At 41.1% G+C, this 287,050-nt stretch overlaps 22 protein-coding genes and 2 long non-coding RNA genes across 48 annotated transcripts; 12 read left to right on the forward strand and 12 right to left on the reverse strand.

Annotated features, from left to right (window-relative positions):
* Positions 1 to 8,263: 8,263 nt before the first annotated feature.
* Positions 8,264 to 106,432, reverse strand: LOC117154698 (uncharacterized). The gene is made up of 6 exons (XR_013059495.1): positions 106,238 to 106,432; positions 105,930 to 106,039; positions 61,435 to 62,874; positions 57,873 to 60,034; positions 47,677 to 47,798; positions 8,264 to 23,986 (listed from the first exon to the last, which is right to left on the reverse strand). It is a non-coding gene; the product is annotated as an uncharacterized LOC117154698 (long non-coding RNA).
* A 62-nt stretch (positions 106,433 to 106,494) lies between these two features.
* LOC117154697 (U11/U12 small nuclear ribonucleoprotein 48 kDa protein) lies at positions 106,495 to 108,994 on the forward strand. Its single transcript, XM_033329911.2, has 6 exons — positions 106,495 to 106,704; positions 107,225 to 107,487; positions 107,559 to 107,727; positions 107,805 to 107,867; positions 108,101 to 108,245; positions 108,324 to 108,994. The coding sequence occupies exons 2-6, from the start codon at positions 107,356 to 107,358 to the stop codon at positions 108,928 to 108,930; spliced, it is 1,116 nt and encodes a 371-aa protein (XP_033185802.1). The 5' UTR covers positions 106,495 to 106,704; positions 107,225 to 107,355; the 3' UTR covers positions 108,931 to 108,994.
* Positions 108,995 to 109,219: 225 nt separating this feature from the next.
* Positions 109,220 to 112,945, forward strand: fu (STKc_STK36 domain-containing protein fused). Its single transcript, XM_033329910.2, has 10 exons — positions 109,220 to 109,318; positions 109,446 to 109,589; positions 109,689 to 109,802; positions 109,875 to 110,020; positions 110,079 to 110,258; positions 110,342 to 110,486; positions 110,559 to 110,755; positions 111,058 to 112,283; positions 112,487 to 112,671; positions 112,770 to 112,945. The coding sequence occupies exons 1-10, from the start codon at positions 109,229 to 109,231 to the stop codon at positions 112,836 to 112,838; spliced, it is 2,496 nt and encodes an 831-aa protein (XP_033185801.1). The 5' UTR covers positions 109,220 to 109,228; the 3' UTR covers positions 112,839 to 112,945.
* Positions 112,946 to 112,977: 32 nt separating this feature from the next.
* LOC117154847 (seminal metalloprotease 1) lies at positions 112,978 to 114,708 on the reverse strand. The gene is made up of 5 exons (XM_033330192.2): positions 114,543 to 114,708; positions 114,088 to 114,267; positions 113,582 to 113,884; positions 113,356 to 113,489; positions 112,978 to 113,180 (listed from the first exon to the last, which is right to left on the reverse strand). Exons 1-5 carry the CDS (start codon positions 114,706 to 114,708, stop codon positions 113,013 to 113,015), a joined length of 951 nt encoding a protein of 316 aa, XP_033186083.1. The 3' UTR covers positions 112,978 to 113,012.
* An 8,806-nt stretch (positions 114,709 to 123,514) lies between these two features.
* On the forward strand, positions 123,515 to 125,224 carry phtm (cytochrome P450 enzyme phantom). The gene is made up of 5 exons (XM_033329980.2): positions 123,515 to 123,635; positions 123,763 to 123,911; positions 124,233 to 124,435; positions 124,515 to 124,827; positions 125,051 to 125,224. Exons 1-5 carry the CDS (start codon positions 123,515 to 123,517, stop codon positions 125,222 to 125,224), a joined length of 960 nt encoding a protein of 319 aa, XP_033185871.2.
* A 1,356-nt stretch (positions 125,225 to 126,580) lies between these two features.
* Positions 126,581 to 133,411, reverse strand: Cyp18a1 (Cytochrome P450 18a1). Its single transcript, XM_033329978.2, has 5 exons — positions 131,134 to 133,411; positions 130,525 to 130,646; positions 129,691 to 130,120; positions 129,067 to 129,331; positions 126,581 to 128,658 (listed from the first exon to the last, which is right to left on the reverse strand). The coding sequence occupies exons 1-5, from the start codon at positions 131,504 to 131,506 to the stop codon at positions 128,229 to 128,231; spliced, it is 1,620 nt and encodes a 539-aa protein (XP_033185869.2). The 5' UTR covers positions 131,507 to 133,411; the 3' UTR covers positions 126,581 to 128,228.
* A 19,562-nt stretch (positions 133,412 to 152,973) lies between these two features.
* LOC117154872 (uncharacterized) lies at positions 152,974 to 156,058 on the forward strand. Its single transcript, XM_033330252.2, has 3 exons — positions 152,974 to 153,101; positions 154,140 to 155,668; positions 155,845 to 156,058. The coding sequence occupies exons 1-3, from the start codon at positions 153,099 to 153,101 to the stop codon at positions 156,056 to 156,058; spliced, it is 1,746 nt and encodes a 581-aa protein (XP_033186143.2). The 5' UTR covers positions 152,974 to 153,098.
* On the forward strand, positions 155,932 to 158,924 carry LOC117154876 (glycolipid transfer protein A). Of its 5 annotated transcripts, XM_033330256.2 has the most exons (6): positions 157,096 to 157,205; positions 157,461 to 157,606; positions 157,685 to 157,740; positions 157,809 to 157,930; positions 158,073 to 158,223; positions 158,498 to 158,924. In XM_033330256.2, exons 1-6 carry the CDS (start codon positions 157,096 to 157,098, stop codon positions 158,660 to 158,662), a joined length of 750 nt encoding a protein of 249 aa, XP_033186147.2. In that variant the 3' UTR covers positions 158,663 to 158,924. The 5 variants fall into 5 exon arrangements, with proteins under 5 accessions (XP_076479078.1, XP_076479077.1, XP_033186147.2 ...); XM_076622963.1 differs by lacking the exon at positions 157,096 to 157,205 and adding an exon at positions 155,932 to 156,068 and having other exon boundaries at positions 157,461 to 157,740; XM_076622962.1 differs by lacking the exon at positions 157,096 to 157,205 and adding an exon at positions 156,724 to 156,829 and having other exon boundaries at positions 157,461 to 157,740.
* On the reverse strand, positions 156,566 to 160,112 carry LOC117154877 (transmembrane protein 17B). Of its 2 annotated transcripts, none has more exons than XM_076622964.1 (4): positions 159,579 to 160,112; positions 159,396 to 159,499; positions 159,186 to 159,299; positions 156,566 to 157,640 (listed from the first exon to the last, which is right to left on the reverse strand). In XM_076622964.1, the coding sequence occupies exons 1-4, from the start codon at positions 159,640 to 159,642 to the stop codon at positions 157,632 to 157,634; spliced, it is 291 nt and encodes a 96-aa protein (XP_076479079.1). In that variant the 5' UTR covers positions 159,643 to 160,112; the 3' UTR covers positions 156,566 to 157,631. The 2 variants fall into 2 exon arrangements, with proteins under 2 accessions (XP_076479079.1, XP_033186149.2); XM_033330258.2 differs by lacking the exon at positions 156,566 to 157,640 and adding an exon at positions 158,429 to 159,109 and having other exon boundaries at positions 159,579 to 160,079.
* Positions 160,113 to 160,168: 56 nt separating this feature from the next.
* Positions 160,169 to 162,052, forward strand: Rpn6 (regulatory particle non-ATPase 6). Its single transcript, XM_076622959.1, has 4 exons — positions 160,169 to 160,722; positions 160,791 to 161,185; positions 161,278 to 161,602; positions 161,680 to 162,052. Exons 1-4 carry the CDS (start codon positions 160,402 to 160,404, stop codon positions 161,908 to 161,910), a joined length of 1,272 nt encoding a protein of 423 aa, XP_076479074.1. The 5' UTR covers positions 160,169 to 160,401; the 3' UTR covers positions 161,911 to 162,052.
* Positions 161,792 to 163,130, reverse strand: LOC117154878 (uncharacterized). The gene is made up of 3 exons (XR_004463840.2): positions 162,903 to 163,130; positions 162,670 to 162,806; positions 161,792 to 162,574 (listed from the first exon to the last, which is right to left on the reverse strand). It is a non-coding gene; the product is annotated as an uncharacterized LOC117154878 (long non-coding RNA).
* On the forward strand, positions 162,659 to 164,993 carry REG (proteasome regulator gamma). The gene is made up of 5 exons (XM_033330255.2): positions 162,659 to 162,779; positions 163,385 to 163,417; positions 163,507 to 163,827; positions 163,917 to 164,053; positions 164,134 to 164,993. The coding sequence occupies exons 1-5, from the start codon at positions 162,744 to 162,746 to the stop codon at positions 164,354 to 164,356; spliced, it is 750 nt and encodes a 249-aa protein (XP_033186146.1). The 5' UTR covers positions 162,659 to 162,743; the 3' UTR covers positions 164,357 to 164,993.
* On the reverse strand, positions 164,489 to 167,650 carry Dronc (Death regulator Nedd2-like caspase). The gene is made up of 6 exons (XM_033330253.2): positions 167,282 to 167,650; positions 166,955 to 167,196; positions 166,576 to 166,858; positions 166,244 to 166,503; positions 165,898 to 166,165; positions 164,489 to 165,827 (listed from the first exon to the last, which is right to left on the reverse strand). The coding sequence occupies exons 1-6, from the start codon at positions 167,417 to 167,419 to the stop codon at positions 165,708 to 165,710; spliced, it is 1,311 nt and encodes a 436-aa protein (XP_033186144.1). The 5' UTR covers positions 167,420 to 167,650; the 3' UTR covers positions 164,489 to 165,707.
* A 100-nt stretch (positions 167,651 to 167,750) lies between these two features.
* On the forward strand, positions 167,751 to 177,878 carry LOC117154871 (serine proteinase stubble). Of its 4 annotated transcripts, none has more exons than XM_033330249.2 (11): positions 167,751 to 167,905; positions 168,068 to 170,629; positions 170,834 to 170,914; positions 173,856 to 174,041; positions 174,409 to 174,747; positions 175,594 to 175,670; positions 175,740 to 175,840; positions 175,931 to 176,030; positions 176,121 to 176,333; positions 176,544 to 176,657; positions 176,789 to 177,878. In XM_033330249.2, exons 2-11 carry the CDS (start codon positions 170,533 to 170,535, stop codon positions 176,942 to 176,944), a joined length of 1,464 nt encoding a protein of 487 aa, XP_033186140.2. In that variant the 5' UTR covers positions 167,751 to 167,905; positions 168,068 to 170,532; the 3' UTR covers positions 176,945 to 177,878. The 4 variants fall into 4 exon arrangements, with proteins under 4 accessions (XP_033186140.2, XP_033186141.2, XP_033186138.1 ...); XM_033330247.2 differs by lacking the exon at positions 167,751 to 167,905 and adding an exon at positions 171,327 to 173,013 and having other exon boundaries at positions 170,610 to 170,629; XM_033330250.2 differs by lacking the exon at positions 174,409 to 174,747 and having other exon boundaries at positions 167,761 to 167,905.
* A 6,492-nt stretch (positions 177,879 to 184,370) lies between these two features.
* Positions 184,371 to 198,502, forward strand: exex (motor neuron and pancreas homeobox extra-extra). The gene is made up of 3 exons (XM_033330045.2): positions 184,371 to 186,187; positions 195,540 to 195,703; positions 198,108 to 198,502. Exons 1-3 carry the CDS (start codon positions 184,642 to 184,644, stop codon positions 198,348 to 198,350), a joined length of 1,953 nt encoding a protein of 650 aa, XP_033185936.2. The 5' UTR covers positions 184,371 to 184,641; the 3' UTR covers positions 198,351 to 198,502.
* Positions 198,503 to 204,167: 5,665 nt separating this feature from the next.
* Positions 204,168 to 205,894, forward strand: LOC117154776 (RAS oncogene family member RabX1). Of its 2 annotated transcripts, none has more exons than XM_033330041.2 (4): positions 204,168 to 204,307; positions 204,397 to 204,579; positions 204,786 to 204,913; positions 205,120 to 205,894. In XM_033330041.2, exons 2-4 carry the CDS (start codon positions 204,540 to 204,542, stop codon positions 205,612 to 205,614), a joined length of 663 nt encoding a protein of 220 aa, XP_033185932.1. In that variant the 5' UTR covers positions 204,168 to 204,307; positions 204,397 to 204,539; the 3' UTR covers positions 205,615 to 205,894. The 2 variants fall into 2 exon arrangements, with proteins under 2 accessions (XP_033185932.1, XP_033185933.1); XM_033330042.2 differs by having other exon boundaries at positions 204,176 to 204,307; positions 204,484 to 204,579.
* Positions 205,895 to 206,910: 1,016 nt separating this feature from the next.
* Positions 206,911 to 221,581, forward strand: row (relative of woc). Its single transcript, XM_076622899.1, has 24 exons — positions 206,911 to 207,254; positions 207,339 to 207,474; positions 207,598 to 207,888; positions 208,050 to 208,201; positions 209,642 to 209,786; positions 210,031 to 210,386; positions 210,538 to 211,000; positions 211,328 to 212,026; positions 212,361 to 212,764; positions 213,050 to 213,239; positions 213,417 to 213,617; positions 214,156 to 214,175; positions 214,434 to 214,715; positions 214,805 to 214,882; positions 215,802 to 215,983; positions 216,081 to 216,169; positions 216,257 to 216,314; positions 216,398 to 216,524; positions 216,595 to 216,701; positions 216,789 to 216,857; positions 216,945 to 217,005; positions 217,129 to 217,344; positions 217,508 to 217,678; positions 217,751 to 221,581. The coding sequence occupies exons 1-24, from the start codon at positions 207,137 to 207,139 to the stop codon at positions 220,240 to 220,242; spliced, it is 7,107 nt and encodes a 2,368-aa protein (XP_076479014.1). The 5' UTR covers positions 206,911 to 207,136; the 3' UTR covers positions 220,243 to 221,581.
* Positions 221,173 to 223,667, reverse strand: Oda (Ornithine decarboxylase antizyme). Its single transcript, XM_033330043.2, is given in 5 exon segments — positions 221,173 to 222,674; positions 222,828 to 222,984; positions 223,075 to 223,324; positions 223,465 to 223,566; positions 223,568 to 223,667. Coding segments are annotated over 4 exon segments (564 nt in total). The 5' UTR covers positions 223,664 to 223,667; the 3' UTR covers positions 221,173 to 222,674; positions 222,828 to 222,868.
* Positions 223,668 to 226,460: 2,793 nt separating this feature from the next.
* Mlc-c (Myosin light chain cytoplasmic) lies at positions 226,461 to 228,179 on the reverse strand. 2 transcript variants are annotated; one of them, XM_033330039.2, is made up of 5 exons: positions 227,933 to 228,179; positions 227,782 to 227,809; positions 227,182 to 227,222; positions 226,746 to 227,051; positions 226,461 to 226,640 (listed from the first exon to the last, which is right to left on the reverse strand). In XM_033330039.2, the coding sequence occupies exons 1-5, from the start codon at positions 228,162 to 228,164 to the stop codon at positions 226,534 to 226,536; spliced, it is 714 nt and encodes a 237-aa protein (XP_033185930.1). In that variant the 5' UTR covers positions 228,165 to 228,179; the 3' UTR covers positions 226,461 to 226,533. The 2 variants fall into 2 exon arrangements, with proteins under 2 accessions (XP_033185930.1, XP_033185931.1); XM_033330040.2 differs by lacking the exon at positions 227,182 to 227,222 and having other exon boundaries at positions 227,933 to 228,072.
* Positions 228,180 to 228,700: 521 nt separating this feature from the next.
* LOC117154773 (WD repeat, SAM and U-box domain-containing protein 1) lies at positions 228,701 to 235,671 on the reverse strand. Of its 6 annotated transcripts, none has more exons than XM_033330032.2 (18): positions 235,377 to 235,671; positions 234,917 to 234,950; positions 234,639 to 234,799; positions 234,074 to 234,245; positions 233,714 to 233,859; positions 233,402 to 233,628; positions 233,037 to 233,269; positions 232,423 to 232,623; positions 231,995 to 232,137; positions 231,511 to 231,706; positions 231,209 to 231,354; positions 230,579 to 230,787; positions 230,196 to 230,467; positions 229,930 to 230,020; positions 229,745 to 229,839; positions 229,504 to 229,665; positions 229,235 to 229,382; positions 228,701 to 229,168 (listed from the first exon to the last, which is right to left on the reverse strand). In XM_033330032.2, exons 3-18 carry the CDS (start codon positions 234,752 to 234,754, stop codon positions 228,999 to 229,001), a joined length of 2,727 nt encoding a protein of 908 aa, XP_033185923.2. In that variant the 5' UTR covers positions 234,755 to 234,799; positions 234,917 to 234,950; positions 235,377 to 235,671; the 3' UTR covers positions 228,701 to 228,998. The 6 variants fall into 6 exon arrangements, with proteins under 6 accessions (XP_033185923.2, XP_033185924.2, XP_076478849.1 ...); XM_033330033.2 differs by lacking the exon at positions 235,377 to 235,671 and having other exon boundaries at positions 228,701 to 228,868; positions 228,984 to 229,168; positions 234,917 to 235,129; XM_076622734.1 differs by lacking the exon at positions 235,377 to 235,671 and having other exon boundaries at positions 234,917 to 235,129.
* A 569-nt stretch (positions 235,672 to 236,240) lies between these two features.
* LOC117154774 (protein regulator of cytokinesis 1-like) lies at positions 236,241 to 238,405 on the reverse strand. Of its 2 annotated transcripts, XM_076622740.1 has the most exons (2): positions 238,268 to 238,373; positions 236,241 to 238,200 (listed from the first exon to the last, which is right to left on the reverse strand). In XM_076622740.1, the coding sequence occupies exon 2, from the start codon at positions 238,151 to 238,153 to the stop codon at positions 236,441 to 236,443; it is 1,713 nt and encodes a 570-aa protein (XP_076478855.1). In that variant the 5' UTR covers positions 238,154 to 238,200; positions 238,268 to 238,373; the 3' UTR covers positions 236,241 to 236,440. The 2 variants fall into 2 exon arrangements, with proteins under 2 accessions (XP_076478855.1, XP_033185929.1); XM_033330038.2 differs by having other exon boundaries at positions 236,241 to 238,405.
* A 246-nt stretch (positions 238,406 to 238,651) lies between these two features.
* On the reverse strand, positions 238,652 to 239,260 carry LOC143303352 (uncharacterized). The gene is made up of 2 exons (XM_076622742.1): positions 239,136 to 239,260; positions 238,652 to 238,977 (listed from the first exon to the last, which is right to left on the reverse strand). Exons 1-2 carry the CDS (start codon positions 239,242 to 239,244, stop codon positions 238,727 to 238,729), a joined length of 360 nt encoding a protein of 119 aa, XP_076478857.1. The 5' UTR covers positions 239,245 to 239,260; the 3' UTR covers positions 238,652 to 238,726.
* Positions 239,261 to 242,580: 3,320 nt separating this feature from the next.
* On the forward strand, positions 242,581 to 263,159 carry LOC117154692 (sphingomyelin phosphodiesterase). Of its 9 annotated transcripts, none has more exons than XR_004463819.2 (12): positions 242,581 to 242,948; positions 253,651 to 253,755; positions 254,444 to 254,649; positions 255,722 to 256,018; positions 256,365 to 256,757; positions 257,031 to 257,203; positions 257,403 to 257,765; positions 258,107 to 258,299; positions 258,368 to 258,552; positions 258,680 to 258,865; positions 260,795 to 260,952; positions 261,823 to 263,159. XR_004463819.2 is itself a non-coding variant. In XM_076622737.1 (11 exons), exons 1-11 carry the CDS (start codon positions 253,512 to 253,514, stop codon positions 261,890 to 261,892), a joined length of 2,175 nt encoding a protein of 724 aa, XP_076478852.1. In that variant the 5' UTR covers positions 253,341 to 253,511; the 3' UTR covers positions 261,893 to 263,159. The 9 variants fall into 9 exon arrangements, 3 of the variants coding, with proteins under 3 accessions (XP_076478852.1, XP_076478854.1, XP_076478853.1); XR_004463820.2 differs by having other exon boundaries at positions 242,581 to 242,721; XR_004463818.2 differs by lacking the exon at positions 242,581 to 242,948 and adding an exon at positions 253,340 to 253,515.
* Positions 263,144 to 283,056, reverse strand: LOC117154694 (homeobox protein unc-42). Its single transcript, XM_033329906.2, has 6 exons — positions 282,571 to 283,056; positions 278,414 to 278,541; positions 277,392 to 277,499; positions 267,868 to 268,050; positions 266,672 to 266,771; positions 263,144 to 265,463 (listed from the first exon to the last, which is right to left on the reverse strand). Exons 1-6 carry the CDS (start codon positions 282,788 to 282,790, stop codon positions 265,357 to 265,359), a joined length of 846 nt encoding a protein of 281 aa, XP_033185797.1. The 5' UTR covers positions 282,791 to 283,056; the 3' UTR covers positions 263,144 to 265,356.
* Between the last annotated feature and the right edge of the window lie 3,994 nt (positions 283,057 to 287,050).

The following is a 287,050-nucleotide window of genomic DNA, read 5'->3' on the forward strand; positions in this document are numbered from 1 at the left end:
CTCTTCTGCCTTGCTTGGCGTTTCTCCACGAATTTTCTCCTTGTTTTCGTAAACGTCGACGAAACGATGAAAAAAGGAGAAAGAAGAAAGGGGGCGTTTGAAGGGATCGCGCGATCGGTAGGACGCGGCGCGGAAGGGTGGTGGCCGTCCGGTTAGAAGACGATGCACGGGAGAACCGGTGGTCTGGGGTTCGGCGACGGTGCGGTCGGTACGCTCGATGCGCTCGGTGGATGTCCCTGTCGCATAAATCACTGCCGGTATCTTCTGGCACGGCGGCTCGCTCATCACGGCAGAGTTCTTGTCGCGCCTTAATAACGGCCGCTCGTCTCACCCGCGCCGCCGCTTCGTGCCCCTCGAAGCCCACTCCAACCTCGTATCGTAGCTCTCGTCCTTCTCTGGAGCCCGAGCTCGGTCTGGCCCGGACGTTCTCCGCGCCGTACACACTGCCGCGGCTCCGTACCTCGCTACAAATCCTGATTATATTCTGCCACTGACGTTATACCGCGCGAGGGGACGATGCCACGTTCGAGTCTGGTTTTTGTATTTCTCCGTGCTGGTTCTTCCTTCTCCGTCTCGAGCCGACGCCTCGCGCGTCTCACGCCCTATGCTCTTCCGCGTACCAACCTAACGTCCCTGCGCTCCAAACACGCCGGCCATGCTTTCTCCGCCGTTCCGTGTCCACCTTTCCACCGTGTTCCATCTTTCCCTCTCTCCGCCCACGCTGCTTCTCTTCTTTGCCACCGCGTTCCGTTCCCTGCCACAGTCAGCAGCATCGCCGAGGATGCGAGCTACCCCCGCAAAAGCGGACGAGCATCCTGCACTCGTCTTTACCCGGCCAACTGACAGGCTGGTTCGCGTAAATCAATTTTCAATTACGGCACAGCCAGGCGAGCAAGACGGCGTAACGGACCGTCGATGTAAGGCGGAGCGGCGCGACGCGGAACACCAGCCATCGCCACGTGGTCGATCGCTCGATCGGACGATTCGTTTCTACCGACCGGCTCCGCCACACCTCGGCTACGACCGAGAATCGAAAAGCGATGCTCGTAACGAACGAATCGAGGCCGATCTCTTCGATTTGCTTCGACCGGCAACGAGCAAGACGCCGATCGCCGGAACACAGATATCGAGACGAGTACGAAACTGGAAAGACGGACCACGTCGGCGTGCGGAAGAACGGTTAGACACGACGAAGGAAAGAGACGAAAGGGGAAAGAACAGCGACGCGGACCGGTGGATACGTAGGTATTATTATACTTCGCTACAGTCATATTTATAAATCAGCGATATAGCAGGACGAACAGAGACGCGGAGGGATGGAATTTATAGCTTCGTTCTCTTTCCTCTGCTGCCAGTTCCTGCCACCCCTCTCCACTGGCAAGCGTCCCCCTCGTCTTCTTCACCCTCCGACACCGCTCATTCTACGAGCCACCCCTTCCGATATCCTCGCGCTCTCGCTCTTCGCTGTATCTCACACTCGCCGTCTTTCTCTCACCCGCTCCATCGTTCCCCTTTCCAACTGATTCTCGCTCGCGCGCTTCGTCCGTCTCTCTTGCTAGATTCGTAGTCTCTCTGGACGGAGAGTGCGCGGGCATACAAACTGCCAAGGCTGTACGTATGAGCTTAGGTCGACATTTTCCCTCCTCTCTTTGGCAATAAATCTGCGAGTCTTTTGAGCCGACGGCACGGTTTGGGGAAGAGGCGCGGGGCTAGGGTTTCGGAGCACGGCTCGCCGTTCCTAGGGTACCAGAGGTCGCCTTCTCTTTCTCCGTCTTTCTCCCTTTTCGACCTCTCGCCGGCTCGTCCTCTCCCGCCCCCCCCCCCTCCCTTCCCCCTGCCTGTTGGTCTCCCTCTCTCGCGTCACGGGAATGTATATAATTAGCAGCATTGTGCTTCCTCGGACAGATTTACGGGTCGTATCGCTACCGCGGCTGCATGCATAAGCGCGTTAAATAAGTATTTATCCGCCCCGTGGGGGATGCGATGCCGAGGCACCCGCCTGATGGATTTGCCGCTCGAACGACCGAAACTACGTTAAACGGCTGCCCACCAACCAACACTCCCCCTCGTTCTCCTTCCGTGTCGTCGATGGAGCGAAGATAACCGCCGCTTCCACCACGCACCGACGACCAACCTTCCGACCAGTTCATCGTTGAAATCTGCGATCGTTCGATTTCTATCGACTTGGCCTGCGGTTACGGCGAATACGTGTTCCATAGAATATGCCGGAACAGGTGGATGCCGTGTAGTAACCCGAGCGAATAACAACCCCGTTACAAAATTGATTGCAAAAAGAACTCCATACGGATTGTCTTTCGCAAGCGTTGCGACACCTGATTACGTACGAGACGCGATAATTGTTACGGCGTATGTGTAGCAGGAAGGAAAGGATCACTCAGTCGACGTTGTATATCCGCGCGTACTGGGCTAATAGACGTAAAAAGTAAAAATTTGCAACACCTAGGGATACGTAGCTACCCCTGGTCGTCTAATGGCAACCACAAATCCATTTTACGACGCAAGTTGGAAGATAGAAGCGACTTACTTATCGACAGACCTACGTATTTACATACGACGAGCTACTCTGCAGCGTTTGATCGTCATACGGGTTTTGCCCAGTCTTGGATCTCGCGGGAATTTCTATCGAGAGAACGTGACCGCGCAACAACGCTCCTTCCGGCCGTGACGCTGGATCCTCCAGCCTGATCCCATAATTTTGGCGGTAAAGTTGGATAGTCGTCGGAACGCGTCGTGAAGCGAGAGGCGCGACGATAACGAACGAAGCGTAGGAGCGAGAAAGAGAAAGAGATTCGGGTCGAAGGAAGAGAATATCGTAGAGTAGATTCATCGTTGGATAACGACGACTATCGAGGTAAGCACCGCTCGCCTCTATCCGCCGCGCCGTTTTAGCCAGAGATTTCGAGTTCCATAGGTTTGTCTCATTTCCGGGATCCAATCTCTCGGCTCGAAGCCGGCTGCCAGACTGCGGGTTCGCCACTCGCTTAAAATCGCCACACGTCCCACTGGTTTTCAACGAAATTTTCCACCAGAGGAAAGGTTCGTTCCGTTTCGTTAGCGGTCTTCGCGATGTTACCGTTTATTTCGTCGTCTTAAACCTTTGTAGCGCACTCTTATTGCTTTGCGCGAATGGTAACGCGCTCCACGTGTTACTTTTCCACACACGTGGCTCGATTCCGTCATTCCAGAGCTAGAAACACGTCTGCTGACATTTTGATCCTTTAAGCGCCGGGTTACATTTTCATAAATCTTCCCCGAGGCTATGACGATAATTCCCTTTAACGGGAACGAAAAGAGTACATGGAATGCTTAACGCGAATCTCGTCGTATTTATCAATATATCTGAAGTCGTGTCGTTGTTTGGGCAATTTCTGACGCGTTCCGCGAACGTTAAGATTATTATATTAGTTCGCGATAGAGTTTATAATTCGATGGAAAATTAATTTCTGCGCTCGATACGTGTAATAATATACGGCAAACTTAGTTGAAAAGATCGAATTATTCGTGTATCTTGTCTACCAAGCTCGTATCCCATTCCCGTGACGAGTTTCGATAATTCGATCAGAGGCGCGAAAGATGAAGCGGATTCATAAAAGCGTTGCGGAAGAGGGAGACTCGAGTCGAGTCGAGTCGAGTCGATTCAAATGGAGCGGAGCTCGGTTAAAAGCCACGCTAGAACTTTGTCCATTTCCATTCCAGTCCAGAGTATTCTAACCAACCGTCTTATCTCGACCAACACGACGAAATTTTGCGAGCGACTCCGTAGAATGGCACCGCGTCGAAGGATAAGCGCGCGCACGCATGCACCAGAGAAATCACGAATCTCAAAAAGATATAGGAAAAGATATTTAAAGATTTCGTTCTATCACTTTTCGAGTAAAATGATACCGCGCAAGTTGTTGCGAAACAACGACCGAATGTATTAAATTGATTTAAAGGAAATGAAAACGATACGAAGAAGGAAATGATGGAACTTTAAATTTCTTCGGTTTCGCAATAGCAAATGAAACGTTTTAACGGAGAAGGACGAGCTGCTAGTTGGAAAACGGTGGAAAGTGGGAAAACGTAGCGAGATTATCCGCAATTTTTTGAAAGTTCGTCACGATACGCAAATGTCAGCGAGCGACCGAGCGACCAAGCGGATTCAATGGACCGGCGTGGTCAGCCCCGTTAAAATCGATGAATTACGAGACAACGCATTAGTGCAGTCCGCACGATACTAATCAGCGAAATTTCCGTGCGATAAATAAACGAATGAAAGCGCGTAACCAGATACGCGCGGTAATGTCGATGCGATGGAAACGGTGCCCCTCGTAAATCGACAGATTTTTCGGTAAAAAGGGAAAAACAAATAAATGAACAAAGAACGAAAATCAAAACCTCGAATGCATCGGCAACGATTGCACTGGGAAATGTATACGAGGCCGCGGCTTATTGGTGGTTTCGAGGTGAATTTGCTCGTAAATATGTATTCGTAATATTGATTCGACATAGACGCATAAAGATAGACTAAACGGGATTTAAGCGCGGAATTGTAATTTGTGTATATATTATGTTTGCGCGTCGATCGCGGCCGGAATATCGTCCGGCAGAATCATTTTTTAAATCTCACGGTCGTGTATAGGTTTCCGCTGATGTTGTACGCGATCGGTTGCCGTTTTCAGCCCGCGGAGACCCCGGTGCACCGGTAGCGATCGCGCGATACAACGCGCTCCTTCAAAATTCTTCGATTAATTAATTGGATTGCCTGGAAACTCGTCTATTAGAATACGTTTTACGAATTTCAATTGGAACGTTCGTCAAGGTGGATTAATGTGCACATTGCGTCGAGGTAAGATAGGATTTTATTCTGATCAACCGAGCATCAACATCTCCAAATTCTGCCTCGAACTTCGTAGAAAAGAGACGACGCACTTGTCGTATGTCACGAGACACCTTTCAGATGTCTTTGATGCAATAACAAAGTAACGAGAACGTATTTTATATAACGGCAAGAAAATACAAACGGAAACGCCACGAAGAAGATAAATTCCGGGAATAAAAAAAAAAAACAAGCTACGATAATTATTCAACATCAACATCAACAGGATATCAACGTCGAACGATCTTCCTTCTTCCCTTTTTACGAGTAGAATTTATATCCTCGTAAAAGACCGTGACCATAGTGCTGTCAATGTAAATACACGATCAGAGGAGATTCGAGGATGGAGGAGAGAACTTTAAAAAATGGAAAAGATGAGGAATACGCGATTCGAGGGGACGACGGGTGGATGGTGACCCGCGAAGCGTGCCGGATTTTCGCGGGGTGTTTCAAGATGACGGAACGTATTCGAGCTTGCATTGTTACGCGATGGTGTCTCTGTCAGATTCTCGCGCTGTTCTTCCCGCGGCGATAGCTAGGCAGATACCTCGAATATCGCATAATACTTTTGTATAGGCTGGCTAGGGTAACGCGGCCATAACAGGCCGATGGAAACGAGCCGAGCGGAGATAATAGCAAAGAGATAAGAGCGCCGGGGCTCGTTACATTCGGCGTGCCAGCTATGCGACCTCATTGCCATTCTCTCTGGTGTGCTGTGGCGCGCGTTTCGATCCGTTTCTTCCTGTGACCGTCTTCGAAAACGTCGAAACATCGCCGGTGATGTTTGGTTTCAGACGAGCAGGAATTCGTAGGTATTGTCACGCTTACAGGAATATTTGTTTGTTACTATTATTATTATTATTACTATTGTTATTACTACTACTGTTAATTATTATAAACGGGGAAAAGCTTGCATCGGTGTAGAAAGATGAGAATCTGAAAATGATCAGTTGAAACAGATATATTACGCACAAAGCTTACACGTAACGTATAACGTTACAGAAATTTACACAGACTGAAACGATAATTTCTCAAGACTAGAAATACGTAAGTAACATACTACAGATGAAGCGAACAGCATCAAGCTGAACTAAACCGATAGTGTAGATTATTAAAAAATAGACGATAAGTGAGATGTAAGTTCAGGTGGTTGAAGGGTAGGAAACTTAAACTTGAAACTAGAGCGAACTTAAAATTGTGTCCTAATTATGGCAAGTTTTCGGGATTGGCTCGTGTCTTTTATGAGAAACGAAGCGTAAAAATTTATGCTGGATTTTTTCCATTGAGTATTGTATTACTTTGACGATAAGGATTGCAAATGGAATCCAATACAACACGACAGTCGACGAACACGGCTGTTCTCCTCGCTGTTTCTTCTTCGAGCTTCTATCTCTTCGGATATTTCTTCTTTTTAGAATAAATTGTGCGCAAAAAGAGCAGAATACGTTAAATGGTAGTGGAACTATACAGAGTACTAAATTATTTAGAAACTATCTATATATCAGCAGGGACAAGGATTACTTTTATTGGGAGCTCCTTTATTTGGTCAGAGTACGGCCGTTTCTACTACCACTCGACCATCAACGACTTTACGCGTTATCACGTTTATATGCGCAAGCAGTAACCGTGACTCGATGACTTTCGTGGAGAAAGATTTATAATAGGTACGAACGCCGAGACAAGACGAGACGAGACAAGATGAGACGAGACGAGATGGGATCGGACGAGGTCGGAAGATTGTCAAAGAAAGGACAAAAAGAGAAAGAGAAAAGAAAAGGAGTGATTGGAAGGAAGCAGTAGAAATAAAAGAAAACGGATACTCCTTTCGAATAGTCGGTCGAGGCTGGAGCGTTGCCGCCGCGACAAACGGATCGATCGTCGAGAATGATCGTTGAGAATGATCGTGCACGGACCATCTCCAATGTCCTCGATGACAATGAGCCGTTCTACGGTCACGATCGACTCTTTCGTCTCTTCTGTCCGGGTTCGCCAGTTTGGCATTGTTGTAAATTATTTTCAAGCCCGCGACGCGAGACGAAGAACGGGAGGGAAAACAGGGGGTGGGAAAGAGGACGAAGCGAAAGAGAAAGAAACGGTGTGAGCGCGAGAAAACCGGATAAAGAGACACGGTTGATCCGCGGTAACAAGATCAATCGCGCATACGTCGCGGATGGATTCGATAAAAGAGGGAAAATATTAACGACGTGCGCGCGCTCGTAACGGTACGGTGTGCGATGGAAAAGTTGGAAAAACTCGTCCGCGCGGACAACGCGCAGGATTATCGGACCTTCTGTCGTGAGATCGGACCGAGTGAGGGATTGCTTCGACAGAGCGATTACGGTGGTCGACGCGTTTCAATGGAAAAAAAGAGGGGAAAGAAAGAAAAAAAAATCAGCGATACCAAACAACGGGGTCGAGTCAACGTAGAGAGAGGGATCCGGTGGGGTCGCGTTTTTCCGGGGTGAACTAATAGACTCCCGCTCGCTCGTTCGCTCGCTCAACTCGGCGTACACCCCCCCTGCCCCCTCTCACCCTCCTTTCTAGTTCCTCTTTCGCCCTCCTTCTCCACCCCTTCCTCTCGCTTTCTCGCTCCCTCACCCTATTTCTCTCACGGGTTCCCTCGCTCGCTCGTGCGCTCAAATAAAAGTTTCCCGTGACCCACCGCCACGACACCTGTTGAACCACTGGCCAGAGCCGGCTCGTCGTCCGAAAATAAAAAAGACAAAAAAATTGGCAATTAGCGTATGAAGCCTGTCCATCAAGGTCAACTGGAAAAGATTTACGACGAGAGAGCGGCTGAAAGAAAGAGAGAGAAAGAGAGAGCGGGAGAGGGAGAGAGAGAGAGAGAGAGAGAAGAGGAGAGGAAAAGCAAGGGTGCGAAAGGTAGGAAAAATCACGATCGGTGTTTCTTTTATACCGTGCGCGTCCATCGATATCGCGATCTGGTCTCGTTACCGCGAATACTCTCTGCTCTTTGCCGCTTCGACACCGATCGATCTGGAAAACGCTGGAAGACCTCGGCACACGAGAATCAACGGGTGTGGCCGTTGGAACTTTTCGTAGAGACACGAGGGTTTTCGTTCGTACGTTCGGGTGCACACTGGCGAGATAGAATTCGTCGAATCCGCGCTCTCGACCCTCGGCGGCGATTCGCCAAGAACAGTGGTCCAAATGGAAATTTACGAGCTGAATACCGGGATAAATCGTGCCCCGTATCGAGCAGCTTTTAGGGCAATAGGTCGTTGCGTTCCCGCAACCCGAAACCGTCGATGACCGGTCTCGTGTTTTGCGAGCGGACGCTATACGAGTTTTTCTTCGTGATAGTTGAAGATTCGAGAAACGAGAAAACGAGAAAACGAAGAAACGGTTGGTCCGTGTTGCGAGTTTCCATCGAGTTTATCGAGCAAGGGAATCGGTGAAACTCGCGTCTCTCCCATCCCCCTGTTCCCGGTGTAGTTCGTAAGCGACTCGAGTCGTCGGAGGATCGAAGGCGAGTCACGGGGTTGGCGAGGGTGGTATGTTTATTGCTGGAAGCTATCTCTCCGAGCAAGGGTGGTTGCCGCGTCACACAGGACCATTTTCATAATTCGGCCGTTCGTATTCTCCGCAACCGTGCGGCCCGAATCGAACAACAGCTCGCCGCGAAGGCCGCGAGCTCGCTCTCTGGCTCTGCCTTCTCTCTTCGCCCGTTTCCCCTTCGCTGCTGATCCCAGTCTCTCCCCGGCCATTTGCTTTCTTTCGCTCGCGGCCCCTCCCCTCTTCGTCTGCCCCTTTTTCTTTCTGCTTCGTTCGTTTTCTTCGCGTCTCCCTTCGCGTTCTGCCTCGCGTTCGATCCCGATGCGACGTCGCAACACCTACGTACCGTACGCTCTCTCGTCTATCCCTCGCCTCGTTTTTCCACGACCGCCTCCTCCTTCCTTCGTGCCGCTTTCACGCACCTCCCCGTCCTCAGTTCGGCTCGGTGTCTCGGACGTCCCAGTCCCTCTGTCGTTTTTGCTCGCGAGCGCGCGCCACCGATCCAGACAGAGACAAAAGCAGGGGCAGCGAACGAGGCAAGAATGGGAAAGAGCGAGATAGAGACAAAAGGAGAGGAGCCGAGACCAGTATGGCGTCAGTGTCTCCGTTGATCTATTGCTCCCAGCACGGCGGATCGATGCGAGCCAATCAACCGACGCCGCCGGTTCTCCGTGTCTTTTCCGATGACCAACCGAGCCGATCTTTCTCTCGCCGGACTCAGCAGGTTCCTCGTCGAGTTCTTTACGCCCGGGGCGGCGCATCTTGCCTCCTCGATCCATAGATAGCCATAGGGCCCTTAACCGTTCTGCCGTGCTCAATGGTGTTTTAGTCGGTCACCGTTTCAAGTCCTTTAACGTATCGCTTCACGCTTTAGATTCGGTGCAGATGAACGACGCGCTATTATTACCGTTTCACGACCCACGCCTTTTCTCCCCTTCGTCGTCTCTGATATCGGAGCGCTAGAAGCAGGGTAGAGCGCGTCGCGTCGTACGTCGTAAGAAAACGTCATGCCGCCGAATCGTACGACGATGCTGAAAAATCGCAACGTCATCGCGTCGCGCCGTTGTTCGTCCGCACGCAGCTCTTACATCGAATTTAAGGGGCATCGACGGGAAATACGAAGCAACCCGTGTCTCGAGCGATTCGTAAGCCGGAATTCGCGTGGAAACGAAGGAAGGATATGGAGGAACCGCGGGGGACGGTAGCCGTGGAGACCGCGGAGAAAGATCCCGGCGCTATATTAACCCTAATGGCTCGCAAGAACATAAAGCACATCCCGCGCGCTATACTAACTCGTTATTATTACCGCATAAATAACGCGATAATCCCGTCGCGGCGACGAAAGTACAAGGATTCGTGAGAAGTGGCCGCGGCGCAGCTTTCTGGCTTCCAGCGACACGCTCGCCCCCAGTACGCGTCAGAATTCGTCGTGGAAACGGTTCGTCGATAGCGGGCGAATTCGTGACAAGGTTGCAGAGTGCAACACTGGATACGTTTTAAAGCCACGCGACGTTTTTCCGACATTACCCGGGAGGGACGAAGATGGTCCCCTCCGTGACGTGTTTTCGCGCTCGGGGCAGGGGTGTAAAACAGGGTTTGTACCGGTACGAAGGTAAAGCAGTGGCCAACGGTAAGAACAAAGAGAGGAAACGTAGAACGGAGAAAGAGAGAGATATTCTACATCGAGGGATCCAGCAGGGCTTGCCTGGAGGCTCCAACTCGGTTGCTGGCAGGGCGCGCGTCAATAAGCGTCCATCAGCCGTAATGGCAGCGAGCGCCACCTCGGATGCATTTAGATGGCTGTTTAGCCCCGGTTGTCTCGATGTGGCCTGAAATTCTCTTCTCCGCAACCTCCTTCTTACCGTTACCCGAGACTCGAGCGTTTCTCAGTTCCGCGGAAGCCAACACCATCACCGCCCTCAACCCCCTATCTTGCTCTCCCCAACTTTCGTAGTTGCACCAAACGAGGCTACTCGCCCACCTTGGTAATTAGACGAGCCGGTTCGTTTTGCACAGTCTTTTAATTAATTTGTATACGATCTTCGTTGCGTATTCCTCTCTATCCACTTTCCTCCATCCCGTTCTACCTCTGTCCACTGGAATTCTCACCGAACATATCTCTTTCCGAGATAGTCGCCTTCCATCTGTCGGCCGATGATTCTCCGTAAATTCTCTCCACGTAAACGAACGATTTGCCTTTGGATACGTCGTTGAGACGTATACGCAACGCTATCGAGGATGGAGCATACGTAGCGTTGCAATAGCTCGTTCTTAGATGCGTGACAATTCCGCAGCTACGTGTGAATGCACAACAGCGTGACAAAGTATCTGCAAGGATCGATTTCTCACTTTCCGCAGTTGGAGTTTTGAAAGCGACGCGTAAAACAGTTTTAACCGATATTTGGATAAGCACGCACAAACGTATCTAATAGCTTCCGAACGACGAGCTCTTGGACAAAACTCGCTCGTGCATTAAGCGTCGCCCGCTCGCTCACAGGGCGCCGAAATTCGAGCGTGTTTCCGCCGATCGAAGCGCGACAGACGCCATACCTTTTTTCACCCCGTCATATATCGCGTATATTCGATAATTCGAACGGATGTTTTTCCCGTTTGTGCGTCAACGTATGTATATCATCGCGGCCGATGGTAATCTGGACGCGTGGCGATCTGCACGACTGTTTGTTGGTGGCTGCGGGAGTTTCGCGGCGCGGAGGGGCGACGGGGGTCGCGACGTCGGGACGATCGAAACGGTCGTAAAGTAGAGGTCGCGTATCGTCGAAAAAGCTTCTCGAAAAACGAGAATTCGGTCGGTTCTCGGTGTACGTTCGGTCGCGATATATGCAAAAAAGCTCGGGCAAAGGGTGGGAGGATCGCCGCAGAGTTCGGGCTCGAGCCCGAGCTCGAGGATTAAGGACATTATTAACGGGCGTACCAGGGACCGACATACTTACGTCCGGCCGGAATGCCCCGCGATAAATACACCGGTGGCTACGAAACTGGACGAGAACGAAGAGGAAAGGGGAGCTGGCGTTTAAATAAAATCAGCATTTTATGTTACAAGGGCCGCTCTTGGATAGCGGCCGACCAGACCGTGGTACAACGCCGCTACGAACCGCAACGAGGATCGACCGATAGACCGATCGACCGATCGACCGATCGACCGACTCCTCTTCGATCGCATAGGCGTAGAAGCGTCTCAAGTGTCCATACCACGAAATCTTATTTCATATACGGAATAAAATACTAAAGCGTGAGAGATTGTCCATTCGCAATCAAAGTAATCGTTGCATATTTATTTTTTTTTTCAAATTTTTGACGAAGATTTTGTTTGGATTAATTTAATTTTGAGCTTTTTTACTGTACTGACATATAGTAGAGTAGCTGTCAAAAGCACGGGTCAAATTAGGTTGTGAACGATACTTGCGAACAGGTAAGTGTTTTTCTTAATAGCGTTATACGATTTTTCAGAAATTGCGGTGAAAATTTCATTACCGTTTGCGCGAAGACGACTAAGAATTGAGAGAGAGGATCGTTTCACCATTTTCTCCCTCCTGCCTTGTGTTCCTTCACAGCGACTATACTTCAGTCATCTGGCAACCCCAGTACGACCAGACAAAGAAACCAGCCAGAGTGGATCCAGCACTTTTTTCTAAGGTTCCCTGCTTATAAATCCGGCTGTCCGATGTATGTTCGTGACCACGACTACACTCCTATCGCGGCAAAATATTATCCACTTGCTACCAGGCGATTGGCTGACGAGGCTATTTTTCTACTTAAAATCTTAAATGGATTTGTCGACTGTCCACAGCTTCTTAACGTTATCAACTTCCATACAGCATCCTATTTCTCTAGGTCTTCTTATACCACTCTCTGTCCTTCTCCTGCACATTTGGCCACACAAATATTACAGCCCGTATACGCGAGTTAGGCCACACTTTATGCAATAGTATTAACTTTCTCCCCACCTTAACGAGAGAGAAAGAGAGAAACAAGAGATCTCAGGAAGAAGGTCTACGTAGTCTTAGGTAACTCGAGCGACGTGCGCTACGATAGTTTCAAGTTCAGCCTATTTGTACACGCGTTTCCCCTAGCATCTCACCCCGACACTTGTTTTTTTTTGCTCCCATCGTATATCATATTCTTGTAAAAAAGAAAAAAAAAAATGGATCTTTACCCGTACGAACGAATAAATGAAATGAAATCAAATTAAAATAAATTTTCCTCGAATCGACGAATACGACCAAACGTTGCACGTGGCGTTTTTCAACAGATTGTCAAAAAAGGCAGAATAAACTTTCATCGGTCCAGCGTGAAACGTATCGTCAACGGCAGAGGGTGCTCATACCAGTGGATATTCCGCTGCCTGTTCGTTGCCGAGGAGTTTGCTGTGTACAGCTTCGAGTAAATGTGACTCGTAATGTATGCCGTTGACGCGATGCCTCCCACCTCCTCCTTCTCATCCTCTATGCTCGACATTCGACGTTCGACGCCCTCCACGATACTAAACGAGCCGATGGGCCGCGATATCCCGCCGCCATCGCATCGGCGTGTCATCGAGACAGATTTACCTGTGCGTCACGATCGGATCGGACCGGATCGAAGCGTAGCAAGTGCAGCGAACACGATCGAATTCGTGCGGTTGTCGCAGGAACGCGATCGAGCCGCGAATTTGCGATTCCCGACGATTCGCCGCGTTCGCGAATCGATATGAAACGCCGGTTTCCCGGTCGCTGTTCCGCCAGGAATCGGCTGAATTTCAACCATCTTCGACCCATCCGCTACCAACAGTTCTCCACGCGACGCAAAGTATTCGTATTCGTAGGTGGAATTCACGTAATTGAACGTAGTGTTTCACGAAAATACTTTGATATAAAATTTTCAAACGTAATGAACTTGTACGAGATAATGGGAACACCTTTGTATGTATCACGTGCATATTACACATACATACATACATACATACACCGCTTTCCATGGGTATCCGGACACTTACGTAGTTGCGGATATCTCACGAATATCCCGCTTCAGTTTCGTTTATGGATTTGCGTATTGTCCTGTTTACTAATATTTCGTTAACACGTAATACAAAGATAGGCAAACCAGAACGTACGTGTAGAGGTGAAATGAAGACGATATCAAGACGATAAGCAAAACGTTTCAGATGATTTTACCGCCTGTTTGTCTTTTTCTACGGCGCAATTTATTTAATACGTTCGTTTCTTGTAGAATCTGGTGTGGTCTAGAGCTTCGAGCGGATATCAAGCACTGAAGATTGACAAACATGAAAGCAGGCTTGGCCATAACTTAATAACAATAATAACTCGATCGGTATGAACAGTATCTTAATATTTGTCCAATTTCATTCGTTAATAGATATTACTTATATCGTCCAAGAGCAACGTTAAAATTGTAGAGCGACATATTAAGCTCGTGAAAGAAGCTAAATTCGCAAGATGTTTATGCGAAATCCGCGAATGCGTCGGTGTGCGAATACATACACACGGGGGTGTATATACATATATGACGTATAAGAGGTGTTTGCATTATTTCGTCCAAGCCCAGTATGTGTAGTGTTTGGATATTTCATTAAGACTGTAATGAGACACGAGCCAATCTGAAAATGTATATAGAAGTATCACGAGATATCCGTTTCAAGCATATTCTTCGCAGAGACCATGCAATTTCCCGCGGCTCGTGTTGTACAAGTTTCACGAGAGGGATATAATGACAATTGTTATAAATAATATTTGTCCTTGTTGTTGACAGGTCAGGGGGTAGATGTTTTATCGTTCGACAAATAGGTCGATAGGTTTCGAGAAAGAATTTCGATCTTCAAGATCGGTCACGTTCTTTACGACCATCTTAAACAATCATGGACAAAAGTTGACGATCTATCGAACGAAACAGAAGCTTTATCGACGTAGTAGCGTTTAAAATCTCCAAGATTTCGAGATCAATGGTCCATTGATATTTAAAAAGAAGAAACTGAAAACGAAAGGAAAGCTGAAAGCGTCTAGATAACGCGAAAAATGAACGTCGCGAGCTAATACTACCTCGCACTTAGCTCCTACGCGTATTTTTACATTTCTTTCAAACCTTATCCATACAATCGCTGCTGTAGCGTTACATTACGCTGCTAATGAAATCGCGAAAAGTTCCTCCCTGTAACGCATATAATATATTCGTAAAAGGTTTCTAACAGCGTTCGAATGCTCTGGTGAGCCAGCGTATGCAACGGTATGGAAGGAATCGGCCCTTCTATTTCTCGAAGGCGATTTCAAGGTACGACAAAGGTGGACGGAACGTTTACCGTGCGGGCGCTGGAACGAGAAAGGGGATTCGTTTCGAGCGAAAGCGACGCGACAGCAGCCCAGTTCCTCCTTCTTCTCCCCGTCTTTTCGCCTCTCTGTTCAGCCGTTTCTGCTTTCGCCGGTAAAATTTTCATCCTCCAACCTCCCGATATCGGTACTTGAAATATACAGGCGTGCGCGTAGTAGACCACGCCATAGCAACGAAATATTAGACAAGAGGTCCGCACGGCTGGGAAGGTATTGGATGGGCAGTACCGGGCTGGATACAACAAAGTTGTGGCTGCACCGATGATTTAGTCCCGGCCTTAATGGAGCTATAAATACTAGCTTTTCGATAGCGGAGGATGAGGATGCCATGGTTCGTCGTGTACGATGCTCGCCAGGATCGTGGCTCCGGATTTCGCGTCCGGCCAAGCTCCCTCTTCGTAGACCACTGCTCGTCTCCCCGGAAATCGCTCGAACGCTTCGACGGCCTATCTGTAGATCGCAATCTGCCCCCGCTAAGACGATCATCGTAATTCCGTACATTCACGCCTGTTCCAACGTCCATCGAGTTCGGTAGACAAATTTCTTAGCCGAAAACGTTGATTTTTCGCCGAGAAGGAAGAGAGATAGATAGATAGATAGAGAGATAGGGAGATAGAGAGAAAGAGAGAGAGAGAGAGAGAGAGAGAGAGAGAGAGGCTAAAGGCGAGACGAGAACGAACGGTCTCTCCGGCTCTTCTATCGGGCTCTATTTAAACGTGCGTCAGCTCCGTGAATTATAGGACGGGCCACATGATTTGCGACGGACTCGCTGCGCCATTAATTACCGCGCAGCATCTTTCCTCGCCTGTAGTCTTCCGTGGTGCGAAGCGATGCGATTCGTACGTCCGACGCGCAACTCGCGTCTTCGATCTTTCGCTGGCGTAAAACTTAGACTTGACTGGCTGATCCGAACTTCAGGCAACTCGTACTTACAACGTTGGCTGACGCGTGCGACTTTGTTCCATCGTGACGAGATAGGACTACGGGCGACGAAGCGCGTTATATCACGAGTTACGAGAGCGTTCTAAAGTACGGTGAAATACTTCGTGTATCTAGGTTGGCGGGCTTTCGCGAGAACATTTCGCTTCTATTCGTCAAAAGCGAAGAAATTTCATCGACGGTAATTTCCTCCGGTCTTGATCGTCGACAATGCGCGCGTATTACTATACTCGTGCAAGTTATTTTATCGGTTCTCATATCGATATCCCCCCGCGATGACTCGTGTAACTCTACCGTAGGTTTGGTCTCGTGACTTTCTCGATTTTGGTATTGTTCCTTGCCACACCATTCGATATCGTATTAAGGACCAATGGTCTCGTAATGAACAACAAGTTTAACCGTTTTATGCAAAGTAGGAGATTAAATTTTGAGATATTGAAGCTTAAGTGACTCGTACTTTAACGTAGTGGATTTTTCGCCAAAAAACGCATCCGCTATAAACGCAAGCTAATAGGTCGCTGGTAAAACAGATTCGCGTAAATTGCGATGCTGCCGGTGGCGTCGAATTCGATAAGAGGCCGTGTTCGAGCGCGGCGTACGATGAACCGCGAGGAGACACGGGACGTCCTTGATCGCGAGCTAAAGATCGCGAGGACACTTCATATTTTAAAGTCGAGGGATGTTTGTGCGCAGTTTAGATACGAGATTCGCCCATCGCGAGCAGATAACCCGCGTCCGCCTCGGATATATCTCGACAAAGTTAGACGCTACTTTGGTATCGGTCTTTATTGCTACCGGCGTCCTCGAAAACCTGTTTAGTCTTTCTGGCCGACGACTGGCGCGTAAACTATTTTGCAACACGATGGGAAAAAACTAGTCGGCGTTTGCTTTCGCGACAAACGCGCAACTCTTTTTATTCTTTTCGTTCGCGACTTTTTGCAAAAGCGCGTCTCCGAGCAATCGACGACGCGGCGAACGTCCAAACCCCGCGACCTCGGTCCACGCTACTTAACCAACAGCTCGCGCTAAACGTAAAACGCGAGTCGGTCTCGTGGGTGGACGTACGACCGAGGAATGCGTCCCAAGCACGAATCGTGCGCCGCGGTTCGCGTCCCACGAATTACACATCCATCTTGTTCACTCCGCAATTACGTCCGCTTGCCATTATATACAGTGGCGCACAAAGGTACTTAAACATTTAATTAAAATTTGTCCGAATACGAGAACGACAGCTGACACAGCCATTGTAATAAGAAGGAACGTAAAGTTGCGTTATTTAAATTGTAAATCGCGAGAGAAATGATTTCATATCGAAAAAAAAGTAAAAGTTCCTTCCTACGAATATTATGTCGCTACGAATTTCTTTCCAAAAGCCATTTGATTTTACCGATTTCGAGCTAATGTTTGTCGGTTTACCAACCAGTTGCTAGAAATTGGTGCTGTCTCTCTATTGCGGCAACTCTTCGTCGAGATACACGTTCGCCGTAACTATAGCCTCGACGGAGACTCGGCTACGAGTTCGTTCGTTCTTATTTAGGAAACGCGGACAGACGAGTCTGTACTGTTCCAAAATCATAGACTCGTCCCAGCATCGCGTCGAACGAGGTGAAAGGAGTAAGAGAAAGAAGGAAACGCGAACAAGCGATCAAGCACGTTTTGTTTCCCAACGACGTATGGGAGAAGGAGCATGTTCGTCGGTACTTGGACGACCTCGATCAACGATCAATCGTGAAACAGCCGCGATTATTTCACGTCAGTTTAATTAGCACGCGGCGCCGGTACGCCCGATAAAACTCAACGGAGTGAAGCAGCTAGCCTGCTATCTCACGGGAATCTGATTTATGGCAAGTGACCATCGCGCGCACACTATTCCAACGCTTAGTATACGTAGCTGCGTACGTAGCTATACGCGCGACCATAGATCGCGTACGAGCGTATTCGCAGACTCGCGTAGACGCGTAGATTCCCGAACGGTAGTCCATAGTCGCGGGCACGGGGAACAGAGTCCACAGGGTGCCGTAAGTGTAACACACGGGAGCTAGATTTCCTGCACACCGCTCCGCTCGTTTACCGGGATATGCAGAGCGGTCAGACACAGGGATAGGCGATCGAACGCGATGCACGAGACGTGAAAATTCCAACTAAAGAGAAATCTTTGTCTCGGGGGACGCTGGTCGAGGACGTCTAAGGTTCGCAGTCTTTCAGACCAGCAAATGTTGCGAAATTTGGAAGAAATTTCATCCAAACTTCATCCAACTTTCCTTATGAAACGCGATTTTTAGAAGTTACAAGTAATTGCGTTAGATCGGGGTATATACGATCTTTATTTTGCGTAATCGTTACGAGCGATTGAAATTTTTCATTTCGTTACAATTTTTACGTGGTTTGTTATATGAATTCTAAATTATCTTCTTTTTATCTTATATCGATATCAAATTTGTTCTTGATCTTCCGATAATGCAAGTTTTACATGTCGACTAAGAGCAATTCGTATTATACGTTGTTATTAGTTCGTTTCGTTCTTGGGCTGCTTAACGACGACGAATTACGATATACTTAAACTCCCAGCTCGAAAGTTATATCTTGCGAAGAAATCTAAATCCATCTGGATAAAGAATCGTATCGTTGATCAGACAACGAGGTAAATCAGCCAACACGCTACTTCGATATTCCGTTGCTTCGAATCGTTGGAGGTACCCGAGTCTGTCGTTTCTCCGTAAAAATTCGTTTGAATTTCGTTTTTCATAGCTCTCGACCGGTCACCTTGACACCGTCCGCGCCATCTGTTGGCTCGAGAAGCAACTATAAGAGTCCTTCGCAATCGTTCGAGAGTGGAAATGGCATTCGCCGCTGGCGCGCGGTATACGATTTTCACGAGCGAGAGAATGCAGCCTGGCGACGAAGGGATCTCGATTAGAATCTCGATCATCGTTACAGCTTTCGTTCCACCGTCTGCAACGAAAAATAACGCGATTCCGAATCTTATCCGAAGATCTTTCTGGACGCTTTTGGACGCTCGATGCCACGTTAGTGGCGCGTATTACTTTCGTACGGGACGCATTCGCGTCGACAAAGTTCTATTACCACGCGCGCATCGTTCCACAGACTTCGCGCGAAATAAGGTCCTCCGATCACCACCCACTTGTTGCCCGTACATTTTTCTTTTGCATTTATAGCGGCCCATCCTCGAGATCCAAAAAGCTCGTTCGGATTACTCGAGTAACGCCAAGTCAAGCGACTGGAATTGACGAAAACCGAGACCACCGGTACCGTTGTGAATCCGTCATTTACTTCGCTCGAAATACGCTTCTCGGTCTCCACACTTTCTTCTTGTTAGATCGAGTTTAAGGCGGATGCGCGTTTCGACGAACTGCCGATTGAATCATCCGGGGACCAAAATGCGTACGCTCGTAAGAATTCGAATCGAGTTGGTCGGAATGATACTTGGCGAGAACAAGCATCCACGGTAACCATAGCCTTGCCGGACGTTTAAATTCAAGCAACTTGATCGATCCGATAGAGGCTAGGGCCGACTAACGTTGAAATTTTCGAATGCTCGCGTCGGCATGGAACGAGAAATCTTACGTGGCTATCAACGCACACGGGTTCACCATCTGTGCCTTTCTCGCTGACTGAGACGTCAACCTCCCACCCTTCGAGATCTGGTCGCGTAACCTCTCTACCTACCATAGCCGTCTTACCGACGACGTTGAAAGAAAGAGAAGAAGAAGAAGAAGAAGAAGAAGAAGAAGAAGAAGAAGAAGAAAGGCGATTTGTTGGGAAGGACCGCGGCCCACATCGAGCGAATCGCGTCGTTCTCTACGATCAACGCCACGGTGCCGTCGAACGTACGAATCGCGAGACCACCCGACACGATCGAGGGCCTTGTATATTCGGGGCGAGCGAGAGGAAGCCACGTCGACGACGGAGAATAGAACAAAGACAAAGCGAATCGGAGGAAATGGAAAAGGAGGAGGGAAGAGAAGGCGCGAGAGGAAGAAACTTGGGTCGAACCGCGATCGCGCCAACACCGGTGAATCGCGGATATAATAAAGATGGCGATATAGGAGTCATAATGTAGTGGTATACTTAAGATGCACCGATGCACCAACGAACATTCCGATGGCCCCGCGAGATGGGAGAGCGGAAAGGCCGAGAGTGAGAAACGACGAAGGGAGAAAAAGAAAGATGGGACAAGGGGGGAGGAGGAGAGGAGAGGAGAGACAGGTAAGAAGCGAAAAGGACGGTGGAGAGATGGAAAGGCATCGTCGTCCTCGTCAGCCTCTCGCTCACGCTCGAGGCTCCGAGACAAGCTCTTACTAATGGAGGAAATAAATTTCGGATTAAATCGTAGCCCGGCTACTTTATAAGGCTGCTTGCTCTTGGCCGATGGCGAGTCGAGGTGCGTGTGTGACGCCATGGACCCCTCCTGACATCCATGGATGGTCCACCATGCCCGTCGAACGACCACCCGCCCCTTCTCTATCTCCTTCCGCTCCTTCTGCTTCTGCTCCCGTCCAGAACCTTTCCTTCCTACCTTTCTTCCTTCCTTCCTTCCTTCCTTCCTTCCTTCCTTCCTTCCTTTCTTGCTTCCTCTCTTACTTCGCGTTCTTCTGCTTCTCGACATCCTAGTGGACTATATAGCGCGACTATGTACGTACACAGCTATGACTAACGTATTTAACGAATCCAACGTATCCGATCGTACGTACGAGACGCGAATCGTCGTTGAGATGGCGATTACGTGTTTCCCGCGGAATACGGTATCGGCCAGCTGGACAAAGAAACCGCGAAGAAGTCGAACGAGACAGGGGCAACGGTGGGTGGTGGCGGAGGAGGCAATCGGAGAAAACGACGGTGCCGATGGACAGACTGTTACATAGACGGTTCGGGGAGGGGGTGGAGTGGAGCGGGTAGTGGGGCAGGATGGCAGGGGGCAGGAGGGACCACGCTGCGCTGTCCTCCATAAATCTATCAGTCGCGGTTGTATAAATACGACTCAATGAGGCGGCCGTGAATCACCCTGACGTGCTTCATAAGTCCCGGGAGTTTATTAAACCGGCGGGCATTTCTCATGTCGGGGGATAAGATCAATACGGCCGCGCGCGGCCACGGTTGCCCCTAACCTCCGTCTCCTATCCACCTCCTCCTTCCACTTCTCGTGCCCTCGTCCACCATACCACCCCATCCCATGTCTGCCGCCCCCTCGGACACTCTGGCCTTTCGCCGACCACGATGCCTCGCACGACGCGTTGCTCGTCCACCTTCTCCAACAGTCCGAATAATCGCGCGAAACAGGGGACGCGATTCCATTTGACTCGGACGAACCGCCACCGCCTAGTATCGTCTCCTCGTGTCGATCCTCTTCGAACGACAGGAGATTCGAATCTGATTCGCTTTCACGGCTCCTTCCGAACTGCTTCGGACCGTGTCGCGTGTGTACGCGCGACGATCGTGCTACGATAAAAGGTAGACGCGTGAGCGCGTCGCAAACTCGATTACCGCTCGATCCTGGAAAAGATCAACGCGCGACGGCCTTGCGTCGTCCGTAGACGGACACTTCAGGACGCGCTGGCGCGTTCCACGAGAAGCGTCGGTATGGTGGCTGAGTTCGAAAAGAGGATGAGGAGTAGATGGAGGTTGAATGTTTCTTCTAGGAGCCCGCCGCGCGATTTATGGAGCGAAGTGACGGGAGGTGTTTATTGTGCAGCATCTGTTACGTTACTCTGGCTCTGCAGTCTCCCTCCATCCACCCTCCTTTACCCTCTACCCCACTTGCTCTAGCTCCTTCTCTTTCCCTCTCCCCTCTGCCTCTCGGACCTTCTCTTTCGCGTGTGTTCTCGTTTCATCTTTCCACGAATCTCTTCGCCCTCTCTTTTCCCCTGCCACTCGTTCGTTCCACGAGCTCGCAGGTTTGCGCCAGCCCGCCATCATACATACAACAGACGCCCTCGATTTATAGTTTTGAATTAGATGGAAGTAAAGGAAAGGTCGCTGGTTGCTGTAGCGTAAATTTCAGACCCTTGAAATATCTCGTTTCCTCTCTCTCTCTCTCTCTCTCTCTTTCTCTCTCACCCTCCCTGTCCGTCTCCCTATCCTTTGCTTTTTCGCGTTAATTTATCGCTCTCGAACCGGGAACGAGAGAGAGAGAGAGAGAGAGAGAGAGAGAATAGATCGAACGCGCGCGAAAAATGGATAATGGAGGGTAACGGAGAGTCGCGGCGACGATTCTGGAGACGTAACCGGGCGAAATCGAAAGGACAAGGACATACATCGGGGGATGAAGGGCGATGGAAAGGGGACAGGCAAGGCCCTGCCACGGAGAGAGACACGTCACTCACTCGCTTCGTGTCACTTACACAAACAGACGTACATCACGGGCAAACCGGCAGGCGGGCAGGCGGGCAAGCAAGCAAGCAAGCAAGCAAGCAAGCAAGCAGCCAGGCAACCAGGCAGGCATGCAGCTAGCTACGTGTTCCCTTTTATGTTCCCACACACGCGCTCGCATAAACCTGTCAGTCTCGTGTCACGTGCAGCGCAGTCATTCACTGTCGCCGGCAGCGTACCGGCACTCACGACACAGTCCTGTTGCCGGTGACTGAGAGAAACCCCTTGCCGTGCTCAGGACGTACGAATAAGAGCGTGGAAAAGACGGACGAACGCGTTTAGCCGATGGCTAAAGTTTCGGACGACGTGGCCGAGAATAGAACGCCAGGAGACGCAGAGACGCGGTCGCGGTCGTCGAAACCGACGATTCGTCTCCATTGCTTCGCGTTCGCGAAGAAAAGAGTTTCCCGTGGTGGGCGAGATCGTCGGGCCGGAAGGGCGGAACAAGTGGGGAGACTGATAATTTCGCCACGCGAGTCGGATCGTGGATTATACGTATATCAAGCACGTCCGCGGACGAGAAGAGCAGAGCCCCGGAGGTTTTACGAGATATGAAAATGAGGACGGCCGTAATAAAAGTGATGTAGGGGGCTCCTCAGAGTCGTTCCTGAAGGCGCCACGAGTCACTCGTCAGGTTTATGCGGAGACGTCCATCATCCCCTTGACGTGCTTCATTGCCTCCTGGGCAAACTCCGCCGTTCCGGTTCTACGGTTTACCGCATTCGTCACTCCCTTCTTCTTCTTCTTCTTCTTCTTCTTCGTCTTCTTCTACTTCTTCTCCTCTTCGCCTCTTTCGTTCTCTTCTTCTTTTTCCAACCACCCTTCCCTCCGTCACCCTTCTCCTCTTCGACCGCTTTTGCCCCTTGCGGCTCGTACGTATCTCGCGAGAAGAACGCGCGTCCCTCCTTCCGCCGCCAACGTCTCCTGGCGGCGACCCTACTTCCGCGCTCCTTTCCAATTTCTCTTCGCGCACCATTCTCCGAGCTATATAGATTCGACTGTAAGAGACGGTCAACGTCGCGCCCTCGAAAGTTCGCCGATGTCGTCCACCACCCTCGTCCTAGCCCGATGGAGAATCCCTCGTGATCTACGATCCGATTTCGATTCGATATATCGTTCGGTCTTATCTGGAGCCGGAACCTTCTTTACGCTCCAGCCTCGGCCACTCTTCGAGTCGCGAGATATCTCACTTTTTTTCTCTCGTGTCCCACCCTCCTCCCATCCCTCGTCTTCCTCTTCCTGGCGACCCAATCTCCAGACCAAAAATTAATCGTCGCGAGTGTACGCTGCGCCAGAGCCGCTAGCGCGTACCGATCGCGATAAGAAGCTGGGAACGCGTCACTTCCGGCACTGCGGAGGTTCCTGGATACTTTTTTCCAGTTTTTCCCCGAGTTGCTGTTCACGCGCGTCTCACCCTTCTCTCGTCAACCCTCTGTTGCTCACGGAACGCGCGCGTACCGGCGACTCTTCGACTTCTCCGCCCCGCAGAACAGGGGAAAGTGAAATATCCCCGTGTAAGACACGATCCTCTTTGTAAACTGGTTGGAGGGCCGCCGGAACGCGTCCAAGCGAGAAAGGAATAACAAATGCGCGAGGGCCGAACGAAGAAAGATGCTGGAGGAAGAGCAGCGTGCGGAGGGCCGAGAGGCAACCGAGAGGCAACCGAGAGGAGAACTGTGAACCGAGAAGGGTGAAGGGAGAAGGGATCGTGGGCGCAGATAAATCGGCTTTGCCGCCGTAAGAGGCAGCTCGCGTGAACGTGTCTCCATTAAGGCAGCCAGAACTCTCGCTGACGTAGACGAGAGGCCGCTCTTGCGGTCTTCCTCCTCTGTCTTTATTCCCTTTCTTTCTTCTTTCTTATTTGCCGTTCTCCGCGCGCCGTCTTCCCCATTCTCCTGCTCCTCCGACTACTAACGACATCCAGCTCCTAAAACAAAAGAATGAACAGGTCAGGGGTGACAAGTTGGAAACTTCCCTCCCTAGGAAATCGCGGGAAACGTTGCGACCAAACGAAAGTAAAATCTTCGATTATTATCTATCACGGTTTATCGTACCAGATGCCGAACGACATATTTTCGGCGGTACGAAATTTTTCCGCTTACGCCAAAGTACCTACTACCATGACGATATCGACGAAATTCAACGTACTTGAAATTAATCGATTAGTATGCCAACGTCATAATGTAATACAATCGTGCGTACACACCTTTCGTAGGAACTGTATATTCTTTAAAGTTCATTCGTGGATTCCACGTTCCATTACCAAACTTGTTACTCGAATGAACGAAACTTTATTAAGACTGACAACGTAATTCTAACTTGTAATCTTTTTATAGCGAGTTACTGTCTTTTTTTGTTTTTGTTAGAAATTACTGCAAATAACAGGCTAGAATAGTTACTTTTCTTCCCTCTTTGTTCATCTTCGACATACTGAAATTTATTAGCGAATTTTTAACTATCGTGGCCATTCGAGAAGCTGAGCTACGAAATTTCGACTCTGACCTACCGTGCACCGGCGGGATCGATGTATCCGATCTGCAAACCAACACTGACCCACCCTTCGTCGTGGAACGTGGCGGTACATACGAGCCACGAGTCTCGCGCGGTTTCTTTCGTTCGTGCGAACGATCGTTCGCATTTTACGTGTGTGAAACGAGAGAAGAGCCGTCGTGGAAAAAGCAATCTTGCCGAATTGGCGAACAACGGTATCGCCGCGAAAGCCGACTCGATTCCTTCTCGCTCGTATCTTTCCTGTTACCGTTCGAGTGCGACGAGGAGAGCCACGCGAATGAAGGGGATGAAGAGGAAGAAAGCGAAACTCGCATTTGTAAATACGGCACGTTCTGCTTTTAAACCTATCTGCATGACACGCAGGCAGGCCTGCACTTTCGAGTTACGATCTCCCGCGCACGGAGTTTCGATAAATGCTAAACGCGAACACGTGAGCTTGCTCGTCGAGGCACACTTTATTGCCGAGCGTCGAGAGTCGAGTGTCGAGCAGCGAACGAAGCAGCTCCCCCTTGCAAACAACCAACACTACCGCACCTTCGTCATCACCGGCGGCTACACGTGCGCGCACTACCTTATAAACCCGGTGTTCGTATACGTGTCGACGATGCAACCGCAACCGTATTCTCCGCGTCGTACCACGCGACAACCAACGAGCCACCTAGAGCAACGAGAATTTTTCGTTTTGGCCGATACACCTGCCTCGGTCGCGCACCCTTAATCGCCCTCCGATTCACGAGGTGAATTCCACCTTATCATTTCCCTAACATCTACTTTTCATCCTTTCGAGTCGAAATGAAAGGAGTAAACAAGAAGAAGAAACGACAGCTCGTGTAAAAAGCAAAGAGAAAACGTGCAGAGACACGTAACCGTAAAAGACGAGTCTTGCTCGTCCGTTCGATCTACTCCTATGGCGAACCGATCACGACGTTCCAGCGAATCCACGACCGTTTCTTTATCGGATAGCAGTAAAATCGTATTCCAAACCGAGCGTAAAGCCGGTGGACATCGTCGACTGGAGGAACACGAAAGAAGAGAGCGTGGATGCGAATGCGAATGCGAATACGAATACGAATACGAATACGAATGCAAACTGAGGGCGGCAGGGATGATCGGAGGTCGTGTGCGTGTGTGTACGTGCACGTACGTACGTGGTAAAGGGAGTAGTGTCGGGCACAAGGATAGGAAGAAGAAGGTAGGAGGGCGAGATATAGGAATGCCGGAGAAAGGTGGGAAAAGTGGTGCAAGAGTGGCGCGAGAGCCGAAAGGGTGAAAGGGTGCAGGACAGTTGTTCGGTTTGCAAGACACGTCGCAGGGTTGACCCAGCCTCTTCTCGATCCCCCACTGGTCAGCTTTCTCGTCGTGTATCCGGCTCTTTCTCCCCGTGTGCTCTGTTGCGGCGACCCCTCAGGGCTGCCCGTTACTTTAGCATCAACAACAATCTCCACCGGCGAGCGCCGTTATTCCGTTAGTGTCTTAGTGGCAACGGAACCGCCGGCACCAACACAACGATAAACGGGGATGCCGATGGTGTGTCGGTTTCGAGCGGATATTCCGCTTCTCCGTCTTGCCGTCTCTCTTCTTCGGTGCTGTGGCGTTCGCCTCGCGTTTCTACGCCTCTTGCTCGCTCTCGTTTCCACACCGAGCTCGCTCGCTCGCTCGCTCGTTCGCTCGGAATACTGTTTCGCGCGCGAGCGCACTCGTCTCCTTTCCACTGAAGTTCCCTCCTGCTCGCGACCATGGTCCACTCTCCGGCCAGTAATTAAACAGCCACGCGGCAGGCAAATTGAATCAGTCGAAGAGACAAGGGAGCGTCGACGCAGAGGTGACGGCCAACCAGCCGCAACTATGGTGTCTATAGTGAAGGGGCTATCGTGGCGCGTTCGCGTACCTCCGAACCTAAAGCAGTCGAACGAGGAGGGAAATGCAGGGATCGCGGAAGGAGGGCTGTGAACTCGCCCTCGTACCGGCCATCTGGACGTTTACAAGCCCGAACTAGCCACCCACCCGCCACCACCCGACCAAGGGAGTTCGAACCGTAGTCCACCGCCCATCGCATCCTGCCATCGTCTTTCTGCTTGCCTTGCCTCGCCTCGCCTCGCCTCGCCTCGCCTCGCCTCGCCACACACTTTGCCTCGCCTGACAACCTTGCATTAACTCCCCGTCCCCTTTAAGTGCCAAGTTTACCCCAAGATTGCATAATGCTTCGCCCGCTCGACTGCGTATGGACGAGTATGCCGCGTTACACTTACTATCCCTTGTCCTTCTTCCCTTCTTTCTCTATCTCTTCTCCTCCTTCCTTCTGTCTCTCGTACAACGCCCACACCCTACGCGTTTACAGCCTTTCGGTTCTCGTCGAGCTTTCTGGTTCTGCCACACGAACGAACCTTCGATTTCTTCTATACGAACATACAAGTACACGCGAGAGTTCGTATCGCACCTTCTCTTCTGCGACGTCCAACGAGAAAAAAGAGAAGAGGCTGAAACGTAGCTGGTTAGTCTTGCTGAAAGACTTAGAAGCGGTTGGCTATTCTTTCGAGTTCATCGAAGGTACCCTTCGTTACGGGCTCGGCGGTCTAATGAAAATATAACGGTTTCTATGCCGCGCGGGCGGAGTTTGTCTGGTAGACTTCTGGCGCATCAACCTGACACATAAACTCTTATTATGCTATACGTTAGCAGCCGGGGGCGCTAATGGAGCCACAAGTCAGCCAGGTATCGTGGCGAGCACCTTACCGTTGCACCCGTCTACTTATTTTATATTTAAGCGTCGTAAAGAAGGAACTACTTACAAGACGAAAGGGATATTTAATAATTGATATCGTCCGCTCGTGCGGCAAATGATGACGCGTAAACGTTTGACGAGCATGCGATTCGACGCAGCTCCAGCGAAACAACGAGCGAGGTAAAAAAATTCGGCCAATCGGCAGACACGAAGAGCGCGAACGCGAAGCCGTTGAACGAAACCGGCACCGGAACAGCAAGCGCAAACGCGAAGTCGGCCGACTGGACGGAGAAGCGGCGCGCAGAAATATCGCGTCGCGTTACGGAAGAATACATCGGAGATTAGCGCGCGGCGCGACTATCGTCGAGCACCGCACGGAATCGATAATCGCGAGCGAAAACGTATCCATAAATTCCGCGACGCGGCCCGTGTACGCCTGTATGAAAATTACAAAGCTATTAATTACGACCGCGATAAATTAAGCAGCCGTGGGGCCATTATAGAGCGCGAGCCCCGGTGAATTGTTGGTAAACTTGGTCCAAGTACGCAACATGGGCGTTGGTGGTACTCTCGGCCCAACGCGGCTCACCAGGCATATAATAATGGTTGGTTAGAATGCTAATATATGTCCGGACGGGGGTGGCACCGGGGGACCTTGCATCATCGGAGGACCCAACTGGGCACTCGCCCGTTCCTGGCCGGACACCGTATAATCTACACCCCGAGACGTTATTACTCCCCGAGACACTAAAATCCCTCCGATGGTAACACCGTCCCGCCAACCGATATACCGCCATCGTTGCTACTACCGTCACTGCATCGGCTTCAGCCTTTCCACCACCATCCACGATCTTTCCGCTCTTCTTCGCGTCCAGATCCTCCGATCGTGCCACTGCTCATCGATTTCTGAAAGGATAATTTTGTCCAAAGATCAAAGAGATTCCTCTTTCTTACAGCACGAATACCATATAAGGGTAGCAAGGTATGGCGGAGTTTAGAAAATCCAAGTTCTCCGGGTTTTCAGTTTTAACGAATAGGTTTTTATGATAACCTTTTTCTCGGTTAGGTATATATAAAGAGCAAATTGCTTTAGCAAAATTTCTCCCCTCGCCAACTGCGCCTTTATCACCTTCGAAGGGTGGCAATTACGCAAATCCTTCGAGGGTCTGTCCGCGGTAACTTCAATTCGCATAATCGTTATCGATCTTTGGTTTTGTATTCCTACGGTACATAACCGTACCGTCATACGGTTTATTCTTACTAACGGACTTTAAACACGAGAAGTACTTTCGCGAGCCAGTGTATTTCAAGACTATCGAAATGGACGAAGTATCAGGTTGTCCTAAAAGCGTCTTTTTTCTACGAACGTGTCTTTTACAACAAAGCATCTTTATACAAGCACGAAATCTAGTCTGTCGTGGTCTTTATCTTGATAGAACGAGATCGATCGTGCGTAATTCAATAAAATGATATAAAACAAAAGACGTTGCGCGTCTATGATTTCCTTGTGAAACGAAAGAATCTTTTGGAACGATCTAATATATATGCAATTCCATACAATTAAAATTAAATCTTGGCGACGCGAAACAACGCAACCGTAGCGAGATTTTTCTCTTTGTGTTACACGGGGAGCGCGGCCGGTGATGACGGAGCTGGGAAAACGCAAGACGGACGCTCTCAAGTGACAGAAACGTTGGACGTTGCCGGGGAGGTTAGCTGGGAGGGTAGCCCGAAGGGGTTAGGTTGCCTCGGCTCGAAGGAACCAGGCAACGAGCAAGAAGGTTTCCTCGCTGTCCCGTCCACGCGGTCGAGGTCGATTCCACGCGGTGGGACGAGTCGAGTGGGACGAGGTAAGACGATGTTTGCGGCGGAGTCGGTGGTCGAAAACACCGGCACAATGCTCGCGCTGCCGGGGGTCACGTCAGCCGGAGAATACCGGTCGGCAGTTAGCTTTGTACCGTGCTATGTTCTAAGGAGGACTCGCAAACAACCGCGCCGTCTCGTCGACGTTTCGGCCGCGTATCTAACCGGGATGTCCAACCCTCCGGACCATACGCTAAACGTTAAACGTTTGCACGGCGAATCCGCGAATCGCGAGGCCAGCACGTGTACCGTGACTAACCCGAGCTTCTTCCGAAAATCAACCGAATTTTCGCCGTCTCTGGGTAAACGCGGAGACGTTAATCCGAAATACGTGTTGCGTGCGTAGTCGAGACGACGGTACCAGGCATACCGGTTTTACACGGTGGACGACAGAACGCATAATACAACGGACGTACATAAATCCACGTGCCAGTCAACAATGTGCATAAATACTGGCCCCTTGTAACGCGGCCCGAGCGACAAACGTAGGTAGGAGAAGGCAGAAGAGTAAAGTAAGCGACTCGGAGGGTGCCGCGAAACCGACGATTCGACCGAGGGCTGCTTTCGAGGGAGGAAGTGCTTTGAGTCGCGGTAAGACATCTCTCAGGAATTCCGAGTATCGCGGAACGCCGTTTCGAGTACCTTGTCCGAGAGCGAAACGTCGATTTTCCAATAATTTTTGGAAAAATATGACGAGTACGTTTGAACGGCTTTGGTAAATTACGTTCGTTAATCCGTACGATATTTGCTTCATTTTGCTCGATGAATCGTAGGCAGACGGGAAATAAAGCCTCTTATCCCTAAAACAGGCTCACAGTTGAAAACGTCTTACAACTTCAAAGTTAATCATATTTGGACGCACGTTTATTAAGATATTTTTGTCTGTTTTGACGAACGCTACGTGCTGGCGAAGTTTCGCAGAAACTTTCCCGAACATCCTGTAAATAGAAGGGGGAAGGAGATATAGAGGCGAAAGAGGGGAAGAAACAACGAAAGGGTTAAAAACGAAAGGACGCTCCGAAACGAGACAAGGAGGCAGAAGAAGAGGGGTACAGCGTAAGCGGCCGAGTGCGTGAGACACACGAGCGAAAGGAAAAAGGAAGAGGAGGAAAAAGGGGGAAGGGAAACGGATTCGAGTGAGCTTGTCGTACTCTCGGGAGGCATGGTTACGTTCGTAAATACATATATACGTTTCAATCTCCGGCGTAATCCCGTACGGACGACGGTATTAGGAAAGTTTTTCCTGCCAGTACATCACGGAGCTTGCTTAGCTGGCTTACTCGCGCTCGCTCCGTCTTACCCCTTCTGCGTCGATTCTTTTATTTCTTTTGACCCATACACACACACAAACATACACACGCGTGCGCACACAGCGGACACACAGTTACGCAACGCACGCGACCCATTTCGCTGCAAGTACGAGCGGACGTACAGCGTATACGCTGGAATCTAAGACGAACCTATCGCGATCGTTGACTAAAAATCAGAAGAAACGAGCACGGCCGCTACGTAACTCCGTTTACCGGGTCCGAATCTGTTTCCGGAGTCGGCTAACGCTATCTTCCTTACCGAAGCCAGGAGCTAAAGGACACTAGGGACCGGAACACTGGTTTCGCAATCTTATCTGACCAGTACGGTTTTCCCGTTCCCTGCCGCGTACCATCTACACCAGATACCAACCGCTATACTTTCCTCTCTCCCCATCTATCCGCTCTCCTTCTCGCGACTTTTCATCCTCTGCTTCTCCGACCCTCGCTGTTGCTCTCGAGGATTAGTTGGCGATCTCGGTTTCACGTTCGATTCGTTTCGTCGCGACACCGATCGACCGAGCTTCGAACCAGACGAAAGTTTTCCCTTTCTTAAGACCAACTCTTCGGGAACGCTGTCCTTGTAAATATGGCGCCCAATGACCAAGGATATCGACTAATATTCCAAGAGACGTAGGATCGCCACTCGTCCCACAGGTGAATCCATTTTGTTTCTATATCTTAGTACGTTCCTGTGCGTCCAAGATCCTGTTTTTTTTTTTTTGTTTAACTCTTCTTCTTCTTCTTCTTGTTCGTCTTCAGCTCTTTATAACCATTTTGTCTACCTGTTCGACGTTCTCGTTCGACCCTCGATCTATCTCTCGGGTTAGCCTCTACCACCGAGAACTACGACGTCGACGACGACGAGTGTACAATATTTATATTATCCCAACAGGACACTCCCGGGTAACACGGACATGATTGCAATCCTGTTCATATATCTTTGGCTATACGACCGTACACGAGTCTACGCTACGCTAGGGACGTATCAAAACCGGCGGCCACCTTGCACCGAGAACAGGGACGACACGGTCATAATATTTTCAGATAAACCTACGATTTCTCTCCTGCCCTCCTCTGCCCGATTTCTCCTCCGTATCCGCTTTGCCTTTGATAAGCGCACCAAGCTGTGTTCGCGTCTCGCCTCTCTCTCTCTCTCTCCCTCTCTCTCTCTGTCTCTCTTTCTTCCAAGTTTCATAACTGCAGAGAATTTCTTCGAATTAGTAGAAAAGTAATACAGCGACTCGTGAAAATATCTAAAGCAATTACTATTTACGAATATATCGTCTGTATTACTTGAGACATTTTGAAATTTTATTAGTACTGTTCACTGAGATACAACTATCGTAATTATATTTCTATAATTTCAGAAAAATGTGAAATGCACATAGGCCTCTTGTGCGCTACGAGTGGAAGAAATATCTTTCCTCCGTATATGAAATAAGTAAGAACAATTAAGACGAACCTGACCGGCGATCGTTCGGCGTTAGAACGTTTAGACATGCTTGGCTCTTCGTCGAATAGAATACGAATCGACGAAAGTACGAAGTGGTTCGAATCTCCAAGGTAAAGGGGTAACGACAACAAGGATTACCTTTGCCCGAGCCGAAGAGAATTCGCGGGGAAAAGGAGAGCGGTTGGGTTGAGGGTGGTAAATGAGGCGGAGCCAATCGTTTCATTGCATCAATAGTCGTAGCGAAGTTATACCAACTTTCTTGATAAATCCCGCTTACTTTGCGCCATAACATAACTTTACAGAATCGGAACCACGGCCATGGAAGAATTGCGATTCGTAACTTTGGATGAGGTCCCCCGCTACGAATGCTTCTTCCTCTTTCCTTCTTCCTCTTTAACCGTATTATCCCCTCGCCCGCGTAGTATCCGCGAGTCCCGTCGCGTTCCGTCGCGTCGCCTGGCCTCGTGTCGCCCCGATATACGAATTTTCCTACGAGCATCGTTTCCGCCGGATTTCGAGGGAAAGTCTGTCGGTGGGGAAAGAGGGGATCCTCGCTGTCGGTTACGATCGTCTTAACTCCGGCGTCGGACGTCCTTTGCGGTCTCTGCTCGTCGGTGGTGCGGGCTCGTAATCCGCGGACCAAACCTCTGGGACGTTGTAAACTGCGACAGAGAGAAAGTGGGAAAGAGAAAGAGGGATTCGAAGCGGATATCTAGAGCGGAACGCGTCGATACCGCGATGACGATGAAATTTCCCTTGACGTGAGCTAGAATAGTAGAGGCAGGGGGGTAGGAGAAAAAGGAAGGACTGATTGGGACCGGTCCTTCTTAACGAACGAGTCGGAAAGCTTCGTCGAACATGTCGGAAGCATCGATCGTTTGCGGAGTACCGTCCCTCGCCGGAATTCCAGCCGCTCGCTTCAGAATTTCCATTCCGACGCACGACGTTCGCCACCGCGAAGAGGGCTTTCGGCAAATTGGCATTCTTCTTTCGGAACGGAACGACGGTGAATGCGAGAGCGGGACTGGTTTGACATTCGCCGGGCTTCTTTGAACGAGAGATCCTGGACATCGCTTCCGAGTGAAGTGATCTCCGGCTGCCACCGACACAGTTCCCTCCACCCTGCCTCGTTACCTTCAGCCTTGCATCCCCCTTCATCCGCGCCTCCGTACCATCGCCACGGCCACGCCACCACCAACGTCATCCCCTTTCTTTCTCTCTTCCCTGTTGCCCGTTACCCCGTTGCCCGTTGCCCGTTGCACGTTGCCCGTTTCTCCGCTCTCATCCTCCCACCTTTCGACGCCGCCCTCCGCCACTTACCGCGCCTTTCCGTGACCGGCTACGACCTTCCCTCGGCCGTGTCTCGCTCCTGCTCGTTTACACGGCCTCTCTTCTATCGCCGTTCACGATGGCATTGTGCGCGACTAATTAGTCGAAGCGCGAGATCGTGGAGCGAACGGCTTTAATTAACATTCCTGGCTCGCCCACCATCGCCGCCTTCTCGGAAGGGCGAATTGAAGGCTGTAAATGTCGAGAGAATCGTCCGAACGGTACCGATAGTCCTGCGTATTCATTCACAATCGTCCCCAAATTGGACTTTTCTTTCCCGGTTTAGCGCTTTTCCAACTTTCACGTCCATCGTTATTTTCGACTTTGCTCTCGACGATCCCTCGATCCACGAAACGAGGACGACGTCCGCTACGATGACACGCGTCATTTCGTATCGCGCGCTGCTCCTTTCTATAGCCGCGAACGTTAACTCGCCAACGATGGATCGCATCCAGCGCAGAAGGTTAATTTTCCACGAATAATTGGTATCCGATCGATCGATTTGCCAGGGTACCCTGCATCCTTCCGGCAAGGTGGTGAAACGCCGTCTAAGTCATCTCATTCGTCTTCGGTGAGATAGTCGAGAGAGGAGATCATCGATTTCGACGCTGGGGCTAAGGAAAATTAAATGACGCAGACCCCCGTTGAAGGAGAGTTATTTGTCACGGCCGTTGATGTAACCCTCTTCGTCTCATTCGCTTCTATCGCTTCGCCTCCACTGTTTGCAAACACCATCGTCTTCCCTATTCCTTCTGCCCTCTCCTCCTCCTCCTCCTCCTCCCTGTCTCTCTCTCTCTTTCTCTCGTTACCCTTTTCGTCGGCGCCAGCGGTTTCGTTGCTTAACCTAACCGTACCGCTATTTGTAACGCGCCCATTAGGCGGATGATTCCATCTCACGTTCGTGGATTTCTTCCGACGCGTCCGTGCGTTTCTTCTTTCGGAGAAAGATGGTGAAAAATCTGGAAGCGGAGAAGTAGTCGGGACACAATTCAAATTTAAACGTGTACCTTAGCCCCTGCTGGAATTTTCTGCTTCCTAACCTCGTTCCAGTTTGAACCGAGGAGGGGACTTTCGATCTTTAAAAATATCATCGTCGAAAATTTTTGCGTTTCGACTCTCGCTTCCTCGGTGGTCCTGTGCATAGCCGCGACTATAATTACGATTCCGTACTTCGTAGATCGAACGTAGTCACGTTTGAAAACAGGAGGAAAATTGCCGACGTTCTTTTCTTGTTTAAGGTTTTACGTAATTTCGTTGATTGCTCTCGGCTTGTCCAACTTGTAAATTTTAACGCGCGTCTCGCTGCCTTTGCGTAATGCCATTGTTTTCCGGGTTAATTTCCTTGCGACCGATATCAGAAACAGCGACCCGATATTACCAGGCTATGTACACATGCTAACGCATTATCTGATCGAGTTCAACTCTCTTCTGTATCCTTTCACGACTTTAAACGCTCGGTCTTCGCGATATACGTATATCGTCTAATTATTTATAACGCAACGTATTTGTTTCACATCTGTGTTTAGCGACGTACTCCCATTTTGCTCCGTTTCGTTCGTCGCTTAATCTTCGTGGCTCTGTAACCCCTATATGTACTTTTCCCTGTTCGATTATAAGGCTAGTGCTCGTCAATAAATAATAATAATAATATTTAATAATAATAAGAATATTACACCAACGATATTCTACAAGTAGCGGATACTACAGAAACTTTGGTACGATGAAAAGCACGATTCGATTAAAAATAATTGATAGAAGGCTAAAATTCATCACGAAATTAAAGAGATTTCAAGATTTTGACCGTATTTCCTTTAGTTGCGACCGTGAAGTCGCGTTTCTTTCAAGTTTCATACAATTTCTCGGTTTCCTATCTGCTCTCGATTCCTCTGTCCCTTTCATCTTGCTCGATGGCGAAAGGGTAGCGACTCGAATTCCTGACGCGCGAGAGAAAGTAAGAGCACGGGGTGAAGACGAAACGGGGTGAGTCGGGTTTCCCGTCCCAGCCCTCCTCCCCCGCGCGATAACTTTTTCCTTCTCCGCTTGTACCGTGCTCGAATTTATGCCGGACGGAGAATTAATGCGTGACAGATTTGTAGTTATTACGAGGAGGAGGCGGAGGTCGGATGGAAAGAGTAGGAAGACGAGTGGCCGGGACTCCTCACTCACAGCCCCAGGGAATGAAAAGGCGAAAGAGAGAACACGCTGGACGGACGGACGGAAGGGCGGCACGAAACGAAGAAAGAGGAAAAAGGAGCGCGGCCGTTCGCAGAAGAGGACGGCAAACGATCGCGAAGAAAGAGCAAGAGGTGGAAGAGAATGAGACGACGCGATAGCACGAAGGCACGAAGGCACGAAGGTTTCACAGGGCATCGGAGGCATAACCGGGCAAGGCAGTCGGGCATTCAGGCAGCGACGGCAGCGGAAGTGAGCCCATTACTTATTATAACTGCCTGGCGAGCGAGCGAGCGCCTGTCAAGCATCCATCATCGCGACGAATGGCCTCGCTGCCAATAACATCCGCCGTCATCGCCAACTTTTCGCGGTCTTCCTCGCTAGCTTGCTTGCCTGCCTGCCTGCCTGCCTGCCTGCCTGCCTGTCTGCTTGCTTACTTGCTCGCTCGCTTATCCCCTCTTCGTCCGTATAGCTGCACATACGTTCGATCACTCGTGACTAACTCGACAGTCTTGACTTTGGTTGTTGCCATTTTTGCCTTTCTCCTCTTGAACGCAAGGAGACCGGACGGTGATCTACGATCGACGAACGACGAAACAAACGAAAATCAGAAGCAAAGGAAACGCGAATGAACGAGAATGCAGGCAGCTACGCTTTTCTATATTTTCTTAAGAAAGACAGTTTTCTTCGTTTCGGTCGTCCGATCGAATCACAAGGGGACGAAGGGAAGATGAACGAACGCGCGGAAAAGTTCGTTATTTCCACGTTGGTCGGTTTATACGGAAATATCAGAGATTTGGCATGGTACATCCGACGGCTGTAGTGCATATTCAACTGCAGCCCGTTTCGCCGGGCATATGGCACGTCGTATCTCAACGTAGTCAGCCGGACAGTCCGAGTGACTCATGGCGGATTACCGTGATTGCTTGTTTATGGTCATTAACATCCTCGTGGTCCCATAACTACCGCATGGCGTCCCGTTCCATCAACGAGCGTCACCGTAGGTGTTGTACGCGTCGCGCGCGTTCTACGCGCCCGTGTGCGTGCATGCGCATATCTCTATCGAGTGGTACGTTCGAATAAGTCGCGGGCTTCTTTCGCGACTCCTCTTTTCCCCATATTATCACATTGGTTTACCAGCGTGTTGTCCCTCGTTTTTCGAAAAAAGATGCAGTCACGCGTGTACGTATATACGTCGAAACTGATATTGGATTTTTTCAACTGCGTACAGAACGAGAACGTTCAGTCGATGAGCGGGCGCGCAGAGATGGCCGGAAAACGTATATAAAATCGCGTTCGAGCAATTAGAGTATCGAACAGTAGGATCGCGTGTGATTCGCGCTTGACTGTTTAGCGGTGCTGATTGATGGGAACGGCTCCTCCTAGAGCAACTGCTACCCACCGACGGCAATTATACCTGCTACACGTATTGTATCGTTCCCGACACATAGATCGCCGAGCTCGTTCGGATCGGCTCGGCTCGGTGGCCAGCAACGTTAATACGATTCCGGGATGCGTAACTCGCGTCACCCCGCAACGTCGGTATCGGCATCGACACTAGCATCGGCATCGACACTGCTACCGACACCGATACCAACACCAACACCAACACCAACACCAATCTACATCGACATCGCATCGACATCGACATCGACATAGACATAGACATAGACATAGCATAGACATAGACATAGACATAAACATAGACATAGACATAGACGTAGACATAGACGTCGGCATCGACCATCGATATCGTCAACCAACGTCCGTTGCAACACCACCGCCGCCACCGCCGCCGACGCCACTGCCACCCCTTGATTGCCTCATTGGATCGCATTATGTCGGCACCATTATCATAATTCAGGGATTTTTCACAGCCGTCCCACAGAGCGCACGAGCTTTGGCTCGAGGCCCGGTCACCCGCCGAGGGGGACATACGCCGATCGATGCCCGTCGAGTCGCAAGCTACCTCTGCCTTCCAACTTCCGTTTCACTCAGTTTCTTCGAGACCCTTCGATCGATGCGTCACACCGATAACAGCTTCGCAGCCTTCTCCTTTCGTCAATGGTCTTTCACCTGTCTTTTACGCTACGCACTGTACAACGAGGCTTACCTCCAGACGAGGTCTCACGCGAGATTCCGTATCGCGATACCATATCGCAATCGGCAACTTTCACGCAGTGCAATGTGAGTTATCACGGCTATTTCATCGATAGGTCGACTCAAGCTCGTAATTCCTGTACACGCGTGTTAATTGTACGAACAAATTGCAATGAATTCACAAGGAAAATGAACACCTCTGCATGGACACCTACATTTCTGGCAATCGGTCGATCTTTCAACCGTTTTCTTCCTTCGTACGATACTCGCTTCACTTCTATCGCTACAGTGAACAATCGTCGAAACGATATTTCGTCGCTTCAAAGCCGCTGATCGCGACTAGGTGACACGATACCTAATTCAGCCAGCGCCAGAGACTTTATCTAGAGAGACGCCTCGAGGCAACTTTCATCGCGCAGGGACTAATTTTCGTTATACTAGAAATAATTAGACGCCGTAGGTCAGAAGTAAAGCCTGATAACGCCACAATTCGGATTTCCTCGAGTAGTGCCTCCTTGCGGAGGACAAGAAGAGGAGGGACAAAGGAGGAGCGTCAGGACCGTTTATCGTCGCGTTGCGGACCGCGAACCTTCGACCTCGATGCTCTGCAATGTCAGCTGGAGTTGGATTCATGTGCATGCGTGTCTCGCAGACGTTCGTGGACGAGGGGTAACGCGGTATAATATGATAATAACGCCCACCGCGCAGGTAGATACGTATAATTGTCGAGCATAACTCAGGGCAGAGCGCCCTGGACGTCCGTGATGTACGCCTCGGTAAAGCGATTGCGATACTACGGCGTAGCAGATTCTGTCGGTCAACCTGTATCTCGGGTTACGTCTTGAGCAGTAGTCGTCCGTCGATGTAAAAATGAGTAGGCGACTATGTACTAAACCCAAACCGAAACCTATCGTACCAGATTACAAGCAGAGCCGTTGATATTCGAACGATGCGTGAAACGCCTCATAAGAATCTGTATGCGAAGATGTTCGAAAAATTCGTAGCATTTTTACGATGAATTTCTGTCAAATAAGAGAATGTTCGAACAGATGTAACGCTCTTAGTTGGATGCTAAAGAAAATTATGAGATACGTCCAAAATTAATAAATTCGTTCCTTTTCTCGGGCAGATAATGTCTCGTACGTCCAAGAAATCTTCGATCGTATGTGAAATGTTCGCTCCTATCAGTCTCATTGGATTGTACGATGTCGAGGCGCGAATGAGCCGAAAAATTCTGTATTTGTATGCTTTGTTATATTTGTCCGAGGTTCGTGAGAACACGCGTGTACCGCGACCACGGTGTAAGAGTTTGAAGTCTGGAAGCACGTATTTTCGTAAATAATCAGCGGTTGAAAGAAGAAAAATCGGTGACGACAAAGGAACAAGAGACAGGGTGAGGAAGCGGGCGAGCCAACGGCAACGCGCACAGTCACCAGTACGCAACGTGGCGCGCCAAGTGCGAGTATTAGAGCGATTGACTGCCGGACGTAACCCGTACGTGCCGGCCGGTAACACGTGTAACATACTGCCGCCATGTATCTCTCCCACTTTCTCCCTCTAGTCTCCCTTCTCTCCGTTTATACCACGTTTATGCGCGTGGAATCGAAAACAATAGCAATTGCGACGCGTCGACACGACGCGATACGTTCGATCGACTTTTTTCGGCTCCGTTGCTATCGAGCTTCTCGACGAAAAAATAAAAGAGTTTCGAAGCGAAAGGAGTCGCGCGCTCGACGATTTCCGTCACGGAAAGGGAAATTATACAACGAGGAATGAATCGTTCGACGATTAAAACGCGAGTCGCGATAAAGGGCGATAGGGGTTGGTGGAATGTACGCCGGTAGGTCGGTGGGTACGTAGGTGGTTTATAGCGATGCGACAAAAATGTAAATGCGATATCGTCCAAGGAGTCCACGGTATAAATCTCGCGTTAATGCGTGGAACGAGCGACACGCCGTTGGCTACGGGAACGAGTCGGAGAAGAAAGATTGGTAGGGAAAAGCGAGAACGGTATACAGAAGAAAAGAGAGACTTCGTCGTGGCGTTCATTAGGGATCCCTCCGACTCCCTTCGGTCCGCCACCCCCGTCTGCCGAATCGGAGCAAAGTACAGAGCGCTGAGAGATCTGGAAGAAGAGTTAGAGCGGTAGAGACAGAAAAGGCAAGAAAGAGCGAACGGGGGGTGTAAAGAGGGGAGGGTGGGTATGTAAGAGAAAGAGAGAGAAAGAGAGAGAGAGAGCCAAAGAGAGAAAAGGAGAGAGGAGAGTAGGAGCGAGGTGGAAGGGTGAGGGCGCTGCGATAGATCACACGGACGGCAGCGCTCCTTCGAAAAACATCCATAAAACGCAGTAGGGCGGACTCAGCGACAATAAACTCTACATATAAATCTTGTCCTGTGACGCTGTGATACGCTGATGGCGAGCACGATAATCTCCGAGAATGCGGGCTCCTCCTCTCCTCCCTCGACGCCGACTCTTCTTGTCGTTCTCTTTCTTCTTCTTCCTCGCGTGCTCATTTCACCGGACTTTTACTCTCTTCCTTTCTCCTAATCTCTGTCTCTGTCTCGCCATCTCTCTCCCCTGTGCACCCCTCCGCCGTTTTCTTCGTCAACGTCGAGGGCGACATTTAAATCCTTTCGTCTCGACCCATTTCGCCTCGGTTTCTTCGGTTACTTCGCCTTACAGTGTCGTACAGCTTCCTTATAGTTCTACTCGATCGCGATATTGTCCTCGCGATCTTCCTCGCGATTGTCCCCGCGATCTTCCTCGATTCGAGTACGCGCAACGTACACGACGCGTGCGGAACCGCCGCGTCGAGCTTCGAGAAGAGAAGGAGGACGAACCACGTAAGGAACGCGAAGAGACAACGACGAAGCAGGCGACCGACGATTAATCTCGCTTCGCCACGCAGAGTCGAAATCGAAGAGCCGTTTACGGCGAAGAATCGTTGCTCCGTTAGCCGGCCGATGTAGCTCGGAATTAAAGTCTCAGTGCCGGTAGCAGCCCCTCGGTTTGTCCCTGGCCTCCTTCACCCTCGGCCGTTCTTCCACGGCATCCCTCCGCTTCTTCGCCGTGTCTCGGCGTATCTTCGACCGTAATTCACCTCCCTGCGCTTGCTTGCCGCTCCCTAAATGCTTCTAACTCCTATTCCTTTGCCGGAATCGAACAATGGCGCGTGAAATTTCAACTTTGAGCCTTCTCTTCCCATCCACCTTTCAGTTTCCTTCCATCTTCCACTCCAGCGTCCTTCTTTCGTTCTCGCTCACGCTCCCCTCCTATCTCTCGTCCTTTTTCTATCTGCCTCTTTCTTCTGCTTCTCCTCGTCCCTATTTTCCCCCTTCCATCGCTTCGTTTCCCTCCTGTGTTTCTTTCTTCCGCAACTGCCTCGTTCCTCCTCCCATCGCGAGATCTCTCGCTCGCGTAATTTAATTATTCGCTCGAAAGCCAAACTTGCCGAATCTTGGCCGACTACCGTCCGTTTGGCCGCCTCGGTCGCATCCGGTGTTAACTTACAGGCGCGATCCTTCCAGCTCATTTTCAACCTACTCTCGGATCAAAGTCCGATTCGGCGCGCGAACGAACCGAGGAAGAACGAGAAAGAAGATACACCGTGAAGCAAGTTCGAATCTTCTTCTAGCGTGGCACGTAAATCTTCGATGGTGCTTAATCGCAAGAAGCGAGGATTGCTCCGACAAGCCGCCGGACAGATAAACGCGAGCTAGACGTCGACGTTCTCTTTTCTCGCGACGCATCGTTGCGCTCGCCACCTCTGCTCGCTTCCTTCCCCGCTGCTCTTTCCGCGACAGCTTCTTCACGCGCGTTTTTTACCCGAGGGAACACGATTCGGCTGATTTACGGCGGAGAGTAATTAACGGGCGTCCGGTGGCGCGCATGCAACGGAAAAAGATCGATGCCACGGCCGTGAACGAAGATTCCGGTGAAGGCTCTGTCGACGTTAGCTTCGATCGCGTCGATCGTTCGTGTCTCTTCTATGACGAACGGAAGGCCGAAACGAGCGGAACGAGGTACGCCGATAATCAACGTAGCCCGTCTAGGCGTCGCCGCGGTTAAGGCAAGATGGATTTGTCACGCATCGCTGTCGTTTAGCCGATAAAGTGACGGCAGTCAGCCGGTGGCACGAGGTGCTAACTAGACAGAGCGGCACTCAATTACTACCGTCAGACCTCGTGTAGTTTAACTCATCTACTCCATTCCGACGAGTCCTCCTCTCCACCTGCCTTCCCTTTGGCTAAACACTTTACGAGCAGCTTGCCTACGCGTCGCGCGCGATCATCGTCGTCCTTGCAACGTCTCTTATCGAAAATGGCAGCGCGTTAACGGAGTGTACCGTACTGCGCGCGTACCAACGATACCAATACGAGCTCGCCCCGTTCATCGTACACCGCATCCTCGCGTTCTCGGCAACACGCGATCCCTCTCTATCCTCGTCTGCCGCCACTTTCCATCGAAACGCCAACCCCGCGATAATCCTCTCTCTTTCTCTCTTTCTCTCTCTCTCTCTCTCTCTCTCTCTCCCGTTTTCCATCGTTAACGCGAATACCACCGTTTTCGTTATCTTTCCGGCCAATTACCAATCGGTCGACCCCTCTATCAAATTTCTTTTCACACCTCATCCTCTGTTTCCGTTCTTCCTCGTTTTTTTTCCTCGCGTTGCTCTTCTATCCACCACGCTTCCGTACGTTTATCGCGAAATCGACGTCCAAGGGGTTCCTGTCTCTTTCGTCATCTACCCTCGTGGTACATCAACTTGCATGGGCTACGTTCACGGGGTGTTTCAGAAATACGTAGGTGGCAAACTTTACTGGCGCGTTCCACTCTCCTTTAAGGATTAGTTCTTCGTTCCAAAAGGAAACTGAATAATTTTACCAGCGTAGGTGGTAGGTTACCCTCAAATCAAAAATATTACACGCATACATTATGGATAATCGTTCGCTTTGCTCAAATATCGCAGAAGATGCGTTGTAAGGATGAGTAGCAGGCTAGACAAAAGTCAAAACTGCCGAGACGAGAGAGAAAAAGATCAAATTTTGTTAAACCAGATTGATAAAGTTTACGATCCGACGTTTCAAACGAGATAATAATTGTTAAACGTCTTGACAATTTCCCAATGATTTCTCAGAATTGCTTAATAAGTTTCCGAAGCTGTTTCATACTTGCGAACGTATTTCTCAGACACCCCGTACTTTGCCAATTTTTTACCCGTTGTCTACGATGAATGGCACAGCATAGATCCGCCTGTTACTGCACGTGTTATGGCAGGATGCGAAACAAATTTATCGAGAGTGCGATATGACCGATACGCAACCGGTTCCAAGATTTCTCCGAGGAATTCGCGGATACGTCGATACTCCTGCATCCTCGAAGGATACTCGCGATTCCAGTCGTTCATCGCGAGATCATGCAAGGAAAATTGGATGTGAAAATTTCGACGAGACCGATATCAGTCTCGTTTCCACTCTCGAAAAGTTTCAACCATACATAGCAAGATTCTGCTGGAACGTCCCTTCTCCGATCGTCTCCGGCACTCTAGGTTTCTCGTTCGAGATGTACTTCTTCGGGATCAACGGCAAAACGTATCGCTATTTACGTTAGATTTCTCGTAGCAGCCGGCAATTACCAGCAGCCGTGCTTTCGGCCCCGACAACGCGTACGTTGCCGGTTCCCTGCAGACAACGAAACAATCGATAAACAACACGTGTAGATAACAATCGTGGGATGGAAACCCTCTATTTTCCAGAATGGTCGTTGTAATTGCCGTACGTGTTTCGAGGAGCTTCTCCTTGTTCGTACCTTCTATCGCGAAATCGTGTCGCGTGCGCGCGTATACCTGCGTGTTTTCTCATGCAACGAAATCTTCCGCGTTATTCCAGTACGATTGGAATTAGCGTTTCAGAATTTTCGAACGCGTGGTTGCAGAATGGCCGAAGCGGAACGCGTTCACTGCTTGTCGCGAGCCACTAGTTTTGTCACGTGGCTTCCGATGATTTCTGCACATGATTTCTGCACCCTATCGCACGAGCGAGGCCCACGTAAAGATCTCATAGCAAGGTAATCCCTGTCCCGTGGCCTCCGATTTTTCCCTCGCTTTATCCCCTTCTGAGGATGTGCGTGATTTTAGACATTTCCTTTTTTAACAATCCGAAGGATTCCACCTCAATTTCTCCGACTATTTTAAAAATGTCAGTTAATATCAGTCGATTACCTTCTGATAAAAGTACAAAAATCAACGACTTTAATTTTACTGGTCGAGAACTTGAACACGTTGCTCGAAGAAAATCACGTGGCATCCGTGGCAGAGGTGAGCGTACAGATGGACCAAAGGGGTAGCTGAGGAACGATCGAAGGCAAGTAGACAGATAGGTAGTCGCAGGTAGTCGTAGGCAGTCAGCCGGACTGAGATCGCATGCAAATACAAGGGAAACCTCGAAACTTAGCGCCAGCTAATTACAATCTTGACTTCACCCTTGAGCTTCATAACGGCTAACGGCTCCGCCATGCTTGCCTTACCAACTTTTTGGCTTATTGTCCTTACGTACTGGCCACGGGGGATATCCGACTCGCGTCTAACCTATCTTGCCAACCCTGTGTTACCGCCGATCCCCTACCTAACGCTGCTGACTTTTGCCTCAAAGGTAAGTACTTTCAAACTCGTATACAGTTTGCAACTCGTGCATCGCGAAACGCGTGCTTGCTTTTTAATGCTATCTATACGATCGCGAAAGACAAGACGTGACGCAGCACATCGCCTGCTATGCAGAGTCGCAAGATAATAGGGTTCTCGCTTAATCTGTTAACCGAGAAGGATGCGTAAACTTGTCACTCGGATTCCCAATCTCCAAGATATGGTAATTTCATTATTTAAGTCTCTGAGAAGCTAATACGATCAATTCTCGTGATGCCTTTACGTTCAAAACTCTATTGACCGCTGTTGCCTGTTTAAAATTGTTTAAAACGTATCTGAGACTAGCAGCCCGCTGAATTTCAATTTCAATATTTCTAAATAATAATTTCAGTAATCTCGAAACTTCTAATTATACTAAACAATAAAGTCAAAAATGTTGCGGATAAATCAACCTCAATTAGATTGCCAATCCTTGAAAAGGTAAGTATGTACGAAAGTAGGATTATTTGTAACGCAGAAATATAGGAAATCTCTAGATAAAGAAATTATTATCCGAATAAAGAGTTAATTCGTCTTGACAGATTCACGGGCCACGCTTTGACTTTCACGATATATCGGTGTATTTCAACGTTAATCAATCGTTTCGTTGCGGGTTTTGCAAGCAAACCCCGTTTGTTCGTTCTTCTTAGGTATCTTTCGCTTCGGACTTCGGACGTTCCGCAGATTCGCTATAAGAGAGAAGTTTTCATAGGAGCGCTTGCGCGACTTCGAGTTGCTTCTGTCCAAGGGAAGACGAGACAGCAAGCTGACGGGACAGCCGGTCCACTTAAAATCGATACCAGGCTGCAGCCGTCTCCGTCGCGTGCAATTCCCATGCAAATGAATTGCACCGACACCGACGTTACGTGAACCTTGGCTGGGATTGATTTTTCCAAAGTTTCCAACCGTTCCACGACCGACCTCCGCCATCGATAAAGATGCCCGTTGATTTCAACCCAGCGGATTTCCGTCCTAAATTACCTACTTTTCGTGTTGCGACTCGACCTCGCGTCGTGCTCTCGCCTTCCTACGGAAAACGTCTTAAAACTAAATTTCGTAAGTTGTCCGACTATCATTTACGACGTATGATTACGATACATTCAAGTTCGAAAAAGTATCGGTTAATCGCAACATTTAAAGTAGGATACGTAGTTGCCTCGGTAGGTCTTTGTCAAAATTTTCAGCAAGAAACGCAAGCAGCCATCCGACGAAATGAAATAAAATTGAATAAAAAGAAGGGCACCGGTGAGATTTCCATACAAGCAGATAGATATAACGAAATAAAAAGTAGAAAGAACGAGTACAAGGAACAAGCGCGAGAAGACGAGAGGGAAAGGGATAGCTGGTCGTCGTTGCTATTCCGAGTGATGATTACACGCGCAACCACGGTTGTGCTAATTATCCGGACCATGATGGATCATTTCCGTACGGAAGGCATGCGCCCAAACAATACTTAGTTATTTCCATTAAGGTACTAGTGCAGAGATCGTAACACCGAGGTGCTACAATAATTAATCACTCGCGCGTCTGTGGACAAGGTTCGTTTAAGACGAGACGAGCGTTTTCAGATTGGGAGACCAACATCGACGCTTGCCATATAATCGTCCAATCTTTGACTCGTAATTGTATTCGCCTAGCCCTTACCGTTTTCGATGTCGTCGTATGGTTAAAAGACGACGAAGAAAAATCGCGCGGTAAGAAAAGACAAAAGTACGAGGGCAAGTATGAGATTTTCTCAGCCATAGAGCAACAAAACACGACTGCGGCAAATGTATTACCCGAACGGTCCGACTGGAGTTCGGTTGTACGCTAATGAAACGTAGCAGAAATATCTCGGTCGTTTAATTAGAAGCAATAAACGGGAGAAGTTCAATTGTCTGGTGTATTCGTAGGGCAAGGCTCCGTACAGAGCCGAACCGTATCGCCCATCTAGCGAACATCGCGGCAGCTTCTTCCCTATCCAACTCCGGGTAACCTCCAAGGTATCTTGTGCCGCCTTTCCTAAGATCCCTCTTCCCCCTCTGGTTTCCCCTGTACTCGTTCTAAACCACCTACCACCGCCACCACCCTCGGCTTCTATCTCTTTAGCTTCGTTCTAGCGGTGCACACGGCCTGGCTTTAGACGGTCCACGCGCGAACCTTCTCTTGTATAATTCCAACAGGATACTTCCAATATTTAATGCTCTGCTCCTCTTCGAACGGATACTACAGAGCACCCAGACACGACAAACGGTATAGAACGTGTCTACGTGTCGGCGACGCGCGATAAGTACGTGCTACCGCGATTAAGATTTCACGAGAACCAACCGAGATCCTGGAAAGTGTCGTTCATTCGATATGCACAAACAGCCGTGTGACGGGACTTGGTTACACTCTCCGCTCGAAAGGAAGTTTGTCGTCTCGTCGCGTATTAGGAGGCTACCGCAAACCATCGTGTATCCGACTGCTCGACCTTAAAGCATTGTACTCGTTACTCTTACAATTTACACCTTTACCGTACGTGAGTTTTATTGTTATAGTACGTGGCATTAACCCTCGCCGAGAACGACGAACACTGCGTCACTTCTGACTCGTGCAGATACTTTGCGTTTTTTAAGTTACGTTCTATCAAACTGTGTGCATTTATTTCTCAGGTTAATTCAGTCGTAAAACCCTCGCACTTGGCTCGTTTAAGTCGAAACACGTGATATCCAAACGATAAGTGTAAAAGATGTTCCAAAGAAGATTCGCGTTAAAAATTTCACTGTACTCAACATACGCGTAAAAAGGAGAATCTAATCGATGGACTACAGCGCTCCGTTCAGTGGCATCGTATTATTTCAAACTGACGTGTTCCGATTAAAATTCTGGACGAAAAGTCGCCTGTAGTCGCTTGAGCATCGACGTAAACTTTCCGCATACCTACGAGGAAGAAAAAGTAAGTACAAAGACTCGGGAGCTAGTGAATGCGAAGTGACGCTGCAGAGTAATTCTACTCTTCTCAGAGAAGACGAGAGAGAGAGAGAGAGAGAGGGAGAATACATGATAAGATGGACGAAGGGAGCAGATACAGGGGGAGGGACAGGTGCAGAGAATGTAAGTGTATATGTGCGTGTATGTACGGGTACACGGTGTCTTGCACGAACTAGAGAAGCAGAGAGAGAGCTAGAGAAGTGCCCTAGATCACCGGACGTCTAGCAGCGGAGCTGTGAGTGCAGATAAGGACCGCCACGGCGACGGCCAAGATGGACGGCCGACCGGTCTCAGCACTAGCCGGGCTTTCTACTCGGCTACCACGTCGCTACCGAGCGAGGATCTCCTCTGCCTGCTGTCCCCTTACCCCCAGAAGCTTCCTGGGGATCCTTATTTATACGCCGTCGGCCCAGACTAACGCCCATTGTCCCATTTCACCCCCGGGGTAATCTGCCGGACGCAAATCTAAGGCCCTGATCCTGCGGGCTACCGCGAAAATCTATGACGCCTTTAATTTACACGCACCTCGACCTGCTACACCCCACCGACATCGTCGTCGTCGTCGTCGTCGTCGCTGTCGTCTTCCTCGTCGTCGTCGCCACCGTTGTTACCAAACCCGCACCGTCGGCCAAACTCACCATCTAGACCTGCAACAGTAAAAAGTCAGAATTATATTTGGCTATGGTTACTGGTACGGAGTTTGGTAGAATTAGGACACGCGTTAGGACTTCCTCGAGTACGATACAAGTAAGTTAACGGTACTTCATGCTTTGCGAAGAAGGGTTACTGTGAATCTGCTTTTCTTTTACTGAACGATAGGTTTCTCGTACTCGTGTGCTTTAAATTGTCTTTAAGGAGAAAATATTGTAATGTTAGAGACACTGATAAAAGAGCAATTTTTGAAGACATAGGAAACAGTGTTCGGCATTTTAATTCCCAATGAACGAGAAACGCCAGTACATTGAGAAGGTTCTTAGTAGCCGAAAATTGATACTTATCTTCGCAATTAAATATTATTTGTCAATCTACAAGTTTCGATATTATTTCCAATGAAAAATTCATTTTCGAATTTCTTTCTTTTAGCGAAGATTTGAAGAAAGCATAATTAATTTTATCAGCAATCGGACTCCTAGATTGAATGTTTGCCTCATTGCACAGCCATAACGTTAACGTCATTGCATCGGTATCCTTTCTCTTCCCATACCACATATCTCTCCTTTATTTCGTTCTTCTTATTTAAAGAAAATCGTCATTTGTACGATTAAGAGACAAGTTGGATAAGAAGGATCGCGTAGCACTAATTCCCGATGCGCCCGTACGTCTGCAAGGGGAATGGAACTCGCGTGGCTTTCACGAAATCGAAGGTAGAGCGGAGGCGATGGGTGTGGGCCAAATATTAACGTCGTGCGCGATAATTGCGAAGTAGATTGTAGGAAGGGCGGATTTCGCAGCGCGATCGGACAAACCCAGGGTCCTCGTGCCCGATAACATCTCGTCCTCTCCATAAATATGTCGCAGCGAGCTTAACCCCCTCGCCTATCTGCCGGTTACGAAGTAGGGGAAGCATTAACGTCAAACCGAGACGGGAATTATGGCTCCCCCGTCAGTTCTCAATGAATCGAACGTTTTCGGTAGGAAATCCAGCTTGGAAACGAACTTTGCTCGCTCGTGCGAGCAACAAAACGTCCGATCGTCGATATTGTCCTTTGCTCTTCGATATTTTTAATCCTCGCGCGACTCGTATCGGGTTCGTTCGGGCCTAGTCGCGTACCGATTACTTCAGCCGTGAACATTCGTTCGAAATCAAACGTCTTGTCTTCTTCGAAATATCAAATTTCTGACTCGACTCTACGTAAGGAACGAAATTTCGCTAAGAGTTCGCTTGAATCTAAGATCCATCTTACACGGGCGGGGAGGGGGGGGGAGAAAGAGTAAAACCATCCACTTTTCAAGGATTAACGTTCTTCTGGAATTTAGAGAGTAAAGTAGACATAGCCGAACGGCGACTTGTACGTGAAAGTGACGTGAAACTCGACGCGACGCAAGCGTCGAAGCTATAGTGGAAGAAACGAAGTCGATAGAGAGGATTTAAGTATTCGTCGCGAACACGAGCACCCTGTCCTATTGTCTTCTCGTAGATGATACAAATAACGCAATCAGTATGCAGAAACTTCATGCATATTTCAGAGGGGGCCGCAAGGGTGGCCGGTGCTAAGAAGGGTTTATGACGGGGGTTGATCCGAGGATCCCCGTCAAACCGCACCGGTCTCAATATCTAGTTAAGCGGCCGGGGAACGACGAACGGCCAGGGGAGACGCGCGTACCTCTTAACTCCTGCAAACTCATTACAATAAATCAAGCTTTGTTCTTCGAGCGAGCAATGTTTGGTTAAATTCCGCGCTCGCTCGCGCCATCCTTCCCTCTCCGATTTCCACTTAAGCGCAGCCAGGTCACTGATTTTACGCATTCTCCGAGTATCCACAGCTCCTATTCGTCGATATAGTACAAAGCTGAAAATAAGATCAGCGGGACAGAGACAGGTAAGATACAGAGACAGGTAGAATATACCGCTCATTCTACCGACCAGGCGACAAGTAGCATGTGTGACCGTATGTGCTAACGTTAATATATCGTAGAAGGCGGTCAAAAATGCGGAAACGCTTTGAGTTTCGTCTTACGTTACGACACAGGATTTCCACTGCAAGAGGACTAGACGAAGAGTGTAGATGACATCTCGATATACATCGATCTTTCTTCATCTTGACCCTGTCTAGATCGGTGACGTTGTTCGCGTCTCTGTTTCTAATTCTCGTAACAGCCAATGATACGTTGCACGCGAGATTAAGATGAATCTAATGTATCGCGATCAATCGGTCCCGTAGACCTTTCGTCTGTCGTTCCAACTCTGCAGAGTGCAGAAGTGGCGGGGTAATCCGCGCGTGCAAAGAACACGACCGTGGCTCGAAGACGGGAAATCCGTAACTCGAATTTGTAGCTACGGATACAGAGGGATATCAAGCAGCTGGTGCATTCTGCGGGACTCCACGTGGTATAGGCGTCGACGTTGACTAATGACGGCGTAACGGCTAGATAGAAGGGAAGAGGAGAAAGACAGAGAGACAGACAGGGGGTGGCGTGGGGTGCATACTACGGATGTGGGGGTGAGAGGAGGAAGAGAGAAAGAGAACAACGACGTTAGGGGTGGCTGTGACCATGGCGGGAGGGAACAGAGGAGCGAAGGGGTCAGAGGGAATAACAGGGGGAGGGGAATGCAGGAGGGCCAGACAGCGCGCCCTGGAACAGAAAATTCACCCAAGTTCACGCGACCTGTTGCACCCCCTAGCTCACCGTTTAACCTATAACCTGCCCGCCAAACATGGGTTTAACCTCGCCTTATCGCGTTATCGAACTGCTTGGACCGCCTTTGCCACCTTCGCCGCCTCAGCCTCGTCCAAAGGTTCCCCCCTCGTCCTTTGCATTTTTCGTCACGTTGCGTTCTTACCATATCTCCAAGCAAACACACTCTGAACATCTTCCTGCAAATCCCACGTATCAGTTAGCGGCTATCTCCACCCGTTAGTTGCCTACGAATGGCAAACTGCGTGAAAAATGGAAAGAGGAAAAATGGGAGAACAAAAAATTGGAAAACATGGAAAGTTCGAAAAGTGGTGGGAAGGCCGAACGCGATGTTACCTAGCTAGAAGGTTGGACGTGTAGCCAATCTAGACGTTAATTAGCCTAGCGTCGCGTCCCCGAAATTCCGACCGCTCGTTATTCGTTGGTTCGAATCGATTCGCACGCTGACGAGCAACGAGTACATCGAACGGAGAGCAAATTAAATTTGGTTGCCGCGTCAACGCGATTACCAAACGTTCTGGCAAAAATATCAATCGCACGTGCAGGTATAATACCGGTTAACGAGTGTGCCTTTTAATTAATCGATGTTCTACCGTTATCCGGAAGCGCTTGATTTTTCACAAGTTGACTTGTGGAGGGGTTGTGTACACGAGCACGAGTGTTATGAAGATCCTATATACACATATATCCGTTGATTCCATAGATACTTTCAGTCTAGTAAAATTCGCATATTGTTCGTACAAATCTATCAAAACGTCAGCATGGAATATTAGCGCATCTTTGGGATCTCAACGCACGAAAGCTCAATCTCTTTGATCAATCGTTCCCCCCTTACTATTTTCCCCGTTTCTAGTTATCTGACTATATAGTGGAACGCTGGATTACGCGGCCGTAGTAAAGCATCAATCCGTAACGACGGATCTAAGAACATTGGCCACGCCTTCTACGTGCTCTTCCTTATTGGCCATTCTTCCTGACGCGACGACAGTTCCAAATTTCGTCTACCAATTAGCGCGACGCTGTTTTCCAACCAGCAAAACCGGCCTTAAGCAATCTTCGCGTTCCTGCGAATTTATCCGTGAAAATATCCCTCGATGCGCGATCGATGTACGGGACACGTCCGAGATGGAATGTTTAGAGACAGGGAGAAGGCGAAATCCCGTGGCCACCGCGATCTACGGTATCGTCGTCGAACCGACATGGTCGTGGAATAACGGAAGAACCACAGGCGAAACCTTTTAAAAGCAACTCGGCGTACTCACGTGAGTTGATGAATATTCATGCAGCTATATAATAACATTTTTGAGCCACTGTTTAGCTAATCCTCCGGACTCATTTATCGTCGGCGGCAAGGACAGCAATAATTCTTGAAAACGTTCCAACGGCGTTACTATTATTATCATGCGAATAAATACCCCGGGATTAAGCAAGACGGGGCAAGGCGAGGTGTACTCGCGAACGGTGCATTTTACGGAAACAAACGCACTGGCTGTCGACCTTCCGCGATTTTTCCTTTCTAACTACCGATTGTAACGACGGGCCACGCAGCGCCTCTTTCGATTTAACTTAAGGTCGATTTATATTATATGGCAGGCACCGTCGTGTAACAGCAACGTCATGTACCGGTCAGTGGTGAATAGAGTGGACGGTCTCATTTAAAGCGCATGTTTCAATGTTGTGTATATATACAGGGTGTAGCAGAACACGTATGACCCACTTCGGCAGCTGATTGTACACCTAAAAACAGTGAAAAAGGTTCGTATAAACGTATGTTCTATCTATCATCGTTTATGAGATACGACGAATTGTCTTCTACCTAAGTGTTTTATATATTCCATATACATATACCGTGAAACACAAAGTACGATTAAAAAATGAAAGAGAAACGTGACAAATCAATATCGAGATCGAGCCTTGTATTTATACACATCGTTAGTCTTAAGTATAACGATACTTTCCACGATATTTAATGCAAATTGATCGCTTTCATTTCCTAGTTATTCCTAGCTATGAGTCCGTCGTTTCATTTGCCTCTCAACGTAAAATCCCGAACGAAGTAACATTCGTAGAGTTTTCCAATAAATGTGACGAGTAGGCGATCTAATACTTACAGCTGACAGTGTATTTACGCGCGTTTACGGCGCGAAAAGTTTGATGAGACGCGATAGACCAGCAAGCCGTTTCACTATTACCGATTCGGAAAGCAATTACATTTAATCCGTTCACGGTGAATTTGCGTTTGGACTTTGAAGTCGCGCAGGCGATACGTTATTATCACGTCACCTGATGATCCACCTACATCGTCCGATATGACGCGAAGCCATCTATAATTGAATAAGCAAATCATAATCGCACATACCACGCGTGACATTTATTATTCAGCCAACGTTCGTTAATCGTCGCTAAAATAATAAAATATGGCGATTGTAATTCCAATATTTGATAAAAATGAGCTTTCGTCTGGATACAAACGTTGCGTCTAATTAAAAGTAGTGTACACATACGTCTAGACGATCAGGTCTGATGCTTATAGAAAATTCCACTTTTGCGTGCTTCTCTGTTCGTGTCCAAGTAAATTCTCGCCGCTTCTTGGCAGCCGATCTTCCCTTCTTTTTTTTTTTTTTGTACTCTTTCTATGCGGCAGCATCGCAAACCTTCGAGTTAATCCACATTCAGGCTTCGTTAATGGAGGAGATGCATCGGAAAGTCGGTGGTGAACTCACGCTCCGTTTCCATCTTCCTGAACGACTCTTTCCCTCGTTCGCTTCTTGGCCCGCGTACCAAGCAGCAAACCTACATAGGTATATACACTACGAAACAAAGGGCACGTCTCTTCGTTTAATGTTACCGCAGTCGAGTCTCGGAGAGATTATAATAATCTCGGTTTACGTAGCGTCTCTCAAGCCGGTTAATTTGAGGAGGAAACTTGCGCCGACCGTAGGATTCGTGAATCCCGTGGCTCCCGTTCCATCGTGATCTCTTCTAGCCTACCAAATACCCGATCTCTGTCTAAATTCTCGGGCTATACTTCCGCAAGACACCTGATCGAGATGAAATTTCGTGCGTTTCGCGGACAGAGATAGTTGATCTGAACAACGAAACGTCAGCTTTCGCGATTGATACGTACGGACGACATCGGTTCTTACATATAAATCGTCGCGTTTAAAGTTAACGAAAATATGTTCTCAATTGTTTCGATTTTTGCACTTTCGCGATATCTATCGGACGACGTATATGTTCCTCGCGGTACAATCGTGATTTTGATAGTGCGTTAAGCTTTAGTTAGTACGAAGTTTCTGTTCACTTCTTCAGGATAGACGAGAAACTCATTTGCGTATGACGATATATCTCTTGCTACTACGTGCTATCTGTTACGTGTCAAAGGATTTATCTCGCGAAATAAATAAATATATAAACGAATAAATAAATGATCAGAACCAAATTTCGTTTGATTTCGATCATTGGAAGCACTGACTTGCCGAATCGAGACACGGTGGATCGGCAAATACCTGCAAAAGCTTCGGTTAGAAGGTTAGAAGGGCATCTTTCGGTCCATTGGCCAGACAGCATGATGTAGACTCGTTTCGTGTGCTCGGCACATGTCCCGACGGAGAAGAACACATCGCCGTTCCACGGGAACGTTCGTTTCACCGGATGACAGACGATGATTTGTGGTCGGTCTCGGCCGCGAGCGGTTTCCCGATTTTTATGTAAGGAGGCCGTGTTCCGCACGGTGCCCGGAGGATTCCATACTCTCGGACGATCGTAAATTACAGCGAAACGTTGCGAGGTCCTGCTCGTTCGATTCACCCGCGCTCCTTCCAGTCGTTTAGCTGTCGTTTTCGTCGCTTTCTTCGGTTCCTTCCACTTCTTTCGTTTCTCTGATTTCTTCGATTCTTTTGGTTTCTTGTACGGTCGCGGGGTAAAAGGTCGCTCGATGACGATACAGTTCGATTGTGTGGCAAGGAACGAGTTATTCAGGATGATAAGGTAGGGTCCGCTCTATTTATCATGTTACATACAGTAGCCTGGTGGCAACTGTGTAAACTTACGCTTAATATGGTTCTAATAAGCTGACAGGATAAACAGAAGCGGCCATCAATTTCAGTATATCATCTACGTTCGTGAGTATCAGGACATTTATAAAAAAACAAGATGGTACAAAAAAGATCATTAAGGACTTTTTAAAAATTGTGGGATTATTATCTCGTTTGCAAACTCGAGATTACGTATCTCTTTCGTTGTGGATACATACTGCAACTTATCGCGAATCTCGAGAGATTCATCATGACGATTTTCATGGAAAACACCAAGTACATATAGTGAAATATTATTTTCAAAATAGCCGGTATAATATTTCCTCGCTGACCCAAATAGCCCGTACTATACTTTATGAGAAAGTATCTACAGGAGTTCGTAGCTAAGATTTCCAAGTGATTACACGAACCTTGTCAGAGTCTAACGCGGGTTAATTTTCGAACAAGAACGAAAAAAGCTTAGGAGGGGGAAATTTCGGCGTCTCCTACGTGTTTTAGGCGCGCTGCTCCGAGAACGACGACGGTTCCTAGCCGAGAAGCTCGATACGTCGCGCAACACGTTGCAGCCGTCTCAGCTACGCGACGGAAAGTTCGAGTTGAGTTTAAGCTGCCGCCGTCGCGGGACGACGCAGCCAAGAACGGAGCGAGTCACGCGACCAAGTGATATGTGTCAGGTCCACAATACTCGAGCGCGACTTTGCTAAGTAAATGTTATTTCCGCCGGTGCATAATTGTGACTAGGTCGAGAAACGAGAAACGAGAAATGTCGTGACGTAAACGTTCAAAACGGTTAAAGGGAGGCCCAGGTGGCAAGCAAAAGCACTCTTTGCTGGTTACGCGAATCCTCGATCTTTCGTTACGTTGACATGCAATCATTTTCTTTTCTGTTGCCCTGGTTTCCTTGCTTTGGGCCAAAATCTAAATACACGCGAAATTCGCTACAACTATACACGCGAGATCATAAAATAATCTACGTGTACACCTCCGTTGATAAATATTAGGACACGTACTAGTTCCACGCGAAACATGATAATTAATTTCAATCATTAACACGTTCGAGATCGATGACATAGCATGCGTGTTATGCAGTATCTCACCGCAATGACCGACGACAGCACCATCGTGTATGTCATCGGTATTTTCAGTCAATTCTCAGATAACGATCAGAAAAGTCGAGAGTATTAATTATTTTTGCAGTGGCTGTAAAGATAATCCAGGTTTATGTCTTGTTTCAGGAATTATCATAAGGATAATTTATTTACATTACTTGAAACAATTTTTGCATTTAACTATATACATAAATATATCTTCATATTTCATTTATATAACCTTCTCATTCTTGAAATAAATATTATTACCTTTTACGTGTTTATCTTTCCTGAAATTTTAACTAAAACGCTATTTTATTCGGATGACATACATGGTATGTCACTTGGTCATCCGACATCAAAATTATTACAAATGTCCGATGACATACCGCGTATGTCATCGCGTATTTTTAAATAAAATTTTTCTGAAACGTGCTTTTTTTTATTCCTGCACTGATTACTTTCACGTATTTTTCATTGCAAATGCAAAAAAGTTTCCTATCGTTCAGAGGAGATTCGTTCCAAATGTCATCGGTCTCGAACGTGTTAAGGAAACGATCAATCAGAATCAGAATGTCACGCGTATTGCGCGATTCAATGCGCACAGTAAAGATTTGCTAAAACTATTCGTAAGAGTTACATCCATACAGTAAATTACAACAATTGTCAATACAAACGATATAAACGTCAAAATTTCGAACAAAATACCTTTCAAACAGAGATCGAACGTCCGTTCGATGCAACGCGACATCGCTCTAGTCTCGTTTCGACGCGTTTAGCGTATACAAGCATTAATTGCTTTTCATTTGTCTAGCTAATTTCAAGGCTCGAGGTTAGGGGTGGAGACGGGGCTGGAGGAAAAGGGGTGGGAGTAGCGGTGGAAGGATCGGAAACGGAAAGGAAGCGCCGGTCTGTTTAGAGCGACGCAGCGTAGTAGGTAATCATCCGTAGATGAAAGAGCTGTCGGAGTCCGTCGAGGCGAACGAAAGGGAGCAAAGAAGAGAACGGCACGAAACAGAGCCACTACTCTCTGCTTTGGTTCGTAGCATGTTCTTCCCCGGCAGCGTGCCTCCGCTCTGCTAGCATCCATTCTCGTTTTACCCTCGAACGGAGGGCCCCGCGGGCTGTCGTTCCCCCTCGTTCCCAGCCCGTACACCCCCTCGCCACCTTCTTACCGTCCCTTTCAATTAACCGATCAATCGGGCTACGTTAACGTTTCCTTCGACATCAAACACGCGTTGTTCGCGATAATTAATCGTCAAACTTGGTAACAGGGCATACGCCGTTAGTTATTGGCAGTCTAATCGAATTTTTTCCCCGCAGAGGAATCGGTCATCGAGAGAGAGGGAAGCAAGCGAACCGCTCCGACACAAGGAAACAGCCATTTTTTGTCGCCTCGTAACATCAAAGAGAAAACCGAGCGCGCGACCATTTATATATCGAGTCGTAACCGATTTTCGAATACCGCGTTTCGATATATCCGGCCGTCTATTAATAAGAGGGCCGCCATCACGAAATAAAGAGATGAGCGAACTATCGGAGTAACGTGCCTTCCGGCTGAGATAACGTAATCGCGTTCGCCGACAACGATATGATTCAGTTTCTGTCCGCTTTATCCACTCCTGTCATTGACTCGTTATTTTCATCGTTGCTTCGAATTGATACCATCGATTGAGTGTCGTCGGCGAGGAACGATCGAGGCTATCTAGTCGAAAGGGAAGGGATATACCGGAAGAAACCGATGTTGCGAGGTCGGTAAAACTGGTCAGCGATTAGACGAAAACGTTAAATAGGATCGTTAACTTGTGACGAACAAGTTTATGAAAATAAGATTTCCTTTCTCAGACGTTGAATACTAAATACGTACCTGGATAACGCGCAATTGACAACTCGATAAAAAGTGGAGGCTCGATCGTGCAAACGTTAGTCGTTTTCTTCAAGTAAATATAGATACTTCTTGCGACGTTTATAAATATTTGTACGATACCCTGAAATTAGGAGTAGAAGAATCGCGCTGTGCGTACATCGTTGGATGAAGATGAAAGAAGATAGCGCGTTACGAACGTGTTTAGACGCGGTGGTTGGCAGTAGTCGTGTGGCACTCTAATTATTCAACGATGTACGGCTTACTAGAGGTCCGTGCACAAGGTACCTGCTAATAATGACCGTCCGGCTTGCGGTTAACGTACCTGCAGTTCCGTACTCGAGGGGTTCGTGTAATCTCTCTGTGAAAGCTCACCCTTCTCTCTGCCGGCCAAGTCGAGGGTGACAGTGCTCCTAACGCGTTGTACGCCGTACCTCGTGCTTGCTAACGCTTCAGCTTCTGCCGCTTCTGCTTTTGCTTCTGCCTCCACTCTTGCTGCTTTGCTTCCGGTGCCTGGAAACGTCGACTTCAAACGGAATCATCAAAGGTTCATCGGCTAAGAGTAATATAATTCCTTCGTTACCGTGTATCTGATCTATACAACACGCTATCTCGGTAGATCGCCTACTGTTTGCTTTCGAACAGCTCGTTAGACCGTATCGCAGCTCCAACTGGAGTTCGTGAAACTGAAAGATACGACAACCGTAAAAACGACCTGTCCTTTTCTACGAAAGCGTGACATCGTGGTTGTTTTTTTCTTAATCAGCTTATTTTAACTACGTTTTAGTCACGATGCGTGTTCCTGGTCAAAGTACGCTGCACAGCTAGGAAGAATTCCCATGAGACGACACAACGACGAAGGGAATGCTCCTCTCGTTTATTACTGTCGCGCGGTACTATTAGGTTGTACGAAAATTAAGAAGAATTTAACTAAAATCAGGCTTTTTGATGTCTATAACTTCACCGGTCTTCTCTTAAACATCTTTTCGTCCTTTTCGGCAACAAATTATTTGAAATAGCTTTTACAGAGTACGCTGGAACATCGATTATCCGAATTCTGTTATTCGAATTCTCTATCATTCAAACATTGTGTCATCCCAACGTTCCATTATGCGAACACGTTTCGCGTATAAAATGTTCAATCTTCCACGAGAATTTTTGTTAACGATCAACGACGCTACTAGCGAAAAGGTGATACGACAACTTCACGAGCAATTAAATTTAACGCATTGCTGTTACATGGTGACATATGCTTGGTTGGGCGTTAAATGTGTGACACGGAAAAGAGCATGAAGTAAACCAGTGAATTACATCGATGAAACCATACGGGAAAAAGTGGACGATAATATTACGACAGATGTAGAAGAAACTCTTCCTGCACTGATTCAATACCGGGATTCGATGGTTGTGATAGCGCTGCGACGCGATAGAATGGTTTCAATGTGACGGATTTACTCGATTGACCATGACACTAAGAGCATTTGAGGCGTTAGAAGTAAAGTTAAGACGGGAGGAGGCACAAAATGAATGTAACTTTGCCGAATTGAATCCGCTAAACAAGATTTCTGATTTACCAGCTAAAAGGTCTTGAGATCCATAAATCTTCGATCGAATCGTATCTGCTTACGTTATTTGTATCGCTATTACGAATAGTTACGTTCTTTTTTGAAATAAATACACGAAGATAAACATCGGAAAAGTAACTGTTCTATCATCCGAAAATCCCCTCATCTGGACGCTCTTGTCTCTCGACTGGATCGGATAACTGAGATTCTACTGTATTTAATTTTTTGTTTACGTCTTTGTCTCGGCCAGTAACGTTTCCAAAAGAGAAGACTGACGCATACGTTCAAACGCGGTGGCCGAGAGAAGACGATGGAGAAACAACTGATATCGAGTTCATCCTCTCCCCCTGTACCAAGAAGGAAACTTTCTCCTTTTCCTTCATTTTGTTTCTCTTCGACGAGGTCCACGCGCTGCGATCTGCCGTGTCCGCAACTTGTTCGAACATTCGTGGTTCCAGATGGCAGCAGTAGCTGCGGAACGTCGAGAAGATACGGTGTTGATCCGGTCCCCTTTTCTTCTCGCTCCTTCCTCGATGTCTTGCTCCTCGCGTCTCGATCTGTTACGCTTCGTCATGTCAGCAGTGTCCTAGTCCATTAACGGGAAACGTGTAACATTTAAAAATTGATAAATTGATAAATTCGCGGGATCGTCGGGACGAATGACGAATGCGCGATGCGTAAGCCATACGCGCTTGTCCATCGGTGAAAAATGCCGCGTAATAACGAAACGAATGATCGTGTTTGAATAGAGTACCGGACGGTCGGAATTGCGATGAAAGGATCGCGTCAACCGTAGCCTTTCGTTTTTGCACGGTCGTACGTTATTTTAATGTTTTAATATCGTGTCGGCGCGGCCATTCGCGCAACGTGGTGTCTGGATCGTTCTCGATGCACTTCCCTCGTGTATTTTCCTTCGTCGATCACCCTTTACCCGTATCTTCCTTTCGGACAATCCCTCGCAAACTTTCGAATCTGCAAAATTAACCGATTAAGCAATAATCGAAAAGAGAAAAGAAAAGGAAGAATAACTATTAAATACACCAAATTGATGGAATTTTCAGAAAGCTTTTCGTCTCTTTGCATTTTTATCTTCGACGTTTAAGGTATGCCGAGCACGAATGGGATAAATTTTCAGAATGGCCTAACAGCTAAATAATGTTCACAGTAGCAAAGGTTTGGAATTGGATTGGGTAAAGTCGAGACACTCGAGTAGCAAGTATTTCGTACAACGATTTGATCGAGCAATTTTTATCTTTACGATTTCTATCTGTGGCATGCTGGACTCGAAACATACGAAATGAAAGAGTTTTCCTTTTTTCTCTTACAGGCCGCGAGCCTGCGAACGAATACGGGAGGAGACTGGACGGCTTGCACTACCGATATCCACTCGCATCGATAGCTATATCGACAGCTATAGAACAGGCGCGCAATGGGAAAGGAAAAGTACACGAGTCGTCGAATTGTATTCTCGCGGCTCCTGGTTCGCGGACGATTTAACATGGGGCCGATAACGACCGGGATAAATCAGCGCCCGTCCGAACGAGGCGCGGTCCGAAATCAATAATAATGGGCAGGAGCCATTAGTAAAATTAATAAATTATGCCTCACATTATGTGCGCATTGTGAGTCGCGCGCGCTAGCACGTCGGGGTAATACGTCGTAAATCATATTAGTGAATAATCCGCATCACCATAACCAGCCGCGCGAGCAACGAGTACGTTTCGCGCAAAGGCAAAAGTCGCGTCGATCCCCTTTCGCTTGTTTGCCAACTCGTATTCCGCTTTGTTCCATGATTTGTCGATCTTTCTCGATTTCTAGCCGGTTCCCGTATCGGCCACGTCGGATACAGCTAGGGCTGTGCTAACGACAGATACCAATAACAATAATGCAAAGCAATAATCGACGAAGATATTCGACAAAAATAGAATCGAACGATCGATCGTTGTATCAGAAGGATACGAGGAGTTTGACGAACAAAGGCGATCGTTAAATTCGATCGCAAGCGCTAAAACCGCATCTTCCATCGTTTGAATGGTCGTGATCGTCGAAACGATAGTCGCATTTACGAATCAGGATAGTCGTAAGGCCAGACGGTCAGATGTTGAGGGGATCGGTCGGTCGGTCGGTCAATCGATCGGTTGGTCGGTCTACGTTAGATATCTATCGACGAACGCATAGCTTCCTATTAGCGAAGCATTTCCTACGAACGAGATTCTAGCTTGGTTCGCTTCTGCTCCCCGCTTCGTCCTTCTCACCACCACGTTTGTGTCTCTTCACCGTTCCGCGCTGCACCGTGCCGCGCCACGCCGCGCTACACCGCGCTACGCCGCACCCGTGGGCGATATCGTATAAATGTGTCGTTAATTACTTACCCCGCGGCCGCGACACCACCCTTCTCTTCCACTGGTATTTCTCCTCCCTCTAACCGTCTCCGCCAACCTCCACTACGTCCGCTACCACCGCCTCCTCCACCGTCACCCTTCTGTTCCATAGACCCGTCACCTCTACCGACCTGCCTTCCGAGTGTACCACGCTATCCTCCTCTTCCTCCCAAAGCCCCCCGCGCTTGCCTCTTTCTCTTTTCCCACCTTCGATTTGCCCCTCTTACTTTCTCGCTTTGTTCCCTACTGCCACTACCATCGCTGCCACCTCCTCCTTCTCCTTCTCTTCTGTCCCTTTCACCAACCAGTTCTCTCTTTCTCCACCGATTTGACCGTTCCTATCTTCTTTCCGCTATCGGGCTGTTTCTCTGCTCTCTCCGCAGAGCCTCATCCTCGCCCTCGTTCTCGTTCTCGTTCTCGTCCTCGTCCTTGCCCTCATCCTCCGCCACGTTATGGCACCGCGTGTTAAGGAAACTAATGTTTATTTGAAAAACTAATTGAACGGGACTCTCGCGTCTACAGCCGGCAATTAAACGAGATTACTGCAGTAGCGCTCGAGCCCCCGTGGGGATTAGATAGCACAGTAAGATATGGAACGCGTAATGTTTAACTACGGCTGCCGGCAGCCCTCTGAAGCGCCGCCAATAATTAATTGTTAGCTCGATACTGCTACCACCGCGAAAACCAGCCGATATCAAAAAACCGGAATACTGCTGCTGCCGTCGCCGCCGCCGCCGCCGCCGCCGCCGCCGCCGCCGCCGCCGCCGCGGATCGTTTCACCCTTCCTCTCGTCTCCTTTCTCCTTCTCCCATTGCCACCCATCTCGGCCGTTTCTCTCTCATTCTTCTATTTTCTTCCCCTATCCGTTCGCTTCACTTTTCCTCGCCCTGATCCTCTCGTCGTTAGCAAGCTTCGTTTCTTCATCGGTTTACTTTGATCACGATTCGTGTAATCTCCCGAGATGAAACTCTATGCGCCGCGCGGCGAGGTCCGCTCGTTTCGCCATTTCAAAAGTTCCGTATACGCACAGAGGCGGTCAAGCGAGACAAGAACAACGCGGTACGTTTCGTCGAACTCGTTAACGCTGTTTTCATACGTGTTCCTTCTCGAATTGAATTTACGCTTCGTCCAAAGAATTGCAAAGACGAGAAATCGTTTCCTCGTTTTTGTTGCTTCGTATTACCTTTCTTATCATCTCTACGCATAGGCGAGTACGCGTTGCGTCGAGTAATTACGGCACTCGATAGCCTCCAAGCCTAGATTCCCTATTTGTCAAGCCTTTACCGCAACAAAGCGAAACGAACCAGCCTTTGGAGGATCCGCCGTCAGCTTTTCGGTTCGCAATACGTTGCATACGGGCGACACACGCTCGTCGATAGTCGGCAATCAGCTACTATTCCAAAAGTCGAAGCGAACCACCAAATCGGGGATCTGCATAGTCGGAGAAAAATATTGTTAGTAAATTGCGGATGTTTATGCGTTTCTATGAAATTTATATACGTAACAATGTAAATATGTAAATATATAGAAAATAACAAAAGTAAAGTAGTCGCGACAGTCGCGTCTCATTACAATGCTAATTAAATGTCAAAATGTCGAAAAACATTGTAAATTAGTCGATGTGTTTGTCGTATACATATATGTCCTTGCGTTTTATGTAAACATTCTGCGTTCACATTAATGTACAATAATGGTACTTAACTCTGTTTATCATCGTCAGTATTAATAAAGATTATAAGATAAAGATTATAAGAAAGATATAATAAAATGAAGGTTAGACATTTTTATGGCAATGGTAGGTGTTCAAGTACTTTTGTGAAACGTCATACACGTTAACTCCTGTCTTTGTATGACATTTTGCGACATCGAACGCACCGGAAATATTCTCTCTCCGAAAGAAAGCGGAACGCTAACCTAACCCATTGTAGACCGTCCTCTGTCGATACTAGCTCGGGGATTAATGCAACGTAGTAACGCGATAGTGTCCGCTCACCGAGCCGCAACCACCGCTCGCAGCATTCGGTCCGCCACCTTGACTATCGCAGTCGACCCCATCAGCCCTTTTCTGACCAACGAAACACCGATCCTGGCAAGTTTCTAACTTATAATTATCATCTCTGGCTATACGCTCGAGCTCGTCTATGACAACGTCCGATGCTGTGGCAACACGATCCGCTCCGTATTACAATTCCCTTACTATCGTTGCAACGCAAAAAGGATATCATCGTCGACATCGACGCGCCTAATATCATACACGCGCTCATACACGTACACTGCCATTCGTAAGTATTGGGACACCTGCCGCTCTCATACGAAACGTGACAATTAATTCGAAATGCTATCTGATTAACGGTAAATAAACGATCAAGATTCTGTATTTATGCAAAGCGAAAGATTGCTAAAATTACTTGAAAGAATTACAGTAAGATAGTAAATTAGAATAATTATGCATTGACCTCGACAATTTTCTAACTTGAATCCCGAAAAGCTCGAATTAGACAGAAGATCGTTGCGATCGTAAAGGGGTTCTTCTATTCTATTCTCCCTGCGCGCAGTGATAACTGTACGATATTTTATCGACGTTTCCTACCGTGCTCGGCAGTCTTTTGAACGTCGCGGCCTATGAACAACTCGCATGTTCGCTACTATGATGCGGATCAACGCAATTGCTCGCATATTATAATTTATAACTGTGCCTCTGTGCAAGGACTATTTGGATGTGAACAATCGGCACGCCGACAATACGAGACCTTAAATCATAATTTGGTTAATGTGGAATGTAATGTCGATGTTGGCGGAAGCGTCTCTACATCCCGATAGGTTGGGGCAGACAATGCGCTGGCGAGAACGAGAGGACAGGCTCGCTCGTTCGTTCGTTTGTTCGTTCGTTGCACGATAGTTGGCCGACGCCTGGTCGGTCGGCTAGCTGGCACGTTCGCGCGCGACCACGTGCGCGCTTCTGTACTCTATGCGAGGGATTATAAATCGCTGACCAATGAGTGCATTCCATTTGTTATCACGATCGTTGGTACGCCAGTTAGACGCTGTTCGTTGCTTTATGCTTGAAATATCGCGCTGCGTTGACGACGTTAACCTCGTCTTTTGTCGATCGACGAGAACCGAGTCAAACGAAACTATTACGCCTCGGAACGACCGCTGCGGTCTCCCGGTAGTTCTCGTTGATGTTGGATACGCTTGAATCCAGTGGTGTACCGGTTATCCTACAGTGGCGAACGTCCGTTTGTAATAAAACACCTTATCGCGTTTCAAAGATAAAGTTCAAATATATATTCTTGGATTGTAGTTAGATCAATTTCGATTATTGAAAATACAAGCAGGAACGAAAAGCCTGGTTAAAAAATAAGAGATTCGCAAGTAAAGAAATTATTATATCCAAGTAAGCGAGGATCCAATTAACGAATTGATTGGCCAACCGTGGTTAGCAGACTAAAATAGATCTATTCATTTGCGATTCATTCGTCTTTATTAACATTTAATTTCATGATTATAGACATTTATATTTAATTTTTGACTCGGTAAAAGAGAACAGATTAGAAGAAACACGCGATGATGGATGATGGAGCGCGTTAAGTGATATAAGTACGTATATGGTCAGACGCAAGAGATACGTGTCCGGACGAAGTAATAGCTGCGGAGTAGATTCGTGTTATTTTTGTCAGACATAATGGACACGTACTGCTCGATTCGCACAATATATCCGCCATCATTTAAAAGAACATTTAACCCGACTGTCTCTTGGTTCGCGAAACGATAACGACGGAATGTTATCAATTACCAAGTCCTGATATCACTACTTACCATAGGTGCAGTAAGTGCTAGTCCCGATAGTCAATCGTTTACACGTTGGACATCCACGAGCGTAACGTTTAACCCTAGTGACCGAGCCAGTTACAGTTTCTATATTTCTTCCAATAATATTTTTATTTCCTAGTGAAAATACTACGACACCGCTCTTGATTTCCATTCTTTGGACATTTTCGCATCAAACTTCACAGAAAAATCTCCACATTTTGCTTACCGTGCGAGGGTTAACCTATCCCTTCCGCTCTGCCTCTCTCTTCCTTTGTACATTTCTGAATACGAAACGAAGAAGAAATTAGAACGTAGAAAAACTGAGTAGACCGTGGCAAGAGAGGGAGATGTGGCAAAAGCGAACAGAAAAGGGAGAGTGAATCAGAGGGTGATGGTTAGAAGAGGGGTATGGTGTGGGGCAGAGACGGCTGGTGGGGGAGGGGAATAGAAACAGGCAGCCGGTCGTTAGATGGGTAGCGCGAAAGGTGGTCGGTGGAAAAGGAGGTGGAGGAGGAGGTAGCGGAGGAGGAGGTGGAGAAGAGGAGGTGTTGGTGGAGGAGGAAGGGCGGCGGTAGAAGGGTAGCCATAAAAGTTTATGCTCTCCATATGTTGTAATATAGTCGGTAGCAAGCGGCAGGGTGCGGGGGGATCGGTAAAATATGCGGGCAATAAGTATGGATTGTTATTAACACGGGGCGCGCGGTGTCCGCCGCGTTTCTGAATCCATTACCTCCGCATGGCGGCTGAAATACCGGCCGATATATCCGACCTGGTGTGTACATCGCCGCACCAATGGCGAGGGAAAGAGTAGAGGCAGGAGCGCTAGATAGCGAATGCGAGAATGAGAATGAGAATGGGAGAGGGAAAGAGAGGAGAGGATTCGGAGAGCGTATGAATGGATTAGCAGGTACGGCAGGCGCGGTGCGGCTAAAATTACGATCGGATTTCACGTGCCGTACACCCAGACCAGACGTATACGTATGTACGTTCAAGCCTGCGTTTACACCGTACAAGCGTATTCACTTTCCGACACGGAGAAAACCCAGTCGTCCCGCTTTCCTTCGCGAGCTTCCCCTGTCCCGAGCCTACCGTTTAACGGCATCGCGAAATCATACGAATGATCGTTGTCCTAAGGAGATTCGACTTATTTTTCGGAAGTCAACATCTTTTCACCGTCGACTAGTTAAACCTGGCTGGTCAAGAACAGGATAATCTGCTGTTACGGTACGAAGATCGGCGAATTCGCTCACGTCTCTCACTTTTATTAAGAAGATGAAAGACATCAAAAGCGAACCTCGTTTCTTTTTCTTTCTTCTATTAACGCAGTTTTAACCTTCATGAATTGTAATAAGAGTCGCGATAGCCCGAGCCGCGAGTCAGCTATACAGAGCTTTCTTTCCGCATTTACACCTCTTCATTCTTATTTTCACTGGGCGTACACCTTCTTGCATCGACTCTTAAACTTGGCCGATTAAGAACACGGTAATCCCCTGTTCACGATCGTGACTCACACCTTTCCAGACTCTTAAAATGGAAAGACAAATAATCGTGGTAGAACGAGCACGGCAGACGACTGATGGGTCTGGCATGGCTCTAACTAGACGCAATCAAGCGAGGAGCCGGAGTTTGTGGCTGGTTACGAGAAAGAGAGAGAGAGAGAGAGAGGAATGAAGACTAACAGCGTGTCGCTCGGAGGCTAACCAGAAGTAATGCTACCTTGGATCAATCTCCCCCATCCAGAATCCAAAGCCGCGACTGAAGACGAGGTCGAGACCGAAATTCGCCGGACCGACATCGACATCGACGCCAATCCTTGACAACGCAGCATCGCTCATTTTCTTCCCGCAACTTCTTACCTCGTCGACTATTTCGCCCCTGCCGCATTTTTTACCTTTCGCTTCGTTTTCATTATCGAAACGATCCAAGTTAAGCGGATCAATATCGTATATCAACTGTCTATGCGAAGATGACTGGGCAAAGAAAGTTGCTCCGATTTGTTACTTGTTACTATTTCTTACTGAACGTGACGAAGCAGAAAATGAAAAAAATAGTTGGTACTTGAAAGGAAAGATTCGACAGGGGCTAGCCAGGTATTCGTAGGTAGTCGACGTGTACGATACGTTGGAGGCAAAGCATCGTTTGGAGGAAAGTGGTGCAAAGGTGGGCGAGAATCGCGCGCGACGCAACCGAATCGCTGCGGTATTTATCGCTATCCGAAATACATTCATTTTCATTTCGAACATTACGTGCGAGTAGCGTAGAAGGGTGAGGAGGCGAGGATGGCGATCGAAGGGGAACGAAAAGTGGTAGGGGAGTATGGTACCACGAGAGGGGGGGAGAAGCGAAGGGAAGCATCAGCAGCACCGCCAGCAGCCAGGGTATTACCAAGAGCCAATGATATAGTGACTATTACCGTCACTACATACTCGTGCGCGGAGTGATGGCGGGTGACTGCGTGCTTCGATAGCGCTAAGCCTCGGGGCAGTAAAATACATTGGTCCGGTAGCTGTGATCCGGCCGTATCAATGCTGCTCGCCCGTTATGCACGCGAACCACCACCCTCGCTGCCTTCCACGCGAGGCCACTGCACTTATGGCAGCGTGCACAAACTATCCACCGTCCCATCGCGGTTCATCGCGGCTCATCGCGGTCTATCTTGACCCATCGTGGCCCATCGCAGAAATATTCCATCTATATACCGACACTTCGATTATGACCATTCGTCGTCGTTCATTGTTGTTCGCCATAGTTCACCGTACTGCTCTACTTCGTCCAAATATCTTATTCGTCTCCTTTCAAGATAGAGTTGACTACCCTCAACCGGCCTTTACGCCACTGAACAATCTGCGGTCTTGTTGAATGACAGCAGTGCATTCATATACCAAGGTGTAATTGACAGTTTTTGTTATTCAGACGTAATAGATTTCCTGTTAAAGATATTAGCGCAACCTGATAAACCTTACTATATATACGCTACAAACTACGATTTGCATTTCGACTTAAGAACGTCGAATGATTTTTCGTATTTGCTCCGGTAGTCTGTACTGGCTGAAATAACTGCACAGTTTCATCATAGACGGGATGTAGATCCAAATACGGTAAATTCAAAGAGGTATATCTCACGGATTCAGCTAAACGTGTAATTAGCTTTAGACGACTGAGAGCTTCTCGTTTACAAAGGCTATCAATTGTCTTTTGTAACTGGCTTCTAATAACAAATATGTGCACATGTGGCAGAAATCCGGAAGCCAATTTTCAGCAACTCTCGTTGGTCACTCGTACGGCCGCTACAAACGTTTGATTTTGGCAGTGATTATTGTCGAAGTATGGTCTGAAAGGTTCGGACCATGAGTCGGTTGCCTTTCCGTTAAGGTGGCAACCGGTTGCCGTGTACGAAACTTGGGTAATTTCCGGATAAGCGAGCCGCCTCTTGGGAATGTCATGGTGGGAAGAAGGGCGTCTTTCACGCCCGCGGACTTGATAACTCGTTAAATATGCATATTCCAAGAAGAGGGCCAGATCTGGCTAGCTAAACCGGGGGAGAACCACGAGAAGGGGATTTTCATCGGACAGTCTTCCTCAATTATCTCACGGTTGACGATCTAATCGCGCATACCGCACCATCGTGGCTAAAACGAAAGCTTTGGAAAACCTTTGAAACATCTACCTTTGGCTTAATACCATCGCCTTAATGCTCCTCCGCCTCGTGTTTCATCCATTTTCCAGTTTTCCCTTTCCACTTCCCGCTTCCCATTCTTTCTTTTTCACGAGACCGAGAAACGCGACGAACGTTAGATACGCGACTTAGAATTCCTAATTAATTTCCCTGATACGTTCTACCTGATATCTTTCGTCGATATTCTTAAACGAGACCACATCCGTGTTAGACAGCGAATTCGCTACCGGCGTTCTTCGAATAATCTTCGAATTCGCGAGACGCATCGATCGCCATTATTCGAGGAGGCCCGTCGCTTTTGGATGCAATTCCGGCTGGAATCCTGCACGATTCTGCTCATTGTTTCCGGCTAACGATGTCGAAGGGAACCGCCGGTTATCGTCGAATGTTCCACGTTAGCAAACTATTCGTTAGAGTCCGCACGTGGTGAAGCCGATTCGTTCGTCATCGAACGCCGACTCGGGACGATTTTCTTCGTTCGCCCACTTCCTCCCGCTTTCAGAAACCTTCGCGTCGTTCTTTCAAACTAAAGTATTCCACTTCTTACAGAAGATAACGAGCATCGAAAAGAAAGATCCGAGCCTGCTTGAAATTTTCATCGCGCGCAATTGTCGTGCGTGATCGTCAGGCATGATAAAGAGTGGCGATCCACGCGTAATCCCCATGGATCCGTTATTCGCTGGCAATAAACAGTTTTCCGTTAATAGGACCGAGGTGGACCGAGTAGACCGAGTGGACCGAGTGAACCGGGTGAACCGGGTGGACAGGGTAGATTGGGTGGACTGGGTGGTGAAACGGGTGGTGGATCGTACGGTGGAACGGGTGGCGAGTGCTGCGAGACTCGTACATTCGTAGAACCGCCGGTAAAATAGTAACAGCAGATGGTACAACAGGGAGGAGGTGAGCCGAAGCGAGGGTGGCATGCATAGAGGAGAAACAACGAGAGAAGGGAGGAAGCTGGAAGGGTTGCTGGTTGGCTACAGCTTCGCTACGAAGGCGAAGCAAGTTGTATCTCACAGATCTGTCGCGTGATTAAGCTTATTAAACGCTTAACTCATCTTACTCTGCTCCTTCTCTTCCGTTTCACTCTTCCACCCAACATGCTCTCTTTCTCTCTCTCTCTCTCTCTCTCTCTCTCTCTTTCCCCCTCGCCGTAGACCGTCTTTCTCGCGATTCACAGCTTTTCCCCTCTGCGCGAAATAGATATACGTAGGTGTGCGTTAATGTGACCAAACTGCAGATACGAATGGTTTCTATACGCGCGTCTCTTCTATCGTTGCTCCTCTTGTCACACGTGCGGCTGTGTTTCGTTCCATTCTTCGTTCGTTCAACGTTCTATCTCAGTTTACTTTTGCTCGTGCAGCTTCAACACCATGATTCCACCCATTATCGTTCTTCTACCAATGTTTCTTCAAGCGTGTGTATGTTTCGAGCAGCTATTATACGGAAATACGTAGATCAGAATGGAGGAATCGAAGAAACCGTAGGATTGCAAGACGACGATCGAGGAATGAATCGATTTGTTCTGGACCGACAAACGACAAACGACAAACGACGAACGACGAATGATAAACGACAAACGACAAACGACGAACGACGAAACAGTGATGGCTCGCGAACGAATCGCAGCGCGCCCGATTGTCTCACCGCGGTAACGGTGACTACAGATTAAACTGTGGATTTTGCGAACCGCAATGCTTGTTGCGAAATTAATCCACGCAGTTCGTTATTACGACAGTTACATCGGTGGTACGTGTAATCTGACCGTGCTTTTGTTGCTGAGCACATCGAAACCACCGAACAATTCTTCTTTGTTAATGGCGTCTGTTTACGATATAAAACTGTTTGTCCGCGATAATGGCCGTCGCAATGCGCACCAATAATTATTTCGAATTACGAAATCGCGAAATGGGCTTTTACACGGAGTTACGAACTGCAATCATTCTCGCGCGTATAAACGTCGATCGAACCGCATTGCGATTGTTTCGAGAGAGAGCGAATGCGATTCGTCGCGCGCTAACCACCGTCGAAAAAACAAAATCATCCTGCCGATTTATGCACGTCCGATTCTTTCAAACCTTTCCTCTATCACGCGATCATCACGTCCAACTATACTTTCGATATATGCATACATTTGCGTCGTGCAAATCTTCCATCTACCATCCTGACCACGACGCCTAACGAATTTCGAAAGTCTTTGTTAATACATTCTCGTAATCGCCTTACGACAAAGAATCTCCTTATCGTTCGTGTAACTTAACCTCGATTCGACCTGCGCAAACTTTGATTCTTACCGAGTAATATGAAAATTTTCCGCGGTATACAGCCACCGATTAGTCGTGCCGCTACTCGATAAAATAATTTATCGAATATATTTCAATTTCACGCGTATTATGCCGCCCCGAAAGAGTAATTCAATGGAAAATATAAATATTCATTTGCGGGGATTTAAAGCGAACGGATGTTCTCTCTCGCACACTTACCCATACTTCTCTTATTCACTCACTTCCATCGAATCCATCCCCCTCCTTTTCTGCCCCTCCCCCTCCCTTCTACCTCGCATTCACCCCGCCTACTCAACGAACCGATGATTTATACCGGCAAAATAATAATTTAATTTCACCGCAGTTGGGCACGATACAAAATTGCACGACAAAAATAATAAATAAATTTTGTGCCGACCGGTCATGTCGATTTCAGTTCGCTACGTTGGCCACCCCCTTATCCACCCTACCCCTGCACACAACGGTAGCGGAATATTTTTATACGTGCTTCCTTTTTACTGGCATAAACGCTCACGTGTTACAACAATGATACGCCAATTCTCCAGCCTTGTACCGATTACATAGATACGCGAATACACGAATACGCGAGTCGCAGAGATATATCGCGAATATCTCCCCGATTTTCGCCCTTGCGCAACCATCGAAACACTGCCGCTTTAGCGTCCATAACACGGGACCATATCTTTGTCCCCTATAGTTCGAAAATCCTACTTGCCATTCCGAGATCGAAGAAAACTCAAATTTCGTCGTTTTCCTCGCGACATCTTTGTCTTTCTTCGTTCAATTAGGAATATTATTTAATCGTCGCCTCGACCGATGCGATGTAACTTTGTGTTGAAGGTAAAAAGACACCTGGCATCTTCGAATATCTCAACGTATCTTGAAAGATGAAGAAACGCTACATAGGAAATGTTTACTAAGGCAAACCTGAACGCTTAGCTTCTCTCTCTCTCTCTCTGGACAGGTGGTTTCTGAGAATTTAAATGAGCGGACGAGAATGAACGATCGTGAATAAGACAGCAATGGCCAGCGCAATTAACGAGGACATTAGAATTCCGAGAAATCGGAGCAACAAAATATGCGTAACAACGCGCAACACGTCGTAGCGGATATTGCGAGCGACGGTAGCCCAAATTCCAGTCGGACGTATTTCCTCGAGAGGAACGATTTCAAACCGTTGAAACTCGGAGAATGGTAAAATAGTTCTTCTCCTGTTTTTTCGCTTTTGATCTTGGTACCATTATTCCGCGCTAACTTTCAGAGCATCGTTGGTATCCCTGGGCCGTCTTCTCGGTAGAAACTGTCGTCCCAAACCCAAAGCCATGGTGTATCCGAGACACTTGACGCCATTAGCGGCTCCAAACTGTTCCACGGGCAGTTAAAGTGATTTGCGACTATCCGTAGCCAGAAACCACCTCTCTTTTCGCTTTATCAGCTTACCAAGCCTTCGCTCCTCGTCCCCCTTCTAGCTCGCTGCCCTTTCTCTTTTTCAAGAGACAAAACCGCTTTCTCCCCGTACTTACTTCCCTCTTCTGCGTCTCAGATTATAGAAAGCATCGGCTCGAATTGGTTTCGTTCGCGCCGCCTTCGATCGGCCATCTTCCGAAGGTCGAACGTAACGCCAGCAACGAAAACACAAACAAGAGGAAACGAAGACGACGCACCGCGTAGAAAAAGGTCAACTCGAGTTCGAACATCCGCGTATGAGCCACCGATTCTCGTATACAGGATAGAGCTATCCTGCGTTTTATCTTGCGTTTTATCCCGCGTTTTACCGTGCTCGTACAACCTTCTGTTTTCGTATTCGTTGAAAACCATAATGTTCCTACCACTGATATTTCAGCTAAATAACTACGTGTGACAGCCGTGGTTAAGCGCCGAAATGAACGGGTGCTATTAACGATTAAAAACAAAAAGGGAGCAGCGACAGGACGAAAGGGAAAAAAGAGAAACAAGCGAGCGGTAGAAAAAGGCGAAATATGAGAGCAGTTAATAACACTTTGCGGGAAATAATACTGCGAGAAAGGCCGCTTACCGTGACAAATAACGACTCTCTCGTTCTTTCCCCTCCTAGTCCTTGTTCTCCTCTCTTCGATGTCTCTACCTATCTCTTTCTCTCTATTCACAGTCTACTTCGAAGCGTTTACAATGTCCCGTGCCACGCTTCTACGAGACTCGAGTCAGTCTCTGGTCTCTTCTTCGCAACCTGTCCATCGATTCCAAGAGGCAAGACGAGTAAGACGAGGTAAGACGAGGTAAGACGAGTAGTTAGACGCAGGGACGTTTCACCTTCGCGCGTTTCTAGCCAACCCGAGATCTCTGACACGCTCAATTTCCATCGATCCTCACTTGGAACGTTTCTTCCGGCCGTTCTCTCGCGCTTCCACGCGTCCGAGCTCATTAGATCGACCGGTAGCGTCGACGCGATAACAACGTCAGCCTGCATTCAGCGCGCCACGGACGTCACCGTCGTCGCTTGAAACATTCACAGTTGACAGATGTCACGCGCTGACCCGCGTCACACCTGTCACCTGTCAACCACCGATCCGGACGAATTACGCGATACAACGAGCACGTGTTACGTCTCGAATAATGCGCGGAAAATTTCAGTGAACCATCATTATATCGGCTGGATACGTGGAAGCCGCGAGTATCGTTGACAGAAAAATGATAGACAAGTTGCGGAGACGGTACTCGATAGCGTCCAGGTCGGACTCGTTAAGGGCAACCGTGATCGTTCGCACGCGAAATGTCGAGCTATTTGCGAAGCTAACAGCTACGATCCAGATCGATAACGCGCTATCATGATCGTGAAACCACTTCTAACGTGGGCGCTGTTAATTGCACGCGGAGATGCGCTAGTACGCGATTTAGCTTATTTGTAGCAACAACATAGTGTTGGTAAAATATTAGGGTATGATAAAATATAGCGTATTGAATATGCATGTAAATCTTTCGTAAGATAAATATATATTGCAGCGTAAGATACCGTGGCTAAAATTCATTGAGATCACTGGCTAAATTATTAATCGTTAGTTATTGTTGCTATCTATTGCTATCTGTTTCGTTGTATTTTCACTTCAATTTTTAGATACTCTTCTTTCCTTGTCTTTTTTGCCAGCGTGAATACAGCGTGTTCGTTCGCTAATCTATAATATATTATAGGCAAGAAAAAGATAAATTATTTTTCAATACAGCTTGAAACGTGCCATACTTCGCTCCTTATCGTGTTAACCAGAAAATATAAGGATTGAAAAGTTCTGGGTGGCTTTCCATTAACGATAAAACTATCGTCGGTATCCATCGTCGGTATACCGCGATACACAGCCCGAATTTGCAAGAAGACATGGTTGATTCGCGCTGGAAACGACGAACGAATAAACACGCGATCCGCACGCTTTCATCGCTCAAACGGTTCCTTTCGGTTATTATCCGATTAAAATAGTTCGTTTAAATATAACGCGGTACACACACAGAGCAGAAGGGGTGCGAAGCTCGAAGAGAAGGTAAGCCTAGCGCTAAGCGAGGCTCTCGATCGTGCCGCTTGGACAAAAGGGACAAGGTGATGCTGTTTCGCTAGTGGAAAAATATTTCTCACGGTGTTTGCGAGCACGCCCACTTCGGACTTCCTCTATTCTTCCCCTTTCTTCGTTTTGCCCTCTTCAACCGGCCTTTTCTCCAGTGCTCGCGCTTTTCCCGACTTTATTTCACCAGCGAAAAATTATCGTCGTATTCGTCGTACGCTCTGCTCCCGAGATTGTGCTCGTGTGCGTACGTACGTGTGCAAACGACGCAAGAACAATGGCACTGAATTGGCGTCTAACCGGTGAGCAATAGGTCCATCCCTTTCGTCCGAATAAAGGCGCTCCCGTTAATTAATGGAGCCTATAAATCAGCACTCGGAATAATACCCAAGGAGACAACAGGAATAGTTTATAAAGCGGCTGGGGAGTGCCGATGCCTTTGCCTTTGCCTGTGCGGACGTCTCAACGATCTTGACTTTTAACGGTGCAACGCGCTGAATCTTTCAGCTACTCTCACCGTGTGTCGTAAAGACAAACGCGACTGTGTTCGCGTAACACGTCAAAACGCACTTGTACCGGTCGTTCATCCATGAATGATGGAGAAAGAAAGAACATTCCTGAGTAACGCTTTGCTAAGATCTTACATTTCGACGATACGTTGACCGATATGACAATTTCGTTCTTCGACTAATTCGAATCATTTACGAAGTTAAGAGTCCGAGGTCGAATCGCCCATTCAAACGCTTCAGTAGTCGACAATAACTATGCTATTAGAAACGCGTTGAATCACGCTTGCCAATTTTTCGTGGAGGATAAATTTTACTGACGATAAAAATAATAAAAATTTTGTGTAATAGCAACTCGATGACCAAGAACTGTAGCAACAAACGCGATTAGACACCTGTTCTATGTTCGGTCGCTTCACGTATCCAACACGTTCGCCCGTCACGGAGCGATTACCCCCCTGGAAAGGAATATAGCATAGGAAAGAAACGAGGTTGCTCGTTTTTCCATTCGTTTTCTCTTCTAATTCGTTCCCTCGGGCAAGCTTCGGGAGGACGACGTCGCGGTACGCGAATTTATCTTAAACGTAAAACGAACCAAACACGCTCGCTTGATATACGGTCGCGTAATGTCTATATTTTTATTATTTACGGGCTGCGAGATAAGTGAACAGACCTCCCTCTTTTACCGCTTCCCTCACCCCGTCCGTGCGCGCTTCTGCTTCCCTGACGATTCGAAGCAGCCCGAGCTCTCTGTATGGAGTACCGTGATAGAGTCTATGCCGCAAGAAACGCGGACATTCGTTCCACGAGCACGACGTACAATGCTAACTTCTCAGCTTGAAACCACCCTTTCTCTTTCCGCTCTCTTCTACCCGACCCACCACCCACCCCCGATGTATCACGACCTCTCCGTTCCCATTCTCGACGCCCTTCCCCCATTCTCCTACCCTCTGCGTACCTTTTCCGTACTGTCTCCGTTACCAACACCGCCGGCTGCCATTGTATCGAGAAATATCACGCGCCTATAAATCATCCCGAACACCGCATATTATACCAGCGAACTATTCGCGAAAGGTAGGGGTGGTGACCTGTGCACGGTTCTGGGATACTGGCTACCAGTGGCGAGTGGCCGACTACCCTGTGCCGAGCGGCGAGGGGTGTCTGGTGTCCGGTATCGGGTGTCGGCTGTCGGCCGATGGCTAGTGGCTAGTAGAATGGTTGCGCGGTTCGATCGAAACTGACGCGACATCGATTATTTTATTTCTCTTCGCAAAGCCGCCGTCATCGGCCGAATCGTTGATTCGCCGAATCGTCCAATGGACGTCCATCGCTGTTTGGTTATTTTAAACATCGTGCTCCGACGGGTTCGCTGTCAGCGAAAAATCGACGACGCTTAACTTTCCGGCTGGCGATGAGGGCGATCGACTGTTGACCGACTTGAACGCGTGGTTCAAAATTCTTCCTCGTCGTACGTCAAATTAAGGCGAACGTCTCAAGGACGTGGAAGATGTTTTCGTTGTTCGAAAATAAACGAAGGATAAACGAGAGAGGAAACGAGGATCGAAAGATACGAATTGATTCGAAGAAAAAAATGTTGGTATACAATTGGGGGAAAAGTTTCGTTGGGAGCGATAACGAGGCTAGGAAAATACAAAAGTGGGACATAACGGTTTGGCGGCAGCCGTAACACGTTCGCGGTTGGTAGCAATAGTGGCGGTGGCGTACGCTTTGGAAAAAGGGAACAGCGATGGCACGAGAGAAAGAGAGTAAAAGGATAGAAGGGGAGAGTGGAGGAGAGGGTAAGGGGAAGCACGAGCAACGAGCAGCGGACAACGGGCAATGAGCAGCGGGCAGTGGGCGCAGTGGGCAGTGGGCAGTGGACAGAGCGGGCCGCGGGCACCGGGCAGCTGGCAGGAGGCAGGGAAGAGGAGGTGGTGACGGTAGCGACGGCAGTAGCGGTAGAGGTAGCGGTAGAGGTAGCGGTAGAGGTAGCGGTGGCGGTATGAAACAGCGGTGGTGGTAGCGGCGGCGGCAGCGGCGGCGGCGGCGGCGGCGGCGGCGGCGGTGGTGGTAGAGACGGAGGATGAGGAAGCGGCGAAAGAGCGGGGGAAGAGGTAAACGGCTGTCGACCCATCGCTCATACCACGTTTCTCGTACACACGCTGATCTAGTTGTATTTATGCCAGCAGTGAATCACGTCGAAGGTTTGATTTGTCGATGGCTTTTATGGACGGGAATTAACGCGTGCAGCGCTTCGCATTTTGTTACGGCAAATGCCGTTCCCTCCATCCCCATTCCCACCCTCCATCCCACCAGCCGCCCGTTTATACCCTTCTCTTTTGGTTGGTTCAACATTTCCAAATAACCGGTACTCGTTCGATGATTTGTACTTCCACTTTACCAATTTTTTAATGCGAAAACAACAGTCGCCCGTCATCCCCGTCCTCCACCGATTCGACTCTAAATATGATAAAAGGTCGTGCCGTGGCATCCGCCTAAAACGAATACTTCGACACGATCGAACGGAGATCGATAAAAATTACACGCATCTTGTCGTCTCTCGTGCGAATACCTTCTTCCTTCGATTACACCCTTCCCTCCGTGTCCCCCCCCCCCTTACGTCTTTTTCACCCTTACGTTTTCGCCGTTACTTTCCGCTTCCCGCCGCCCATTAAATCAGCACGCGGTTCGTTCGCGCTTTTAACGACGCGTTCTTTTAAACGCGTTTTAATTCCCTCCGCCTGAAGAAAGCGTTACTCTGACACGCGCGATTTAAGTCGTTAATCGCCCCGCGTTGATAATTCAAGCAAGCGGGTTAAGGAAGGTACACGCGCGCGCTAGCATCATCGACAACGTGAACCGTAATTGTATGGGAAAGATGGCACTTTGCTCGGCATTTTGTCGCCTTGGACCCCTAATGGCCGGTGGTTGATAACAAGGTTTACAGACTAGACAGCGCTGCCCACTGAGAGACGTTGACAGCGGCTTTCAACCTTCCCGCGGCTCGAGCTGCCTCGATCCGATCCGTGGTCAGTTCAAATGCGTTACGAGTTACTCTTGACTTTTCCCAGCGCGTATCATACGTGTTCCGGTTACCCGTCTGGTACACGGTTCGCATACGTTCCTTTTGCTTCTGGCGAGAGGAGGCAAAGTATAACTTGCGCGTTATACCACCGCTGACCGAATAGACACGGTCGTGCACGCGCGAGCAAACTTGCATGGTATAGAGCACGTGCGCGCTGCACCCCGTGCACCGTAAGCGCGGTCAGGCGCGTTACGCGACGCAAGAAGAAGGCTTTTCTGCTAATCCTCGGTGCGGCACTAAACGAGCTGGTGGATTTGTTGGAAAGAGCTTATACTTACTGAGACAGAGAGAATGCCCCTCCGCTAGAACAGAAACAGGAAATAGAAGGTAGGGAAAAGGTGCAGCAACGTGGCTTCTGCTCGTGAAACTACAAAGCTCCTATCCACACGCGGGCTAACAACAATGGGATGATCCGGCCGGATTACGCGATCCGACACGAAGAAGAGGCCGACTGCTTCGTTTTGTTACCGACATTCAAGCGAGACTATGCTTGCGATACACTTTAACGATTCTACCATTTTCACCAGACATTCCGATGCTCGTTTCTTTTTTCGCCAATCACGCATTCATTTTTCGCATCTTGATTATACTCGAGAGACAAAGATTCTTTGTCTCTGTGTATCATGTATATTCTTTCCTTTTTTTTCTTTTTTTTAAAGAATTACAATAGCGATGGCTTTCGCGTTCGCAGTCTTGGACCATATGTGAACGTGTCACGTCTGAGAATTTTTCTCAGGGAACGAGAAAAAACGTTTGCGAGTGAAATACCAATCCTTGACACGGATATATAGTAGATATTATCCTGCTTCTGATCAATTGTTATTAATTCTTGTTTTCAAGAATTGATGGAGTCGGCGATGAACGCCAAATCGAGCAAAAATCCGAACGTTGAAACGAATAATATAGTACACACAAACCTCGAGTACTTAATGGCACGTTCTTCCTACGGAAATCACGCGGTATATACGTTGAGCGATTTAGTGATCGACGATATGCTAGCAATAGGTACAGGATAGGGTAGGTAAGCAGTCAACCAACCAGTCAGCCAACCAGCCAGCCAGGTAGGTAGGTAGATGCACGGACGAAGAAGAAGATAGGTAACAAGCGCGCGTGAGAAACATGGAGGGAGGAGAGAGAGAGAGAGAGAGAGAGTGGAAGAGGAAGAGAGAGGCTCGGGTGGTGACGTTGACTAATGATGGTGGTGAGAGAACACACTCTACTCTAACCCGACCTGTTGCACCCCCAATAAACCCCGTCAAACGACGCACCGCTAAATAGAATCGCACCGTGTCTCTCGATCTTACAGACTGCTTCATGCCACCAACTGGAAACACGATTTCTCATTACGATTAAATTATCCCATAACGCCGATACTTTAACCCGTAGAATCAACAACTGAAATCTAACGTGTCCGCGTTAGAAATATGTTTCCTTCTCTTCTCCTATCGTCTAACGCATTTTTTATTATCTATCGAGATCTTGACGAAACTTATTCGAAAGTTATGAGCAAGAAAGAATACTCTAGAAGCCTGTGAAGGTTATTTGAGGGAATTCGCTGTCGATAAAGACGAGAGATTTTTCGAGGAAAAAGCTCATAAAGTTATAGACGACAAAAAGATCTAATTCCAAATATAAACGTTTTTCGACCAAAGTATCCGAATATTCATGATTATCGATAAGATAAGTAAAAACCGAATACGCGATACGATCGCACAATTACAAGATTATACGAAAAATTGTGCAAAGACGTCGATCACAGGCTGAACGGTGTCCGAAACGAATAGAACAGATCGAGATTATGCCACTGGCATAAGAGTGGCAATGGCAGCGACGGTAACGTTGTTGATCGAAACGTCGTTGAAGACGATATTGGAAAGTCGCATCCGATGAAAGACCGAATCGACGATCTTCCGTTCTCGCAAGACTGGCCTGACCGCGCCACGTCGAGCACTCTTCAACGCGGATTCAATCCCGGTGAGCCACGAAATAATCATCTCCCGGCGATTCATCCCTTCGCCAGCAGAAGCCTCTTATTGCTGGAATCGTCCGCAGTCTGGTCAGGAATAAACGTCTGTCGTTCTCCCTTTCTTGGTTTTCCCTCGTGCCAATATCTTCTGACCTCCATGCTCTTTCTTCCTATCGCTTCTCACATCCGCCATCGTTTAAACAATACCGGTATTCTTATTAACAATTACTCGGATATTATGCGTTCATTGAGCATTACGACCTAACAGGATACTTGACAGATACACATGCTATTCAAAGCATCTTGGTAGAATTAATGCCAATGCGTCTATTAGAGACATTCTAATACGTTCACACCACAACTGTACGCTTCTCGTTTCGAATATACCGACGACATCACCAGATTGTCATAATTTGCAAACCAATTCGCTGGCAGCGTAAACTTCTTTGGCGACTTTACGTCTTCTTTCGAGCTAAACGTACAGAAAGTTCTCCGAAGCGGAATAGATACTCAGACAATTATTACATCAGCATCAATTTTGTACTTTGCGACATTTCCCTCGTGCATAAAAGAGGGATGAACTCGTCTATAATCGAACAAATAAAATAAGTATGAATTTTTTGATATTTTTTAAAATCGAAAAAGTAAGGTTAGATGGAAAGAAAGAATGCAGCGTGGTACGGGAGGGAGGGAATGCAAGTTAAATTCAGCAGGTCTGGCTATAGACCAGGCCAGGACTCTGGCCAGGGTCAGATCAGCATATTCGCTTGGTCAATGATACGATACGCGTAGCCTACACGGGACGCATTTTGAATTACCCGATTGCTCTTGCTACTTCTCGCTATTTACCGTACAACAGGTAAATATACTTTGCTCGCCACGCACTCTTACACGCCTTCGTTGCTTTATAGCCGTATTGTTCTGAAAATCAAGAAATATGTCACCGACAGCGAGGGTAAAATGCTCGGGAACCAAGCGTCGTCGTAGCAGTGTCACGGCCAGGAAAACGTTACTCTCCTCGCTCTTTTCGTCTCTCCTCCCTCGTTTCTCAAGCCTAGTTGCACCGTCTTTCGTCTACTCCCGATTCTCCCTCTCTCTCTGTTTTCTTCCCATGTCACTCGTTCCTTTTGTATTTTCGTATGCTCCACCTCACACAACCCACCCCTTGAATCCTTTTAGATACATTTTGAATTGGCGCAACGAACTGACTCCAGGTTAACGGTCGAACAATGAATTATCCCGTCGACTTGTCCTCCAGGCACGTTATCCTCCAACGGAGATTCCCTTTTTATCACGGCCAAGAATAAAAATGTTTCGACAGCATGATTCAAGTGCAACGAGTTTAACATGTTGACTAACCCGACACGAGTTAACCGGTACTCGATAAATCATCTCCAAAAATGAAAAAGAATAAAAATATTTAAACCATTTTGCTTTATATCTTTTGTGTACCATTTTTTGCTTGTCCAAGATTTAATGATTTGCTGGTTTTGACGCTTACGGATTTTGCTCTTTCGCGAAGAAGATTTGGCAATTACAGTTAGCATATTGCTTTTCATTATGTTGCGAGAAGACTCGCACAAGGTGTCTATATCTATGGTCTTCATTTTGAAAAACAATTCCTCCTCTACCGATCGACGCGCGACTTTGAATTTTTGATCGGAGAAGGTAGCCAGTCCGTGTTGAAAGGAGCCGAGAATCGAAAGTTGATTTCACAGATGCCGGCACGATCTTTGTTGAACATCCAAACCATCGGACGTTCAACTTATTGGTAATCCGTGCAAGGGGGCACACATTCGATTTTATTTCACGGTTTCCTTTATGCGAGAGACGTAGAATTTCTATTAGCTTTGTACCCCGGTTAGATTGAATAGCCGCAGGCTGCCAGGGCATACGTTCATGACTGTTTCATTTACAAATGTATTTCCCTCTCAGACGGAACTTTCAATTTAGTCGGATGCTTCCTACGATTGCATGAAGCGCGTAGCCGAGGCTGTTCCATATACACGATACGCCTGCTTAGAACTTTCCTTTCGGGAAACAAATCGAAACGACGGACGAGCTGTTTTTTACGCTCGACCCTGCAAGATCGCCGTTTGGATCCCCGCCGAACAAATGCCGTATCATTTCCCAGTGTTTTCTGAGTACCCGATAAGAGGAACAGTGAAATTTATCAAAACAAAACGTAGATTCGTAGTAAATTATCAAGCAGTGCGACTAAATTACGATGAACGACATAAAACAAATCTGACAAACGTCTATCAAATTATCAGAGAAGAAGAAACGTCAAGATTACGCTCCTCTGCGGAACTCAGCGTTACCCAACTTTTTCCGTGTCGAGTAACCTGTTTTATAACAGGCAAACAAATTGAAATTCAAAAAAACTCGAATATTTTTTAGTAAGGTAGCAGAGAACACGTTAGAGATTGGTAAGCCAAAGTATAATTCTAATTAAACTAGCGTTGGAGATCATCGATTAAAAACAACCGCTTCAGCATTTTTAAAAAAAGTCCCTTCAATGGAAATGCACGATGTTCGAGTGGAGACGAAAGACGAAATAAGCGAAGCCAACGACGTTCGATAGTTCGTACGTTATCGTGGCGAAAAGCAACGTTAATCGGATATCGGCAGATAACGTTGCGTCGCTGGAAAAGGCTATCGCCTTTCCTTCTCTCGTCCTCCTCTGTCGCAGTCGCACACCGTCGTGGCACACTCGCACAGAAGCACCTACTGTATCTCCCGCTCGTATTCCCCGTGTCACCCCTTGTTCGGCGTGTGTAAACGTAGAAACGCACACAGAGATTGGCCAGCGTGCGTAAACACACGTACACATGTACGCGTATCAAGTCAATAATTAACACCAGTTACAACTTGTGGGAATAGTAACGGCGTTTATGCTCCCGGGGACGTCGTATTTCAGGAAAATGTGCTCGTACCGTCGCGCCGCGCTGGTCTGTAGGAGTACCGCGCGAGGATTTGTCGTCGGCGGGAAGCGAGTTCGAAGCGTCGGAGGTCGAGCGAGAGCAAGATGCGAGATGGGAGAGATGCGAGATGCGAGATGCGCGAGACGAGGCGAAGGGAGGCGAAGGTGAAGAGCAGAACGCGATAGAGGAGAAGGGTTTGGAAACACAGGGGATGTTACGGGTGGTGGAAGGTTGCGCGAAACGCTTCTGCCACCGTTAACTCGGTGGTAGCAGATGAACAGATACGGGTTATGGGAGGTAGAAATATAGATTTAGGCTAGAGGCGACCACCAACTCCCTTCTCGTACGTCCTCTCGGCTACACGAGAAAGCTAATACAGATTGCCAGCCACTGAATGAAGCAACCCAACCAGCTCGGTCTTTACGTGTACGTGTACGTGTACGAGCGCGTGCTTACGTTCGCGATAGAGAGAGGATCCGCGGTTTCATCCGCCTAAGTCCTTGGGTTTACAGCGATTATGGATTCGCGTGCGATCTTACACCGACACTGTCGGCATCGTTCGTACCATCGTACGAGGGGCAGGCTAGCTAGCTGCTCGTTCCTACGTTTGGCTTGAGTTTCGGGTTTGCCGCCGTCGTTTCCAACCTAGAGAAGCCAAAACGGCAAAGCACGCGGGGCAGAGGAAGGTGGTAAGGCGGGTGCTAGAGCTGATTTACTACCGGCTTATGGGGTGTGAGACAACGCCACGACGTTAGATCGTCTATGAACGAGTTAATGGAGCGAGTAGGTTGCGCCACGCCAAAGACCAAAGACCAACTATTCTAACGAACGACCTTCTTTTTTTTCCCTTTCTTCTCTTCTTTCTTGTTTGTCCGCGGTTTGTCCTTCCTTTCGGCATAGCTTTTTTCTTCCGTATTTCACGAATTTCGAAGATAAGATTCGTCAGAAAGATCCGTTGCATCTTCTCGTCTCGGTAGGAGAAGAGGACGAAGCGATCGAAGGTAAATCAGAGTCATGCTCGTTAGTAGAAGGAAGATATAGGGGATAGTTAAAATAAATCTTAGAAGCGAGTAATTATACGTGTATTAGCTAGTTTCCCCGTTGCGGGAGTGATGGACGACGCAGCGGCAGATGTACTAAAACGGCTCTTCATTCCTCGATTTCCTTTATTGCTACTCGACGGACACGTTGCGAGCAGCGTCTGCTGTTTCCACGTCCACTCGTTGTTCTCGCGTGAATGTCGCTCGTATTCACATTTTCCCGAAGAAAACGAGTCGATCTTTCGATTCTGCAAGTTGCGTATCAACGAAATTCCACGTAATCGTCAACTCGACCGCATCGACGTTTACCAAAAATCGATTAACTCGTATCGATCGAGATACACTTTCGATTCAAAGTTATCGATTATATCTTCCACCAAAACCAGTTCGACGGATTATGTTCGTCGCTGGCTTTATGAGCTCGTCGACAATTACTAGTGTTTTGCCCCGGAGTCCAATTAGTTGCTGATCAAAGTAACATTTATCCACAGCTCTTTACTTCCGTTCTCATTAAGCTCATCAGTGCATCGGATAGGCACGTGTTCATGGCGCGATATTAATTTACCTTTGAAAGCAATCGAACAGTCGCGATTCACAAATTCGAACGCGAACTCGCCAAAATTTCCAATAAAATAACCAACTTTAGCCACCCCCTACAGTTGCTGTCGCTGCCGCTGCCTCTGCCGGCAGTACCATTCTCCTACCCCTCTATTTCTACCCACCAACCTACTCCCTGTACGCACATACGCGCCACGGTATCGTTCTCTTTCTCTCTTCCACTTCTGCCGCTCGCCGTCCTTCTCTTTCTTTCTTTCTTTCCCTCCCTTTCGTCGTTTCCCTTCGTCCCTGTTGCTCTCTCCGAGTATCGGTGCGGAGACAAGCCACCGCGTCCGCTCGCATCATCCTATACGCTCCTCTGTAGCAGGAATCGGTGAACTCATTATTACGATAAACTCGTATACATATTTATCGCGATGCATTATTACTCTTTCGCCGATGGTCCAGCGTGGTCATCGATTGTGAATTTCATTTTGCGACTTAATGTACCGAATAGTAATGCCGCGTCGAGGTACTTTTCATTAACGCGCGCACTGTTTACGGCATTAAGCCCAATTAAAAGCGTACCGGATACAAACGTTAAAGCCAAACCGTTATCTCGTTGCGCCTACTACGAGAGCATTTCTAGCGTGGAAAACGACGCGTGCCAAACGATCGCCTCGCCGTAAGCCGTATCTAAAGTTAAGGAGAAACGCCGGCGGACCGTGTTCGTTAAAAGAGAGAACCCATCGTCTTCCACCGTTCGTTTCTCCTTTTCTGCGAATCTGTCGCGCGAAATAATGGTCTAGCTTCGGTTTCATTTGGTTAGCGCCAGCTGTACCGGCCGTGTTCCAGCTAATATCGATAAATTCACAGGTGTGCTGCACAAGTGCGCGTCTACAGCGTACAATGCGCATCAATTCCGAAGAGCTTAACGCACGAACGAAAACATACGCGACACGCTCCGCGATTTCCGAAAAATGTCTATCTGGAAATTTCCTTCGCGGCGTACGTTTCGCCAAATTCCTGATCCCGCGCCGCAACCTAACAATGGGATAAACAACGGATACACGCCAGAAGATGCCACCGGTCACCGTATTACCGGAAGACGCACGTATCGTTTATAGCGTTTAGGTGGACGGTTGCTTCGATCTGGCGACGCGCACGCAACGCGAGCCGGCGTTCGAGGAACACGTGCGTGGAACGACCGCGCGTAGAACAAGCGGCTCGCGAACAACCGCTAAGCGCTAATGTTGGCCGGACAAACGGCCGCCACGATGCGGAGGGTTTAGAAACCGTCGGTTAGATAGGGTGAACGAATAGCGGAGTGGCGAGCAGGCGAACAGACGAGGAGTCGCAAGGACGGACAGAAAGAGAGACGAGTTTGAAAGGAGAGAGAATAGGGAACACCGCGGGGAAATAGAGAACGAGAGACCCGTTGTCGGGTGGGAAGGGAAGGGATAGAGAGAACGAAGCTCAGGAGTGAGGGGGGACGTTATTGTTATCTTAGATTTATAGTCATAACGGATGGTACTACCTCGCTAGCCAGCAACCCCGAGCGGTCTTATAATCACCCTCCACCTCTACTTCCATCTCCTCCTGCCCCTGTTCCTCGTCCGCTTTCTCCATCCTCTGCACCCTCGACTATCCACCAGACCGCCCCCCTCCCTCCCCCGCTGCTCCTTCCCGAGAGTCGAGCTTGCCCTCGCGTAGCTCCACCAGCCGCAGTTTAAGTGATTTGCGACGCGGTAGAGCCGCCATGCAGATCCTTTTGCCTGTAGCTGCCCTCTCGCACCCCGCCATCGCCTAAACCACCACCACCACTGCCACTAACACCACCACCACCACCGCCGTCAGCTTCGCCTACTCTACACCGATGCCGCGGGCAAAACGAGCGACGCCCGCGAGGGATTAAGTCACCGGCTCTGAGAGAGAGCCAAGAAGAGAGAGAGAGAGAGAGAGAGAGAGAAAGAGAGAGTGAGTGAGAGAGAGGAGGGCGCGAAATCGAGTCGTAGGCTGAATTTGAGAACGAGAGAAAATATGGGAAGAGGTAACAGGCAAGAAAACCCGTACAGACAAGACGATGAAATCGTTCTTCGTCAAACAGTCGCAGTCGTCGTACGAATCTCGTCTGGCGCACGCTCTTTCCTCTCGGTAACGGGATAGAACGAATAAAAGCTGGAAAAGTGCAGTATCCAGCCGGAGAACATTGAAACGGGAAGGATAAGAAAGGTAAGGAAAAAAGAACCGTGGCGGCGGAGGGAGGAGAAACGGAAAACGGAAGAAAGTCGATGGAAGCTGTGAAAATCCAGAACGAACTGTTGTGACGAGCACGTAGGTTCGCGGATGGAACCAATCGAGAAAGCTACGAGTCAGCGAATTCAACCGTACCGGTGCTTGTTACCCTCACTCTTACGACGACTCGCTTCGTGACAGTTCCGATCAAGAGCCGAGCAGAACTCACCTGCTCCAGAATCTTGTAATCGTTTTCACCGCCTTGCCGTCTCTTTCAAAACTTTGACAAATATCGTTCACGCGACGAGGCACTAATCGTCAAACGTTTCTCGTACAATTTTTAATCGGTCTCGGTGAAGCAACGATAATTCGCGAAAACCGACCAAGTCCTATCACATTCGGAAACAAACTGTTCCTATCACAAAGCGACTATTACAAGGAATTCGTAGAGAGGGTATTTTTTGTTTCGCGGAGTTAGTTCATCCCTAAGAGAGAAGTAAGAAAGTAACCATGAAAGTGCATGCTATATAGACGTGGCGTGGGCGACAACGACAACGACAACGACAACGAAGACGACGACGAAGACGACGGAAAGCGCGCTCGCGCGCACGCGTAAAGAAAATAACGTGGGTCTGGGATCGCTTGGACCGAGACGCGGCGACCCGGTTAGGACGATAAGGGATCCCGTAGAGCTTGATGGAATTCCATAGATCCACGTCGGCGTCGAGACAGAGTCGGCTAAGCAGCCATTTAAATGCAACCGATGTGTCTCGGGGAGCTATTACATCTGATGGACGGTTATTGACGCGCACTGGCTTATACCGAGCAGCACCAGCAGCACCGGCAGCGCCGGCAGCCACCCCCACAGTCCCACAACCCTGCAACCCCACACCCTCGTACCTTCATGCCATGCTCCCAACCCACCTCGACCGCTGTCTCCCTACACTCGACTCAACCACCGCACCATTCCTACGTAAACTCTCTACTACACATCGATTCGTTAGCTTTGTGTCGGTTCGTCTCTGTGTAACTGCGCCTGTATATCGTTTCTGTAGCCGTTTAGCGTCTGTATTTATTCGTGCACGTACGAACACGAACGCGATCGTGACAAAACCAAGGAAAGCACATGGCGAAAAGCTAAGGGAAAAGGTCTGCGTTACGGCGAGAAAGAAACAGTAATACAAACGGTAGTGGAGAGTGAACGAGAGAGGCAGCATCCCACGAGAACTGAATTCAGCTCAATACGCGCTTTTAGTACGCGCCCGATGGGAGATGAGACGCGATCAAAGCGAACGCGATCAAAGTGGACGTACGGTGAACCACTTCGACGGAATAGCCAATCGTTTCCTAAATTAACGGAGTGCACGATACTCGGAAGAAGCTTTGGAAAGCACAACGAAATGAAAAAGTAGTGGCGCAATGGTGACGTTATGCTCGTTCGCATTCGTTACTCGTCAATGTTGTAAACTCGAATAGACCGCCTAACTGCGGAAGAACCGGTACGCTCGTCTTACGTACGACCGTGTTTACCACGGCTTTTCGAATTTATGTCTCGTTACGGGACGTCATTTCCAGCAGAAACTATAAAATAAATTCGAGCAGAAGATCTCCGCAGATTGCCGTTCGTGCGTCCACGGACTTCGCCCTGAGAGGAATCCCTCGTAACTTCGGCCGGCGTAGTCGAAATACGCCCGGAAAAGGAGAGAGAATTTCTTTCAATTTGGATAATCGCCGCCCGTAGCACGTTCGCGCACTCTACGAAAACGATGTTTCGTCCATGCATCGAAATGCGAAAGCACCGTGGCACGATAATTTGCAAACTTAAGTCGATGAATCGACGTGATACGAGATGTAAGTCGAACGTCTGTTCTTTGCAATTTCCTAATTTTTCGCCATGGTAAGAGAATTTGTCAGTCGTAGAATCTACACGCCCGCGGCAATTTTGTCACACGGTGAATATTTTCTTAAAAATAAACTGACACGTATCGATGTCGATAATCGAGGATGTAGACTGTTCTTTCGCTTTCGTGGGGAAAAAAGACAAATACGAAAAAGGGTTCATTTTTATTATAACCCCTTGCATCGCATCGAGCGTTGTCCTTCGATATTCTTAGAATTCTGCAAATTCTAGAATTCAAATCAATTGGATCGAGGGATTAAAAACAGACGTAAATGATACTGCCTTGAGTTGAACGATTTCGCGTTTTAAAACTCCTTCGAACGGAGGAAATTGACGAACATCGGGGTGGTGAAAGAGTACACAAGCTAGCAACGAAGGAAGAACGAGCAGTAAGAAACCGGTGGCGTAGGAAATCGCGATATTATCGTCGCAGAAATATTACTCAGAAAATTGCCAGCGTGACTCCGAGCAGCCTCGTTAATTACCGTGAATTACCCATAATTATAAGGAGCGTAAAAGTTTTTACTATCGTCGTGGGACGAGCCGGGCTCGGAACTATGATGCAAAGCCTCGATGGGCCCACCTTGTCTGTAAATCCACCAAGATGTAACTTACAGTTTCGTAATTTAAGGTTTCTCCGCGGAAACCGTGGCTTCTATCTTACCCATCGATTCGTCGCCTCGCGCCTCATTGTCGTTCTCGTCAATCTCAAATTTCCAAGCTCGAATTGAAATTAAAATTTGAGTCTTCCGCCTTTTGATCCTTTCGAGTCGCGCGGTAAATTTTTCCACTAGTTTTATTTTATCCTACAGCCAATTAAAAATGACTGTTTCGATGCTATACCACGGAACCGATTGATAACGCGATAAATCGAAAGATTACTCGTCATGTTCTTTTCTTGTAATTTACGATATATTCGTAAGAATCTTCTGCGTGTGTTCAAATGCTTTGCACGAGTCACTGTGCATACGTATTCTCTGTTCGTTACATTATAACTCGTTCTGGTGCATATTCGAGTATTTTTTTTAATCGTTATCGATGCTTTCTTTTTTATATATAACGCGTAACGAAACAATCGCTACACAGCGAATCGATCAAACAAACGATTCCCGTGTGATCGATTCTTTTCGGAAAAGAGGAATTGAAAACGCGTTAAAGTTTGCTTGCCAGTCTTATCGCAAACGAATCTACTACGCGGAAACAATTTGTCCGCGATAGAAATTCAAACGATTCGTATTTAAGGTCGATACGTCCGAATCTTGTGTCACACCGTTACAATGAACCTGAACATCCATCAGTCAATGTGAATGCACTCGTTCGTTCTTGATAAACGGACGTCCACACTTTATGGGCCACCTGTTGCACCTACGCGCGACTCCTCGTCGAACTTTTAGTCTTTGCATTCGAATCCGCAAGAAAACATCGTCGTTGAGATCGTTTTCGAACGTGGTGCTGATGTTTCGTTCGAAAACACGTCGATCGGTGTGAACAGTGATTTTCAACAGTGATAGGAAACAAACTGTTTCCGTGAAATCCCTTTATTCTCCTCTATCTTTCTTCTTTTTTTTTCTTTTTTTTTTATAGCAATCCCGGGGAGAGTGGAACTCCGATAGAACCGGACGTAGAGAGAAACGTCATTCTTTCGAATAAAAAAATTTGTTCGTAGTATCGTTGACGAAAGAAACGCGAAGTTACGCGATGGTTAGGAAGTTATATTTAATATACAACGACGATTAAAGTATCGCTTTAAAGCGTCGCAGAGGACTATATTTTGTTACTTTCTTTGCTGTCTTTGCCTTTTTTCTTCATCCGGTTTAAAATATCCAGTCGCTATTAACGTAACAGACTGTATAATACATCTTTATTTCGAAGGTAAAAGATACGAGCGACTTCAAATTTTTTAACATCTCTCGGAAAATGAAAAAAGAAACAGATGCCAGATACAGCATTTTAACTGGGTCGTCTTTCGAGCAGAAATTTCTGCAATCGTGGAGTTAAAATCTCATGGAAACAAATTTATTTCAGGTAGGTTAGTTTTTAGGCGTTGAGCGCGTAAATACGACGCCAACGATATGAAAAAAAATCAAGAAACGTACGCACTCGCGTTCTCTCTCTCTCTCTCTCTCTCTTCCTCGTTCCCGCTCTCTCCTCTCCTTCATCCCTTTCTCAATCAACGAGAGCAATGCTGTCACAAACATAGAACAACCACTATCACCGGTAGATGGAAGCGCGATTTTAACATGGCTCGTGCATTTCCCTAATGATTTACAAGCATTATTGGGTATTAATTTCAATCTACACTCACAGGGGATAGAAGGCCGTGTGACGTGACTCGATGTGGATATATCAAAAGGTTGGGAGGGAGGAAGTTGGGTAACAGCGCAACCGTTAGAGACAGAGAAAGTGCAAAACGAGGAGAATTCAAGGTATACGAGAGAAAGAGAATATAGAGCGGTAAAGAGAAAATATATGTGTACGCGTGTGAATAAGATAAAGATAGACGGATAGTCGGATAAATAGAGATAAGGGGTGGGGAGGGGGTGGATTGCACGTGTATAGGGGGACAGCTCGACGCCACACGTCGCGGGCTACAAATCAACCGTTCCGAACAAATTATGAATGATATATTCGTTGTGCCCGCTTGATATATGCGTATCTCCCGTCGGTACCGCCTGACTGCAGTCGTGGTAACGTTTTGAAAATTCGTCCGTACTTTCTCGACAAACATTCGCTTTTACGCGTATATAATAAAAAATTACGCGCCTGCTCAAGTCGATTTACCTGTGATTTCTAATTCCTTCTAGTTCGATAAAATACGTTTAAGAGAGATTCGAAGCTGTTACGATCTCAACTGGTTAGCTGTCTTTGACGAGCATACTCGTCACGAAGAAACAGCGATATATCGCGTTATGACGAGCCTCGACAGTAATAAAATAAAAAAAAAAAAGAATAAAACGGTCATTTAGTTACGACTTAATTCTATATTATTAATAGCCACACATACTCTGCGTTCGACGAGTATACTCGCCGTCATCGTTTACTTTTTGCGACATATTTTAGGTACACACTTGTCCAAGCTTTCAAAGAGGTCGCAACAGCTAACTGCTTGATCGAGACAAATGGCGAGCAATACGAACGAAGATAAAAAAAACGTTGGGTAAAGCAAACGATCTCATTGCAGCAATTAGTATTTTGAGAACGCGATGGGAGAAAAATTGGCCGATGTGAAGCAAGATTCGAAAAGTATGAGGTATGAGAATCGTCGAATTTATATCGACGAATACATTTTGTATTACGTACTGAGATTTGTGAAAAATGGTTACAAGAATCTAAACGGTCTTACGTGCGCGTAAAAGTATTATATATATGTATGTATGTGTATATATATATATTACCGTGCATTGCTACATTTTTGAAGCATAACAAAACCGACAAAGTTGAAACGTTTTAAACACCGTCGACGTATACTATGCCGAATTTGTACCTAACCCGCGCGCAATAACTTGCCGCTATAAAAGCTATCGACAAATCAAATTTTGACATGATTCACTGTCCAGCATAAATTCCAGGATTCAGGCAAGAGAGGCGACGGTGACACGGACATGTGTTTCATTCTCTCGTTCTCTCATTCTCTCGTTTCCTCGTTTTCTCGCCAATACAAAGTTGCTAGCTGTCTCTCTTTTTCTTTATCGCGCACGTGACACGACTATTTATCGTTTTATACACCCGACTAGCAAACTTCGCTATCGTTGCACGCGACTCGTTCACAACCATTTTCGTTTGTCAATCTTTCACTGTTTTACTTTTCCCCTCGCGCTCTAATTTAGACAAAGTATATTTTCCCCGTGAACGAAGGAAACGGCAGATGAGAAAGAGCGAGACACGATAAACGGAGAAAAAGCCGTGTACAAGAGAAAGCGAAAAATAAAGAGAAAAAGAAATACAATCGGATATTGTCGGGCGAAAGAAAGCTTCTTAACGTACAACGGACGTGTATATATCTTTTACCTCCGTTTCTTCTACGTTGCATACCCGCGGCAAAATCTGCAATTCGAGGTACGGAAGAAAAGAGTAGAAATCTAACGCTCTTCTTCGGTTCGTTCGATAGAACTGCACAAAGGATCGTCGCGTCTTTGACGCGTTTTCTTTCTTTTTCGTTAAGATTAATCAGCGAAAGAAGGCAGCTATAGCGTCTGCACGACGACAGAAAGCCAAAAGAATTTAGACGAATGGATATAGAATTATAGCAAGACGGGACGAACAAACGAAACGGAAGGAAACAGCCAGCGGAGATTTAAATAGCGATTGCCTTGTCGGGCATCGACTCTCAGATATATAAGAAGGCGAAGGATTGTTAACAGAAGGTATAAGGTCGTAATGGTTCTTGCTGTTACTACCCCCCGTTACGCCTACAGGGACAAGACGAAAGAAAGAACGAAGAAGAAGAAATGAGAAAGAATAAGGGAATAAGAGCAAGGTAAGAGAGAAAAAAAGAAGCGAGAGATTCGCCGGGCGTGGAACATTCCGATTATCACAGGAACCTCGTAGGATTCGCTATACCACGGGCACGGACAGATAAGAACCGGTGGAGGTTTGTCACGTACCGCTTTGAGTACGATGCTTGCGATCCTTCTCGTTTCCACGTTGCTGTAACATTCCGTTGCTTCCATACGCCTTACCCTGGCGCCGTTCGTTCTCCCCCTCCCTCTTCCGCTTTCCTTCTCTTTACACGATACAACGCGAAAAATAGCGAACCACGGGCATTATGCAAATTCCGTTTAACGTCAGATCGGCCTGCAACGATAGTTCACAAGTTTCTCCCAAACGCCCGTTACGAACAGAAAAAAGAACTAACGGGTTCAAGCCGTTAAAGCAGTTTCGAGCTACTTGCATCCAAGTCGCGCTTGATTCCAGCAAACTTGATCAATCCGAGCGCGGCTTAAGAAACCGAAGAAAAATGTGAACGATACGCGTATAACTCGATGTTGCTACAGAAATCTGGCGCGGCACACATTCTACGGTTTGTTAGCCGGATCACGAGTTTACGTAGAACCGTGGAAAAGTGGGTTAAAAAGCAACGGAAACGCGCAGTTCGCGCGTCGGGTATCGTAACTCAGTTTCGTTAACTCGGAACATGGTGGGAGGGGCGAGGAAGCGCGCTAGGGTTATGGTATTCGAGATAGCGAAGCGAAGCGTGGGTGGAACGGGGAAAGCAATCAGAACTTGGGCCATTGCTGGATATTACGGAGACGTGAGAGATGTCTCCTCAATCATATTAATTGCCGAGATAACCGGTGCTTCGATGGCGCCCACCACCGGTGCTCTTGGTCCACCTTACCAACCACCGCGACCGAATTTTCTGCTATTCGATTCCCTGTGTCCTGGACCCGGTCCTTCTTCGCTTCGATCGTCAAATTTCTTCGATCGACAAACGCGCCAATATAATCCTGATAGATAATCACGACAGTCTCGTTACAGCGTTAATGAAATATCAATATGTCTCGTGTTATATACGGCAGCGGACAAACGTTTAACACGACTACCTTAGATACCAAACTTACGACTTTGATACTAAATAACCAACAGTTCGAAATTCTCCTCATAATTACATGTACACTCGCGCTCTATCTACGAACGTCCACGAGACTTTTAAAATATCGACCATTATTCTTGAGAGGATAGCTATGAAACGATCCGATGCTGCGGACGTTGGTTTAAAACGAACGTTCAAACAACAGTGGAATCGATTGAACGATAATGAGACTATTTAACGAAACGTATTAAATTTAGATAGAAAAATTGTTACTTCGCAAAAAGAAAAAGATATTTGCCGAAATGTAGTAAATATTGTTGCAAGGTCTGAGACAGCTTGTAAACAACCATAGCAGCTATGAACTACCGGACTAATAGCTACCGGAATGCAAACATTTTGCAAACACTACTGATATTTAAAATGCAATCCGCGCTACGAATGATCCGAACATTTGCGTAAGAAGCGTTCAGGGACGCCTTCGTGATTTTGACCTGACAAGTGACGCGTGTCTCGTAACAAGCCAATACTCGGTCGTAAAAGTCGACACTTGGAAATTGCTTTCGCTGACGTACACAAACACTGGACGGTACAAGATTTCGTTGCGAGCGGTGTTGCCGGATGAATTGAAATTTAATGCCTTGTAATAGGATGGAAAAGTTATCATCGTCTTAAGCTTTTGTCCACTAACGTTTATAGTATACAGACTGTAGCGGAATATGTGGCATCCACAATAAAAAAGCAATCTGTAGACAATAAATACGTCCATATAAACATATGGTTTACGTTTTCGTTTATGAGACACAACCAATTTCATAAATGCAATGTATTAAAATACGAAGATTCAAGATGAAAGGAGCTTGTCAGTGAATGGCGGAAACGCGAGAAACCATGCACAGTGTAACCGAATCCACGACAAGACGTCTACAATGCAAGATTCCTGCCAATGCAAGGCGATCGCTTTGAGTATCTTCCGTAAACGTAATTAGATAACACAAAGTCGATTCGTAGACGAATTACAGATAGAACATATGTTTATACGAACATATGTCTCATTGTTCTCATTGAAATGGATCGCACATATCTTTTGACACGCTGCACTGTATATTATACTGCATACAAAGGATATAACATGTATATTCGTAAAAAGTTGCCACAAGTGTTTGGATATTATCGTGAGCCGCTGTAGTTAGATCGCTGCACAGTTTCATGCGGATTTCTTCTAGTTTAGTCTTCTAGTAGTCGACTAAAGGAGGATTCTGGCTTTCCATAAGAATCGTTCGTCGCGCGAAAAGAATCCCTGACGTATGCAACAGGTATTGCACTCTTCCATTCTGAAAGCGATAACAACTGCTGAATCTTCAGGCCGCGTCCCTGAGTGCCATCGTCGAGAAAGATTCGCGATTTTACCGGCTATCGTTATATAGTTCTGTATCGTTGCCACCTTTTAAATTACTGGTTCGACGCTAGCTGCAAACAAGATCAGATCTTTGTCGCTTTATATTTGCTGACTACGGAAGGAGAGAAGAAAACAACCAAGACGTGCTCTCGAAGCTCGTTCTGTATCCACCAACTACGCAGATCTGCACGAATCTCTCGCGACGTTACTTTTGACCCTCGTTCAATGGGGGCCGGGTCATTGCTGTCACGAGCGTTTTATACAGAATGAGGTATCTGCTATCATCATCTTGATTCTATTGAAAGATTTCGAAGGAGAGACATTTTGATGTCGTTGGTCCCTTTCCATAGAAGTAGAAGAAAAATTGGAGACGCTAGAGCATTCTTTGTTCTCCTCGAAGAGACCAAACGTGAACGACTGATCCAACATTCGCCATTCGAAGGTCAAGCTTTTTAATTTCTCCTTCTTCGTCGATTCGTTCGTCTTCCGAACAGAATGTACGACTACCACCCGCTGTCGTTAAAACTACACACATTGTAGGTAGCTGCATGTTCACCGTAGACCGCGTACGTGGGTCTTATCCACCGTGTACGGAACTGTTGGTACGATAGTTGCTGGCTAGGCAACGAGTCAGCGTATATAAAATAAACGGACCAACTCTTCTTGGCTTGAACAAGTTTGCTATTCGGAAGCCTGATTCAGCCGGACGCGACGAATATTCTCGTGTCCTTGAATATCCACTTCATTTTCTTAGCTTTTCGATCCAGCATTCTGGACGTCGACGATTACTATTTGTTGACGTGACGCGGAGACTGCACAGACAGTTCCTTGTCGTCGGATTAGGACCGCGTGGAAAATTTCCACGTGTCTGACTGCATTACAAGTCGTAAACGCACAAACGCGATTTCTTTGCAAGGTGTCAAGTTGGAAGCGAAAGGAGAGCCGCCGGTGGTAATGTTAAAAACACTCGCGTTTCATTAGGTCGATCGGCGATGGATAATCGGTGACGATCAAGTTTCACGGTGGTGATTGGGTTGGCATACTCCGATGCCAAATGCAGCTGCATATGCATGACGCAATCTCGACTATCCACACTCGCAAGCCAATGCGCGATAGAGAATCGCGAGAAGAGGACATCCCTACAGGGGTTAACAGCGTCGAACGAGGAAAGTAATGGGGTGAGAAGAACGGAAGAGAGAGAGAGAGAGAGAGAACGAGAGCGTGTGTGCGTGAATGCGCGGAGGAGCGAAGGAAGGCGAAAGAGAAAGCGACAAAGGGGTGCGAGAGGAAAGCAAACAACGTGAACGGCGCGAATAGCGTAAACGGGCCGCAGCATCGAACGCAGCGAGCAAAAGCAAGAGCAAGAGCAGGCGCAAAATCAAGAGCAACGACAGCAAAGGCAAACGAAGCGAGGGAGTGGAGGTTCGATTCCCACCGCGGTGTGTCATTACTCGTCATTATCCACCTATCGAATCGCTCAGCAGTAACTATCTGACCGTTACTGTTACACAGCGTGCAGCGACCCAGCTCCCATGCCACGGGCCCGGCTTACTAGCAATCGAAACGTCTCTCTGGTCTAGTCGTATCGTACGATCGAGAATAATCGCGGGAATTTATCGTCGACCAACTATAGCGCGCACCGAAGAAACGATAATTCGACGTTTCGAACGATACAACGATCCGACTGTTTTCGCGATCCTTTGACTGAAATCCTCGACCGAGAATATCCTAGTCGAGGGAAACGAGGGATAGACGTTTAGTAAACGGTAATAGAAGTTTTCTTAGGAATCGAGGAAAATTCGGAATTCGTTCACGAACGAGGTTCGCATGGTTGAAGAGCAGTTGAACGTAAGATCGAGCAAAGCGACTAAACCGTAGAGGTTTCCGGCCGGTGGTGCACACCCGGATGTTATTGGCAGGAGAGTGGAGCCATTAGTCGCGATGATGGATGCCTGACAGCAACTCCTACCTCGGTCAGCCTCCTACCCCGCCGACGGCAGTTATAGTAAGTAATGGGTTTGCTCTCTACCCTGAGAAAGCCTTCGCGCGCCACCATTCTGCGCCAATCTCTTCTCCGTTGCTCTGCGTCCCTCTCCATTGCCGCGTCTGTGCGTGTCCCGCAATAACAACAAATCTTGCCTATATTAATTTCCTGACAGACATTACTCTTTCCCCCTTGGCTCGCGGGGCAAAACCTTGCGAAAAGTTTCTCGATGAGAACCGTTCTGCGACCATTGCTAGAATAACAAACTACCGGGGCTGATCCAAGTCGAACCGTATCTTTCTAAGTATATATACATTTTCATCCTGTCTTTTCAAAAATCTATAGTCCGTGTTACGCGGTGTTCGTACAACGTCTGCCTCGAGTAAGCAAGTAAGTAAGCAATCGTACTCGTCGCTTTTGTTTCGGGCGAAACGCTACAAGTACGATCGCCGCATATATAGGCCATGCTGTAACTGGACGTATCCTAACCGATCGCCTAGGGCACCGGGGAAAGGGGAAACGCGCACGCGACCTTCCATTCTCTGGCTCGTTGCTGCTACCAACTAGTACGTACGCACGAGTCGCGAAACGCCTCTCATCTCCCTTTCCTTCCAAAGTACTTTGCACTTTGTCCCTCTTCGCGCCAATCAGTCCATCCACCCTCTCTTGCTTAACCGTACGCACGCACGCACGCACGCACAAACCACGCGCGCTCTCCTCGTTATCTCTCTTCTATGCGCGCTCTTCCACGCTCCGACCTCTACCTGTTCCCAGATTCCCAACCTCATTCCCATTCTCGACCACGTCCCGATCTCCATCCCTGTTCCCCTTTCCGTGCCCCCGATCCCTCCGCCCTTCCCCATTCGCAACCCCACCTCCCTTAAATCATTGATTGTTGCATTATCTGTTATTGGCAATGCAATTAACCCCTTACGGTAAAACAACGCTAACCCCCCCCCCATTTTCCTCGTCCCTTCCCCGTCCACCATTCTCTCTCTCGCCATCACTTGGTCTCTTTCTCTCTACGTTTGCCAACATCCCTCCTCATCTACCTCCGCCTCTCTCTTGTCCCCCGCACTGTCCAGTTTCGCCTCGTACAACCACTGCAACTGCAACTACGAATGCGATCGTGATTGTAACCACGATTGGTTTCACTGCACATACAACGGATACTCCTTTGCTCTGATGCCCGTGTGCAGAAGTTAGTTCAAACGTAATCCTTTTTAGTTTAGTAGATCTTGCGTGAATCTTGAACGAACGAGAGGAAATAAATTGCCAGCTTGTCGATATTATATTACGAGCACTACACCGACGGTCGTTATATTTCTTGGAAAAGTCGAGCAAATCTTACTTGGATTAGTATTTCACGGTAGAAGACTGGCGGTGGCGGCAGTTGCAAAAAAGTATCGCGAATACAAAAGCGATAGCGAGCAATTTGAAATTTAATACGCTTGCACCTGGTTAATTGGTATGTAAATGCTACCGGTAAATAAAATGGGCCGTGCAAATACTTTTCGCGTGTGAAGGTCTCGCTGTACGAGAACCATAGCGATGTACGTCGGTTCGTAGTTATTTTTCGTAGTAGAGCGGCGTGCTGCGTTCGGTATCGTAAAAGCATCGTTACATCTTCCGAGTCACGAAAATGTATCGCGGCATAGCATGAACTGGTGGCTCAATTACGAAACTAAAGGGGTGATACTCTTAAGAGTGGAGATATAATACGTGACTAAACGCAACGTGGAAAAATCCGAAGAATTCTTGAAATCTGGTGTACGACGAAAAGGTGTAAAGCAGCGGAATTAGAATGGAATGGAAATCGTAAAGATCGACCGTTTCGATTGGCACAACGCGTTCACCAATCCTCCCTTCTCCTGTCTCTGTCGCAGCAACGCGTTTCCGCCCTTTACCTTCGAGTTATAATTGCGAAATTTCACGCGTGCTGTACCAGTAACCACCTCGTTTCCCATTTCCCTACGCCACGCATATTCTATCTCATGTGTTACATCGCGTTCACGATCAGGTGCAATTACGAGCAAGTTAATAATCGTTGCAATTAACGTGGTCGCATTGCAGGAATACACCCGGTATACCGTAATCCATCGAAATCGATCGAAAAGTTTGCAGCTTCCATTCGACTCGACGCGATGCGACACGATGCGACGCGCTGTTCGATCTTCGCAAAGCGCTACACTCTCTGCGAACGGAGCTTCGGGGAACGATCGCGGTCAGAACGTAGAACGTAAGGGAAACCTGTGCAAAACCGTATTTAGCAGGATAAAATCGTGGATCGTGCTTATCTCCGCAGCTAATACGTAAAACTTCCGCTTCCATTTGGTGGTTCATTTCGTCGTATCGATCGACGAAGTTCGATAAATATAAATAAAAAGGGAAATTAATTTCGTTGCACCGAATATACGATCTAACGCTTCAAGCAAGACTTTTGCAAGTTTTCGTATATTTCCCGATCATTGTTCGATATTCACGCGACTCGACGTGGCTTCGCTGACTGTAAATGCCTGGAGAAATTATTTAGAAAACCATCGGACGTTATCTTTCGCTGCGTGGTTCCAAGTAATTGATACAGTCTGATTTCTTCTTGATAACAACGCGTATACCACCGAGGCGGTGTTCCGCTTTGAAAATAGACGCGAGAAAGACGAGAGAAGCTTGTTGGGAGAATTAGCGGCGTAGGGAGAAAGGCAAAGGATCCGCGAACAACCGGCTTAAGCCGCGTTGAATCATAACAAGGACTTATACCGAAAGCCTGCGACCAAAAGCCAGGGAGTTTTCTCCGTCTCTTCTTCGTCAACTCGTCCTCCTTGCCATTTTCTACGCGTCTCACCGTCCGTCTCTGTTCGCGCTCCTTGCTTTTCCATTTTATGCCGATGCTAAAGCAACCCTCGAGCCACGTCCGACTACCTCGGGCATTTGAGAATCGTGCTGGATCGTTTCGGACGGTCCCGGATCGTTCTACGGCGTCTCCTTCGTTAACTTTTTACCTTTTAGCCTTTTCCCTTCGCTCCCTGCCGGCCACTCGACGAAAACATTCTCTCGTGCCAACGCGAATTTCTTCTCTTCGCCGTTGAACAATTTTTCGCGAATTAGTCGGAAGCAGATGGAAATTAAGGTTCACGCGGATAAGCAAAATTTGTCAGCTGTCCGTAAAACGTAGACACAAGTTGAAAGCTTCGTTACTGGAAAATCGTGGATATACCTCGATGTAAGAATATGGAAATAAGATATACGTTGGATATATCGTTAGAAGAAATATAGAAAGTGGGTAACCAGGTAGCCGGTTGTCCACCTTAAGGTCGAAAGAGGAACAACAAGACGAGGAAGAAAGACAGGAGCAACAAAGATATCTACGATCGAAATTGGATACAATTGGCCGAGTATACGTTAGGATATATATTCGATGCAAGTATCGGGGCATACCGCCGTATCGGCGAACCTCTACGTTCGTTTTAATGCGCGCCTAGATAATTGGCTGGAAGCTGTTAGCTAGTTCCATTAGGAAACATCTTATTGGCCTTAAGGCGCTTATTACTACTCTTAATTGCGCGAACGCGCGCTTTTACTCTTATTAACTGTCGTCGACGACTATACCCTAATAGGATGGCGTTATTACCCGGATAATGCGTTTTCACGCACGTCTTTTTCATAGTTTCTTATCTTCTTGCCGGGGCATTTCGCTTCGGCTGGAAAAGGAAACGTGGAGAAAGGTGGAAGGATAAAAAGATGGGCGAGTTGGCGAAAAAACTAAGGTAACACACTGTCGTTACACTACGCGAAACATGCAACGACTAAAAGAAAAAGAGTCAGGACGAATCGACTAGAACGGACGTAGGAAAGATCCAGACTGGTTTCAGCTTCGACGTGCATTGTATGTACCGAGGGGTATCCATTAGGGACAGAAGTATTCGCGCGCGAGATATATCGACGTCGCCCTGGAGGATTTATCGTGACAGCGGCGCTTGAAGGGATTGTAAATCCCCGTTTGAGGATCGCTGATACCAAGTTTTATGTGGGACATTAGTTGGGTGGGGCGTGGTTGAATGGTGCGGAGTCGAGAATAGCGCTGGAAAGACGAGAGGAGACACAAGGAGAAAGAATAGGAGAGAAAGAAACAGAGACGAAGAGGGGTGGTGGGAACGCAGGCAAGTAAGAAACGCCGCGAGTAAGTGTGTGCGAGGAGGAAAGAGAAAGAGAAAGAGAAGGAGAAAGAGAAAGAGAAAGAGAAAGGGGGAACTGCTTGGGCGCAATAAATTAGCCCGAAATGAAAGACAAATCGCCTCGGAGCTGTCCGCCCGTTCGCCCAACGTGATAGAAGTGCGCGGACCTAGCTGATGCCGACTGCTACTGCCTCCTCTTTTCCACCTTCCATCTTTCTACCACCCCCTTCTCTGTACTTCTTTCCTTCCTCGCCACCCCTTTTACCATCTCTGTCTCTCTCGCTCTCGCCATCTTCTTTCTCCTCTTTGCCTCGGTATTCTCGGTAGACCAATCCTCAGGGTGACTGAGAAAGAGACTGAGAATGTCGGTTCTTCCGACTTTTTCTCTAGTTCGTTCGGTTTCGCGTGTCACCGACCACCTTGACGGACGGCTGTCGATACGCAAGGGACCACCGCTATCCTTCTCACCCATCCACCTACTAACTTTGTCCACACGTCCTCAGAATTTTCCCCCTCCTCGCCTAACGTTCCACGATAGACGCTCGTCTCTGACCGATCCGATTACCTTCGATCGGTCTAAATCACGACGGAACTTAATAACCGGCGTGTCGAGCGTTACAATTGACGAAGCTACGATTCCTACGAAAATTACGAAAATTCACGGGATACTACGCGATTCCTGTAATTTTAGTTCGCCGAATGCTTCGAATTTCATTTCGCACCGCACATACTTTTCGTTCGTTTATGGTTTATCGAGTCGCGTGTTATACCGATCCATGTGAAACACGACAGACACGTCACAGATACGAATTTTCGACGTAAACGAGATACTGTAATTTTCCAAAAAGCTCTCCCTCCCCTTTTGTTACATCGGGCAAGGGTTGTCCAGAAAATAATTCATAGAGCAATCGCGGCAACAGCAGCAACACCGGCACCAGTACCACCAGCAACGCTAGCAGGACGAGCACACTGTTGCCGAGTGTCTGCGGCGAAATGAACGTTTTAATTCCCCTCCATAAAAGCCAACGACAAATCAAACGACTTTGACATGATTAACTGGCGGGCATAAATATCGGTATCAATGCACGTGCACGTGCAATGACGCGTCGCGCCATGCCCCTCTTTCTTCCTCTTTTACCCACTATCTACCTATCCATCTATTCATCCATCTTTTCATCTATTCATTCGTCTGTTTGCGCACCCATTTATTTATTTGTTAAACTATTTATTTATACAGCTATCTAATAAGCTTGTTATAATATATCATCTTTCGCCATTACCTTTTCACCGATTTCCTTACGATACGTAAATAAGTAACGGTAGTACGTATTTTCTAAAACACGTATCATCTTAAATTCGATCTTCTTGTTTATTCCTATCTAATTATTTACAAATTTCCATTTTCTTTAAGTACCGATCCAACGATCGATCGATCGATCCATTTTAAAACACCGAATAACCGATAAAGAACCGATAAACTTTTTATTTCGATCCGTGAATCATACAGTTCGCCCGTGTTTACCCGCGATCAGAATTTCTTTCAAAAATTTCTGCCTAACGAAACGCTTCGTCCGTATAAAATACGAATATCGTCCGAAACAACTGCCGCTATACTTCCTTTGCGAATCTCATACAGCCAAATGTGCATCTCATGTATATTACAACGAACCAAACTTCTTAGTAATCAAGGCACAAATACATTTTCTGTACGTGAATATTTCATAAAAAGAAGTCGTCTAAAAGTGACGATAGCGAAGAATAGAAGCTAGAGTTTTATATCGCGATAGCTCACATTACAGATCCGATTAATATTCACTACTTTGCTCCAGAGATATCAGCGTGCATCGTAAATGCCTTCCAATTCGATTGTCCCTTCGCAAACATCGCGTAAAGGTGGAGAATTTCAGGAATCCTTGGAAAGTTGAAAAACTTCCCGCTTGGTATATGTAAGAAACTGGGTTACGGCAACAGGTGGGTACTAAAGTAAATATACGCACATTACGTCTACTCCTTAGGACCGGGAAAGGATCATTACGTATTTGAATTTTCCTACGATTAACTGTCACGTTCTCGTAGCTTTCGCCGTTGCATGCATCGCTCACGCTTAAACCATCAAACGGATACAATTTTCGCCCGGTCTATACGTTACGAATTCGATGCATTCGGATCTCCGAAAAGATTCACATACATCACGCGTCGATGCGTGACTCGTACTTTTTCAACACGAAAACGAGTCGAGAACCAATCGTATCGACAACTTTCGGGACAATCTACGTTTAAAAAATCTTCGGGTAAATTGTGATCGCGTATGATATGAACGCGTCGAATGATGTAGTTTTCATATTTATCGAAAATTCGTGGATGTATAAATTTAGTCGAAAAAATAAATCTTTAGAATTACGTTTTAAAACGATGTCGTTAACAAACCACTAGGGAGCATGTACAAGTTCGAAGGTAAACAACAAGACGTCTCCGCACCTGCGTACGCCATTAAACTGTACCATTAACTATTAACGTAGACATTTATCGCGCGTAATATATTCGACGAATTGTAGTAGCTCAGAAATGATTCCATCTTCCTTCTTTCTTACTCATTTCCGACCGTATTTTTTAAATATATCCGTACAATTCCTTTTCTATGAGTCTAACTTGAAGTAACAGATAAGTGACTCGTTAAAGTTATATTTAAAAATCTATCGAAATATAGGTATAACTATTTCTATATAACAAATGGAAATTGTGTTACGACATGGATAATTATAGTGTATGTGATTTCAATTATTGAACCAGATGCTGATCAGGTAGAACAAAATTATAAAATATCTAATGTCAATAAGGGACAATTCCATAGTCGATAATGTGCTCTACGGCTCTCGTTGTTACCGACTCTTAGTATATCGACTTCGTTTTAAAATCGCCGATGAATTAGTTTACCCAACGCGACCATTTGAAATTTTATCTATTATTGGCAACAAATATTATCATAGACAAAAACTTACTGTTATTTCCTATGTTACCAACATAAAATGACAATAACACAGGTGAACACATCAAATACTGACCTTACCGATAGTATTGCGCGCAATCAGAAAAATTAAATAACGCATTGAAGAGAAGACTTTGTTAGAAGATAACGAAAAGTAATGAAGTAAAAAAAAGAGGAAACATATCCTTTTTCATATTTTTCTTCTCTTTACTATCAAGTGCTTATTTATGAAAATATTGCTTTTTCAAGATTACAAACTAATTATTATTCATTTACCACAGAGATAAGATGTCATGTCGTATAATATAAATAGAATATGTAGTTTATATGTAGTGACATACACGATACACGATAAAGCGAACAATGTATACTGATAATAAAAGGCAAAAAGGGAAATCCTAAGTCATTGACTATTGTAAACAAATCTCAACATTTCTAAAAGAAATGTTTAATGGCTTCATAAAGTTATTATTGCTAGTAGAGTCAGAATTTCCTGGGTAAAAAAAAATAATAAACGTAGAAATATATAGATAAATAACTACATAGAAAATAAAGCATAAATATACAAAGTATAAAACATAAAAGTAAAGGTAAAAGTAAATTCTAACTCGGTGTAGGGGTGTAGTATGCAATAATCGTGTACGATTTTTTTTTTCTTCGGCCGGAATAAAAATTGGTTCGTTCTATCCGCGTACAACGCGGACATATGAATGATTCGTAAATATTGTCTGCCTAACTGAATATACGCCATTTATTTTGTGCTAATAAAACATGGCGCGTTTTTCTTGTCCGTTAAACATAACTGCGCAGTACGACAAAAACGCGATGCGCAGAACGTGTTCAAACCTGTCTATGATAGCTATCCTTCTCGAATATAACAAAAACTACTAAAACTACTCAAAAATTAAAGAAAATCAAACTTACCAAATCTGCATGAAAAGTTTTCGGATTCATCGTCGAACATCGCAGTGTTCTTTTGTATTTCGTGATATCCCTCTAATGCTTCAAAGTTTCCCTCGCAATGAAGCAATGATCTGCACAAAAAAAGATCAAAGCATTAAAATAAATGTATACAAAGAATAGATTATTTGATAATGAAACAATTATCGATTAAATTGCGTCTCGAAAAATCATTACACGATTTACCGGTAAATAGAGTAACCAAAAAGACAATAAAAAAAAAGAAGATAATCAAATAATAGATTATAACGTAATATTGAATAGAAACGTACATTAATTAAACGAAGTTACCAGTAGCGCGGTTTCAAGCAGTAAATGAATGATTATGAAAACACTACGCAGCGGAGAAATTGACACCTGTCGCGGAATAACACAGATACACATTTAATCACTCTGATTTTCGACAATAAACTGACACTTGCGCCGTAACTTGCGCAGCGAATTTCAAATGGTGGGGAGAGCGTGTCGTACCGTGCGTGTCGTACTATAGAGGTCACTAAATGCGGAGAATTGGAATCATTGAGTTGTCGAATTTCGTGGCGGTAGCGTGTAATACATTGTGAAAGTGATGTATTGTAACCTATCAGTGACGTTTTTTCAATGACATTGCCTTTGCATTAATCTTACTACCGTTTATATTGTATTATTAACATTATATAGTTGATACATACGTATTTATTTACGTATTTAATATACGTATTTATTTAACAATTCATAAACATTAAAATAACGAAATTAAGTACGTATGTAGTTCTCTGAAATATTTTTTGTTAATATTTCTTCAATCGTCCATTTCACTGTTAACATTACCGGTAGCTTGTGTTGTAGTTTCCGTAATAGAATTTAAGCTTGATTATTGTTTCATTTTAATATATTTAATTTTATTTTATACATTTTTTATTACTTTCAATTTTCGTTTTTGCACATTATTGGTTGATTGCAAAGATGGCATACGAGTAGTAAGAGTTATGTGTAAATAAGAAGTGTTTAATAAATGATTTTTTCATAGTTACTGGCTTTACAACTTTCGACGATTGAATTGAACATATTTCTTATGTTGGTCGCAGCAAATTACAATAAGAAACACTTTAATTTTTTGAAAATCGATATTTCAGATAATTCCTACACTCACTGCTCTAAATCGTAGATAGCATAATCTCGTGATACAAAATCCTATAAGATGCCATATCTATTCCATACTTCGTCTATAATGATTTATCTTATATATTGTTCGTCATCTAATTTTATGATTCTTACAGGTGTCTCTATAATTGTATTCGCAAGGACAAGTTTTCCCAAACTAAAATATAACCTCACGTTTGAATAAAACATTGGAAAACCATTAAATATTGTTTCCGCTGTACAAGGCTATTTCTAACAATAAATAAAAATGCTAAATTCTTCTATGAATGGCCATGAAAGTCAATACCAAAGTTTGGACGACTTCACTAAGAAAATACACCAAGAAATTGTTGAAACTATCTCTACTTTGAATTGGACCATAGAAAGTATAGGAACCGACGTAAGTATATTAGAGATAATATCTCATCAACAACTAAACGAACAAAACTACTTTCTTATGTATTCTTTTAGAATGATAATATGCTGGTTTGTCCGTACGATTCATCTCATCAAGTTAGTAAGAAGATGTTATATCAACACCTGGAATGCTGTCAGTTGAAACACGAAGGTTACAATGAATTTGATACTCTACTGCCTGAATCATGTTTACCATTAAACTCATATTCCTCGATAAAATTAGGTATGTATTAAGCTTCATTAAAAATTCAATTTCAATTTTGATAATGGGATTTATGGTAAACCTTGATTTAATTGTAGATTCACAAATGCAAAACAGCATTTTACAAAAAGCAAAGGAGAAAGATTCAACTTCGAAAATTGGTTAGTATAATGCACATAAAATTTCAATGTTGAAATTTCTACAAGTTTTAAATCAGTCCATTTTTTGCAGCAAGTTATGAATGTTCTACTTGGCACAAGCTCTATATATCCTTTTTCATGTTCTTTGCCATATATTTAAATAATATTAAATATCTACCTCATATTTCCTTATTTAATTTATTTTTTAAGTATGTAGTTTTTTTCAAAACATGAATTCTTAACACTGATAATAGGTTTGGGTGAGCGATTAATTCCAAGAACGTCCAATAGAATCTTCACAGATTTTACTTGTGATGAAAGAAAAATTTTGTATGATTATGTTATATCAAATACAGTGAAGCCTGACATTGGACATGATATTACAGATATTCAGAAATTGTAAGTTTATACAAACAAAGTTTACTTTTTAGGCCTTACATATGCAATATTTTGTAATATCCTTTAACATTGTTTCAGGAAAAGCCAAGATAAAGAAGATAAGAAATTATCCTTTTTGGAGTTGCTTATACAAGAACGTAATTTAAAAAGACGACGGGCTAAGCACAGAGGTGTGCATACAAATAAGAAGTCTCACATAGAAGTTCTCAGGGAAGTTATACAACAGCAAATGGAGTTATATATAGATTATATAACAGAAGCACGTGCAACTAATCACAATACGAATACTACTACTGAAATTCAAAGTTCCAGTAATAGTCTTAGCGATACGATTAATGAATTTCCATTGAAATGCAACGATGTCTTCATAGAAAATACGCAGAATCATCGCGGACATTCCAGTTCTCAATATAATAAGAAATATGAGTACTTTGAGAAACCATATACTACTTGTGCAAAAGATTCAAAACAAAGAGAAAGTTCACGAATTACAACTGAATCAAGGAAAGTGCAAAAGCTTCATAAACATAAGAGATCTCGTTCGAGGGAACATGATCATGATAGAAAAAGCAAACGTGGTTCTACACGAACACATCATAAGAAATCTCATCAGAGTGACAGGTCACTTGATAGCGACAGCTCTAAACGAAGTAACGATCGCCGGGAAAAATATTATAACTGTTAAATTTGTATTGTTATTGATATTAAAGAATTTTCTGTATAAATAATAACACAAACTCTAACTCTAAGGGTTGCATCTATTCCTTTTCCATGAAATTAGAAATATATATATATATAGTAAAAACTATCGTTTTAATTATTACTTCATTAACAAAAGATTATTAATCTGTTAACCTAACCAGTTATTATTTAGTGACAGAATGCTTTTTAACACTAATAAATTGCTTTATTTATGCTTAGAAAATGTTTGAATTTTCAAACGTTGGTTATGTTCATCTATGGTGTATTTTGTTCCATAGTATATGACGTGTAATATATTATGTGTTACACTTGACTGTAGGTATAGATATAGTTCATTACACGTTGCCAAACGAGTGCCTTGTTATATCCAAGTACGTATAATAGGTATCATATTATGTTCTATACTTCTTATTTATAAAGCTATTAATCTGTCTTTTCGTATTTATATTATTCATGTTTCGCATATACATACATATAATTATATATATATACATATAGACGCGCACGCTCGCACGTGTATCCAATAAGATTATGGAAAAATATGAAGTTTTAAAACAAGTGGGCGAGGGATCTTTTGGACAAGTATACAAAGCAAAGAAACGATCTGACGGTGAAATCGTAGCTTTCAAAGTAATCCGGAAGGTAAAGCGATAAATATTCGACCAAGTTTATGGTGATGGTTACCTGCTTGGATTCATAATTTTATATATATTTCTGTTTCGTACAAATAAAATTATATAGCGTGGTAGATCATTCAAAGAACTAAAGAGTTTGCGTCAAGAATGTGAAATTCAACGTCATCTTCATCATCCAAATATAATACAAATGCTTGATTCATTTGAAACAGAAAATGAGGTATTGATATAATTTTTGAGAAGAATTTGCAATTATGCATTTCCTGTAGAATACAGCTAATCTTTTCTTTAGATAGTAGTTGTGACTGAGTATGCAGACAAGGAATTGTATGAAATATTAGGTAAAGCAGGTCGTTTGTCGGAACAAAGGGCACAAGTAATAGCTTGTGATCTTGTGTCTGCACTCTACTACTTGCATTCCAACAGAGTATTACACAGGTTCGATATTTTACCTGTTAAAATGTTTTCTGATAATAATAAGTTGTTTCTGCTCTAGGGATCTTAAACCACAAAATGTACTTCTTGAAAGCAATGGAGTTGCAAAGTTATGTGATTTTGGATTTGCTCGCAGTATGAGTACAGGGACGCATGTATTAACTTCTATAAAGGGAACGCCACTGTATATGGCTCCAGAACTTATAGAAGAACGCCCTTATGACCATAATGCAGACTTGTGGTGTGTTAATTTTATAGACAACTAGATGTGAGAATGTTTAGCAAAGCACACTATATATAATACGCATAGCACTTTGTTTCCAGGTCCTTGGGTTGTATTGTGTATGAACTAGTTGTAGGGTCTCCACCTTTTCAAACAACTTCTATTCTACATTTAGTCAGATTGATAAGATTTGAAGCGATAAAGTGGCCTGATTATATTTCTCAAAATTGCAAACAATTTTTACAGGTTGTAGCATATTGATAAGCTTTAGAAGGTTTTTACTTTTTCCTTGTCCATCAATGATAATTTTATTAGTAGGGTTTGCTACAAAAGGATCCTTCGCAAAGGTTAACTTGGCCAGCTCTTTTAGATCATCCTTTTGTCAAAAATAGAATAGTAATAGTAGGTGAAATTGGGCCTACACCATTCACTACACCTTTATCCGCAAGTCAGGCTAGAGAGAAACAGATGCAACTACAGAACTTGGCAGTACAACCTACCAATCATCAATCAAAGTATATATGTATACATATACGTTACAGTCTAAATCTAAATCTACTTAAATCTAACTTTCATCAAAACTGAGTCTTCTCAGTGAATATTGGACTAACAAATCTTCTTTGTAAATACTGGTTTTAATTAGTTAATTCGAGAATTAATTGTATTCCGTTAATTAGAACTAGTTGTAATTTCTAGAATTAGCTAGTTAATACTGTCATTGAGACAAGAAACCTTTGATAAAACTTAGTTTTGATTGATGAAATCGAGCAGAGACAGATCTTTAAGTAAATAAGAATTTTATATGAATATAATGCAGATTTTTGGAGAAAGCTATTAAAAAGTTACAAGAGCATGAAAGAACAATCGAAGAACGTCGCCAGAAAACATTTACATCAAATCCGCGTTATCCGATACCACACGGATATTGTCAACATGAAATGAACCAATGTTATACTTTACGACATAGCGAACCAAGCGGAACGGATTCTAGCACTAGTGTCGATGTATTATTAGGAAATCTTAGTTTAAGGGCATCGTTGAAAAGCGACTTACTCTCAGCGGATCATGCATTGTGTCGAAGTGATTGTCCAAACACTACGAATTCAACGAATAAACAAACTGTTTTAACGTTTGATCAGATGTCAAACGTTAAATTACCGGTTCGTTTAAGTGAACGAAACTCGAAACAACATTCGGAAGAAGAAAAATCGGAAAAGAACATTGAACTAAAAAATACCGGTGGTAATAAATTGAATCAGCAGCAGATCGCTCCTCGAGAAGTGGAAACGATTCAATCAGAAAGAGACCATGAAAACGACGAATATGCATGTGATCAACAGCTACGTTGCCGAAGATACGATTCAGTTAATGCTGGACTATCATGTAACAACAGAATACCTGACTGGAATCCGAAGGCTGTCGATAGGCCGATCGAAAACGAAGAATGGATAGCGTTTTTACAACGATCCATGGAGGAAATTATGGAGGGCGAAGTAGGATCGTTGCTTCAACAAAACTGCGTGTCGGTATTTGTATCGCCATTAAGGAATCCAGCAGCCAGTTGTCGCGTTGTCGAATACGTTGCTTGTCTTTTGTCTTTACCATTCGTCGTATCGGTAACGAAAGATTCTCTCGAGAAGATCACGCAAGTATACTTGGATGTTAGAGTCGTGCCGAATCTCGTTTACTCTCTGAAACTTTTAATGTCCGAACGTTCCGAGTTCGAACTGGACAAAAAGTCTGAACCGACAAATGCAAACACCAGATCAGCATCTACGCTATCCGCGGACGAGTTACAAACTCTAGAATACATGATGCTTGTTCTTTGCAGATTAGTTTACAATCGACAACAATTTCTCACTCAATTCTGTGACGCCGTTTACATCGTAAACGGAGTAACGTTGTTACAACAATTGTTGAGTTTGGAAAAAAGAAAAGCACGTGTGGTCGTAGACCTCGTTGCGATTTTAAGCAACATATTACGTTCTCAACCAGAAAATGCTCATCTTGTGGAAAAAGTTGTATTGCATTCGCATTTATCGGGTAAGTTTGTCGACTCGAAATTCTCATGTTTTTATCTTTAATCGGCGGAAGACTTTGATTTAGTTTTCCTCCCCTTTTAATTATTTCACTTTTTTTTATTTCTTTTATATCGTTTTTTATTTTTTCGCCATTTCTCTTTTATCGTTTGTAAGTCGATTGTCGTTTCGTCATAATATCAACGAAATATTTTTTTCGTTAAAAAGGAAATTCCATAGAGCAGCTCGGTAAGCTGCTCACGCATCGACAAACGATACTCCGAATGAGAACATGTCAGCTGATTAGACTCTTAGCCAGATTTTCTTGTAGAGCTTTGCAACAAATCTGGTGTAAGTCTTTGAAGAATCTAGTAGAAAGTTTAATCCTTGACAACGATCAGTGTGTGAGGCTTGTAAGTAATAAAATTACAATTCAAATGAAACAAATAAGAACTCGGGTCGTCGTCGTCTAAAATATAGGCTCGAGAGTACATACGAAATATACTTTCAGGCCGCCGAAGACGCAATCAAGGAATTAAAGGAATTGATGTACTACAATCAACAAAATCCTGTTACTTGATGCATTTCCTTCTTTGAATATTTTAACATTTATTTTTTTTTTGTACTTTACAGCAACAAATTTGCATATTATCTTTTTCTATCAAATTAAACACGATTCCAACGTTATTATTCATTTTATTATTCAACACAGCGTCAAACTAAATGCTACTATAGCAATTTATTAGCTTTGATATTACGATCTAGTGAGTAGCCACTCGATAGATATATCATCCGATGAATCATCGCTATCCGTGGTTTCATTCATTTGTCGTTTGTTACATTCCTCTTTGTACATTTCTAGTAACTTCAGTGTATCCTTTCCGCTGAGTCCTTTTCGTTGACCAAGTTCTGTTTCCTCCTTCTGCGGAATACAAACGTTGAGCAAAAAGGAAGAATTTCAAATTTTTCCTAAATTTCGCTATCAACTCTCGGGGCAACGTAATAATAATAATAATCTTTTGCAGTTATGAATATGGAACCTATATCTCCGTATTGCTGCAAACTTTTCAATTCGCGAAATTGCGCCGATTACTTACTTTCGGTGTAATGGTCGGTTCACCATTTCTTGAAAACGCGTGAGAACTATAATGCATTACACTCGTATAATCGTAACCAATCCCATAATCTGTGACAGTGCCATTGTCGTATTTATTAAAGTTATGCTCCTTGCCTGTATAAATCGTAATAACGCGAATAAATTTTGTTTGTCCAAACGGGAATTTCGATTCGATCCGCCAATCATCGAAGTAATCGACGCGTTACCTGGTTTTATATTTTCCCAATTTATCGTCACCCACTCGTCACGATCCGCGGCACTCTGTTGATGGTAAAAGCCTAATGCGTGCATCAACTCGTGCACGACCACACCATGCTGCACGCATCCCGGATTCTGCAAATTCACTACTTGTCCGCGATCGTGCCTACCAACCAAGGACCAACATCCCGACATTTTGCCCTTTATAGTGATATAGTCGGTATCTGCCTTTTTATAAGGACGAAAACGTATGCAGGTGTTCTTATGGTATTCCTCTATAGCACCTTCGATTACCTCGATATCTTCTTCATCTATAAAAGTACACGTAAATGCGATGGCATCATTTATCTCAGCTTTGTTATCGGTATTATCTACTTAACGGGGTACAACGTCTTGACAATTTAAAGAATCGAATCTTCTCTTCTAATTTTCTTAAAATTTGACTTCAAATCTCAAAGGCTTCTAATTTTTTTCAAATTTCAAGCTAGCATACTCCCTTAATAAAATGATTTACCGAAATCCTCTTCCTTTATGTAATAGGGTACAACTCCGCCTGGCCAACGAAACGCGTTGTTCACCAGACCATTTTTCCCCCCATCTTCCTCCGAATTAAGCATTATATCTCCTTCGTACAAACCGCTTAATTCCCAAACGTTCTGTTTGTCCTCTTTCGTCCATGATTTTATGCGATCAGCTGTCAGCAGTGAGTAGAAACAAATAACGAATCGTGATTCAATTAGAATGAATTTTCCTACTTCTGCCAATCAATTGGACAGCTTTCTGAGAGAAGGTTCATAAGAGAAAATAGCGCATTGAGTAAATTGCCTCGAATTTTTCGTTTAAATCTTCATTACGTTTGAATGTATAGTTACAACGGCGCTTAAAGTGCCGGCTACTTTCGACCAATGGTGTTTACCACAGACCTTATAGATCCTTTTTTCAAAAAGCTTCTCAATTACGATCATATACCGATGGTTTGATGCTCGTGTCTTTCGTTGAACGTTCCTTCAAATTTCGGCGTTGGTGGAACGATCTTTCGCTTTGAACCGTAATCAGTAGCTTTTGAATCGACACCAATTGCCACCGTTACGAGGAATAATATAATTGCTATTTCACTATTTTTGAACCGAAGCATCCTTAAGCGATAAGTACTATGCTCGATCGTTATTTTTCCGTCGCTGCGATCCAACAAAATATCAACTAGAATACATATCGTACGGTACAACCGTACTTTTATACGCGAACAGGGACATACGTACTTAAATAAATAGACACGTATGCTGCCCACCCTTCGTGTCTTCCATTATCAAACGTTACTTGGTAAAACTTGCTCGTAACCGATATGCACCGTCATTTCCGTTGATTAACCCATTAAGGGCCAACATTGCGTTGACCCAACGCTTCATCCGCAACTTTCTTTTTTCTAGTTTATATTACTGGTAGCGATGAAAATTCATGTCAAAGTGAAATATGTTTGCGGTCTATTCAAAATAGCGCTTGCCATTTTCTTCGAAAATAATATATCAATGCATATTCATGATAGACGATATCGAGATCGCAAGGAGAATACCAATTTGTTTTCTTATCTCGTTACTTATACATGCAATTAAAAATTATCTCTATAACCATTTGAAGAGCATACGGGAAAACATGGTATCATATACATATGTAGGTCAAAATGATTCGGTAGTTAGTCGTGTAATTCGGTATATGGACATGTCATCTCGGAATCATTTCGGGCCTTTCTCCCCTGCTCTCGTGCTCTCTTGGTGTATTCTTGTCAGCTTTCGATCTCTGCCTCGATCGCCATAGCTACTATAATCATCGTTATATTCGAAGATAAAAATCAAAAGAATTTCATATTGCTCTGCACGTTCTATCAACCACGGAAGACTTTCGAACAAAGACATCGGCCATCAGAGAGCACGATATTCGGATTTCTAGTTGAAAAACTATTTTCATATTTAATTGCCTCGCAACAGTTCTCGATCGCGTTCGAATAGCGGAAAGTGCGTGGAGAGAACGACAATGTCTCGTGTCGCGTGTCGAAGACAATCACTGGTAAACTTGTAATCACGCTTGAAAATCTTTTCAAAGAGCGATCGAAGCAAGGTCAATGACCAGCCTGTTCCAGATTCGAGTAGGAGCTCCACATAGCCTAAATTCTAACCGGATTTCTTGGAACCGCAAGCAAGCAGAATGGTTCTTTCGCGTCTGTTACGATCGGTACACCTTTTTCAAGTAGATACGATGGCTAACTATCGAGTTGCCCGAACATTCGCATTCGTTTCTTTCTCTATTTCTCTTTCGTTTACTTCCAACCATTTCCCCGTTTCTGTCCTCGCCTAAAATCGTGATTACTTTTGTTTGCATGTCAAACGCATTGCAAATAATCTTGCGATTCTCTGTGCAACGTGCTATAACTTGAAACGAATCTGAAAATGTATACAGAAACTACAATGTATTTATTGTAAACATTATCATATGTTTATGGAACATATCCATATTTATAGCGATAATGACTCACGTTAATTTTCCATATTTTGGGATATGAAATCTTTAAAAAAATTACATATGCTTCTGAAAACTAGAGAATATTCGTTTCACTGTATTGAAAAACAATCAATTTGCTAACGGTATAAACAAATATGTCCAATAAAAATATATCTCGCACATATAAAATATTAGTTGTGAATATAATAAATACGTTTATGATAAAACGTGAACAGAATTAGTTTAAATACGTAATGTTGAAAAAAATACGAACAAACATCGAGCGTGTTGCAAAAGGATCGTATCTTTCTCGCGTGTATCCTCGAGAGGTTCTTCGTGAACCACTGACCCACTGGGGCCGACTGGGGACCCACGGAGAAATATCGGCGGGAACGTCTCGCCGCGTCGGGAACGTATTTCGGTAGTGCGTACACTGACCAAAAAACCATACTCTTTCATGGTTCACTGACCTCGTCCAGCCTCTTCGCACTCTATCTTCTTATTTTTCTTTTTGTCTTTGCCTCGCTACTCGTTACCCATCTACAGTGGCTGCCGAAAGTATTTGGACACTTCTAGAAACCTTTTCCGAATATATCATGTGTGTTATAGGAATTTTGAAATTTTATTAAATTTTTAAAATTTACGATCATACTGGTAAAATTTCGAACAAAATTGAAAATATACGTACGAGCACGTGGACACTGGGTCGTTATCCAGCGGACCACGCGACATTCTCCGCTTTCCGAATCATTCATTCCTATCTCTAATACGTTTCCTCTTTATTCACCCTGCTTTTTTCACACCATGACTTTAATTTACATACGGTATCGATACGTTTAACGATAATTGGAAATTAAGTACTGCGCAGACTATAACGTCTTTGCGATAACCGAAGATGCGACTAAAAGATTCTCTGAAAAAAGGCGACATTTTATACGTACCATTCTATTATTAGATAGCTGCAAAAATTAGACAGTTTTGTCATTCCTCTTATTTGTTTGTCACGTTTCTTTGTGTCCCTCCCTCCCTCCCTCCCTTCTTTTTCCTCCCTCTTTCTTTCCCGCTCTCGATCTCTTTCTCGTCGCCCCTCTATCCCTTCCATTCCTCTTATTCTATCCCCCTTCTCTTTCCCCAACGATACTCGTTCAGGTAACAAGTATTTCCGAGCTCTCGACTCGGTCATACACCTGTGAGAGTGAAAGTGTCCTCCATCCCCACTAAGAAGCTGTGTACCGTACAGCCACGCTGACGAACAACCAGCCCCGACGCTAGAAGAGACAGCAGAAACGACGTCGCTACCGCTATTATCGTCGTCATCGCCTATTGCTACCGCTATCGTCATCGTTCTCAACAAAAGAATATTTTTATCGTGAGAAAACCATCATCTTCGACTTCATTCACTTATTTTTATTGCTGGGTTTAACTCATCGTCGCCTGGATTCATTTCGATTCGTTTTCGTTCTTCAAAATTTCGTACCGATGAAACATATTGTCAAATGTATGCAACACGTTGATTCGAACGATCGTTGAAGAAAAAGTTGAGTGGCGTGGTAATGTCGATTTTCCTACGTCTTCGCTTTCTTCGTGAGTGTAATTGCGCTTCTTTTTGCAGATCGCATATTGCACATCGCAAAGAATTTTAATTCTTTGCTAAAAAATAACGTCGAGCGTTAAGCACACGTTGGTACCTGCAACACGAAAGAGTAATCGATTCCTTTCCGCCCTTACTTTTCTCCAAATCGAGCATTTCCATCGTGAAAGTATCAAGGAGAAATAATTAAAGAAAAGAAGGAACGCTACTTCAGGTAGCGAGTGTGCGTAAAGAAACTGGAGGGTTTAAAGGGAATTAAAGAGAAAGTAAGACGGTAAAGGCAGCAAGTATGCGCTGCCTGTTAGAAATACTCGTATAGCGTGTAAAACCATGATGGGTTTAAAAGACATTAAAATGCTTTCATCGATGTATTACCTTGTCGTATCCGATGTATATTACCTTCCGAGGAGAAATTTCGAAAGGTGCGTTCCATAATTTTTTTTACCGTACTTCTCTACTGGCAATCAGTCGCCAGTCGAAATAATACAGTGTTACAGGGTATAGACGCACGGTAGTTTGCGATCGAACTGACGTAGGTAATAAACCCAGAAACGCCTGTCGGGGCCAATACACCCACCTTCTTTTATGGGGCAACGAACTCTGTATATACTCTCTGTATCGTACTGTATCACGAATCATGGTGTCACTCACAACCTATCCTTTATTCGCATACATTAAGTCTGGAGAACCACCACCGATCCATTGATGAATCGTTCGTAATTCAAATCAGGAAGCTCGTTCTCCGATTTCGTTCAATTTGTTCCAACAGGTTGTTTAATCGAATTATTTCCTATTACATATGGATAGAATATTCCGCAATTATCTGTCGACACTAGTCGATCGTCGATATATTACAAAGATCAGATTAAGAGGACTAATCTTGCAAAGTGATAGAAATACTACCGATGTTAATACGATGATATTTATATAGTAAATGTATGTAATAGCGTATACGGGGAATACTAAAATATATTACTGCTATGTTTTTTAATAGATTAAGGTTATATCCCGGTGGTTTCATCAGAAAGCAGTAAATGTCGATTCTAATTATTAATTCATCGTTAGTTTGTACTCTAATAAAATTCATATACCGTTACCGTAAATCAATTAAACTGTCCCGATACTTATGGCCGACAGTGTATGCGACTTTAGGTTCGTTCCATTATCGTAACCGTCAAATTCGTTGAACTTTCTGAAATGCTTCGATATGGTTTTACGTAATAGGGCGAGCAACGAACTGTTTCTTAATTATCTCCTTTCGCCAAAAATATTTCGTTTGGTTCGTCGGCCCGTCCTGCATCAGATACAGGACGATAAAATGGCATGCTTGCGAAGTACGAAAGTCGTGAAAATAGCGTATTAACAAAATTAGCATAAAAGGAGAAAGTCGCGGTCGTTGGCCGCACGACCACGTTTGGTTCGACTGTCGAATCTGCGAATTCTCGTGTGAACGGGTCTCGCAACAGAAAGATCGAGATATGGCGACAACGTGCGACCGATCGGACATTCAAAAAGAAACTGTACTCACACACACAGTCTGAGGAAAAAGGAGGCAGACAACGGGTACGGGACAAGCATCAACTGGGAATAAATCGAATATTAATTTTTTTATCTGAACAAAAATGATTCGTCCCCGAGTTTGTCTTTTTCCAGAATAACGAAAGAACAGTCTGGCATCTTTAATTCCTGTTCAATACGTTACACACATACTATACAATTGCTGTAAGTCTAACTGTAGTTATATTCTAGAAAAATGAAATCGTGTTTGACATTATTTTTGTAGAACCTTTTAATTTCTATCCGACGATAAATCAAGACGTAGATCATTTTCTAGCCTCTAGACTCTAAGAAGAGCCTCCACAAATTTGGCAAGGATCATTTCCGTTATGAAGACTTTTTCAATTCCTTTTGTCTTTCGCGTCGCTCGAATCAGCCACCCTATACGACTTCCTTCGAGACCAATGTGTTAGCGATAATAGTTTCGTTATATTCCCGATTTGCACGGGTACGCATTAATAGTCATCGAACCATTAAATGCGAAGGATTTTAAAGAGCATGTAAAACTTACTAGTCAGTCATCGTTTACCTGGTAGTTGATAAATAATTAAAATTGAAAGGCAGGAGCTGTTGGCTGATCTTGACATATCGCATTACGATGCGACTCGCATACGGGTGAATAAACTTGAGAAATTTATCGAGGAGAAACGATGATCTCTCGCGAGCAAAGAAAAGGACCCTAACCTTGATAACTGGATCCAGCCAATGACCCCAGTCGATCGTTGCCCCGGTTCTACCTGCTTACCACAAGAATTAGAGGAAAGAGGTAGATAGACTGGTACCTATGTGCCAATCCTGCATCTTGTTCCACCATTAACCCTCCTTTAAATATGGTCACCTCCTACTATAATATTCGTTTTAACAATGGTGACTCTACGTTCACCGAATAGCACAAATAAAGATGAAAAATAAGAATACAAGAAAGTAAAAAAATATGAAAAAGAGAAAAAGAGAGAAGGTAAAAAGGAAGAATAGAATTTCAGGTCCACGAATTATCGAGTAGTACGATAGGTCGAACGAAAAAGTGCAGGAACAAATAGAGTATATGAATGCAGGGAAAGGTGAATCGTGGAGGACAGGAAGGATCACGAAGAAAAGCTACGTGGTTCGTCCATGAGGATTGCGATCAGCATAAAGTTCGTTATACCCTTCGAAGAGAGTTGACAAAAAGTCTGCGGTCATCAACCAGCCTTGGAGAAAAATCATTTTATCGAGTTCGGAGTAGTTGTCCTTAGGTTAAATGAAAAATAATAAAATTACATTAAAAGGTTGAGCAGTTTATCACCGGCGCGAATTCAATTCGAATAGTTCACCTCGCATGAAGGAGCGAATATGTTGAACTTTTGGAAGAAAGAGGAATGTACAGAACAGAATAGGTACAATTGAGAAAGATGTAAGAGTTTCGGTCAGTAAAGAGGTAGCTTCAATATTTAAATCGTACTTATTGAAATAGGAAAGAAGATATAAATTTCTTACGAAGACTACACGGGGAGAATATAAGCCTTGTTTTGTTGATTTTTATGTCACTTTATGATTGAAAAAACGATTATTGCCAAACATTCACTTAATAAAACCTAACATATCTACTCTTATTAGCTGTTAATACCTCGCTTCGATACGAAACTGCTAGCGATAAAAGATTGAATCTCTCTAAAGTTATCCGCAAATAAAAGTTCAATGGGGTGAAATCGAAGGTGATATTGAAAGTCAAAGTATTATTCTCATTGTATTTTGTATTTTTAATATAACTTTTTAATGAAACTTTGATTGACCAATGTTTACGTAACATTTTGTGCCTGATTCTACCCATAGAATATACCGACAAAGTATAACTGCTAAACCCTGGGACATTCTGGATATCGTAACATATTACATCTCAGGAACTTCAATAGTTTCAATTAACTTATTGTGTTTGATCAAGATCTTATTGCCAAGGATAGTAGTAAGAACCCTTTTCACTCCACTCCACCTTTCCCTTTACTTTTCCTTCTACTTTTCAAACCAACCCTTCGCCTTCGCCTTCGCCTTCGCCTTCGCCTTCGCCTTCGCCTTCGCCTTCGCCTTCGCCTTCGCCTTCGCCTTCGCCTTCGCCTTCGCCTTCGCCTTCGCCTTCGCCTTCGCCTTCGCCTTCGCCTTCGCCTTCGCCTTCGCCTTCGCCTTCGCCTTCGCCTTCGCCTTCGCCTTCGCCTTCGCCTTCGCCTTCGCCTTCGCCTTCGCCTTCGCCTTCGCCTTCGCCTTCGCCTTCGCCTTCGCCTTCGCCTTCGCCTTCGCCTTCGCCTTCGCCTTCGCCTTCGCCTTCGCCTTCGCCTTCGCCTTCGCCTTCGCCTTCGCCTTCGCCTTCGCCTTCGCCTTCGCCTTCGCCTTCGCCTTCGCCTTCGCCTTCGCCTTCGCCTTCGCCTTCGCCTTCGCCTTCGCCTTCGCCTTCGCCTTCGCCTTCGCCTTCGCCTTCGCCTTCGCCTTCGCCTTCGCCTTCGCCTTCGCCTTCGCCTTCGCCTTCGCCTTCGCCTTCGCCTTCGCCTTCGCCTTCGCGTCCCTTTGAAATTTTCCAGTGGCGGAGGAAGATGTAGTTAAAATATTTACTTGCGGTTCACGACTCCAAAAAAGAAGTAGTTGAGTAGATTCGCGTTAGATCGCTAAAATATATTGTGCTTATACAATTTCTGCTGACCATAGAGAAAGAGAAGAAGCAAGCTTAGCGTTCGTCTAAACGATGGTGTCACTGCAGTGACGGCATTTGCAAACACAAATAGTTCCAGATATAGTGTTTAACTCTGCGTAATCATGTAAATTGTAAGTAGCATAGATACGGAAGTAAATTTGAGTAGTCTCATATATAGAGTAAATCTCATATATTTATACATTAGGTTAGAATTGTGGAAGACTGACTGATTAACTTCTAGGTAACATTAGGTAGAATACAGTGCGTATACGTATGCATATCTTACAATGTTATCCTGTAAGTGACATTAGTGATAGTTGCAAGTCTGATTAAGCCTAGGACCTCGAGATAGACGTCTCTTCCTAACCTTTCAAAGACCTTCTAAATCTCTTCAAAAAGAAAAAAAAAGCCAAAAAACGGGGTACCAACGGTCAAGTTCCACAAAACAAATCAGGTAAGAAGCAGATGGTCGAAACCAAAAATCGTTTTTCCTTGTCCTAGATGGGTCAGATAAGCGAAACTTGTGAAATAGTATCTTTTTTACTTGCTATTTTTGTCTCAGGATCCTAAGGTCCTAGGGTTTAGATTAGAGCAGCGATAGTCTAACACAATAACGGTTGAAAAGTTCTTGGAATTACCAAAGATAATCTAAGAGCGAAAAGAAATTGGAAATTTACCCACGTCCACGAAATATCACAAATGGACTGACAAACGAGATAGCAAGAAACGACGAAAGGGAGGTATTAGCGTCAGTAGTTTGTGGCAGTAATACTTTTGATAGCCTCAGAGTGCAACATGGTTCTTTGTAACTGTTCTAATCGTAGCATTTTACATCCAAATAACAAATAATGTGTCATTAAGGATACAATATATAAATAATTATAAGTGCAACGTTAGAGTGAACATAATATATATAATATATATAACCTTCGCATAAAATACAAAATTCTAAAGCGATTCATATTAAACCAGAATAAGTAGATCGTTCTGACCGTCTCGATCGTGTAGCCATATCTCAATTGTAAAACGGTTGATCGACTATTTGAAAGTCAAAAATTTAAATTGTTTCTATTCTTACTTGTGTCCGACTTACCGGACTACTCAAGATTGCCAGTCAATCGTTTACGTCGTAACTGGGTAGTTCCATAGTTTAATATCCGCTAAAATAGCTTTCATACGCATGTTCTTGCTCAACTTCAATTACGTCTTAGTTCGGTGTTATCGTCAATAAATATTTGCTACGTTTTTACGTTAATAATTACGTGAGTATTTGGATACTTGTCAATTATTGCAAACATACAGGATGTCTCTACAATTACGATACGACCGAGCAAGAAGTAATTTATTTGTTCTTTGTTACAGGTAACGCAGCAAACATCGTTACAGAAGATTCAATCGAATCGCTCGATGCTTCGTCGCTGCTTCACGAACTGATTCACGATGAACTTCATTTACGCGATATTCGTTTTATTCGTTTCCGTTCTTGTATACGTCTTCTATATAAATCGAAAGGTACGTCGTCTACCACCTGGTCCTTGGCAACTTCCGATCGTCGGCTATCTTCCATGGATCGATGCAGAAAAACCACACGAAACTCTGACGAATTTAGCCAGAGTTTATGGTCCTATATGTGGACTCCGCATGGGTTCCGTTTATACTGTTTTATTGTCGGATCCTCAATTAATAAAGCAGACCTTCTCGAAAGATATGTCCACCGGTAGAGCACCTTTGTACCTTACACACGGGATTATGAAGGGATATGGTAAGATTATCTGACAAAATCATGTGTATCACTCGGGAACTATACTCGTTAATTCTATAAATCGAAAAATAGGAAAAAGTAACGATATTATAAATACTATTTCGTAATTTCGAATGACTTTGTACAGGTTTAGTTTGCGCGGAGGGAGAACGGTGGAAGGATCAGAGAAAATTCGTTAGCAATTGCTTACGAAACTTTGGAATGATAAAGCACGAAGGACCAAAGCGCGAGAAAATGGAGAAACGAATATCCGATGCAGCAAATGAATGTGCAACGGTATGTCGTGTTATTAGTCACCGCTTCGTTGCTTCTTTCGATAACTAGTTGTAATACATATACACTAACCCTGATAGTAGAATTTCCGACTAAACACAACAGTACTACGACAACTTAAAATAGTAAAATATTTGCTTGGTGAAAAAGTAAATACCAAAAAGATCAGTTCCAAATGGATTACACGTTGAGAACAAAAATATTTGGCTTTCTGATATCTAATCCTGTTAATAGCATGAATTGAATTGAATACGTCGACGCAATATATCAATCGATGATACATCAATCACTTTTTATACAATTTTCTTCGTCTGCGTATGATAGGCACTGAAAAATCGCGGGGCAAATGGACCGATCGATCCATTAAATACGCTTCATCATTGTATGGGTAATCTTGTTAATAGCATCGTATTTGGAAAAACCTATAAGGAGGAAGACGAAGTTTGGAAATGGCTAAGACATTTGCAAGAAGAAGGAGTGAAAGAAATTGGTGTCGCTGGACCGCTCAACTTTTTACCTTTTCTCAGGTACATCCAAGTGTCAAATTTTAAACGACATTATTAAAATAAAAGAATGACAAATTTATGCGTAAAAATTGCTCTTCAGATTCTTACCACGATACGGCCGAACGATACAATCGATCGTCGATGGAAAGGAGAAAACGCATAAAGTATATCGGGAAATACTCGAAGAACACCGTGCACAGATCGCGCAAGCATCAGAAAATACGGATAGAGTCGAGAGCTTTCTGGCAGCATTCGACGAACAAATGAGGAAAGAAAACGGTACAAAATCCGAGTTTTTCACAGAACCCCAACTGTACCATTTATTAGCAGATCTTTTTGGTGCTGGAACTGATACTACTTTGACCACCTTTCGTTGGTTTCTCTTGTTCATGGCTGCCCATCCTACGGAGCAGGTATGTTGCACTCTCCTACAGCTCCTCCTACGGTATGTGAGATTTTCTATAGGGAGATCGTAGGATAAAGCGTTAAGTAGAATCGCCGATTGGTAAGCTCGTAGCAAAAACGACCTTTGTCCATATTTGTCTTTCCTCGGAAAAGCAAACTATTTATCCCATGACACATTCACACAAAGGCAGTTGGATCGTTTATCACTTCTATTTACTATATTATTCATAGGAAAAGGTACAATCGGAGATGGATCTATGTTTGAAGGAAGGGGAGCAGCCGACTCTAGACGATAGAATCGCTATGCCTCGTCTCGAGGCTGCTATAGCCGAAGTGCAGAGGATAAGGACTGTTACACCACTCGGTATTCCTCATGGAACATCAGAGGTACCGTACCGTCCATAAATCAAATCTCTCTTTCCAATTCCTCTATGGGAAATTTCGCCTGTTTAGGATATGCGGATAGGTGATTACGATGTACCACGCGGTACCATGATCGTGCCGATGCAGTGGGCTATTCACACCGATCCTGCTTACTGGCAAGATCCTCTCGAATTTCGACCCGACAGATTCCTATCCGATGATGGAAGTTTCTTCAAACCGGAATCGTTTCTCCCATTTCAAAGTGGTAATTATCTTCGACTTTTCTCCCGCTCCTTCTCTTCTCTCTCGTTCACCTTCTCTTCGTGATATTATAGATATGTACTTTCTGCTTCATCGTATTTATTCGAATAACAAATACCTGCCAGACGCGTTTCTTTCTTTTCTCCCCCTTTTATTTCATTCTATTCTCTTTTAATTTTCTTTTGTTTGATTTCATTTTGTTCAAAGGAAAACGCATTTGCGTGGGAGAGGAACTCGCTAGGATGATACTATTTTTGTTCGCCGGGAGGATACTGCGCGCATTCGTTATATCCGTACCACCGGACGAGATCGTCGATCTCGAAGGCGATTGTGGCATTACGTTAGTTCCGAAACCACATCGCTTGATGTTCGTTCCACGACATCATTAATTAACGATTATAATCAATAAAAGATGTAGATCTAATAGAACGGCTATTGTAATCTGATCGATCATCGTTACAAGTTACAACTATCACAAGCGTGTTTTACGAAAATATATACTTTTCATAATTAACCTGGTCGAACGATCGATCGTTTAGAAAGTTTTCGTCCAGCGGATAAACGAACGACTCTTTCGTTTCTCCTTTTCTCAATCACGCCCCCCCGTTCCCCTCTTCCCCCCTTTGTTGCTGTTCGCTCCTTTTTTGTATCTGTCTTTTTTCTTAAATACCTGTTCTTTCGTCTTGGTCGAGCTATATCGCCTGTCATCCCGAAAGTTCAGCTTCCGCCCACATTCCCGTCCCTCCATCTCTGGCTCTCTTAATCTTTTCGTCAACAGGTATATTCGCGAATTCGGAAAACACAAAATCGATTCCCCGTAACACACAAAAGGTATCCCCTTCATCCTCTTCGTAATTACAGTCTTTTTCTACTTTTTTTCCTTTTTCTTCCTCTCTTTCTAGCGAAACGGTGTTTCAAGCGTAATACAAACCGAGAGAAATATGAAATAAATACGAAATAAATTGTGGGGAAGGAAAAGCAAAAAAGAGAAAGGATCATCGACTACTGGATCGAAATAAAACGGGGAATGTAATTTTCAGCTCACAAAAAGTCACGAACATAATCGTGACGGTCGTTTCGTTCGTGAACACGACTCGTCGAGCAACAACGTACGCACGATACGATACGAGGCAATGATTGATTTTCATGAAATACAAAATATCGATTTATTTCGTGCGAAGAGGAGACACACGTATTATCAATTATAATTACAAGCTTGGTCATATGGACATTAACATTGTTTAATGATCGTTACAAAAAAGAAAAATAGATAATAACATTAAGTAACACAGATTCGCGGTCGGCGGGTGAACACAATGCGGTGCTCCGCAATTCGAGCATGCAGCATATAAATTTCTTACTGGTGAATACAAACGAAGCATCGACGCGGTGATATGTACGTGGCGTTAAAGCTCACCGCGGCAAAGGGAAAACGTAAGAGGAACGATGAAGAGGAAGAAAGATGACGGAATATAAAGAAACCAGGGGGAATCCGCGTCGATGGTTCGTCGGCTTTCGCCGGACACGCAACAAAATATATCTTTGGAAATGATTTTACGATCGCGTTATCACAGGAATCTCGAGGGTCCCATGTCCTAAATTCGAAATTCACAGCCTTAATCTTTGCCCGCACCCAACGGATCGAGTTCGATGTTGGTCTTGAATTCTGAAACGCTACGTAACTACACTGTGTGTGGTGTCGCAAGAATCTCGTTCTAACTTTCACGAAAATCACTGTTCTAGGTCAACAGCCGCGTCCATCCGACGCGCAGCCCTACGATCTAATCCATTCGAATTTAGTCGCGTCGAAACTTTCGAACGATAAGGGAAAGAGAACTCGTTAGTCGAAGACGATCTCGCGCTCTCGTTCACCGCCTATTATCAAGATAATACCTAGATATGTACATAATACAGTAACTTACGAATATCTGTGCGCACACTCACAGCGTACTTCGTTACACGGTCTTTTGTTTTTTCTTTTTCCTTTTTTTTTCTTTTTTTTTTTATTAACCCGAAATTCTTAATCTAGCATTTACCACTATCGCTATCATCGATATTGTCGTTATCAATTATTATTTTACCAATACTACCGCCTGTACTATCGTTGCCGTTACTACTTTTGTCTATTTCTATTACTACCGCTACCACTACCACTACTTATTTCTAATACCATTACTAATAATTGATTCCTCTTATTATCATTACTATCTAAAAGTCTTTTGTCTCTTTTTACGTCCGAGACTGCGCCAACACAACGATCTCTAGAACGTGACGGATCATCGTTGACGGAATTGTTATCGAAATCGTTTTTGTATATATTGTGTGCAACGAATTTGAACATGTACACGCAAACTTCTCATATCATTCAACCGTATACACACGTTCTATACCGACATACATTTATCAAATAACGCTAATGACTAAATGCGAATAAATAAAGAGCGAAATGTTACCCTAAATATGTATAAATGTTGGCTAGTACACGCAAGGAAATTAAATAATAGAAATCGAGAGTGAAACGACATTTATGCGATAGGTAGATGGAGAGAAGAATAAAAGGAGGGATAATGGAACGCGTTCGAACGAACCTTTCGACGATGATGTGAAATCTTGTAGGGCTGATTAAGGATGGACGAATGTACGATGGATCGGATTGAATCGTATTAGATCGAATTGGATCAGGTTGGATCGTGTCGGGCCAAGTCGGTCCAGGTCGGATCGGTCTCGTTAGGAACGATTACCGTGCTCCGTTGATCGTTATGGAGCGTTCGAAAAAGCAGGAAACTCAGTGACTGCCGATATTACGCAGAATAGCGCCGGAGGGGATCACATCGTTGCTCGTATCTTCGATGAGATCCAAATTTCTTGGTACCAAACAAACGTCAAAGGGGTCAGGCGTGACGGTGACACCGGCGTTGCCGCGCAAACTCGGCAAGGACGAGCCCTGCGGCGATCGCAACTCGAACGTGTGCATCAACGAACTAAAGAACAAGAATAACTCCATGCGTGCCAACACATCGCCCAGGCACATACGTCTGCCGACACCGAAAGGCATAAAGTATTCCGGTTTCTGGACTTTACCTTCGGCCGAGAGAAACCGACTCGGTCGAAACTCCTCGGGCTCCTCCCAAAGTTCTGGATCCATATGCACGGCATGCAGCAACGGTACCACTTGGGATCCAGCTGGTATCGTGTAACCGTGCAACGTCACATCTCTGAAACATTTTTACACCTTTCAATCTTAACTATCTCACACGTTCCATCGAGATCGTGATTCATCCATTCATTCATCGCGGCGCCCCAATACTACGAAAATTGTATATCTATATCGGCGTCTCGTCTTTGTCCTTTTCTCTTTTGCTCGTCCACTCACCGCTTTACAAGATAGCAACGTTTTTCGAAAGCAAATAACCTAATTAGCGACTGGTTCGATTTTACTTTCGCTTTTATCGCGGTATATCGATAGATATTAACCCAATTGAAGAAACCCAATTATAGTAATGAGACGAAAGAGAGAATGATCCCGCTCGATGTAATTCGGTTAAGAAACAAGGTTGGAAATTCGACCGACGAATTCTCGTAAGTATCGTGTCAACAGTGGGATCTGTAGACGATATAATTACCTCGTGGTTGCGTGTGTGGTTCCCAAAGGGACTATACTCGACCGCCTAAGAACCTCGAGTATCGTCGCTTCGGTTACCGGAAGAAAAGGTAGATCCTCCAAAGCAGGCATCCTCGATTTTCCTACCACTTGGTCCAATTCTTCCTGTACGGCAGTCGCCGCATCCGGATGATGTAGCATCAAGATTATTGCCCATTCGAGCGTGGTCTTCACCGTTTCCATGCCAGCAGAGAACAGATCACCGAGAATTTGTTGCATCTGGCGATCTATGAATAGTACGAAAAGAAGAAAGAAATGAGTGGTGTAAAACGAAAGGCGATTCTTACGAGCGAACTGCGAATGTTTATGGAGTTCTCAGTTAAATTTCGTACGAAACCAAAATTCATCGACATCGTTCGTTTAAACCGAGGCGACAAATTCGACGTACGTCGCTTCCTATCTTATATTAATCAAAGATAAACGAAAACAGCGCGCAAAATGATACGAAATATTTCAAGTACGGCGCTCGTTACCACATTTAATAAACAAATTTCCATTTCTTTATCCATGAAAATACGAATGAAAATAGAAAATTTCATAAATATTCGCTGTCTGTGTACGAGATATATCATCGGCGCACTCTCACCATGATTTTTCCCTTGAAAGAGCGTAGTCGCGCGACCTTCTCCCTTCGCTTTCTCGATCTCGAGCAGATAAGCGTCGACAAGGTCTCGTAAAGTGCTTTCGTCGAACGTTGCTCGATGCTGGTCGACCGCCTCTTGAAAGAAATCGGCCATTTCCGCGCGATTTTCCGCAATCTTGTTGCGAACTTTTTGAAGGCAAGGCAAGTAACGCATCACAGGAATAAAGTTGACAGCGGCCATACTGCCGAACAGCTTGAAACCTTCCTCGATCAAGTCCATGAATCTTTTGAACCTTTTGTCGCCATGTTGGAAACGCACTCCCATTATAATGGAACATATAACGTTGCTGATCGACATTCCAAGGGAAGCTGAAACGTCTGTCGGTGTTCCTCGTTTCGTCACCAATCCACGAAGGAACGTCTTAACCTCGCGCTAAAACCAATTAGAAATTATTCGTCTCTTTTTCATCTACTTGATATCAAGTGCAACGAAGCAAGTATTATGCGAATAGACAGTGAAACCTTGATTATTCGAATACAATCGGGAAGCACGCTGCTCGGATAATCGAATATATTGGTTTTTTCACGAGAACGTCGTTTATTTCGAGCTATGTTTAAATATTAATATTAGTCAGAAATAGAGATTTGCGAGCAAAGATGTACTATCAGTTTCAGTTGCTATTTATATTTCTTAATGTTTCTTACATGAGGGACTATTCTTAAACTTCTCACTAGTCGATCGTTTGGTTAATTTTACTCAGATTCTACTGTAGTACGCGGAAGAAAGAAAAACTATAGAAAAAGGAAAGACGAAATTTTGTAAAATGCAGCGCTCACCATGATTCTCAATTCCATAATTTTCTTCCCACCGCCCATATAGGTCATGCCGAAGCCTCTGAGCTTATCGTGAAGAAATTTTCTTTGGTCTTTCCACATAGCACCTTCGGTGTTGATAATACCTACGAGAGAAAAACTCTTGAGCTTCAAAAGTCAAGGGAACCGACCAGTTCGTAGAACGAAACCGCTTCGAACGAAAAACAGGAGATTCAACGTGTTTTAATTCGTACGCAGCGTAACAATATAATAAATTATCTGTAAACCATACAAGCTTTCCTGCCGGTGATCACGGAATCGAAAGAATCGGTGACGCGAAAAAATAATCTACGAGCAAGACGAACGAAATATTTCGAATAACGAAAAAAAAAAGAGGTAGAAGTCAATTGGCTAAAAGTGGAAAACAGGAAAAAAGAAAGAAAGATTCGGCGATAAAATCGGACGCACGCATGCAGCGGCGAGATGGTTGATAAAAATGTGAAAAGGGAAAGAAGGAAAGAGATAAGAATCTGACGGGAAAGCGCAGAGTGAAAAATATGCGAGAACACGAAATCGAGATAGAGTTAGTTATCGGGAAACGAGCATGACAGGCGTCACGTGTTATACACTTACCATATCCACCGAGGATGTTGATGAACTCGGTATGCGGTCTGCCAGTAAACTCTTCCCGACGAAACGTGTCGCGAATCGTACGATGATCGCTAATAACAACCACCAGTTGCGTTCCTAGTCGAGCACTGAACATTGGACCATACTTCTTTGCGAGTTCTCCGTACCGGAGGTGAACGTCGCCTTTCAAGAATGGCAAATAACCAAACACGGGTACACCCCAAGGCCCTGGAGGCAGAGAGCGCACATACCTAAGCCATTGCATGCACCTTACTACCAATAATACACCTAAGAACACGAGAAACGTGTAAAGGACCTCGATTCTCGTGCCACCCATTGCTTGCCAAGCCCATTGTGTCGCGTGTTCCACTAACATCGCGCTATATTCAATTATGCTTTTATAATAATACGTTTTGCGTTCGTTTCTGCAAATATTTCGGGAACGAAGTTTCCCTTCGTTTTTTCCAATTCGAAATAGGGAGCTTCTTTCTCTCAAACCCTTAATCCCGATACACTTTTACTCGTTTCTTCCTTCCTCTCCGTATATTTTCTCTTCTTATCGTTCTAATTTTCCCTCGGCTTCGTAAATTGAATTTCTACCCTTCCCTCATTTACTTTCTCTTTTCGTTATCACCTCGACCTTTTCGGCGTCTAATATTATACACAACCTTCGCTGTTACTTCCTATTCTTTCTCTTTCTGCTTCTTTTTCTTTTCTTCCCTCTCTCCTTTCTCCGCGTAGCACCTTCTTCTGTCGCCTCTTTCTTCCTTTCAACCCTGTCTCCGCTTTTCTCGTCTCCTTTCGCTTTCTACGACCCTTTCTTCCTTTCCTTCCCTCTTTCTCGCTTTCTTTCTGTCAGAACTTCTTCGATCCCTTCTCGTCACGACACGTTCGCACGTCCCGACGAAAAACCACCGGTCAACCTTCCCTCTGGCTGGTTTCGTATCGGCACGAACACAATTTTCCTACTCGAAACGATGCTTCCGAAATTCGCGGCTTTAAGTATCAAATCTGACTAGGCTGGTGGGGCATAATCTGGAGGGGAATATAGGGGAATAGGAGAGGAGAGGGGGAAGGAGAGTGCGCGCGCGCACGCTTCTGTGTAATGCGTATGCGTTTATGCGTGTGCGCGTGCGCACGTGTACGAGAGAGGATAATTGGAGCGATTTATCAAAAAAAAAAAAAAAAAAAAAAAAAAAAAGAAGCAAAACAAAAACGATGGAAGAAAAATCGTCGATACCGATTTAGTAACGATTACGCAACGATCGAGAAGGCTCGCCGAAAAATCAGATAAAGTGAAATATCGCGAGACGCGGTGTCCGCTGCAACGGATAGAGAAAGAAACCGCGAATCGTATCAACTAGCAGAGACAATGAGTAGGAAAAACGTGCACGCACAGGTGATAAACGCGCTCGCTTGTTCTTACGCACTAGGGGAAGAAACGTGGTGGGAGAGTCAATGGAAGTATGGGAGAAACGAGTGACAGACAGACAGACAGAGAGAGAGAGAGAGAGAGAGAGTGTGAGAGAGAGCGAGTAAGAGAGCGAGAGGAGGAGCTGGGCAATTATTTAATGGAATAGTGGAAGATAAAAGAAGAAAAACGCATCGGAGTGGAATAAGAGTGAAGAAAGAAAAGAGTAAAGGAAATAAGAGTGAGAAAAGAAAAAGAATAAAGGGAAAGAAAAAAAAAGTCGGTCACAGCCGCAGCCGAATTCACCGGCGCTCGCTACTTCGTGAATCGTGCGAGCCACGGGAAGATTGAGTGTACACTAACATACACCTTCTTGTCCTTGCCCGCTTATATAGTGACTCATCGAGTACCGGCCCCCCAGCGGCTTTAAATGGCCCCCCGGATGCCTCCCAATTGCCCCCGGCAGTCCCTGAATATGGTGGGGCAACGGTACAAAGAGGAGCAGAGACGGACGTAAAGGAGCGGAAGGAGTCAGGTAAGACGGTGGTCCGTTGAACGAGTTACGGTGACACGAAACTCGGTGGGGGTACGACACGAGCTTTGCCTTCAGGGTAGTGGACCAACTTCCGTCGAGGGTGCAAGGGCGGACTCCTTGTACCACAGTCTCGTTGGTCGAAGACCACGAGGTCTCTTCTACCGCCACCATAGAGTGGGGGCATTCGGGCCCCCTGCAGGGATTCGAAACCGTCAACCTATGGTGGGGATCGCTATCACCAAACCCAACGGTGCCTCTCCGTTTTACACGCAAAGGATCCGCTTCGGGTCAGCTATTCTTTCGATCTTTGCTTTGTCGTCCCTTCTCCTCCTCCTCCTCCTCCTCCTCCTCCTCCTCCTCCTCCTCCTCCTCCTTTTCCTTCTCCTCCTCTTCTTTTTCCTCCTTCTCTTTCTCCTCCTCCTTCTCTCCTTCTTCGACATGCGTTTTACACATACAATGGAAAAGGGATAAACAAGAGAAAATTAGAACAGTGTCGCATAATAGATACGCGAACAAGGCGAAATACGCTTTGCGCTCTAACGCGCGAAGACGTCTCCTTCTCTCTCGATTTTCCTATTTTTTTGTTGAAAGTCTAGTTTATTCGATCGTAAATCGAATCGTAACCGATTCCACCGAGCCGCGAATTATTTCTCCGTTCAAAGGATAGAGCGCATTTTTCCTTTTCAGCAGATACAAGGTCGTAATCGCGAACATGAAAGCACGTTACGAGAAACGAGCGTGAAACAAGCGATAAGACGAACGATCGTTTAAGCAGCAAGATTGTTTCTTCAGCGTTTAAACGAATCTCATTTTTCACACAGCTACGTATACTGACACAGACCTGGCCACCGCTGAACAGTCTCGCGGTTCTTCGGCGGTTGGGTCATTGACCCAGTTCGTATTCTTTCTCGATAGCCATGTCCGGTTTTCACCAGGGACGATACCAGAAATATCCCTTTTGCCATCGAACACATACGAGTTCTCTGTAGTAATGTTCGTTCGAAACCGGGAAGAACGCACGCTCGTTTTACTGCAACATGAACAACACGTACTCCACCAAGTGTTGTCACTCTACGTCTCGGCTTCACGTTTGCTCGATTCGACCGAAAATAATCGATTTATCGCTGTTAATCGTAAAGTTCAAGGCCTCGATTTCATTGCAAACAGCAACGATAACTTATTTTCCCATACTTTTGCCTTTCTTCGCAACAAGATGTAACTTGACGTAACATCCTCGATGTAAAAACGATAACGGGAGAAACGTAAGAAAAAATGGATCAAATCGTCTTGGCTCGTCGAATCGATCTTTGTCACTTATCTATTATCTACGCTATGTGTGTCACGAGTTACAGCTTTGATCGTTTCGATACCACCCTGTGATATTTTCATTGTTCGAATTTCGTCTTCTTTACGGCAACATCTTCTCTACGATAGTAATGCATGCGCAATATAGTAACACGATTAGCAACAGGTTTCACGACTTTTCTTCGCTTTCTGCCAAGTATGTCCAAGAAGAAGCATAAATCGTGTAAATTGGTTGCGAAAACCGATGCGATGTCACTCGACGATCCGATTACGAGTGCGCTCGTTCGTTTCACTCTGTAAAATTCGAATCATCGAAACGAGATGATAAACGTTGTTCGAGTATAATTAGCGTAGGATTTTCTTTGGAACAATTTCGAATGGAAGGGAATAAGAACGGAGATAAAAAGAGGCGAGTATGAATTTCGATTGATAACAATTAGCAGGAGAAGACACGCGCGATGCGACAACAGCGATAGAAGCAGAGGAGTTCAATTATTATCGGACGCGTACATCGAACCCCCATCGCGAGACGAAAGGAAAATGATTCACCGATTAATACAGCAGGCCAATAACAGATACCGATTCGCCGAAACCAAAAAGAGTTACGATCGACTTAGCCGGAATATTGATACGTCCAAGTGCTACGCGTGTCTCGAGATAAATATTCGACCTTCAGAAGCTTTAAACATGCATCGTATGTTTGTATGACTATTCGTTTCTTCCTGCACGTACATCTATACGATAATTTTACGTATCTCTTGGAAAGTCGTCTTTCTCGTTTTTTCTGCTTGTCCAAGATCCGTCAAGACGAACCTATCGACGACGTAAGACGTATCGTTTCGTAACTTTGTTCCGATGTTTAGTCGCGTGATTCTCTCGATCGAACGATCTCGCCGACGTACGACAAATTTGACTTTGGCTCTTTGAGACAATAACACAGAGTTTACATTTGGAGAGGTGGGAAGAAACGATACGACTCGGTTTTCTCTCGGTATCGGTAGAAAACGGAAGAACATGGTCGTATAAAGGAAAAGAGAGGAAGAAGATGATGTGCCGCTATATCGTACTGATAGTTTGACCGAGTTATAGTTTAACCAGAGTATAATCTCATCTCACACGTCATCTCCCACCGTTATCAGCTACCGATGCTTCGTCAGTTCTGGTTCAACTTTCTTGTCCCCTTTCTCTTATCGATTGCTCCTCGCTCGATAAACATCGTAATTCCTAATTCGACGTATCCGATCTCGTCACACTGTAGCACCTAGCTATCGGTGAATTAAACTGTAGACTTTTCGATAGGAGAAGGAGACAGGTGAAAAGGGGAGAACTAGTACGCTACCATATACCGAAGTCCTCGTACTACTATATGTATAACTGTTACGGATCGTGAGCATGCGTGCACGTAAACGTGATCGATTCTTCGAATGTGTGCATACGCGAGAAACAACTTGCTCGCGTAATCAAGTTTGCGATTTCTGATTGTTTACATGCGAGGGCATTGCCCGGATGCCGTTTACCTTACGTACATTCCAGGTGTTACCACTCCCTCCTTCGTCACCTCGCGATTCCAACCTCCTACCGCCTTCCAAGGAACCTACAACGCGTACACGAACCGCACACGATCCATTCGCACTCACGCAGTCGTTCCCGCTTGCAGGTACTAGCGATCGAGCCGATACTCGACTAGGAGATGCATGAATATTCTGAGAAAAATTCGAATTATAACAGCGGAACGAGCCCACCGTCGGTCGAGTAGAACAGCCATTTCGCACGCTGACCCATCTAATCCCCGCTACCACTTTTCTTCGACTATCGCGTGCGTTTCGACGTTCCAATTCGATTCCTCTTTCGTCGTGTCCACGATTTCTCCTCGCCTTCTGTTCAAACAGAACGAAACCGAGCTGCTCATTACCGACCAGAGAAATTGCAACGGTAGATATCACGCGAGAGATAACTCTTTCGAAGATAAGAGAAAACTTTCGGGATTCGACGAAATTCACGAGTTGTTAACTCGTAACTGACCGAAGATTAACCATGTAGAAATTAATGAGAGCGATTAACGTTACGAATAAGCGTGTGGATACACTTAAGCGATAGGCGAGAACAGATAATACGAGTTACGAACATTCCATTTTCTACGCAACGATTAACCGATCGAGTCGATTATTTTTGCCAAAGTTTCGCGTGAAAATAAATTTTATCGCTCGTCGATTTGCGGACAAGAGCGGAGAAATGCAACGTTGTATAGATGTACGAATATAACGCATGTATAAATACAGATACAGAATGAAAAGGGAGAACGAGACGGGAAACGGGTCGTGTCAGGTAATTTTTAGCGATACCTACGCCCGCACAATCCACCTTCGAACGGGTTTCCTTTCTAACGGCTAATAACGGGCCCCGGACTCCGGTTGGGTACGAGAACGCGGTTTTTGACCGTCCGTTATTCCTTCTTCGAACCGTCTCCCGAATCTTCTGTGGAAGCCCCCCGTGGGACCTTCGGTCGATCCGTTAGAAACCATAGTGGAGTCTCGCCACGCGGCCGTATTTTAATTCTTGGCGGTCGAATGTCACTGCTACGGCTGCTTCCTCGCCCCCTTTTCGACTCTTCCACCGACCCCTCCAATTCCTTTACGTCCACATATTGTCGACGAACATCGTCGTGTAACCCTGTTTACGCTTTTACCCTTTTAATCGTTTACTTTAATCTGGTCGATTTTCTCAGTCGAATAAATTTCATGGCAATCTCGTAAACACCGTTTTCTTTTGACACGGCAACAACCATTTACCCTAGGAAACTTTCTATTTTTTTAATCGGTCGGATACAGATTCGATCGTCACTGCGCACAGCTCGTGTCTTGACTAATTGCGATTCGCAAAAAAGGACGTCGTACATATTGCGAGCACGTGTAATATACGTGCGAGTACGTAACACTCGGGATAATGCCGGGTGAAGGACCGAACCGTGCATCGGATGGATGAACTGGTTGTCCGGTTGGTCGTGTGCTCGGTTGCTCGATTGCTCGATTGCTCGCTTGCTCGCTTGCTCGCCCGTTACCATCACTGACCACTGCCAATGGGTCGATAACCTGAGACCTCTTTCGCAGCCGAAATTTTCGAAGCTCGTTCTAGCATGTCGAATCGAACACGAAACACGGAACACGAGACGTGGAACACAGAATATGGAACATGGAACACGCAGACCACGTAACAACATCTTTTCCTCCTTGCCTTTCGTCTTCTCTGTCACCTTCCAGCTGCGGGGCTGCGGCAGTTCACCGCGTGCCCAATTTACAGCCGAATTGGCGCGCATTCCGTATCAACCTCGATTCCTTTCCGTCTTTCTTTTCCGTTCTTTTCTTTCCTTCCTTTTTAGAGTGAAACGTCGCGCCGAAAGAAACGCCGACGATAACATTCGAAGACACGATCGCTCGAGTGGCATCGTCGCCGCGCTAATTCTCTTTTCTTTTTTCATCGGTCTGCATACACCGAACGATTCTACTTTCCAACGTAATAGATCCCCTTGCGTTACGTAAGAAGCGCGAAACCGGTGGATATGTGGCTCGCACAAACGATGTCGTAGCACGATGGCTATACTCGGTCACGAAAACGACAGGGAACGAGCGCCGCGAAGTTATGCGGATCTTCCTTTGATCGCTGACTGTGTACGGATTTCTCGGTTCGCATTTGCCCGCATTACACGCATTCCTTCGCACATCGTCGTTTCAACGCCCTCCACCGATGCCCGCCACCGAATGGGCCAATGTAATTGCAAAATCCCGATCGTCGAAACCTTGTTGCAAAATTTGTCAAAATATTCCCTGCCGTGAATTTCGTAACGCGGCCAAGAAACTGGGTAACGAAATCGAATCGTCTCTTCTTTCCACATGCTTTTTGTCCTCGACTCGAGATTCGAGAGTTTCGAACGCCGGCTATCGCGGATTTAAGAGCCTCCTGTCCTTCTATGTCTACGATTAAAATGATAGCACAACGACGAAACCGTACGAGGCGAATGACGCTAACACCTTCGAGTTGGAGCTCGAAGGAGAACCTCGAGGTGAACGACCGCGGTAAAGTGGCATAAGTGCCGTACACAAACCATGTTCCAACTTATACCGATCCGTTTGGTCCTTCCTTCTCGAGTCACTCCAACTTTATAATCATCGTCTGGTCGACAATTTTACGTCCCATGGTAGCAGGATGGCGACGACGAACAATGAATATCGTCAAACAACAGCGAAGAATACTCGACGTATTCTATGATACCGCGTTAACCTATATTTAGGACAACTGCATCATATTCCAACGAAGCTGTTTTCTACGTCCACATTCTCATAGTCGACATAGTCGACATTCTAAGAGCGATCTTAGATTTTTTGACTCTGTTACCAGAATGTGTATACGGTTTTGCAAACGGAATTGCCAGATCGTCTAGCTTTGTCCTCTGGCTCCATCGACGATTGCGGGCAATCTGCTCTCACCGTGAAAATAACAAATTTTTCGTACACTTCTTTGTGTAATATTGTACCGAGATTCGTTGATACTAGGAAATAAACGGAAAACGTAATAAACACTACAAACTTGCTAAAAAATTGCGGGGTTGAAAAAACACGAACGAAAAGAAGATTTGGGTCAAAGATTATCCTGCCACCATCGAAGTAAACAATCAACGAAAATCATAGTTTCGTTAAACGATCGAATCGCGCTTATTTTTCTACCTGTCAGGTTTTTTCTTTGCTTTGACAATTTTGTCGGTCATCGTCGCGTGACAAAACGGAAAGGATAAAAAAGAAAATGTAAGGTAAACGAGATAAACAAGAGGACAAGCAAAGAAAAAGGAAATAGTTTTGTTGGTATCTTGTACAAGTACACAGCAATTAAATCGACAAGCGGTCAATGCTCGACTGACCTCAACAACAGTAAAAGTGACAAACGGCTCGACTTCTCGTCCAAGTCGGCCGCGGAACTTGATTTCTCGATTCTTGCCCCACAGCCTATCAAAATGATCTACTCCAAGCTCAATTAGCCTTCGAACGATCTGCATATTTCTTAATTCGATATTCATTTTTCCCTTTATTAAGTAAAGGGAATTCATTCAGCTATTTCGGTCGCTTCCTTCTCTCAACTCTGACCAAAATCCCGTAGATTCAGGAAACGGTGCTCGAAGTCGGTGTACGAAACTGTGAAAAGTCTTAGCTCGTTGTACACACGCTCGATACACAGCAAGACTACGAAGAATTGTAAATGTGATCGCAGGCTGATTGGTAGGGATTGGCGCGAAACGAGATCGAAATATCAACGCATGCCTCTTAAGGGGCCTCTACACGTTGAAACATGTTGCGATGCATGCATCGACACCTAGGTTGCATGATACATGTTACAATGTATGTACATCTGTATCGGCGAATCGCTATCAAAATCAACTTGTATCGATCCGGTAATAAGGATACCGAACATAAATCTCGTAGGAAATCAATTTCCTTTCGAAACGAAATCTCTTGACAGGGTTCCTAATTTATTTCCAGCGAAGCCATACGCAAATATTTTCCATAATCACGGTGTACGTTCGTTCTTAGTTCTTTTAATAACGCGAAATTAGAAAAACCGTTCCTCTCGATTAGCCGTGTTTTCGCTCGTTTCTTTGCTATTCTTTGATCTTTCGTTCTATATAATCAACATACCTCCTATTAATGATAATAATACCGGAGTTGGAAGATCAGACATTTTGACAACATCGTTATCACACCATAAACCGAGTAGAATCGGCAATGTGCAGTTAAACTGAAACCGATGCAAATTTCATGGAACCTAAGTGTCGATACATGCGTCGCAACATGTTTCAACGTGTAGAGCGGGCTTTAAACAGGAAACCTCTGGTTGGTATCTCTCGAGGAAACGTTCGTGTTCTCCGAGTCAGGGGCGTATCACGCGTCGGTATTACAAAAAGATCATTTTTCCAATGATTAGAGTGGTCGTTAAAGCGAATTCCGATTTATCCGCGTGTACATCGCAGCGAAAGACGACGAAAGACGAATCCTCTATTCACGCACGTACGAACGATCGTACTTTCTATCGTACTTACCAACGACTCTCTAATTACGCGATGAATCTATACACAATGAGTATTTACAATGAACTTGCAATTACGATTACCGGCTATGATGTATGATTTTTTTCTTTCTTTCTTTTTTCCTTTCTTTTTTTTCACAGGACATAGACACGACCGCGCACGTATACGTACATAATCCTTTCATCCTAAATACGGTAGTACATGCTATAGTTAATCGATGTCGAAGTTCTATCGATCCGTTCCTGTGACCAGTCGTTTACTACGATCAATCGGTATGCGACGTGCTGCACACTCGCTCTTACCTTTCGGATCGCATGATCCAAACCTTCGAAAGGACGTTGACCGGTGTTGTACCAAGAGTGTAGCAAGTGTATCAAATGCTTATGCAGCTGGGCATAAGAGTATGTCGCGTGCATCGTGTGTACACCAGCGAGCCGAGTTACGACTCGCAGGGGGAAAGAAACTCTCTAACAAAAGAGAAAGAGACAAAGAGAGAGAAAGTAGAGTTTCCTCTTGTACATATTTGCAACGGGCACGCGTATATCTTTTTATAGGTTGTGACAAAGACCGAAACGAAATAGGGAATAGAAAAGTGCAAGCGAACCGAAATCCGAAACAGATAGGAAACGAAGAAATATGGTGTCTGTCTGCGCTGTCCAACACCCGCACCAAAAGACGCAATCGATGCGTCGTCGCCGTCTCACTGCGCTCCTCGTCAGCTAAATACGAGAGTCCCGGTCATGTCGTTTAGTTAGATCCTTAAACGCTTCGAATTAGCAAGCTGAAAACCAACGCTGCGTGGGTATCCTGCGTGTCTTGCGTAAAAGAACGTTTTTTTCGACCGGTAACCGGTAAAGGCGAAATAAATTCGTTAGGAAATTTGCCGTACCTGCGAAATTCTGTACGAATGATTTATTGAGTATTGTTAATCGAAGAGGTATCGTGAGATTACAAAATCGGCCATTTACTTTTCAAAAAGTTAAAAAAACGATTTAAGGCTGATAGGGAGAGATGGATAAAGGGATGGAAACTTTGTTCAAGATCGTACCGTCCGTATGAAAAATTGTTTCTTCCCTTATGATATATTTAGAAAAAAGTACGTATCTACTATTCTTAGCTGTCCTGCGAACGTTCGAAGTTTCATCTAAATCGAAGTCGAATCGTTCGCGATCTTCTCTTGTTAGTTCCATTAAAAAATCGAGAAATATCAAAAACACTGCGTGATCCTGATTCCATGGCAAAGGACTGTATGTACATATGTGCGTGATACACGTTTAACTATCCAATCGACTAGAGATCGAACTTTGTGTTTTCCTTTCTTTCTGAAAATCTCGAAAGATTTGACATTCCTTTAGAGCAAGACGATCGCCCGATTAATCGGAATCGAATTCCTTGCGAGAGAAATACCACGTCTGACGACCCTGGGCGGCCAATCGTAATTACGTCATCGTAGCGACAGATATAGAATCACTGTCACTTTCAGTAAATACATATAAACGCAGGTCATAGTCCCTCATCATTTCTTTCTCACGTTTCTCTGTATGCTCCCCTACCCTTAATTTTTCTCCTTCCTCCCCTACCCTGTTCCTTCCTCGCACGAACTACTCGATATCTTCCCCAATTTTTCCTTTATCTTGCGATAATACAACTTTCTTGGCATTCTTAGAAATTTATCTTCTCACATCGTCACGAGCAAATATTTCATTTAAATATACATAACAGTTTGAGAAGATTGTGGATTCTAAAAGTAAACTCCTCTCGCTGTTACGGGGTTGTGTAGAAAGCTGTAGAAAATATCCAATTTGCTCCGAGTCATCATCAGAGCCCTTCAAATAAGATAAAAGTAGAAATGTTTTTCCAAGCGAAAAGACGAAAGGTAAAATGTCAAATTTACGTAACGCGTTATACAGGGTGTATGTCGTGTCGATCTTCTTGCAATTTTTCCATCGCGTTAATGGACAGGAGACCATTGTGCTTATGGCCAATCGCTCCAGTTCCTCGCGTCTTCTTCCCATCGTCTCGACTTCGATAAAATCCGCATGAATGCCAAGCATTGATAAATTCGAAACAAATCGTTGCACGAAGTTGAAAAAAAATTTCCTCGTGTAAACTTCACATGAGTAGCGCAGTTGATTTACCTGTTGCGTCGTGGTTTACGCGCTCCTTTGCCATTCCTACCATTCGCATTCCGTGTCGCGTGGAAAGGAAGAGAACTCTCGAGGGATCGTTTCAAGGGTTTACCAAGTACAGTGTCAAATAAAAATATTCGATTAAAAAGAAGGGGACCGCTATAATCGTATGTATCTGGGTATTTGGGTAGTCTCCGTTTGGTAACCTTGGTTATAACCTCGTTTCGAGAGTATGGCATACGGTGTCGACCGTTGAACCACGAACCACGAATCACGAATAGCATTCGCTCGAAGTTCGGGGTTCGATGTTCCAGCTTGTTCTATCGTCTCCTTTGATCGTCGTCCACGATCGAAAACTCGCCAATCTTGCGCCTGTACTTTCCTGATCGTTGCTTCTGCGACGATTAACGGATTGGAACTTACGCGTACACAATCTTATTCGTACTTTCGAAATCCATTGCTTCGCTCTTACGTAATATTCCTTCGATCTAATGTCGATTCAATCTCTCTTTCGTTAAAAAGGTAAAAGTACCTTAACGAAATACGAAGAAGCGCGAAGCTTGGAATTTTAATGCACACGTGTCGATGGGACTTCTGAAAGTACTTTTTACAGCTGATGTTTCGTTAAGCAATCGAAAAGAGAGAAATAAAGTAGAAAAGCGAGAAACATGTGAAGATGAAAGAAAATTGACGTGTACACATTAAAATAGAAAGAGCCGAACGATTCCGCGGTAGAAATTATACAGTTTGATTAAATCATGCCTTAAGTGCGTTCGTAAAATAGAAACATTCGCGGTTTCGATTTTTTAGTGATAATTTATCAGGCTATTATTACCATTTACGAGTATATTACGGCTACACCATTTGACAGACATGCTCGTTTAATCGTCGGCTAACCTCGTTATAATTATCGTTCATCTCGATGTAAAGGTAGTGTGTCATAAAACTCTAGCAAGGCGACAGTTAATTTACCGTTTCATTAACAGTGTGTTTTCTAGTTGACATGAAACGCGTGAACGGGCACCGTTAGATACACCGTAACTAGCTCGCTATTCGATGGTCTTTCATTAACGATCGAAAAGGCTAATGTCGAATCAGTGCAAACCAAGTGGCTGCTGCGCCGGGTGCGACATCGAACAATCTGCTTGTCCACCGAGATCTCCACGACAGATTATTCTGGCGCCTCCTATTCCTCGACGAACCCAATGGAAACCTTGTTGCATACGTAAATATCATTATCCCTGTCCAGCTCACGCAAGACCTTATCGACTTATACGTTTCACCGATTTCGACTTGCTGTCCCAACATTAAACCAAACGTCATCACGTGGACCCCCAGATGATTAAAATCTGTTCAACCTACGAATACTCGTGCGCTATCATTTCTAAGTTTCCAGAGATTTTGGTTGACGTATGACGACCGTATGCGAATTTCACAAAAATGTACAAATTAATGGCGAATTGGTAATTAGAAGCAGCGCTTATTACCTTTACATTTTCTATCTGTAACACGAACGCAGGCTGATGCGCACAAAACTTGGACTCGTGCTAAATGAAAGAAAAGAAAAAAGTAGAGGAAGGAAAGAAAAACAAGGAGCATTTTAGTGCGTAAACCGTAACACTATCTTTGCATAAATGGCAAGACAAGCTGCGAACGTTATCTTGAAAATCACATAAAAAGCTCAAGTTTAGTCGACATACGAAACGTCCTTTCCTCTTTCGTGGCAAACTGATAGACGCAAAAGTATGCGACGCTACGCAGTCAGACGCACCGACCGATAAAATAACAAGTTTGTTACGCGTTTGCGTTTATTCGCCGCGATATCAAATCGGTAGCATATCCGTTAACCCTTAAAAGTTGCCATCAAAAGAAATCACGTTTATATTATTATGGATAAAATCTCACGGTACTTTTTTCGATTTCTTTTTATCTCAATGCGATTAAATAGTTCATACTGTTACGCGGTATTAAATTAAAGATAGAAAAACCATCTTTTACGATGCTTATGCAAATAACATCGCAGTGGTGTTATCGCGGGACAATGATACTAAAACAAAATTCGCACGAGGCAAAATTTCCCTTACGAGTTGAGCGAGTGAAATGCAATTTGTCAAAATTTAACAAAACGAGCCATATTTATTCCTTAACGTGGATTTTCATTCGCCGACATATTTTCCTATGACTAACCGATTAATCGATGGAAGAACAGCTCTTCTTTACGCGACACCACATTCTGATCGTTTCGAAACGAACCTGTCCATCTATTCGAGGCAGATTTCCGAGAAGGATAGATAGTGCCTGATGGACAATGGGAGAAGAAAGGCAAGACGTTACTCTCGACGATCAACCTCGACAAACCACTTTCCCTTTCCCCGACCGTATTTTCGAATCGTTGCTTACTATATAAGTACGGAAGCTTCCACAGTAGTAATTTATCATCTTTTCCATTTCGCAGTGTGAGACAACAAACAATGGAAGTAATTCGGCAAGAAAGTAGGTGCAGGTAGACCGAGCATGTGCAGAGACGATTGCAGCTGTCAGATCGGCATTGATTCATCGATTCGTTTAACTCGCTAACGCCGTGCTCTGTCGCCTACATTTTTCATCTACAGTGGCTTATGAAAGTGTTTGAACGATTATAGAAACTTCTTCTGAATATAGTATACATATTATACAAAAGATTTTATACGAGAATGCACTATACATAATTTACTATTTCAATTTCACCGTATTTATTAACATCCGCAGTCATTTTATCAGTTTAGAAGATTCTTTCTAAAGTTTAACTTGCAGTTCAAATATTAAGGGATCCAGAGATAAAGAGTCAAATAACGAAATCGTTCTACAAATATTTGACAATTACAAACATCGGTTTTGTTATTGTCTTTTGGAAGTCAATTTAATCAATTCACAGTACATTATTTTAAGTATCTGTGATGATTACAAAAGATTAAAAACATAGCAGTTCGATTTATCCGTAATTTTATAATTAAAATACATCGTGCTAAAAATATACTGATCTTCGGATACTTTCGAACAGTAATGTAACGTTGCAGTGGTTATTTTCTTGTTTCGTTACGTTCGGCTCGATGTTCGCCCTTTTTTCAATTGCGAAAATTCAAAAGTTCTACCAAAAATCTAACTATATAGCTGCTTTGCATCTAGAGAGCTCGCTTTCACGCCCGCCGGCTTTTTTCGTCATTAACGCGACAAATTCAACGGTCGTAATTCGTAACTACGGACTGAGAAACCACGTATTTCGGAAACGTAAGTCGAACCTGTTCAAGCGGTATGTATATACATATATACATATATTGCGAGAACTCTTGCTAATCCGAGACGTAACGCTTTCATTTGACACACGTAATACGTGTATGGGAAAACGAACAAAAATCACTTTTACATACACATTTTTAACCTTGAGGAGTCTGCTTTATCGCGTTCAGATTGCAGTGCAAAACGAATGGCACGATATTTTAATCGTAAATATCTTTCGTTCGATGAAATTTATGATTAAACTAAATGTAATCACCTAATCCTTATAATATCACGATCTTGCTCTGATTTTAGCAATCAAAAAAGATTTATAACGTTTCGAGAAGACGATTGAAACGAGAAAACATGCGTTGCAAAATGGCCAAAAGAACGTAGCAGGGTTAAGCGTGATCTAACTTTGGTCATCCGTGAAACTGACATTCTGTGTAACAAAATAATTGGGAAATATGACATTTACATTATTATCGAATATACGCAGACGTCAAGAGCGTACGTCACTTATCTAACTACGATAAGCATGACCCAACCTACATATAATACTTTGCGCGAAAAAATACGTCAGGATGGCAATATCTGCAGCACTAGCGCTGAGACGCCTGGCGCCTAAGTATCGAGCGTCTGAACTGTTGTGTATGTATGCATAGTATACATGTATCGCGTCCATGGGTCTCATTCGTATCCTCAAAAACACGGGCAAGCAGCCAGATACGATCGTATCCTGGTCATCCGAGTTTTCAATGTAGAGAATCACTTTTCTAATTGTAAACTTTCCAGTAGTTGTGTGCAGTACAGTAGCTATTCAAATTCGTTTCTCTCTGAAGTACTTACACTGGATCACATACGTAAATCCGCTAAATGAAAATTGTTCGTTTACACGATTGCCCGGTTTCATTACGGTACTAATGAAATTTCGAAACGTTTGACACATAATATATCCATAAAAGGTTTCAGCAAATGTCCGAATACTTTCGTGAGCCACTGTAGATACTTTACCTACAAGAATGTAGACAGGAAATGCAGAATCCTATCCAGGATCGGTATCCAGATATCGAGAATGGCTGTGAATGAATAACAGTATTTTTTCTTTTATCGATAATCACTGGAGAATGCCTATGTTGTTGCTGATGCGAGTTTTGACGCTCGCGATGATACACCTACGACCGATTGCGTAAGACATTAAAGTTAGCGCGCGCGGGCTTGGTCTTACTTTCAGCGTGTCAAGGACATCGGCGACAGACCCTGTCGGCCTAATTCCGTAAGATCGTTGCCAGGACGTGCGGACATAAAAAATCTCACCAACGTATTTTCTCTCTCTCTTTCATTTTTTCCGTTTCCGACTCTATACGATACGCAGGCAGATATCGTACCGACTATCACGGTCTATAATCACGGCTTCTATGTACAACCAAACAGGTATACATACGCGCACATATACAAACAGGCAAAACTATTCGAACCTCGATCGTTGTACTTTAACAAGTTTGCGTAATCTTTTGAAAGAGTAACGGGAAGCTAATTCAAAGAAGAAACTATCAATTTACCACGAAGAAAGATATCCACGTATCGATGGTTTACGTGTCGTAGTAGTCGTTGTCTCGTGTAACGTTCGTATCGTGTATGTCAGAAGTGGAGATTTTCTTGGCTCTCAGGAAAGTACGCGACGATAGACGCGTTGTCCTTGACACGGAGCGAACACGCCGTCATCGTCGTCGTCTCGAGTACTCGAATGAATTTTACTCTTCAGGCGTCGAAAGTGAAACACCCAAGCTATTTAGAGGCAACGTGACTGGAAATTTTTAATCGAATAAATTATTGCTCGGTCTACGGATGATTATATTTGGACATTTTTCTCTCCGATCGTTCCTTCGTTTCCCCTGTTTCCGTAGCTTGTACTTTCAATTTCGTTTCTCGTACCTTTTACCCTTCTTTCCTTCTCTCTCGTACGCGACAACGTCTTCTTGCTTTATTGTACGAAAAGAGAAATCATCATTGGGAAAATGTGTGAAAAAGATCGTGTAAGTAATGATAACCGTTAACATTAAGTTGTTAGGTTAAACAGTTGCATAATATAGAAGCGTGCCATTCGTAAAACTCGGTGAAATCAATTGAGTTCGTTTCTAATTTTAAAAAAAGATGTTCGTAATATGTAGAATAAAACGTAGTGGTATAGTAGCTTTCGCGATAGCCAATAGTATTACGTAAATCGTCCTAGGCACCGTTTGAACAATTGTTTTGATTTAACAAAGTCGAAATTCCTTTTTTGCCATTTCTCTTTTACATTAATAAACTGTATTTTTAATTAAGATACAGTCCTCCTTTAATGTAACTCGCATGGGGAACCAGCGTGCATAATTCAAATCAACGCGATCATCTGATAAAAGGGAAATAAGAAAAAGGAAAAAAAGGGGAAAGTAAAAACACTCTTCGTTCGATACTGCCTTTCCTTCCTTTTCGTCTACCCTTTTACAGCGAATTCTTGTACAGCGAATTCATAAAAATCGAATAGTTCTCAGGCAAATTACGTATTCGTCTATCTAACCAAACAACCATACCATAGATCGCGCGAATCAACAAGTTCGATGAACCTTTTGATCGAATTCCCTTCTGTACGCATTGAAAAAACTTTGTTCGTGATCTCATCGAATCTCTTTATGAATAAGCTATTTCTTCATCGCATCTACGTGTCGTGCGATTCAATGCCAAAATCGTTTCAAAATCATTTGTTCGAGTGTCGTAATGCGCGTAACTACTTGATCTTGAATTCTACACATGATGTTGTCGCATGTGAGCTGATTTTCTTCCTCTTGCAATTAGTATACTTTGTTTATTGTTCGGCCGAACCGAAGCACCCAGCGTACCGAGCCTCTTCTTCGCCTATACTATACTAATAATACGTACACGATTATAACGAAAATATAGTATATACACTTATGAAAAATTTGAAGATGCAAGAGTGTACGTGATACACAATATACATACGATAAAATATCTAAAATATTGAACTAGAGTTGATCTACCCTCGGTTCGAAAGATCAGAGGTTGACTAACAGATTAAATTGCATGTTTAACTCCCAACCCTTGTGTAAAGATGACCAGGTCAACTCTGTTACATCTATTTTATCGATAATACAGTCACGCTAATAATACATCGCTTTCACCAGCGATTAGATAGCTATTACCAATAGTTGGATTATCACGTGACTAATTATGTTTACTTTTGCTGGCTGGATTTCCTGGCAATTGTATGCTAATGATTTTCTTAGAACTTTAAAAATCCTTCTCCCAGACCGATACGACATCGAGGTGTATAAAATTCCAGAATAGCAACATAGTTAATTTCTATTCGATGCTGTCAGAATACTACCACTCCACGATTTCATCGCATATTTATCGTAAACTACGCATGACAATGATACACGTGATCTTTCATCGTATCATCGCGTTTCATTTCGTTTCATCTGTATTCCGGTGCTATCTTATACGTACATATTTTGGACGTTATGTCTAGAAAGAAACACGAAGGAGAATCGAAAGATACGAAGAGAACAGATAACGATTTCGCAATGAATTGCATATTAAGCAAGAAATTTGGAATCGACGAACTTCAACATCACTTTTTTCGAGACAAGTATATTCATGGTGAATCAAAATTCGAACGAATATTATTTTACATTTTCGACTTATTCCTGCATGTAAAACAACCTCCTGTCGATTATCAACTCCTGTCTCGTTAAGAATTAAGCAAATTCACGTACCTATACTTGGCAAGCTTTTCAAACTCAGCTTTCTCAAACGCGAAGCCTCCAACACAATTCTGTTATTCTTGATCTTCGTCTTACTACGAGCCATGGAATCTTCATGACTTCACTCGTACTACGGATTTAGACCCACGATTTATACATATATATCGTAAAGTAATATACAGAATCGTATTGAAACAAATCATGGAAAAACAAACGTAATCGGTGCAACTCGTTTCTCTGTTTTCACGATCAGGTTTACCGTCAGACACTTACTAGCCGTGCCGCTGACACTGGCATTGGCCTACTCTCTCCGGTATAGTTCGTTCTCCCCTGCTTACCTTCATAGTCTCGCTTTCTTTCGTATGTTTTCGTCTTATCGTTGAACGCAACTCACTCCGTTTCTATGATCGCGGAAAACTCGAATGTCCAATTAAGCTTGATAAACGTTCGCAACACGTATCACGGATGCGATGCTATGCTGGAGGCCGTGTAACAGAGAAACAAAGAGCTGATGAACTGCGTTTTCTATCTGAGAGAAAGGAAATAAGTGAATAGGTATTTACAAACATCATTCGATCGTGACAATACAGATATATGTACACAGATAGTAGTTGCACAAAAGAGTATTTCTTCATTAAAGGGTTGCTGTCTTACGAACGATCGATAATGACAACAACCACGATAATGATAATGATAACGATAAGAAAAGAAGCCTCGTTTTTTCGGTACGACCTAGTTTTCAGTGAAAAAAAGTCATCCGTTTCTCGTTCGTTCCCGTGTCAAGTGCCACGCAATACAAATCGACGCATGTGAATACAACCATCCAGTATGTGAGCATACTACACGATCGACCAACCGGATAGGACAAGTGTCGAGTGGATAAGTGTCTGCGAACCCTTTCAGTTTGGAAACGCGTGCAGACACGCACGATGCACGCGAAATCGCGACACTCCGACCTGAAATGTACACGTATTCCAGTTCTTCTTCCTCGCAATCTCCATACTGTATCCTTGTCGTAATTACATTTGATTCTCCTATTGGATTGGATAAAAAGTAGTTTTCTCTCCTTTTTTTTTTTTTTTTTTAATGAATTTCTATCAAATAATGAAAGAGAATCGAATCCCATATATTCGAGAAATTTTAAATCTTGAATTTTCCTCTATCTGTTCCAATATAACACAGTTTCATTATTATTTATCACAGTCTTCACGAAACTTCTTTGAAAGAGCCTGTAAATAAAGCGAATTTTTCAAGAAGACTCACGAAGCTATAGATAGTCTAATTCGAATTGAATCTTTTGTAACTCTCGCGATAGATTGTCCAAGCAACCTGATCTATGCAAATTTGTATAAATTCGTATTTTCGTAAATGCAATTTAAAGAAGCGAGAGCCGAACCTCGTCAAATCTTACGACGAGTGCTATACTTTGCATATTTTAAGTACATTCTGTGTATTTTTGCACCTTTAAATTTCCCATAAGTGCATAAACATTCACCGTCTATCGATCATATTTGCGCAGCATCCTCCCTTCGATTCACGCCACGAAATGAAATGTGCAAGTACGTTCGAGATACAACGGGCACGCTCAAGATCGTAGTTCGTGGAAACTTTTATTTGAATGAAATCGCACTTTCTTTTACCGTGTACACGCGTTCCGGAGTACCTTTCGTTCGAGGACAAGCAAAGGTCCACAACAACCAAGGAAACTGAGGTACGGTGCAACGACCGATCGTCAAGTAGGTCGGTTGTGGGCGCACGCAATCGTCGCAACGATTTTGAAAAACTGTCGTTCTACTTTTACATGGGAGCACTTTCACGGTCGCTAACCCCACGACAACGACACTTGCCATATATTTTGCATCCTCTTGTACTGCCTATACGTACGTATGTACATAGCTGGCTTTAAGTATTAGGAGGACGTCTACTCGCTATGTTTATCGGAAAAGCGAAACAAATTTTGCTTTATTTGACATTTTACATTGGTAGCTGCGCGTGACGCGAACGAAACAACAGATTTATTGATAAAGTAACTAGGTAATAGAAGAGAAGAGCAAAGGAGAGCAATCAATTTGCATTAAATATCAACAGGTGTCTCAACTCGTAAATGGCAGTATGGTCACTTTGTTTGCGAGCGTTAATACGATATTAGTGTATAAATTATGTACATAAATTTCTTCGCAAATGTAATTGTTAGACTCGTATCCTTTTATCGATAGACCACGGATTTTTAATGCATTTTTAGCGAAACAGATGGAAAAATGATAGAATACTCGTATACTATACTATACTATACGTATGAATAGAATACTCGTTATAATACTTGAACTCGCTGTAGAACATTATTTTCATACAGGGATATATAGGGAAAGAAAGAGAAAGGAGGAAAAGCTTGTCACGACTATTGGCTGTTCTTTAAGTCTCGTTTGGATTAGTCAAGTTACTTGAATTCAAACGAGTGGAAATCAGATGACGTGATTAATAAGAACGAGTCAAGTAAATAACAGTTTTACACTGATAAACACGTTTTAAGTTACTCGAATGTATGTAAATTGCTGGAATTCAGATAACTTGACTAATTCGAATCAAGTTTTACGAACGTAAGTACTACATAACATTAAGAATAGAACGAATTCAAATCGTGAACATCTTGAAACGATGTTTGTTGTTGCTCATCCTTGACACCGTTTACGAATCAACCCTACTCGTGATCACGCGCATATGCGATTAGTCGATCGAACGTTGTACCGTCGCAATTGAAATCATCTCACAGATAAAGCACGGTATCGTACAAATTAATACAGTTCTCCGACTAGTGTAGCATCGATCGAAGTTTGTCCACGAAAAAGATTAAACAAAGCATCAAATTTTGTATTATTACAATAATAATACTGTTATTGTTAGATACAACCATTGCTGATAGGTAAAAGCGTTGTTTGTTTAAAAAGATCGCGACCGATTTCTATTTACGTTAATCAAAACTTTCCATTAGATAAAAATTCTAGGATCGATGAGAGATACTTTTTGACGTTAGAAAAATACAATTAATTCGAAAGTAATCGAAATAACGTAACAAATTCTACAAATAAATAAACAAGAGACGAGAAAGGAGAATTTGCTCGTCCATGTATCTTTTATGATCGTTGTGATATACGGCAGAGGGATTGAATTATACGTTTTTTAGGGAAAGAGCGAGACAGATCTCTCAACGAATAAACAAGAAAGAGTACGAAAAAAAGGGGTGTTAACGCAAAGTGGAAAAAGGGAAAAAAGAGAAAGGAGAGGAACGCAGAACGAAGAGAAACGCGAGTGCGCCTGTGCGACTGCATGCGTCGCTGCGAGGACGCCATAGTACCGCAACCCGCCGTCCGCCGTCGTCCCGGCGCCACAGTCTTTCTCTCCGTATGTACGGAGCCGGCTGAAGCTGATCGTTCAGCACGTACCTTCCTCCCTTTCATTTTTAACGTGTACGTCTACTCTATTTCTACACACTTCTTTTACGATGGTGAGTGAAATAGCTGACATTTGAAAAGCTGCAAATCGTACTGCCGCTTAAAAATTCCGATTCAATTTGTCAGACTTACTACACGCGTACATCGTCGACAACCAAACGCGAATTCGAATAATTCCTTATCGACACACCTCGTTTACTCTGCAACTCGAAAGTTTTTTCTCTTTCTTCTAACACCGACTACAAAGTTCCCTCTTTTTGGTCGTTTTAATTTATATCGACACATCGTTTCGTTACTTGTCTCGCACTCTTATCGGTGATTGCACGTATATATCTTTTTTTCTTAATAAAAGCCAATCTTATACGATTTGAACGAAACTTTCTCATTGCTATTCAAGGGAAATCAATAAATCGCTCGATCGACTTGCCTTTATTCCTTTCGACATTCTATGTGACGGTACGTGTCAGTGCGGTCCGAAGAACGGAAATTGAAGTGGGAAACAACTTGGAGGAATCTACTCCGTAGAGAAGCTTTTCTAACGCACCGCGAGATCGCAGCACCTCTCTTGGAATTGTCATTTTACATCGATATGGTCACTTTTTCGTGAAACTGCTATTATTCTTTTTATCCATCGAATGAAGCATTGAAGTTGTAAAAAATAAAAATAAAATAAAACCACATCTCTTTGCTTCCCTAATTCTATGTAAATGATACACTTTTATCAAAGGGGGTAACATCGTCGTCTTCGTCTTCATCATCGTTTTCGCCTTTGCCGACGTGGTTATCGCCGTCGTCGTTGTCGTTGTCGTCGTCCTCGTCGTCGTCGTCGTCGTCGTCGTCGTCGTCGTCGTCGTCTTTGTCGTCTTTGTCGTCTTTGTCGTCATTGCCATCGTCATCATCGTTATCGTCATCGTCATCGTCATCGTCATCGTCATCGTTATTTTTATTGTCGTTATTACCGCTATTATCATGCTTCTGCTCGTCATTGCCATTATAATCGTCGCCGTTTCTAACTCTCGTCACTCTCATCTTTCTAATTTTTTTTATCGTTTAGCAATGTATCTTGAAATTGTACATAAAAAACTTCACAGGTACTTCCAGACACGAATCTGACAAATCTTCTTCGTGAGCAGCAACATCAGCAGCAACGGCAGCAAGAACAGCAACGGTGTCAGCAGAAATGTTATTACGAAGGTAATAGACAATTTCCATTAGAACGGGAGAACCGACAATGCAAATCCACGGAGAATGAGAATTCAGAAGAGATATCGATAACGAACGTTACGGATGGAGAGAGCTTATGTTATAGTTTAGCTCTGATACGAGGTCGTACGTCGATGGCGTATAGCTTTATCACCGTACGAAATGAAAATAATCAATGTTCCGAGTGGCCAATCGTATCTGGTGAATTTCGTGTGATAGTAGAATTGACACGAGGTCCGAACAAGTTGGAATTAGAAGTGGCGGGCCAAAAAAAGGGACTAGTTCTAATTCACGAGCCGAGAACGACGAGACTACGTGTAACTCCTGTCTATGTGGTTTGCTTTGGACACGATGGATATTTCCAAGGTCCACAAGGAGAAGACCAGTCGCCGGAAAGTGCGACGATAAGGATAGGTCTCGGTGCCCGACTTTTACAAACTCTCACCGCCGAGAAGTTAAGGGAGGCGGGTTACGGAAGGAAAACGTTTCAACTGGAACGAGACTTGGGTGGTATGGAATGTTTGATAATGCACAGCATGCTTGACGTTAATCAGGCACGTGCAATGAATCAGCGGGAACTTTGGAAATTCATCGCGCGAGAATTAATGACCGGTCCCTTGGCATCGGAAGATCGCAAATATCTTGCGTTTCTTTCCTGTACCAGATATCGAGGCGCGCCAAATCCACGCACTCGCGAAGATATTCTCGCGAGGACGCAAGGACACGCCGCGCTCGGTGGAGGTGGATTAGCGTTATTCGGTTCGGCATGTCTTCATACATGGCCTACCTGCATGGCGCAAATATTGCCTAGATTCCTCGACACTACGGTCATCGATACTGAACAATTGATGGATGACAGTAATTACCGCGGTACGCACGGTGGCTGCTTCGCCACGACTCTTGGCTCGGTTCTCCACGAATTAGGACACACCTTTGATCTCGGGCATACCCGTGAAGGCATAATGGGCCGCGGATTCGATTACGTCGATCGTGTCTTTGTCGGAGCGGCTGGGATCGATTTCAATCGCAACCCCGTTTTACGAAGAGATCCTCAACACACAACGATCGCACTGAGTAGACCGCTCAGCGTGACAGTCACGATACAAGAACCATACGCTATGTTAGGGAGTCCTCGAAGAAATCGCTTACTTTCCGAATCGTCCCGCCCTTCGTCTTCTCAAAACCCTTCCCGATTACTCGGCAGGCTATCCGCACCCGCTAGTCCTGAATTAAACAGATCCTTTTCCAAGAGTCTGATGCAACCTGCATCGGAACAAACCCCTTCCAATTTGCAAACTGATCGTACATTTTGGTCACCATCCTGCGCAGCGTTTCTTGCTTATCATCGATGGTTCAACAACGAAATGGACAACGTTTTCAATCGACCTTTCCACGACATCGAGTACGATGGGAAAAGGTATAATAAAATGTTTCTCTTCCAATTTTGATTCACTGGCGCATATACGCCCAATACACGTACACAAAACTTGCACATACACTCACTTACTCAGCCTCTTCCGTTGTTGCTATTATAGTTTTAAAACGGTTATTATTTATATATGTATGTATATACGTTTCTTTTTTTTATCATAGAAACGTCGTAAGATCACGCTTCGGAGTACGAGTAATAGAGCTCAGAAAAACATCTGGTGGAATGGTAGTTGGTTCTAAACAGTTTCCCGGCTCTCGACCACCTCTGGAGGCGTTAGTTCCACCAGCTCCTCCTCACTGTCTTACCGCATTGACTCTCGTCGCTGAAGATTCGACTGGCAATGTTCTCAAATATCCACTTCCAACGGCGTTTTAAAGATTCCAAGGTTATTGTCATTTTGCCACGATTTTATATCTTGAAAGCGGGAATATAGCCAATGTCGAACGATAAAAATCGACGCCGATGAATCAACGTCCTATGTTTTTGTAATCTTCGCATAGCGAGTAAGCACGATTAATATTAATAATAATGCTTCGTCGCTAATGCTAATTCGAACGAAGATAACTTCAAGCTCAATATGTATTTGCTTACTAATTAATTATTGATATTTCCTACGAGCTTGTTTCTCTAATGCGCTATATTTGAAGAGAAATTTTTCCCAGTTTTATCGGTTTTTGTGAAAACTGTAACAGTAAAGCTTTCCGTATTGGACTTGAAAAACCTTATTGCCCTGTGTACGCTATTTCTAACAAAATAAAATCATAGAGAGACACAAAGAGAAAGGTAGATAGATAGATAGATAGATAGAGAAAGAGAGAGAGAGAGCATTTGTGCGTGCATGTGTTTAAACATGGGAGGAGAAAATGAGAATTTCATACATCATACAATGTTATTAACTACATACTTCATTTCATTAAATTCTAACATATTTTGTAAATATCATTCAAAATACTATAGAGTTTTGTAGCAACTATTGATACATTGTATTTGATAAAAAAATACAAATATTGTGCATTGACGTTTCTATGTACGAATGTGTGAACGAATGTATACAATAACACTACGGAAGGAACGAATGCTATAAAACCAGAATCTCTATTTCTTATTACCGAAAATACGATAAAATTGTGAAATTGCCACGTATAGGTATGTATAGTTTAATAACTACGAATTTAGTTTGATATATTTTCAATCAAGAAATAACATTAATATCCGACGTATTCTACAAACATCGGGTTACTTACATGATAGTAACTAGGATGCCTTATGGACGATAATAATTTGTAGATATAGCTAACATGAAATTGCGTAACGACTAATAAACTTGTGAAAATAATTTTGAAAAAAATAATTCAAAAGTGTCCGTAGAACCAATCCAGTTAACGATGTAATAAAATATATATTACACGATCATGCCACGTAATCGTTCGATTAGATTTTATGAGAATGTTTATCGGTTTTTTCAGTTTGTTATAAAATTATTTCAATATAAAAATATAAACAACAAGACAAAAGATCACGTGTACACACATTTTTGTTACCGATTATATATTGAAAATTCTGTTACAAATCACTCTAAGATAAAATTGTTATTGCAGCTAACAGCTATAACCCTAAGTATTTACTTATCATAAACAGATCGATAATATATTAAAAAAGACTGCAAGGGTTGAAAGAACATTATTAATATTTCTTAAAAACTTTTAAAAATAAACACTTTCGTTATACGTATATCGTTTCTGGTTGTTATAACTGAAATTACGTTATCCTAATACAGAATTATGTTGTCACCTTCGTCGAGTGCAAACGATGACGAGGATGTCTTTACTTATCAAATAGAAGTTTTATTTCCAAATATCACAGAAGATAAAATAAAAACCGTAGAATTCTTGGATGCAGCTCGAGGTCTTGTGCGAATTATTGGTATGCACTTGGTATCCAGTAAATATCACATAACCTACACAAAAACGAAATCTATAAAGACGAACACGAATGTTTCAGAAAAACTTGGCAAAGTGTTTGCTCCGGTTAAATATGATATCCAGGGTAACATTGATGTAAGTACATACCTTAAAATGCGATCATTCACAAGGATAATCATATACATACCTAAAAATAATTCTAGAAACTCACGTCCCGGCATGTAAAGGATAAAGAAAAAAACGCGATTCTACAAGATATGATTCTAATTGAAAAAAATACTGAAACTAAATTAATCGCTACGGATGCTCTAACGTGGTTAACCAGGTGCGTGTAGCGTTTCTTATGCATTTCTATTCTTTCCACTTTCTTACTTGGTTTCTGATGAATTCGATTCGTGTGTATTGACGCTTCTCCATCACTTATTCTGTTCATTAGTTAAATCAAAACTTCGATCTATAAATTACAGAGCCTTGCATATGATTCTGTTATTTTTCGAACAAATTGTCGAGGACTCTAAAACGGCGACACCAACAGAGGATTTAGTAGCATTTTTAAAAAAGGCTTATAAAGAAGCTCTACAACCATATCACGGTTGGATGGCGCAACAACTTTTTGACGTAAGTCAGTATTTACTAAAAACGTATTCGCATACATACGAAAAATTATTCTTTTTTTCTTGTATTATACGCAATACATATGTACATTCTTAATTATACTATTTCATTACATTTCCAATTAATTGATGTCAAAGCATAAAAACATTCATATAATACACGTGTTGAGTTTGACGAAATATGAGTTTATATTTTTCAAATAAATTAATACTTTCTACAATTTTTCTATTTATTTACATACTATTATTTACTATAATTTTCGACTTTTTGTTAACAGCTTCTTTCGCTCATGGTTCCTACACGTTCGCAACTTTTACAAACATTTACTAATGAACAAACTACCGAGATTAGCATCATTATAAAGAGCATGGAAATTTATTTAATGCGTTTACGAAAAAACGTATTAGCGATACAGTTATTTTATAAAACTAATAATCTCTGAGATAAGACATTTTATTAGTCTGAGAATTGTGTTCATTAGGTATTGTGTTAATTGAGAACATTTGCTAAAGGAAAAATCTGCAATAGTATTTTAATATAATGTACTAGTATACTGTACAGTAATTACACTTAGCCAGTATTTGCTCAAAACTCTATATATAATTAAAAAATGAGACTAGCTACAAAGGTATTTTAGAACAGTTTAACATCCATCCTATGTACATGTATTGTATAAATGCATTAAATAAAACACTTTAGCACGATGATCTGCTAAATTCATTAAAGCTATCGTACCTGTAATAATTTCAATAAGAAGAAGGCAGACCATGAAAGAATTGATAAATGTTTCACTATAATGAGATGGTATTCCACGATCAAAAAGGAGAAATGCTTCTAGGGGAAGTTGTATTAATATCGAGATTAACCAGCAAGTAGTTAATTCTGGAATCTAATATTAACTTTCTTGCATGACAAAAATCTACAAATCAACTAAAAAAAGTCTATTACAAATAAAGTATGATTACCTTTCCGGTAAGATTTCCAAGGTATCCCAAATATAACTTTAAGCTTTCAAAAATTGAAAGTATCAGAAATATTGCTATAGTTAGCAATTTATAAACATTTGTCAAATTATTGTACTGTGAAAAAATAATAAATAAAATTAATATATATAAGTACAAGTTAATATACATTAGATGTTGATCTTATAACTTCATCATACAGATGATATTTACTTTTGCATCCAAGTTTACAACAGTAATCAACAGCCAAACTGGGAAAAGCCATAGATTTACATACAGGGCTATTTGAAATGGTAAATTAGACCTTGTTTTATTATCTGTAAAATATATTCTATTTCAAATGAAATGTTATTCTTTTCTAATTAAAGGAATGCATTTACACAAGTTGTAACTCACAATCATGATATGTTAACTTGGAAGATGTTTCATTAATAACATTTGTTGTAGTAAATTGTGACATTTTCAAAACAAATACTGCGACATGATCATAACATTATTAAAATCAATTGTAACAATAACAATTTCCATCCAATATTTTAAGTAAATATTTATAATTGTTACACTTTTATCTTCAAACAGCTCTAAACGTCTATACAATCTAAGATTTACATCCATTCAGCATTCGTATATTTATATCTTACACAATCTCATTTTACATGTCCCTTAACACAACGTACATATACATACAATCTCGATCTGGAATCTTCCGTATAGTACATTTTTTACTCTATCTCTTTCTTTACGCTTTCTTTATACCTTCCATCCTTTTTGCAAAATTGTTTAATAAAGAAAAGTACAAAAATATACAAGTTTTAAATACAACGAAAAATCAACTACATAATTAATTACAGGAATGTAATCATATCTATTAAAAACGAATAACAATAACCTATTTAGAAAAATCTGCATCAGTCTGAACGTTTCCAGGCTTACTGCAATTGATTTGATTTACGTAGTAGCGTGACATGTGTTTTGTAGTTCTGAGGTTGAAACGGATTGCGAATAAAGTGACAAACAGAAGACGTTTATAAAATTTGTGTAGTTGTGCGTACAAGCGCATGCGATATTCAACGTATTAAAGAAAATTAACTTTGATTTCTTGTAAAACGTAGGAATTATTTCACGAATTTGATCAATTATCCGAAGAATAATATTCATCATTTAGGATAAAGGTTATCTGATCCCGTTTTCATCCTTATAAAGTGGTGAAAATTTTGAGATGGCCGGTGCAATGCTGTTCGAACGTGCACAAGCAGTTTCAATGACTAATCGTAGCGAGGGTATTTCACTTTTAAGTGAAATCGTCTCCGACCCAAGTATCGGTGTGACGGAGGATGACGAAGATAATATCCGAGTGAAGGAGCAAGGTATTTTACACCTTGGTGAACTTTACAAAAAAGAAGGGAAGGCAAAAGAGTTGGCAGAGTTGATTAAAGCTACCAGACCGTTTCTTAGTTTGATTAGCAAAGCAAAAGCTGCCAAACTCGTACGGTCCTTAGTAGACTTTTTCTTGGATCTGGAAGCTGGTATCGGCATTGAGGTATCTTCACAAATAATTTTGATTGTATTTTCATAGACAGTTTAGTACAATGCTTCTTTTTTCAACAGGTTCAACTATGCAAAGAATGTATAGAATGGGCAAAAGAAGAACGTAGGACATTTTTAAGGCAGTCATTAGAAGCACGTTTAATAGCATTATATTTCGATACTGGTATGTACAGTGAAGCATTACAGTTGGGATCGGCTTTACTTAAAGAACTTAAGAAACTGGATGATAAACAACTTTTGGTGGAGGTACAATTATTGGAAAGCAAAACCTATCATGCACTGAGTAATTTAGCAAAAGCAAGAGCAGCTCTTACCAGTGCTAGAACCACTGCTAATGCAATTTATTGTCCACCTAAAATGCAAGCTGCTTTAGATTTACAATCAGGAATATTACATGCTGCGGATGAAAGAGATTTTAAAACTGCTTATTCATATTTTTATGAAGCATTTGAGGGGTAGGTTGTTTCCTTAAATAAATATATTGTACTTCAGAATAATTATTATGTTTATGTTTGTATATTTTAATTACTTTACTACTGTTCTTCAGATATGATAGCGTAGAAAGCCCAAAGGCCTTAACAGCTTTAAAATATATGTTACTTTCAAAAATTATGTTACGTACACCTGAAGATGTTCAATCAATTATGTCAGGAAAATTAGCTGTTAAATATGCAGGAAGGGATTTAGACGCAATGCGGGCAGTTGCCGAAGCGAGCCACCGACGTTCATTAGCAGATTTCCAGACAGCTGTGAAAAAATATCGCCAAGAACTTGAGGATGACGTAATTGTGCGTGCTCATCTCGGCTCTCTCTACGATGCAATGCTTGAACAAAACTTATGCCGTTTAGTTGAACCTTATTCCCGCGTACAGGTACGATTATTTACTTTAAATTGGTTGATTATTTAAATATAAATATTCATCGTTTGTAATTTCATTCTTTTATTTAGGTCAGTCATATCGCAACCTCTATATCACTACCACTTACTCAAGTGGAGAAGAAGCTTTCACAGATGATACTGGATAAAAAACTAAGGGGTGTCCTTGATCAGGGTGAAGGTGTTTTAATCGTTTTTGAAGATACTCCGCGCGATAAGACTTACGAGATTGCATTAGATACTATACACAGTATGGGGAAAGTCGTTGATACACTTTACCAAAAAGCAAAGAAACTCACTTAGCCGTATTTAATATATATTTCTACACAGTGTTTATACAAACATGTGTTATACAATCATGTATAGCAGATTTAATTTGCTGATTTCAAAAGATGGATATTGATGTACAAAATACGAAATACAATGGTAATACAATGAAACGATACATTTTACCGTTTTACTTATCTGATTCAAAATATTGTTCTAATCTGATTAAAAAATATGTTCAATATTCGCAAAACTGTATGCTGTTTATTTTTAAAAAATTACAGTTTTTTTTAAATATATCCATGACATTCAATTTAATGAAGTATTATCCTTTTATCTCTCTCCTACTTCTGGCACCTACTTATTTGACATTTTCATAGATTATTTATATGAGTATTGACTTAATTTCTGACAGTTAATTGGAATCAAAATATCATTTTGTATTATTAGTATTCTATTCACATCAATTATAATTTATCACATCATGTTTTCTTAAATTTTCATTTCTATCAAAGAAGCGAATTCAAATTGTATAGATTATAGTAAAAACAACTTCTACAGAATACGAAATAAAACATGTAAAAAGTAAAAGAATAAAGATTGACATATTGTGTATCATCGTGCACCTTTGCACATGCTATGATTATAATTCTCTCAATCAGCTCTATGGTGTCTCGATTTTGACGAAGAAAAAATAACTCTAGACGAATAAACAGAAATTTAAATTCTGAGAAGACTAATATAACTGCATTAATGTTACAGATTCTGATTTGATGGCGTAGTAAGAATACTCACCGCAACTTCCTGTTTGAAGTTGTACGTTACAACAAAGGGATAGTGTGGTTATATTTTATAAACTTTTTTTTTTCATGGAGTGTATAATGGCGGATACTACAGCACAGAAGGTAAAATATTTTATATTATAATTGAAGCTGCAAAACAGAAAGATATGAAATTAAGTAGTCTGTATTACACGTTTAATATATTGCAAGTAAGATTGTTTAGGTTAATGGTAGCGTTTAACTCACCGGCATCGCTATGTTCCAAATAATATTTGCTGTTTCATCATCAATATTTTCAAGAATCTTAACATAATTCTCCTATCACTTATACACGTCAATTCTTTAATCTATTTACAATTCTAGTAATTGGCCTTGGTCAGTCATCTTATCTCAATACTTATGCAAAACTATACCTGTATTGTTATATCGACAGTACAATTCTTTTCTCGGTTTTCTTATACAATTTTTTGTCCATTAATTCATCGTTTTGGTTAGTAATATTTAATGTTTGTTTTGATTGTAATTTTACAGGTAGTTTATAAACATTTATTCGACAACTCATTACTATAAAATAAATGTATTACTTATAACTGCTATTACGTGTAATCTCATTTTGCTCATATTTAAGACATGTATGTGTTTGTAAATGTAATTAAAGCAAAGTATCAATTTTTAATTGAATATAACCATCCTATTTAATGCATTTACCTCTCAAATTTATTTTACAGGTTCAGGAATACAAAGATTCTTTAAAAACAAAGGTAATTAATTGAATATTATTATCCTATAATTTGTATACTCAGTTTGTTCCGAAGTACATCATAATATCACATGCATAAACTTTATTTAGGCTGAACAACTATTGCTGAAAGGATTTCCAGAGAAGATTGTTAAATTGAATGAATTATTAGAAACCCCTGGTTTCCGCAACAGGAAATTGTCAAACGTTCATCAAGACTTAAATGTGCCCATTCCAGATCCTATTATTCTTAATCATTCCGAAAATGAGTCTACTGCAAAGAAACGAAAGCTAGACAATAGCATAGATGATACCAGTGGAACCAAAGTGATGGTGTTACCAAATGGACCTGTACCTTGTAACAAGCCCCTATGTGATCTTATTCATATAGTTAAGCCTTATATTCGACAACTATTAGAAGATTCTAATTTGGTATATATTCTATAAAGTATATGAGTAGTATATATAGATTATATGAACTTTAATATCCTTATCAGTTATTTTAATTTTTGAATTTCCAGTTGAAAATGTGGATTTCATTTTTGATTCCAAAAATCGAAGATGGTAATAACTTTGGTGTGTCCATCCAAGAAGATACACTTGCAGAAATACAATCAGTGGAAAGTGAGGCTGCTGCATTTTTCGATCAGATATCTAGGTAATGTGAATAGTAATGATATTAAAAGATTTCTTCTCATAAGGGACACATTATACTCATACAATGATATTTTTTTTTAGGTATTTTATCTCTAGAGGAAAGATTGTTAGTAAAGTTGCAAAGTATCCACACATTAGCGACTATAGAAGAGCAGTTCAAGAATTAGATGAAAAAGAATATGTAAGCCTGTGGCTAGTTATGTGCGAAGTCCGTAATCGTTATTGTTCTCTGCACGATTTGGTAATCAAGAATTTGGAGAAGATCAAAAAGCCACGTTCTTCCAACGCGCAATCTTTGTATTAAACATTAGCCTCATATGCTATTTCTATCGGATGGTGTACAGGATTGTATGGGGAAAAAGAAGCAAAACGGAAAAGGAAAAAAGCTACGTGATAGAGAGAGTGTCATTCTCGACTTTTCGATAGAAAATTTGAATTTTCCTTTTTTTTTTTTTTTTTTTTTTTTTTTAGATTAAATCGCCTTGACGTTGACTCATTGACATTCACTTGAGCCATATCCAAAACAATAAATAAATACATATAAAAGAAGATATATTTAGCATCATTCACGGAAATAAGTTCAACTACAGTTGATTACAAAATTAATTTTGAATTTTACAAAAATTACTACAAAATTAATCTACTTATTAATTATTTAATATTTCATTTATTATTAAATACATAATTATTACAAAATCTGTCAGAAGTTTAATTTTTCTATTTTCTTTGCTCTCATAACGTGGATTTTTCTTATTATCATATCTTTTTAATTTTTACAAATTCTGCTATCTAATTGCACGGTGTGATGTACTTATCGAAAACAGATCCGAGAGTATTGGAACGTTTATCTTTTCACCTATTTGAATTTAGAATATAGTTAAGCATGTAATTTGTAATTTACAGCTGTAATATCGTTAGAACATAAATCGAGATATGACATATGTTTTTGGTATATCATATTAACTTCAAAACACCTCTTTCTTTCTCAACCGCGATATTATGCGATACGAAAACATGACACAAATATTGTAATGTTAAGAGTTTTAATCATAAATTATATCGCTTGAAATTATTTTCTTCTTTTTTTTACCACAGTATCAAATGGCATAAGCATATTATTATTTCTTTACAACTACAGATCGTTATTCATGCTATACTGCATTTAGAGTAAATTTCAATGTATGCGGTTGACATAAATGTTGAAATCTTATTATTGTACAGAAACACAGTTGGATGTCAGTCTGTTTTCGTCATCGTTATCATTGCTCCTTTTAATGTGAAATGTATTGTTCTTCCTTTTACAAACGCTTCATTTGTTCATATCATTATTCTTTTCTTTGTCACGTATATTATTACTATATCAATGACTATAGTACTTTATCATTTCTAAAAAATTTTGTGCAATGTAGATAGATTATACGCAAAAAAGAAAGAGAAGAACGTAAAAGTTTACACATTTCTTGGTATATTTTGTAAAATATAATAAAAATGTAATATGATTCAAATACATCCAATATGTAACATTTGCCCAGTTTAATATTAATTCATATTCAAATATATAAAATTTATATATAAAATTTGTTGAAAAAATGTTAATCTATATATATATATATATATATAGATTATGCATTCTGTTCAATGGCAAGTTTCTAAGATCATATCTGTTCAAAAAGACCAGGATTAAGATAACAATGTTTATTGAATCCAATCAGTGTTATCGTTAATGTCTGACAGTCTCCTCCATTAGTCCTTTGTATTTTTAATCTCTCATCAACCTGTGAAGCATTAACTAGTTGTAACTAATGTATAGAATGGCATTAATATACTTTCATAAGATTTATTCACCATGTTTAATAAATCCTGAAGATGAGCTTTATGAGCATATTTCATAAATACTTCACACAAAATTTGTATGAACCAACTACCAGTTATTTTGTCTCGGAAGGCAACATATCCTGGGAGGGTAGCATATGAAAGTAACATATCTTCATAACATCTCAGTGTCTCCCTACCATTTCTTTTAACATTAGTAGTTTCATCAGAGGAATGTTGAAAGTTAGATGTATCTGTTGTATGTCTAGGTTCTTTTACTGATTTTTGTTTTTTCTTTCCTCTAAAAGATCATTGTATAATAATAAAATATTATCACTATATGTATCTATGATACTTTTATAGTGGATTTAGCACTTACCTACATAATTGAAAAATGAAAATCTTTGGTTTCCCTGCAAGATTGGGACAAGCTTCTGCAGTGAAATAACTCAAAATATCAGTACATAGAACAGGTTTTTGATTTTGCACTTTGTCTTGCATATGCTCTTCTACACCTTCTATTTCTGTGACTTCATACTGTGTATTAACATTACCATGACTACTTATTATAACAAAGCAAGAATCAACCTTGCGTAACTCTTTACGTTGAGAAAATTCTTTAATTCTCTCTAACATTTTCTTGGAAAGAAATAGCCTATGTGATATAAAGTTTTCATTTGTTTTTTAATATGTAAATGTATCCATATTTACCTGTGCTGTTAGATTGCAATAGGAAGAAACTTCAAAACCCATTTGTCTAAAAAGTTGTTTTAAGTTTGATTCATCATATATAGCCGAATTTCTATCTTCTTTATCTGGATGTTTGTAATCAATATTTGTTATTATTAAAACCAGTCCACGGGGTTTGCTACGCATTGGATATGTTTGAACATTTTCATATTCAGGCCCATCTAAGAATTTTGTAGCTTTCTGTACTAAAATTTGTAGTGGTTCCTCTAATACTTGTATATTACGAAAAAAGTCGCCTTGTGGTCTTTTTAAAAATGGAAATACAATTGATACAGTAAATGCAGAATAAGATATACATACAAAATAAATTAAAGCTAATTAGTAGGACTTTAAACTTTACCCTTCTGCAGTTGGAATAAAAGTAGTTTCCTCTACATTGCTTTCTTTCGTGCATTCATTATGATTACCATAACTTGGCGTGTTAGTAATAGGTAATGGAGTTCTTGTTCCTTCCAAAATATCTGCTAAATCTTCATGGTTACTTTGTCTTAGACTTGCAAGAAAACGAGCAAATGCAAGTGGTCCTCGTGTTTTTATCGTCAAATATATTTCATGTACTGTTGTTTTATTTGTGATGTCTTTCTATATAAAATATTACAAAATTCACAAGTCACTCTATATAATTTATAGTCGTAAAATGTTCAGGAAATTTTAAAAAGTTTCTTACTATCCAGCGCGAAATATTCACGTCATCTCTATTAAAAACTTTATTTTCAAACAGTTTTGGCCATAATTTGATTATATTTATTCTAGGTACAATATCTTCGTAACACGAGTCTAATATTTCTCGATGCTTTCGATCCATGTTAAGTAATAATCCATATCCTTTAGTAAAATTGCTCAATTAATTGTTACAAATTTATCGTTCGTACCGAAACGATGTTTTGTCTTATTTCACCATCTTAATATGATATCTTAATACGATGAAGTTCACAAAGTGACTCAGCCTGACTCGAAAATTTCGATAGGTATCGTCTGTATTGGTAAAATCTTGTCACGAATGATATTGCCACTTATGTTTAATTATTTAACTTATAATTTTATTTTGACAGATTAATTTTTCACGATTTGTTGTTCTATAAACAAGTTTTATTCAAAAAAGGAATTTAGAGAGAAAAATCGAAATGAGTGTCGGCAGATATCGATAAACGAAGAATAATATTCGATCAACATATCTCGAATTTAGAGATCGATAGATCGAGCAATTTACTTAAATTAATCGATTAATCGAATATGAATAATTTCAATATCGATATGGCAACCGCTAGAAGAAATTAAATACAACAAACAAGTAAGTAACATGTAATATTTTTTCGTATCCCACTTTTGATTGTCGGAGGAATTTGAGGATTGATGTTCGTTGATATTGATCGCGTTAATTTTCGTGTCACATGCGACTTTACCGATACAGTACAGAATAAGATTATTTAATTAAAAATACAATCGATTGTAGATTCCATTGGAAAACATAATATCACAAATAAAAGGGTATTATTAAAAGAATCTGATTATGATCACGCATTATGGAAATGCTGTTATTCTATGTATACAGAAAGGATCAGCCTAGAAAAGAAGACTCAAGAAAATATAGAGAGAGTAAGAAATAATGTCAGAAAATTAACTGGAACCCTCAAGGAAAGAGTGCTTAGAAGTCTGATGGCCTTCTTTCAAGAGACCAATTTACAATTAGAAAACTATGTGCAGCTGATAGTCAAAGGTAGGACGACAAGGAAGAACGAGCAATAGGAAGGAATTTAAAAAAGTGAGAATGCCGTTAATTTAGCTGTTTACGAGAAAGAGAGGGGCCGAAATCGGAACAGTTTTTAAAAACCATTATTTTTGGCACTTTCTCCTACATTCGAAATCGTTCTTGACGGTACTCTCACTCTTCTACTTTCACTATAATTTTTCATATGATTTCTGGCAAAGCTAGTTTCTAGCAACTAATAAAAAAATGGTTTGACATTAAAAGGTAATTTCACCTTTGGCACTAAAAATGTTGTACATAAAAACTAATTGAATATGACTTTGGGAAATTTAGATTTTTACGGGTTTAGTACAGGTTTACCACAATGATCGACGGTGGTGAGTACACAGATGTCTTTGACTAAGCTTCAGACACTTTCAATATGATGTACAATAACAAGAAGTTAAATAAATTAAACAATTGCTATTTATAGTCAAGAATGCCATTTTGATATACTTCTATGTATATAGGATGTCACAGTTCGAAGAGTGGAATTTCTGCATGTGGACCTAATTCGATAACCAGGGTCTGTATAAATACAGAATACGAGTTGAAAGTAAGCGAAGGAATCGTCCGGTGCATCCGAATGAGGAAGATAACGATTTGGAAAGGAAAGAAAGAAAGGTGGAGGGGTAGTGAGAAAAGCCGTATGAAAGGAACTATCAGGAGAGAGAGAGAGTGGTCTCTGGATGCTGTATTTCCGTTCCTCATCAGTAGTCAACCTTATGCCGAGGATCTCCTCCTTTCTTCGCAGTGTCATCGGGTAATCGGCGAAGGAAAGACGTCAAAGTGATTCCGATCGTGATGGAAATGTAATTGAAATCAAACACCTGTTCCTCTTATCGTTCTAAGGATCGGTACTTTTCATTCATTTCGGTCATCGTCAGTCGTGGGTTGGCGTGTGCGTATGCCAGTGTGCGTGCGTGGGTATGTGTGCGCTAGCATAAAGCACCAATCGATCGAGTAATAATCTACGATTAAATAATTAATAACCGGAGGCAAATGTATTGTTGGATATCATAAACGCAATGGTCCGCGTGGAATTTTTGAAGGAACTCGTGATCCAGACAATGTTCACCGGTTTCAGCACGCGGTGTGAAAAGAAACGGTCTGACGAATGCTCATGTTTATCGTTAAGCAGCCCCTTTTGAACGTCACGTGGCAAGAGGAAGGGAAGAGAACGCGTGGCAGGCGTGCAAAGATGGGAATTGTCCTACCAAGAGTATTTCGACGAGCCGATTCATACGTGCGATTCAAATCGGCATTGTCAAAGTCGAAAGTTACTGAGTCTAACTTTCACTAATAACCAAACGGTGTAATGCTACGGTTTCACGCGTGTACCGCACGTTCACGGGACGTCGTAGGGTACTGAGAACGTGTTACGAAGCAACAACCACACGAAGAGACGACGTGCCACTTGTTTCGGTGGCCTGGTTTCACGACCCACTTTTCTACCGGACCACACTACGTGTGAATGCCTTCGCTACGCTTCGCGTATTCTTACGGTACACGAACGGTATCCAGGAAAAAGACACACAAAGTTCAGAAATGAAATTAAACATTTGCAGAACTTTTCAGGCGTTCCTATCGAGACAAATTTTCTCATTAATGTGTACTTTGTGAAGAAAGATAGAGATCCTCATTTAGGGGTAGGATCATATTTCATCGTAAGATTACGACTATATATTTAGACGAGTCGTAAGTTTGTTCGAGTTGCAATTATCGTCGATAAACGATAAAAATAGAAATGTGATCGATCAACGGTATTCTTCAGAATTTAGTATCTATCTGACCTGATTCGAAAGGATTATATTTAAACATAAATAGATAGATAGATAGATAGATAGAGAGAGAGAGAGAGAGAGAGGTTCTAGCAAGGATGCTAGATTATCGATTGAACTTTTTTATTGCGATTCTGTTCGAATAAATCACAGGAGCTATGCAAGTATCGATCGGTAATATCGGCGAGTTAACGTTTGAAAAAGATCGGGGAATAAAACTCTTTCGAAGGAAAAGACACTGCACGGAAACTGCGAATTTTCGATTCGCAAAGCGTAAAGTATTAGGGTGTTCTTTCGCATTGGTGAACGACTAGAGGAGCTACAACGAGTCGGCAACGAGTCAAATCTTTGTCGATCGATCTTGTTTTAGATCGCTGGTAGAAAAGAGAAATGAATTGGCTTGCAAGTTTACTTTTCACTCGGCTTCTTGTTGGATTCTATTGTCAAGCCGATATCAGGAAAAATGACCGGTATTTAGAGAATTTCGGTGAGTCTGAGTTAATAAAGGCAAGCGAATAGCATATTTACATACAGTCTATTCGTATCGTTGCCCTTAATTTTCACGAAGATATAAATTCACATGGATGAAAACATTTTGGCAGAACGTCGGTTATGTTTCTTCTTACATAACGTTTGTGCTAATATAATATAATATATAATATATAATATAAATTACGCATTTCGATTCTAGATCTAGATACAAAGAAGGAAACTGCGATGGAAAATGTAATCGATACAGAAGGACAGACACGATTTTTCGACGAACTCGGACGTAAGTTTTATGTGAATCTACACCGCGACCCAAAAATTAAACGATTCGAATCGTTAATAGATGTAATAGACTTAAATGTTTCATCTCGGAATTACAGTTAGGCAGTCTAATAACCAACATTAACTCTTAGAAGATATCACAAATGAAATTTCACTCGATGCGAATTTTCTTTCGATATTATCGGCCTGTGATAATATCGTCGCAATGCTATATAGTTAATTATTTATCGGAAACAATAATTCTTCTGCTCCCCGTCTATATTGCGTAATAATAAATCATTTGTGAATCAGCTTCTTTAATTCTACTGATGTTTCGCAGTGAACTTTCACCTATGACAGCTTATAAGGGTTAAAGTTTATTAAATAGTCTTGGTAATTAGCCTTAAGGTTTATTAAACGTAAAACGTTTTTAGAAGTGATCGAATTGTTTGGTGAGCTACTGTCGCTACTGTTGCTACTGTGCATATATAACGTGCAAATATGTACATTATACGTGGGAAAAGAAAGGAAGAAAGGCAAAGAACAACGGAAAGAAAGGACGCGAGGACAACAAGGTAGGGGGAAGAAAGCAAAAGAGAGTGAAGAAGAGGACGAGTGGGGAACCAATGTCAGGGAAGACACGCTATCGTAGCAATGAGAAAGCTGACGTTGGTGAAAGCCGGGAACGCTTCTTTAGATGCCGGTAGAGTCTCGTTAGTCGGTGGAACGCATCAATTCGTAATAGGCTAAGCAAGAATTAATTTTTTTAAGTGTCGCAACGGAAACGATATTTATGGCATGAGCGTAAACGGTGATCAAAATTACACGTACAATAGGTGAACGTTGTTGATTAATCGACGCTTGTCTTTTATCGAGTCATTTAAAAAAAAAGGACAGATCCGAAAGGTGGTTACCGTGCACAGAAAATTACTGAAATTTATCAGGTGACATACACAAAGTTCGATTAAATCGATGGAACGAAGGTAAAATGTCGAAGGCACGACGGTGTCGGATATCTTCCATGGATCATTGGCAACCTGCGCGCTCTTCAACGGTAACAAAGCAATTCGATTCTCGATGAAGTCGAGAGTTTTATCGGTAACAAGTAAATTACGCGTAACTATGGTACGAATTGTGACGACTCGTTAATACGAGTTCTAATTTATTTACGAAATAAATTAGAAAGATATCAGACCATGAGTGTCACTGCGACTGTACACGTGTTCCTAATAGTAACCGCTACTGCACTCAAGTACAGTAACTACGATGCAGTGACTTACGATCGTCCTTTGGCCTCTTCCACTACACCGTCTTTGTCACATTTACACAATTGGTTTTCGAAATTGCAGAAATCCAAGAAAAATGAAAGAGCAGAGAAATTTACGTTGCTATCCAACGGACAGTTCGTAGAACAAGACCCTCTCAATTTATGGATTAAGAAGCAACTGTCGGATAAAAGAAGCCCGAGGGAAACAAATAAACTGGACAATAGTTTGACGGTAGTTGGGGGTCAGAAATTTGATAACCCTGTACGTGAAATTGGCGTGAAAACGTGTTTCGATCCGAGAAGAGAAAACTCGTGGAACGATGGAGATTACGATCATTTTGACAAGCCTCGAAACGCTATTGTTCGCAGAGTGTTCGTTAGAAATAAAGGTCTATCGGAAGGTAGGTTGGATTATTCCAATAGAAAAGACTCGTCGGAGGCTGACACGGTCGGAAATGGCGATTGGAGAAGACAAATAGCAGGGAGACACGATATACGTACAGTTGATGATAGTGACAACGATAGTGAAAGTTATATTTCGACGTTGGATAACGTTAACGTTCAACAACGACAGCTAACGAATGAACGTATCATCGATAACGGATATTCGAACGATACCAGTGAAGAAAATGATTTTACAGGTTTTCTTGATCGATTGAAGAAAAAGATGAACGGCGAGGAATTGGAACAGCTAACGTCGACAAGTTACAGGCAAGGAAGAAGACGTAAATTAACCAGTCAACAGCAAGGCACCCTCCTTGTCGAGGCTCTGAGGAAAAAACGAAATTACACGGGAGATCATCGAGGTCATAATAACGATCTGCAGAATGGCTTAATGGACATGTTGGGTAGAAGTACGTTTCGTACAATAAAAATCGACATTGAGGAATATAATCGTGATTGACTTGTTAAAATATAAAGTCTTCAGTTTGAGAAAAGATATATTATAAAGATCGAATATCCTTCTTTGTAGAGTAAATCGAAACAAAAAACGAACAAACAAGCAATGCGGTGTACAACAGACAAAATATGTATAACGACGGACTATGGACAATTTACGATCGGTAATGATCGAATAAACGCTCAAAGACGTTCATTTGATACAATACTGGTACAATAATTCGAAATATAATAATCGAGCCGCTAGTCGTCCGACTTTCCTGCTCGATCTCGTCACTATGAGTTGAATTCACGATTTCACTTATGAAATCGTTATTCGAAACGAAAGCAGCCATGTGTTTATCTGAAGAAACAGACCGAAAGAAAAGCAACGCGATGCCGTATGCCACTCGAACAACAATGCTAGATACAAGACATGACAAGACACTACCCATAAAAAAATATAACAATCTCTAAAAGATCGAATGCGAGTGATTAGCATAAAACCATTAAATGATTACCTTGTAAACTGTTCTATTGCTTGAACATTTTTTTCGGATTAGCTTCAAATTTGCCCAATATAATCATGATAATCGTGTCTGATCAGAATCCTCGTGAAATTTCTAAATATTTCGTATAATATACGCATGATATATCCGTAAAAGGTGTTCGAATACTTTTGCGAGTCACTGTAACGTTAAGGGGATGAAATTCGGAATATTTGTCCCTTATACGCTGTTTATTTTACGCGGTGCAGTTTTATTACCTTCAAGTGTGAAGAAATGGTGAATGATTGTCGATAACTGTTCTGTTTTAGTGATACCGCAAACGTGTACGTACAAAGGAACGACATTCGATTGTGGCCTTAGTATTAGTTGCGTTCTCGGAGGTGGTCGTCCGGTCGATCTCTGTTCCGGAGGATTGATATGGAGCTGTTGCGTCGACGACGATGACATCCCCGACAAAGTACCACGACCGACAATCGGGCTACTGCAAAATGCTAGTGAGTTGTCATAAAATCTCTACAATTTTTATCGAGTCCTTTTCTCCTTGATAACCAATTTCGAAATATTTCGTTGTTAAAAGTTACTTACTCGTTAAGCCTCGATTGTATTACGTGCGATGCAAATTGTAAAAGATCTTTGCGGTAAAGTTAATTCTTTATGTCGTTTAATGTCGAGGAAAAAGGAAACAATGCAACATAACGATACTGACAATGGTGGGGACCATTAACTCTGATTCTGTTTCTGATACGTATGAAAACACGGTTTGCTCAGCGATATGTTGAATGGACCCGGTGATAAGTACAATTAAATGGAAATTGCGATTAATAAGGTAGAAAAGGTAAAATGAAGGTTGTTTAAACATAGCACTTTCGTTAAACTTGGGAAATCAACATCCCTATGTGGACGATGATGTGCAAATCTACGACAACGCGGCAAGGCCGAGCAAACCGACGTATAGCGGTCAGAACGAGCACGGGACGAGCTACCTGTACGCAGACATCGCAAACAAACCAACAACCATTTATGAGTCTTCACAGACATGGAATTACGATCGGCCTGTGCATACAAATCGTCCATCGGTTTATCATCCGCTGCAGCTTGATTATCCTCAGGATGAATATGACGTCGCTTATCCCGATGTTTCGGGAATTCACACACCAAACGAGGACGTCTCAAACTCCGTGGATTATTCCAAATATCGTGGTAATCCGCATGAAGTCGCACCAATCAAAAGTTTTGCACCAATATCGTACTCTCCTACTTCTGATCGTCACGTAAAGAAGTCGGTCAAATATTTTATATTACTTATTTCTTTTTTTTTTTAAATTGGAATTATTTACAAAGTTATTAGCGATGTTATGGAGAATATAGGTGTCATCATGTGTGAACTATTAATATTATGGCAATTTATCGGGTAATTTTGCTTTCCTTGATAGAAATTAACTGATCGTGTTTTATTGCCTCACAAATTATCTTTCAGAAAGTTCGCGTTATTCTTCGAAATTTGTAAGTCGACGACTTAATTGATCGCAGAATATTTACAATGGAATATTAGTGGGTCAAAGAATAATTATAATGGAATATTAGTGGATCAAAGAATATTTATTGTATTTTTCTGACGATAATCATCGCCGCGAATAAACGAATACCAGAACAGAAGAAAGCACTTTTTCCTCGCTTAATGTCTTTCTCTGTCACTTCTCGCTTTGCACGTTTTTATACATGTGGCTTTATCGCTATCATACACGACAACGATAAATAGATATCAACGATAAACTAGGTGAAGGATAGTAAGCAGATGAAAAACGAGAGAAAAATGGGAGAAATGTAGAAAAACGTGGTGACCGCGTGCTATTCACAGAAAGAAATTTACAGACAAGAAGCATGAGATCTTGGATAAGTTCAATTTGAAAAAATGTGTTAATACGATCGTGACATCAAATATGTATTCGATATCGATATCGGATACCGCATTATTCGATTGCTTTAAACCAAAGCAAAGCTTCTTCCTTGTATATGATACAGATTTTGTTTTGCATTATATTGCAGGTTGCGGTGAACTTTACACGAGAAGTAATAGAATCGTAGGCGGGCACAGTTCCAGTTTCGGTAGTCATCCATGGCAGGTAAATTTATCGTAAAATTTGAAAGAGTCGAGAGAGTCGATCGTTTTACGTATTTCCTTCGAAATTTAGGCTGCCATTATCAAATCTGGATTCTTAACAAAAAAGTTGTCATGCGGCGGTGCCTTATTGAACAACAGATGGGTCGTTACCGCGGCTCACTGTGTCGCAACGTTAGTATGCAGAAATACGTATCAAGAACATTTTACAATTCGTCACTACCAACTTGAATGGTAATTATCAATTTTTTCTTTTTCGTACAGAACACCGAATAGTAACCTGAAAGTTCGTCTTGGTGAATGGGACGTTAGAGACGCATCCGAACGATTGCTACACGAAGAATTCAACGTCGAAAGGAAAGAGGTAGGCGATGAGCTACGTTATTTAATTTTTGTATGCGAATTGCGCCGTGAAACAGACGTAGAGATTTTATTATCGGAAATTGTCTCGCAGGTTCATCCGCAATACTCGCCAACCGATTTCCGAAACGACGTGGCATTGGTGAAGCTTTCGAGAACAGTGGCGTTCAAACAACATATCGTACCTGTCTGTTTACCAGCCAAGAATCTCAAAATTTCTGGACGCACAGCGACAGTTGCCGGTTGGGGTAGAACTAGACACGGGCAAAGTTCGGCGCCGTCGGTTCTTCAAGAGGTTGATGTGGAAGTACGTGCACCAGCACGCGTATCATACTTGGACTCAATTTTATTTCAATCCTGTTGCGTTCTGTAGATCATGATCTAAAGTCAATCGTGTATTTTCATTTCTAACGAGTTTCTTATACGCATAATTTCCTATCTTAAATACGCATACGTTAAAGTTCTTCTCAAAATTCGAATAGCGAAGTTGAATCACATACGAAGTAACGCCTTTCAGGTAATCCCCAATGAAAGATGTCAGCGTTGGTTTAGAGCGGCTGGAAGACGCGAAACCATTCACGACGTCTTTTTATGCGCCGGATATAAGGAAGGTGGACGAGATTCCTGTCAGGTAAATTAAACTTGGCTTATACAGAATTTGCATTAAGTTGGTGCATATGAAATATTTGACAGACCAGTAGTGCCCATTACATTTCGTTCTATCTAATTTATTGAATGATATAAATACAAATACGATTACAGGGGGACTCGGGTGGTCCTTTAACCATGTCCGTCGAAGGAAGACACGTATTAATCGGTCTCGTGTCATGGGGTATAGGATGCGGTCGGGAACATCTGCCAGGTGTATATACGAATATCCAGAAATTCGTACCTTGGATCGACAAGGTTATGAGTTAGATTTTGTAATTTATAAGGACATAGGAGATACATAAATGAAATTGAAAGACGTAGCTCGACAAATGTGACGAGATAACAGTACACGCAAAAGCTATGCTGGAAGATACCAGTTTATAACGATCGATCGTTTACAATATAATTTTATATGCTGTATAGTTACGGTATTATAATATTCAATGTAATATAATTCATTGTAATATTCAATGCCGGACAGTTTAATTTTTACATTTGTGAATCGATATTAATAGCAATGATTCATATTGCTATAAACTACTTAACTATTATACGAACAATTGGAATACAATCTCTGCGTCGTTGAAGGAAATTGTTACGTTTTATTCAGATTATTAGATCTAGTAAATCCTTAGAAAACTGAAGGTAAGTATGCATCAGGCAACTTTTCCTTGCTACTTACGATTTCTTGTTCGTATAATAGTAGTTCATGTTCAGACAAATGAATTCAATCATGAGAAGTTCATTTAATCAAGCATTAACTAAAGTTTTGTTTGAATAAACGCGTTCGGACTGATTACACTAGCGTCTTGTTATAAATTGTAAATGGCGTAATAAAATTTTCGAATAGTCGGTATCGTAGAACATGTTAAATGAACATGAAAATGGTAACGAGAGCGACGTAGCCCCCAGACATGTAATTCCTATATTCGCCTCAGCAAATCACAGAGGCCATAAGAAACATTCTGATTCTTTTCGAAATCGGTATTTCAGAACGCGACACGAAGTCTCGTATGGTAAGTTCCATGCTCGTACCTTTTAGTGACTAGTCGATAAGGCGCTTCGATCGAAAAGTTAAGATTTACCGTGTAGCGCCATCGTATGAAAATAACTCAAACTTGGTTGTCTCCGTCTCTTTCACGTATTCGACGTATTATGGATAACGTCGATAATTACACAAATTTTTTATGAATTAAAAAAAGCTGACAACAAATTTACTTTCTAATATAATTGTCAAATATAAAAGCATTAAATATATTTGATTTGGAAGTTATAATTTTGTTAAACTTCTTTGTTGGAAACAATAATGTATATTTAATAATGGTTCGTAATTAATATTCATTTAAATAACATTTTTCTGTAATAGATGAAATATTATATATATACTTACTTAAAATTAGAGCTAAAAAAATTATGAAAAGTAGTTTAATTATCGAGTAAGCTCAATGGTTTAGTTCATATTCTTCGCGTTTGATGCTTTCACCGAAGGATGGCGTTAAATACGAAATCCTAATTTCTCGATCGCCGCTTCCTATGGTGGTCAATTTGTAAAGTACAGTTCCCGACTTTAACAGCCTTATCTCTTCCATTGTAGTTTCCAGACCCGTGCATACGACCGTGGTCAAGTCTTTCCCCTACATATGTACATGTTCATATATACGTATCTGGTCAATGGTCCGATACAACGACGTCGATAATGAACTATATCTCTTTCTCTTATTTCACAAATTACTTAACCTCAACGCGGGCAATTGGATACCTAAGTACCCATTCCTATACTTCTTTTAACAACTTTCGTATTTCCCTGTCAAAATGTGTTTCGCATGTTTCCCATATTTTTACGTGGAAAATGTAAAAGTTCTCAGTACTCGACGGTAAACTTCAAACCCGTTTAAATACTCGTTAGATAACCCTTGCATAAGGCTTAAATAAAGAATCGTTCGTTGTACGAGATATTGGAGGAAAATTTGATCCAGTGTAATGTTTTTATTTCGAATGAGCGATTAAATAGTCGCTATATCTGTCGGTGGAGCGGTGGTTACATTCAGCAACCATGGAAAGCGTTTCGTATTTTTGGCCTGGCTAAAAGCTTGGCAACAACTGGATAAACCACGAAGGAAGTGTCCTACACATAGAGAAGGGGATAGAGTGGATAAGGGTATGGCAGAAGAAGGGGTAAAGGAGGAGAGGAACAGAGTACGAGGAGTATCGAGTAAAAGGGAGGAGAAGGAGAAAGATAGAGCGAGTGAAACGTCGAGACGTGGGCGGAGGGTAAGTTGCTAATTAGAGCCAGATTAAACGCTTGTCTGGGGAACCATTTTCCTTGCCGTTCCTCGCCGTACCTCGCCCGTATCTCGCAGTTCCTCGGCATGCTCGGTAGAGGACGAGTGCGAAGAGGAGCTTGCCGTGCTCCGGAAGAGTAGGGGTGGAAAAAAGAGGAAAGTAGGCAAGGGTGGCTAAGGTTGCAACATGGAGGGGATAACTCGACTCCGGTTGGAGGCAGGACCGAGCTTAATGAAAAGTGTTTGCCCCGTAAAAGTTAAGATTAATTGGCGCTCGGGGGATGGTTACCGCGGTAATCAGCCAGTGCCAGTGGTTTTCAAACGTAGCGTACTTGTTTCGCGTTACATCGTATTTTCTTTACAATTTCGTATATCTTTCGCCATTCTTTTCATCCTTATCGTTCTTCCAATTTGATTTCTACACTTTAGTTACGTCAATCCCATCTCTTCTTCGATTTCGTCTTAGTAACAATGTACATAAGTATATTCGTTATTAACGATCCGATCATCGCGTAACGCGCGTATAACCTAAATAAGTTCGATCGATACTATATTCGATCAGATGAAATTGATTTTTAAGAGGTCGAGCCGAACGTAACGGCAGCAGGCTGGTTCCGTGGTTTTCGCGGTTTTCGTTTAACGAGTTATACGCGTGTACATGCATGTATTATAAATTACGAACTTGAAACGGAATTGTCTTCGTTCCGCATCGAGATAACGCAGTTTTCTATTATTTCGGTTGAGCGTTGCTGAAACGAGAGGTTAATTTGGCGACACCTAGTTTCATTAACAACGCCATTAAAAGTAATGGGCGGTGAGGGCCGAACTTGACGATGCGGCCACATGGGGGCCGGAAGATTCTAATTAGGAGATAGACCTCGAACCGTAGCGTAGCGAGAGTCGAAGAGCGAAAGAGTCGGAAAATCGAATGGATAGCGTTAGGAAAATAAAAGGGAACGAAAAGGAAGAGAGGGAAAAGAAAGGAAAGCACAGGGAAAACAGATATTATTGAAAAGGAACGCCGAATTGTCTAAGTAGACAGGTAAATAGTAAATAGATTGGGGTTAGGTTGAGGTTAGGTGTATTAAATACAATATTTACAACGATTTCTTGTCCAACGATAGTCGATCGATGGATTTGTTCGTAATTGAATATCGTCGATGAAATAAAGACGCGATCAACGGTAACGTGGAAAAATATCCTGCAGTCTACCAAACGAAAATGTTCTGTTTTTACGAACCAGTATAAAAACTTGATACGACCATCGTTTAAAATCTATCGTTATTTCTTGATAGTTTATCAATATAGTCATGATAATACTTGTATCACGCGGTACGAGACCTTTCGTACATGTATAAGTTTCTAAAAAATATTTTCGTGGCTCGCCATACGCGTATGCAGTTGAGAAATTGAATATAAAGTATATATAGGTGACTAAAGGTAAAAATGAAACACGTACGAATATTACACGCGCATGTACATATAGCTCTATCGGTTTAGAATTCCTTTTAGATAAATCTCTGTAAATGCTTATATTGTATCACACTGATACGTTACACATTATCGAATGATTATCACACCTTTCGGTTTTCGTGTTTCAGATTTCGTGCCTTGTGTTACATGTTTCACGCGTTCCCTCCAATACTTTGTACCGTTCGAATTAAACAGAATCTAGCGAAGAGGATAAAGTACGATTAAGAGGATTTACATATACACAAAAGCCGTAGCAAATCGATACATGACACCAATTAAGATTTATCTATCGCCAGCGATACCTAATCAAAGCATTAATCGGACAATCTTATCCCTATGATAAGAACAGATGAATTAACCATCAAATCGTTAATTACTTTTCAGCTTGGCACCACTAGACTTTAGAACGATATTTATCCTAAATCGTTATCGTTAAATATAATTTCGAAATTTACGATGATCCGGCTAATTACGATTATCAACCGTTTAACTTTGTCAAATTGAACTTTGTATTGGGCAAAAACACGCAAATACGTTTCACGTGAATGGTAGTTACGCGCGTGTACGCATCGACGTTCGCAGGTTCCTCGCACATTGGCCGATTTTTAGCTACGGTACACGAACATCGATAAGATGTAATATAAATTAACGAGACGCTAATAGCCGAAAGTATGTAACACGTGCTTACGTTGTTGAGTTAAAAATAATTATTTCAAATTACGATCTGATCTTTTCTAGATAATAATCGAGCGACACGATATAACGACACGAGTCGGTGCGTATAATAATTGTCGGGACGAGCGGCTTTCGGAAACCTTGGATTTTCTCGAAACACGGTAAGAGAGGAAAAATAAGCTTGGTTTATCGTGACGGAGCATAATCATGGGTTGAAAATTTTTCTGTTTGCTCGACGACCGAGGTTGAAAGGTGCTACCTGCGTATACGTGCAGGCGCAGGCGCATATTAAACGCACGTTGCATCGCAAACAGATCGTTGCCACTTGCGTCCATTTCTCAACCGCTTGGATAATTTTTCGAATTTCCAGTTTGTCCGAGAACAGGCGAGCTAAAAGCGCAGCAGGATACAGGATCAAGGATTCGCGAGAAACGCTGGGCAACTATTTTCAACAGCAATTACAACAGAATGCTGCAAGCCCGATACTTATCAGCTACCAGATTCGATGGATGGAGATATTTTAATAGAAATGGATAACAACGTTGGCCGAAGAGCAAACAAAATACGAACGTAGCCCATCGATCTACGTTTGGTAGACACGGGTTGGTGTATTAGGAGGAACGTTTAAAATTTTTATTTCGTATACGTACGTTGAACGTGCTCCGATCCTTAAGTAAATATTCTTCCCTCTGTGTTATTTGGTTAAAAAGCGGTCACCGGTGAACTAGTACCGTTTGCCTTCGACTCGTATTCGGTTATGCTGCGATTTGTCAAGAGTATACAAGGAATCATAACAAGCGTGAAAGATACGGCGATCTGTCATTCTTTTACGCGCAACTAGTTTATCCGTATAAATTGTCGAAACGAAAACAAATCGACTTACTAGGAAAAAGAGTAAAAAAGTGATTTTATTCTTGATCGGGTAACGAAACACGGGCGATAAAACGCGCGTATCATCGAGGCGAGTAAATAAGACGACAATTGGCAAGATATTAACATTCCGAAGATCGACGTTCCTTCGCTGGTTCTACGGATTCCTTTTTAGAGAAATGGGAAGAAAATTTCATCGAACAGATCATTTTTTTTTTCTTTTTTTTTTTTTTTTGGTACGCCCACCCTTGTTTCCCCTCGGACTTTCCTCCCCTCCTTCTAGTTTTTTATAAGTATACCAGGAATCAAAATCAATGTCTCGATAAGGGAACGATATTTGAGAGGGCTTAGATACGTTGAACTAAACGCGGTTAAAAACGAATAGATTTTTTATCAGCAGGATAAGCAAATGCGTTGTAGGACCCACGTAAAATATCGCGGGACAACCGATAACAGACCGATTACTTGAAAACTGGGTGTGATACCTATTAGGCGGCTATTAGCTGCTCGATAAGGCGACAGATATCACCGATATTTCCTTGGAAAGAGTCACGAATTTTATACGATCGAACGAAACGTAGATGGGCTTGAACGCCAGCGGAACTTTCATTTATCGTTGATTCTATCGACTCGATCAACTTTTCCTAAATTCCAAACGATTAAAACCGTTGGTACCCGTCGTGTCTCTCGCTCGCAGCCTTCGCACGTAAACTCGTCGTTGGTACTTTCGCGTTCTTACCAAACGTTATCCAATTATTTTTAGATTATCTTATTCCATATACGCGTATACACAAATGTAACGAAAATCGAGAGATCGTTCATCCACCTCCGTTTTCTCTCGACCGATCACGTACCAGCAACTGCACATATCGGTTATCCTTAGCGTATTCCGTGCTCGTCGTTGTTGGATCGAACGAAAATCTCGTTTCATAAGAGAGAATTCACTCTCCGTCTCTTCTTGCTCTCGTTTCCCATCTTCCTCTCCTGCAGTCCTCTTGCCGCCGCTTCCAGTACCGCCTTTTCCTCTTACTTCGTCTCTCGTCACTTCCACTCGCAATTCTATTTCTCTCTACTCTTCGTAACTTTGCCTCTTATTTCCCTCCCTGTTCTTTCTTGTCTCCTCGTCTCCTCGCCTACTTTCATAAGAGACGGATCGAACGAGATACAGATCTTGCTCCTTGATACGCGAGCAGCGTGCAACTCTGCCCTCTTTAATTAAAGCGCAGAGATGGCTTGAAATCTGATTTCTGGATTCGTGAAACTTGACGTTTCCTTCGGCTCTCGAAACTATTAGGATCCAAAGTCTTTTATCTTTTCTCTTTCTCTCTTTCTCTCTCTCTCTCTCTCTCTCTCTCTCTCGATCGAACGAAACACCTGTTTCGTCTAGACAGGGGAAAATTGGCGAGAAGGAACATTTTCAGTAGCTGAAATTTATTACGACGAACGTAGAATGAAACGTTACGTCTCTTTTTGCCACGTAACCGACTACGCTACCGTTACGCTATCGGACAATTAAAAAACAAGCGTAAAGTCTGAGCACGAGCCGAAAATGAATTCGCGCGTCATCGAGATAGCCTCGTGAGTGGTTCAAATTATCGTTTAGCCGGGTCTCGAAGGAGAAAAATTTCGACAACTCGGCTACCAGATGGAACGTTTTACCTAAAGAGGGCAGAACTGGATGCTGGTTTCGCGCTGGAAATGCGACGCCCGGGGATTCAGGCTGCGAATGCCCGAGCCTCGAAGCTCGCCGGTATTCGCAGTGGCTTGGCGATGTCTGCGTCGAACGCTCGCGAATCGAGAATCGTCGTGGGTGGCAGCGATCGCGAATCGAGGAACTCGCAGCGAAGAATTAGAAATCACGAGTCGGCAGGAACTCGGGCAACTCCGATACTCGACATCCGAGGTTAGAGAACCGATGACAGAGATAGAGAAACAGATGGCGAAGCAGAGGGGAACAAAGGGGATGGTGTAGGCGTGGCAGAACCGCGAGCTTTGCCGCGATAGGCGTGGCAGAATCGACTGACCGCGGATACGCAGTAGCAGAGGGGAGCGATTTTCCCGTTACGGACACGCGGTTCCTCGCGACGTCACTTTGTGGTGCGGCGTCGAGCTAATCGCTCGTATCGCCGGTCGAAATCAAAACCGGTCGTTGATTCGTTCGTCGCTGAAAAACGCACGCGTTTCGCGTCGGTGAACGATCGGTGATCGGTGGTCGTACGTTTGCGTTTCGTTTCGAACACGATAACCCGGAAGACGGACAGAGTCGCGTAACGTAATCGCACATCGCGTGCAACATCCGCGATTCCGTATTAAAGGGTGAGGTTGGTTGAATTGGCCGGTCGGTCGGTCGGTTGTGCGGTCGTTCGATCGATCGATCGAGTCCCGTACGCCGATCAGAAGTCGATCGGCCACAGCGATCGACCATCGATCGATTACCGTTCCAGTTGAATCGATTGGACTTGACGTATTTCTATCGACGCTCGAGAACATTTAGACGCGTATGATCGAGTCTCGCGCGGTTAGCGAGAAAACGCGGTCGAAATTGCAAGTGATAGACGATCGATCGAAAAGTAGTGTTCGTGAAGGGGCCCGATACCGATACCAAGTATGTACTAACCGATCGATTTGAGGAATTTCGCACGATCGCTAAACCACGAACCAGGTATGCATTACAACGCCCAAGGGATCACGGAGGACTCGTACCTGCGACAGAGGCAACAGGAACATCAACAGCAACGACAACAACAGACGGGTCAACATACCGGCTACTCCGTACGGCAGAAGGGCCGCGATCGTTCGTGTTCACCGAGATCGGATGAAGTGCGGTCGCCCGGCTCCGAGGTGAGAGGAGAGACTGCTATCGGATCTCCGGAAAACATACGCTTCGTGGAAAACGGCTCTCCTTCGGAGCTCGGTGAGGAATCGCGAATGTCGAGGTATCGCGAAGAGAACGAGGCGAAGAGACCTTCCTTCTCGAAGCAGGAGAACGAGTCGGCGGCGAGTTTCTTTCGAGACCCGGAAGACACCGGTGTAAAGTGTTTCACCGAGGAAATGGTATCGGCGGTGGCGAGTCACTACAGAGAGTCGAATAACTCGCCGGGTAGAATCTCGCCGCAGGAATACGCGGTTCACTCGACCGACAGACGTCACAGTTCCTTTGGGAAAACGTCGTTCTGCATCGACGCGTTGCTCGGTCGGGCAACTGGGAAACCGGAGAGTCTGGATCACGAACGATCCGATAGACCGAACCAAAGATCGCTGTTCGCAACGCGAAATTCTGTCATCGACGCGAGCCCCTGTTTGACGAACTCGTTGGTCCGTGGCCACGATCGAGAATCCTCTTGCACTCTAGGAGGTGTAAGCGGAGCCGCTGGAACCGGCATCGTTACCGGTACTAACCTCGGTACTCGCGCTTGCACCGGTGCAGGCGAAACCGAAACTGCGAGCGCAGTTGGAATCGGAGTTGCGGTCGGCGTTGGTAATGGGACTGCGCTTATCGGCCCTGTTAGAACGGACGAGCAGAGAACATCATCTTCCCTCGGAGGCCTTTTGCATCCGTTCGACAGAACCGTCGTCCAACACGGACTCGCTTCGCCGTCGAACTTACAAGTTATTCGCGATCCAAGTGACAGACAAGATATTCGTGACCGATCCGTACGCGACGCTCATTTGTCCGGTATTCGCGTGGAATCGGTAGAAGAAACGACGAAAACGCCTTTCAAAGGAGAAAACGCTGGCATCGGTAACGGAGGATTTCGAGTGGATCGGTTGGAAAATATCGAGGACGACGGTTCGATCGAGGTTGATCCTACGAGAACGGGAAGCGCCAGCTCCGGAAGCAACGCGAGCCATAGTCCCATCTCCAGCCCTCCGATTTCCCCTGGATCGGAGGAACCCAGTGGCAACGCTATCCCTGGTAATCCGAATTTACCGAGTGGCCATTATAGCGCGCTCGGTAGCAACGCGGGAGTAGCACGACAAAATCAAGCGCTTCTCTTACATCCAAGTGGTCCCCTCATACATCCCGGAGGATTATATTATCATCCTGCCGGTGGTAGCGCGTTTCATTCGATACACAAGGAAGGTCAACCCGTCGGACATTCGCAGAGTGCCGGTGCTCATCCTCAGCAGCATCACATCCATCCACTCCAACTCGAGTGGTTGGCTAGGACTGGAATGTTGTATCCGAGGTTACCCGCCGATTTAGCCGGTGAGTTAGTAATCTTACCAAATACCCTACTTCGTTTCTAATTCTTTCACACTCGCCGAGCATCCAGTCGTTTCGTATCGATCTTTCATCCATCGAACACGAATTTCACATTTTACACTTCAGATTACGACCTTCTACGTTTCACGCAGCGAATTTTCTTGTACGCGCGCTATCGTTGATAGCTATCCGAACGCTTGCCTGCTTTTCACGAGATACGACGTTTAATTTGAAAATTACGAGCAAATCGAGTCGCAGTTATTTTATACTTTGTAGGTAATTGGCCGACTCGATTAAATCGATTTTTACGATAGACGATACGGAGTAATAAAACCGATACGATAATATTCAAAGATACGTCAAATTTCCAAATTTCTCTCATCTACTTACCGCCAAACTTCTCGTTTTAACGTTTCGAGGACGAAGATCCGAATTCTCGCTCGGGTTTCAATTCCGTGGTCGTACGCGTAGGAATACGAATTTGCATAAAAATACGCAACTTAGTCATAATTAATAATAAAAATACGTCTTGAGAGCAGATATGGAACATTTGTAAAACACGATAATCGGTGATAACCGATATAATCTCTTCACCTCGAAATCGAAAACTCTCTCCTTCTCGGCTTAACGTGCTTTTATCGTCTTTGCTCGTGTTCATTACGATATCGATCGTCTTAAGCGTAAATTAAACTAGAATTTTCATATATTTAAACGTAAGTAGGTAGATTAACTACTACCCGTAACAGCCTTATAAACATTCTGTCCTCCTCGTTATCTGAAAATAATACAACCTAGGGAAGGCTAATTAATATTGTAATTGTTTCACAAATCGTTTCTAAATTATAAATGACGTGCGATAGCAAGGTTGCGAAAAGTTTTAAAGATAGAAAGTCTGTTATCGTTCAGATTATTCGTTACGCTATTAGAAGGCGAGACAATACCATTTCGTGTTTTTAAAACGTCGACCAAACTACCGTGGTAATATCTCTCGTCTAAAATTGATATATATCGATGGGACAAAATTTGTTTGGAACACTAATGTTCAACGTTACCCTGACGTACGAACAACGTCATAAAATAGATCGACAGACTGCTCGTACGATAGGTAGATAACGAATGTTTACATGCTTAATGTAACTCTTTACCATGCTATATTGACTGGCTACTCCAGTTTTTAGGTTGGTTGTCAAATGATAACACAGAGGGACAGTTTCGCAGCATACTGTTGAAAATACGTATCTGTACCGTTCATTTCGAAATATAACATCCCTTATTTCAAGATATCGGGAAATTGTTACAGCCCTGATATCTTACGCTCGCTTCCACCTGCAGCAGTGTTCAAAGAGCAAATAACAAACATCACCGAACTCTGTATAAATGTTTGCAGGACCGTAAGACACAAACACCGAAGGAAACCCTTTTACACGACCGAGTTAACGTCATTGGCGAAATTTTACGAATCGCCAATTATAAATTATCCGTACACGATCGAAATAAACAGGGAAGGGTGGTTTCGTAGAAAATTCTAGAATCGTAGAATTATCGGGGAGACTTTGATGATCGTAGAATTATCTGTAAACCGTAACTTGCCACTCGTCTGTTCGCTGATATTATTTGGTACGCAATTAGCAAATTATCGCGCGAGAGGGTCTTGATAGCGCAGAAACGTCACGAGAATACCGGAATAAATAACAACGAGGTTCGAAGGAAAGATGAAGAAGAGTATCCGGCGAATAGAGAGGATCACGAGAGAAAGGAAGATGATTCCGGTTACTACTACGGTAAATTTCACGCTTAGAAAAAAGAGAGTGGTCGCGTTGTCCAGCCAATCAGTCGAAAGCTTTTATCGAACAAATTGGTCAGTGAACGTAGCGAACCAGGATGCCGAGATGGACCGAATCCGAATAAACGAGAATAGAAAGAGAGGGAAAGAGAGAAAAATGGGGGAAGAGCGGGAGTAAACGGAACGCGATTGTACGTGTATATGCGTGTGTATGTGTGTGGGTGTGTGTGTGTGTGTGTGTTTTAGAGCGAGAGGGTGGAAGAGAGGGAGAGAGAGAGAGAGAAAGAGAGAAAGAGAGAAAGAGAGTGAGAGGTGTTCGGAGCGAAGTGCGGGGTACTTTCTGTCAGATGATCCTGATTGGTAGTTGCCGAGCAATCCAACGTCGACGAAAAAGGCGAAAACCCGATAGCGTAAAACGAGCAACGGGTACAAAAAAAGCGGTCTCGCGGAATAAAATAAAACGGTTGCATTCAGCCCCACCTGAAGCGGCCGTTATCGCGTCGGCAGGGAACACGAACACGACTTGTTAAAAAATTGCTGGATGGGAGTATCGTCCCGTTCAGCCCTTTCTCCTCCCCTCCATCCTCCTCCTCCTCCTCCTCCTCCTCCTCCTCCTCCTCCTCCTCCTCCTCCTATGTCCACCGTCTCTGTCTGCCGTTTCTCTCTTTCACCTGTAGTCTCGCATTCTCGTATGCTCTCGACGTTATGTAAATAACGATGAGTACGCGACTCAGCGGCTCGGCACGGTGAGCTGACACGGGAAGGGAGAGGCAGGGTGGAAAACAGGTAGACGCGAGCTTTTATTTGTGGAATATTTGTCGCGCGTTATACCAACGACGATATTCCAACAACACCGTGTTTCATCTATTTTGAGTCGAGCTTTGCAGTATCGAAATTTAACTAGTGCGATACCGGTGGCTGCCGGCTAACTCGCGATCTTCCATCCTCGGCGTATCCCAAATCCCGATATCTCTACCTCGTGTACACTAAAAACGGTTTCCCGTGTCCCCGCGTGTCCATCCGGCCGATACCAGTTTGCATTCGGATTAATCGAAATCGACCGAAACGACTTTTCAACTTGCGCGATATCCACGCCAGTGTTTAACGTGCGAAGGTTTTTAAGCCTGGCATCTTCTTTTCGCCACGCCGTTAATAACGATCGAACAGCTTTCTGAAAAAAAGGAAAAGACCCACGGATCTATGTAAAATACATGGATCTTGTCTTTGATTATCGATTCGCGCGTAGCTAATATTAAAAATATACAAGTGAAACGTACCACGTAATCTGGCCGATTCTCTCGATTTTCCAACGATCCTATTGATTGTCCTACAACGTGTACGTGTAAAGCAATACGTGTAACGAAAAATGACAGGGTAAATTAAACGACGAGTAACACGAAGAAGAAACGAGAGATAAAATTTACAATGTAAATAGAAGAATAGGATAAGACTATGAGATACTTCGATTAATCGAAAAGCATCGAAAAAGAGAAAGATGATAATAATTTATATAATATTAGACGTCGTCGTACCGGATTGAATTTCTCAACAGTTCTTTGGTCTCGTCGATTTTCCGTTCTCCGAATTCACCAAGAACGTGGAACGAGATTCGCTTTACAAGTTACGGTGAAAAAATAATGGCGGAAGATGTCGAAGAGATGGTAGGAGGTCTGCCAACAAAAGGGGATGATACCCGAGAGATGAAGCACGCGAAGGGTTGGCGGATGATTTAATTAGTTAATTGTGCGTCATTCATCCGTCTATTCATCCCCTTCGCCCTTCTCTCCACGATAGCATAACGCCGACGCAGACGTTCTAAGGTTGCCATGGAAACTCCACGGACTTACATAGACCGTTCCAACAGCTAATTTCGCTCATCTTTGAAACAATCCAAGAACGCAAATCGCTTTTTATCTATCTGTATGAAATGTCTCGTAACTTTAACCAGTATCGATGTTTTTCCTTTCTTCGTTGCGAGGAGATCGGAAAAATAAAAAAAACGCCTAATAACGATTATATCGTAGTACATATTGTTTTTGAGTCGTTTACGGCTTGAATTTCGATAGAAATCGAAGACCACGAGCAAAGTTATCATAATTTATAAGCATATTTTCTGTTTTCCAAAGAGGAGCTTTAAGATCCTCGTATTGGGAAATTTAAAGATGGACAGTAGATAACGCGCGAAAATGTATAAAATACCTACGACGCGATACTCGTTATAGCTTTTAACGCATAAACATTCGCGGTTTACGTATTATCGAAACTATCGTTTCCCTACATTTTCGGGTTAAACGTACGATTTGGTCATCTTCCTGAACGTGTAAGAGATCATTGTCGTTAGTCGTGCTACCGAGCGTTCGAGCCTCGACGAAAATCGTGTCGATTCCGACTTAGTACGTCGTACGCTCGTTACTTTCTACTACTATTATTCTATCAAAGTATATGGACGTTCGCGTCAAGCGAATAACACGTCCTCCCTTGATAAAGCAGTCTCGAGCTGTTTGAATTAATCTCGACGAAGCTTTTCGCGATATTGTATACGATATCGTCGATGATGGTTGAGAAATGAGAAACCAGCAATTAATTGCACACCGACGTACACATATGGGAAAGATGGTGATGTGCATAAACGTGAGCGCGCGCAGACACGCTATATACGCGTACATAGAAATCGGAAACGCGTATGCAGAGTGTGTAGGAACGTTAGTAGATGGATACATGGAAACACGTTGAAAACGTCTAGTGGCGTTGCAGTAGCGGTCGCGTCAGTCTACCTGTCTATAGGCATGTAGGCGGTAATGGTGTTTCTGAATTAGCTGCCAGCTAGTTTGGCCGCCCGCAAGCAAACAGATCTTGGTTACCCGATGTGTAACGTTCCACGTTCGCCCAAACCATCCTATATCTCTATGATCTGGTCTGATCGCGCCGTAGCCACATGGTCTCGTGCAAACGATGACACGAGAGCACAGCTTTCCGTGTACACGTCGTGTATAAATATGACCGTGTTCGATGTACACCACCGGCTGACGAAAGTAGTCGAAAGCATAGAAACTTTTACGTTCGTATCGTATGCGTTGTACGAAACAATTGCAAGTTTCATTAGCGCTACAACGAGACACACGTTTGTCTTGATTGTGCTGACCGAATCGGAAACTAGATCGGAAGCGTACATAACGATTACAAGACGTTCGTTTGATAAAAACTCGGTACACAGCACGAACACTCGTCTTAAGCGTAGAATACGCGTTAAATAAGGTTCCACCGAATATCGAGATTTATCAATAAAACGAATAATCCTGCTATACGAAATATACGCTTGTACCAAGTATCTTGTAATTTTTAACGCGTTACATCTTAATCGCTGCGGATGTCGTGATTGTTTTAATTTCGTGGGAACACGTTCCAAGTGAAACATCAGGAAATCGAAATGTCTGTACACGCTCCGCCCTCCTTAATCAAGATAATTAAGATGCCCGAGAAAAATTAAAGCGAGAAACCGGAATTTTATTCCTAAATAGGTATTCTACGATAGATAATCGTACGATAGATAACCAAGTACATATACAGCGAGAATGGTAACGGATAAAATCGTCGATTCTGCGGATGATTACCGCAACGCCTGGCGTAGTTGGTAGGGGAAGCAGACGCGGAGCTCGTCCAGTTAGTAGTAGCCCGATGATAAAAGTAAATGGTAACGTTCTGGATGTTTATGACGTGATTCGCGGCGAGTTTCACGGAGCGCAGTTTCAAATTAAATCCAACCATTTTGGGTAGAGAAAATAATCTCTGACAAAAGTTGGCCAACTTTTTCCTCGCTCGGTATTCATCTGCCCTCGCCACTGGCTTCCGCGGATCTCCAATCGTATGGCGCAAGTGGAAGCGGGAGTCGATGACGTCTCGCGATCAAGGCTGTAGAGGGATGGTGGATACCCACCGACGTTACCCTCGCCTCGTCTTCGTTCACCTCTGATACGAGGGGTTGAGAATTTGGGGGCGGGTCGTATCGAGCACTCAGGGGCTGCAGGCGGAGCTTCCGCCGCTATACGAGACAAGGAGAGGGAGCAAGATCTGGTGCGAGCGCGCGCGCGCGAACACGCGCCCGGAACGCACGCACGCACTCACGCACGCGTGCACACACGCCCGTTCACACCCATCAAGGGAAACCGAGGAGGGACCAGGGAGCAGGAAAACGAGGAGAACGGGAATGGAGTTACGAGTAAGAATACGAAACTACGGGACGCATCGACGACCAGAGGAATCAGGAGGATCAGAAAATTGCAGTAGAATGGGAAGAAAAGTAACAGGGAAGGGAGCCATGCATGTACCGACTGTGTAGTAGGATTTACCGCGATGATTGCAACGTAGAAATCGAACGGTGGATGACGATGAGTTTCATTTTATAAGTAGAATAGAGAAATGAGAAGAAAAAGAAAAATAAAGTTACGAGTAGGACTATGGTTCCAGTGAGTGCGCGTTACGACCACTGAAATTTCAGGAACGATGTAACTACTCTTTTTAAGAGTTTATATGCTTGATCGTTTTTAGTATGTTTCATTTTATAAATACGAAAACAGGGAGGAAAGAAGCAGGGATAAAGATACGAATAAGGATAGGAAACTAGAAAAGATCGATAAGATGAACGAGGAGGATCAGGAAATTGCAGTAGAATGGAAGCAAAAGTAACAGGGAAATGAACCGTATATGTACAGACTACATAGGGAAGATTCACTGCGACAATTGACATGTAAAATTCTGACTACTGCCCAATTGAACGAACCTCTGCGCATTAACTCCACCTATTTAAAACGTAAACTTCCATTTAGAAAAATTATGGCTTAGTCTACTTTTGCTCTCAGCAGGTCCATTGTCAATTAGTCTCTTGAAGCTGGTCGTACGTTCTATCGAAATTATATGTTCGTAATCCGTGGCAGAATATTTTTACGGCTCGCGTCGTTTCACTAACGATCGTATTACGTATCGGCAATTTCCTTCCAAAATAAATGCAGATCTACAGAACATGTTATTTCATTAACACGACATCGTGTTCAGTTTTGAAATGATAAATAGGATGTCTTGACTAAGAACAACTACCAAATACTTCCTCGCCCTTCGAACCAGACCAGATGCGACAAAGAGAAAACCAAAAGACGATAGTAACGATACCAAATGGAATCACAAATTGGAGAAGTGTGTATTTGGTACAGTAAGAGGTTGAGCCGGGTGGGGGGCGGGAAATATGAGCAATAGTGGGGTAGAATAGCGTTAAGTACAGATAATGGCTGGTGTTTACCGGTATGGTGATCAGCATGATTTAAGAGCAGCCTGGCGTGAAGCGGCTAATAGGACCCCAAATAAATTAAATTATCATGATAAAAGTGTAGCGGGGTGAGAACGACGTTAACCTTAACAGCACCCCATTGCTTCACCCTGCACAGAGGAGCACGAAAATGGTGATTGTCCACTCGATGGTGCGCCGCCCTTCTTGTTTACCGACATCTGTCATAACTTGCACCATTTCTCCCTGGCACCTTCGCACTCGTGCAATTCCAGTGGCTTCCCAACACTATGTATCGATGCTTTCGCTTTTTCATTCGATTTCGCTTGATTTAATCAAAATTCACCGAGGAAACATCGAAGGTAACGAGAGAGAGGAACGAAATTGTTTCTCGAAGACGATTCAGCTTTCTGAGAAAAGAGCCCATAAAACGAAACTGATAATAACTCGATCATTTTGTAACATTGGCTACGTCTCAATTAGATTAAACAGACTGTAATAGTCTTTAAAAAACATCGTTCTTTTCGTATTTACGAAATAGATGAAAGTTTTAGAATTAGAGTACGAACGTTTATGCATTTATCTAGCACGATTTTACAAAGTCTTCTGCACCGAAGTCTGCGTAATCGCACGATTATTGGTTTCGATCAAATTTAACGGAAATATGTAATAATACGAATAGCAGAGAATCGGTAGAGGCGAACAGAAGCGACCGCCGAGATAGCAATTGCGACGGGAACGGAGAAAAAGAAGGAAAATCATGGAACCATATGTGCTCAGCGGGTGGCAAACCATCTTTCCGAGGGACGATTAATATATCTACGACCGACATAAATAACGAAACCAAACCATAGACGGTTTGTATTTGGAAGTAATATCGATAGCAATATGTTATTATGTACGATATTCGTTACGTTCGATCGTAGAAATTTTTCTAAACGTAGGGTAAGGTATATTTACGTCAAATTATAGCAATTTACTTGTAATTCTCCATATGCGATCACGAACAAATTTTGAACGATCTACGGTGATCTTGTATGACAAATGTTCAAACGATTTCGTAAGTCACCATTATGCTACGTGTTAAGTACTTATACGATATGCAGGTGCGGTGAAAAGTACGGTGTATCCGCATCGAGATCTTACAACGCGGTTCACCATACTTTTTTCTCCAAACGCTTTCAGCTTACGATGCGACCCACCAATTTACCTACATAGCAAGTGTGTGACCGGCTGTCAATGTTTGTACACATGGCAATGTTTAGTCGCGCGTACAGCCAGATTAATCTGGAACGTGCGATACCCTTATGTCGCTCTTAATCAGCCGCTTAGTCAAACATTCAACACCATGGGCCTGTTTCATTTTTCCGCCTTAGGATGTTGACAGATCGCTACGACGACGATGCGCTCACGCATCAAACATCTTTTCTCGGATAGGCGAAATCTCTGGTCTTTCCTCTTTCATTAGATGTAAGTTACCAGAGCCAACGTTACGTACGGTTTAAATCAAAATTTTCGTTTTAACACAGAATCTTATCGCTATCGATAAGTCAAATGTCGTACAAATTTGGTTTATCGAAATTCTAAGGGACGAGAAAGTGTGTACGATAGAGGGTGTATAGTCTACGTTTATATAAGCAAAATGCAACGCGTCTTGAAGAATACATTGTACGATTTGACAGTGATAATCATCGATCCATCGTTGTTGTTCCCTTCGCGAAGGAAGTCGAATTTCGTTTTGATTTATTGCGCGTATAAAGTCATAAAGAAGAGAAAATCGGGTCTGGCCAAGACCCGTTCATAGGGCTAATCGTTAGGGCGGTCACCCTCGTCTTCTGTCCTTCCCTTTCTACCTTTCCCCCTTCCTATTTTCAACCCCAAATCATAGTATTGCAGCCCAGGGGGATTTACACTGGCGGTAATTGCATTAGCATTCGATGATTTTTATTGGTCTCTCCTTGCGATTAGTATTAATTCGAGCCAACATTATCAATAACAGGCAATACTGATTTTCTTCTATTCCATTCAATTGTGAGCGTCGAACAAGAAAACTCGGAATAACAGACTGCGGAATATTCATGCAAATTCGTGTTTCTATAAACGCGATTAAAAACAGAGCCTGAGAATGACAAAGCGTATATTTTTGCAAATTAAAATCTTTGATAATAGGATGCTTCTCGTATCATAAAATAAAGCGTGTACCGTCCGGACAATGTTTCTTTAAAAAAAAAAAAGAATTCTTTCGCGTAAAAGAGCCAAGTATGTTAAATATATCCAAATATACTTATCATCGACAGGTTGCGCGGCCCAGCATGCCCTCCTTGGAAAAACGAGAAGGCCGAGAACCGCTTTCACGTCGCAACAGCTACTCGAATTGGAAAAACAATTTAGACAGAACAAGTACCTTAGCAGACCGAAGAGATTCGAAGTGGCCACTTCGTTAATGCTCACGGAAACACAGGTAAACGCTGCTTCATCTGTACCTTTATGAATCGCTACACCAAATCGCTAAACCGAATTAAATCGAATACATGCATAATAGACCAACCCTCGTCCAGCGGAAGCTGATTCATTGTTATCATGAGAGCCGAATATTTTATTCGATAGTCGTACAGTGCGAAGGGAGAGGCCCTTCGCTCCCGCGTGATAACCAAATTTACTTAGAAAATAAAATCGTTCGTATAATTTGACAGAGTGATAATACGTAAATGTAACATAAATGCACGCGAAAAAAATATGACGATTTTGAAAGTAACAAGGGTGAACTATCTATATATGGTATGTGCATGAGCCAGAATTGACCCAGCCTTTGCTGTTCGAGGGTTAATAGCTTCCTTAATCGCTTCAAATTCATTCTCTCTTTTAATTTCTTCTTTTTCCTTCTAGTTTCCTTCGTCGTTTCTCTTCTTCTTTTTCTTGCTTTCTCCTTCTTTCTTTTTTGTTTGTTTCACTTAAGGAAAGACGCGGCGATTCGAGTCGTCAGTATAGTAAAAAAAAAAAACGTGGGTGTAAAAAAAGAAAATGGAAGAGAGAATGAAGAAAGGGAAAAAGCCTCCAGAGAAATCGGTGAAATAATCCAGGACCCTTCTCCTTTGCCGGGGCGAACGTGAACGAGCGAATCTCTTGCATAGTTCAACAACTTAAACATAACTTTGAAGCTTACGTGTTCTGACGGATCGCTCGGCAAATAGCAACGAAAGTCTGAATTATGGGAGACTGAGTCCCTGATTTGTTTCGATATTCAACTGATTCAAGTTGAAGCATTTAGTTTCCGAATTGTCCGGTCGTTGCGTTTCCTCGTCACATCGTTCCTTCATCTTCCCCTTATGGTATCGACGAAAGGAAGGAAATGCATGTCCAAGTATATTAATACTCGTTAATACTAAATCTAATTAATCGTGATATATTCGATACACGCTATCGATCACAAGTATCAGGACAATTACGAGAAACAAGATAAGCTGGAAAAATCTGTAGAAACTTACTAAAACATCAGGGATTATTAGGTATTTCGCTTGAAATCAAGATAATAAAAATCAGAGATCGAAAGAATTATGGAACTTTTTCATAGATCTCATTTAAAACGTGTACCGTGAAACTTTTTTTAGAAAACGTTCTCGCATTACAAGTTCCGACGAGGACAGATGAAAGATAGTTGTTGAAAATAAAAGTGTTAGTTTCGGCAGAACTTGTAAAATACGAGAATAGCAATTTTTCTACGACAGGAAAGATATTTTGTTCGTCGATATTAAAAATGTTCTCAATAGTATCGCGATAATATCGAATAATTATTACGATTATCGATATTCTGAATATGTTATTTGTTTGTAATATTTATGCAGATAATTCACGTTTCGTAGCTTGCTTAGCTTTAAATCGTTAAAAAATGTTACTCAGGTATTATTCTTGACAAGAATACTTGTCTTCCCCTCATGTTACGACTTTCGTACCTTTTACTCGACAAACATATGAATAATTCGATATTATATCGTTAAATAAAGGTAATATTTGATAATTCGCTACTTTTATTCACTTTATGGAACATTTTCTAATACACGTCCTAGAGTATCAGCTTCATGAGAATTTTAAAGAAGTTCCTAAGGGTAACATCTCTTTCCATCAAAATTTCACAGCTCGAACAGAGTTTTTTTTTTTTTAAAGCGAAAGATAACTGTTTATTTAGATCTCTGATAAAAATCTCATCGATTCTAATTAATAAATTTGCTTGACAATAAAATTCTTATCAATTATAAGCGATAAACATCTAATATTTAATCGCTTTCAAATGTTACCAACTCTATAACCCAATTTCTATGATCACGAGAATCGTGTCTGGTTACAGCACAGTTACGGTACAGATTGTAAAATTTTAAAAACTTTCCTACCATATACGTTCTATATATTCATAAAAATTTTCGAATACTTTCGTGAGTGACTGTAGCTATTATCGCGAGAAGAAAGCACGTTTCTTTCCTCGAAGGGTGAAGACGTACTAGGGCTGGGAACGAGACATCAGGGAGGTTCAAGCACGTGATATGTTGTCCAAAGGATTTACACATCGTTCTCTTGTGGGATTCGGCAAGGAAATATCGAGTCCATGTACTTAGGTATATTTGCAGCGATTTAAGGGGTCGTATTGTATCCTATACGCGACTACAATTTTTTCGCATTCGAGCGATACGATTCAGTGTCGTGTTTCAGTACTCCGCTGTACCATAGTAAAAAGCAAACTTCTTCGTTACTTTAACGTTTTTATAGACGACCTTCCTTTTTCTTCTCCACGTCCATTTACTCGAACGTCACTATGCACCCCATGGATAATTGCCATTAAAATTTATGTATGAGCAATGTGTGTTAAAATTCAGGTGAAAATCTGGTTTCAAAATCGACGAATGAAATGGAAAAGGAGTAAAAAGGCACAACAGGAGGCGCGGGCGAATAATAAGGTCGAGGACGGAGGAAACGTGAGAAGCAGCGAGAGGGAAACTGGCGGTGATCCGAATCCAAATTCGCCGAGTCCGCAGGAGGATAGCAAAGGTACTCTACAAGAAACGCAGAGGAACGCGACCGAACTTCAGGAGCCGCTTTATCGACCTTACGTGGTATAAAACTCTGACCAAAATGATCGACCCAGTGGTGTGCCAAATGTGAATCAACCGATGTAAGTTGCTGCTTGGCGTCATTTTGTCGATTAAATCTCTTGTTGATATCTTTGATACTTGGTGTGATATGTTCGATCGTTTCTCGAGTGAATTTTTAATACTACGCAATAACAACAACAACAACAACAACAACAACATCGTTAGTCGATCGAAAAACGGAGAGATGTACGTGCAAAAAGGATTCAATGGCAAATCGATCGATTAGATTTCACAAACAAATCGCAAATAGAGTCGCGTGCATGTATGATGTAAGTATCGACTTATACTGTACGCATGCTGGTGTAACATGGCAAAACTCGTATGTAAATATAGGGAACAATACGATGGATAATACACGCATATACGCACACACGCATAAATACACAGCAGCTCGTAGCTACAAAAGTATCTTCAAATTTTCAATTCTTATAGGAGGTACGAGGTACAAAATGATTTTTACACGAACCTCTCAGAAATCACACCGATCGATTCCGCTATTTTTTTTTATTAATTTTCCAATTTCATTTCTCATTTCAATTCTGAAGAATCGATTAAATTCGTAAGTTCCATAGGTTTATTCGTAACTGACGTACGTTATCGCGTAAAAGCGTATCGCGAGAAAATTACACGAATAACGATAGATTGTAAGGTAGACTTAAAAAATATCAAGTTCATTCGTGTGACTTCTGAGTGACTAACGCGTAACGCGATAGAGATAAAAATTGAAAATCTCTGGGTGGTTTCGTAAAGTGGATTTAAAAAACGGTGTTCGTAACATCGTCGCTTACTTCTCAGATTTATCAAGTTCATTGATGTGACTTCTCAGTGACTAATACATAACACTGTAGATAAAAATTGAATGTTTCTGGGTGGTTTTGTAGTTATGAGACGCAGTGTACACAAGTTCGAGCCCATGTCAGACCGGTGCATGCGCACGATTGCCGTTATCAGCAGCGATATGCCTAGAAAATTAATCGAATCCTCTTTACGGTGTTCCCCCGAGTCGTTTTGAAATGTTTACATAACGAAGGCTCGTATCAAAGGGAAGAAAAGAAAATATGGCTTATATTAATGGGTATAAAGTGGGAGGAATTATATATATACGCGACGATTCGCAGCAATAGTTGTATAAAACCATCGATTAGAACGCAATGGCTAAGCGCCTTGTGAAAAGATTGAACACTCTTGACTGTAACTCTTCTCCAACTGTTGCTCTAGATCTACATGAATTGAAAACACGTATCTATTTATGATAAATTACATAATTGTAAATAATATTCGTATACGTCTAGGGTAGAAAGTGCGATGCGAAGGAAAACGTCATATTATGTCGCAACAAGTTCCTAAAATAAATCACAAATATCGAAGACAACAGTACGACTCCTATATTTACTCCTCTTCGTTTTACAAATTTTATTCAAAGCGTTGCAGGTTTGCACGGAGCTTGGAAAAAGGATCGACGAACGACAGGAATCGATGCGAAGAATTCGTAACGCGTTTAACTAAAATTACAGAAAATCAACGAGATATTCGCAACGTAAACGAATCCGTCTTAAGTTTATGTTGCTTCCAAACTGATTGTGAGTGGTTTTTCTTGTAAAAATAAGCTGGATGATATTCAAAGGAGACACGATCATATGTTTCCCACCACGCAGTTATCCCCACACGCAAGCGAAGAATCATCAGTATTTATGATATGCTAATTTCCCGTTACAAATTCCGCGATGTTTCGCGGACGACTGCTCTTACCGGCTACAGCCAGTGGAAACCACCCGTTTGGAAAACCAGTCGTCAACGAAGGAATGGGAAGGAACTGGAGAAGAAAAACTATACGGTATACCAGATATCGTCGTATATCGTTCTTCTAAAAATGGGGATCGGTCTCTATGACACTTTTAAGAACATTTAGAAACCATATTTTCTATGTTTGACATCGTTAATTGAAATCGATAAGGTTCGATAATGTTAAATTGCTCGGGAAGTTCATAGCGTCTCTTATTATAAATTTCGGTCGAACAACGAAACGTTCGAACGAACGCTGACTCTTACGATTAATTGAAAATCGAGGAAAGTTGAGGAGAAACATCGACAGGTTTCTTTCACGACTGGTATATTTATTCGTAAAAAGAAAGATACGTACCGCCGCTAAATTTTTAATAAATGATTTAAATTTACGGTTAGACGAATTCATAAGAGAGCGTTACCTTTAGTCGTCAGTTTGCCATTAATTTGTACATTTTAATAAGATTCACAGAGCGTCGCGACGAATCTATCAAGACATTCGGGTGGTATTTTTCAACCGCAGTGCATATATTATCATTTTTCTTTCTTCTGAAGGTTAACTTCGGCTAACTAAAGATACTACGATTGAAAAACAACGATGAAAATGCAGGAACATATCTAGAAAGTAAAGAAAGATTTTTGGAAGCATTTCAACAAAAACGTCGAGCAACGCTGCTCCTATTTTCTTATTATTCCGTGCGGCATTAAATGAAGGGATTCGCTAATCGTCGAGTCGCGCATCTAAACATCCCGAGAAATGTGAAAAAAGGGATGGCTTTGTGCCATGATGTTTGTAAATTTGCTAACCAGTTTTTCCAATACAGAGATAGCGATGTTTTAAAGCTCGTTTAAAAATCAGCGAGAGAACTACTTTTTCGTGCCATTTCCTTTCCTCTTCTCTCTCTCTCTCTCTCTCCTCTTTAATTTCACGCTAATTCAACAATTACATCGCTTTCGTACTGGGAAAGTAGAATCAATTTCCAAATTATTAACAGAGAGCGATAGTACAACGTCTAATATTTCAATGATAACGTAAAACCTTTTGCTCTCTCTCTCTCTCTCTCTCTCTCTCTCTATCTCTATCTCTATCTCTATCTATCTATCTATCTATTTCTATCTCTATCTCTATCGGCCAGGAATTTCTTGAGTGTTTCGGATATTTTGGTGACCTAATTCGAAATTTCGCAAATTTCCGATTGTATCGTCTAATTTCATCGAGGCAGCGATGTGGTATCGAAAAGTGGACTCTCGTCGAACCTCGTAACTTCGATTTCCTTAATCCGAATAATTTACGGAGTAAGATCTGACCGGGGGAGCGTGTGTAGTGTACGTTTTATTATTATCAGAGTCGATCGCACGTTAGAACGCAGACGATGAAAATCTTGCTTCGGCCAAGTTAAGGATTACGACGGTCGCGGGGTGTTTCGCGGGACTAACTAGAGGGTGGCGCAAGAGTGTGGAGCGCGCAGACGAGAACGGAGGCGGGGCACTCATGTTTATATGCATTGTATTGCTAAAACCCTTTTAACCGAATTACATTTAGCGATTCTAGTGCCGCTTTCCCGTCTCTCTCTCTCTCTCTCTCTCTTTCTCTTTCTCTTTCTCTCTCCTACCCCGAGTCTGCCAGTGGCCGTCGTCACCCCTCATGCGCTTTTCACTCTCAACTCCCAACCTTCGACTCTCTATTTCTGTCCTTTCCGTTCGCACGACAAAGAGGACGAATGACGACGACGACGACGACGACGACGACGACGACGACGACGACATTGCGCTAGCTCCGGTGTAGTAGGAAGTCGTGGTGGGGTTGGAAAACCAATGGGGCAGGATTCCGAGACTTGGAACGGCATCCCTGAATTCTTGATTCTCTTGGTAAACAAGTGCTTAGGTGATTCACTGCTTGTTCGCTCCTATCGGCCGTCGTTTGTTTCTAGACGCCATTGCGTTTTGCGATTCTACCTCGTTTTCCGGTCTAATGGCTTTCCGTGACTAACGGTGGATAAGGTCGCTCGGCAACTCTCCTTCCTATTTCTATTTATCTTTTATTTCCTCTTCTTTCTTACATTCGCCCCTGCGCCTTACTTTCTATCCCTAAGTCCATAATGTTTCGCAAAAGAAACGAATAGTATCGCGCAATTTAGTCGCTACGTTAATTAAACCGCGCGGGTGATGTTACCGACGTTCTTCGAATACTTCGACAGATGAGAAAACGCACATTTAATCGAAAAATCAAACGAAACGTGACTTACGCTTCCACCTGTAGCCTTCGGATATAACTTAACCTGTCCGCTAAATATATGAGAAAACAAGTTCGTAAAGTATTAAAAATCTGATAGAGAGAAAGAGAGAGATCGAAACTTAACAGGGTTACTAAAAATTATGTATTGGAAATTTCAATGCAGCGGATCTATGTATTCCCGTTGATGAATAAAGATCGTGGCGTAAAATGATCGTATGACTGACGAAGGAATAATCGCGCGAGCGATGACGGGAAATCGAAGATCCGACTCGTCTCGTTCGCGGATCTCGCGACGGATTCCATCATTAGCGCTAACAAGGTTGGCCCAAGGCTACAAAGGGGACTTCACCCTTCGTCGGACTAACCTCTAGGTATACATACACACGCGTGCAAACACGTGTAGAGATGAACACGAATAGAGAGAGTATATGAGAGCATACACACCCCCGAGTTGTAGCTTGGTCCCTCTTTGAGACAAGAGGGGATAATAAGATCTACGACAATCAACTCAAGAACGACGATGCCAGGAGACAAGAGAGATAGAGAGAGAGAGAGAGAAAGAGAGTGAGAGCATCACGAGATGCGACCTATTGGATGAGCTGCGAGGTGATATTTGTCACGTGATATTCACATTTCACTTTACCGTGAACCGGCTATTTATCGATCAATCGAGCTGTCGAGAACAAAAGTGAGCGCCATACGAGCCACATTTTTACCGAACGCGAGATTAATCGAATCATGGAACTGAAGTGTCGATAAAGTTGAAGTAAAATAAAAGTTAAAATAAGTGCGATTGAATTCAAATTGGCGAAATCTTGACTCGTGCGTTTCTGATTTTCAATTTGTACGACAAAAACGAGAACATGGTGAGAAACGAGAGGACGATAAAAAGGAGAGGCGAGTAATGAGTACGAAGGCTGCGTATTGTGTATGAAGCGAACAAACACCAAGAAGGGATAGCACTAAAGGAACGGAACAAATACTCGCTTTACGTATAGTACGGTGGGAAATTGGAAGGAGCTAACCGCATCGTAATCAATGTAAAATGGCGTCGGAAACATAGAAGGAGGAACGAGAACCGCCTTCTGAAATAGCATCGCTATTTATTAGATTATCGTTGATCTTGTACAGGAAATACCAAAAAATTTTCCAAATCAACGAAGCATCGTTTGCTCGAGTTTTTTTAGAAACAGATTTTACGTTAACTGATACTTTATATCGTACTACAGAGGATATTACAGAGGAAGAACACGATATATGTACATATAATTTATTTAAAAGTTACGTATATAAAATTTACACGGTTTACCGAAATAAATAATAACTTTTAGATGAATCAGCTGCGCGCCTTAAGGTAAGGCTTTTGGACTTTACTTGTCAAAAACTATATTATAAAGAACGATATTAAAAATTCGGTGTGCCGCAAAACGAAATTATTGACATCGATAGATTTTCTTTTCAAAAGTTTAATAAAGATCTTTCCGTGAAACTGTGTATGTATGCACATATTGATTTTATCGTTCTTGACAATTGAGTTGAATATGGTTTCCTATATTCACCGCAGTAAATCGCAGAGGGCGTGAATAACACTCCAATTCTTCGCAAAGTCGGTATTACAGATATTCTCTATTTTATCCTTCGTCGATAACAACTGAGTTTTATTGCTTTTTCTATATGTTGATCGGTATATTATCATTTAAGTAGTTAGATAGAAGATTACAGATATAGGAATAGGCATGGTGCTTGTTGTTACCAGTGATAATAGATGTCGCCGTAATACTGTGTTTTATTCAATAGATAAATCTATTTATGCAATTGAAATATGATTCGTAATTCAACGTGTTTCTCACTTCTCAAGTGTGTACTTCGGTATTTGGATAGAAATATTGTCATCTTATAAAAACAGGTATGTAATATCTAGATTTTATATAATGTACACACCTTATTTTAACATTATTCGCCGATCGTTATTATGTATTTGAAACTTTGTTACAGTTTTCAAGAAGCGTTTTTAATAATTGTTTTGCCAGATTATACGTTATATGACAAAAATCACTTTGTTGTTGAATTAATTACTTCTAGGATAAATGAAAGTGGAAGGTAGCTGTGTCATTATGTATTGCTCTTTAACATAGAAAATGAAGACAGAGGGAAAGATAGTCATTTTGGGTTCACAAGGTAAATTCTGCGTAATAATAAACATTTTACATTTTTCATTTTCTTTCGTTCTATATTTCGTGTCTATACCTATATACGTTTATTCCTCGAAACCATGTATAACCTTGTATAGCTTTATTAAAGAATATTTAGGTTAGTTTATTGTTTACATTGATATGCTCAAACTACTTTATAATACTATCTACTTCTAATTTGTAATTTTTCAGGTGTCGGTAAGACAAGCATGATCATGCATTATATTGGGAAAACGTACAACGGTCAGGTGAATCCTACAATTGGAGCATTGTTTTTTAATTGCAAGTTAAATATACAAGATACAGGAATAATGCTACGGGTACAACGATAAATATAAAATTATTTCTCTTTGTTCTCCATGTTTCTATTTGTTAGAACACGTTAAATAGCTTTCGATGTTGCTTAAGAATTTGTATAAACACTTTCAAGACAAAATACAATATAATATACTGAATTTTCAAAGATATCTTTATTACATTATTAGAGCTGAATACTGCATGGCTTTATTTGTTTTATGGGATATAGATTTGGGACACAGCAGGACAAGAAAGGTTCAGATCAATGGCACCAATGTACTATCGAAATGCTAATGCAGCTATATTGGTATTTGATTTAACTCAGTACAATACGTTTGCAGCAATGAAACGATGGGTGACAGAACTTCGAAGAAACGTGGAAGAAGCTCTGGTATTAGCAGTAATCGGAAACAAATCGGATTTAATAGAAAAGCGGCAAGTCAATGCAGAGGAGGGTAGACTTTACGCTACGAAAATTGGTGCAAGCTATCATGAAACGTCGGTTCTTCAAGGCGAAGGCATTGAGAATGTATTCTTAACTGTTGCTAGAGGTCTCCTTGGATTATCTTCGACTGACCATAACTCTACACCAATAAGAGTATACGAATCGACAAACTTGGATCCTAACGATATAGACATATTATGTACACCGATTGTCGAGGAAGGTGCTCAACACCTTAGTATCGCTCACGGAATGCAAGAGAAACCTTATGCCTGTTGCTAGCCTTCTTTCGATTCCTTATTTCAATGATTTTATAAATATGGAATAATGTGGAAGAACATATGTTCTTTGTAATTATTCCTCGATAACGATTTAAGATAAGATCACAACCTTCCTATTGTGCATAAATACGTACACGAATCAATGCGCAGATTCTTACTTTTGGTTTAAAAAAATACATGCCATTTGTAAATTTTTCTATAACTATGCCTTTCTTATATAACCAATATTTTTAATACATTCCTAATGAAAATAAAAAATATTTTATGCTTTTTATGACACATTAAGTAGTTCTAATATGATATATGTGATATTACTCATATCGATATCAAATAATTATGATATTTGAAATGAAATTAAAAATGTAATTATTTCTTTCTTCGTTCAACGAGTTGCGGGTATAAAATTTATTAATGTAATTCAGTACTAATTATGGTAGTTAGTATGTATCACGTTTAGTGTACATAATGAAACAAATAGAGGAATTTTGTGCTCATAAGCACAGAATGATAGTGGTAAGGTGAGTCATTCCCTCTTTGGGCCAGGCTTCGCGAAGCGTAACGCATCCCAGCTTTGTTTATGTTTAACTCGTCTCACTTCCGTTACATAAGCATTTCTTTAGTACAGTACCTTCGGTTATGCCGTTATGCCTCAGATAGTTCATAGTAATGATGATTCACTGCATAAGGAATTCGTTTGAGAGATTCCGTTAAATGTGATAATCGTTTAAAGCGATTGAAATTGTATGCCTCCTGTGGTGCAACGATGCCGTGACTTAAGAATATTGATTTTTGGAAAAACAACTGTAAACTTGAAAACAAATTTTACAAGAAATTATTTTTATCATAAGTAAGTAAATTTCGTCTTTTCCAAAGCTCTACGATCATTACAATGTTAATGAGCGTTGAAGTACTTTTGTGAGCCGCTGTATATCAGAGGATAAATTTAATCAATTACATAAATCCTGCATCCTTAATTTCATTTCAGGTATGTACCTGCAGCGTAAAGTTGTATTGTGCGAGTAACCCAATTAGCGGCGTTCATTCTGCGCGACCAAGTCGCGTGAATAAACGCGAGAAGAAAGGAGCGCGTTATTTGAACATCGTGATGTACATGTAACCAGGAGAACAATGTGCCGCAAGTGCACATTGAAAGAGTTTCTTCGTGTCTATGAGTAGAGATCTACAACAGAAGAAGGAGAAGCAACGGGCAGAGAAACGTTTCTAACGTAATAGCGGCTTTGGAGAACACTCTTTACATTTTGTATAAGAGAGCATTACTGTTCGTTAGTATTCTCAGTCAAGTTTAGATCGTTGAATGTTACAGAAACCTAACTAGAAAACTATCTCATTTCGATTAAAGTATCTAGTGTAAGATGTATGGCCGCGTTATCGATAATGTCATTACGTTTTATAATAATAGTGAATCCGGTTATTTGCCGTTCTAACCGATTGAATCTTTATTTGATTAATCTTTCGACTAAAAATATAAGCAAATTATAATCATTCGTTAGACCGATGCTAAAATGTTTAGACCGAGTTACATATCTTTGCCACTCGTGTTCCAAATTTTCAGTATTCTTCAACAATGTTCACATACTCTGTGTCTTACAATTGATAATCGTTTAACACCTACCGGGAATGGTAATTCGTATAGTAAAACGTATTCGTAGAAAATGTGTTTCTGTTATAAATATTGTAACGATAAAAATAGATCTTTTGATTTAGATTGTTTTACAAGGATATCCATTGGTTCTAAGTTACCCGAAATGGACATCGCGTCACGAACTAATGCCATGAGTTTAACGGAATGTGAAAAAAATTGTTTAGGAAAGAAGCATGATTGCAATGCGTTTTCATTTGGGTACGGGATATTGTCGATATCGCGAAAAAATTGTTTAAATCAACGTAACATTTTATCGAGCCACCGTGGCATTTTACCAATCGATACCACGTTCCCTTTCTTTCACTTTCTTTTTCTTTCTAGCGTTGGTGTAAAGGGTAACAGTACCTGTCTAATTAGTCGACAGATACCGGCATTAGAAAATTTAGAAACCGATCAGGAGTACGATGTTTACGCGAAAAAACGACGAGACTCGATATGGTGCGATTTTGACCGTTTCTATAAAAGTTTCGTACGCGAAGATGAAAATCGTTCAACGAAAGCAAATAAGCTTATTAGTAAAGGATCCATTATAAACAATGATAATCCCTTCTCAAAATTAATACCAGAACCAATTTCGGTATTGGCACCACATAATACGTTAACATCTTCAAGGTAATTCCCATTTTTATTTCTCTCTTTACTTTTAACGATAGAAAATCATATTCACGATCGGCAAAGAAAATATCCACAGTTTAGTGATCAGTAATCTACAGTGCATCGAACGTAACAATTTAAAGAAATCATGTAAAATGATATATTTCTGAAATTTCAAGAAACAAAAATGGCATGACGAATCATGGACGTATTGGTAGCTATGGTTTGCTTATTAATCACGATCAACGATTTCTTTCCGAGGACAATAACCGTAGTGTTCTGGATATTATTGCAAACAAAAACAAAGAAACCTTCTCGCCCACACCTTTCGGTAAGTTGCAATATTTTATGCCCCACTATATATATATATACACTGCATAAATACTAATAAATACATTTTTGATAGTATAATTACGCGACTATCGTTACTATAATTTCCAAACATTTCTATTTTATGTGATAATAATTGCTCAATATAAATAAACGTGTTATAAAGTTAGTATTTTCTTAGAAGCGATGGCTCATCGACAAAAAAGTACTGGATGTATATGTAAATGACCAATTTTTTCGAATCATACTACAATTAGAATGATCGAGCTAGCTGAAATAATAGCATCTTGTATCCTTGACGTATCTCGAAGGACGTAAATAATAGAGCTTGCTTAGTTTTAAAGTGACATAATTTTAATGTATGAAAAATTAATAGTAAATTGATAATGAAACAAAATGGCAAGTAATGGCAAGTAAAAAGTATCTTCCATATAGAATTCTAACGTATTGAATACAGACTCTATCAAAAATTATAATACAATTTTAAAATTCGATAAATAAAATTGAAGAAATTCAATATCATAGCATACGACTAACTTGTTCTGTTTGATGAACGAGCCATGAATATGTGAATTTATATAAATATTCGCAGTACAATAATAAAACAACTAGAAGATAGAAGCAGCGAGAAGCATTCAATTTGTAATAAATATCGATAGATGCCTCGATACTTACGGTCCTCGCTGTATTTGCGAAGACAATCGTTGTATTTGCATATTAAGAAACCAATTCTTCCAAACAACCTTTAGCAATCATCATGATGTCCCTCCTCCAACGTGCGAATATTTCCTCCCACTATTGCATCCGAAGCACTCACTTTTCTATAAAACCATGCTGGACTTCAATTTCATTATTACTTTTTACACGTTTTGGTGTTTCCATCGTATACAATTTTACACATGTTCGGTATCTCTTGAAGGGTGTAGTGTTCTCCGTTCATACTCAATAATACTGTTAATACGTAATAAATGTAGCTCGATATAGTTGGAAGAAGTTGAAGAAGATTTATGAAGGAAGTATGATCACGAAAATTAATATTTTTGTGTTTGTTACGAAAATCATCGTGGCCAAAAAATACAACGACTTTAATTATTTCGATTAAGAAAAGAGAGGCTTTCTGAATTGGCTGTGTCGGTTTTAATAATTAAAGAAACAGAAGCAGATATGTTTAGAAAATCGTGGTTTTGGAGTCTCTTTATCTCACTGCTTCTTCTTCGTACGATTCATAGTTCAACGATCTCGAAGAGAAGTAATAACGATGATTTTGCACGTAAGTTTACAATGATACGACAGGATTATCCAAATCCTAATGCTAAGATTTTACATATTCATTTATTAGTAAATGTTACGCAAATGTTCTCGTATTACGATCTGTTAATGTTGCGTGTGATATAGATGTATGTATAGCTTACAATTAGATAAATATGTTTCAAAAATTTAGTTATAATTTGTCATCGAAAGCTGCTACCTGGCAAGAAAATGATGGGATTATTCATCGAGCGTATCGTCAATTGTGAAAATCTACAGGATTGTTGTCGAGCATGTGATTACGAAAAGACTTTTGTGTGTAAAGGTTTTAATCATAGGTATGTGAAAATGTCTCTATATACGTTATCGCTCTAAAGTAGACAGACAATTGCTTATTTTTGACAAGATGCATTTTAATTACAAAATTAGAGATAAATCGAGGTACAATGATCTTATTTTTTATAATCATCGTAGCTGCGTGCGATAGAATATTGTAGTGTTATTGAATTGGTTTTTAAAAAAACTATATGCGATAACGAAATTCAACTATGGATTATAATATAATTTTCCCGTAATTTGAAGACGTAGGACCGATGATTCAAAGTGCACATGCGAATTGACATCAACACCATATTTTCGCATGGATACCGATGAAGATTTCTCAATTGATTCTTATTACGATTATTACGAGAAGGTTGACAATTGCCCTTCCTCAGCATGGCATGACAACGGTATACCACGTTGGAAAAGCTATGTAAAAAGTTCTCGAGAAAATAGTCAAAACACATGGTTGGACCGTGAAAATGCGAATAAAGATTTCGTGCACACAGATCATTCGATCTATAAAGAGAATTATCCGCTATATCGCGAATCAGCTTATGATTTTTCAAATGGCCTCGCACGATCTGGCAAACCATTTCATTACGAACAGCCTCATGGTAAATAATTCTATTTAGATTATGATACGATACGATTACGATGTAATTGGAGAAGAGTAGTGATATAAGACAGAGTACACAAACGAAACAATAATCTAACATATTTTTCTCGTTATTAATGAAAATACTACTTTTATTTCAAACGAAATAGGTTTTACGTCTCGTTATCATGATTTGAATTGGAATCGCAACTGGAAAGAATCGGAGTCTCGCAATCCCGATATCATTAACGACAATACCTTTGTCAACTCTCGCGTTGATTACGATAAAGGATATTTTGACGCAAAATCGCCACGTTTTCCCAATTCACGATTAGACCATCCTCTGACACAGGAATATTCCATTCCTAACGAGAACGAGCAATTTTATGGGAAATTGTACAATTACGGCAGTGCATTCGGCTATAATGATAATTACGTGTCCGTTCCAAAAGAACCATATTATGAAAAACACGAGACATCACAAATGACACGAAAATGTTCAGTGAAAGCTGCCTCGGGTTCAAAATTAAGCAGAAGCGTCTTACGAAAGACTTGCGCGGCACACGATTTTGAACAATGCGAAGAGTTTTGTACCAATGAAACAAGTTTCTCTTGCGAAAGCTTTGCTTATAGGTAAGCGAAAGAATAGAAGAATTTTTACTGATACCTAAGGGTTGGGCATTTTTTATTTGAAATAAATATAACGCCAAATAACGATCAAATAAATCAAATAATAAATGATTTAATAAATGTTGAATAACACGAGAAACTTGTAAATACGGTAATTGATGAAATACTTTCGCAAATCACTGCATGTTTAGCTGCTTTTGTCTCATCGAACGTTAAAATTCAACAACTCCGTCGTAGTTGAACATCAGTGACCTCGTTCTCACTAGAGAACGTCGAGGTCACCTTTCGAATTATGTTATGTTATTAATTTTATTCTTTGTATTTATGTAGATGCAACGTGGCAACCACGAATCCTACTGATAACTGTTTACTAAGCGATCGTTCCTATCAGGATCTAAATTTTTACACGGATCTTGAACCAAATCGCGATTACGATACCTACGTATTAACGTCAGATGCTAAGAACTGCTACTTAAAAAAGTCAACAAATCGATATCCTTTGGAAGAATGTTTCTCGAGGATCAGAAGTGGATTTACCATGCCGATGGATGTCATGAAGAAATCAATATTTGTTAATGATTTTGGAGAATGTCAATTTGCGTGCACCACGTCGCAAGAATTTGTTTGTAGAAGCTTCGTTTTCAAATATGCGATGGACAATCACAAAGTGTACAGTCATGAACGCGTATCACCTAACTGTTTCTTAAGCGATTGGCCGGCAGAAGAAATAAATCCTATCGATATGCCAGATATGGATGGTGCTGAGTTGTATGAAAGAAATACATTATCTTATGGTTGCGAAATGCATCCTTCGTCCCTATCGAATTCGAATGCAATTACTCCGTACGACAAGGGATCGTCTCAATCGCACATGGACGAACTTTGTTATTCCGAATATCATAGACCATGCAAATTAATGTCTCACGCAGTGATTTCCTCGATGCGAGCTGTTACAAAACAGGATTGCCGCCGAAGGTGTTCGACGATGAGAAACGCCGGTGTGGTACCTTGTATGTCGTTTAATTACATGTGAGTACTTCACTTTCGGTGAGTATTAATATGTAGTCTGCGAATGCTTATGCATTTAGGGGAAATTGAAAAATGCGAGAATACACAAAATGAGAAATCATTCTTTGCCCGGTTGTAGCACGGTTACAGTGACATCCGCTATAAAATATCCAAAGTATAGTAATCATAATAACATTTAGTAGGTGAAATAAATCTTTGCTTGGATTCCATTTCTTGAGTCGTGCCCATAAAACCAGGCACACATAATAATTTGCATAAACATCCGCAGTCTGTTAGTATAGGTATGTATAGTGTTGAAAAAGTATCGTACAATAATGATTAATTTCATTCGTAGCATTACTATCGATAATACACGGAGTAACTGTTTTTTAAGCGACATATCAATACGAGATCTAAGGCCAAATCTGGACTATGTTCACGATAATGATCACACATTATATACATGGAAAGATTTTGATCCATATTGTGGTTTAATCGCGAATGCTTTCAATACGACAAATGCACCAACATTTGAAAATCACGATCAATCACATCCTCCTGAGTTCGGTTATCCGAATGCTCAAAGAACACCCGAGAGCGAAATACATCACCCTCATGAGCCAGCTTCCTATCATCCCACTCGATGGAGAAATAAATTTCGACCTGAGGAACACGATTACAAACATAAGTTAGCTAGTGGAGACAACGCATCCCCTCTTGAACCTGGTACTTTCGAATATGGACATAACTTTTTCCATTGTAAGTATTTCGATGACCTTATGTTGTCAAAGTCAACATTCTGAATAATTTTTTCTTATACATAATCGCTGGTCCTCGCTTTCAAGTATTCGAAAAAAATTTCAGTTATTTTTACGTTAAAATTACACTATATCTAGGCTTAAGCACACGCGTTTGTATATAGCTGAACCTCGACCGACATAAATCATTAATGATAATTATTCTTAGTATAGATGAAAAAGGAAAGCCAATGAGTTATAGGTTGAACTACATTAACATCGCTATCTATTAATTTTATTTGAATAGCAACAAACCAGCTTCCTCCATCTCGACGTTATACGGTAAACGGTTCTCCTTGCAAAAACGGCACCGTCTGTCAACGAAATGAGATCACTGGATTCTGGTCTTGTGAAATTGAAAATGAATATGGTAATTGGGATTACTGCTGCGAACCTAGTCATCAATGTGGATTTTCACAAGGATATCATCATCCTTGGTACGATTAATATCGATTGAGTTAATTCCATTTTATTTCCATTTTTCTTCGTTTTTTATCATTAATCGTAAACCGTATGTATTATAATCCAAATTTTAAAAGTTATAGTACAAAAGTTCTCTAATAAAAATATGACAGTCTGGTAATAAATAAATAACTAATTAAACAATCTTGTAGGTGTTATGTGGGTCCCAACGAAGATCAATGGAGACCTTGTAGCGAAACATATTATCCATATCATTTTGCAATGGATCATACAAGTTATCGCCAATCACCATTATATACCGCTCGTCATTGGCCAGTAATTTACTTCCATGAAACATCGCCACCAAACTGTTCTACCAATAATCCTAACGTTAAGGAGTCATGGAAACTACAGTGATAGAATCTTCCAATAAAAAAAGAAACCTATCCTCATTACCGTTTTCGCATACAACATGTACAGTGTCTTCTTTCTTTATTCATTATCAGAATTTCCTTTAGGTGATAATAACAATTATTTTCTCTTCAAATAACAATTTCGAGATAAAAATATACTTTATGAACATTATATATTTCCATCGCAATTCCGTTAAATTAATAAATGGATAATTACGAAGTACATAACATATATTTGTTAAGATGATACTAGTAGACTTATAAAAAATACAGAGTAGTACACAGAATCTATCCAGATAAAAAACCCTAATTAATTTCAAAGAAAATAACTAAAATGTTCCGTGACTTGGGCAAACAGTTTCTTATTATGTATATGTATGTATACTGTATACATATAACCTAATATAATCATGTGTATAAGATTTAATGACAATCTTCCTATTTCGTATTTCAATTAATGTGGAAAAGATAATTACAATTTATTATGAGTCGTAGTAGTATCTAAGTAATAAATTTATCTGAATAATTTATGCTAAAGATTTGGTTTTAATTTAACAAGTATGTACTTACTTACTTACTTATGTAAATACGTATGTACTCAGCATAAACATTAACCATAGGAAACTGAAAATTTGATACGCCAACTAGTGACAGCAAAACTAAACTACTGAGAGTAGGTCGAGTATCCAGTATCCATATTATTTCATATGATCATCAATATTTAAATGGACACGTTGTGAAAAACGAGTGCTTTTAAATTCATTTAATGCTTTTAAATTGATCAGTGTAGTAAGAGTCACATAGTTATTTAAGCAGTTATAAAAATTAAAATGGAATTTTCTGCCAGAAAAAATAAAAGTAAAGTATATTGCTGTGTGTACGGTTGTAACAGTCGTGCATGTAAACATGACACTGTCCGTTTTTATCATTTTCCCCGTGAAAATGAAAACTTAGTTAAATTAAAAAACAAATTAAATAAAGAGGAAATTATTGACCGCTTCAGTGCATGGGTGAAAGTTTTAAAAATGGGCAAGAGTGTATCATCGTCTATGAGAGTATGCTCATTACACTTTACAAAGGAAGATTTTATCCCATCAAGTATTATTATAATTATATATAGAGTTGGACATAAAATTTACGATTTTTTAAAAGTCGTGTCGGGAATTTACCAACATTTTTTCTTCTAGATAGTCGCATACGTCGTTTAAAAAACACAGCAATCCCATCAGTCAACCTCCCGAGTTCTTCAATTAATACACAGTTTAGTAAGTACATCAACAGATACATAAAAGATTAAATAGAACAGCTCATAAAGAACATTTTTTTAATTAAAAAAATTCTTAATTATTAGAAGCTGGCGATTATTTAGAATATAGATAAATCAGCTGATGTAAATAAATGAACAGAAAGAACAAAGGACCTACGTTCAGTAGTTTGCCATCTTACCACCAGAGCATGGTCATATAAATAGGTTTCGACACTCACTAGGGAAAACCGTCCGAAAATTGAGTTATGAAAAATCAACATAGAAGACAACAGAGTTCTCGTTCTTGCGAGACAGATAGAAGTGAATAGAGTGTCCTGTTTCTATTTGAGACACTTATAGTATGTCATGTATAACGCAGAATATAAACCTTCATGTCTTCCATGTTGATTTTTCACGACTCGATTTTTGGACGATTTCTTTTATGTTTTTAGTATACTAGTGTCAACACTTGTCTATATGATTGGTGCACTGAAATCTAAGCCACGCCTCCATTAAGTTTCTCATCCATCACAGAGGTCGCCGGTGTTGTTCGTAACTTATATTTTCGCCATTGTGATTCTATCCATTATCCGGTTATCTTCGGATAGTCGCTACCTTAATCATTATTATGTTATCGTTATCACCTTTGTTAATACAACAGCATTGAACGTGTTGTGCAGTGCTGTTGATCATTGCCACTGGTTTCATTATGGCGACGCCGGTGACGCCGCCATCATAGTTCATAGTTTTATATCGGATGGTATCACACAAACGAAGTTACATGTATAGAAAACCCAGCAACAGTTCACTCATTATTTTAGTATGAAACCCATTTTAGTCTGAAAAGTGTGAAGGTATTGTCAACGTTCCTTGCGGAAAAGCAGGCAAAAACATACAGTAAAATTTTACTGAAGTTAAATATATGTTACTCCCTGTAGGCAGTTCTGCACATTGTCAAAAAATTGTTCATACCACAAAAATGCCGAAAACACGACTAATTACGCGTTCAATAACGAACAGTCGACCACCTCACATGACTTTAAATTTGGAGTGTTCAGAAGAGCCTCTCAGCGAAGCACAGTTAGTGTTACGATTAGAACTCAAAGAAAATTATGACAGAGTATGTTTTATTTGTTTTCTTTAAACAATTCTCTTTTTTTTTAATTTTATATGGTAGATTCAATTTTCCTCTAATTTATTCACTTATATACCTGTAGGTTGCTGCCACCTTGGAGGAATTGGTTAAAGATCATGGAGGTAAATTGGTATGCCAAGCAGGCAATGTCAACGGTTATCAGTATACATTGTAGGTATCATTTTCTACATAGATGTTATCTTTTTGCAATTGCTGCTCTTTTAGCAAACTCAGTGTTTGTATCTTCTCGTATACCAGGCCTTCAAATCCTGCTCAAGCGACGGTTAAAAATAATTCACAACCTATTGTCAATGTAGTAAGTATTATGGATATTATAAACAATATATATATGTATTATACAATTATCATTATGTCTTTAAAAAGTGATATTGATTACAGAATCAAAATAAAAACCAATCTATTAAATTGAATGTATTAAATAATGCAAATGGATCTCAGGGTAACATACAATTGGTTGTGGATTCACGAATGGGAGTTATTCTTGGATCCGTTGCTCAGCCTCAAGGTAAATAATTGTTTATGATTGTTTATTGTGCATATACAATAAACCAATAGTAACAAGTAATAAATTTTAGGAACTTCTATGACCAATGTTTCATCAGGTTCAACATTAACACCAAATTCAACATCCACATCTACAGCTACAACTATATCTACCATTTCACATTCTCAAACAGAAAATGTATAAAAGTTTCTCATTACTTTATTAAGCTCTAACAAGTTCTATTTTGAAGAAAACTTATTTTTTCTTCTTTACTTTTTTTTGCAGTATAAGTATACTCGTTCCGGACGCAGAACAAAAGTGCTCGAAGTACAGCAATCTGATATAATAGAGGAAGTATGTTATGCGTAAATATCGTTTCACTACCAGATTTTTTTCTTTTTTTTTTTGTTGAACTGATCCCATCTTACTCTAATCATATAGCCCACACTAGTACCTCGTGGAAAACAGAAATTAGGATGCTCGACGCATGTTGTTACACCAAGTAAGTTCCATTTGATCACTTTGAAATATGCCTTCAGTAAGATATAAAGCATCTATAAATTTGCTATATGCTAATTACGTACTCTAAACACATAGTTTCTGCAAATTAAATTTAATGTTTTAGCTACAACCAGCCCGCAAGGTGTTACTAATCTCAGAATAAAAACTGTAAGTAAACAACAGGTTACACCGACAGTGTCATCAACATCAGCTACGATAAATACGACTACAGGAACGGTATCACCAACGATAACGGTGTCGGCAACAACAACAAAACTGGCTATTGCAAAACCAACTGAGCATACGAGTATTGGTGGAATATCAGTTGGAAAAAGTGCAGGTTAGAGGAAGAATTTATGTGGAATTAAACGCTTTATGATTGTCACGTTGATTGCTGTGTATTGACTGGGAAATCGAATTGACGTTAGAGATAATTTATTTGCAGTCAATGTAGTAGACAAATAGAATTTTTCTGCTTTAATTCCAATAATCTTTCACTTTAGCTTGCGACCAAATTGACGAATCGAAGAAGAATCTTCCAGATGGAAAGGAAGTAACTTTTAACAAAATAAACGGAGGCAGAACATTTCCTTCGTTGGTCATCGTAGCTAGACCGAATCTTCGTACAAAGGATATCGCGCCAATAGTAGCTCAGAAAGAAAGATCGGAGTTAGGTACCTATTAACATGGGTGTGATTATCGGTTGCCACCCTTTTCTTTATATAAATTATTAATGTACGTTTCAGATTTGAAAGTCAAGAGCGTACTCATGTACTCGGCTACAAAATTTGCTGAATGGTTGATACAGCAAGGGTTGGTAAAGTCTGAACAATTTTGTACGCAACATAATAATAATAATTATCAGAGGAAATTGAAATTAGGAATGTATAGTGATCCCGGTACATTTCCATATTCGGGAGGATACGTTTGGATTTCAGAATGTTGTCCAGATCGTTTTGTTTCCCTCTTTTCCGGTTCAATTTTTCAGAGTGCTACATATACGCCTACCATTCTTTTAAAATTAATTTATCATTGGGCATGCCAAACAAATGTTCAAAATGTTACTTCCTGGGTAAAGGTATCAAATGTATATGTGAAAAATTTTTATACACATTTACGTAGTGTTTGCACTGCCGCAATTTGCGATAAATTTCGTAAAATGGGAGGTAAAAATTCCGTGATACAAGTTGGTGTAATTAGCTTAGGTACAACATCGCAGGACGGAAATTTACGACAAGTTAAAGTCGAAGTACTTGGTGTATTGCATTATGCCACACTTGATTTAAGATTAAGAGCGTGTGATCCGGTGCAAGATGGTGATAGGTCATATAAACGACGGTTCAATAATATTTTACACCCACTGAAGGAGTGGGTACACCCGGATACGAAAATTATGACCGACTTCACCGTTGATAAAAGCACTCTTGAAGAAATGGGTTTTAATCATGTTACACAGTCAGCATTTTCTGATCAGGGTCCTCGAAATTTTATGAGCAATTATCACATTATGGAATATTTAAGAAAAATTGTCCCGAGAATGTTTCAAAATACTCTTAGTTTGCTTAGTAGACAAATGATACAACAATTTTTGGACGAATTAGTATGGAGAGAAATGTACGGAACGACTGCTGCCCGAGCATTTGACAACATTATCGAACATATCGCAGAGCAAACTGGAATCGAGTCAAACGAATGTCTCATAGATCGTTTGAATAAGATAGGTGCTAATCCGTTTCATAACTGGTCTTACTCAAATACGAATTCATCACCATTGACACCACTTATGACGATAAATAAAGAAGAATTTTTTTCGGGCTGCGAAGTTTTGATCCCAAGTGGTAGCAACATGAAACAACAAGAAACATTGCCTTCCGTTCAAACAACAAAACCTGGTCCGAAGAGGGGACGAAAGAGAAATCCAACAACAGCCATTAGTCCAGAGCCAGAGGTGAAAAAAGCCATCTACGATTCAAAAGGCATCAGAGAAATAGATAAGGAATGTAAAAACGATCAGATACAGTTGCAAGAATTTTACTATGCTACTATGGAAGGTGATAAAACTCTTCTTTTAAAGGAACATAAAAGTTCCCTATATTTTAAATGCTTTCTTTGCGCTGCAATATTGCGTTCAAATACAGATGTAATGGAACACACTATTGGCCATGTGCCACCACAAGTACCCGGACAATCAAATTCTCCTGTATGCCGGTATTGTTGCACTGCATTTTCATCTCAACATCAGATGGTTACACACATTACGGAATCACACAGCACTTTTGGTCATTCTGACAGTGACATGGTTGTTTGCGCTATTTGTGAACAAAAATTCGGGAACACTGGTCTTCTAATTAACCACTTATCGTCGATGCATTGTCCTTCGGAAATGCCTTACCGATGCGAAATTTGCGGTTATCGTACTTCCAGTCATAAAGACGCTATTGATCATTTCTATCGTGGTCATGAAAAGGGCGAAGGGTTACAGTGTCCATATTGTTTGAAAGTAATAGATTTTGCAAAAGAAGGCAACCCCAATGTTACCAGCGTTCACGCATTCTTATTACATATGCAAAGACATGTTATCAGAAGGGAACAAGGACGTGGAAATAAATGTTCCAAATGTTGTCTTTGGTTTAATCAGAAAAGTTCATTAAAAAGACATCAAAGGGAATTACATGACTCTGTGTCTAGTACAAAGGTTGTTCCGTATTCAGTTAGTAATAACGGAATAATGATTTCAAAACAACGATTTCAAAATAGACGATTTGAATTCGATAGTCCAGTTACGGAATTACCACACGATGAAAGAGTTAAAAAATGGATCACTGGTCCAATTACGGTGAACGTTCCAATTGAACATCTATCCTGTAAAGAATGCGAAGAGGATATAGATGAACAAGATCATTATCCAGGTGAACAAATATGCCAATTGTGTCGCTACGTAACTTGTTGTTGGCGTGCGTTTAAGGAACATCAACAACAAATTCATAACGAACGACCGATGACCAGTTTGGTAGTTCCTTCTCCTCTTATTAATATTCCATTAAATAAAAAGATGCGATGTTCATGCGGTTATGCAACAACCGATGGAAATCAATTAGCCACACATTTGATTAAATGTAACAAAGTGTCTGGTTACCCGGTTGAGGATACAGCACCATCCGGAATGTTAAACAGTTTAGGTCTGGTACCAAAAAATAACTCAGATGAAATAGATATTGACATTAAAAGGACTAATTAACTATAAAATAAAATGAAGTGAAGTACAAGTTTTTGAATTAATTAGGCGTCGTAGATGATAAGTTGTATAACTGTTTAGAGAATTATCCAATATTCCAAATCGTTCTAAGTTACATCTGTGTAATTAGTGCAAGATAACAAGTTACTTGAATAAGAATGTTATAAAAAAACATCTTATAAATCGGGTCGATATTATATCATGTATTGATACATTCGTTTTCACTTTTATTGCTTACTTTCGTACTCTGTTATTTCAATTAAAAAAACCATAAAATAACCATGAATAGAAATTTCATTCATCATATTGTTACTAAAAATCTTCAATGAACATAATTTAAATCACCAACACTTTATATACGCCATGCAATCTGTATTGTTTGAAAACATTGCTAATAATACTACAATAATAATAGAATAAAACAATCATTGAATTATGTTATATCAATATTATTAATACGATTATATTGCTGAGTTGTACCTTTATATGAAGTAATAAATTATTATTATACGAGAAGATACTACAAGTTTAAAACATGTATCTAAGTATATAATTCTTTATATAGTAGTGTTTGCGTAGTTACAAAAACTCGATATTTTATCGTTGTAGCTATTCGGAAAAATATATTCCAGGAATTTATTTCTTTGACTTTCTAGACTTTCAATAGGTTTCAAGTTTCGAGTTAAAGTGAAAAGCGTTGAGTATAAGTAAGATACAGAGAAAAGTTTGTTTAATATACGAAATGCAGAGTTTCGAGGTCACCTATCACAATGAAGCTAGTTACAGGAACGGACTGGTGAGGATATGGAGCTTCTGCTAAGTGGGGACTTGAGCACTACTTTTATGTGCGTGTGTGGACATTGTATATACAAAGGTATACATATAAAAGTTAATTTTTTCTTTAATTCTTCTGATATAGAACGAAGTACAAAATTTATGCATTTTTCTAAAGTTTTATTTAGCAAGAGTGTTTTCGGTAATTCCACAATAATAAATGTAACATACATGTATCTCCATGTAATCAACTATATCAATACAGTATACAATACTAGTTAATAGAACGCAGAGTTTTATTTTCAATTGAAAACTCAAGATAAATCGTAAACTATTTGCGTTAACGTATACTAATTCATTATTCTGTACTTATCTATATTTCTAGCAAGCTATTAACACTTTTTTTACGTCATTTAACGTCATCTATTATCAAGTCAACACTAAAGAACGCATTTACTAAAACAAACTCCACAATGTTAATTGATTCGGGTTACCAAAGATTATAATTATAATTACAATCATTAGAAATATTATTTAAATACCTAAACATAATAAAGCAAAAAGAAAATATCGACCTAGTTACAATTACAACGATCGCTACCAGTGTGTAATTGATTGTTTTAGTAAACATTTTAACGAAATATTTTAAATATTATAAATATATCTTTTAATTGGGATTATGTTTAGAATTATGTTTTCACATCTCATTACAGATACAGAATGATATCAAAGTTTCATAAATTGTATCACAAGTTGATGCTTTATTTGAACTAATCTTTATTGGGAAAGTAATGAATTTGTATACATCATGTAAAAAATACAAGTTAAACAAAAATTAATTATTTAAGACAAACCAAACACTAGTTGCGCATCGTTACATGTATAAAATATCTGTATATGTGTATATAGAATAATAATACTTACAAATGATTTTAAAAATGTATAATAATACAGAATAAAACGCGGTAAAATCCAATTTGATACAATTAACATTGAGATTTATTAGTAGTAAATTTCTTTTATAATTTGACGTTTCATAGGTTTATGTAACTTTTAAGCCTTGATACCGTCAAATTTTTTACGTGGGAAGCTTCGTCAGCTGTTCATATGATCTTAACATTGTATTCAAGAGAATGAATCGACATTTCCGCCCACAACCTGTTATGTTGGCGATCTACATATACCCGACTATCAGTTTCGGTTTGTTCTGTATTTCTCCGTTTTTCTCCGTACATCTTCATGTCTCTCTCGCTCTCACACTCATTCTCTCTCTCTCTCGCTCGCTCTCTCTCTCTCTCCCTATATATATATGTACGTACGTATACATATAAAGATATTTCTCTTAAATTTAACGCCAAGGTGCTGGAAATGTTATTTTTGACATATTTTACATACTTTACATCTTTCGAAGTCGTTAGTTTCTAATACAATAATTTATTTTATGATCATAGCAAGTTGCGAAATGAAAATTTTGAATTTTTATATATTTTTTCGTGAAATCCTAAACTTGTGATTTTTCTTAGTAGTAAATAACATAAACTAGCAAAGAAAATAGAAAAGAAAGAAATTCCGTTTACTATTTAAGACCTTTGGATTGTAATTTATTTTTCGTTCCGATGGTTGTAGAACGTATACGTTTCCGTTTATGTACTTGTTAGCCCCTGTAATTGAGAAAAAGGCAAAAAAGAAAAAAGAAGTATAGAAAAACGATAAGAGTTACTTGGAAATAGCAAAGCTTAGAAGCTTAGATCGACAAAAAATGGACTGGTTAAAGTGATAATATTTACGCAAAAACAAAAACAAAAAAAAAATACCTGTGCGTTAAATTTGAAAGAGAAGTCGAGCTTCTGGTTGACTACTCGATGGCATAGAGCATGTAGAGATTGCCAGCATCACTGCCTGGTGGTACCAAGGAGTGAGTCGGCGGTAGTACAGTGAAGCCCAAAAACATGAAGGTACGAACCAGCATTGCTAAACCATAACAACAAAGTGTTTTAGACGAGAAACTTTTCTCCTCATAATCATTTTCATTGGAGTCAAAGAACGGTTGACGACAAGTACCTCGATCCGCTCTGTCTTTACGCAGACAAATGATGATATTTGTACATCGTAATGTTTCTTCAGCGTATTCCAGGAGAGACACGAAACCTTCTTTCGAACCTTCGGGTAAAAGGCAGCTTGGCACGCGAATATAAAGACAATGACGCCATACTACAGTTTCCCATTCAACGGATGTGCTTTCCGTCAAATGTAGAGTAAATGTCAAGCGTAATGATTCGCTATTTCGCACAGCTTTCAATAATTCATCCTCCTAGTAACATGATTGGAATTATACATATAAACCTTATAAACAAATATAGAGAAAATTTAAATATAGAAAATATAATACTTTAAATAGTATTATGATATAGAAAAATATTTTCATCCAATATAATAATTGTAAATACGTACTTGAACAATGTGGGAGCTCACAGAGAGCTGACTCTGCTTGATCCCCACGCCGCGGCTCTCTGTGTTGACTGTAGATACAGACAATGCGGCATGGGGCACATCAGGACCACCACAGAGGCCCCACACCCAACGTTATACAATAATGTTGTTGGAATCTAGAGCCTTCCTCTAAACTTTCGTCCATATATTTACTTGACATGTCACTGTAATTCCATATATTCCGTTAATTCATATTTTATATGCCTAAAGTATATATCAGTTGCAAAACTTTATTTGTCAATTAAATTTTATTGTGCCCACGATTAGTTATGTTATCATTATTGTCTGATATACTTTTATTACTGAGTAATTAAATTTCCTTTTTTTAATTATCTATCAGGTTATTTATATTTTTAAGTATTTTATCTTTCTTTGTATATATTTACATTTCACTTCACAATGTTTTAAAAAGATAAAAATTATATTCGTTTTTCGTTTCTTGGAATCTTATACTTGCCGCACGTATGTGGCGCGTAATGTATTAGATAAGGTATTCATGGAAAATCATAGAATTTCGAACTCAAACATATTAATAAAACCGGTTGATATGAAATTGACAAATATATCGTAAATTGAAATTAATTATAGAATAGTTCAAAGGAGCTAACAAACACATGATTAATGTTAGCGATAGAGAATATTTTTCAACATATATATATATAACATTTCTTCATATATATATATATAGCATTTCTCGATAATGAAGTGAACTTATTGAGGAAGATAATTATGATTAAGACTATGTATGCTTAGATACGCTTGTAAATTTAGATATCACTGTTTATTGTAAGTACATTCGTTATCAACGAGTTTCTACTAAGTACATTCAAATTTATCTTTGTACGATTGTGAAACGAGGAAAAAGACGAGATTAAAATTGCATTGCGGATATTTTTGTTCAGACTGCTAATTATATAAAAACCGAATATGCATTTTCATAAAGATTCGTAGTGACTCATTTCGTCTTCCCGTTCGGTTTTATATGATTGGTTATCGTTCGCACCGTAATAAAAATAACCGTGGAAAATTGATGATTTCACATTTATTACTTAATGCCTGAAAGAAGTAATTAATTACTATATATTTTATTTATATCGTTACAGTAAAATTAGTTTGTTTTGACAACTATTTTCTTCTAACTATGATTTAATATTGAAAGTATGATTATATCATGATTTTATTCCACACATGCCAACTTCTAGACTACAATAAGAATTATGTAAGAAATCTCTATGCTTTGTCTATATACTACACATATACATCTAATGTACGATTATTTCCGTTTCAGTATAACAGTTTGTATTATATATATACGATATTGCTAATTAGTAAAAACTGCTGTAATATCAATGTAACCTCGATATTTATTCTTATGAAAAGGAATTTATTCGGTCGAAATAAAGTTGTAACAAAATTTGTTTATTAGATTTTTGTGCTTTACATGTAGAGAAGAAACAGCTGACACGTACAATGTGTCGACGCATACGCGCCGATTCTACGTCACGCGATGGATGTTCACGATTCACGTGGCAGCGTATTATATTATGGAAATAATACTTTCAAAAAATTATAGGTCGCGTTAAAATTTCATTATCATCTTATTTTCGCACCATTAGTTTTAATTAGTTTGTATTTGTTCTATCAAATCACTTTACTTCAAAATATTATATCTCTTTAATGTATAATTTTGTTTATAAGTATTCCTAGCATACAAGAGAATATAACAGTGATTATAAAATACATTATAAATCCGAAGATTTTTACTACTATCAAGGTAAATGATAGAATCGAAAGGTAATGTGAATTATTAATGCGTTGTTTGCATATTTCTGAAGTACTTCTGATGAAATTTTTATTCATGAAAGAAAATAATGATTTTCGACATTTGCTATTAATATAGCTTTTATAAGAAGTATTTTGGTTGAAGAAAAATTGTAAGGATAACATAAATTCCAATAAATAGAATATAAGATGGCGATGATCAAGCAAAGACAGAAATGGCGCAGTAGTCGCACGGTACTTACCAATTGCTGGATATTAAACTTGGCATTATTATGCCTTTTTTAGTACTTCCACAATTACTTAATGGTAAACCGGAGTTAATACTCATACTTCTTTCTTCGTAAAATTTTGGCGGCCGTAATTTTTACTTTTCCACAATGAAATATTCGCTAGACCAGCGATCGCTATCCGATAAGAGTTATCGTAGAGTTACTGACACACCAAGGCAACCGTGCTATTCAGGCGAATGAAACGATACTGAAGCGCTCCTCCTTAAATGCCGACTTCACTCGATTCGATTCGAGTTATATCGAGTCGATACAAATCGATTAGATTTTTTCATTCATAACATTCTATTTACACAATTAATAACTTTTAATGAGCATTTAGAACAATATTAACATCTTTATATGTGAACTAATGAAACTGTCTCTCTTTTAATATTTTTCGGGAATGAGGTATTTATAGATATATTTCAAAAAAGTACATGCCCCGTTTTTTATTTCAGATAATTAAATGCATAAAGAATATCTAAATTTTGTACTTAGGTTTCACTTTTAATAAATTTTATTTTCGTCAGTGCACAATTCTTCATATTTATAAATAACAAGAAAGGATATTTCCATTTACATACAAGTTCTAAATGTATACTGATATATAAAATTAATGACAAATATTAAAAATAATTACTCAAATTAATACATAAATTAAAAGATTTATGGGATAATTAAATCCTTTCCTTTCTTTAAATTTCACATTAGTTTCAATTTTGAATATTCTCTTTTATGAATCCTTCACATCAAGGCATAATATATTATATTATATAAACAAACAAAAGGAGATTAATGTTATTCTATCCTCCTAATAAAGCATTATATTGGGATGTCTATTATGTATAATCTTATGTAGTATTCAATAATAATAAAATACAATACAAGTAAATAAAAGGAATTAAATGCTTGAAAAATACTTTATGGCAGATACAAATTTCTTTGATTGATAATTACTTGTATCTAGTAAGATGGGAATTTAACCACACATCACTTGTCGAACAAAATCTTCATAATTAATGTTACCCTGCGAGTCTTCATGACCAGCCAATAGGGTTTCAACTTCTTCATCACTCAGTTTTTCACCTACCAAAAAATAGAAGTAATTAATTAGTCTGTGAATTAGAAAATGAATTATATATGATATGATCATGTAATGAATAATTACTAAAAAAATATTGTCATACATACCTAGTGTGGTTAAAAGGTGTCTCAGTTCAGCAGAAGAAATGAAACCATTTCCATCTTTATCAAAGTGACGTAATCCTTCTATAAAATCGTCAGCTGTATCAGATGTGCGAGCTTTGCTTATAGCTTGATAAATTGGTAGAAACACTTCAAAACTAATACGTTCATCAGGTTTGTGTTGATGAGTAAATTTTTTAACATCTGACTCAGTTGGATTTTGTCCTAGAGCACGCAATGCATCACCAATTTGGGCTACGTGAATTTTTCCATCTCCTCGACTGTCAAACAGTTGAAATGCCTCTTGAAATTCTATATAGTAAAAAGAATTTCATAATTATAAATAATGGATACATAAAATTATACTTTACATAAATATGCCTAAGTAAGTCAAAATTTAATTTAAAAGATGATAGTTTCTATGAATAATAAATTTATTTACCCTCAATTGATGACATCATTCTGTTAGCTAATTCTTGATAACTACAACCATACATTGTGTATTTTAAATATGTATATGTATATATTTAAGTATATATTAGATGATAAGGTTCCACCTTTTAAAAGATGAAACGAATGATGATAATTCTAACAAATACGCATAGAAATCCAAATAATATATATTAAATATTGTACTGTATTTTTTCCAAACAAAGATAACAATACAGAATGTCAATAAATCTTGAAGTTTGTAACACAATATGTATATGTATATATATATATATATATGTACATATATTGCCTATCACAAATATACCAACAAAACTACATTCAGAAACGAGTTAAAACCGAATATAAAGGTTCCACGGTTGTTACGACGCAATGCTATTCGTGTTCTGTCTTCGTTTCTTCTTTTCTGCTGCTATTTCTTTCAGATACCTAACCATAAAAGGAAATCACCGACACGTAATTCGATGTCACCAGGGTGAGTCTAATAAGGTAAAGGATATTCTTGACCTAAATTGAACATCGAGAACCATCTGTCCGCCCTTCTTTAATTTTATTCTGCTTGGTGTCAATGATCTCATTCGCATTTACGTACCTGCTAACTGATCCTCCGAGTAAGATGCCTAAAAATATGTATAATATATAAGTATATCTTTTTCTCACTGACACATCTGTTTGAATATATTTATATGTATTTCAACAAAATATTACAAAACAAATAAAAGACAGTGCATAAAAATACAAACCATTTTGCTTGACTATCGTTAGTGACACACACAGTACGTATCTTTTTACCGCGAACGTGTATATATGTACGTTGGACAACGAGCGCCTCGATCGTACCAAGTTTTTCAAGCCAGTAGTATTCAGAGAATTTATGTAGTCATCGGTTTTATTGGAATGTGACGCATATAAAACGATAAAATTAATCAACACCGAAGCTGGATTTTTTGAAAATTGTGTAAAAATTTCTGACATTTACAACTCGATCGAATGTTTAGTAAATATAATGGTTAAAATAAAATAAGGAAACGGAAATGAAATTCAAAGAATTATATTGTTCTACATGGAAATTGTGACTGTGATAGTCATATAATAATGAGTAACCTCAATTGAAAAATTATCAATAGTTTGCTTAATGGTTTATTCATTTTTATAGTATTGGTCTTCAGGAATATAAGATTCTAATACTGAATATTCTATTCTTATATTATAGATAGTGATTTCTAACCTTAGTACATATATGTACAATGAATCATATTGTATCTAAGCATACATAGTTTTGCTTTTTTTTTCAAGAGGTCGCTACGTTTTTACTTTGTGTAAATAAGTACATATGTATATATCTCTGGTATATACTACATGTCTTCTATCATCAATAGACCTTGGCCTTACACACAGATGAAGTATAGAATAGACTTGGCGGTATGATACAAAATATAATAAAGTAAAAATATCGATAACAATTTCTAATAAAGACAGATATAATTTCTATTTAAAAAAAGAACAGTGTGTTTATATAATTAATATATTTATTAGCAGATGTTTACAAAATTCTCACAAATGTACGTACATATTTGCTATGTTATATCGATTTTGTTGATTAGTCTGTTAACAACTTTTTGTGCGTATTTATTTGTTCCTTTTAAAACTTCATATACCCGTTCATGAGAGTGCATAACCTCAAGTGTAAGAAAAATTCGTGTCAGGTGGATGTATAATATAGTATGTAGATATATAAAAAGAAAAAAGAAAAAAGCTTCTTTGAAGTTACATTTTATATCCTAGTTTACACACCATTAGATGTAACACTTAATTGTCATCAGTTGGTCGATTTCCATGAAGAAAAGTGTATATCGCATTCCTGAGTATAACATTTGGGGTAAATGAAGTATCTCGAAGAGGTTTGTTCGTCATTGGACTTGTATATTTCCCACATAAAAACCATTCATTTATAGCAGCTTTTTCATATGTAAATCCATCTGAAAATAAGATACTTATTAGAATATCAAATACTTTTTATTATGATCCCTGTTTGTATTGTTTACCAGAACATTGGACAGGTTCTTTCATTATTTCATGCGTGATAGGGCATAAAAATTCGTGAGATATTTCGCTATCGTCTATAGGGATTTCTGAAGAATTATTGTCTTCACGTTTTAACCAGTACAGTTGTGTTTTAAATGCTTTCGCTGTCTAAAATCAATTGCAAATCGGTAAAGTGTACTTTTTTGTAAATGATTACGAAACAAGCACAGTAGAAAACGAGTTAGTTAAAAAAATAACTTCGATTATTTGTGGTTCTTTGACGATATACCTCTTCATCTTGTTCTATGTCCAGTCTGTTTGTTAATTCATTCTCCGATAGGGAAAGTAAATGTCGTCCCGTTAAAGAAATCGTATTAGCTTTCTTAATTAATATCGATAAGCCTATTTCGTCCAACCATCTCAACGTATCATCGATTTTCCAGTCCGCAACCTTTTATGTTAAAAATTAAGCGTACCTATAACTGATGCGATGACACGAAATATTATATCATCATGTTTTAAAATCATACCCTTTTTCTGTTATTTTTTAAGTTATTTATTAATATATTTTGCGAAATCAACTGTTGAGGTATTTTCCAGATTAAGACAGTTTTATCTAGAGCACCTACGAATGATTCAAAATAATTGTTAATGTAGTAAAGAATCAATCAAGAAAATATGCATTGGATAATATAATATATTAATTGATCAAAACCTGTAATAAAAAGAGAAGTGTCTTGCGAAAAAGCGCAGGCAGTTACAAGACTTTCATGCTCTTCTAGCACGTATAAACACGTCCCAGAGTACTAAAACCACATTTTTCGTTACTTCGTGTTATAAATTATTGCGTAAATTAATTTTTAATAAACTTTTTTGATTATTATTGATATTGATTAGGTAGAAAGTTAGCCCAACATATTACCATTTAGCGAAAAGTCTGTTTTTCGTGAAGAGAAAGGAGAGGATAGGATGTTTACTCACTACATTCCATATACGCGCCGTTCTATCAGTAGCTACGCTTCCTAAGATTTCGCTTTGAATCGGAGGAAATCGAACACAAGTCACATTGCCACCATGTCCGGCGAAAGATCTTCTTTCTTTATATCGTACATCACCGCTACTGCTTCCACTACTACCTGATGAGATTACGTTAACTTTGTCAATTGTTATTTCCCATAACTTAACCAAGGAATCATTGCCACCAGTTGCTAATAGATAAGAATTTTTGTTGGTAATTATATTCTCACTTCTTCCTGTAATACAACATAGCAGAATAGTCATATACATAGTCACATACTTACTATACTTACTAACGGTAATTCATGAACAGGATTCTACTCTATTATTTTACTATTCATGCTTACCATTAGTTATAAAATTAGATGTTGGACAAAAATCACACCCTTGGACGCCTAAGTCATGAGCTTCGCCACAAATAATCAGCGCTTCACAATTTTTGTTATCACTGATTTGAAACAGCCTCCAAGTACCTTCGTTGCATGCCGTAATCAAGTAACAAGAGTCATGTGTAAAGGCAATCGCGTTTATTGCATCGGCATGACCACTGAAAATGCTGTGACATACGTTTGCAACAACTTAACAATATTTTGCAATTTATATAAAGTAAAAACAATATTTTCATAGATTCATTATATTATATACACTTTTGTGTAATCTTTTAAATACTTTTATATAATATATAATATATACAATACATATATATTACATATACACTATTTTACATACATATACGTGTATTTGTACGTATATACAGGGTGATGCACATAGTTGGACTCACTTGAATAATAACTCGAATAATTAAATACTAACTTTTTGCGAAAATTGATTCAGATGAATGTTGAATAGTTCGAAGGAGGCCACCCTGTAATCTCATACATATTATATGTACGACATTATATGCATATAAAGAATAACAAACCAATTGAAATCGAGATTCGATTTAAATACATATATAAAAAGTTTGAAGCATGTACCAAAGTTCCTCCATATTATTCACATCCCATAATGTAGTCCTTTCATCGTCTCCAGCTGTAGCAATTTTAGTACCATCCGGTGACCATCGACAAACACGGATACCGGATCCCGAATTCACGAAGGAAGATTTTGCTTGAGAACCGTTCTACGTAAAATTAATGACGGAGAATCGATAATATGTAATGATAATATGTTAATTTGCAGTTTAACGAACGCCTGTTATATGCGAGGCTTTTTTGCTATATAACTATCAAAACGTTGATAATCTCTCACGTTTTATAATCGTGCTATTGGTTAATACCTCGGTATCCCAGATGATAACAGTTCCATCTAAGGAGCAGGAGGCAAGCATACGACCACAAGGGCTAAATTCCACATGGTTTATACTATATTTATGACCATCCAACGGGCTATAAGATTTCTCTTGAAATTTCGTAATAATTTCGGCATTGGCTTCTTCTTCGGTCTCAATGCTCCAAACTCGTATTAACTTGTCCCTGAGTATTTATCACGATTAAGCAGTGAAAGAAATAACGCAATACAAAATATTCTACACAACTGGACCAAACAATATGCATCGTTATAAATCATTTTGTTTTGCCGAATGACATTTTTGTCATTCATATCTTCTACCGTCTTAGAGTTGCAGTTTAGTCCGGTTGCGTAATACACCCTGTATATTTCTAACCTAGTAATATCTTACAAGTTTGGCATTATTTAAATAAAATATTTAAAAAATGATATCTTGTATACTGAATTATTTAACTATGTTAGATATGACTAACCCAGATCCAGAAGCGATAAGATGATTTCCGTAGAAAGCTACGCTGTTTATTACTCCACCGTGCTCTTCTAATCTTTGAATTAGTTGAACATCATTAACAGATGTTTCCGCGTTTTTCATTACAGTTTGTTCATATTCGACGCTCTAGAGGTAAGGTTAGAGGTAAGGTGAGGAAGTTTCATTTTACCAAACTCTATAGACGTGTAATTATTTACGTATACGATTCAAATGATGGAAGGGTATAGTTAGCCTAGTAGATATGGTAATTGGTGTAATAGAAGCGATATAGTGCGAGCGTAAAATCGATCAGTGGTTAAAGTTTGCAACTTTCCATGTCCGTAACAAAAAATTAGTGATTTATTGGAAATCATAAAGAAGATCTAGAGCTTCGTTTATTGCTCGTACTCATTACGTATATTTATATCTCACCTCTTCGTGATTATCTAAAAATAAGGCAGGTGTAAATCGTCGTGCGAGTTCCGAGTCGAAGCATAAGTTTCCTTTAAGATCCCAAACAATTACGGATTTATCGTTGGAACCTGTAGCTAATAAATTTCCATCTCTCGAGAACGCACAGCATGCTACATATCTGTTATGTCCTGTTGTTATCGCCATAACTTTTCCGGTATCCTGAAAAATACCGGAATAAAAAGATTGGGGGATGAAATAAAAAAGCTAATAATCATAAGCATTGTCAATATACGGAATGTTTTGTTTATCTCGAATATGATTGATTCACAAATCAGTATAAATAACTTATATAATGTTAACGAATCCAATATAAATGAAACATCCTGTATATGTAAATGTCTATAGAAGTTTCACGAAATGATACGATAATCAAGTTAAGAAATTATGTACGTAGGTCAATCTACAAATAAGCTATTCCAACTTTTGTTCTAAAGAGCATAATTATATGGTTACCACTATACATATAGATGCATATATACAGCGTAAATATCATAGTAATGCATTTACTTTGTGCGATAAGGGGGACTTTACGTATTGTGTGATAGTTATCTGTTGTTTCTTTTGTTTCGTACCGTTTCCCAGATTACCGCCGTTTTGTCGAGGCCACTACTAGCGATGAATAATCCGTTCGCATTGAAACAAACACAAGTTAAGGCACTACTGTGTTTTTCCATGATTCTGCACAGGCTTATTTTCACGGTGGATGTTTCGCATTTCGACTGTATCACAGTTATCTCCCATAATTTTACGTAATGATCATTACCGCAAGTAACTAGTTGGTACACTTTTGTGAATGGTTCGTTACCTAAACACGAAACAGTTGATATATTGGTAAATTTAACAGTAAACATAAAATTTGTAGTGATCGAAGTCAATCGAATTCGTGGCTTGGATCGTTTTTGAAAGACGATAGTATGTTTTATCATTTTTTATGTACCTGTAATCTTTTGGCAGGTTGAAAAGTCGCAAGATACGACACCTAAATCATGAGCATCATCTATTGAGGCGAGGGCAGTAATCGCTTGATTATCGGTAAAGCACGAGTCGATGATATCGCTGGTGGCGAATAATTTCATGACACCAAACGTACAAGTAGTTACTAACCAACTGGTATCCGGTGAAAAGCATACGCTCTGCACAGCACCTTCATGTTTTTGAAAATATCTGTATGCGGATTCGAATTGTTACTGCCCGATTCGTCGAGTACTCTGATATATAGAAAGTATCAGGAGAATAAAAAGAATCTCACCTAACTAAATTGCGTCGAATCAAATCCCAAAGACAAACCTGTCCATTATCTCCGGCAGTTGCAAGTAACGTTGAATCGGGTGAAAATCTGCAAACTCTTACAGTTTCTCCGCCTACTTGAACCATCGTATGAATTTTTGATCCTGTCTGCAAAGTATATCACGATACCTCTTTCCTACATCTTTATACTAATTGCTAATGACAGCGTGAAGATTTAGTGCATATGTACATACGTGTATATAGGAATCTGTATCTTACAGACGTATGAATTGCCAAAACTGGGATTTCATATTTGAGATTCACCACTTTTTTCCATGATATCAAATTTCATTTCGATCTTACTAACTCGTAATTAACTTACTCGTAAATTCCATAGCAACGTTGTCCCATCTATACTAGCCGAAGCTAGCATCGTCGATTGTGGGCTCACTTTGACAGATGTAACTCCGTATTTGTGCCCCTGCAACGGCGAAAAATATGCCTCTACGTACCCTTCGCCTAATCGCCATTGCCAAACTCTGACACGTTTATCTCTGAAAAGAACATATACAAGCCCATATCAGCTTAATTACTGTAACTGGAAATAAGTATACCTATGTAACCGGACTTAAGCGCCGAAAAGTACAACTTAACGAACTATTGTATAACTTATTTAACTTATTATATAATATATAATATATAACTTAACGAGGAGTATATATCGATCATATTAAACAGTAATATAACACAATGTAGGGGATGGATTGATCGATATTATAAAAGATAATTTATATCGTGATTTAGTGTTGAAAATGAAAATTATGTGATTTTACAAAAATCAATTCGAGAAAGAAAAGCAATTCGAGACAACCCCGTACAACTACAATTATTTATTTGACAAAAAATTCATTTATATATAAACGTCTAAACTTTGATAACTTTCTTACCCAGATCCAGTTACAAGTACGCAATCGCTCGCAAAATCAATACTCGTAACGTCACTGGTGTGTGACGTTAAAGTTTGCAGAGTTTGTACGTCTCCTATCGTGGTGGTCATCTTCATATATGATTTTGTTATTAATTTCTTTCATATACCTATAATATCAGCCTGGAGCAACGTACGATATACCGTAAAAAGCAAGTACAAAGTAGAATCAAATATAACTATTTCGTTCTTATATTTATACATATTATTGATATGCTATTAACAAAATATTTTACTTACATAGTATGCAACACATCATCTCATTCGTTTTCGTCTGCAACATTAGAAGCACTTGAAGTATTTTTGTGCAAATTACCTTAACTTTTTTTTTGTAAGCTGCAGTGCAAATCGTTTCGCGACACAAGTAGTTGTGGACATAATGTCATAAGCAAAATATGAAGAATACGCGGTGTAAAGAAACGTGGAACATCCGTGACCCTGACATTGCTCAATATACTATATATATATAAGTACGCGTGTATGTACGTGGATTCACTGGATAGGATATATGTAATATCGTAATTGAAATAAAAAAGAAATCGGATGAAGTAGAAAGAAAACATATATAAAAGATTATTGGGAATAATTTTATACCGTAATCGTCGTGTCATACAAATTATACAAGTTTTCAATCTCTCATTGTGAAAATATTACTTTGAAGGAAATAATACATAAAGAAATGCGATAAGAGATTACTTACGCTAATAAATGAATCGATGCAATTTGAAATCAAATACTAAGCCACAGGTTTATTGGAACGATAGATTCGATCATAACATGTTGCATATTTGCTAAGGAAGATTTATTTCGGTAATGTATCACATGCTGTCTCTTTCAGGTAAGAAACGAAACTCATAAAACATCAAGTTCTGCGTACAAAGCATTCTACAACGATAATATGTCAACGCATGTCTACTAAGGCTATAAAATCGATATGTATGAAGTTTAAACGACTACAAACAAACTGGTTTGGTCATCCGCAAATAGAATATTTAAAAAACGATTATTTAAATGATGTATTTGGATAAAATATTATTTCAAATAGTAAGTATATAGAGTATTTTCTTTTAGATTATGTATTTTATTTGATTAAAAATATTTTTAAAATACCAAGAATACTAAAAATATTGGAGCTGTACTTGAATATATATTTTGAAATATTTTGCTTCAATTTATCTTCTTTTTACTCGCAACAATCAAATATTATTTCCGAAGATATCTATGTTTGCTCAATATCCCCATTAGCAAAAATAGTTTCTTAATCTCTCGATCTTATAAAAAAATATATATAATCACTTTCCTTTCATAAAAAATCTCATTGGTGATATCGCTAATAATAACAGCAATATGCAGAATTAGCATTATTGTTAGAATATAGTGATTCGTGAACTCAAAGTTTTATTTATGAAATTATTTTTAAAATATCAAGTTGACTCTGCCATCTGGCTCAGTTGGAAGACTGTTTAGTTTCAAAATAATAATATGTATGTACATATACAAGAAAATAACATGAAATATCCTATCAATTTTTTTTTATTGAATAGTAATGAAATTCTGTGAGAAAATTTAATTTATACATTTATGTCACATTAATTAATAAATATTAATAAAGTGAAGTACAATATATTCATAACATGATATGAAATAGAAAATATGTTATATTAATACTAAAATGTGTAAGAAAATAGAAATATTTACAAAATGTTTAATATTTTAGCTTATAATTCATATTGATATAACTATGTAAAATATTTTTATGTTGTTTCAAAAAATTATAGGTAACGGTGTTGATATAGTGACAAGTCTTGATGATTGTGCTATCCTAGGGCTACGTGGTGATTTATGTAATTGCAATTGCGATGATTCTGAAGTTGTTGGCGTTTTTGATAATGGTAAATTTTTTCTTAGTGGCTTAGCAGGTGTTCGTACTGATCTTCTCCTTCTAGATTTACTTGCATTTGCTAATACCTTTTCTGGTAATAAAGAACTTCGTAGTTCTTTCTTATCCTCTAAGTGTTCTTCAAATTTACTATATGTTGTGTCAGTAGCTGTTGAACTTTGTAACATGGAATTCTCGTTTTTATGATTATTTTTTGATTTCAATGTTTTTTTAGAAATTGCACTGTTTCCTTTATTTTTAGATCCACTTGTTCCTATGCTCCTATTTCTACGCTTTGCTGATGTATTCGGAGATGGACTACAGAAAAGTTTCCTTTTTGAGTAATTAAGCGGAGTATGGCGACGAATACTGAATATACCTTTTTTGGATGAACTTAAAGCAGCTTTAGAAGGAATTTTAGAAACAACTGGTGTTGCTTTCTTTGCTGATTTATCTTTTCCTTCTTTTCTAGCCTTCTTTATGGATTCCTTTTCTTCGTTTAAATGTTCCCATGATTCTTTCAATAGTTCCTCTACTGACATTCCATTTATAGTAAATATCTCTTCATGCATATTTTCATATTCTTTTATTAAATCCCTTAATTGCTCTTCGATTTTTGGCAGCTTTTTCTGTATGGTTTTACGTTCCTTTTCTTCCATTAATAGCTGACCACCACGATTATAAAAACGATCTGGATTATTTGCACGTTGTAACAATTCTTTCATTTTTGTCCACAAATCATCACGCTCCTGTAAGAGTTCATATATAGACTTATTTGAATTATAGAACTCTTGGATCCTTTTTACTTCCAGTTCATGCAATGTTAATAAATCTTCTGTATATGTATGGGAATAAAAATATATAAACTCTTTTCTTTGCTGTTCACTGAATTTACATAAATCCCACAGTTTGACCAACTCAGATCTCACTTGTGACACATATTTAGCAATGTTCTGCTTCCGTTTTTCTTTACATCGCTCCAATTCTGTGGTTAGTGCATTTATAGTTGCTACACTATATCCTTCGTAACTGCTAAGAAATGACTGACAAATATGTTCAGGTTCGTTAAGATATTTCCATAATGCAATTAATTCTTGTCTAATGTCTTCAACATGTTCCTTTGCAGTATTCACTTTATGTTCTAATTCTTCTCTAAGTTCTCTTAATTTATTCATATTGCTATTGCTAAAGACATAATTTTCATCATCTTCATATACTATATGTTGAAAACTAGACGATGGAGATGTGCCTAAATCATCCATCATTCTAACAATTGCTCTACGTTGTTCGTTAAAAATGGTTTCTAAACGACATTTCTCACCTTCTTGTTTTTCAAGGTAGAGTTCAAAACTCTTAAGTTCTTCTTCCGAAGGCAATTTTTCTTCTATATTAATTGGTTGAGTGCCTAATACCTTACAAAGGGATTTTTCCTTTGCAAGCAATTTTTTAAAATGAGTCACACGTTGTGTTTTGCAATATTGTAAATTTTGTAGGTCAGCGCGCAGCACCTCTTCTACTTCCTTTAACGATAGATTTTCATATCCAGCATTTGTAATATTTGTTCCTAATTCTTTCGTTAGAACACCTATTTGGTCCATCAAATTTTTAACATTGACTAATATCGTTTCTTTTTTCAGCTTTGACTCTGAAACCATATCGCCTAATAAATCTTCTATATGATCAAATACTTGTTTGCAATATATTGAACGTACTTCTTGATTATATCCTATTTCTTCCCATATTCCGTGCAATTGAGTCAATGTACTACTTAGTTTTGCAGTAATCTTCTGCATAAGCGGTTCCCATTCGGACGAATCGGCCATTCTTTTATTTCTTTCTCTTTCAAATATTTCAATCAAACATTAAAATTTAACACGTAAAATAAAAACTCCCGTGAATTTATGTGTTCACTGAATAAATACGACAGGTATACTGTCGGAAAACGAATTTTACACGTTATAACACGACTGACCGTTGTTCATTTGAATTTGTATTCTACAATAACGCCATCCACTTACCTGACTGTAACTAAGATGTTACTATCTACCACTCTCTCCGATTGGTTGATAGTCAAGAACCAGTAAGAAAATAGAAACTTAAATATTTAAATCCCTTTATTTTATTGCAAGCACGTTTGGGGAATTTAGGTTTCCTTTGTTGACCGTAGAGCGCTAAAACATTTTGGTCGCGATATACAGTTGATAATTTAAAAACAAGCATGAAGTTGGACTCATTAAAATTTGAACTCTTCGATATTTTAATTGAATTAATTGGATAAGAGACTTCGACTGAGCAATAAATGGATTAACTTTGAAGTTGAAAAAATCCGGGTTCTTCAAGTGCAGCGATAACTCTAATATTTCATCTTCGTTGTTCGATAAGTATGCTTTCGATTTTAAATGACAAAGTGCTGTCAGCTTACCTAATATAAAATTGAGGAGATCGTTTATAACTAATGTTAATTCATGGCAGGAAAATTAATATGCAGATTAACGAATGATTATAAATACTTATCAATAATAAATAATATGTACAACAGAAATTACAATTATATTTATTTCACGTATATACTAAACTAACCACACTTTTCATTCAAATCGGCGAGGGCCATGTCCGTAGTATCCCTTGTGAGATACGTGGTGCCACCTGATGACTTCGCGCCAGATTTGTTCGCGTATTTGTTAATCATATTTACAAAGTACCCTCGCCGGAAGAAAATAAATATCTAAATGAGAACATTTTCATGAAAATATATCTTTTATGATATATATTTAACATTTCTAATACAAACATTGTAATTTAATGAAAATTACATATTTCTTCTTGATAATTATATTAATGTTGTATATTATCGATTCTATTTATATTGACATTTGATAAAGTACAATAGAAATGTCATGTTTGATTTGTGATACAATCAGTACCGCATTTTTTAAGATATTAAATTAATTATCTATGTTTCCCGGCAAATAGAAATAGTTCATGATAGAATGTTTTATCGATAAGACGTCTGGAAAGTTAAGGTCATGCTACTCAATTGTTCGCTATTATCGAATGAATCTTGGTACTTATAACAAGATTATATTTTTTATTACCATTTATTACCATTTTACCTGTTATATTTAATGAGTAAACTAGTATAAAATATTAGTATAAAATATGTGGTGTAGTAAAATACGGTCAACATTATTGTAATTACATAAATACATAATATTAAAAAAACAACACAATGCTTAAATGAATAAAAGTTTTATGTTAATTTATTAATTGACATTTACGCAATATATTTTTGTATGACTGTTCCTTTGACAGTTTTTTAATATCTACAACTTGATAAAATCCGAACGCAGTGTCATATATATTCCATATGCTTAACAGCAATAATTCTTTCAGTTTATTTAATCGACGATATTTCTCCAACGAAATTGGACATGATATGGTCAATTGCCGAGGTGGGAATACTCCATGATATTGTACCGTGCAAAGTGGATCAAGATCTAAATGACGCCTGGATAGCGGTTCCATTGATGTGTAATTTTCGTTACTCACGTATATCTGAATATCGTCGGTACGGTGAGGCATAGTGAGGTACCAAATAATGTCGAAAGACACGTGCGTCTGATTGTAACAATTCACGTCAGGGAAATTGACTCGTGTCCATCGATCTGCACCATATTCATCCAATTCGAAAAATTCCTTTTTGTTGCCACTAGCAATTTTCCCATCTGGTGGACTGTATTCCTTATAAGGGAACCCTTTGAATGCTTCCACGCTCTGCGGCTCGTATTTGATCCGTCCGCAATTTTTGTTTACCCTCGATTGACACAACGCCGCACGGCTAGGTGGCTGGGAAACAAATCCATGGTAATTAGCGATCTGGTTAACAGTTTCGTGAATGGAAACGTCAGCGACTTGATAGAAAGCATAATTTGTTCCAGCTATTTTCAAGGTCGATAAAAGAATTCCTGAACCTTTAGAGAGGTAGAAAAGATCTTCGATGAATTCACTGGAAATGTAGCAGTTGAATCGGAGAACGTAATTTTCAACAATCAGATGATCATTGGTTTGATACGAGCACGCTAAATTCAATGAGGATCTCCGAATCGGTTGATCCTCCGTGTAATTGCCATTGGATAAAAATACTTGAACCTTGTCAACTACTACTGTTTTATTGCTAAAATTCCAAGCAATGTCCGTAACGAAATGAGTGGCGTTATGCTCCTTTATTTTTAAATAAGATTGGCTCCAACGTCCAGATCGATGTTCGTCTAATACATCATACAACGAGTTTCCAGCACTAGCGAATTCTCCATCCTTTGGTCCATCTTTTATGAAATCTGCCGAACCAATAATCGCGCCAACATTGATATTAGATTTGAATACGTCGCAACCGTAATTAATTTTCACGAAACAATTGTAAGCCCGACTAGATGGTCTCGTTAATACAGCAGTAGTAGCAGCATTGACATCGTTACAATTAATTAAATTAGTAAAAATCGTCGGTATCAGTAACGACGTTAGTAACAACATTTTATACATTACTGGCTGGTGACGAATAAAGTTAAAGTTTATGAGTTGTTGAAATCGATGTAAATGTCAATATAAAATTCCACAAGGATTAGAAACTATAACGTATTGATACGTATCTTAAAACGAACTGACGAGAATAAAGCAGTGTAATAACGCCTATATAAACCTAGAAGCAAACAGCTTTTTCTACGATAGTTATCTTATCTGTAAGTATAATAAATCAATATGCAGAAATATAAATGATCAACAAAATCTCTTGGACCATCACTATCGAACACGTGCTTACTTTCAATGACTATCTCAGTAAAACCTTAACACCATTAATTTATACTTAATACTTTTATCGTTTCGTAGAAAATGAAAAAATAACAAAGTAATATCATCTAGAAAATATCAATTTCCTTGAAAACTCAAGAAAAGGTAGGAACGCGAGGAAATTACCGTGAATGCAGCAATATACGTTGCTGTGCGCTACTTCTAATTATTATTTTATAATTAACTTGTACAATTTTATTAAATTCAGATTTTGTTATTACAAATCATTGTATATATCATGCATTGATGAATAATACGAACACTTAATTGCCATTTGTCTAGATAATTTCTTTTCTTAGAATACGATTTTCTCTTTGTCGGCGAGTATATACATTATGGTGCAATAATCACCTTTATCTTTGATAACGTTACTTTTATTTCCTCATATAACAATGTATAATAAGAGGCTGATTAACAATTTATTGTACTCTAACTTTTTTACATGTGTACAAGTACACAGGATAATTCGCGCAATCAGAACACATCGTATCTCTTCTCTAATTAGAGCCAAGAAAGAAATGCCAGAATAAAAAGCTTTTTCCAGGAATGTAACAACGCGCTTAAAAAATATAAATGCGTATTGTCTTAGTAGAAATTATATCTATTATTGCTGTACCTCTTGCTGTTTTATCGGTTTTAAATATCACTATTTGAATCAATAGTGATCTTTCCACATGTCTATGAGGGTCTTCATTATCTAATTCAAACAATTCGTAAATAAATTGAATAAGGTCTTAAATGATAAACTGTGGATTTCGTATAATACAGAATTTGGGGTTCTACTATATGGGTCACCTGCAGTCGAATGTTTCAAATGAGATAATAATTAATAGTTATTTTTTTTTTTTTTTTTTGCTAAAGTTCTAATGCTTTTTCACAGGTTAACTTATGTTAAGAACTATAATTTCTATTATTAATGATAAAACCACCCCTTTTTTAATGTTCTTGTAAAGAAGATGTAAGATACTAATATAAGGATCAGTTTTAAGCTTTAACTGCTTTTAAACAAAGATGAATATATTTATTGTTTAATTAGATAACTCATAATTAATTTCGTAAGTCATTATAGGAAGAATTAACGGAGCCAGATGAAGTTACAAAAGGCTATATGCAAATGGTGGGGACAAGAGTGGGAGTGTGGGACGAAATAGTAAGTGGGATATTTCTGTGCATTCGCTGAGTATTGCTCAGTGTACGCCGAGTCGTCACTGCGGCCAGGTTGGCACACGTGTTTGTGTTGCGGGTTAATACGCACGCGCGTGGAATACCAACAACCGATTGGGGGGGAGAAAGAAAGAAAAAGAGAAGAAGAATCCTTTCGGTAAATATCGTGGAGTGTAGTGAACACGTGTGCGTGCGTGTTTTGTCCCTGGTGATCTAGAAAACGTGCGGAACGTCCGGCTGAATCTTCAAATGTTACAAAACTGATTTATCTCGGAGAATACGTAGTTCCTTAGACATTTTTCAAATTGTCGACCATTTCTTCAATCCTTGTACTTCCCAACGTTTCTTTATGTACCACGTGACACCCTACGTACTTCAAAATTCGTGAGTTTTCTTACATTTTAGTTTATATCATTATCGTTGTAATCAACTGATAAGTAGGCAGTCTATTATTGCCGCTTGAACGTATTTCATCACTCTTGAAATTACTGATTGTACTGGGGAGTTAAACGATGTACATGTTTAGTTATATATATATTCATTTAAAAGTTGTCCAAAATGTTGTTGGGCGCATAACCTCGCTGTTCTTTATTTTTCTATGAAATTAAATTCCTTCTGCTATAAAACAATAATTTTTTATATTGTCTTCTACTATTTGTACAATAAATATAAATATATTATACATGTATAAAGATAACGATAAAGATAACATATAGAGGAGCGTTTCCTAATGTAATATGTAAGTAGAATGACAATTTTTAATATCTTTGGGGCAATTGGAAGATTATAGTACATTCGTCGCCTTTATTAACGATATAGTTAAAAAGTCATCAATGCTCATTAAAAAGCCATCAATCATCGTCAAAAGTTGCCCTATTATTAATTTAAATAAAACAAACCTTTACCAGTCAAATTAAAAACGCAAAAACATCTTTCCTATGTTCTGTCCTTATTTTTATTTACACAACATTAGCATATTATACTTTTTGAAAAATACAAATTTTGTATAGACAAAAATAAGAATTTTAGGCACAAGCCAAACCGAATGTTAAAAGAATATCGAAGCAGATAAGTTGCAACGAAACCTTAGGATTAGTGGGAATGGAACGCATGTCTTACACGAAAGGTTTCGCATTGGAGGATTTTTTGACGTGCGTTCACTCGAACAATACGAATGACTTTCAAGACACGCATTTCAATTAAATACGGCGCTGCTATACGAAGAGCTCGATGCGCGTGATGAAAATCCCATGGTCAGGAATTTCATAAGGCCTTTTTGTTTTTGCAAATCAAGTGTATTCTTACGCCATCAAAAACGATTAAGCAATACGTTCTGTCTTTGCATTCTTTCATCACGACTTCGTATGTATCGATCACCTTTTATTCATTTATTTTAACAATTTATTTATTGATATACATCGTTGTCCTAAATTCAAATTATAGGTGAAGTTAAGGAGATTTTATGATGAGAACAAAACAAAGATATGGAATAACTAAATTGCGTTAAGACTTCACACATATAGATATAACAAAGTATTGTAGTTTCAAGCGTTAGTTTTATTATTGCATATTATCTTTCAGAAATTAATTTAATCGAGTTACAATATACTGTAGGAATAGCTACGATAACTATGAAGAATAAAATCATTGCAGTTTCATTTGACTATAATCAAAAGTCATAAGTCAAAAATAATAAAAAGTATCCAGATATTTTTCTACGAATTATCTAAATTGTTTTCCTTGATTTCAATGTAATTTATTAAATTGATTAATTATAGTACTGTACATACATACTATATCGAGACACTATATCAATTCGTACTCATAATAGCAGCGGATGATAACGACGTTTTTTCTTCTTTGAACTTATTGCATTGAACTTGATAGTTACGCTATACATCTTGTATAGTTTCAATGACACTTCGTATTGATTAGAATGCATGAAGCCTCATTTGCATTAGTTAAGCTACCTATGTAGATTCAAGAAGCTTGAAATTACTTCACTCACTGTAAATCTGTTATTTATTTAACTTGAAATATTCTTCCAAATTTCTATTTATTTGTCAAATCAATTGACGTCAAGTCGTTTGAATTTAAGTAATTTGGCTAATCTGAGCTTTTGAGAAAATCAATCGGGGGTCTTGGTGATGATAAATAAACGATTCATTAGAACGAAAAAAGGAAATCAATCCACATAATACGATATGATTCATGCCATTATTATATGTAAACTCAATTATTATTAAGATTTCATTTATATTGATTTTTCAGTATAGAACATTATTTATATGTCGGAGATGAAAGGACACCGGAGCCTTCCCTCTGGAACTTCGGGAAAATCCGTAAAATTGTAAAGTTTACAGTCGTAATTAAACAATCTGCCGTCGTCCTGCCCAATTGTACTTGTTTGCGATTTGTGATAATAAACTTGGGCTCAAGGCGACCATCAGTCGCCGAACGTTCGCCTAACAAAAGTGTGGAGTTATAGTATGACTCTCATTAAAAGAAATACCAATAGAGGTATCTGACAGTAAAACATTCCAACGGTTCCTTCGGACAATGAATACCTGATGTTGAGGCACGTAGACAGCACAAGTCCAGTTAGCCCGAGGACCCGCCATAAAACCTGGGTTTTTCCGACAATTAAGATTTTCCAAACGGACAGACCGTCTTTGTCCCAAACTGACCAATTGACAGCGACGTCAATTTCCCTTACTTTCGAAACGAGGGCTATACCCGACGAGTCCGATGATCTCGTGTCCTTCCCCATCATAGTTTTCCTCTGTGGCATCATTGGGACGAAAATTCATTCTTTCTTGAGATCTCACCGACGAAGGGAGCAGCGCCTGACGATCGGTGAGTTTGAGTTAGAGCAAGTATATCTTTCATCCCGTTGACCGTGGCTACGTTCGGCGACTGATGGTCGCCTTGAGCCCAAGTTTATTATCACAAATCGCAAACAAGTACAATTGGGCAGGATGACGGCAGATTGTTTAATTACGACTGTAAACTTTAATTACAATTTTACGGATTTTCCCGAAGTTCCAGAGGGAAGGCTCCGGTGTCCTTTCATCTCCGACATATATATTATTATTAAACTGTGAATATTTGTGCAATTTAATATTTTTTATGAATACAATTATTTGTATACGTAAACATTTCTCGAAATAATTTCTCAAATATTTTTCAATCCTATTATGTCGGCAATGTCAGATCTTCACGGTGCTTCGCGTGCATACAAGCTCATATACTTATTATTCAAGGGTAATCAAAGTGAGATCAGTCGTGAGTGGAAATGCCATTAATTCATAAAATTAGCTATGATTATGACCTCTTTGCATAAAAGTTCTTGACACAAGTTACGATTGCACATCTAAAGTAAATCTGGGGGTCTTGACAAAGTTACGATGGTAGTGAGTGACGTCACGGTGAGAGAGAGCGAGGATTAAGTAGGTTAGATGTTTCAGACATAGGACGATCGGCCGTTGGTCATGAACGATTCGTTGAATGAGTGCCTGATGTATAGTTCCATACGTGTGTACGAACATTTATTCACTTATGGGGAATCGAAAGATGCAGAAATGTACAGAATGCGTATCACGCTCAAAAATAAATAAAATTCCCAAAGTATAGCAACTCGTTATGGCATTTCTTTGCTGGGCGGGCAAAAGAGTATAGGTCAGAATTATTAGTTTCACAGAGAAGTATTTATGATGTTTAAGGCGCGATGCTTCATGCTCACCAAAGATTTAATGGATGATTGAACAAATCTTTGCGTAGATTTTTCTGGTTGCTCTAAAAAATTATACTTCACTTTTGAAGATAAAAATATAATACTATTTCTTACATAAATCTTTCATATCAAACGAAAGGGGAAACCAGTAAATATTACGATGTAGCACATTTTGTTAGCGGTAATTAGGACAACAGAACTGTTCGTGTCTAGGATTCCTTGCGTGATTAAATTAATATTATTATTGTTTATTGCGAATCACAAGATACAAGTTTCTTAGAGGCTTGGATAAATTTTATTCGAGGCAAAAGTAAAAAGTATCTCTCTGAAGCAACTTCTAAATAGAAAAGTGAAACAGAAGTAATAACTTCTTCTCTTGTCCTTGCTAACATTTCCTTGAAAGTATGTGTTGTTTTCTTAACTATCTTAATGATTTCCTGTTCTTTGCTTTCAACGGTCTTTTCTTGATCCTTCCGCGACTTTGAAAATGTTATATGGAACATCCATGCTCAAGTTTGTACAATACGAGTACATATTTATGCTTCATGTTCCTAAATTATTTTGCAGCTTGTCTCATTTGTGGAATATACATGTATTGCAAATTATTGACCCGTTTCATATATCTACATATGGTAACTTGAGATTAGCATTATCTTGCCGATATATTTTATAATAAAATATTTTAAAAATATTTTTTAATGTATTTCTATTATTTGTTGCGATACGTATTTAATAACATTGTATTTAATATCCTGACATACATTGTTCTGATAATCAAATGACTAGAATGTCAATTTAAAACAATTGATAATGCGATTTAACACGCAAATATTAACAATATCGTAAAAGTGAAACAGTATTTAAAAATACATCGTAATATAAATATTATGAATATAAGAAAATACGAAAATTTCACAAAAACTGATTGGATCTGGATAATATGACATTTGATCAATTTTATGAATCATATCGAATCAAATAGCTTTTGCTGAAACATTTTTTCAATAATTTTAATCTCTCGTGAGATATTCTACCGTTTGCAGATAAACGAAACGCCCCGTATATTCAATCGAGCTAATATTTAATGAAATGTTCAATGGAATCGATGTTTAAATGTTTAATGGATTTAATGGCAAATACTCTGCGTATGCGAGAAATAATAAGTGCTAAGCATTCAGAGTAGTATAGAACATAACTTATAATAAGTGGCAGACATGAATCTTTTACGTTTACTTCAGTTCATAGTTCGAATGCCTGCGTTTCAATTTATTTATAATTCTTTATCTAGTTTTCATACCGTTTTATACTATCTATCTGTTTATGTATGCCAAAAAAGTCATACCATTTTTATACACATTATTTCGAAGTTTAAAATTAGTAAAAACTACCACATACAGAGTGTAATGCAGAGAATATGCTATTTTGAGTTTATTACTGTACTGCATTGCATTACTCTACGCTCAACGTGTGCCAGATACCTAATTTAAATTAATATTCTGCTTTTAATACAATAAAATTTTTTTTATTGTATTAAAAAATACAAGTTTTTTTACAAATACTCTATTTTTTGTTTTAAAAATTCTTTGCAAATTCTATCATTTTTTAAGAATCTGCTTTGAATTGAACAGAAAAATTTTAGGCTGAAAATTTTTATTCGTTGAATTATTTCTTATTAAAACAAAGAAGAGTTCGTACATTTCGAGCAACAATTAATTATTGGATTATAATTGTTGGAAGACTAGAACAGCGAACAGGAAAGAATTAGCGACAGTTACTATTTCGTAACATCGTTTCAAGTATTTTTCTTGCGCAATGTCTCATTTACGTGAGAATTTTCCCAAATTCATGAAAACAGATTCTATCGAGGACAATTACACTTCCTTCGTGCTTCGTGCTACGATTTCGTAACTTGTTCGTATCTTTTTAAGTGTTCCTACATTCCTGAGAATTTTTATTTTATGCTATTAACGATTATGTAATGTATGTGGTATACACTCCAAAGTTGACTAAAAATCATTTGTATAATTTTGTATTTTATACAATATTATCTTATACTGTCATATACAATTGCAATTGCCCTTGGATCAGTGGGCATTTATAATAAAGAAAACGTTACAGAAGGAGAATGTTGCCAAAAGTGATGCAGAATTGAAATTCAAGCTAAAATTTTTCCATTTCTTTTAATTACAAGTTGAATTTTATTATTCTTGAGAAACATTTGATTGTTTTGAGGATTTTAGCAGAAGTACTGCTCAGTTAAAATTTTTGAAATTATTTTTTATAGAGTAGTCAGATACAACGAAGTCGTTTCTTATGTCATCATATTTAAATATCATTACTCGTACATACAGTAGTATTTAAGTTAATGCGAGTAAGTAGAGTTAAGTAACCACAGCTAAAAGCTAATTGAATTCGACTGCTGTTCACGCAGTGATTATTTTGTCCCAGACATCGTTCTATTCTTGACTCTATGAGACTGTCATACTCTATTAAAGCAAAATGTTTAATAATATATTATCATTCGTCGAGAGTGCCAAAGTAATATGTATGTCTACTCTCGTTAATCGATGACAGTTAATGACCCCTTTCTTGCTAGATACTATACAAGGTATTCCTCGTTGGTTTGATAACTTTCAACTTCGCGTACGATTAACTGTAGTATTCGTGACGGCTTCCTGTTCATACGGTTTAATTCGAATAACCTTAGCTGTGATCTACAGAAATTTAAACCTATTTTACATGTAAACGTAGTTAGATAAGAACGTACGTAAATCATTTGCAGTGTAATTTAGAAAATTCCGCTAATACATTAGACACATATGTACACTAATTCACGGAAGTATTTGAACGTTTACCATGTATACAAACACTTTATACAAAACACTTTGAAATTTTGAATGGCTCCCATTAACGCTGTAACGAGACACGATTGTCATGATTGTACTAGTATTTGAAACCAATCGGAAAATGTATATAGAAGTAGATATTTACTGCGAACATACATTTAGTGTTAGACAAAAATTAATTGCGCGTAGGTGAAGTTTAGATTTGTCTATACATAAAGTACTTGATAGAAATTTAGATTATTATTAGTAGCAAGTGTGAATCAGTTAGTACTAGTTGAGAACCAGTGGTATAAAGCCTTTTGTGCAATGAAATCGTGATATCAAAGCTCTTAGATTCTACAATATGAATTACGATACAGGTAGTAAACACTTTCTTATCATGTAATATGTTTGTGATTATATTAAACTGACGATTGAATTACTGGTATCATGCCATGAAGATATCTACTCCTCTTGTTGAACTGAAACACTATTCCCTCCTATCGGTCACACAGTTTATTGTTTCTCTATGTAACACTATCGACGTTAGGTAATAATATTACGTAGAATTTTAACTGCTAAGCGTTCTTCAGCCGAAAATACCGAATATTAAATTTTTCGAAATATAAGCACGATATAATTTATATTCAGCAAAAGTCAACGCATAATAAATAGAAGATTTCTAAATAAAGATATTATTTCCAAGGGATTAGCAATTCGAGTGACGGGTTAACTCGTCTCCCTTGGTAACCGCAGGTATACAGGTTAAGCGATAGTTTCCTTATGATAATTGAGAATACTTTCATACCGTAACTCTTATTCGTTCGAGAGGACTATTGTTTCATACATTTGTTTATTGTATAGTAGTGTTATTGAGCTGATTGGTAATTTATGTATTAAAACATTTATTCCAGCTAGCAGAAACATAAATTTCATTTATTTAATGCACACAACTTTTTGCATGATGAATAATAGACTAGAAGTAATGATGAAATTGGTAATTATAGATACCTCAGTCGTGTCATCGACCTCGATCATGTTTTGGATATGTCGTAGAAATCAATATTTTGAATAACTTTTTCCTTGGCTTTGAATTATTCGCAAAAAATTGCCAGTATTCCCACAGTGAATTCTGTCTATAGTTATGTGTCACTATTGTTTATCGGACGCCATGCTGTGGAGCGGCCGTATAATATAGCCGCCTAACCTAAACTTAATTCTCGTTTTCTGTGTATAGTTCATATAGGCTTGGGTTTAAGTGTCATTTTATGTGGTCGTGCCTGACGGTGCGTCGACCAGCAATACTGACGTATACGCTATCACAGACGTACAGTTATGGGTAGAATTCACTGCCGTGGCACTGACAGTTTTTTGCGAATATATAGGAAACCAAATCGAGCGGTCGTTACACGTAGAAAGAAAAAGTTGTCGGGAATCATAACCTCGACAAAGTATTAAAAAATCATCGATAGAGGCGAGATGGAAGAGATATCGATAATTATGACGAAATTTAATATCGCATAAATATTGGTGTCTAGAAATAATAGGAAATAATTATGTTTGATAATTGTCATGAAAAATGTGAACTTTAAAACGAGAGAATCGAAAACTTGGCAAAGTTTCAAAGAGATATTATACGTATATTGGATGATTGAAGCTTAAAGAACATCAGCGATTTAGACTTTCAAGTGCCACGGTAATTGTGGAAACTTATTGAGCATGATGAAGGACTGTTTGATGCTGGACAATGAGAGATTCTCTTTTCAAGCTGACCAACGAATCATTCGGTAATACAACTCAATGACATTTAAACAGGAAATGGTAAATTTTATTGCCGAGGTCAATACTAATGCATATACTCCACTGATGTATGATAATACTCTTATTGTTCCTGAAATCGAACAATTCTCGTTTTTCTTGTAATTATTATCGCATATATTTTTCTCTGCCCCTCGACAGCGATAATATTTCGCTCAATGACCTGCGCATACTTTCTGCGCAAATCTTATCATTGAAATATTTTTCAACAACCCTTACACTTTTCGTGTTTACTTTTTCTGGAATTTATCTTAATTGCTCGTAAGCTATATCGTTCATCGTAATTGTTCAAGATCTTGCCCTTGCTGCTTTTTATCTTATTTGTTACTTTTATCTTATTTCTCATTTATCGTATCTTCTAAAGAGATGATATTGTAGAACTCTTCGATTTCGATAATATTTGTTGAATATGTTGTAAAGTTCGACAACTTTGAACAACTTTCTCCTCTGTATATAACCTTGGTCGGCCTTAATTTCCAAGATATTCGTAAAAAAGATACTGCTATATCTACGATGAATTTTGGCTATAGCTATGCGTCTGCACACGCTGCCACCGAAGCACAACTATAAGCAGAAATAGTCTGTAATATCCTATTTATAATTTCACGTCGTGATTTGCCCCGATGGTAACGAGAAACTACATTTTTTCAATTATATGCATAAATATCTTAGTTATAATCGTTACGATTCGTTGCATAGAATTTTCGAAGCTCGACTCGTTTGCTTCAGCCTAAAATTGGTTCTCGCGGTGAAACACTAGTCACGTAGCCGGAGAGTGGGAAGCGAGCGCGGAAGCTGAGAGCCTGAAAGATCGCTCTGCGACGATTTCGTTTTGAATGAGTGAAATACGGAGCATAGCCGAAGTGTGGCTTGTTTCAGCAAGCAAGGTCCCTTGGTGGGTCGAATAACGGTTAACCGCTTATTCCACTTGGCTGTTTTACTCGTTCTCTCGCCGTTTGATTCATCAGCCGAACCTTCGGAATTCCTCCGTGCTAAGAAATTCGAAGTAGTTTCGGTGCACCGTTATTTTTATTGGCGGGACGCGTTCGAATAGCGCTCGTTTCTCAGACAAATAAATGGAACATAAAATTATCGATCAACTGCGCGGCGAATGGGTAGGTTCGCTTGAAAATCGAATGGAATGCGTTTATTCCTTTTTTCTTTTGTGTTTGAGTTCGCTTAACCTCCTTCCGCTCATTGTTATCGAAAGTGCAAGAGTTTCACAACAGAGTAGGTTTATTTTATGTTGTGTATATACCGGAGCTCTGTTTCACGGTAATTTGCTAATAATAAACACACAGCGAGACGCACAGTAATTTTCTAGAAAACTAATCAATGATATCGATAAATCGACGAGTTACAAATTGCGAGTTACACCGACTATTTTTTTACAATTTTACAATTTTATGCGAGAACGCGTAATAATGGAGTGACTGACGATTTCTAAAGTTCATTTGTAAAACTTCATTTTTATTCTGGCAAGAAAGAATGTATTAACTCTGGTAAGTTGTAACGTGCCAATTGCAAACTTTCACTAATAATATTAGTCTAATTACGCAAGAGAGAGTCCGGCTTTTCAGCACACGCGTCAATAAAATATTCGAAATACGATTATTAAATTGAGCAATCAGCTTTTCGAATAATTTGCCTGCGAATAATATGGAAGCCTGATTCCATGTTATCGGTACAGATAGGATATAGTATTAATCGCAGAAATCACAAGTAGAGTATTCATGCCACTCTCTCCTCTTTTCTCTTCTTCTCCACGTTAAACAAATTCAACGAAGAAGTTGTTAATTCAAGAACAGTACGAGTCATTGATATTGCTTGAAATAATCGTGAATAGCGATCAATCAGCGAGCTTTCCATACCGATTTGTGGCGATCGTGTGTATCGGAGGTTTCGATCGGTCATAGTTTGCTGCGACTAATTGTAAACGTTGTGAGAATCTCGTGAAAGGAAAGGAAAGAGATATACGGAAATAGCGCATCAGTTAGATACGATCGCACATCGAACTTTCGCCAAAACAGATCTCACTGACCCACTGCAACCGGTAGTCACGTTACGATCGAAAGAACATCCACTGCGCGTGCAATTTCACAGACTACGACACAGGATCCTCAATTAATAGGTTGGTCGATCGTCGACTTAAATTTATCGTTATTAATATTCCCTACACGTTAGCGTATCCCAAATCTCAACTTTGTCATTTCAACATTTTTTCGATCGTGTCTCACCTCAAAGTCTGAAAAAGATTTTGATGCACCGTCTAGCATAATAAATCAAGTTTTGAAAAAAAAAATATATATATATAATATAAATAGGTAATTCGATTAAGACAAGAAGGAATAGTGGAGGTGTTTTTAATTAGACTGATTTGATTGATTTAGTTGATTATGGAAAAATGGGCAATCAGGAGACCGACAACACGTACGAATGTTACGTAAGAAGGAACGCCTGCTAGTATAAAAAGTAATAGTGATTTGTTGGCTATACCGGCGATGAAGATGACGAATACAACATAATTTTTTAATTGCCTCCAAAATATGTATTCGAGATTTCCTCCAAGTAATGCGTACGTTCCACATCGGCAAACTCTGTTATACGCCATTAAAGATTGCGTAAAGAGATTTTTGTCTATAATCTATTTATTTATAATTTTCTGCTTGTTACGAATATCTGATGTAAAAGAGCTATTTTTTCGTTTCAGTTGACGATACCAAAGAGCCAAATCGTAGCATGCCAAATCAAAGATGGATCATCACGAGTATTCTTATTTGCTTTTTCCTCGTTGGAATGTTGAAAAGCGCTGTTGGTATGTGAATTGCATTTTAGATTATTCGATTAATTGAACAAATAGTATACAGTATCGTATATCTATAAGAAAAAAAAAAAAAGAAAAAACATAGGACGAGGGAGGGAGAGGTTTAAAGCACGTTACTATTTTTATATAAATTATATGATAGTTTATTACTCACATCGAAAATGGAGCGAAACGTTTGCAATACCATAACCTCGTTTTATAGAGAAAGTACTTGAAATTTATATGCTGTCTGATGATATCGATTTGATTACGAATTATGGGATTTCCTGAGACACGCTTATTATAGAATGTTTCTAGCGTATCGGAGAAATTATATAATTTAAGCTCATACCCTGCATGAACACGTACTTTTAGATAGCTATACATTTCTGACATTGGCATACTTTGCGAATTTGCTTAAACGAACATCAACAACACCAAAGGATAGAATCCTGAAAATAAACTTCGAACTTTACGAAATGGAAAGAACCTTTGGATGTTGCATCTTTTTCAGATTCATAAGTACATATTGACCTTGCTTTCGTCAATAGAGATAAGTATGGTACATAGTTTCGTCCTGATATACAGTTTCATGCAGGTTTCATCTACGGTCGTATCACTCAAACACTTAAATACCACATTTCCTCAAAAAAAAAAGAAAAAAAAAAAAAGAAAAATGTTTATTATTTTGTTCTTGCAGGAAATCCCGTCAGGGACAGGTCAAAGGAGGAAGAGGAAATGCCTATGAGCAACTGGACACAACTTGCAGACGAATGGCTCGCCAAAGCAAGTGCCGCAAGAGGGTTGGACGTTACCGTTTTACCATATACCGAGACGCTCAGAGATTTACCACCGACCGCGGAAACTATCCGCATTAATGGTACTAACCTCGATCAACTTTCACGGGTAAGAAAATTGGTAACGTCTCTGCGCTACGTCTCTAAGTTCGGGGCTTTCCAAACTTTTATAGACCGAGACTCATTTTCGAAAACGTTAACTTACGCGATCTACTTGGAATATCTCGTATCTCTGTGTCATGCGCATATCGCACAGCCGATATTCCATTACTAATACAAAAAAGTTACATATGTGCTGCGAAAGTGCGTTTCTGAGTGAAAAGGTGCATATTAGACCCCGCGATCTCTATCCCACTTTCCATACCATTCACATACTCTATATCCAACGTGCCAATATCCTATATCTGTGCATCCGAAGTCAAGTTCACGGGATGTGGGACACGGGATAACACGTGGTCTATGTAAGGAATAGAGTAATGGTATTGATTAAGAAACACTGGACTTTAAACGTTGGAATGTTGAATTATGCATATTAAATACGAGGTAGAGAATATAAGATCAGAGAACTGAAGTTCGGCGAGCTGTATATGAAAAAAATGTTAATCTATATTTTCACACGAGGAATCATTTTCTTTCCGATCGTGCTATGGTTTCGGGAACACTGTGTATATCGATTTATTTTCACAAGGTGTTACCTTGTCTTTTGGTTCTTCCGTATCTCCCCGCCTTTTTTCACGTTCCACGATGTCGCCAACTCTCACTTTCAGTGCCAAAATACTTTCACCAACTTGATCAACAAGGATAAGTATATATATACCTGTACTGTATCCTTCCTACTTAGGTTTATACGTAGACTCTAATCCAATGTCAGTGACTTTCCCCGCGAAAGTTTTTGCGATGATACGATTCTTCGTTTCGATAGAAGATTCATTATTCTCCGAATGAAGAAAGAAAAAAAAAAGATGCGTTTCCTGCGTTGAGGGATCTACTTGCCTCTCGCAGCTTCCTAGGAAATATTTCTAAATTTGTGTAAAAGAGAACTAGTCTTGCGTTATCAATACTGTTATTTTATTTAAAAAATTACAAAATAGAAACTTTGCGATCTAAATTTTATATAATTATATTTATCGTTTTAATATTCTATCATTGATCGTGGTAAAAATTCGCGTGTTTCTTTTCAGCACAATTATTCTAGAATGTTGTGGGAGATGGAGAACGCGCAATCAAATGGGCACTTGTCAGGATTTGTGGATAAAGCTTTAAAATTACTGGATCTAAAGCAAGTGATGATGGAGGTAGAGACATCGGTGATGTCGAAAGTGTCTTGTTCGGCGTGCAAAGTTGGGGCAGGTCTTCTTCTACATTACATAAAGGTTGGCAAAAACGACGAAGAAATTATGAACAGCATTTACCAATTTTGTACATCCCTTAATATTCAAAGCCCTCGAGTTTGTCACGGAGTTACATTGCTCTTTGGGGTAAGTTTTGATTTCCCTTCTATCAAACCATTCTACAATTTCCTATCACTTCAACTCGTTGCTTTTGAAAAACCGCTCCTCTGAAATGAAACTCTATCTATTTAAAATTATTTCTTATTATTTTTAATTATTCGCGTATGAAAACCACAGGAGAGAACCGTGAGAAGTACATTCTTATCGATCTTCTGATTTTAGCGTTACTTTGTCAGCAAAATTTTCAGACGTTTTATAGATGCGTAGATGAATAAGCTTTGCATAAAAATGTTCAGTTTACTTGAAATATTAAATATCGTTATAGACTGTTTTCTATGGAATTAATTGCACGTTGAACGATGGTTTTCTTCAGGGCGAAGTTATTTACGTGTTGAAACAAGTAGATATGGGACCATCGCAAATCTGCAGCTTTGTTATCGGCGACGCATGCGACGACGCGTATAATCCTCTACACGAGTGGGAAGTTGCATTCCCGCCAGTGAATAAACCACCTGTGAAACCACCCGTGCCGCCTCAAGAAGGTGCGCCTACCTTCAAGGTTCTTCATATCTCTGATACGCACTACGATCCTTACTACCAAGAGGGTGCGAACGCAGATTGTAATGAACCCTTGTGCTGCAGATTAACCAATGGGGCACCCCAGACACCAGCCGCACGTGCTGGACGATGGGGTGACTACCGAAAATGTGACACGCCAAAAAGAACGGTTGAACATATGCTTAAGCACATCGCGGATACACATTCTGTAAGTAACTAGATTTACATTCAGACAAATTTTATTTGAAATAAAGATAAAAAATGACAACTTGAAACAACGAATGTTAACGACTTTTGCTACCAAATTGTATAAAATTTGTAATTATATTTAAAACAACGAACGGTGATTGTCTGTGACATTTAAGTAAACGAGGAATGTGGAAAAGTAGTTGATTTACTTTAATCAGATATGTTTATGAGAAAAGATGTTTTTACAAAAATTCGTACAGTATAATTTGGAGAATTTCTCGTGTTAATCCAGGATATCGACTACATTTTGTGGACAGGAGATTTACCACCTCATGACGTGTGGAATCAAACGCGAGAGGAAAATCTGAAAGTTTTGCATGAAACGGTGACACAGCTCATTGAGATGTTTCCCGGAATACCGATCTTTCCTGCTCTTGGAAATCATGAAAGTGCTCCTGTTAATAGGTAACTAAAATTCTTTTATTTACTTCCTCAACTTTCTTCTTTGTAGACAAAATTTCGATTGTTTCATTGACAAACCTTGTTATTAATACTACCCTCCTATTAATAACGTGTAATCCTTGATTTTGTACTCATTTGGCTTAATAGTAAAGTATATAAAAATGGGAAAAAAGAAAGAGATTAATGTAAAAAAATGTTTCAGTTTTCCACCACCATTTGTGCCAAAAGAAAACGACATATCGTGGTTGTACGACTCGCTCGATAAACACTGGAGACATTGGTTACCAGCAGGTGTTTCACACACTGTTCGCCGTGGCGCTTTTTATTCGGTTTTAGTGCGTCCAGGATTCAGAATCCTTTCTGTCAATATGAATTATTGCAATAACAAAAACTGGTGGCTGCTAATAAATAGTACGGATCCAGTGAGCGAACTGCAATGGCTAGTTTATGAGTTGCAAGGAGCTGAAATGAATGGCGAGAAAGTTCACATCATTGGGCATATTCCACCTGGTCATTCGGACTGTTTGAAAGTGTGGTCTAGGAACTATTATCAAATCATTAACAGGCTAGTATAGTAGTAACGAGTTTCCAAATGACTATGATTCATCTGTTGTAACATTTATGTCCAGATGCATATGCAATAGGTTTATCGAAGGGTTTTATCGGTTTTCATGCTGCCAGTCTTATGTTACGGTAATACACGGTGTAACAAAAAAGTAATAAGATACTAAAAAATGAAAAGTGTATCGATATTCAATAGCAATGGGGTCAAGCAAATGGCAAATCGATTCGAATATTGACCGACTAGATTCGAATCCTCTATAAGTATTTAAAAAAAAAAGAAGAAGTAGATACTTTCAAGTAGACTCGAGCCTAAAGTTTTATCTGTAAATTCAATGTTTACAGATACGAATCTACAATCACGGCACAATTTTTTGGACATACCCACTACGATGAATTCCAATTATTTTACGATATTGCTGATCTTGGAAGAGCTGTTAGCATAGCTTACGTCGGGCCATCGGTTACACCTTATTATGAACTCAATCCAGGATACAGAATATACTACGTCGATGGTGATCATCCAAAAACCACGAGGGTAAGTTATCCTAAACTCCTTTTTATTGTATGATTACGCGATTAAAATGTATCGTAATTTTGTTACAGATGGTCGTAGATCACGAAAGCTGGGTAATGAATCTAAAAGAAGCGAATCTTTACGATTATCCTATTTGGCACAAAATGTACAGTGCCCGACAAGCGTATCAAATGCCATCGCTTTTACCACGGGACTGGGATACCCTGATAGATAAGATGAGCAATGAACCTTCGCTTTTCGATCTGTATTATAAGTAAGTAAGAGATATAGTGAGGTCATAAAATTGGCCAGGCATTGAAGTTGAGATGTGATATCTCTTAAACAACATCAGTTCTTGATACAATTTAGTTAAAATACCCGTATATATTGTTACGTTTCAGACATTATTATAAGAATTCTCCCGTAAGACCGCAATGTAATGATGAATGTCGAAAAAGATTACTTTGTGATTTGCGAAGTGGAAGAAGTCACGATCGCAAAGCTCTATGTCAGAGTCTCGAATCTAGAATAGATAACGAAACAAGGACAGGTTGGCGAGCTTGGATTTACAACGGACTCGCTTTCTCGTACGTACCTAATTGGTGGTTCCAATCTTATTCTGGTGATGTTAATACCAACCAAGTTGACGTATAATTCTGCAGATATTTTTGTCATTTAATTGTTATTCGTATATGACTATCACTGATATTTCTTGTTTTCTTTAGATAATTTTTCCCTATTTCATTAGTTTAATTTCTAATTATAATAATGTGTTCTTCCTTTGTGAAAGGTAATTGCCAATATTTACAGATTTTTAATGTACAAAATATTCGAACTTTTTGTTTGTAAGATTTCATTTCTTCCAATATTCATTTCAGATTTCAAATTTTAAAAAATTCGGCTTTTAAAGAATCATTTTTTTAAAAAAAATTTGGAAAATATTCTCATAGGCAATAAAATTAAGAATTTAAAGAATTCAGTGAAAGCAATGAAAGTAATACTATAATTAACTGTGATTATATGATGAATTGTGATTAGTAACATTAATGATATTATATTAATCATATTAATAATATTATTAAGAAATTTTGTAACAAATGTTAACAATTAGCTCTAAGTAATAAATACTACAAATGTATATAGTTATATAAAGATCTGATACATACAATATATTTTACTAATCTGCACGCTGCAACTGCCTGTATTATCACTTTTTGTTTATATTAAGCAAAATAATACTGATTTTATGAAAGATTATTAGCGAATGTTTATACAAGTTTATATTTTTGTGTAAAAATTTTTAACATTTAAAATTTTTAACATTTAAAATTTTTAACATTTTGTATATTTTTACATATTACATATTTATATTCTATATATTTTTTTCTTATCTTTAAATTTTTCATAAATGCATAAACATTCGTAATCTACTAACCATAAAATATTTTTGCAAGAAGTAGTAAACATATACTAATATTTAAATGCTGCTATTTTCGAAATGTTAATACATTTTAATTATTTTCAACTTAACTGTCTTCTGTTCCTGATTTTCTTTCATTTAGCTCTTTGAGTGCTTGTTAACATAACATAAATGTGTTAAAAGAGTGTTCACATTTTTATGGCTTAAACTACTTGTACTTGTTGTAAATAATACGGAAAGATACATTTTAATCCTTTTGAATCTAATTTTTAATACACATGCAATGAAAAAAAGCAATAAGAAATAATGTGTTCCTCCCCTGTGTTTCTTTTTGTTTAACACAGTATGTACTAAATTAATATACTTATTTTTTTTGGCATTTAATTTTTTATTTGTTACAGTGTATTATTCTCTCAATTTATCACAAAATAAATTTTTTATTCTAATCATTTTAAATTGTCTATTTAATTTATTGACTAAACACTCAAAGGATTAAATTAATTTTCATTTTAATATTCAATATAGGTTTCTACAAGTCATATTTAGTGCATGTATATGCTGCATAAAGAATTAAATCACTGTATAAGTTGCATACATTGTTCGTATGTTTCAGCATTTTCCTTGCAAGAAACGTAGCAACATAATTTTTCAGAATAAACAGCGCACAGCATTAGTATATTTTATAGTTATTACATATTCTCTAAAGCGATATGAATTACTAAAGAAGTGACATAATTGTTATATCAAATATTATAGAGACAAACAATATTATTAAAAAACTCTGCTACAATATATAAATACTGTATATATGTTATTAAATAAAATATCAGTTTCGGAATATTTAGTAAATCTGTAATGCTTGTATATATATTAATGCTTTTGTGGTTTCAGCAAAAAATTACTATAAAAGATGGTGTTTTGAAGTTTGTAATATATTCTAACTATTCTTTTTACTATTTTGCAAAAATTTTCTACTGAAATGATATAGAAACAAAAATCGGGTGATCTTTTATTGTTTTTACACTACATAAAAGAAATAAAATTTTGTATTTTCTACTATATATCAATGTTGTATAATAAGTACTCAAATTTACAGTTTATTGGCCATTATTAAGGTCAAAAAGCTATTTCATGTGATATACACATTTATTAGCAAATGGCACCTAGTAATTAAATAACAGACAGTACCTTCTGGTGATGGAACACATATAATGGTGGTTGAAATTTCCAACACTAATCTACATTGCTTATAGTGTAAGTATGTACATAGATTTTACCTATACGCTTAAATTATGCTCAATGCTGCATAAATTAGTATTTAGTAGTTATGAAAGCCTCCACTATATAATACAAATTGCTAATAACTTTGAAACTATATATAATTTCTCTTTTAATATGTTATTGAATATTACTTGCACAAATAATTAATGTTTATTTCATCATAAAAAAGAGGTATTAGTTTTCAAACTAAAACCAATAGATATCTATATGAGTATCACTAGTATGACTCATTAACGTATACAGATTCACAAAAATATTTGTATAACAATGTATTTATAATTGAAATAATTTTGAAATTGCTGTATGTATTTTGCATGGGAAACATGCAAGATAATGTTACAAACAAGATGTGTTATTCATTTCTTTTAAAAGTTATACAAAACCACTGTATATTTTTAACGTAATTCTGCAAAACAATTTATAGATATAACTCTGGATAAGTCGTATCTCTGTTTTGGTTATAACAAGAAAAAATGATAGGGGAAAAAGATCAAAAGATTTAACCTCTTAACGAGCGAACTTATCAAAGTCAAGTCATTAAATTATTTAATGTATTCATTGCATTTTCGCATTTACGTATATATAATTCTAGTTATTTCGATCTCATTAGATAGCATTCCAAAGTTTTAATATTTTTTTACTGATTGAAAGTTACAAATAGATTGTTTTAGGTTAAATTACCATTCCTACAATTACTACAATTACTAAATACTACAATTAATAGATTAAAATTTTTTTTTTAAGAGATTGAAACTGCTGAAATGTATATATATATATTCAGTTCTTAAGTTGTTATGAAATTTCCTACCTAAAAAATAATTGTATATTATATTTTCTTTGCAGATTGTCTGTTGTCATGGCAATTCCTCGATTTGCATATAATTTACCTAAATATGTATTAGGCCTGGGATAAATGAAGATAACATTAAACGGAAAACTGATGTGATTCTGTTGTTAAATTATTAAATATTTACAATGGTGACATTGTTATTTTGAAAGCTGTAATATGCATTTACATGCATAAGAATATGCACTATTACACGCAAAAGAATGATGGAATTGTCAGATGCAGATACATATGTCCGTGAGATCCGTGTTATGTTATAGTTAAAAGAATTTATTTAACTAGCAATAGAGAGATTATATAGCGTAAAGTTTCACTTTCAAACATGAATTATTTTTCCTTTGAATGTGATAAACATACACATCGAATGTGTGTTGCTGTCGTATCGTAAAAAATATTTGATAAACTGCTTCTAAAGAGGAATTACTTTATTTTTTTTTTTTCAGAAATGATGTTCTATTGATAAAAATACTATATAGAATGTATTAAAATGTACTAGACAGAGAAGCATATTATCATATTAAATTCCATGTTTAGTTTATATCAATTCTATACAAGTTGAAATCGTTACTACTCTGTGATCTCAACATAGAGAATACATTTTTGAAAAAAGAAAATATAGAGTGAATTTACATAAAAGTAATTGCATTTATAAGTTTGTTACATGCAATACAATTAAAAGATCAGGCAAATGCAACTAGTTTGAATAATAAGATATACAATCAATCAGATATAAAATCAAATCTAGGTAAAATCGACAAACACTGTTGATTAGTTTTAGAAATATTTTGTACATAATCGTATTTGTATTGTATAGTTACTCTTGAATTCGTTGTCACAAACATAATTATTATGTATTAACATTTTTATGAATAGAAATACAAAAATTGTACTTACAATTAGCGATTATTACACTTAACTTCATTAGCATAATTGACGTTTGACATATAGGATTTAATTGTAAAATCGAATAAAAATTTTTTTACAATTTACATACTTTTGTAAGAAATGGATATTCAACAATGAACGATATAAGTTTTAGCGTCAACGACAGAGCTCCAAGCAAATTGAGGAAGCTTTTGGAATCTAGGTGAAGAAAGCTGGTTGTGGATTAGCGAATTTAATTTGGAATAAGGGATTATCATCTGAAAAAAATACACCACGGTGATCAAAAAGCAACAAAAGTAACATAAATGCATAAAAATCCGCGGTCTATTCGTTAAAGTTTGTCTGTGCTTTCTTTATCTCATATTTCCTTTACGTTTCTCAATTTGGTTATTTTAAGTGGAATATTTGAGAACAGCGCGTTTAGTTTTAAATGTAATTTTTATTTAGGCTATGTACAACACATACGTACAATACGTGACCCTTGCTTAAAACTATATTACGCTCGCCCGGTATGCATTTCCACTTTTAATCTTTTCTCTTTGACATACTTGTTAGTGTGTGTGAATGTGTGCTCTCATGCATGCGTCGTCGTAATAGACACACATATATGTTGTGTTTCTTTCTGTATGTATGCAAGTGCAAATGTGTTCGTATATTCGTGTGATATGTTACAAATTTTTAGGAACATTTCGCGTGGAACACCGCGAGCGATATTAGTAATAAGGTTGCAGCAAAACTACACGAAAACAATGCAGTCGTCTGCAGCTTCATTCTCGATCAATATATTAATTAGACAATTATCGAAAAATGACACCAATATAGACGATTGTTGATTGGACAGATCCAAATATCACCACTGAAAGACGCCAGGGAGAATAGCAACTATTCGATAACGATCAAATAGAATAAAATTTCGTTTAAATAGATATCTTGCACGTTTTTATGTCGATTATGTCCGATAGGAGAAATACAACATTTTTTAATTGAAAGTAAATCAATGTGATATTTCATTTAATTATTCATTTGAAGCCAGAAAGGCATTAAATATGAAACTGCCAAGAGATATATTTACATTTGCAATAAAATTTTATCTGTAATTTAGCATACAACTTCTACATTATGTGAACAAGATGTAGATGTAGATAGATACATAGTTGTGTATTTTCTTTGAAATAAAGTAACTTTATTTTGATACTTTAAGAATTCGATTAAGATTAAAAGCAAATACCGATTTACTTTTGATATTTTGAAACCATTGTATCTGATAAGTAAAATAATTTTACAACATTGTTAACGAATTAAGTCTTAAAGTATGGCTATATATATATATAAGATTTGGTGTAAAATTATTTAAGATAAAAAAGGAACTGTGTATAGAACTTCACGTAATTATTTATTTAGACCCCTGGCGTCTCTCAAATTTCAAACGCAAGACATTGTCAGTTATCCTCGTCTCTCATCCTGATTATTTAAAACTCTGGCCAACATAAGCACACAAATCAATACCTAATATTCCACTAAGTTTAGGTATGCTTATATCTTTAAAAGGACATTGAAAAATCGCATATGCTAGAATATCTGTTGATTACACTGTATACGTATCTCTTCCTTATTTACAATCTCCTCTGTTAACGAAACTGTTTTGGATCGTTGTTAAGAAACTAACAAAAAGATTACGTGGATTGTGCGCGTATCGAGTTCCACTCTGCGTGCATATTGATTATTCTAATTGTTAGTTATGCGTAGCGCGTGCTGTGTCAAAAAAGAAAAAAGGAGAATAAAAAGATAGAGAAGGAAGAAAACATGAAATATAAGTTTGTTTCATTTAGTCACTGACTTTGCCTTTATCAGCATTGGAAAGAAACTATATATCATAAAAATAAAACGAACGAACAACAAAAGAACCGGTTTTATCGGCATTTTAGAAATAATCTGGATAAATTCAAATGCAAAACTGCTTTACGCGGCAATATGCATTTCTACTATCGTTACGAAAAATGAAATCCTTCCGATCCTACAGACATGTATCACTTAATTTAAGAATTGAAAGTTCGATCGAAATATGTATATCACGCTTTGTACAGAATAATAGAAAATTGTGTACATACATAATCATTTTCACTAATAATTATAATGTTATGTGCGAATATGTGTGTTTAATGAAATTATACATATCATCCGTGTGTATGCATAACACCGCACATGAATAATATTTCTTACTTTCTTTTACCAATAATACCAAATGATATTAACAAAGTTACTTTTGTCGAAATATCATTAACATTACGACGAAATGTTAGAAATCATATCTCATTAACTGAAACGCAATAGTCAGAGCTGATTTTCTATCATAACATTAATGAACGAACAATCATGGTAAGATGTTTAAACCGTTCAACACGATATTGTTTCGTGTCTATCGTAAATTCGACTTTTCGTCTCTTTTTGTGCAAAATGTCACGAGATTCGCGTTAATTTGATTTCGTTTCACTGTTCTCTTAAATGTACTTCATAGCGTCGAGAGATAATCTCGTCTCCTCTTGACAACACGTTTTAGCGGTGCTAAGTTGCCTGAATGAAGATATGCAGTCAAATATATATATATCGTAACGATTTCGTCTGATCCACTCATATAATGTTTACAATTATGTTTGATATTGCAACATTGGCGCAGCGAGGTTGGGATGATGAGCCGTATTCATTCTTAGAGCGGAAATACTCTTGTTGTACCACTCGTCCTCGGCTGACATGCCTGAAACGAAGTAATAAATCAGTGGATAAATCGATCCATCCCACAGCATTCTTATCTTTAGCCCCGAAACCAAAACAAAAAAGGTAATTTTCGTCGAAACACGGAGTTGATCGATAACGAGATTGAACGATAAAATCGTTTGCTTATAAGAAATGGGAAATCGCCTTCTTTTTCTTTCCATAGTTTTTATATGTCACCGATGGCGATAATCGTTGCGATAATAATCGTCGCGAACGTAAGATAACGATATACGCGGAATATTATCTTTTTAATACGAAGAATTTATTGATCAGTTATAATAAGTTAAATACCCATTCGATTTAACGTGAAAAAGGAAGACTGACAATGAGATATCCATCTACCCTTTCCCATCGGAAACAGCTCGACGAACGAAAGTAAATTTCTTTTCTCTTAAGAAAGCAATCCGGTGAATCGATTTAATGACTTTTGCAGGAGGTTCGTCGTAATCGTTAATCGGCCGATTTGTTATCGCATTAAGACGTTAAATCGTTATAAGAGCCAGAGATATTCGTGGAAGACCTACGCTCTATACCGAGCGAAAACTCGAACACGAACACCGGCATAGACAGCCAATTCGCGAATAGTCTTGATTCGATTTTAAAGCGATATTCCATCTTGCGCCGGAAATGATGTAAGACGGCATTCGAGCGGAAATAGAGAGAACGTCTTGGACTGAACGAACGAACGAACGTTTGTACGGATGTCCGATTCCTGTCATTTCCGGTCCAACGTTTTACCAAGTCATTTAATAACTTTAGACCAACGCCTATGATAATTACGAAAAGAAAAAAGGAAAACAAGCAGATCTTTTCGTTTCTATAGAATCGAATCGATTCTAATATCTTTCAGCGTTTCCCTCTTTTATATTTCTGCAAATTCTACACTTTGTAATTGGACACGTAACAGCGATAAATCTATAGCATCGATGGTAATGTTACGACAGCAAATCAAATTTCGAATTAAACCAAATGCCGACAAATACATTTTCTGATTATACGAATTAATTCTACAACGATCACTGTTCGTATTTTGGGTGGAACGTGCAATGTTTGGATATAACGCCGGTTCGCTCAAGCTACGAAGCAAAATATTCCTAATTATAAATTAACTCGCGAGTTAATGAAATCGTAAATCGATTAACAGGCTATTATTCGAATAGTGCATAGTTGGAGATCACGTGAACTCACCCATCGCATCTTGTCTCATACCAGTAACTGCAGACATATTCGACGCTGAATGTGACATAGAAAACGGTTGTGTCATACTTGGATAGGACGTCGTACTCATCTACATGTAAACATAAATTCATATATAAATTAACTACTCGTTAGACAAGAAAAATACGACAGTATAATCTCGTCGTATCGTTTACAGGCGATTTATCGATTCCTCTTCGAAATAAATAAAATCAAACTTCGTTGTTCAAAAGATCGTAGTTTAAATCAACATACGGGACAAGAAATAGTGGAAACTTGTTATCGTGGAATGGTAGTTTGGATTAATATAGAGAAGAGGAATTACAGCTGGAAAGGATAACGGACGAAAAAAGATCGGAGCAAGTATCGGTAAATTTTATAGCGGTACGTCAAACATGACTTCGAAGATCGATTAAGAGGATCTCGAAGCTTTTTTATCGGCAAACCGATACGCTCGACGAATTATTGGCTTAATTAAACCGGTAGGCATTCGGTAATCCGTCCGACCCAACTAATCAGTCGAAATGCAATTTAGCTACATCGACCGATAGCGATGCGCCGGACGCACGCTCAGGTGCACTTCAATTTAATACCTCGGTTAAAATCATTAACGAGAAACGCATCGAATTCATTCGTAGGGATACGATACGTTGCTTGGTAGGCGTGACGCATCCATTGTCAGCGTTAACGATTTTCGTTTTTCTTTTTTTTTTTTTTTTTTTTTTGATATACGTAAATACGATAAAAATATAATGAATTATACGGCGACTGAAACGTGACGATGGATTTACACACCTTGAAACGTTACTCATATTTTATCACGTACGTATCGATACCTAATATCTCGGTTTTCGGCGTACGCGAACGTACGTACAAAACTATTTTGAGAAAATTGTCAACGGTAACGAAGGATTTCGATGGATGATCTGTACGAAGGGTGTCTCAGGTTCCTTTTCGCAAACCAATGTCAGCATAATAATTTTGTTCTAATCTCTTAACAGAGCGTCTGTGCTCTGTCGATCTTCGTGATTTCTTATTTTTAATCGTAGGACATTTTATGGCATTGTTTTGCGGAAAAAAGCCTGCAACACGTTGTACAAGATGTAAGAAGACAAAACCATGGATCGTTGCGAGAGATCTGAAAAGAAACTACGGGTAAAAGAATATTTTAGAGACGAATGACTTGCCTGAGGGTAGCGGTTTATTCCATTTATGCTATTGTGAGGATGAGGATACGGTTGATAACCTCTGCTGGCACCTGGATAAATATTCCTCATCATGGCACCTTGGCAAGCAGGAATCGGAGTCAGGGCCTTCTGAAGTTGCTTCTCTTGCTTCCGATACTTCGCTCTTCTATTTTGAAACCAGACCTACCGGTGCGAAGAAAGTGCGATAGAATTTAGGAAAATTCTCGGGAGACCCAAGTGAAACGTAAAGTATTGTAATAATAACGTTTTTCTGATATTCGCGAAAAGTGCAACGGCGAGAGGCGAACGAGCTCGTTAGACGAGCCGACTCGAACTTTCGAAAATATGTACGTTCGAACTCGCGTTCTCGAATCGAATCTACGAGAACGCGTTAATCAGACTGTAAACGAAGGGGCGGCGGGGACGGGGGGCATTTCTCTTCTCCATCGTCGGTCGCTGAGCTATTCCCGCTTTTCTCGGACTCTCCCCGAGGTAGAGTAGTTTATCTATCGCCATTTTGCATCGGGCAATTTCCATTGTTTCGCGGGATTAGTAAACCCATATTGGGGGTTGCCTGAACCGCCACCAGCGACTCCCCGGCATGCACACCGAATCCCCGAACCTCCAACCGCCACCCTCGAACCCTCTATCGCTCTCTCGACCCTCCATCACGCCTACAACTCCCTACCACCCCCTCCCCCTTCCACCCTATGGTCTCCTTCTTCGTTTCCCCTCTCTTCTCTTCTTCCGGGTTCTCGTGATTCCCTGCCAACCGACCCTTTTCCAAGCAACCCCCAGAAAGAGAAAAGCCTCTCCCCTGGTTGGGGTTGACTTGTTTCCACCCTCGTGGTGATGTTACCAGTGCCTCCTGATTGGCCAATGCCACGACTGTGACGTCACTCCAAGCTTCCTCATTGGCCAACATGTTTTATCGACATTTCTACTGTGCACCGTCTCTCCTCCTCTTCTCGCTGTCTCCCTCCTACACACTCGTATACACGCACGTAGACACACACACGTACACACGTACACACGTACACACGCACGCACACACACACAGGCATAGTCTCTCATTCTCGGTTTCTCTCTCGTTCTTGCACGCTATCGCACGGCGAAACGAGTGACACACGAGGGTGGCTCGATCAAGCCTGGTTTTCTCTACTTGTTCCGTATCTTTTTTCTTCCGTTATTTTTCTCTATTTCCTTCTGATTTGCCGCTCCCCGTATCGCGTCTCTTTTTGGTCCGTTTCTCTCTTCGCGTATTTCTTGTCTTTTTCTTTTTTTTCTCTCTCCCTCTCTCTCTCTCTCTCTTTCTCTTTTTCTCTTTCTCGATGGAAGTACGATACGTAGTTTTCGAAGCGTAGCTCGCGAAACATCCGCGCCGATGATGTTCCGGTGTCCGTAAGAGGTGGGTCAAAGGGGCTGCAGAAGATACGCGAGAACGTACGACGATAGAATGGAAGGGAAAGAATTGCCCGGTGAAAAACCGTTGGGCAATTTGAATATCGTGGATTTTGTATCGTTGTGGGTGTGAATCGAGAGTACTGTTCGTAGAGATGAGGAGGAAGGAAAATTATAGTTGTCAGAACGAGGGAATTTACGACGAATGGGAGCCGAACGAAAGAAGTCGAATACGATGGTCATTTAGCTGTGCGAGAGTTTACGGAGTCCAATTTTGACTCGAAGTACTTCATCGATCGTTAAACGAAACAAACAGCATCGTGCTACGAAAATTACGCTGAAACGCGAGCCTGATATATTTTTATGTATATTTTTCCATACTGCGTTGATTGCATTTTTACGTGTACAAAATAAGAAATGAAACACGACTGTTCGAAACGAGACGTCGGACGTAGCGATGGAAAAATTAAACCGAGAGACCGTCGCTGCTCCAGTATCGACATCTTTTTCTTTCTCCTCCTATTATTAAAAAGACAGTCGACGAATTATTCGTAAAATGTCATTACCATCGTGCATTGGATCGATATAAATTCTTTTGTGAATTAAATCTGGAACACGATGTATCGGCTGTTAGGCAAAGAGATTGTATCGATAATTTCAAAAAGGGACGCGCCTGTATACGTACGTGTATATCTGGCTATACCTACATCATTTTAAACTGCACATACGGAAATCACGGAACAAGCGAAGCACCACGCATAACCAATTGCGACCCGCATTTGAATTCATGGCACATGAGCCGATTTGCACTTGCACAAAAGATACTTGCATCCCAAATAATTTGAATTTACGTGTCACCCTGAGTCATTAGTTTCGCATCGAAGTTGTCGTAGTTGTCGACGCAAGGAAGAGAAACTTTCGTTAAAAATAATAATGCCGTAACAAAGAATAATTTTACTTTGCGTTCCATCTATAACGATGTACACGATTTTGACCAACTACGATCGTGTACTATTCAAATAATAGTCTGCCGGTCGATGATGCGACTTTATCGATCGCAGAGTTGGTTTATCGTAGTTTTAAATATCTCGTTTCGGCTTATACATTTATACGCACGAAATATATACGAATTTCCAGAATAACAAATTTGACTTTCTTGTTACTGCGAGTCTTCTATCGGTTTCGTGTTCTATCAATCTTTAATAGGACTTTGCGCGATGTACGTTTATACATTCGTAGACGATACGCATATGTATATTTCCAAGCCATAAATGTTATATATCCTACGAGAAGATGAAACAAAGAATAGCATTTTTTTTTTTTTTTGGAAAATGCAGAATTTTACAGAATCCGTGCCGATAGTTTTATTCGTACTGTATACGTTTCTGATGCGATACCTTCTATCGAAATATTCTATCGAAACGTAGATTTTCGAAGCATTCTGTTCGAGAATACCGCGCGTCAAAAAGTACTGCGATTCGTTTATTCCTTTTTAAGGCCTTTATTTTTGATTATGGCGATGTACTACTCTATGATAGAGCTCCGATCTAAAAGTCAAAGTTCAAAGTATTCGAGTATGCATCGCTGCAAATTATATTACCCGGCAAATATAACGACATTTCACTTTTGCACACACACACACACACACACACACGCACGTTAATACGTGCTTGCGAATAGAACAGGCCTCGAATCCATAAAAATGGTGGCTCTAAACGTTATTAATACTGCAGGATGTATTTATCAAACGTATCGCCGAAAAGCGTTTGTGAATATCTTGAAAAAAAAAAAAAAAAGGAAACGATCGATAACGAAACCCGGTCGATCGTCCCCGTTGTTATTTCTCGCGTCATATTTGTAAAAATATTGGTTTGATCGAAAGGAAGAGGTAATTCGAAATGCTAAAAGCGCGAAACTGGATTATCTTACTCCTGCTTCTTTAATACCTTCGCAGGTATCTTTTAATCGAGTCTCTTACGTGATAAATTGTATCACGATCGAAATATCTACCGAATCAATCGTTTTCCAACGCTTTAATACAAGAAACAACGAATTGCATCGATCGATGCGTTCAAAATTATACGAAGTACGAATTATACGATTTAAACAAACGTATCACGAACTTTGTACAATCTCCACGTAAGCATCAACGAAAAATCTAATTACACCGGATTATGTATCCCCTGAAAACCATTCGACTTATCGCTGAAAGCTGATCCGCGAAAGGCATCGAATAAATCGGTTGAAAGAAAGGCAATTCGTGTATGTTTATCCATAGATAAATATACGGATGCGTTTAAGCGACTAGGTCTCGTAAACGCGGATCGCTCCTTTTATTTACAACTCCTCTGAAAGAGCTTTTTGCGAACATACTTGCGCGCGTCCCTTAAGGCGCGTACCCTACAAGAACTGGAAAGCTAAGAGTTGGTAATTCAATAACCGTGCTCTCCAATCCTCCCTTTCTCCGCCCAGCTATGTTCTGCCGTAGAGAAAGATAGCGCCAGAAGATGGGATAGCGAAAGTGCAGTTCTCTCTCCCTCAAGGGTAGAGAACAGCTCAAAATGTCTGCTACTTTGAGAACCACGACCAAGAAAACTATCCTTCTGTATACCTAAGAGAATACACTCCGTACTCTGATAGCTAACCCACGTATAGAGACAGAAAATGGATCCCGAGATAATGGATTACTCTCTGCAAGAAAATATACCTACTACTACTTTCTTCTTGCCTCATCGCCCACTTTTCTTCCCTCGTACCAGAACACGCGTACACCTACACTTTGTCGAACGAACGTTCGTCGATCGTAGGCTGCGTGTCTTCCATCTACCGATTTTTACATTTCTTCGTTGGATCATGTCGAAACTACGACGCGTCTCGATGAGTAGATCGCGGTTGTTTGCGATATATTTTTCTGCACGCTTCTGGACTAAAAAAGCGACGATAGAGATTTGTCTTATTCGTTAAATATTAGAACGAGAAGTTTACTTTGTTCTGTATATTTGTCGAGGTTGAGTTTTTTTTTTCAACAGGAACATTCGAAGCGTTTTTACAAATATAAAAGTATCTTAAAACGTGGGAGATGTAGAAATCATTGTTGGAGAGAGAAAGGGAGAATATTTCGCGAGCCGTGAAAGATTTGACAAGAAACCGTAAAGTAATAAATGTAAACGCGAGTTACATTCGGAGTGCAGCGATCTAAAAAAGTATATTCCGTCCGATGATAAAACGAGGAATGTACGTTGATAATTTTTTATTTCGCTCGTCAGTTTTTCTTATTTCCTCTCAGATAGGAAGTCAATTTTCTCGTAAAACGCCCACTAGGTAGGCTTCGATCGGAAGTCGAATCGAAGTAAAAAGGTCGAATGAAAACTTAGCTAACTTAATATTGGGTCTCGGATTCACCTTTCTTTTTCCTCGAGGTAATGGGATTTCTTGTGCGGTGATTCGAGAATTATTCTCTTACCACGATGCTATCCTTTTTCTTAACCGTTATCATTATACCGTATTACCATTATCAATAAAAAGACAGTTTCTTGGTAACGCGCGATTGGTCGACCAGGTATCGCATCTTAAAATCGCTCTCCTATGAAAAATAAGAGGATTAGTCGCGCGAAAGTGCATAAAATGCTCGTAACGCGTGTATAAAATATCTAAAATAAGGTGTACTCGTCGTAACGTATAACGCGTGACAGAAATCTCGGCGCATCCCTTTTAATTATTTCCACGATAACGCGCATTTCCATAAATATCCCTAGTCTACTTATATAAACATAAATACGCGAATTCATCGTCCAAAGTAGATACCACGTATAAAAGGTCCAGCTGATTTTCTTTCGCCAGTATGAAAATTTCGATTAAATTGCAATCAGCTTTCTACGTTCTCGCGTGTTTCGCCTCGTTCCTCGTTAGGCAAAATTCTGCCGTTAGCATTTGGACAGAATAGCGAAGACGTGGAGAGTATCCATCGCGAAACAGCGGTTGAAAAGACAAGAGAAGAGAAGAGAAGAGAAGAGAAGAGGAGGGAAGAAAAGAGAAAAGAAGAGAAGAGAAAGATAGGGAGCCGAGCCATAGGGGGTTTGGTACCCTTCGTACGGTTTCCCTCTACTTTTCCTCATCTTCTTACTCCTCGTCTCGCAACGAAGGAAGAACCTCGGCAAGGCCGAGACGTTTCAGATCTATCTAGGGTGGAGAAAATTCAATTTAAAATGGCGGCTCAGATATAATGGCAGCCTCCGGTACAGCGCCACCCAACCACCCTTCCTTCCCAACTCATCTCAACTTTGCCACCGCCGTTCCCTACCTATTTCTCTTTCATCCAAGAGCACCCTGTTCGCGTGTCGCCATCTTCCAAAATACAAAATGCCGTAGCTACCACGGCAGCCTTCAAAGAATTCCGTAGCATCGAATATTTCAATGAAATAGAAACGCGCGTTCCCTGATAATTTTCAACTTCTTTTCCCAATTGTTTAACGAAGCGCGCAACCTTCTCCTTTTTCAATGGTTTAACAGCACGGTAGAACAAAGGCTCGTTCGAATTAATTCGACCAACCTGAAACTCGTTTATTTGTTTCATTGTTATTCGTTTGGCTGGAGATATTCTTCCTACGTTTTTACCGTCCCTTCTCGATCGAGCCACAGGACGACGAGTAATTTCGGACATGTCTTCGGAGTGTTCGAAACCGATGGTCTAATCGGTTCTAATGTACGCTCGAACGGTATTCGCAGCAATTTAAAATATCGTAGACGCTATAGACGAGAAATTCGTCGCTAGATATACGTACAGAACGTAACGTGTACTTTCATTCGACTGTGAAATTCGATTAGCGAACTTTTAATCCAAGTTGAAACTCCACTGTAAAGTTGTAATTTCTACCATTTAACTTTATGCTCTTATTTTCCTTAATCCCGAAAGAAATAGCGTATAACGGTTTATCGTGTTCTATCTGTTCCTAAAAATACCCGCGTATAATATTCGCGAAGGAACGATCGATGAATCGTGAATGTTATCTATAAATTTGCAGTAACGCGTTTAAACGGAAAAGAGGATTAAATTTAGGAGCAACCTTGTCGGTCGTTTTCGCTGAAAATATCAGATAGAAACGATAACGTACAGAGCACGATAGGTAGACTGTGTGGACGTTTATACTAATTCCTACGTTCACGAACACGAACGCGATTAACGAATCAAACAGAGACTTTAACTTTTCTGTTTTTAACGCCATTCGATATCTGAAGAAGAAAAGAAAACAAAACAAAAAAGATAAAAAAGATGATACTTGGTATAACGCAGTTAAAAAAACGAGGATAATCCGTCGAATCCGAAAGCATCGACGATTTGCTCATCGTGTTTTTCCATCCGTCGTCCCTATTTACGATCTTTTCGACGTTAACCGTCGCGAAGGGACGCTGGAAAAGCTGCGAGCGATTGAAAAAAACATCGAACGAAGAAATTAGTGGAAACGGTCGGTGCATCGACGTTTCAAAAGTTAATGACTAGAAACGTCGTTTGAAGACCGGCTTGGATACTTTTACATTTGAGGCCGGCAAATGAACGCGTTCGAAAGTCTCCGCCGCATCGGTGAAGCCACTTCCTGCCTGGTGGACACTTTGTGCATGGATTATAACCAACGAGTAAAAGCAAAGCAAACCGCGTTTTACTTGGCATCGCAGTTTAACAGGGTTAAGTCACCGCGGTTCCTGGGCTTTTAACTCAAACAACACCGTCCTGCATTATATATCAAAAGAGCGAAACGCACTGGCGACTGTTTTAATATGTACCGCTCCAGGATTCGGAGGGGCCAGCGGCGGCTCTGCACCAGCTAACGCGAATCCTTTGCCCAGATACAGTCGCCAGAGTCCTCTCCATCCTGTCCATTCTTTAACGTTGTCAAAAACCGCACTACTATCCTCGAATCTGTCGCGTTTCATCTTCCAGCTAACGCGTTCGCTCGTATCGAATGTTTACCCTTCCTTATTTCGCAACTTGTCGATTAAACGTAGATCGTTAGCGTTCCTCGATTAAGCGATTAAGTACGTTCGCGTGGATACGTCGGCTGATATTTTATATATCCACTATTTCCATACAGTCGATATATTTGTTCTTTTTTGGTGAAATCTTATAATAGTTTTGTTCCAGTGAAAAGTTCGTGTACGATGGCATTTCGAGAGAACTAGAAAGAAGAACGTATATGTAGAGAGATGTGGTTTAGAGTATCGTTGGCAGAAAGAATCGGAGATAACAGTTTCATTTACCAGCGCGACAATGCTTCGCACGAAACAGTGGGTGAATCAAAAAGATTTTAACATGGCCAGCTTGTTCCCCGGATTCGAATCCCATAGAAAATCTTCGGGGAAAATTTGGGAGAAAAGTTGTTGTATCAATAGCGGCCGATATAATCGCATTAGTGAATTATCAAAGGTGGTAAACGAACCGTAGACGTCTATCGGTAAAGAAACGTTAGAAAATCCGATTTTGTCAACACCGAGTTGCATTTTTGATGTAATTTGAAAAAAATGGCAATTGTACGAACTATTAATATGGATACAGCGAAGAAATTATCGTCGGTTTTTATTTTATTTATCGAAAAAGCGCGTGGCTCTATAGAAATCTCGCATTTTTCTTTTCTGTTCAATTATATTTCTACGTGTTTTTTAAATCAATGTTACTCCTATCGCTACGATCCATGTACATGTACGTTTCTTTCCTGGTTACCCCAAAATGGTTACGAAGCTCGTTAGAACGAAATAATTATACAATTTTACCAAAAAGTGGCTTTATGGAAATTTCGGTCACTGCATTACGAAATACAGTGTCACGCGAAAGCACGGTGCTCCGAATAACTCAACTATAAACTGAAACATATTTTCTGCGTTACTTTCTCGATATTTTCAAGAAATCGTTGATCATACTTGAATATGTTGACTGCGATACGAGAGCTGGGGAATAGTCGCGGTACAAACAGTCAATGAATGATTCTAAAACAAAGAGGGCGAAGAAATAAGAAAAGGATTTGGTATAACGTTTTTTCACCCTAGGCTGTGTTTTCGAAAAAATCGACTTTGAAGATTTCACAAAGTATACTTCGATCTGGCTAATTTCGAGCAGTTTGAACTAACTAACGTTTGAAAACAAGTAAAAAATGTGGAATACAATTTTTCCATACGATGCTTCGCTTTCGAGAAAAATAAATTTGAAGCTGTATTATGCGCTAAATATTTCGAAATTTCGTTGACATCGCATCAGTCTCCGATCCTTTTTTTCTCTATCCATTTAGTATTCGGAATAGAGGTGCTTGCTCCGTGTTATCTCTAAGATAAAAATATCAAAACACTGGAAAAGTTGGTCGTTTCGAGTCGTCTTTTTCTCATCTTCGTTTCGAACAAAATTTACCCTAGTCTGGAATAAGCAACGAACCTAACTTTCGTCGATATCGATAATCCCGTATCTGCTATTTCCCTATTTTACAGTGGATATCAGAAAGTTTGTCCGAAACGCCTCCGTTTCCACTGATTGACTCTGCAACCCCCCGAAAGACTCGAGGGTATCTTGGATCGACATTTGCGCGCGTAATTTCATTTTGCCACCCTACATGCGTCTTTGATTCGATTATTGCGTGACTCATGGCCAAAAAGATGGACGCACAGAAAATATATATACGAATATATGTAACGTTTCGCGAGAAACAGCACGTCGAATTTGTTCGAAGACCATCGGAAGCTAAATGGGGAGAAAATTTCGTGGGATACATCGTCGAATTTTATTATCGAGGAACAAAATTTCGTAAACAAAGAAACGTGCGTCGCTAGAAGATGCAATTCGCTTGATTAACCTTCGAGTTTCCAATTTTTTTTTCTTTTTTTTCTTTTGTTAATTTTTATCGATAAAATAAATTCTCGAAATGGCAATTGTAGGCGTTCGTGGGAATTAGCTGTGAAAATGATTTTACACTAGTAGCTCATTGGTTTTTACAAAAACGCTACGAAATATTCGAGTCGATTTCACAAGGCTGATCTTCTTCCAATTTCAGATCAATCGTTCGAAAAATTCGATGCTTAGGAGAAAGTGAATCGAGCAGTTTCTTATGTTTTCTGTTTCTTCTTCGTTACAAAGCTACGATACTCACCTGAATTCTAGCCTCGTTCAATTTCGTGGACCTCGCCAATTCCTCTCTGCAGTATATGTCTGGATAATGAGATTTTGCGAATGCCGATTCCAATTCTGCCAGCTGCTCCTGCGAAACAATTGGAAGGCCGTAGTGAAGCCGATCTGAACTACCGGCAGGAAATTTGAACGCTACACGAAAGATCTCGGGGATCGAGGTAATCGAAATTTCGTTATCGAAATATGTGTAACGAGTTTATCCGTAAATAATCCAGCTACCGAGAATCGTAACAATGGGTGCAGACAGTCGCGAAAAACGATGCAACGAACGAATCGATTCTTTTCAATTAGGGGAAACCTTAAGTAGAAAATCGTATCAGGCCTGGGCATTGTTTCGAGAAAATATTTCGAAAATGATTACGTGTTTAAACGATATGTCATCCGATTTGGCTCGGATCTGAACTAAAATTTTGTCAAATTTATTTTAATATTACTGCTAAATCTATTATCACGATCAAAATCACATAACAAACAAACATAGTAGTAAATAGGGAATAATTTATTTCGTAATGTGACAAATAAATTATTTAATTTCAAACGAATTAATTAGATTTTCCGTGTGTAAAATATCGCGTGTAATACTAACGCCGCTTTAAAAATTAATTATTTTTCAAACGACTTTAACAAATAATTTTTAAATATGTAATATTATTTGAAAATATCTCCGATTTTATTTTAGATGTTACTTTAAAATAATCATGCGTCTGTCTATTCGGGTATTTCGAACAACCGACTGAACGATCATTGAAATGATACGTGGCATGATACTGGAAATTACTTTGATTAAAAAGTATATCGATATGTTGAAGAAACTGCGCACAGGTAAATATCTTAGTTGAGGAAACGGCGCTTCGTACGCACGCGATAGCCAACGGTAATTAATTAGGAACTTTTGTACGTGAGAAAAGATTGGAAGCTTCGAAAATTCATACGTTTTTCTCTTATGCGCGTGGACGTCAAGTTAATGCAAAGTTAAGAGCAAACCTGCGTAAAAGTGGTCCTGTGCCGTCGTCGAGCGGGTGTTGGACAACTGGCGGTGGTAGGTGTATGGCCGATGTGAGGACTCGAAGCACAAGGGTCGGGTTTTAACTTTTTAAAAGCTCCTTCCGCGCCTGAAATTGGAAAAATCAATTAAATTAGTTTTCATTTAGTCGACCTATCGAAATTCATTTCCGAAAATTGAACCGTTCGAAGACAAAGACTTGCTCCAACAACGGAACGATAGTCCCATAAATCCCAGTTAATAAAAATACCAGTTTTGTTATTGCATCTTAGCTCTCGTAAAAATCAACTTTATCGTGTCGTAATATTTCGTTGCGTAGCTGTCGTGACGATAGACAACGAAATAAAACCTTTTTATTCCCAACTTTCTGCCAAATTATATCCCGTGAAAAAGGAGAAAACTATCGGAATATTTTCGATAATGTACGTCGTAACCATCGATGGCTAAGGAACCGGGTGCGAATCGAGAGAACGATTGACACGAGGTTACAGTCTCGATGTAGAAGTCTGCGTTCGTCTTGGTTGTTTCACGGTATCGGCTTTATGAACGAACATACGAACGTACGGTCGGGGTAACGGTGGCGAGCGAAGTCCCTCGCACTATGCTAACTTGGTTAGGGCGTTAATGACCTAATCATGTTACATGCTGATTCAATGTTCAAGGATGAATGCTGTCCACTTTACATACCTTGCCCCGTTACCCGGTGAACAGTGAAACTCGGTCAAGTTCAGCCAGAAGACGAGGCAAATCTGCGCGTTATGATCCGTTTCTTAGCGAAACCACTAACACGATGGCAACGCCTATTTCATATACTTATTTGTTGTAAATTGACAGAGAATACTTGGTACGGATTTTCATCGTTGTACGTTTCGCGAAACTTTACGATTGGTACAACGATACTGGTTAGAAAGGCTCGGCGATCGAGGTAAGAAGAAAGAAAAGCCGAGAGTTGAAACGACGACCTTCGGCGATTATGGAAGAACGCGTAACGATGACTCGTTTATGGCAACAACAGGTGTCGCGATTACATCAATTTTATTGCCATTAACGATGCCAACCGTGGCAACAAATTTTCGATCGAGTTCGACAGAAGCAGTAGACCAAGCAAAGATACTAAAGTTCTCGTGTGTGCGAGATGTAAGATGTTACAGCATAAATGTAAAAAATGTATAATATGTCGAAAGAAGTTGTTGAAATAACAACAAATAACGAAACATGCTCGATATCGATTTGAAATTTCTTTGGACGTCGCGTCTTGAATATAAAGCGAAAAATATGATCGAAAACCTCACGTTTACGTTCTTATATTCACTTTTTCTTCCAAGGAAATAATTTAATTCGTTTATTGTTGAAAATCAAACTCTCGTTTATTTTCCATTTTCTAAAGTAAATGGCTACCTTAATCGCGGATCAAAGTAATTGGAAAAGGAAGAACCATCGTAGTTACGGTAGCTCTACGACTATTATCCGCCCTGAATACTATATTCGAAATAATTACCAGCGATTTTAACAAGGCGAACGAGGTGACAAATGACACGATCTATGGGATTATTAACAAGGCAGATCCCTGCAGCTTTCGCAGCTGTCTTCCATCGGCATCTGCCACCAAGTTCCAGTTAACGCGAAAAGCTATGCCGTCGCTGGCAACTTTTTCGATCGATTCTCCCTCCAATTACAAATCTCTGTCCCTCGATGCTACGGAATTTTTACAACTCTCGGATTTCATTTTTACGAACGTATTAACGAATGTGACGAAACGAAATATACGAAACGAATTTCAACGTATCTCAAAAAAAACGAGAAAAACGTTAGTTACGACGTTTCAACTGAAAGGGAGAATTTATGTGTTTTAACACGTTCCGATACTTATACAACGATCGCGTTAAATGCGTTTGCTATATAAAATGTCTAGTAAATAGCAGAGAAATTCTATCGTCCGTATGGGAAGCTGACTTTCGGTAAGTTCGTTCAGGTAGTAATATTAAATCGTCTTTTTTGAAAACAGAAACGGAAACCGTCGTTTGTAGTAGAGAAATTTCGCGGGTTCGCGTATTAAAAGGGGCTAGGGAATCGCGCGAAAGACCATCGCTTGAGTACTTTTAATGCCGCGGAGGACGCAGAGGGTTAACGACATTAATTTTTCCCTCCCCGTTTCTCTCTCTTTCTCCGCTTCCCTTCTTCCATCTTTCTTTTTCCTCCCTTCTTTCGCTTAGCTGAACGTTGCAGAGTTTTCATTTGCATTAGAATACTACGGCGGTTTCATCTCGTTCCTGAAAAGTCTGACCTTCAAGGGAAAAAACAAAACGCTGGACGTTCTCCACTTAAATTGGACCCATCGCGCGAAAGTCATTACCGAATAATAAGATCCGCAGAAACGTAATAAAATTTTACCGTGCGACCTGTTGAACCTCCTATCTTATTTGTAATATTTACAGACGCATCCGATCGCACGCACGGTTCGTTGGAGAATTCTACGTTCCACGAACATCATCCAAAATGTGATGCCAGTTTCCAAGCAACAACGATGCGAATGCATCTTGAAAAGTTCTCTTTATTTGTGACTTTGGTATATATGCCAAGTTATTTTTCAATTTTTGTATACCTTCGTCATAGACCTCCGCCGTCACAGTTCACGCAACCATCGCCCTGCGCAATCCTCTGAATCGTCGTTTCTTCTGAAGCGTCATAAAGGCAAAAACTTTTCAAGTTTTGCAAGAAAGATGGTAATCTGGCTCGTTGGACGCGTCTATCGTTTGCGATAAAGTCGCAAACACGTCCTCGCGTTCCATCGTAACGAGAGACGGACGACACCAACGCTTACGATCGCATACAGTTTCTCTACCCTTATTGAATTCCCGCACCCATCGTCTTACCAATGATTCATCCATAACTTTATTACCGTAAACTGGCGTAATTCGGTGGCGAATTCCAATTTGAAAGAATGTCTTCGGCATTCGAAAAGCGTAAGAGCGTCATCGGTGGGATTTTCAATTCGCGTCGGCGTTTTAAACGCGCGACGATACTGATTATTTAAACGGAAAATTTGTCATGACTCGCGTCGATGTACGAACGAATTCCATACGTAGAACGGTCGTATTTTCATAGTATGAAAATTTTCGCTTTCCGCAGAATCGTCATTCGAGTCTAATTGATTTGATCTTCGGAGTCCTCGGAAAGAGATCGGTTGCAAATTATGCACGTTGCATGTGTGTTTTAACTATCCGTTAAAAACGAAACTAGAGACGACCAGTTTGTCGCAAAATCTTCTACTCCGCGATGGAAAAACGTTAAACTCGTTAATGATAGCCAACAGCTGGACTACATTGAATTCTGGCACTAAGTACAAGTTACTGTCAATATATAGCAAGAGGGAGGAAGACAGAGTTCTGTTCAGCATTTCGCTTCGATGACAAGACTCGACACGCGTCTACATCCAACGATTCGAGTGAACCCCATTAGCACACCCTTGGTGCTAAGCTCTCTGAAACCCCACGAGCACATAATAATAGCCTATAGAACAGGTACCACCATATGGTCTAGTCCTGCACCCCATTGTCAACACTATAACCGATCTTATCGTCGACGTACGTGTGTACTCGAGGCTCAACAAGCGGAAAATTCATCTATATCGAGATGACACGTTGCCCATTTTTACCTCCAAATCATCCTCAACGTTTGTATCTCTTTCGTTCGTGATTAGAGGAAACAGACTAACGCGCGATCGTTCTAAGATAACGTCAAACCAAATAGGATCCTGGTATACGCTATCGTTTGTATAAGTATCCGGATACTTTAGCCGATTTGTAGTAACAGCAAATGGATGCTGGTAAGATACATAAATTGGTAAGAAACTAGTGGCTAAATATTTATCATCCTCCTATAGAAGATTAAACATTTATCCTCGTTGCGTATAAAATTCATCGATGTATCTATCGTTTTCCATAGAAATTTTTATTAAACCCTCTTCTCCTAACATAAGCAAGTGCGCGAATACTTAGCGTTTTCTAAGCATCGGTGTGTATCGCCTGGAAGATCGTTCTCCAAATATTTTACTTAAACGTCCGAGTCGGTCGTGAAACGAGTGGGCGACTCGAAACGTACAGAATTGAAAGACGAATGAATTCAGAGCGATACTCACCAACGGAAGAAGTAGCCCCGACGCTGCTCCTTCCAGGCGTCGCGGCTGGTGTCGGCGGGCTTGCTTCGAGACCCTGGTGAACCCCGTAAAGGCTGAAATCTTGCTCGTTCGAGCTCGTGCTGCTACACTTTCTCTTCTCTTGATTGTGATTCAAGTGGAAGCTCTCGTTCTCGACGAGTCCAACGCCGAGCAAACCGAGATTCGGCCTCAGTTCGTCCATCAGCTTGTTTTGACCGCAGTTCGCAGCTGCCGCCGCGGAAAAGTTCAACTGCCTGCTAAAGATCGCAGGGAAGATGTTGAACTGCTGATGATCGAGGCTGAGGGCGGTCGTCGGGAGCGATGAACCGCCACCGCCGCCGCCGCCGACGGAGGTGCCCCCGACGGAACCGACGCCGCCTGCACCGGGACCCCCGGTACCTCCAGACAGGTCGTTAGCCAGGGTGATGCCGGGTTGACCTTGTTGAGGTCTCTCGTACCAAGTGCTCCTGTTGTTCTTTCACAACCTACCAAGACATTCTCTGTCGTTCCCCTTCTAGAGGCGGAACCACGATCGATTTTTTCCGATCTTTCGCACTCTTCTCTTCTCTGTTTCCACGAAATTCGAAATTTGTCCAATTCCTCGATCCCTTCCAGGGGTCGATCCTGTTATCTAAATGTCCTAGCACAGGCTCGTCGTGCGCGTATCTTACTCGTCGACTCCTTCGACGGACGTGTCTCGCTTTCTAAGTCTCTTAACGCAGATTGGTCATGATTTCGGATACCAGATCCTCCGATTCTTTGCGGTGACGAATCCTGCGCTAAGGGAATTAGGAAATTCTCACGACAGACCTGCCGCGTGTAAATTTTACGTTCTTGGATATATCCGACGAGGAAGGTTTGTCTTTGCGGCTTTCGAGTCGATTACGTGCTTCGAAGCTTCTCGCTTGGACGCGCTGAGAGATCCGTCTTTTAGACTTTACTCGATCCTTTCCGGAGCGATCGTTCGTCGTTGCTTTTCGTTCAGACGTCTATCGTTACGTCTCTGAGCGATACGATTTTATATGTGGATGTTCGAATGGGAATTTTCAAACGTGTACTAGCATGTGTTTATGACGTTTCGAGCGTTCGATTGGATTCGCGAAATCACATATTTACGTGACAACGCGTCGATTCGTTGGTGACTCGAAGCAACGATCGCGATGTTTACTTGCGAGCAAGAATTCAGAGGTACGTTCTCTAAGACTTTAAAGTACGCGTAGTCTCTGGTGGACGAAAAAGGTAACTTGGTAATCTTGGTAATTTTGGTAATTTTAGAAACAGTTATTTCCGTTCACACATATTCGAGAGTTTCACTTCTTTAACACAATATCGGCGACACTTTTCAGAAACTAATCTCGTTTCGATCGTGAATCCTTCAAATTCCAGCAATCGTTTCTCCAACGATTTTCACAGTTTTTTATCCTCAAGGTTGTAACGTGTAAGAGTAATTGGGATCCTTGCTCGGTTTGCGAAATCATCCAGAAGTACACTAATTTCACGTTTGAAACTCTATCCTGATATTTACGTATTCGTCGGAGCGTTGGTCTTGCAAATACAAGATCACTATCCTCCGTAGTCTTCGTGCCAGTTAGTAACTTGCGATAGCTGTAGAGATGGCGATATTGTCCTTTCGTGATCGCGAGCGACAGCGTACTCTTATCGATCTTAAATCCTGGTAGGCTGCTTTTGACGATCCGATTGATCCAAGTTTGCGTGCGGGTGCGCCAATGTTCACGGGGAAGAGTCGTAGCGTCGAATCCCAACGATGTTCTCGGAGAATCCAGGCGACGTTGCGGTCGACCCGACGAACGAGAGACAAAAGGGAAAGAAAGCGAGGAGAAAGGAGAAAAGAAACGTTTCGTTTGGCCGAGAGACGCACGTGGATGTCGGATGTGGAGCTAGGAAAAAGTAGAGGAAGAAGAAGGAAGAAGACGAAAGAGAGAAAGAGAGAGAGAGAGAGAGAGAGAAAGAGAGGAGAGCGCGGCTGTTTAATGAGAAGCGGACGTTACCGCTACCGTGGCCTCGATTCGAAATTCAAATCTTATTATCTCGTCGATGCAATTAGGTGGGTTAGAATTGGAGGGCAGAAGAAGTGGGAGGGGTAGGGTAAGTATCACGAAGGCAGCAGGGTATGCCCTTGAAAATTGAAATATCGAAATAATTGCGGAGAAATGGCGCGCGCCCGATGGAAACCGCGCGGGGAACGAGATTCGTGGAGCGTCGCGAGGACACGGACGAAGAGTGGACGCGGGCAAAGACGAAGGTAAGGACGAAGATGAAGACGAAAACGAGTACGGATACGAGCACGAGGACGAGGACGAGGTGGAAGCGTCCAGGATGACTCGCGCCCTTCCTTCGTACCGTGGTACGTAACGCGTTACGTAGAGGAAAAAGCCGAAACGATAGGAGAGTCGGCCGTGTTAGAGGGGCGACCGCTCGCCGTGAGTTCTTGTGGGATTCTGTCCACGAAATGCAGTTATCCCGGTGACTCTGCGGGGGGACAGAGAACGTTTAGAGGGGCTGCTTCCATGGTAGGGGGTTGTTGCCTGTAACCAGCGCTCCCTTTCACCCCCGTGCTCGGTCGGGCAACGAAAGCACGAGGTTCTCCTCGCTTTACCCTATTGGATGCTCGAACGATGCGTTACCCGGACAACCACCAATCCTGGCATGTTCTCCGCTGCTCCGTCTACCCCTACTTCACCCTCAACATGGCGGATCTACCAATAAAAATTCCTCCGGAAAATAGCCTGCGAGCGATTTTCTTTCCACCTCGCCATCTAGCTTTTCCAACGACTCACACAAACGTCTGGCCAATATGTGCGTTACCACTACTGCCTGTCCGCGTGGGACGTCCCTTTCTACCAGTAGGACCGTTCGCGTTCGCATTCGCGTTTCTCTCTCCGCCTCGTCCTCGTCCTAGTCCTCGTCATCGTTCTCATCGTTCTCTGCCTCCTCCTCGACTTCGTCGTCTTCTCTGCTTCTCCTTTTTTCTCTTGCCTCTTTCTCCACACCCTCTTACCAACCCTTAGCCTCCCTTTGCCACTCTCTTTCACCCTACCTCCTTTTTCCTTCTTTGCATTCGCAGACCCGTCTTCCTTTTTATTATCCCGTGGCAGATAGCTTTTTTAATTCTTTCCTCCTCACCCTCCCCTCCCCCCCGCCCGTTTTCGGTATTTGATCGTAACGTACACGCATACGGCTGACCCAACTAGTACGTGTGCGAGTCGAGAAACTCTTCGTTTCACGGCCGCGTGAGTCGTTTGCCCACGAGCCGAGTTCGACACGAGCTTGTAACGAATAGAATAGGTTTTTCAACGAATTTCCATCCCTGTCTTTGTGTTTTGCGCACAGCTTTTCGATGATTTGTAATTCCATGAACGAGTCTCCATCCTCTCTCGAAACCTGCGTACCGTACATGCGAACTTTTACTTCGTTTCTTTTCGTCTGCTCTCTCGTTCTACATTTTCCCTTCTTCCTGCGTCGTCAAATAAATTTTTTCAACCTCAATTTTCATTATTTCGTTGTAACGTTAAATCCATGTCCGATGTTTTAATATGGTTCTTTCGCCGAATATCAAATTTCTTCCGAGCGATTTCTTCATTTACCCTTTATACTCTTCCTATGGTTTCCTCTTTGAATATCGATATTTGCTCGCGTCGATGATTTCTTTTCTTTCGTTCGAACACGTATAAGGCACACGTGTAAGGAGTCGCTTTTCCACGAGATTCTCTTATTTTCGAACGTAGACACGCGGTAGATCTTTACTCATTACCAAACACCGATACCATCGGCGTTATCCGGAACGATCCACGTTCTCAGACGCATCTACGTCGGAGATAGATTCTCCTTTTTCGACGAATCCTCGCGGAACCCTTAGACTCGTCTCCATGACGCCCTCTTCGTTCGACCCTCCTTCGAAACGAGGCGCCAGGATTCTCTCGCCCAAGGGTGAGTTCGAAGAAGCATGTAACCAGAGAGTACGAGGAGGGTTGCTATAAAGGAGGAACGTAAAGTTTCGAGAGCTTCAGCGTCTTCAAAGTTGCTCGAACTCGCGGAAAAAAGTTGGTCATCGTTTTCGTCGCGATAGCAAGAATCAGTTCGTTACTCGTGTTGCCCATATTTAGGTCATCCTTCCTTTCACGATCACCTTGCTGTCTTCCAAAAAAGAGAGGCGAGAGATACAGGCAAATATCTGTTTATCTGAAAAGTTATGCTTCGTCGATAATGTAATTATAATTTTGAATGGAAGTTTCGGTAAACGTACAGTACCACGCCAAAGTACTTGAACGCACTGGTTGTAGAAAACATTTACCGCGTATATCGTGTTATATAAAACATGGTGAAATTTCATTGACGCTGTACCTGTATGCGCTAAATAAATAATATTTTTATTTCTACTAACCGTGGCAAATGTTTTAATGTATTAAGAAACTTTCCCCAACCTTAATAAGCGTAACGCGGA

Source organism: Bombus vancouverensis, chromosome 11, assembly GCF_051014615.1.
Source record: "Bombus vancouverensis nearcticus chromosome 11, iyBomVanc1_principal, whole genome shotgun sequence".
In the NCBI taxonomy this organism is placed as follows: Eukaryota; Metazoa; Arthropoda; class Insecta; order Hymenoptera; family Apidae; genus Bombus; species Bombus vancouverensis.

Bases quoted from the DNA above. Each gene is read 5' to 3' on its own strand.
- LOC117154692 (XM_076622737.1), top strand. The intron at 253,756-254,443 runs GTATGTGAATTG...TTGTTCTTGCAG, and splicing joins AATGTTGAAAAGCGCTGTTG to GAAATCCCGTCAGGGACAGG. The intron at 256,019-256,364 runs GTAAGTTTTGAT...GGTTTTCTTCAG, and splicing joins GAGTTACATTGCTCTTTGGG to GGCGAAGTTATTTACGTGTT.
- Cyp18a1 (XM_033329978.2), bottom strand. From the start codon at position 131,506: ATGTTAGTGGAACACGCGACACAATGGGCTTGGCAAGCAATGGGTGGC. The intron at 130,647-131,133 runs GTAAGTGTATAA...TTTCTCTCGTAG, and splicing joins CAACATCCTCGGTGGATATG to GTATTATCAACACCGAAGGT. The intron at 129,332-129,690 runs GTGAGAGTGCGC...TACTATTCATAG, and splicing joins CTTTCAAGGGAAAAATCATG to ATCGCCAGATGCAACAAATT.
- LOC117154694 (XM_033329906.2), bottom strand. From the start codon at position 282,790: ATGGACGAACTGAGGCCGAATCTCGGTTTGCTCGGCGTTGGACTCGTC. The intron at 266,772-267,867 runs GCAAGTCATTCG...GTTTACATGTAG, and splicing joins GAATAAACCGCTACCCTCAG to ATGAGTACGACGTCCTATCC. The intron at 265,464-266,671 runs GTGAGTTCACGT...ACTTCGTTTCAG, and splicing joins TATGAGACAAGATGCGATGG to GCATGTCAGCCGAGGACGAG.
- LOC117154697 (XM_033329911.2), top strand. From the start codon at position 107,356: ATGCTAAATTCTTCTATGAATGGCCATGAAAGTCAATACCAAAGTTTG. The intron at 107,868-108,100 runs GTTAGTATAATG...CACTGATAATAG, and splicing joins AGATTCAACTTCGAAAATTG to GTTTGGGTGAGCGATTAATT. The intron at 108,246-108,323 runs GTAAGTTTATAC...ACATTGTTTCAG, and splicing joins ATTACAGATATTCAGAAATT to GAAAAGCCAAGATAAAGAAG.
- LOC117154872 (XM_033330252.2), top strand. The intron at 155,669-155,844 runs GTATAATAAAAT...TTTTTATCATAG, and splicing joins ATCGAGTACGATGGGAAAAG to AAACGTCGTAAGATCACGCT.
- fu (XM_033329910.2), top strand. From the start codon at position 109,229: ATGACGTGTAATATATTATGTGTTACACTTGACTGTAGGTATAGATAT. The intron at 109,590-109,688 runs GTAAAGCGATAA...AAAATTATATAG, and splicing joins CTTTCAAAGTAATCCGGAAG to CGTGGTAGATCATTCAAAGA. The intron at 112,284-112,486 runs GTAAGTTTGTCG...TTCGTTAAAAAG, and splicing joins ATTGCATTCGCATTTATCGG to GAAATTCCATAGAGCAGCTC.
- LOC117154773 (XM_033330032.2), bottom strand. From the start codon at position 234,754: ATGAAGATGACCACCACGATAGGAGACGTACAAACTCTGCAAACTTTA. The intron at 231,355-231,510 runs GTATTAACCAAT...AATTTTACGTAG, and splicing joins TTATCATCTGGGATACCGAG to AACGGTTCTCAAGCAAAATC. The intron at 230,468-230,578 runs GTAAGCATGAAT...GTTGTATTACAG, and splicing joins ATCTAATTTTATAACTAATG to GAAGAAGTGAGAATATAATT.
- LOC117154776 (XM_033330041.2), top strand. From the start codon at position 204,540: ATGAAGACAGAGGGAAAGATAGTCATTTTGGGTTCACAAG. The intron at 204,580-204,785 runs GTAAATTCTGCG...GTAATTTTTCAG, and splicing joins AGTCATTTTGGGTTCACAAG to GTGTCGGTAAGACAAGCATG. The intron at 204,914-205,119 runs GTACAACGATAA...TATGGGATATAG, and splicing joins ATACAGGAATAATGCTACGG to ATTTGGGACACAGCAGGACA.
- LOC117154876 (XM_076622960.1), top strand. From the start codon at position 157,096: ATGCCACGTAATCGTTCGATTAGATTTTATGAGAATGTTTATCGGTTT. The intron at 157,931-158,072 runs GTGCGTGTAGCG...TATAAATTACAG, and splicing joins GCTCTAACGTGGTTAACCAG to AGCCTTGCATATGATTCTGT. The intron at 158,224-158,497 runs GTAAGTCAGTAT...TTTTGTTAACAG, and splicing joins TGGCGCAACAACTTTTTGAC to CTTCTTTCGCTCATGGTTCC.
- exex (XM_033330045.2), top strand. From the start codon at position 184,642: ATGCATTACAACGCCCAAGGGATCACGGAGGACTCGTACCTGCGACAG. The intron at 186,188-195,539 runs GTGAGTTAGTAA...TATCATCGACAG, and splicing joins GTTACCCGCCGATTTAGCCG to GTTGCGCGGCCCAGCATGCC. The intron at 195,704-198,107 runs GTAAACGCTGCT...GTTAAAATTCAG, and splicing joins TAATGCTCACGGAAACACAG to GTGAAAATCTGGTTTCAAAA.
- row (XM_076622899.1), top strand. From the start codon at position 207,137: ATGTTTAGACCGAGTTACATATCTTTGCCACTCGTGTTCCAAATTTTC. The intron at 213,240-213,416 runs GTACGATTAATA...ACAATCTTGTAG, and splicing joins CAAGGATATCATCATCCTTG to GTGTTATGTGGGTCCCAACG. The intron at 215,984-216,080 runs GTATGTTTTATT...ATATACCTGTAG, and splicing joins TCAAAGAAAATTATGACAGA to GTTGCTGCCACCTTGGAGGA.
- LOC117154774 (XM_033330038.2), bottom strand. From the start codon at position 238,378: ATGGCCGATTCGTCCGAATGGGAACCGCTTATGCAGAAGATTACTGCA.
- LOC117154847 (XM_033330192.2), bottom strand. From the start codon at position 114,708: ATGCTTCGGTTCAAAAATAGTGAAATAGCAATTATATTATTCCTCGTA. The intron at 114,268-114,542 runs GTATATGATCGT...CACTGCTGACAG, and splicing joins ACACGAGCATCAAACCATCG to CTGATCGCATAAAATCATGG. The intron at 113,490-113,581 runs GTAACGCGTCGA...CGATTTATACAG, and splicing joins TTGGGAAAATATAAAACCAG to GCAAGGAGCATAACTTTAAT.
- Rpn6 (XM_076622959.1), top strand. From the start codon at position 160,402: ATGGCCGGTGCAATGCTGTTCGAACGTGCACAAGCAGTTTCAATGACT. The intron at 161,186-161,277 runs GTAGGTTGTTTC...ACTGTTCTTCAG, and splicing joins TTTTATGAAGCATTTGAGGG to ATATGATAGCGTAGAAAGCC. The intron at 161,603-161,679 runs GTACGATTATTT...TCTTTTATTTAG, and splicing joins AACCTTATTCCCGCGTACAG to GTCAGTCATATCGCAACCTC.
- LOC117154877 (XM_033330258.2), bottom strand. From the start codon at position 159,642: ATGTCACAATTTACTACAACAAATGTTATTAATGAAACATCTTCCAAG. The intron at 159,300-159,395 runs GTAAATATCATC...ATTTTTTCACAG, and splicing joins TTGTAAACTTGGATGCAAAA to TACAATAATTTGACAAATGT. The intron at 159,110-159,185 runs GTAATCATACTT...AGTTAATATTAG, and splicing joins TTGGAAATCTTACCGGAAAG to ATTCCAGAATTAACTACTTG.
- phtm (XM_033329980.2), top strand. From the start codon at position 123,515: ATGGGTTCCGTTTATACTGTTTTATTGTCGGATCCTCAATTAATAAAG. The intron at 123,636-123,762 runs GTAAGATTATCT...GACTTTGTACAG, and splicing joins CGGGATTATGAAGGGATATG to GTTTAGTTTGCGCGGAGGGA. The intron at 123,912-124,232 runs GTATGTCGTGTT...TGCGTATGATAG, and splicing joins CAGCAAATGAATGTGCAACG to GCACTGAAAAATCGCGGGGC.
- REG (XM_033330255.2), top strand. From the start codon at position 162,744: ATGGAGTGTATAATGGCGGATACTACAGCACAGAAG. The intron at 162,780-163,384 runs GTAAAATATTTT...TTTATTTTACAG, and splicing joins CGGATACTACAGCACAGAAG to GTTCAGGAATACAAAGATTC. The intron at 163,418-163,506 runs GTAATTAATTGA...AACTTTATTTAG, and splicing joins AAGATTCTTTAAAAACAAAG to GCTGAACAACTATTGCTGAA.
- Dronc (XM_033330253.2), bottom strand. From the start codon at position 167,419: ATGGATCGAAAGCATCGAGAAATATTAGACTCGTGTTACGAAGATATT. The intron at 166,504-166,575 runs GTAAATATGGAT...TTTCTTTCCAAG, and splicing joins ATTGCAATCTAACAGCACAG to AAAATGTTAGAGAGAATTAA. The intron at 166,166-166,243 runs GTAAGTGCTAAA...ATGATCTTTTAG, and splicing joins TTCATTTTTCAATTATGTAG to AGGAAAGAAAAAACAAAAAT.
- LOC143303352 (XM_076622742.1), bottom strand. From the start codon at position 239,244: ATGATTAACAAATACGCGAACAAATCTGGCGCGAAGTCATCAGGTGGC. The intron at 238,978-239,135 runs GTTAGTTTAGTA...ATTTTATATTAG, and splicing joins CGATTTGAATGAAAAGTGTG to GTAAGCTGACAGCACTTTGT.
- Mlc-c (XM_033330039.2), bottom strand. From the start codon at position 228,164: ATGTCAGAAATTTTTACACAATTTTCAAAAAATCCAGCTTCGGTGTTG. The intron at 227,810-227,932 runs GTTTGTATTTTT...ACATATTTTTAG, and splicing joins AACGATAGTCAAGCAAAATG to GCATCTTACTCGGAGGATCA. The intron at 227,052-227,181 runs GTAAATAAATTT...TTTACTATATAG, and splicing joins AATGATGTCATCAATTGAGG to AATTTCAAGAGGCATTTCAA.
- LOC117154871 (XM_033330247.2), top strand. From the start codon at position 172,089: ATGAGTGTCACTGCGACTGTACACGTGTTCCTAATAGTAACCGCTACT. The intron at 174,748-175,593 runs GTAATCCGCATG...ATTATATTGCAG, and splicing joins GGATTATTCCAAATATCGTG to GTTGCGGTGAACTTTACACG. The intron at 176,658-176,788 runs GTAAATTAAACT...ATACGATTACAG, and splicing joins GTGGACGAGATTCCTGTCAG to GGGGACTCGGGTGGTCCTTT.